Genomic DNA, 288,358 nt, shown 5'->3' on the forward strand with positions numbered 1-288,358 from the left:
AATGATAGAAGCCTGTAATTGCCTGGGAACACTGCAGCATACCACAGCAGTCACCTACCAGGCTGTGGGGCAGGGCATAGCTGATGTGTATGCTGCCTTCAAATTAATCCCCGGAAAGCAGTTTGTTTTGGTTGTGGGGAACCCGGGCACATTAAAAGAGACTGCAAAAAAGCACGGATACGGAAACCCAAGACCCAGGAGATGTGCCCTCGCTGTCAAAAAGGCCCTCATTTCGCTAACCAGTGCCGCTCTAAGTTTCACCAGAATGGCCAGCCTTTGCAGCAGGGAAACTTCCTTCCAAGTGTGGGGCTGTGGAGACAGAAATCCCACAGCCTACACAGCAACCAGGAGTAACCTACAGCTTAGCTTTCAACCTGCCCAGCCCCCACCTGCTGGACCGTCGCAAAACTACATGCAGCTACCCCAGGCAGTGCAGGACTGGACATATCAAGAAATGACACAGTAACGTCTAACAGCACAGTTTTTTCTCTCGCTACAGGCATCTATGGACCCTTGGAACCCAGTTACCATGCATTGCTCATAGGTAGATCATCTACCTCGATAACAGGATTACAGTAATTTCACGACTATAAGGCGCGCCCTTTTGACTAAAATTTTCCCTCGAACCCGGAAGTGCGCCTTATAGTCCGGAGCGCCTTATCTGATGTACAAAGCGGTGAAATTTGACAAACCGGAAGTGTGAGCTGAGAGCCGTGGGGGGAACCGGAAGTGCCACAGCAGCCAGCTGGGGGCGGGCCCGGAGGCCCGCGGCACTGCCCCTGCCGGGTAGAGGCGGGCCAGGGGGCCCGAGGCATCGCCCCTCTCCGGTCCAGGCAGTCCCGGAAGCCCACAGCTGCCGCGTGAATGTGGGCTAGGGGGGCCGCGGCACCCCCCTTCCCGGGTGGAAGCAGTCTCGGGAGCCCATGGCTGCCGCGTGAATGCGGGCTAGGGGGGCCGCGGCACCCCCCTTCCCGGGTGGAAGCAGTCCCGGGAGCCCATGGCTGCCGGGTCAATGTGGGCTAGGGGGGCCGCGGCACCCCTGCTCCTGGGGCCAGGCAGCCCCAGGAGCCCACGGCTACCGGATGAAGGCGGGCTAGGGGGCTGGCGGCACCCCCACTCCTGGGTCCAGGCAGCCCCGGGGAGCCATGGCTGCCGCATTAATGTGGGCTAGGGGGGCCGCGGCACCCCCACTCCTGGATCCAGGCAGTCCCAGGGGCCCATGGCCGCCGGGTCCAGGGTGGCTTGGTGGCTCGCGGCACCGCCCCTACTGGGTGGAGGCGGGCCCGGGGGCCAATGGCTGCCGGGTTGAGGCGGGGCCTCGGCCAGCAACCGCACGGGGTGAGCTGGGGGCGGGGCCTCGCTGCAAAAAAAAAGTGCGCCTTATAGTCCGGTGCGCCTTATATGATCTACAAAGTTGCGAATTTTGCCGAATCCGGGGGGTGCGCCTTATAGTCCAGTGCGCCTTATGGTCGTGAAATTACTGTATTTGTGTTGCCCAGAGTCAAAGACTCTGACTCGGTTGGGGAGATAAAGATCATGGCTTGGACCCCTGTCACGGTCCGCACAACCTGAGAGGGGGTCGTGGTGGTTCATTCGACCGCGGGGTGCAAAGGACAACAGCAAGAGACTAAGGTTTTGTTCAGCAGCAAGTAGCAAAGCCATTTATTGAGGGCAAACAATTAAGTTTTGGGGTAATGGTGAGAAGGAGAGAGATAAAAAGGTGACGAAGAGAGAGAGAGAGAGAGGGAAAGACAAACAGAGAGACAGAAAGACAGAGAGACAGGGAGACAGGGAGACAGGAAGACAGAGAGAATAGGGGGGAATAGCTACCAACAGATGGGACATCCTTGGATCATCCGGCGACGTCTTCCATCCGTGGGGAGAAAGAAGTCTCAAAGTCTCTTTGGAGAGTAATAATTTTATAGTCCATTTCAAGGCGAGGGGCCACTGGCCAAAAGGTGGGGGGATTTATGGACTATTGTGTTCAGAGGACCATGGCTTCAAGAATCAGGTGCAGAAAGTACGGTTGTTCTAGCCCTATACCTGCCTGAGTCCATTGTACCGTGACAGTACAGCACACACACCTCTACACAGTCCCTTGGCAAGCATCCACCTTGGCCAGACCAGAACTCCTGCTCAAAGTGAGAGGTGGGGTCAAGGGGTTTCAAGGGTCTCAGGGTCTCAGTTTTTGATGATGATTGTGAGGCAGAATCAGCCAATCTTCGGACCGACCCTTACACCACCCCGTGACTCACTATCATTGTCAGGAGCGCTTCTTTGTGGTGTTGTTCCGATGTCTTCAGGACTCGTTCAAGTTGGTAGCACATCCCAGAAAAACAGAGACAGGAAAATGGACAGGATAGAAGAGTAGGGAAAAAGATAAGGGAAAGAAAAAGAGGAAAAGAAAACAAACAAATAATCAATTTTCAATTATTCAAATGTTTTTCATTACATAGAAACAATTTCTGATTACAGAGAAAATGATCAATTTCAATAAAAAATACAATACAATAATAAATTTTCATCAATATTCAAAATATAATCCGACTAAACTAAGTAATTTGTAAATTAATATTTAAAAATTTATGATAATCAAAAATAGTCAATTTTAACTATCATTCAAATTACAGTATGACCAGAAGAAAGTAATTTTTAATCGAGAACATGTTTTGTCTTATTTCAAGATCACACAGTTCTCCTTGCATCAATAATCTTAGGGGTGTTAATGGTGACAGATTTGTGTAAATTTCGTGTGGATGTCAATTGTGACAACCATTTCATGATTCTCTAATTCATAATGTAGAGAATTGCTGATAAAACAAAATCAATCAAGACCAGAATCAGGAGGACGATGATGGGATGACTCAGTTTGTTTAGGACCCCTGTGGCAGTAGGCGACCACCCAGAAAGAATATCCCACCATCAGTGTTCAGCAACTCTTTTTACTCTTTCCAGAAAATGATGAATTTCCTTCACATCGTGATAAACAGTTATTAAAGTTTTTTGTCCATTTCTCTTAATCTTTTTCAAAATGCCGATCAAGTCTTGGTGAAGCAACAAGTGCTTTACCAGAGAGAGGTTCATTCCAATGGGAGTAGGCAATAGATGAGAGATCAGTGTGTAATTGGACTGTAGAAGGTGATGCGAGAGAACTGGGGCTACAAAAGAAAAGTCTACAGAAACATTATCACAAGCAGTTCTTAAGCATGCACAGCCATCGCCTATATATATCAGTACTGTCTCAGGAATCTCATTTGGATGAATTTCAAAGTTACAATAATTCTTCTGTGTCTAAGCAAATATCTTGAGCTCTGATCGCATTACTTTCACAGATAAACTCTCGTTGTTCCCGAGCAATGTTTGTTTCCAAATTAACAGTTTGCCACTTTCCACCAATTTGACGGGCCCATTCTCTATGCTCAAAGGATAGAGAACAGCTCCATCGTAATTCAGCCCTAATGCAATGACAGGGAATATTGAATGCACTGAAGCTTTGCATATTGTCCATACAAAGGCTGTGACTGTGTTTGTGCTGGGGTTGTAGGTAAAATTTAGCAGGTTCCACCAGGATTGGAATTCCCTTTCAAAGTTAGTGGCACTATCCCAGATTATTCTCCAAATTTAAGTAGGAAAAGAGTTTTCCTTGCCTTCTCTTATAATTGAGGTAGCAACTGATTGCATCCACAATTGAGCCTGGATACAGCTGAGAGCTAAAGAAATGTTATAGCCAATTTATCCATCAGTATTTCTGAATCAATGCTATTCAAAATTCCCAATCCTGTTCCCACAACACCAGTTATGTCTCTTATTATTCATTACTTAAAAGAATTATTGATAATTTGTCTTGTTTGAAAAGCTATGCCAAATTAAACAATTTTAATTACATATGGTCCAATTTCAAAAAATTTCCAGGTTCAGTATAACTGGTGGTTGGGTGTTAGGTGTTACAACATTAACATCAAGTTATCCCCAGTATTTTGTATTATTTTTACCACACATGACTTTATGGGAAAAATTGTACAACATTTAACTAACAACTCTGATTTTGGATTTCACAATATAAAACATGGTTGTGAGATCCTGTGTCATAACTGTGTACAAGTTCGATGAGGGATTCAGCAATTAATTCAACAATTAATCTTCATGTCCTGCAGCGTTCTTCTGTGAAAAGTAAACACAACAGAATCTGCCACAAGGAGGTAAGAGTTTTAAAATGATGGAATTATCCAGCATGTAACGTGGACTGGAATTCTGTTGACTGGAGGCCACTCTGTACCTCCATTAAACACAGCACAAGAGTCAGTGTAGATGCAAACAAGAGAGGCAATCTGTACCTCAAGTTGGAAAACACCCCAAACAGTAATCAGCAAACTCCAGACTACCATTAACTCCCCATCTCTCATCATTCTTTTCTTAAACCAAGAATTTGCTGTTTGTTTGGGGAAGAAAGGAGGGGCTACTGTGATTACCGAGGCAAGTTTGTTTTGGCTACTAGCCAAGCTCTCAGTTTCTTGAATTGTCAGATTTTTTTACAGCTTCTTTTGTCACTGAGAAGGTGTTACAGTAATGCTCTATCTGGTCATACCACTTCCTAACTGAGGAGCTCTGGGCCACCCGGTAAGTAGGGAGGGTCCCAGTGGTGGTTGTCTTCAATGCCTTCAGTTTCTGAGAAGGTTTTTGAGTTTTTTCTGGGGTAATTTGCAAATTAAGGCTTTCCAAATGGGAGATTATTTTTTGTTCAGTATCCCCCACTACTTCTATTTCGCCTCCTCTCACAGGAAAACTATTAATAAATTGATAGACAGCCACATTGTCAGGTTTGGGTTTTTGCACTGGCCATATAGGACAGTTGAATGGAAAATGAGTATTACAGTAATTTCACTATTATAAGCCGCACCATTTTGACTAAAATTTTTCTCCCAAACTGGAAGTGCGGCTTACATTCAGGAGTGGCTTATATATATGAACAAATTTTGGAAATTTCCCAACCAGGAAGTCTGAGCGAGCAGCAGCCCCGAACCAAGGCGGAGCCTGCCCGGTCCCGGGCTGCGGTGGGGCAGTGGCGGTGCAACGGCAGGGCTGCCCGGCCCTGGGGGGCGCGGCGGCGGCACCGGCCGGGCACGCCCCTCTCCCTCTTCCCGGCGGCACCGGCCAGGCAAGCCCCTCTCCCTCTTCCTGGCAGCAGTAGCCGGGCAAGCCCCTCTCCCACTTCCCGGTGGCACTGGCCGGGCACGCCCCTCTCCTGCTTCCCGGTGGCACTGGCCGGGCAAGCCCCTCTCCCTCCTCCCAGCAGTAGCAGTCAGGGACGCCCCTCTCCCTCCTCCAGGCGGCACCGGTCGGGCAAGCTCCTCTCCCTCCTCCCGGCGGCATCAGCCAGGGACGCCCTTCTCCCTCTTCCCGGTGGCACTGGCCAGGGACGCCCCTCTCCCTCTTCCCGGTGGCACTGGTCAGGCACGCCCCTCTCCCTTCTCCCGGCGGCACTGGCCAGGCATGCCGCTCCCCTGCCTCCCGGCGGCAGCGGTGATTGGGGCTGGGGCCGCTCCCTGGCAGCTGCCCCAAGCAGGGCCAAGCCAGTAAATCCCGTGATCCCGCGATTCTGTTACTATTTGGCAACTTTGTGAAAGTTGCACATGGATCCTCGCTGTGAACGAAAGTGTGGCTTACAATCCGGTGCGGCTTATTTATGGAGGAAAAACGAAACATTGCTGACACCCCGGAAGTGCAGCTTATAATCGGTGTGGCTTGTAATAATGAAATTACTGTAATTATTGTTTCTTGGTCTTGCAAATCCTGTATAACTGGTTTGATCCCTTCTTTGGCACCAGAGAGAAGAGGGCATTGTTTTACATTTACAGGTAATTGCACAGGTGATTTATAGCCAGCAGTGAATTTTATTTCAAGCATAATTTGCAAGTAGGCAACTTTGTGAAAGTTTTCTAGGAGTTGGTTGGGGGTACCAATTAAAGCGACAGGGTCTTTCCTTTCCAAGGGGTTGAGCCCCCATGCCCAATAAGCTGCGTGCTGAGTTAGGGACCATGAGCTGTGTTTGTCTCCCGTTGTTAAGAAAACTTCATGTCCCCAGTACCCACTAGTTACTTGTTCTGACAATTCAGTAGCAGTGAACAGGATTTCTTTAGTGGTTACTTGTGGGTCAAAATCTTCATCATTGATACAATTGAATTCTGGTTTAATTATGGGTTTTAAGCTAGGGCAGCAATGTTCCCCACGATTTCTCATTAGAGTTAGTTCTTTTTGAGGATTTATTTGATTAATTTCCTTCTCCTCTGTTTCTATTGGTGAGTCAGTGTGTTTTAATGTTTGGGGATGTTCTAGTCTTAGGGAGGCTTTAAAAAAATTAATTTCATCCCTTAAAACGTGATTGTTATTCCTTTCTTCATCTAATTGTTTTTGTAAAATTTCCACTAAATTTTGTAGAGAGTCAACAATTGCTTTTTCCTCACTTCTTCGCCTAGAGCGAGTTTCTATAGCTGCCGTAAGGCAGGTTCCCAAAACTGAGTAGAGAATGGTCTTATTTTGTCCCAGTTTGAATTTTGTTTGATGTTGCAAAGAGTTTATTCTATCGATCATATTTTCTAAATTGAACCGGTTGTTGTGTGCTCATTCTTCCCCCCCTTTAGAAGGTTTGGAATTGTATTTAGCTAGCAAAGCATAAAATGCAGCTTTATCTTCTGTACTATGATTTTCACTCATTTTATGAGTTAGAGAAGTAGAACTACTATAGGGAAACTAGTAACTTTCAATCACACACACAGCCTTCACTGTGTTAAGTCCCTTACTTCCCGGAGAAAAAGAAAAGAAGCAGAAATTACACACACATACAAGCTACGCAGGAAGCACTCTTTCTTCAAGCAAAGTCAATACAACACATATAACAACAGGAAAAACTTGCACAACTTAAACCCTCACCCTGAGTGGAATAGTTAGTGCAGCACTCTTCCTGACTTCAAGGAAGGTCAAAAGACAATACAAACACAGCTAAACACTCACCCTGAGTCAAATAGCCTGCACAGCACCCTTCCTGACTTCACAGAAGGTCAAAATCACAAAAACTGGCTCTACCAAACCCTCACCCTGAGTGGAATGGCTAGTGCATCACCTTCCTGTTTTCAAGGAAGGTCAATTTACAACACAAACACAAACATTCATACACAACCTGCATAGTACCCTCCTCACTAACATTTAGCAAGAGGGGTAATATTACATTCAAACAAGAATAGAGAGGGAGAATGACACAGTCATGTCGTTTGCACCAAGAGGTCTTTTGTGAATTTCTGCAGACAGAGCCCTCAAACGAGTGTAGGGATGCTTTGTTCACCTAGGTGTGTGCAGTCTGCGGGAAATTTGAAATGCCCCCCTTGCTTTCTAGACAAGTTCACCCCTTTCGAGGTGGCCAGCTAGGTGCGGCTGGAGCAAGACGCCCTTCCCCTGTTACAGACTGCACACAACCAGCAACCCTTCTGTCTGTCAGAAAACCTGTGCAAGATGTCTATCAGGATCTTTGTTCCTTGCAAGGCTGTAATGTGCCCAGTGGTACTTCGATCTGACAAGGAAGGTGCAGAGAGCACCGTGATCTGACGGCGCTTTGCAAGTTGTAAAGGAAAGAAGACTGTCCCTGGAATGTGGTGCAAATACAAGTTTCCATAAGTTTCAGGGACAAGCTCCGGGCAAGCTTGCTATCCTGGCAAGGTTCTCTGTGTGAGACTTAGCTGAAAAGTTTTCAGTTTATATTCAGACTACAAGAGAGGCAGAACATGGTGCAACATAGCGCTGAGAAGGAAATTGCATGCCCTAGACGTGTTTCAGCAGAAGCAGTGCGCTGGAGCACTTCACTGCCAGCACAGTGGTTCTGTGCAAGAAGTAGACTACTATTGGTTTTAGATCCTTTCTTTCTCTTTTTCCAATCTCGCTGAATTGTCAGCAATTCTTTATCAGAGATTGGATTGAGATTAGCAACATCTGCCCCAACATCCCCTTCCCCAATGCCCATCATAGGAATGGGACCAGCCGTGGCTGCTCCCCCTTCTAAAACGAAGGCAAAGCCATCGCTGCAGTCAGCAGAGGGTGGGAGTGACGAAGGAGCTGGAAACACCGATGGGAGGGGTCCGTTCAGGCAGACAAGCAGATCTCCTCTGGCTGGTGAGGTGGTTGAACTCGATGAAGAGACCATTGCTTCCAGGCGAACGAGCGAGGAAAATGGGGGGAGAAGAAATGGCGACCCCGCCACCGCCGGAGCAGAGAACAGGAGCTGAAACTCCGCACAGGCAGGTGGGTTGGGCTCCGAGATTGGAGAGGAGGGAGGAGCCGGCACCGCCCCATTTTCTGGGGTGGGTGGCACTGACAGCTCCCTCTCAGAGTCAGGCGTCTTCACAGACAGCCGGGTCGGCAGCACCCGTCCCCCATCAGGGGGTGATGTCGCCCCGGCAGGAGGGCCAAGCGACGTCATAGGCACCGCGGAGGGATGGGCAGGTGCCGCCTCCTCCTCTGCTGCGGGCGATCCTGCCCCGGCGGGTGGGGTGGCCCCTGCCGGTGCTGCCTGCTGGGCGGGGAGGCTGCCCCCATCCCGCGCTGGTTGCCGGGCGGGGGGGCCCAAATGCCAGCACAGCTGAGCCGTCCGGAGGCGGGGGGGGGTGCCCCCGCCGTGGCCGGGCCGCCCGCCCGCAGCAGCTGGCACGGCGCGGTCGCGGGCGCTGCTTTTAAAGCTTCTAGCATGGCACACATGGCTTCTACTGCGCTTGCCAGCCGCCCAACAAGCTCAGCAGCAACAGGCGCAGGCAGAGGGGATGGGCCGCCCCCAGCCAGCGCTGGTTGTGAGCTCGCACCCTCCGGGGACGCGGCCTCCGCGACCATAGTGTTAATTGCGGTGGCGATTGCTTCCACCGGCGGGAGAGACTCTCGTCCGCTGGGCGCGGGGAAAGTTCCCCGCAGCCCCGCAGAGCGCAGATTCGCCCCACCCCGCCGGGCGCAGGGGGTGCCCCGCGCGGCTCCACTTCAGCCGTGAAAGCACAGTTCAAAGGAGGGCCCCGCACCGCCAGCTGCTCCCCAAAGAAAGCGCTTCCCACACCGCCGCCGCCCTGCTGGGATCAGCCGCGGCGGCAGCGCCAGGAACCGAGCAGGCAGCGATTGATCCCATTCCCGCACGCCCGGACTCAGCACCAATCCCCACAGCGGAGAGCTGGGCGCGCGCGGGGAAAGTCCTCACGGTCTCCTGCGAAGGCACAGAGCACAGATGGCTCCGCTTGGGACCGAGCGCAAACGGCTGCAGGGGGTGGTAATCCTTCCCCGCGCCACAAATGGGGAGATTTTGAGAGCGAAAAGTTCCGGTGCAGTCCAAGTCTGTGAAAGCATCTCTCAGAGCTGAGAGTGCATTTTCTCTCTCCCGAGAATGTTGAGTTCCCATGTTTCAAAGGAGAACTCCTTCCCAGCAAAAGCTAGGAGGTCACCGCTCCAAAAATGAACCAACGGTCTTTTAAGCTAAAAGCCCATATGTTACCTCTCTCGGTGGGAGAGGAGATGACCGACGATTCCCGCGGATCTCCCGTCCTGCTGCAGTTAGGGGGGATCCATGATGTCCCAGATGGCTCCGACTCTGGCCCTTCCTCGGCTCCGGTCCTGGCCCCAGGTTTGCTCCTGGTTTTCTGGGTCTCAGTCTACGTGGTGCAGCTCTGGCTAGGTGCACTAGCACGGACCGTACCCCGGTTAAGACAGGCTTTGGTGGGTCCGTCCTGGTTTTGCAGACTGTTCAGCTCCGAGCTTATCCCGGTGCTGTTCCATCAGTCAGAGATCACTTTTGCAATCCCTGGTCTACTCGAGCAGCTATCTCGGTGGACACCTCCATATGTTACTGTATGTGGTTCCTAGAGCGGTGAAAAGAAACAGTAACATGGCTCTTTCTTGCTCATGTAAGAAAGTTGCCATGTTACTGTTTCTTTTCACCACTCTAGGAACCACATACAGTAACAATTGGCCAATGGGAGAATGAAAGCAACACATACAAAGAAGCAGAGCACCATGATTGTGTGCACAGTGTACAGGCTGCAAGAGGAGTGTGGCTGCCACCTGCTTGCTGGCCGAATTTGTGTTGGCAGTCTCAAGCGGGAAGTTCAACGAGAGCTACCTGTGCTGCTACCTATTCCTCTTTCAGCCTTCTGAGGAAACAATTGCACTTACAGTAATTTCACGAATACAAGCCACACCATTTTGACCAAAATTTTTCTCCCACACCAGAAATGCGGCTAATACTCAGGAGCGGCCAATATGTGAATAATTTTCTGACATTTTCAACCCCGGGAGTGCAAACCGAGTCAGTGCAAACTGCAAAGTCGAGCACCTGCCAGTAAAACCCGGCATTTACGCGGTTGTTACAAATTGGTTACTCTGTTGTGCGGTCGGTGGAGCTGCTCTATGCAGGCAACACAGGGGGTGGGGAAGGCGGGGCAGCTCCCTCCTGCTGGCCCCGTGGCCCGGGGGGAGGCAGGAGGCTCCATGCTGCTGGCCCCACGGCCCGGGGGGAGGCAGGGGGCTCTGTGCTGCTGACCCCACGGCTCGGGGGGCTCCCGTCCCCGCGTGCCGCCACCGCAGGAGCAGGGTGGCTCCATCCCTGCCTCCCACCGCCACTGCGGGTACCGGCGGGCTCTGTGCCCCCCCTGCCACCGAGCGGCAGCGCCGAACTGGGCCACCCAGCCCTGTTGGCAGCCCCGAGCCCGCACAGCCGAACCGAGACAGTAAACCCCGCCCTGCCGCGATTCTGTTACTATTTGGCAACTTTGTTGCATGCGGGTCCTCCCTGCGAACGACAGAGCGGCTTATACTCAGATGCGGCTTATTTATGGACAAAGAACGAAATATTTACCAACACCCGACGATGCGTCTTATACTCAGTGCGGCTTGTATTCATGAAATTACTGTACCTTTAGGCTCCAAGATGCGGAGAATATGATGGTAGATGGTTTATCACAAACTAGTCTGCCTGTCCTCCCGATTTTTGCAAGCATAGTACATGTCAGGCATTCCACATTGTCTTGATTTTTGATGAACTATTCCTTACTCCTCAATTCCCTGTCTCATTTCCCCCCTTTTTCTGGAAAATTTAAATTCTTTTACTTACTGCAAGGATTCTCTAGCTAGCCAATTGTTACAATAACCTTTCCATGCACCTTTGACAATGAGGTTAAAATTGTTATGTGTTTCAACATTCTCCAATTCCAAACATATATCATAATAGATATTACAAAGCTTATACCAACTAGTATCAATATTACAATATAGGGTGTACTCATTTTGTTTGGGGGAATTTTAGCTTTAGTTTATCATCGCCCAGTGTTACTTTCCAGGGAGCTTCGGGATCTTTCTTCACTCGAGTGTGATGTATCCAAGCACTCTGTTCCTTGATCTTAATTGTAGTGAAGGTGGTGAGAAGCACTTGGTATGGTCCTTCCCACTGTGGTTTCAAGGTTTTTTGTGCAAGAGACTTAACATACACATAATCTCCAGGATGTATGTCATGCACTGGTCCATCAAGCCCTACACTTTGAGTTCCAGCCACGTTTTTCTATTTCTCTAGGAGGCGTGGCATGACAACACCTGAACTCCAATCAAGTTGCAAAAAAGAAACCTCCACCAATAGATGGCAAAGAAGGAGTTGACTGACAAGACTTTAGGAGGGGCCAAGGGTATAAAAAGAAAAGCATCCATTTTATAGACGAGCAAGTGTCCTGGTTTGAAAAAGACAGGTGTGTGCTAGGGAAGAGTAGAGCCTTCCCTCGAAATGGAGAAAGTAAATCTCTCCCTCTGAATTAGTATCATTTTGAAATTAAGGGGCTCTCAGGTAAAGATATGGGGACAGGAATAACAGTTCTTTACTAGTATATCTAAAAGACAAACAAAACAACAACAACTATGAAATTAACAACAAACAGAACAGTAACCCAGTTCCAGTCCTTCTCCACTGCAGACACCCTTCCCTGTGCTGAAGTTACCCGTGGTGGACAGGGCCAGGTCCCGCGCAGCTGCAGGAGGCGCTGGGGGTGATGGCAGCGGTGTCCCAGATAGGAAAGAGAGACTTTGCTCACAGCGTCGGTCCCAGTGCTCCAACAGGATGCTTGGAGATAGCAAGCTGAAACAAGATGGCATCCAAGCAGGGCAGAAGTGCAGGGTCCAACAACAGAAGAGGCAGCTCCCAGCATTGGGATGACGGGGAGGTGGGGGGTAGCAGCAGCGGCCTCCCTCCTCCGACTCAAAGAGCAAATGAGTGAGCAAACTGCCTTCCAACCTCCTTTACCTGCTTCTAATCATCTAAATCCCCCCGTGACCATCTGCCTCTGGCAGGCTTCAGCCACAAGGTCTGCAAGAAATGCCTAAGTCTAGGCAGTCAGCTCTTTTGTGAGATCATCTTCGCTTACAGCCTTCTCAGCTGACAGAAAGAGATTGGAAAGCAGCACAGATGATTCAACAGGGCCTTTATTTCTTCTGTGAAGGTGGGTCGTGCAGCAGTACAAATACATGGGGTACTACAGGTATTTTATAGGGTTAGGGTGGCTTGGCAATATGACTAATAGGGTAGAGGATTAAAAAACCATCCAACTACATAAAAGTTCTATGTGTAAAATAACCAATTACAAAGATTCCATTCTAACCAATTATCTTCTAGAAAGATAAGCAAGGGTCTAACATTTTTCTAGCATTAGTCATTCTAAGTAGCTTTTCTTATCTCAAAGAGAATACCAAAGGATCCTCACTAGGGTCTCTTCAGGGGTATCCATGTCCTCCACACCCCCCCTTCCCTCTGCCCTCTGAGAGAAACTCCCAAAAAAGCAGGGAGGCTGTCTGTCCCTCCATCTCAAGGTCTCAAGAATCCAGCTATTAATGTCCCTGAGCATGTCAATGGGAAGAAATTCCACAGGCAGAGAGGAAAGGAAAAAATCAACCCCCAACAACATGGCAGTTTAGTCCTATGATCACAGCACTGTAATTTTTCCTTATTCAGTCCTGTGTTGTATTTTGTTAAGGTTTTTAATAAACCTTTGAAATTTTTAAAAGTGAGCATTGTTTCTCACAGTTACATAGAGGTATTTTAGTCTCCATTTTAACATTTTGCTAAAGCCTATGATATAATACATTTATCACACTATTTTCATATAAACTATACAGTGTATACATAAACTGACCAATTATACTATACAAAAGCAGTTAAAAGTAAGTATAAATTGTACCATATCAAAATACTTGTGATGCAAAAAGCTAATCTATGACTGCAAAAACCAATATTGTCATCTATAACATTTGCTATACTCAGAGGATTGCTGAACAACACCAACGGATTCTGGGCTGATACCCCCACTCCTCAAGGCTCAACCCTTTTCCTGCTGAGAAGATGCAAAGGCATCAGAAGTGAGTATTGCACTAAACTTAGGGGGAATTTTTCACAGGTACTTTGTACAGACTTGTTATGTCTATGTGCATGCAAGTGTTGTCAGGAAAATTAATCCACAAACACTAGAGGTTTATGTCCAAAAAGGAGACAGAGGAGTCCCTTTTGCTTTATTCGAATAAAGGGAGAGACCATGGGGCATTCCCCTGGGATCTCTCAGATTTTGGAGGACACAGCCTCCTTTTTATCCTATTTTCCTGGCCGCATTTCCCGCTCTCTTTCCCTATATGTGTTTAAACCTGAAACCTGTCTTGACCAGGTACACATGCATGGTGGAAATATCCCCCATGCGTCCCAGCTGGAAATAAAGCATACCACTTAAAAATTTTAAACTGTAAAGTCCTTATTCTGCCACACAATCTGCTACCCAAAAGAAAGACTATGCGGGGGGAGGAGGTTGCCCGGGGGACAAATAGGGGCAGTTAGGAAACAAAAGAAAATGGCCCCATGTTCCCACATACCACGGTGTTATAGATAATAAACGAATCAAGCCAAATTAAAAAAAATTTAATAAGCAATTTATTTTTTTTTTTGTGACCGAAATATGGTCCTCAATAGCCACAATCAAAAAGGACAGCACTGAGCCTGGGATTGGCACTGGGTGAATACACACATGCTGATCCGACCTCCATTGCATCGGATCCCCCTGTGTTCACAAATGCCATCATGGGCAGTCCGTTTTTATACAGTTTTTCTGGCCTGGGACAAAAGTCCCTTTGTTTCTGCCGTGAATTCCCATATTCATGTAGTTTCCTTTCTCCACAGTGGACTGGACAAAAACAGTTTCCGGGCAGCGATGAATTTTGATGTGTGCAGATTTTGGTTTACTGGAACTGGGTATTGAAATGTAGGTTTTCCTGAGGACCCTGGTTATCTTGATTGGTGGCAATTATCAAGTCCTCATGGCTGAGGAGTTTCCTGGACTGTCCCATAACGAGTCATCTCTGTTGGGGCTGGTTCTATTAACTTGCTAATTGTGGCTTTGTTAGCATCTGCACTGAAACACTAATCTTAAAGAAATCAGGATTTTAGTTAAAAGTTAGAGGAAACTGGGTTTGAGATAGTTACCTGAAACTTAAATAATTGCCTGTCAATTTATGTTTGCTCAGCTGTGCTTGCAATGGGAAAGGATGAAACTAGTAGTTAGGTCCAAAGAACACAAACAATTGCAACCAGAAACTCATTCTTTGCAAAACTGGAGTTGCCCCAAAAGCCATTTGTATTGTCATTAATAGAAAAGGTCAAGGGCGAGGAAGACTCCCCTTACTTCCTCCTTTTAAGACCCCTCCCCACAAAAACGACCCCCGACTTCATTCAAGAAACCAACCATGTATGCTTAATAGCTATTCAAGCTAATTACCATAGAAAGCAGAGGATGGGAGGGGCTGGTATTATGGATATGTTTTCATTTAAACCTTTTGTCAATAAATAGACTCTGTGACCACCTGTAATTTTGCAGTGCGTATTAGGGGACTACCCCACCCTGCTGCCCAGTGCTGAATAAACATACCCTTTCTCACTTTAAATTGTTAGAGAATCTTTTGTCTGTCACAGTTGAGTATCAGTATTAGACCAATAATCATATTTTGGCAAATCAGTTGGCGACTCTGGTGGGACACTTCTCTCTGACCGAGGGGCCAACCGGGTTCCGGACCCCTCTAGGGTGCCCACCTGGGATCTTCCTAGGAGGAGGGCTCCTTTTCCTCACTAGCACCCCGAGGAGCAGAACTAGAACTGCTGGAGACACGGACAAAAAGGTATTTTTAGAAATTAAAGATAGGTACCTTTAAGAGAACCAAACTCATAAGACACTGTGAGACATCGTGCGCACAGTGAAAAGGCCTAAAGTGGATTTGTTTGTACAGTAATTTCACGAATACAAGCCACACGGAGTATAAGCCGCACTTCCGGTGCGTCTACAATGTTGATGTCTTTGTCAATAAATAAACCGCACCCTGAATATTAACGGCACTTTCGTTCACGGCGAATGTGCACAAAGTCGTCATTTAGTAACACAATCGCGGATCGCCAGGGCTTACTGGCTTACTGCCGACCTTGGAAACATTGTTTCCAAGTGAAAAAAGACATAGACAATAGCTGCGGCACTGTTCCCTGCAAGTTTAATTTACAAACCGAAAAAGACACGAACAATAGTGTGGTCATTTTGCGAGCATTCCCAACGGATCCGCGTTGCCTTTAAACAGCCGCTGAGCCGCGCGGGCAGGCAGCCGAGCACCAAGCGGAGCCACATCTCCCCCCGCTCATCTGTGCAAGCCCAGGGCCCCGCCCGTCCTGTGAGCTCAGCGCCCTCCCCTCCTGTGAGCTCGCCTCCCGAGCTCAGCCCCCCGTCCCTCCTGTGAGCTTGCCTCCCGAGCTTAACCCCCCGCCCCCCCCCCCGCGCGAGCCCAACTAGCCGCGCAGTCGCATAAGGACGACCAGCTGCGCAGCCGCACAAGACTGAAAACACTTAAAAAATACAGAAAAATATCACACACTTTTATTAAACTTTTAAACAACTTCATTTTTCATTCATCAGCCACTTCATCAGCGGCTTCATCTTCCATGAAACCTTCGAAGTCTTCGTCCTCCGTATCGGAAACCAGCAGTTGGGCAATGGTGGGATCCAGCGAACGTGAGCCGGTATCGCCCATACCTTCACCGTCAGAGTTATCACTTTCGGTACTCTCCATGGCATTGCTGGTCAGTCCAGGAATGATGTTAGCTTTGGCGAACCCTCGGACGATAGTTGTGGTAGTTACTTTACCCCAGGCATCCAGTATCCACTGGCAGACTGTAGCGTAACTTGCTCTGCGCAACCTCCCGGTGTTGGTGTAGGAATGCTCGCCTTCCATCATTTACTCTTCCCACAGAAATCGCACTTTAGCCTTGAAGGAACGAATAATACCTATGTCCAGAGGCTGAAGTTCTTTGGTCAAACCACCCGGTATTACAGCAAGCTCCGACTTCTTCATTTTCACGATTTCTTTCACGGTTTCCGTCGTGTGGGCACGCATGGAATCCAAAATTAGCAGTCCTGGCAACTGATTAAAGAACCTATCCGGTGTGCCACCATAAAATTCCGTTAACCAAATCTACATTGCGTCTTCATCCATCCAGCCTTTTGAATTAATGTAAACCTTTATTCCATTTGGAAATCTGTCTTTAGGGAGGGTTTTTCTTTTAAAAATTACCATGGGACATAATTTCTGCCCAGCTGACGAAACGCCGAGGACGACCGTAAATGACGTCTTTTCGTTCCCTGTGGTTCTTATCGATACCGTCGGTGTTCTGGTGTGCTCCACGGTCCTCGTCAACAGCATATCGAATGTGAGGGGAACTTCGTCCATGTTAATTATACAATGTGACTGTATATTTTTTTCAGAGATCTTGTTTTTGCAGTAACTCCGGAAGCTGACTACCTTTTCCTTGTAGTCCGCTGGCAACTGCTGACACGCCGTGGTCCTTGTACGAATGGAGAGCTGCTGTCGCTTCATAAAACGGAAGCACCAAGACACTCCTGCTTTAAATTCTTCTATATGCAATTGATTTGCAATTGCTTTGGCTTGTATCCGAATGGCGACAGTAGATAAACTTCGACCAACTGCCCTTCGCTCAGAAATCCAGTGGTAAAGTCTGTCTTCCAGCTCTGACCATCTTGCTTTACGACCATGGAAACTTTTCTTTGTCTTTCTTGTAAGACGAAGTTCGTCCTCCTGCTATCTCCATCTGCGTATCATGCATTCATTAATGCTGAATGCTCTAGCTGCAGGTCTATTCCCATGTTCTTTTGCATAGTTAATCGCTTTCAATTTAAGCTCCACGTCGTACGCTACTCTCTTCTCCGCAGCCATGCTGAGGAAAGAACTCGCCGAGGGCAGAACACGCCAAGAGAAGAACGCGCCGAGAAGAGAACGCGCCGCGGGAACTCACCCTGCTAAAATACCCCCCCCGCCCCTCAGTAAAGCCGTCATCCACGGGCAGGCAATAAGCTGTTCTCTGATTGGTTCATCATCGGAACAATGGGAAACCATGGATTTCGAACTGTTTCGGCTCGGGACCAGACCGGCAAGGTACCAGGTAAGGGCAGATATCACATTTTTGTTCATAAATTAGCCGCCCCCGAGTATTAGCCGCACTTCCGGGTTTCCACCAAAATTTTGGTCAAATTGCTGCGGCTTGTATTCGTGAAATTACTGTAAGTTACCACGGAATTTGGAACTGGTTTGTGTTCCAGGTGAGGCTGGAACTTGTGCCCCGTAGTAGGGGTGTAGTGGCAGGCCGGTAGCAGCTGTCGAGAGTAGAGCTCGTGCGACACGGGGTCGGCGGAGCTCAGGCAACTCTAATAACAGTGTTGCCAGTATTGTTGTTGTTCAGGAGCAGTGGTGGCTCCAGTTTTATTTGTAGTTTAAAGGCAACGCGGTGGTGATTTCCAGCTTGTGGCACCAGCTGTGGGCATTGGGGTGTGATGACTGCATTTTTGGCTTGCAGAATGCAGCAATCGCAGTTTGTGCACACCGAATGTGTGTGTGTTTGAGCGTGGAACTTGTTTTTGTGAGCTTTGTGTACTTCAACTGTTAGTTGCTCACTGTACGTGTTCTTGTTTGTGTGTTTTTGAGAGTGTGTTGGCAAAAGTTTTGTATGTGTAAGTTGTGAAAGCATTTTGAAATTTACACCTGAGTAGTAGACACCTAAAAAGCAGAGGAATTTGGAGCACTTGCATTATGTGAATTGCATGAGCTAAGCTGTGTGTGTGTGTAATTCAACTGTGTGTGTGTAAGCAGCAGAATTGTGGACAGCATATTACTGAGTGAGAGCAGCAGTTGTGTGTGATTGAGCTGTTTGTTTTGTGTTTAAAAGAAGTAAGCAGTGCGAGACCGTCTAAAAATTATGCCCGGCATAGTCCAGCATAATCCCAGTAATGGACATCGGTGTGGTGATCCAAGTTTTTGCATAGACAGCATCTCTGTTTCTGCTCAACCTTGAAAAGTTTTAATTTTGGCTGTTTGTTTTAACTGTGAAAAAATATAGTTAATTATTTGTGAGGTTTTAGAATTGCTGGTGTAAAGAGTCCCGTCCCCCCCCCCCATCCCCACAGAGAAACTGTGTCTTGGCCGAAATTTGACAGATTTTTGGCGTAACTTTGTGAATATTTAACCCAAGGTATAACAAGAAGGGTTTAGTTTACTAGCAACCTGTAATGAGCAATTTAAAGGAATGAGAAAATAAATTTTTGCTTTGTTATTTTGTGTAAGTTTTGTAAGTGAAGTGTTTGAGAGTGTTTGGTTGTGATATGAGATCACTTAGAGGTGAATAAAAAGCGTTTCTCTTTAGTTGTGCAGTGTGTGTAGTGAACATTTTGAAACAAAATCTATTGCCAATTTGCATTGAAAAAAATAACCATTTGTCTTGGTCAGTGACTTGAGCTTTAAAAGAGTTATTTTAAGTGAGTTGGTTCACTGGTTTTTCATGTTAACTCTTTTTTTGTTGGATGTTTTAATTTCTTTCCCTTTCTCTTTGCTTGTAAAATTATGTCAAAGAATAAAAAGTTCAGAGAATGATCCCAAGCTAAAGGAACTTCCCTGTTCAAGAAAGAACTGTGACTTTAACCCGTGAGTTGTGTTTTGTTGTGCAGGTTGTTGAAAATTTTAAGTTAAATAAATATATAAGTAAAGGATACCTAAAAGTGGAATTTATAGTAAACACAAAAGCAACATATTTGATGTTAAATAAAGCCCTGATACCTATAATAAATAGTTGTTATAATAAAGGGGGCTACTGACCAGTTTGAAAAAACATATTTTTGTAAACCACTAGAGTATAAATTGGGGAAACAGTAGATAATTCATCGATTTTTGTATATGCCTAAAGTTCCAGCTGCACTTTTGAGCAGGGATCTGCTAGAGCAGCTGGAAGCAAAAATAATATTTAAAGATCGGGAAATTAGTTTGGAGGTAAAAGATCAACAATATGTAAATTTGTTAAGCCTAAGGTTAATAACCAAAGAGATTGGAGCTAAAAATAAAGAAAAATTATTAAGAAAATATGAATCAGGTGTTCCTTAGAATGCAAACCTCTAATATACCACAGAGAGCAAAGAATGCTCTACCAGCACAAATCTGGCTTAAAGAAGGAAACCAATCGGTAAGGGTTAAAAAATATCCCTTGAAAAGGGAAGACGTAAATGGAATTAGCCTAATAATTGAGAAATTTTTACAAATAGGACTATTAAAAGAGTGTGAATCTGATTTTAATACTCCTATTTTGCCCATGAAAACAGTCTGATAGATCATACAGGTTAGTACAAGATCTAGGAGCTGTTAATAAGATAACTGAAAATATATACCCAGTGGTTACTAACCCCTACACTTTGTTAACCCATTTAACACCTGAATTACAGTAATTTCACGACTATAAGGCGCACCCTTTTGACAAATATTTTCCCCCGAACCCGGAAGTGCACCTTATAGTCCGGTGCACCTTATCTGATGGACAAAGTTGCAAAATTTGCCAAACCAGAAGTGCAAGCTGCAATGGGGGGGCGGTGGTGCGGGAGCGCCGAGTCGCGGGGAGGGGCGGGAGCAGGCAACCACGGCCAGCAGGAGCTACGAGGGGAGGGAGGGAGCCAGCGCCAGCCCTGGCCCGGGTGGAACAAGAAGTCGGGCGGCGCCACGACGGGCGCGGGGGGAACGAGAAGCCAGGCGGTGCCGACCCCGGCCCGGGTGCGGGGGAAACGAGAACCCGGGCAGCCCTGGCCCGAGCGCGAGGGGAATGAGAAGTGCGAGCCCGCAACAGCCCCGAGCAGAGCCCGCCCGGCGGCGGCATCGGAGCAGGGGCGGTGAAGCCCCTGCGGCCGCCAAAAAGGCGGCGCCGACCGAGCCCCTGCGGCTGCTGAATCGCAGCGCTGGCCGGGCCCCTGCGGCCGCCAAAAAGCGGTGGCGGGGAAGCCCCTGCAACCGCTGAATCGTGGCGCCGGCCGAGCCCCCGTGGCAGTCGAATCGCGGAGGCGGCAGAGTCCCTGTGGCCGCCGAATCACGGCGGTGGCAGAGCCCCCGTGGCTGCCGAATCGCGGCGCCGACCGAGCCCTTGCGGCTGCCAAATCGCGACGCCAGCCGAGCCCCTTCGGCCGCCGAATCGCAGCGGCGGCCGAGGCCCTGCGGCTACCGAAAAGCAGCAGCGGGGAAGCCCCTGTGGCCGCCGAATCGCGGCGCCGGCGGAACCCCTTGCGGCCGCCAAAAAGAGGCGACAAGTGGCGCAGCAATGGGGAAGCGACGAGAAGCACCGCCGCCACCCGCAAGCTGGGACGCAGCGCGGCCGGGCGGTGGGAGCCGAGTGCCGTGAGCTGTGCCAGCCGACGCTGGGGGCGGGTGGGAGTACCGGGGCCCGCTGCACGGGGAGGGCGCCTGGGGCTGCATTTAAAGGCTACACCGATCTTTGAAAAATGTTTGCAAATTGAGCACCTGCCAGTAATTCGTTACTTTGTTGCGCGCCGCGCGGCTCCTTGCTGCAAAAAAAAAGTGCACCTTATAGTCCGGTGCGCCTTATCTGATCTATAAAGTTGTGAAATGTGCCGGCTCCCGGGGGGTGCGCCTTATAGTCCGGTGCGCCTTATGGTGAAACAAACAGTTATTTACCTGAGCTATGAAGTGAATGCTGGACAAAGGACCTTGAGGCAAGCCCGCAAAGAAGCAATATGCCAAACCCCAAAACCCCAGACAGTAAGAAAACCGGGAACGTTTCTAGTCATGATGGGGTGCTGCAGACTGTAGATTTATAACTACAAATTGTTCATTAAACCCCTGTATGCCTTAATCACGGAACGGAGCAGGGTTCTTCAGTGGACAACAGAAGCAACACAAACCTTCGACCAACTAAAGAAGGCTCTTATGTCAACTCCAACCCTGGGACTTCCAGACGCAAGTAAACCATTTTTCTGTTTCCTCACGAAAAACAAGAGATTTCTCTGGGAGTACTAGCACAAGACCTGAGGCCGTACCAGAGGGCAGCTGCCAACCTCTCCAAACAGCTGGATACAGCAACCAAGGGGTGGCGAGGGTGCCTCAGAGCTGTTGCAGCAGTAGCAGTGAACATCCAAGAGGCATGCAAATTCACCCTAGGCCAGAAGATGACCATGCTAGTATCCCACACAATGTCTGCAGTCCTGAAGGCAAAAGGGGGACATTGGCTTTCCCCACAAAGATTTCTAAAGTATCAGACCATACTGGTAGAACAAGATGATGTTGAAATTGTGGTAACTAACATTGTGAACCCAGCTTCTTTCCTCAGTGGGAGTGAGGGAGAACCAGTGATCCACGACTGCCTGGAGACCACTGAAACCACCTAATCCAGTCACCTGGATCTGAAGAACACCCCTCTCGAGGATGCTGAGACCTGGTTCACCGAAGGACATGCTGGGTATGTGGTTACCTGTGGAGAGTTAGGGATTTGCGTGCGGAAGAAATCGGGCTGTACGGGCTAGATAGGACCTTCCTCCCCCCTGCAGTCAGACCTTTGCTCCGTACCTGGCCGCACCTAGCCAGATGTGAGCAGAAGGAAATGACACTGACTGCCCAAGCTATAAAACCCCTTGTGACCCCTCAATAAATGCCATTTGCTGTCCACCACGTTGGTGTCAGGAGCATATGGACCAAGTGACCCTGGGGTGGGGGTCGCCGTGCCAGACTAAGGACCAGGTCGCCACACCTTGAGCAGGCAACATCTGGTGCCGAAACCCGGGAGACAATTACCGCCCTGGGTTCGAGGATTGCCTGGACGAAGAACCGGCGGCTGCACAGCTGGCCTAGTGCAGCGTGGAAGGACGCTTCCCGGACCAGCGAGGAGCATGGATGCTATCGCGAAGGTCGTAAGTCAGATCCACTCACAGTGGGGTGTCGAGTGTAAGCTTAAGGATTTTATTCTCGCAGTGCCGAGATTGATAAAGCTAGGGGCTATAGAAAGCCCAGTAGAAATTCTCCATCCGGAGATATGGGATAAATGCATGAGGGCTCTGGCCGAGGAAACCATGTCCTCAGGCTCAGGGAAAACCCTCAAATAGTGGGGCAGAGTTATCCAGACTCTGCAAAAGGCTCGGCAGGAGCAGGAGACCTGGAAAGCCGCACGAACTTGTTTATTAGCCACGCCGCAGTTGAGGGTCAGGGCAACGACGCAAACCGCGGAGTTTGACCCGGTTGGGCGCGCGGAGGTGCGATCGCTGGAACCCCCTCCGCTACCGGACTCACCATCGGAGGGGGGGGAGCGCGCGTGGACGTTTTGGCAGGGGCTAGCAGAGGAGGTGCGGAATGCTGCTATAATATCGGACCCCGAAGCGGTTGATAAAAAAGCACCCCCGCCATATGCGTTTGAAAATGGCGCCGGAGCGCGTGATGGTTGGCGGAACGATCACGCGGGGGGCAGAGATGTAGAAGGCTCACTGAACAGCACAAGCGTGGGCAAGCGGGGAAGAGGGGCGGCCCCCGAGAAGGAACTTAAGACCAATCAAAGCACTCATTTTAAATTAGGTCCTTATAGGGCAAGAACCTCCCCCTGCAGGAGGCGGGGGGAGCCCAGGGGGAGGGAACGACCCGACCCCCGGAAGAAGGGGCAGGGTCGGGGCCCAAGAAAAAGGCTGAGCAGCCCGGAAATGTCCAACCAGTCGACTTCTGGCTCGGACTCCAACTCGAACTGGGACGGGCGGCTGGAAAGGTGGTCGGAGGACAATTCCGACACCGACTCAGGCTTTTACAAAAAGGGAACAGCGGTATATAAGATCACTAGCTGCAACGCTCCTGCGTGGGTTAAGGGGATATCAAAGAAAGATCGAACCCCGCTTACAGACTGGTGGAAAATAAAAATGGTTTGCGCGGGGTGGACTCTGTCTGCCAAACTGGTGTTCCCGGTCCGTGTAGGGGGGGCAGGCAGAAATCAAAGAACCCACTCACCGGTAAACCCGAAAGACGTGCAGGCAATTGTTAAAGCGGTTGTGGACAGGGGGATTAATTCTGCCATGGTTTCCACACTCATTGATAGCGTTTTTGGAGGCGATGATATGCTTCCCTTTGATATCAAACAGACTTGCAGGCTGATTTTCGATGGGGCGAGGATGATCATTTTTAAACAAGAATGGGAGGACAATTGTGTAAAGCAGCTAGCCTTAGTAACAGGGGCAGACCATCCACTGCACGACTCCAGCATACAGAGGCTAATGGGCACAGACCCAACTATGATCACCCCACAAGCACAGGCAGAGGGCTTGCGGGCCCATGAGGTTATGACAACAACCCGTGCTGCCCGAGAAGCCATCCGTGCTGCTTCTAAAGTAATAGCCAGACCATCGCCATGGTCCACTATAAAGCAGAGTGAGAGTGAGAGCTTCACTCAGTTTGTGGACCGCCTTCAGGCAGCACTAGATTCCTCAGCATTACCCTCAGAGGCGAAGGGTCCTGTGCTAGCAGACTGCCTACGCCAGCAATAAAACTCAGCCACCAAGGACATTTTAAGATCACTGCCACCTGGGTCCAATGTTGCTGCCATGATCAGACATGTCACAAAGGAAGAACACCTAGCTCCCATCCAAGCAGCAGTTCGCACTGCAATAACCAGTGTTATGGCATGCTTCAAGTGTGGCCAGGCAGACCACGTGGCAGTAAACTGCCCCCAGTCAGGACACCCACCAGCAGCTGCTCCACCACGCCAGGGGAAACTTAGAGGACCATGCTGGGCATGTGGAAAGAAGGGGCATTTAGCTAAGGAATGCAGATCCAAGCCTCAGGGAAACGGGAAGGGGAGAGGGCAACCGGGCCGTACCCAGCCTCCTCCCTCCTGGAACACGAAGTGGCCCAGCTACAGCAACCCTCAATGGGGCACGGGGCTTCCACATCCATTACCCCTTCAAGAAATGACCGATTTCGTCGCCCAACCAATGGCTCAATCAAACCCATCTGCACCTCAGGAACACCAAGAACAACTCCCTGGGGGCGAGGCCTCTAGGTGGCTTTGGCCATGAAAGCATAGGAACGAGACCCATGGGTGACCTTTGCCGTGAAGGTGGGCAAGCACCCGCTGATTGTGTGGGCAGTGTGTCGTCTCCACAACAGCTCTGACGACTCAGCCATCTGCCTTCCCTTTTGGGTGGACACAGGATCAGACGTCACTGTCATCCCAGACATACACTGGCCTCTACCATGGAAACTAGAAGAAGCCCCCATGGTGGGCAGAGTTGGAGGGCTGTCCCGAGCCCGCAAAAGCACCCAGCCGATAGCAATAACACTCTGCCACCGAGAGAGGACCAGGAAGAACTATCACCCTCACTACATACATTATGTCGGATTGCCCACCCTTGCTGGGGAGGGATGCCCTAGCCCTACTGGACGTTAGGGTGACAAATTTATTCTAAGGGCCACGGTCGCATACCCACCATTGCCCATCAAGCTTATTTGGAAATCAGTCGATCTGGTGTGGATCGAGCAGTGACCGTTGTCCAAGCCTCGAATGGCTGCTCTCCTTGAGCTAGTTGGCCGTGAGCTGCACATGAACCATATAGAACCCTCCACAAGCCCATGGAACACCCCAATCTTCATAATACCTAAATGGTCTGGTGAAGGCTTTCGTCTCTTACACGACCTGCGGGAAGTGAACAAGAGAATCCAGCCTATGGGCCCCGTGCAAACTTTACTGCCCATGACCTCAATGATACCGAAAGGACAACCCTGTGCAGTGCTCGACATCAAAGACTGTTTCTTTTCTATTCCCCTGCACGAGGACAACAAGGAGCGGTTTGCCTTTTCCATCGACTTTCCAAACAACCAGCGGCCCAACCTACGCTTCCAGTGGAGAATGTTACCCCAAGGAATGATCAACTCCCCTACCATCTGCCAGATCACAGTAGACCGAACGTTAGCACCAGTCCGGCAGAGCAATCCAACTGTGACCATCATGCAGTACATGGATGACATCCTGATCGCCGCACCATCAACAAGACAAGTAGACCAACTGGTATCAACCATCTCCGAGACCTTAAAGATAAATGGCTTCAAGATAGCGAGTGCAAAAACAAAAAAGGGACTGTACGTGACCTTCCTAGGAGTGGGAATCACAAGCTCCTATCTAACCTCTCCCCAGATGAAAATCCGCCTAGACATCAAGACGCTCCATGATGTGCAGCAGCTCGTAGGGTCCTTACAGTGGCTCCGCAACATCGTCCTGATTCCTCCCGAGGTCATGGACCCTCTAAATGACCTCTTGAGAGGAAAGAACCCATGGGAGCAGAAAACCCTGACACCAGAAGCGATAAGCTCGCTCAACTTTATCGAACACCCTTGCTCCGTACCTGGCCGCACCTAGCCGGATGTGAGCAGAAGGAAATGACACTGACTGTCCAAGCTATAAAAACCCTTGTGACCCCTCAATAAACGCCATTTGCTGTCCACCACGTTGGTGTCAGGAGCATATAGACCGAGTGACCCTGGGGTGGTGGTCGCCGTGCCGGACTAAGGACCAGGTCGCCACTCCTTGAGAAGGCAACATTACCACATGCAGACCATTGCCAACAAACACCTCTGCTCAAAAAGCTGAAATAATTGCCTAACCCAGGCCTTAGAGCCGGCAAAAGAAAAGAAATCAACATTTATATTGACTCAAGGTATGCATTTAGAGTGGTCCATGCACACAAAACTTTTTGAGGGAAAATAAAAAAAGACTGTTGAACACATAAGGGAAAAATATTAAACATGCACAAGAAATACTACAACTATTAGATGCAGTTCAGTTACCTGAAAAGGTAGCTATTATGCACATCAAGGCATACCAAAAAGTGAGCTCAGAATTGGAAGAGGGAAATATGTGGGTGGACAGTGAGGCAAAAGATGCAACCAAAGGTGAGGTACCCAATGAAGTGGTTAAGTCAGCATTAATACCAGATGGAAAGATCTCTATTGAAGGTAAGAAACTTATTAAGAAAGAGGAAGCAATTTATAACCAAGGGGGGTGAGCTGTAACAAAAAAAGAAAATTGTAGTACCTTTCTACTTGTTGTGGTCATTAGTGCTAAAAGAATATGAGAAAACACATTAGGAGATAGATGTCCTATGCAATTATTTAAAAGATAGAATTCTAGATGGAAAATTATAAGGCACAGTAGCACAAGTAACTCGTCAGTGTGGTCTTTGCCTCCGAACTAATCCTAAAAACTTTCCAAAGCCTAAAGTTGGACAAATTGGGAAAGGTTGTGGACCTGGGCAGCAATGACAAATTGATTTTATGGAATTGCCCAGGAAAGGAGGTTATTGCTACCTATTAGTGTTAACAGATACCTTTTCAGGACGGCCAGAAGCCTTCCCTACCCAGACAGTTAAGGCACGAAAAGTGACCAAGGCATAGTTACAAGAAATAATACGACGCTTTGGAGTCCCAGTCACTATATCTTCTGACAGAGGACCACATTTTATCTCGAGAATTGTACAGCAAATTAGTTGCCATCTCGGAATAGTTTGGAAATTGCATACCGCATATCACCCTCAATCCAGTGGCCAAGTAAAAAATGAACCATTTGATCAAACAACAAATTGTTAGGCTGGGACAAGAGGCAAATTTGCCTTGGCCCCAGGCTCTTGCACTGGCATTAGTACAGATTAGAACAAAACCAAGAACAAAAGGGAAATAAAGCCCTTTTGAAATATTGTATGGCAGTCCAAGAAGGAATAACACCCATTCAAGTAGAGGAAAAAACTACACAAATACATGGTGGTCCTAAATAAACAACTTAAAGAAATTGAAAAATATGTGGCTGGGGCCCAAAGCAGATAATTAGATGAGATGGTACATGATGTTCAACCTGGGGATTAAGTATATGTTAAGTCTTTTGCAGAGAAAAGTTTGGAACCACAGTGGGAAGAACCATTTCAGGTATTCGTCTCCACCTTCATGGCAGTCAAGATCAAAGAACAGAAGGCTTGGATCCATCACTCCCGAGCGAAGAAAGCTCCTGAAGAAATTTGGAAAATTGCACCAGGTGAGGGAGACCTGAAGCTGAAATTCACCAGGAACAGCGAGTAATGGACTTATAGTTATCATGGACATAATGTGAATGATTGTGACCCTTGCAGTCATTGCTACAACTACAAACCCTACTCTTGTAGGGCTTTAAGCAGAATGATAAGGGTCAAAAATGCAAGTATGTGGGAAGGAAAAAATGTTTAAAGTATGTGAATTTGCACTGATAAAAAATGGGTTCCATGAAGCTATCACCATCCACCTATGGAACTCATCCAAGTTGGTCCTAGATGCTGTGACAAATGCTTGACCACGTCCTAAATTTAGACTTAAAATTGAAGAGTGCGTGCGCAGCAAAAGGGTTTGATCTTGATTTTAACATCACTGCATTGAGTTTCACAAATCAAAGCCAAGCAACCCCAGCAGTGTCAAAGAGGACTGTAACAATTTAAACTCCGATTATTTCAAAAGAAAAAGAACAAAAATTGAACCAAAAATGAGAATGCAAATAAGTACTTGTTGGGGGTTGAGGGAGTTTTTGCTCTTTCCCTAGGTGGAGAAATTTTTCCCATTATCATGCTAAGAAAGCTGGCCAGGCGGCTCCCTTAGCTCTTAATTGCTCAAGACAAAAGAGAGAAGTACAGTAATTTCACGACTATAAGGCACACCCTTTTGACTAAAATTTTCCCCCGAACCCAGAAGTGCACCTTATAGTCCGGTGCGCCCTATATGATGTACAAAGTTGCAACATTTGCCACCCTGGAAGTGTGAGCCGCAATGGGGGGCCGTGCTGCAGGAGCGCCGAGTCACGGCGGGGGGGGGGATTGGGTGACCACGGTCGGCAGGAACTGCGTGGGGTGGGAGGGAGCCAGCGCTGGCCCCGTCCCTGGCACGGGGGGAACGAGGAGCCGCTGCCCGCGGGGGGAGCGAAGAGCCGTTGGGCATGAGGGGAGCAAAGAGCTGCTGGCCGCGGGAAAGCGGCGGCGGCGGTGGCGCAGCCCCTGCAGCCGTGGGAAAGGGGCAAGAAACGGTGGCTCCGCCGACCGTGGGGAAGGGGCGAGAAGCGGCAGCGCCGCTGAGCCGAGTGAGGGACGGGCGGCAGACCCGCTCTGCAGAGCCGTGAGGGGGAGTAGCATGACGGCACAACGGAGACGCGAGGGGGAATGGCACGGCAGGAGTGCCGAGCCGAGCGAGGGAACAGCATGGCAGGAGTGCCGAGCTGAGCAAGGGAACGGCACGGCAGCTCCGCGGAGCTGCAAGGGGGAACAGCACCGCGGTAGCACAGTACTGCAAGGGGAAGGCGGCCCCACGGCTGCGCCGAGCCGCGCCTACCGGCACCGGGGGCGGGCGGGAGTGCCAGGGCCCACTGCACGGGGAGGGCGCCTGGGGCTGCCTTTGAAAACCTACGCCGATCTGTGAAAAATGTTTCCAAATTGTGTACCTGCCAGTAAACTCCACGATCACGGGTTTCCGTCACTAATTCGTTACTTTGTTGGCATGGCACGGATCTTCGCGGCAAAAAAAAGTGCGCCCTATAGTCCGGTGCGCCTTATATGATCTACAAAGTTGCGAATTTTGCCAACTCCCAGGGGGTGCACCTTATAGTCCGGTGCGCCTTATGGTCGTGAAATTACTGTAGGTGATCTCATGTCTCAATCGCTGGGGGCGGAGGGTTGAGCGGTCAGGGTGAATGGTCGTGGGTTGCTTTGTCTTTACGGGGAACACGGTCTCGCCGGGCCCGAACGTGGAGGAGAGAGGTTTTTTTTCTCTGCAGTGGGATCTACCCTACAGCCCGGCCCTGCTACAGCCTCCTACTTCTGAGAACAGCACTGAGAACCGGGACGCAAACAGTGAGCAGAGTTTCCTTCACCCTTCTACCAGCTGGGACAGCCCTGCCGCTGCCGCCTCGCTTGCCTGCTCCTGCGGCTGCTATGCCTGAGGAGGCCGCTCCGCCCCGTTCTCCACTGGGACCATGCGGAGAAGAGTGTCTGTTACTGGAAAAGGGACTGAGACTGAGTTTAGTTCTGTTTTGTCACTGATTTTTCATAGCTGATGTTGTTCTTGTTTGTCTTGTAGATATATCAGTAAAGATCTGTTATTCCTAAACCCATACCTTTGCCTGAGAGCCCCTTAATTTCCAAATTATAGTAAACTGAGAGAGAGGGGATTTTCACTCTCCATTCTGGGAAAAGCTCCTGCCTTTTTCCTGGCAATACTGTCCCCTAAACCAGGACAGTGCTTCTGCCATTTGGCCAGAATGTACCCCATTTCTCAAAACTTCTTTTATGGATTGGACTGCTTGGTTTCAAAGCTGTAGGCCCTCTAGTTCTAAGAAAAAGAGAGATTTCACTGAGATATTAAGAATGGAATTGAAAGTTTTAAATACAATAGATTTAAAAGTGTTAATGAACAAATTGCCTGTGATGGAAAGTAATTTGGTTAAATTATAGCAGCCTTTGCAATCTTTTTTTGTTAGCATTAAGAAAGGGCATTCCCAAATAAAATTTGCAAAATTCTTTGTGAAAGGACTGTATTGTACCCTTCTGAGCATAGAATGTAGGCATGAGAAATTGAGGAAAAATGGCAGACCATTAACCTAGAGCCCTGTTCTATGAGGAAACAATTGGGCTATATTTGTGAAGGAATTTAAAATGTGACAAAATATTTGCCTGAACACAAAACAAAGTATTTGCCACTTTGAAATGCATCTAACCAACCAGACAACTTCACTTGCGTACATAAGACAAGGTTGTGTCTGTCTCAGAACAGCATGTCCCACCATAATGATAGATGATCAAATCATCAAAGGAACCCTAATTGCTCGGCTACTAAAACATCAGAAATTAAGGAAAATTTTAATGCAGGAAAAAGACTTTGATCACAATACATCATGAGGCGGACACCATACAACAGGTTTTTATTCAAAAACACCAGTCTCATCATTGGTGGGATGTGCTATTTGGATGGTCACCAACCACAACCAGTTTACTTGTTTGGATTTGGAGGATACTATGACAAGTAGTAAACTTAGCATTGCTATTGAAAGCGTATAGCTTGGTCTTAAAAAATTGCCGCCATGCGCCTTGAATAGATGAGGAGAAATCCCCATATTGAGTAAAATAATTTACTCATTTCAAAGGAGAAGTGGGGAATGAAACCCTAATCTTAAAGAAATCAGGATTTTAGTTAAAAGTTAGAGGAAACTGGGTTTGAGATAGTTACCTGAAACTTAAATAATTGATTGCCTGTCAATTTATGTTTACTCAACTGTGCTTGCAATGGGAAAGGATGAAACTAGTAGTTAGGTCCAAAGAACACAAGCAATTGCAACCAGAAACTCATTCTTTGCAAAACTGGAGTTGCCCCAAAAGCCATTTGTATTGTCATTAATAGAAAAGGTCAAGGGCGAGGAAGACTCCCCTTACTTCCTCCTTTTAAGACCCCTCCCCACAAAAACGACCCCCGACTTCATTCAAGAAACCAACCACGTATGCTTAATAGCTATTCAAGCTAATTACCATAGGAAGCAGAGGATGGGAGGGGCTGGTATATTGAATATGTATTTGTTTGAACCTTTTGTCAATAAATAGACTCTGTGACCACCTGTAAGTTTGCAGTGCATATTAGGGGACTACCCCACCCAACTGCCCAGTGCTGAATAAACATACCCTTTCTAACTTTAAATTGTTAGCGAGTCTTTTGTTCGTCACAGTTGAGTATCAGTATTAGACCAATAATCATATTTTGGTAAACCATGCAGCGCTGGAATCCTGTGAAGCAATCTTTTCTCCTCTCTGTGGCTCAGTGTACCTGAAGTTACTTTATTAAATTCTTTATTTATACAAACATTCTTTATCTTTCACCAAACACTAATTACTTTATAACATATATCACAACACTAAGGGTCCAGCCAGAGAAAAAAGAGTTTAAGAGTGATGACTCAGGGGAAAGCGGTGTGGTTTCTACAGTTTCTTAGTTGGGGCTTGGGTAGACTTTGCCTGGTTGGGAGTAGAGATGGTCTTGTGGTGCTTTGCGTGGTGCTTCTTCGTCTTGGATCTCTCCTGCGCAGGGATTTTTTTTTTCCAACGCTGGGGTGGAACTCTGCCTGCTGCCACCTTGTGCTTGCAAGAGAGAAGCACCGAGAGATAAACGCAATCAATTTGGGTGCCTGAGGGAGTCCTCCCTTCCTCCTTTCTCCCCATGTTGGAAACAGTATAACTTTTAAATTTTTATTTTGTCTCTCTAGCTAGGCTTGGTTTGACTTTGCCTTGGGGAAAGTAATTTTCTTTAGGTTTTTTAGGAGATGTAGCATCACTCTAAGGAGATGGGCTTAACCTACCAACAGACTGGGAGTAGCCCAAAGATACCCAGAAAGGTAAAAGGCCATCAAGGGAACATCAATGGCCATATACAAACATGTACCCTCAGATGCCGCCGCAGGCAGAGACATCTGGTCTGGAAAGGACTGATAAGAAAATCGAGGAATGAAGATCTAATTAACATCGCAGGTGAGAAAGATTTGTATCCAGTGGGAAACTGAATACCGGGGGTTGCTCAACTCTGGACCAATGAACTTTGAAACAGTGCATCTCTATGGGTTTTGACTATGTAAAGTTTAAGGGAAAATCCTGCAGAAATATGTGTGTTTGGAATATTTTCCTTGGCACATCCTGACCAGAAAATAAAGTAATGCCTGATTCTCTATCACTTCAAATACAGTGCTAGAGAGTTTTTTTTCTCTCTGATTTTCGGTGACACCCGGAGGTGCTGTGTGGAGGGCTGCCTGGAGCCGGAGCAACACCCTGTTTGCGAGATGTTACATAGTGATTCGTGTCATTATGAAAATACACCATGGAATCAATATAAACAAGAATACTAAATGCAAAGTAAAACATGGACATTAGACACAGGAAAATCTAATTATTTCATTATATTTGTTTAAATCACTTTGCTGTAAATTGTTGGGGTTTTGTTTTTATGTATTTTTATTATTTTGCCACTATAATTATGAATTGTATCCACTTTTATGTATAAGGAAAACACCGGCTTGTGTGGACATGAGTAGACTTGTCACTGCTGTTGCCTGCTCGCTAGGAGTGTAACCTGACAACATGTTCAAGCCCTGTCCAGACCTAGTGGGGGCTTGTGGCCACTGCTGCTTGAGTGCTAGCTAAAATGTTAGGGCTTGCTCAGACTTGTACCCCAGCACAGTGGGCATGTCACAGCCCACCAAGAAATTGCCTATAAAAGGGGCAGTGACCAGGGGTAGGACAGACGTGTTGGCAGAGTGCAGTCTCCCCATGTCCCCAGCGATGCTTGCCTGTTCCTTATCAACGAACTAATAAATTGCCTTATTGATTAACGTGCCCGATTTTGCTAAGTAATTTATAACACCATTGGATCTCTTTCTGTGCAGTAGTGTGATATCGCAATAAAACCCTACCTCCCTTCCCAGCATATATTGGCTGCTGTTAGCGGTGCGGAAGACTGATCACCACTCACGTGGGTGGCTGTAAGAGTCACCTCTTTTCTCTCTGAGCAGCCATCACCACCAGGGAGGTCTTGATCTTGCATCAGAGCACCCCTGCAGCTGCAGGTGACTCACCGCAGCCTCTCCGCCCCAAAACTAGCCAACAGCGCCCCCTACCGGTTACGGTCATAACTACACCAAAGAGGAAATTGCTTTACTGGCAGTAAAATGTTGTTTTTTGGTTTTCTGGTTTTTTTGTTGTTGCTGTTGTTTGTTCGTCTTTATATACATATGTATATATATCTTCTAGTATAGAACTGTTCTTCCTTTTCCCATATCATTGCCTGAAAGCCCCGTAATTTCAAAGTTATAATAATCTGGAGGGAGAGGGTCGTTTCCATTCCAGGAGGGATCCCACCTTCCTTGGTAGACACCTGTCTTTTCAACTAGGACAACGAGGAATGCTGCTCTCCTAGATTCTTAAGTACTTCATATTTGTAAGTAAATTAGGCCTGTGAGTTACTGTTGTGGGATAGTAAAGTCTATATGAATCTTTGCTAAGCTGTTTAATTTAAGTGACAAGGTTTAGGAATGGTATTCCCCAGTTTGGTACTCCTGCTAAAACCATGTGCTGCTTCCATTCCCCCCTCAATCCAGTTGGAGGAACAAAAGACAAAGATCATGGGTTGAGATAAAAACAATTTACTGGAAACAGTAAAGAGAGAAGAAAACAAACAGTAAAAACAACAATAGTAATAACAAAAGTATACAAAAGAGAGGGTGATTTACATGCAAAATGCTCACAGTAGAGCCCATGTTTTCTTGACCAGAAGGAACCCCTTCTCCCCAGAAGAAAGAGCCTCTTTTCCCCTCATCCCCGGCAATGATGTGAGGGGTATAGAATAATGTCTGGGCCCTAGCCACACCCCCTCCTAGCTACTGCAAAAACCAAAAAACCAAATCCTCTCCTGGTTAAAACCAGGACACTTAAGTTATCAACTAAGTATTGTTAAGTTTAAGTTCTTTCAAGTTTAACTGTTAAGACTAAGTAATGCTGTTGGGCCTTTAGGCATAAATTGTTGGTCAAGTCCAGTCCAGGACTCAGTTTAGCACAGGGGTCTACTCTGAACCTTGTAACTCAACCTTTCCTATCCTTTTCTCTCCCCCCCTCACGTACATAGTTTTAGGTTTCTTCAATTTGGATTAATTGATTTTGGACTTCAGCTTGCTGTTTCTCTGTGTGCTTTAACCATCTAGTAAGAAGTAGAGTGAACCTCGCCAAGGAACTTTGTCCTGCTTTCACTTTTAAATTTAAGCTGTTTTTGAGAATGCCTTTGCTGGTGATTTCTAATGCAACCCTAAAACACTCATTCATGATATCCCCGAAGCCCTCTGACCCATTTCCACAAAGGTCTGAAAGAACAGACTACACAATTTGCATAGAAATTGAGAAACCTATCTTCAGGGCAGGGAAAACTATACATAAAAAGGTACCCCCACCAAGGCTGGGCGGTGCCCCCAGCACCCTAGACATCCCATCAGATGGATTGATGCTGAAACGAGAACTGATGGTGTCTTTTTCTCTCTTTCTCTCTCTTCCTCGTTAATTACAGTAATTTCACGATTATAAGCCGCACCATTTTGACTAAAATTTTGCTCCCAAACCAGAAGAGTGGCTTACACTCAGGAGTGGCCAATATATGAACAAATTTTGGAAATTTCCCAACCTGAAAGTCCGAGCCCGCAGCAGCCCCGAGCCGAGCCGTAGCCCGCCGGCCCTGGGCGGTGGGGCAGCAGCAGTGCAGCGGCAGCACGGCCCAGGCTCAGGGGGCACGGCAGCGCTGCCTGGCCTCGGGGGGCGCGGTGGCTCTCCGCAGCCCCGGGAATTGCAGCGGCGCCGCCCAGCCCCAGGAATTGTGGCGGCGCCGCCTGGCACCAGGAATGGCGGCGGCGTTCCGTGGCACCAGGAATCGCAGCGGCGCTCCATGGCCCCGAGAATCATGGTAGCGCTCCGCGGCCCTGGGAATCACAGCGGCGCTCTGCGGCCCCGGGAATCGCGGTGCTGCTGCCTGGCCCCGGGAATCGCGGCGGCGCTCCGCGGCCCCGGGAAGTACGACAGCAGCCAGGCACGCCGTGCCCCCGCTTCCCGGTGGCAGCGGCCGGGCATGCCGCTCTCCCTCTTCCCGGCAGCAGCGCCTGGGGACGCCACTCTCCCGCTTCCTGGCGGCAGCAAGCAGGGTCAGGGTCGCTCCCTGGCGGCCTCCCCGCGTGGGGTCGAGCCAGTAAACCCTGCGATCACGCGATTCTGTTACTATTTGGCAACTTTGTGAATGTTGCACGCGGATCCTCGCTGCGAACGAAGGTGCGGCTTATAATCCAGTGCGGCTTATATATGGACAACGACCTAAGTGTTGCCAACACCCAGAGCTGTGGTTTATAATCAGGTGCGGCTTGTAATCGTGAAATTACTGTAATCTCTTTTTTTTATCTCTTCCTTTTCTTTTTCCTCCTTCATCCAAACCCCACTGTTGTGTTCTTATATAGTAGGTCAGGGACTCACATACCAATTCCCATGCCAAGTGTGGAAGTTACTAATAAAACTTAGTGAGTTTTTGCAGACCCTCTGACTTTTGTCATTCCTTTTGACCACAGGCATTTACAAAATTTGGGTGGTCTCTTCCCTTAAGGGTGGGATGTCACACTTGTCACACTTGGTTAGTTATGAATTTCTGGCACATGTTTCGGACTGAGGAAGTAGGATGCTTTGTTCTGTCATTTCTGGGCTGCCTATGCTAACCCTCTTTTCCCCAATCCAAAGATCAAATACATTGGGATTGACCTAAATCTGCTATGAAAAAGGTTTTATCTATGATGTCAGTCTCTGCTTTTAAAGCAAATACTTTGATACTCCAGTAGTAGATGAGATCCAGGAATGAATGTGAGCCCTTCATCCTGTGAGAGGATGCATACAAAGATGCTCATGCAGAGTGCAAGGAAGACAGTGAGGTCTCACAGACATACATCCACCCACACCACTGCTCCCAGAGTAGGGTTAGGGCCACAAAGGTTTGCAGATAACCTCAGTTAATTGTCTCAAGTAAGAGAAGACCAAATAGTAAAACAAAAGGGAAGTGATATAAGTTACAGGTAAGTATAATTGAAAGTATTTTTCAAAAACCTTTTTAAAAACAGGGATTTCAACCGATCTGTTTAGCAGCCTTAAAGATTCTCTGACAGACTAGGGGCATCTCAAGTGCATTAAAACCTGCCCTGGAAGTGTCATACACTGTAACAGTGACAAAAAGGCATAATATAGTGATGACCAAAGACTCTTGTAGTCTCATAGGGATGCAACAATACTGTGACAGTGTGGGGTGCTGCAGCTTTGGGACATGTTGGTTTGCCTGAGTAGGGTGGCAATACATAGAAGTGCCATGGAACATGCAGGGTATCAGTAGCAGAGTGATGACATACCTCAGTGCAGGAACAGAGTGATGCAACATGATGTAACGACACAGCAAGCAGTGCCAAGGAGGGACTGTGTCAAGCCCCCACGTCCCACCCAGCCCTGAGGGATTACAGCTCTATGTGGCACTCTAGAGGGAAAGGAGCTGCGTTGCACATGTGAATGTAACGTGGTAACAGTGGGAATGGTGATGGTATTGTGGGCCTGGTGTCATACCAGTGACACTGAGGCACGTGCTCAGAGAAGGAGCTGAGAGCAGCAGAGACGGCAGGGCCGCATAGTGATGCTCCCTCGTGTGAATCGCTATTCCCCCGAAAAACGAAGCACAGGTGGTGAGCTCACCACGGCGCTATCACACGAGAGGGAGGCACAACCCTGCTACGATGCCCGCTCATATCAGACCCTTTACCTACCGCTGCCTGTCGCCCACCTTGACTGGCATGGCAGCTACCGCAGCGGCTCCCCGCCACCAGCTGCTCCTCACAATAGCCCCATACCCTTCCGGCCAACGGAAGTCGATAGCGGCAACCATGGCAACGCGCCGGAAGCGGCGTGCAACTAATCCGGGCGCAGAACACTGTCGGTGTTGGCTATTCCTTTCCTCTTCACCTCCCCCTGAAGTGTCCCAGCGCCTCCTGAGGGAGGAAATTGTACGTTCCTGGGGCAGTGAGGCGAGGGCCGCAGAGAACCGAGCGTCTGGACCCCGGAATTATTGCCAGAACTCCTGACTCTCGTGAATATGCAAATGTAGGGCGGGGCGGTCGCGGCCGGGCCTGGAAGCGGCGCGGCTTAGTCACTTCGGCGGCGACGATGATAAGGCTGAACCTGTGGTGGGCGGCGGCGTTGTCGTAATCTTTCGACGTTTGAGGAGTCTCCCCGCGTTCGGTCTTCTTTCTTTCCGCCTTGTCTCCACCATCATGATGGAGGAGATAGACCGGTTCCAGGTGCCAGCCGTTCGGGCCGAGATGCAGCTGCTGGTGAGGGGCGAGGGAGGCCGCGCTGTTTCCGGGAGCTGCCCCCTTGACATGGGGGTGTGTGCTCCTGCGCCCGTGCGCCGCGATTGTTGTGTAACGGCCGTCATCTCCCTGGGTGTTGGTAGCAAGGGCAGAAGCCGCCCATGAAGAGGGAAGGGAAGGGAAGGGAAGGGAAGGGGGCGGGCAAAGGGGGCTCTGCTCCTGCCTCGGTTGAAATGTCGCTTCTGCAAACGCAGTAACGTCTCGAAATGCCCCGGCCTGGCTAGTGCATGAGATGAGTGTTTACCGGCGCCTCGGCCAGTAGGCTCCAGTGCAGGGGAGGGGAGTGCTCCGGAGGAGTGGGGAGCGGCGGTAAGATTGAGGAGGCCGTCCAAGTAAGGACGGGCAGCCAGAGCCGCTGGAGGCGTAAAGGACTGGTGGGGTTTTAGTTGATTTTTACAGTATACATGAGATCTGGGGAAGAATTGAGCGATGCTTATGTGCAGTCCGGTCTGAGAGGTTCTCCCTAGGGGCGGAATATCCGCACGGGATGTGCGTTAAAGACACCTATCTGGCGTGAGTGGTATGAAGCTGTGGGACGCTCTCTGTGGCTGATTTTATAGCCATTGCTCTAGGGGAAAAATGCTATTGGATACTCGTTGTGTGAAAAATCCAGGTGTTCTGCAAAGAAACATCTGTGTCAAATTACAGTTTTGCTCACATAAAATAGCAATCTGTAAGGTGTTGGATTTTTCCCCCCACGCCAGGGCATATGTTTTTCATTTTGTTTTATTTTTCCACTTCATGGGCACAATTATACTGTTAATGAGCTCCGAAGAAGTTGACATAAAGGTTACACTACTACATGGGACCCCGGGGAATCTGCAGAGAAGGACGTATACAGGTTTGTGGGACTTTGTGGCTGCATAACTGGGCAGGTAGAGTGGTCCTGGGCTCTTGGTATCTTCTGAAATGATGCTTATGAAGGAAGGCCAACTGGCTGGTAGTTATGGGAGATGCTAGATCATCACCAAGACTACTTAGTGATTATTTCTTATGAGTGTGTATTTGCTTTGATGCTACAGGCTTGCTTGTGTGTGCTGTGCCCCAGCTGCATTCTGCAGAACACTTGAATGTGGTTATCTATGTTTCCCATCTGGGAAAGGTTCCTTTGTGTGTTCCTCCCCACTTAATTCAGTCTGCCTCACTCTTGACTTGAAGGTGCGTCGTTATGTGCAACCTGGGACCTGTTGAAATACAGTTCACCTTGGCATTAAAGTAAAAGCTGGATATGAGCTGATTCAAGATGTTGATTCTCTGTGGCACCTGGAGTAAGCAAATTCCTTCTTGGCATCTGATTGTGTGAGACAGTGATGTGAAATTTTTAGAGAAATTGAAATAATTTTAATAAAGTACTTGTGCAGATCCTTTTGACAGCAGGTGAGGATAGGTTATTGGCTGGTTCATGTTAACACTGAAGATACTACTGAGATTTCCAGTATATCAAACTGTACATAATTTAGAGTTGATGTATCAATCCTTGGTTTATTGTTGCAGCTAGTGTTTGCAAAAAGTTGAGAGCAAAATAATTGTCTTGTGAACAGAAAGACAGTTTACAAATTTAAATTACCCATCAATGGCAAGAAAAACACTTATCGTGGGAGTGTTGAAAAATTGTAAAAATATTTTTAGCTAAGTGGTGGTGGTTTATTTGCTTTTTCAACTTCTAACCTTTGTGGTAGGGAAGAAAACCATCCATAAAAGCTGACGTAGACTTGTTGCATGCCTTACTTGGGGGGTGTGAGTGTGGGTGTGTGTTTTGTCAAGCAGAGACAGCAGGCATGAAAAGGCTGACCCTCTTTATTCATGTTGAGAGAAGTAGGCATGGCAGTGAGATTAGGAAGTTTGGAAAAGTTGTTGGCAGACGAAAAAATACACATAAGTATTTTCTAGAAACCCCATGATAATAGTAGAGGAATGGAATTGGCTTGTGCATGCATGTTTGCATGGCCACACGGTGAACAGAACCCAAAGAGATGGTCTGGTCCAACCCTGCTGTTGTAGGGTAGGATGTTATATTATGCAGCTGTCATAGTAAGCTTTGGAAATAGGTTTCCTTCTTCTTCAACAGCCAAGAATTAAGAATTTTTTCAAAAAGAGATTTAACACTTGCATTAAAAGAATATTCTGAATCTTTGTTTCTGGGTTTCAGTTAATTTTTAACTAATGGAGTGCATAGCTTGTCTATGTTGAAGGCTGTTGCTATAACTGGATATGTGGGATTTTTCTGTGTGCCTAGAAATACTGGCATTGGGCTCAGAAGTGGGACAGAACAAATCTGGTACAACACTTCCAGGGGCTTTGTCTACTTTGTGTAGCTCCTGGTTTGTATTTTGCAAGTAGGGACTGGATGCTTGCAAGAATCACTGCAGTTCAGAAGGTGACTGAGGTTTATCATACTGATTTGCCACACAATTCTGCCCCATATTGCTGCTTTATTCTGTTACAGTAACTGTTTTGACCCTTCCCACTCTCCTCTATCACAAGAAAAAACTAGACTATCTACTGTATGCTTAACTTTTAAAAAACTAAACTATCATTTTAGTCAGTGGACAGTATGAGTGTTCAGCATGCTTATCAAATCCACATTCATTATTTTTGGAAAATATCTACTGTTTCATCCTAGGGAAGTTGTGCTATGTGTTAAGACCTTTATGTTTTGTCTGATGCATCCCTAAAATAGGGGAAAACCTGAAATGAGAAAGTAAGAGTAATGAAGAAGCAAAAAGAAAGGCTATACCTGTAGGGCTTAGAAAAAGTATGTTAATATAACATTACGTCTAGTGTAGATAGACAAGAAAATCCTTCTTTCTAGGTGGAAAAAAGTTTCTAAAATGAAAATGTCATCCCTATGTATATTAATTTTAATGTAGCCCAGAGGTTACACAGATATATGTTTTGTAAATGCCTACAGTACTAAGGATTCTGAAATTAAAATAATTCAGAAAGTGCTGCTTTTAGTTATGCAACTTGTTTTGATGTGCTGCTGTGTAATTTATAACAGTAGCCTAAAAATTACCTCCCTGCATGTTTCATTTTTTGTCATTGGGATTGTCTTGTTCCTTCTCTGTCCTGTATCAGGTCTTAGGTGCAGAGGTACAGGAGCATTTTTATTCTCCCCCCTGGGCCAGGGACAAACTCCAGAAGTGATTCCAGCATAGGCTCCAACTCCTGGCTATGCTTCCCTTCCCCCCTCCTTGAGCACCTGCTCACTGGCAGAGCATGGTATACTGAAAAGTCCTTGATTTAGAGTAAGTGCTGTTTAGCAACAACCAAAATATCAGTGTGTATGATGTCTTACCCTTAAGGGGAAGGGAGCATGCAAGATTTGTAGATGGTCATGGTTGAAAGGAATGACAAAAGTCAGAGAGCCCGCAAAACCTCAGAATTTTATTAGTCAACTACACTCTTAGCATGGGAATTGGTATGCTAGTCCCTGACCTACTATATGAGTGGGTTTTGGATAAAGGGATAGGGTGAAAGGTATGAGAGAGAGATGAATTAAAGAGGGGGAGAGAGAAAGAAAAAGACATCACCAGTCCTGGTCCCAGTGTCGATATAGCTGGGGTGTCCAGGGTCCTGGGTGTGCCATCTGGGCTTTGTAGGAGTACCTTTTTATATATAGGTTTTCCCCACCCTGGAGATAAGTTTCTTGCATTCTATGCAAGTTAGTTCTTATGTGCAGTCTGTTCTGGACCTTTATGGAAGTGGGTTGGAAGGCTTCAGGGGTCTTTGGTGGTCTTGATTTCCCCTCTCCCACAGTCCATGCCTGCTTCTTGACTTTATTCCTGCATTTGTGGTGTATTGTGTTGTGCTTATCTCCAAAAACCAGAACAAGGACATTTATCCCAGAAAAGTGCTGTCCTACCTTCACATGGCCCCCTTGTCCAGCCACATCCTGTTCTTTTTCACAGTGTATTATTACCAACAATCCTCAGCTGTTATTACCAGCAATCCTTGCTTGGCTCCACAACTATCTGGCTATCAGTGTTTGACACATACACATTAGCCCCTTATTTTCTGGGATTCTACACCACTCCATGGCTCAAACACCAATATAGACATGGTGATCCATTGAAAAATAAGAGAGAGGGAGAGACAGAAAGGGGCAAATGCATTCTATAAGCAGTCTCTAAATTTTGGGGACAATCTCATTTTAATCCCCCACATCTTAAGGTGTAATTTTATTACCAAAATGAAAAGCAGAGAGGTTAACATTAAAAGAACAATCATAGGGTATAACATCTTGTATAAGAATTCCCATTGCTGCTGGTGATCATCCAAATAAAATGTCCTACCAATGTGGTTCCCTGTTTTTCTTCACTTGTTGCAATACTTGTTGGATTTCTTCCACATCATTATGAATGATAATCAGTCTTTTGTCCGTATCAAGGTGAGATTAATTCCAATAGGCATAGGCTGTATGTTTAAAATCAGTGTATAATTAAATCATAACAATTGATAAGATATAACAGGAGCTGAGTACAGTAATTTCACGAATATAAGGCGCACCCTTTTGACTAAAATTTTGGTCCGAACCCGGAAGTGCGCCTTATACCCCGGAGCGCCTTATACAACTGCCACCAACCCCAGCCCGGGCGCGGGCGGAACAAGAAGCCGGGCGGCACCGCCCCGGGCACGGAGGCGGGGGGAACGAGAAACCAGGCGGTGCCGGCCCCGGCCTGGGTGCGGGGGGAACAAGAAGTGTGAGCCCGCAACAACCCCGAGCCGAGCAGAGCCCGCCCGGCGGTGGCATCAGGGCAGCGGCGGCACGATGCGAGCCCACCGGCATCGGGGAAGCGGCGGCACAGCCCGGGCGGCTGGGGGAAAGTGCCGTGGGGGTGATGGTGTGGCCCGGGCGACTGGGGGAAAACGCCGCGGCGGTGCGACCTGGACGGCTGCAGGAAAGCGCCGTGGCGGCGCAGCCCGGGCATCCACGGGAAAGCGACGGCGGCGACGCAGCCCGGGCAGCCGTATGAAAGCGCCGCGGCAGTGGCGGCGCAGCCCAGGTGGCTGGGGGAAAGCACGGTGGCGGTGGCGGTGCTGCCCGGGTGGCTGGGGGAAAGCACGGTGGTGGTGGTGGCGCTGCCCGGGTGGCTGGGGGAAAGCCGCCGGCATCGGGGCAGTGACGCCGCGGGGGAAAAGCCCAGGGGGGCCGGAGCGCCGGGGCAACACGTTGAGGGAGGGAGCGGGCTACCGCAGAAACCGTGAGCTGTGGCAGCCCTGAGCCCCGCCTCAACAGCCGACGCCAGGGTCAGGCGGGAGTGCCGGGCCCCGCGCATGGGGAGGGCGCTTGGGGCTGCGTTTAAAGGCTACACCAATCTGTGAAAAATGTTTGCAAATTGAACACCTGCCAGTAAACTCCACGATCGTGGGATTCCGTTACTAATTAGTTACTTTGTTGCACGCGGCATGAATCTTTGCGGGAAAAAACAAAAGTGCACCTTATAGTCTGGTGCACCTTATATGATCTACAAAGTTGCGAAATTTGCCGACTCCTGGAGGTATGCCTTATAGTCCAGTGCGCCTTATGGTCGTGAAATTACTGTATATGAACAAAGTTTGGAAATTTACCAACCTGGAAGTGCGAGCCAGCAGCCTGGGGCAGCCCGCGAGAACCGGCAGCCCACGGGAGCCTGGGGCAACCCAGGGCAGTCTGCAAGAGCCGGCAGTCCAGGGCAGCCCGGGACAGCCCGGGGCAGCCCGCGAGAACCGGCAGTCCGGGGCAGCCCGGGGCAGCCTGCAAGGGCCGGCAGTCTGGGGCAGCCCGGGGCAGCCCAGGGCAGTCTGCAAGAGCCGGCAGTCCAGGGCAGCCCGGGGCAACCCACGAGAGCTGGCAGTCCAGGGTAGCCCGGGGCAGCCCATGAGAACCGGCAGTCCAGGGCAGCCCGGGGCAGCCCGCGAGAGCCGGCAGTCTGGGGCAGCCCACGGCAACCAGTGCCGGACGGGAGTGCCGAGTCCTGTGGCACGGGGAGGGCACCTGGGGCTGCATTTCAAAGATACGCTGATCCGTGAAAAATGCTTGCAAATTGAGCTCCTGCCAGTAAACTCCACGATTGCACAATTCCGTTACTAATTCGTTACTTTGTTGCACGCGGATCCTCGCTGCAAAAATAAAAGTGCGCCTTATACTCCGGTGCGCCTTATATATGGACAAATTTTGGAAATTTGCTGACCCCTGGAAGTGTGCCTTATACTCTGGTGTGCCTTATACTCATGAAATTACTGTAATTGCTTGTATCTACAATAAAGTTGTCTACAAGTACAAAATCACAAGGGGTTATCATACAGGCACATCCATTCCATTGGGCCTGTACTCTGTTCCAGGGGATAGAGTACGACTTCATTGTGATTTAATCCTGACATAATGATTGCATGTATAGTATATACCAAAGCACTGTGTATTGTTAAAGCAAAAACTGTGGCTTTACTCTTGGTGGGGTCATAAGGGAAATTAACTAATTACCACCAAGAGTGGAATTCCCTTTCAAATTTTGTTGCTTTAACCCAGGTTACCTTTTGAATTTCAGTGGACAAATTGCTTTTATCTCCTTCCTTTATAATTGCTGTCACAGTAAATTGCACCCACAACTGAGAAGTATGTGGGATGCACAATGTACTATAGTTATCATACTGATTAGCATGAAAGAACTGAGGATCTCCACCCTCAGGGTTGAGGTTGTTGATGTGTGAACCAAATTTGGTTCGTGCTGGCAATGATTGTTCCTGCAAGAAGGATAAGCAGTCCTTTGATGGTTAGCTTCATCTTCAGTGGGGGTGTGCTGGCATCATTCCTGGAAAGAGAAAACAATACAAGTCTTGGCAGGGTTAGTCTGGACAGGTTACCCCTTTGTGGCTCAAGTTCTGACAGCTTGGACTAATGGCAAAATTATTTTTTCCCACTCAGACTATCTCTGTTCTGTCTCTTTAAATGCAATTGAGTTGAACAGTAAATATATTTTTGTTCCGACAGGGCAAATTTAGGTTTGACATTCCTCAGGTAGAATCTCAACTTAGCCTTCATGAAGTGCTTTCTGCACTGCTGTTGCTGCTTCTACCACCTTTTCAGGGTGATCTCCTGCAATTAGAGTATTACATAATTTCATGTCCAGAGAAAGTGAGACTGTCTGTAAAAGTTCAGCAAGTGCAGCATGTGCAATCATAGGCGAATGGTTATACCCCTGCAGGAGTCTCTTAAAAGGTGTATTGCACTCCTTTCCAGGAGTGTGGTCTTGTCACATGTTGAAGCCAATTCTGATTCCATCAAGGCTGCCCTTGTTTGGTGGCGATTGAAGGGGAGTCATGTTCAGATCCCCAAATCTAGAGTGGAACAGATGGGCATTGTAAGATGCCCAGTACACTGATGGGCATACAGCTGCCATAGAAGTTATAATGGTGTTATATAGTTATTAACATCATATACCTGATCTCAACAGATAGTGATAGAATACACACTTTTGGTCACATCCTGTATTGCAACTCAAGACACATGACTACTGCATTCTTTGTTTTCCATCTTGAACCAAACTACTTCTCTCTATCTCTGGATCTTCAGTGGTTGCACCTTGTAGGTCTGGTCGACTTACATCTGTAAGCAATCATAGGTTAACCGCTCTTCTTCTTGCATTGGGGTGTTCAGGAATCGGGCTGGATTTACCACTGGGGTTACTTTTCAACTCCACTTCTTGCTCCATTAAACCAGTTTGATATTTCAGCATACAGCTCAAGGAAAACCAGTGACTCCCCCTTTTGGTTACTGTGTTGGCAACTTTTCGTTCTTTGTCCGTATATAAGCCGCACCTGATTATAAACCGCACGTCTGGGTGTCGGCAACTTTTCGTTCTTTGTCCATATATAAGCTGCACCGGATTGTAAGCTGCACTTTCGTTCACAGCGAGGATCCGTGTGCAACTTTCGCAAAGTTGCCAATTAGTAACAGAATCACGGGATCGTGGGGTTTACTGGCTCGGCTTGGGGTCGGGCAGGCTCGACTCGACTCGGGGCTGCTGCAGGCTCGCACTTCCGGGTTAGCAAATTTCTGAACTTCATCCATATATTGGCCACACCTGATTATAAGCCGCACTTCCGGGTTCGGACGAAAATTTTAGTCAAAATGGTGCGGCTTATAATCGTGAAATTACTGCACTTTAAACCATTGATGATATTCCATAAGGGCTGTTACCATGGTATAAGGATTGGCTATAACAGGGTAGATATCCTGAACTATTTGAATAGGAGTGTTATATTCTGATTCACATTTTATCACTAATCCAAATTCCCTGAAATTCTATTAAACTCAATTCCCCTTCTAGCTTCTAATTTTAAAGGATATTGTTTCTGTGTTACTGGTTTTTATCCAGGTTTTAGGGTAACGCTTACAGGCTGAACTCATCAGGAACATCCTGGAGTTCCTCTGGCCCAAACCAAGAGTGTTACTGCATTTTCTATGGCTTTCAGTATTCTTTCAGAATTGTCTATTTCTGGTATTCCCTGCAACATAAAAATTCTTGCCTCTATAGCTTTTTAGTCTCATATACAAATAACTGTACTTCTCCATCTTTAAATATAATCTGATACCAGGTCTCTTCCCAAAAGAGGAATTAAGCACTCTGACATATATAAAAATTGATGTGCTATTCATTTTTACTGTATTTTAAAATAATGGCGTTTGAATTTTTGCTTTCCCTGTTGTACCAACATTTACAGTTTCTTAGCCTACTTTTCATTGATATGTATTTAATACTGACTAAGTAGCTCCAGTACCTATTAAAAGTGAGTTTTCTCTTTCCCTAGCTCTATGTTTCTCACAGTACAACTGATCAAGTCAGAGTCCAGTCTGTGAGGCCTTTCAAACCTGTTGTCGACTGTTGCATCTGTTTGCTGCTTGGGGTGATAGCAAGTAAAGAAGGCAGGAAGGGCCTTTGCCGGGGTTTCACAGAGATGTTTATTTCAGCCATGTGTGTGCATCTTCCATGGTTCAGAGAACAAAGGCAAGGTACTTTGTGATGGTCCAGGTTAAGTACATGGGATGAGCAGGGCGGGGAAAAAGCATCAGAGACCAATTACCAGGGGACATGGAGGTGTTACAAGGGTGGATTTAGGGCAAAGGACCAACAGGGAAACAGGTTGGGAGTGACCAGAGACTGAGGGACAGGGATAGGGGCACCAGGCTGACCCAGGGAACAGAACAGGACTTGCTTTGGCAGGATAGAACAGGATTGTTATCAAGAGAAGGCAGTGAGAGAGGCCTCTCATTTTACCTAATTGGGAATGCCTTTCAGATTTTCCACAGTCAGCCATTACAGTTCCCCCTTTTTGTTTTTAAAATACAAAGGCTATCTTTGTAATTCTCTAAAGGGCTCTTTGTAAACAGGATAACAAACATAGCACCATGAGCGAAACAATTATGATGATACAAAAATGACAAGCGCAGTTTGAATAAGGCAATTTACCCAATGTGATAAACCTAACCCTTCTAGCCAGCAATCTACCCAAAAATCTTCCATTAGTGCAGTAATTTTGCGACTATAAGGTGCACCCTTTTGACTAAAATTTCCCCCCAAACCCGGAAGTGCACCTTATAGTCCGGTGCGCCTTATATAATGGACAAAGTTGCGAAACTTGCCAAACTGGAAGCGTGAGCCACAATGGGGGGGTGGTGCCACGGGAGCGCCGAGCCGTGAGGGGGGGCATGAGTGGCCAGCCCCCGACCAGCGGCGGCCGCACAGGGAGAGACGGAGTGGGCAGTCCCCGGCCAGCGGCGGCCGCACAGGGAGAGAGGGAGCGGGCAGTCCCCAGCCAGCGGCGGCCGCACAGGGAGAGAGGGAGCGGGCAGCCCTGGTCAGCAGCGGCCGCGTGGGCTGGGCGGCACCGCCAGGCCCCCGGTCCCAGCCCCAGAAGCTGCACAGGGAGAGAGGGAGCGGGCAGCGCCGCCCCAACCCGCAGATGGTCCCGAACCGCCCTGAACCGCAGCAACCCCGAGGTGTGAGCCGTGGCCGCCCTGAACCGCGGCAACCGTGAGCCGCGGCCGCCCCGAGCCCCGCCTCGCCAGCCAGGGGCAAGCGGGAGTGCCAGGCCCCGTGCACGGGGAGGGCGCTTGGGGCTGCATTTAAAGACTACACCAATCTGTGAAAAATGTTTGCAAATTGAGCACCTGCCAGTAAACTCCACGATCATGGGAGTCCGTTACTAATTAGTTATTTTGTTGCGCGTGGCACGGATTTTCGCGGAAAAAAAAAAAGTGCACCTTATAGTCTGGTGCGCCTTATATAATGTACAAAGTTGTGAAATTTGCTGACTCCCGGGGGGTGTGCCTTATAGTCCGGTGCACCTTATGGCCATGAAATTACTGTACTCTCTCTTCACAAACTTGTCCATGAGCAAACAAAAGAGAATAAAGAGCAGCACAATTTTTCAAGACAACCTGCTACACACTATCTACATTTATACCTAAAGCACTCAAAATTAAAGAAGATTCATTCATTCTTTTTGTTACAAAGCAAGCTAACTTATTTAATTCAGCAAAGGCTTTTGTTGCTGCCAAACCAGGTAATAAAAGTGCAGCAAAAATCCATTCTGTGGGATTCCAAAGACCTATTTTATCCACACAGAATGTAGTTATTTCCCTTTTGTACCTATGTAAATGGGTGTGACTTAATATCATTCAATGTATGGAGCAATGATATTCAAGCATTGTTACTATTCTATGGAGTCTGCTGAGGGGCTGTCAGGGAGGCATTGCTGGTTGTGACCTGGAGCAGAGAGTAGTGCAAGGCCTGTACCCGGCAGGGTTGGTGCCGTGAGCCACCGGGCCTGCCTTCACCCGGCAGCCATGGGCCCCCAGGACTGCCTGGACCCAGGAGGGGCGGTGCCGTGGGCCCCCTGGCCCGCCTTCACCCGGCAGCCATGGGCCCCCAGGACTGCCTGGACCCAGGAGGGGCGGTGCCGTGGGCCCCCTGGCCCGCCTTCACCCGGCAGCCATGGGCCCCCGGGACTGCCTGGACCCGGGATGGGGGTGCCGCGGGCCCCTTGGCCCGCCTTCACCCGGCAGCCATGGACCCCTGGGACTGCCTGGACCCGGGAGAGGGGTGCCGCAGGCCCCCTGGCCCACCTTCACCCGGCAACCATGGGCCCCCGGGACCATCTGGACCCAGGAGGGGTGGTACCGTGGGCCCCCTGGCCCACCTTCACCTGGCAGCCATGGGCTCCCCTGGCCCGCCTCCACCTGACGGGGTGGTGCCGTGGGCCCCCTGGCCCGCCTCCACCCGACTGCTGTGGCACTGCCGACTCCCCCCACGGCTCACAGCTCACACTTCCAGTTTGGCAAATTTCGCAACTTTGTACATAAGATAAGGCACACCGGGCTATAAGGCGCACTTCCGGGTTCAAGGGAAAATTTTAGTCAAAAGGGTACGCCTTATAGTTGTGAAATTACTGTAATAGATATTATGCAATCAATTAAAAAATAGTGGGTACTGTCCTTTTAGGTTTGTGGGGCATAAAGACCCATTCCAAAATGTGTAGTGGTTCAGACCCCTGAGCATTCCGTTGACCAATAATACCTGTAGGACGTAAATCAACAATAAGAACTGTCTTGGTGTGAAAGGCAGGTGTCTACTAAGAAAGTCAGGAGCCTTTCTTTGAGATGGAAAATGTAAAGCCCTTCCCTCCAAATTATTATAATTTTTAAATTAAGGGGCTCTCAGGCAAAGATATGGGAATTAGGAATAACAGTTCTTTACTAGGAAAAATAAAATAGAAATACAGTATTAGAAACAACAAACCCAAAACACTGACAGAACCAGAATACAACTTGACATCCCATCAGTCAGGGTGTTGGTAGCAGTCTGATTAAATGGTGGCTGCAGTCCTCCTGGAGTAGCTTTGTGTAGAACCTCAGAGACAGGCAATGACAGGTCCTACAGCAGTGATGGGCCACGATTGAGGCCGTGTGTTAGCAGATATGATAGTAACATCTGCTCCAGTATCTATCATCCCACTAACCTTGATTTGGGATGAATTTGCTTGAGGCATGATAAGAGTACAAACCATGTTTGGTCATCCATCCAACACGACCTGAGTCTAATATGCTTGAGGTTCTTCTGTCGATCCAAAGCCTTGGTTTCCTCGCAGCTCTGAGTCTGTTTTAGATACACAAGACTTAAAAGGTACAAGTTGAGCAATGTGTGTTTTAGCTGGAATGGTTACAGGGGGAGTAGGTGTTGATACCACAGCACATATCTGTCCAGTATAGTCTGCATCTATAACTCTAGGGTGGACAAAATTGCCTTGTAATGTGGTACTTGATCATCCTAATATTAATGCACCTAATCCTTTCCCTATAGGCCCATAAGCATCAAGGGGAACTTTATGTACCTTCAGTGAATTTATAGTGACTGAGTCAGCAGTGGAAACATCCATGCCAGCTGCCCCTCTTGCCCTCCCTGTGAGTTGTGCTCTTGCTGCAGTTTCCCTGCTTACCAAGAAATTGTCCGTTAGCATGGAATTTAGACTTACATTGCTTGGCAGAATGACCAGACCTTCCACATCGGTTGCAGTTTTCCACCATAGACACAAGTCTCTGTTTCTGGTGTGTCCCCAATGAATTTTGCTTAGGGGGACAATTTTCTCTTATATGACCTGGGTGTCCAAAACCATGGCATTGGTGTGTTAATTTTAGTGCAGCTGCAAAAGAATCAGCTAATGAACCCATGTTAAAAGATTCAGTCCCCACTTTAGCACATGTATCAATCATATCATCTAAAGAAGGGGCTTTTTTAGGCATCATGTCAATAATTTTTTCTGCAATCATCATTGGAATTATCTATAGCTAGTTGAAGTATTAGTTGTACTTTTGCATCATTAGTTGCTATTTGTTTTTCCATTGCATCTTGCATTAGCTCTATGAATTGCATATAGGGTTCTTTAGGACCCTGTTTAATGGTAGCATAGCTCTGAGATGGTGTGGACATGTGAACGACTCATTACTGCTTGTATTCCTAATTCTCTTGCTTGTTCCAATATTAAAGGATGTAATCACACTTGTAGCAGTGGGTTTTCCATGGGAGGCAACCCCATGAGCTGCGCAAGTCCAACACCATATCGTGGATCATCTTGTGACAGATTAAAATTTGCTAAGGCTCTTTCCTCTGATGTCCTTCACCAGATAGATTTAAACATCATGTACTGAACCGTAGTACAAAGTAGTTTTGCTATTTGTTTTATATCAAAAGGTGTCATCTCCTCCATAGCTAAGAATCTTAGCATATTCTTTACAGTGAGGGATGCAAGACCATGTTTTGCAGCTAATTGGCACAGCTCAGGAAGTCACGGTCCTATTATTCCATATTACTGGAAGTGCTCCAATTGTATTATTCATTGGCTCTATGCCACCTGCAGGCATGGGCACAGAGATTTGCTCTGTGCATTCAAGGTCTCCATTAGCTACAGCCATTAGCTTCATGTGGTTCCAAAAGCTAACTGGATCATATGCAGAAATAGTGACTGATACCAGTTGCATAGTAAAGACATCTTCCTGAGAATTGGCAGGAGTGTGACAGATGGATCCTCTCTTATTTGGGTCTCTTAAATTGATTACAGGATGAGGTTCTCCATGTCTGTTTGGTTGTGACTGGGGAACAGGCATATCAAATAACTGTGGAGCTGTTGGCATAAGCTTATCCTTATCATTCCAGTTATCTGCAGCCAATGGGGGATAAACTGGGTTTGTGGAAAAAGGGGGTGCAGAAGGAAATACAGGTGGCGCTGCAGCCTATCCTGCACACTGTGCATGTGCAGCCGGCTCTGTGGTCAGCAGTTCCAGGTTCGCCTCTTTGCCCCCCTTTCTTTTATGCGAGCTTGGTGCCATGTCTCCCCCTCAATTCCTTTTCTGGCATTAGGTAGGTGGGGAGCTTCCATTGCCGCATCCCTTTCTGCCTTTTTCATTTTTAAAGTGTCCAAGACCAATCTCCATGTACTCATGATATTTTTTGCTGTTTCATCACCCCGGGAAGCGGACTCAATAATTAACTCGCCCGTCTGCTCCCAGTTATCTATATTAAACACATTTGTTAAATCAGGGCAGCACTCATTTTTTACACCATACTAACAGAGTTTCCTGGTTTGAAAGACAGCTATTTGCCAAGAAAGGCAGGAGCTCCTCCCTCAAATGGAGAGTGTGAATCCCCCTCCCTCCAATTCATTATAATTTTGAAATTAAGGGGCTCTCAAGCAAAGATATGGGGTTAGGAATAACAGTTATTTACTAATATATCTAACAAGACAAACAAAAACAACAACAGCTATGAAAATTGACAACAAAACAGAACAGTAACTCAGTTCCAGTCCTTTTCGGCTGCAGACACCCTCTCCCTGTGCTGAGTTACGGGTGGTGGGGGGGCAGGGCAGGTCCCACACAGCTGTGGAGGGTTGAGGGCCGATGGCGGCAGTGTCCCAGGTGGGAGAGGGATGGAGGAGAGACTCCCTTGCTCACAGTGTTGGACACAGTGCTCAGCAGGGTGCTCAGAGGTGTCAGACTGAAAATGGGAGGGCAGTAGCATGGCTGGAGCTGGGCAAGGGCAGCTGTGCTGGTGCTGGGATGGCGGAGGTGCTGGGCAGCGGCGGCAGTCCTCCTCCTCCAACTCCACGGGTGAAAAAGAGAGCAGCAGCTGCCCCCACCTCTCCTTTACCTGTCCCCCCCGGTCTTGTAGTGTTCTCTTTCTTCCCCCTGCCCCCTGTTACAAGCCTCCGTGCTAGGGTGTAGCCCACAAGTTTTTTTAGCATTACAATGGGAAAATTCCACAGAGAGAAAAGGGGGAGAAAAAAAACAAACCAAAAAAAAAAAAACCCAATCCCCAACACAGAGTTTTTAGCATATACTTGCAGTAATTTCACGATTACAAACCACACCTGATTATAAGCCGCATGTCCGGGTGTAGGCAACATTTAGGTCTTTGTCCAGATATAAGCCGCACCAGAATATAAGCTACATTTTCGTTCGCAGGGAGGATCTGCATGCAACAAAGTAACGAATTAGTAACAATCGCGGGATCGCTCACCCTGGCCTGGTGCTGCCCTGCGGTGCCGGCGGGAGGGAGGCACAGAGCCCGCTTGCACCCACGGCGGCAGCAGGAGGGAGGCACGGAGCCTCCCCCGGCAGCCGCGAGGCTGGCAGCATGGAGCCCCCCACCTCTCCCCCAGGCCGTGGGGCCGGCGGCACGGAACCCCCGCCTCCTCCCCCCGCCGCGGGGCCAGCAGCACAGAGCCCCCTGCCTCCCCGCTGGGCCACGGGGCCGGCAGCACGGAACCTCCACCTCCCCCCGGACCGCAGGGCCGGCAGGAGGGAGCCCCCCGCCTCCCCCCCTGCGCTTCCGGCACGGAACCCACCTTCACCTGCCGCGCAACAGAGTAACCAATTTGTAACAATTGCGCAATCCCGGGTTTTACTGGCAGGTACTCGGCTCGGCACCTCAGCTTGCACTTCTGAGTTTGGAAATTTCAAAACTTTTTTCATATATTAACCACTCCTGATTGTAAGCCGCATTTCCAGGTTGGGAGCAAAATTTTAGTCAAAATGGTGCGGCTTATAATTGTGAAATTATTGTATATTTTTTCCCTCTTTTTCCCAGCATGATGATCCGCATATTTACTATAGCTTTTTCTTCTGTGCAGATATGTGCTCCCATATTTTCTCAATGTCTCACCTCTTTAAAATTATAGTTTCGACTTTCTTCTCGCAACCATGCCTTTCCGCTCATGTGTCTTCCAAGTGTGTGCCTTTCCGCGTCGCATCTCTTATGGCGTATCTTTTGTGGTGCATGCTTTTCCACTTGTGCGTCGTTCACACATGCCCTTCAACACTGCGTTTATGTTCTACGTTGTATTTTTCATGACGTGTGCCTTTCTGTGTATGCCAGCCTTCACATGTGTGCCTTTCTACGTCACGTTTCTGTTCTGCGGTTCTAGACCTCTTCACTCACCAGATGTGTGCTGTCCCAGGATATTGTCTTCGTTGCTGTGTGTCCCGCAAGAAGCCAGCCTGGTTTGTCTCACATCGATCATTTCAGTGATCACCAGAGAACCTGAATAATGGGCTCAGAAAACCCTCAATTTCTTTTTGCAGATGACCTGAAAGCCTCTGCCATGATGATGCAGCACCATGGCCAGTCTGGAGGTAGGAAAATTGTCGGAGCTTGGGACAGAAAGGAGTGCAAGAACACCTCAGGCATAAAATTTCCCCAGTGTTAGCTGACATGCCAGGCAATGCTAACTCCTGAAGAACATAATTCCAGAGACAATCTACTCCTGCTTCAGGGGATCTTGAAGAAAATTTTTTAACTTGACAGCTGTATAAAATAAACTACTTCAGAGCAAAGACATCTATCCTGGGACATGTAGCTGATCCTGCAGAGGTGATTTGTATGGCAGAGAGATGTTGAACCTTAAAAAGACCATGACCAGCTGATAACACAAGAGGAACTCGTCATAACTGAGTTTGAACACTGAGACCAAATATTGCTGCATAGATATAATTAACCAAATCTTCCTCTCTGCAGAATATTACTGGGAAGATGATAGTTAGTCTGATGCACGTCACAAGTAATGGATGGCTAGTCGGTTGCTGTTCTAAATGTATGAGTATTGTGTATCTAAGCTTAAGGTGAGATCTAGGCACCTCCATTCTGTAGGTGAGTATTACTGTACATGCTACCAGTACCTGCTGAGGGTAGAACTGTGTTAAAACAGATATGAATACAACAAGTTATATGGGACATAGTTTTCATCACATGGAAATGGCATATTGTTACAAATGGAGACGAGCTTAGACAAGTCCTGCCTGTCACTCAGATTTCTGGCAGTAGCTCTCTTTGAGACAGACTGCACTCCAAATGGTTCTTGCTCACAAGTTCTTAAGAATGACCAATTAGGTCTATTACAAAATGAATTATTTATTTAATAGACACAAAATTACCAGACAGAAGACTTTAAACAGACTACTTACTACACAGGATTAAAAAAAAGAACTACTAGTAGATAAAAAATCAGTGCATGATAAAAGGTACCTATATTACAGCTAGAACTGAAATAGTATAGATTAGGAGTCAATGTACAGTAATTTCATGATTATAAACCGCACCATTTTGACTAAAATTTTGGTCCGAACCCAAAGTGCGACTTATAATCAAGTGCAGCTTATATACGGACAAAGAACAAAAAGTTGCTGTTTTAGTTTGGAGGACAGGTGTCTGCTGAGAAAGGCAGAAACTTCTCTTTGAAATGGTGGATGTAAACCCCCTCCCTCCAAATTATTAGAATTTTGAAATCAAGCGACTCTCAGGCAAAGATATGGGAATTAGGAATAACAGTTCTTTTCTAGGGAAATTAAAATAGAAATACAGTACTACAAAGAAACAAACCCCAAACCCTGACAAAGTCAGAGTACAACATGACACCCCGTCAGGCAGGGTGTTGGTAGCAGTCCCATTAAATGGTGGCTGCATCCTCCTGCAGTGACAGATGTGATTCAATTGAAGCAGTGCTCCTGCAGAAGGTGCAGTTTCCTTCCGGAGGTCCAGTGGTGATGTGGAGAAATCCGGTTTTCCTCTGGAGTCCAGTGGAGAAAGGGGCTCCCTTAAGTGTCCCAAAACCTCTGTTTTATCTTGGTAAGAAATGTTGGGGTCTTGCCCCTGGCTGGAACAACTTCCAATGGGATGAAGTAATTTTATCAGTCACACAGTGGGACTCAATGGGCCATTTGCAGAAAATGGCTCGCTGGAGGAAGGATTGGTTGTGAAAAGATAAAGAACAATGCCCCGCCTGGTTTCAATGGATGGCTCATTAGCAGAATATCTGCCGTTGAGATAAGGATCAGTGCCCCCACCCTCAACAGGTGGTGATAGAATAGATACCTTTTATCACATCTTGATTGTAATCCCAGACACACCAATAAGAAGAGATGAGTGGGAGAAGATATAAGTGTAAAGATAAGAGTTTGCTAAAAAAAGTAACAGGCCACATGGACCAGAACTCAAAGACTGGATGGCAGAGAACCCCCCTTCTGCAGACCACATGGTGGAGAGAGAGGACAAAGGAAAAACAACCCAGCAACCAAACGTCTGTGATTGCAGAACTCCCTCCTCCCCTAAACAACAACTAACAAGGAACAGGGACAAAACAAAAACCTGGAAGAACTATTATTTTGTCCAAAAACAAGAGTCAATGCTGCTGGGCTGCTTGCTCCATGCCACCCAACAGGGGCTTTCCCAGCGGAAGTAGTTTCATCAGCAGTTGGGTGTTGCAAAATACTGGGGCAAAGACTGAAAAACTTGTGGAGTGAGAGAGTCCAATGTCCCGGAATAATCATCTTGAGTGGCAACAGTGAAAAAGGTCTGATGAAAACATTCTCCCCAGCTCCAGAAGTGGGGGCTGCCCCAGCAACAGTGGCCAAAAAAATGTTTCAAAATTCTCCAATGCCTGGAGAGAAACAAAAGAGGTCTGCCTCACAGCTACCTGGCTCAGAGATCCTGCCCCAGACAAATCTCATCAGTAGCCTGGAGAGAAACAAAAATAGAACTCTACCTCCACTCCAAAACCTATACAGAACCAAAAGTGTACTCTGTGTGAGTCTTCCCTGTCTCTTAAAGAGACCCTCCAGAACCCCTGTCTCTGCAAACCCAGGGTAAACCACTCCGGTTCTGCTTCTGGCCCCTGGGTCTTAAAGGGACAGTAACAATCTTGGGCAGGTTGGCATAGAGGTGCTATGGAATACAACACACATTTTTTGGGTCACGCAGGACAATAAGTCAAGTACAATTTAAGCTTCAAGCTATCATCGCTCTTAAGATCTAAGTGGAGTGGAATCCAATTGGAGGCCTGTAGTCAGTGGCATCCAACAGGGATCAATGCTGGGCCAGGTCTAATTCAACTTGTTTACCAGTGACCTGGATGAAAGGATAGAATGTACCCTCACCAAGTTTGTTGAGGATATGAAACTGTGGGGAGTGGCTGATGCACCTGAAGGCTGTGCTGCCATTCAGTGGGACCTTGATAGGCTGGAGAGTTGGGCAGAGAGAAACCTAATGAGGTTCGACAAGAGTAAGTGTAGGGTCCTGCACCTGGGGAGGAATAACCTCAAGTACCAGTGCAGGTCGGGGGCTAACCTATTAGAGAACAACTCTGCAAAGAAGGACCTGGTAGTCTTGGTGCATGACAAGTTCACTATGAGATGGCAGAGTGCCCTTGTGGCCAGGAGGGCCAATGGTATCCTGGGGTAAATTGGGAAGAGTGTGACCAGCAAGTCAAGGGAGGTGATTGTTCCCCTCTACTCAGCTCCAGTGAGGCTTCATCTGGAGTACTGTGTTCAGTTCTGGGCTCCTCAGCACAAGAAAGACAAGGAGCTACTGGAGAGGTTCTAGCGGAGTGTTGTGGCTGGTGGTGTCTCTGTTGAACCTGAACTGACCACCTCTGTATGTTTTAGAGTCTCTGTGTCCCAACCTGAGCACCAGAGAAAGAGTCGGGAGACATCTTCTGTTGTTTCCAGAGGTGGTTTATTTTATCTAATCTAAAAGTTCTTTCCCTGACTAGCTGCAGTCCTTCTAGCTAGTCAGCCCCAGGCACACTGCCCGCCCCTGGGGATGGCATTATGTTGGGGGTTGGGGGAGTTTTTACTCTTTCCGTCAGTGGAGAAAATTTTTCCCATTAGCATGTCAAAGGAACCTGGCCCGGGCAATTCCCTGTTTTCTAATTACTCAAGACAAAAGAGAGGAATGGGAATGAATAGCCATAAATGACTTTGTCCTTGCGAGGAGCCACTCGCGCTCGTCGGCCCAAACGCGGAGGAGAGAAATTCTTTTTTCTCCGTGGTGCGACCCTGCACTCCGACACTGCTACAGCTTCCTGCTTCTGAGAACAGCACTGAGAACCGGGACGCAAACGGTGAGCGGAGGTTTCTTTTCCTTCACCCTTCTCCCACCTGGGACCCCCCTGCCACTGCCGCCTGCCTGCTCCTGCAGTTCCCATGACTGAGAGAAGAGAAAAAAAGCCACTCCGCCCCCACTCCACTGGGACCGTGTGGAGGAGGAAGGCGCCTGACTGGACAAAAGGACTGAGACTGAGTTTCGTTCTGTTTTGTCACTGATCTGTTCATAGCTGATGTTGTTCTTGTTTGTCTTGTAGATATATCAGTAAAGAACTGTTATTCCTAAACCCATACCTTTTGCCTGAGAAACCCTTAATTTCCAAATTATAGTAAACTGGGAGCTGAGCTGAGCTAAGGACTGTGAGAAAATACTTCAAGGGCAAAACAGGCTCAACTTAAGGTTGCAAAGAGAATTTATTACTAACAGAGTCAGAGGAGGATAATGAGAAGTAAAATAGGCCCTTAAAACACCTTTTCTTCCCCCAGCCCCCTCCCTCCTTCCCACTGACAGTGCAGGGAGACAGGGTATGGGGGTTTGGTCAGTTCATCACCCGAGGTTTTCTTTTGCTACTCACGGAGAGGAGTCCTTCTCCTGCTACACTGAGGGGTCCCTCGCATGGGAGACAGTGCTCCACAAACTTCTCCAGTCTGGTTCAAATCTCTCAAGCAACAGTCTTCCCAAAACTGTTGCAACGTGAGTCTCTCCCACGGGCACACAGTCCTCCCAAAACTGCTGCAGTGTGGATCACTCTTCCACAGGGTGCAGTCCTCCAAAGACAGGCTCCTTCAGCCTGGAAGCAAGGGCCCTCTCTCTCCAATGGGTCTTCCACTGGATCACAACCTCCTCCAGACATCTACCCACTCCAGCATGACCACCTCCCCCACAGGCTGCAGGTGAATCTCTGCATCCCCTGTGGATCTCCATGGGCTGCAGGGGGACAGCCTTCTTCACCATGGTCATCGCCATGACTGGCAGAGGAATCTTGATTCTGACACCTGGAGCACTTCCTCCCCCTCCTTCTTCACTGACTGTGGTGTTGCCATGTTGTTTTCCCTCAATTTTCTTACCTCCTCCTATTCTCTGACTAGAAGAAAAAATTGCACGTGACCCACTTTGTTTGGATTTTCTTAAATATGTTATCACAGAGGCATTACCAACCTTTCTAATTGGCCCAGCTTTGGCCAGTAGAATGTCCATCTTCAGAGCAATCAGAGATTGATTCTGCCAGACATGGTGGAAGCTTCTAGCAGTTTCTTACAGAAGCCACCTCTGTGGCCCCCCCGCTATGAAAAATCAGACCGTGCAAAACCAACACAACAGGCAAGCTCTAATTCTAAATAACAAAATGTTCAGTGCATGCATAGAGTATGATTCTTACCCAATAGGCATCCCTATGGGAGAGAAGGCAGGTTCAACCCATCAACTGGTCCCAGAAATTACGATGGAGTTTTCCCCAACTTTCCCCCCATTCTTGACTTATTTTTATACTATTTCTTTGTGTTTAGGTGAATCTTGAGTGGCTCTAGTCATGCATACCTTTGTTACTGATTTGGGTAAAATCCTGTAGCTTCACTTTTAAAGATACAGTCAAAAAGAATGTAGAGCGCATGCCCAGTGAGGGGTGGTCATACCTTGGAGGCTGGTAACTTTGGGATGGAGGTATGCATTATTATTATTAGGCGTTAATGAAGGAAGTTCATCTAAGGAGAGGGATTTCCCCACAGTTGTTGGCTCAGCAGTAGGACGTCTTCCCCTATTGCCCCTGACTGACAGGTGTTATGTGGTTTATCAGCTGTAAAGTACCATCGAGTTCCCTTCCCTTCAAGGATTTCCACAGAGTCTGGCCATGGTTCCTCTACTCTGCTCCACCCTCCATTCATTCCATCACCCTTAGCAGATGTGTGTGTATGGGGAATCAACATGGAATAGGTTTCAAGTCATGTCAACCACATTCCATCCAGGGAGCAACAACTGATTTACTGTATAATTTCTGTACTGTTATAATTCGTGTTGATGCCAATACAACTCTTCAGTTTCTTCCAATTGTAATCCCAGTTACCTGTCCACAGGGTCCTCAGTCATTTTCCCACAGGCTCTAAGGACTTAGCTGTCTTCAGTACTACCAGGAAGCATCCAACTTTTGGAGTCATGCTTTTGAAAAGCAGCTGTATCCTTCCTTTTCCCAGACTGTTAGAGAAAGTGTTCTTATCTGGGAAGCCTGGACACAGGTGGTGGCCTGCCACTTACCATCTTACACACCCTGTATATATATATATCCATATCCATGTTTAATTTAGTTTCTAGCTTCTAGTGGGAAGAAGTGAATACGTTTGAAAACCAATTTTATTTACTATAGTGCTAAATAGAGACAGTTCTAAGAAGTTTGACTTTTGCCATTAAAGGAGTTTGAATATCATAGAATCATAAAATAGAATCATAGAATATGCTGACTTGGAATGGACTCATCAGGATCATCTAGTCCAACTCCTGGCCCTGCACAGAACAGCCCAAGAATGACACTATGTGCCTGAGAGCTTTGTCCAAATGCTTCTTGAACTCTGTCAGGCTTGGTGCTGTGACCACTTCCTTGGGGAGCCTGTTCCAGTGCTCAACCACCCTTTAGGTGAAAAAAGTTTTCCTGATATCGAACATAAACCTCCATTGAAACAATTTCAGGCCATTCTCTCGAGTCCTGTCACTGGTCACTAGAGAGAAGAGATCAGTGCTTGCCCCTCAACTTCACCTCATGAGGATGTTGAAGACCACCATGAGGTCTCCTCTCAGTCTCCTCTTCTCTACGCTGAACAAACCAAGTGGCCTCAGCCGCTCCTCATAAGGTTTCCCCTCCATACCCTTCACCATCCTTGTGGCCCTCCTTTAGGTGCTCTCCAATAGAGTAGTCTTTTATATTTTTGTGCCCAAAACTGCACACAGTGCTCAGGATGAGGACACATCAGTGCAGAGTAGAGCTGGACAATCACCTCCGTTGACTGGCTGATGATGATGTGCTTGATGTACCCCAGGACACAGGTGACCCTCCTGGCTTCCAGGGCACTGCTGACTCATATTCAACTTGCCATCAACCAGGACCCCCAGCTCCCTTTTCCCAGTGCTGTTTTCCAACCTCTTGTTGCTCAGTCTGTACATGCATCCAGGGTTGCCCCATCCCAGGTGCAGAATCTGGCACTTGCACTTGTTAGACTTCATATGGTTGGTGATTTGTTAAGGTGTCTCTGTAGGGCCTCTCTGTCCTTAAGGGAGTCAACAGCAAGCTTAGTGTTCCTTTGAGTCCTGCATCCAAGTCATTAATGAAGATATTGAAGACAACTGGGCCTAGGATGGAGCCCTGTGGAACCCTACTAATGACCAAACTCTAGTCTGATGTAACCCTGTTGACTTTCTGTGCCCGGCTCCTGAACCAGTTGTTCACCTATCATATAACATGGTTATTCAGCTATGTGCTGGACATTTTGTCCAGAATGATACTGTGCAACACAATATCAAAAGCTTTACTGAAATTAAAAATGATTACATCTATTGGCTTCCCTTGATCAACTAGGTGTGTTACCCTGTCATAGCAGGAAATCAGGTTCGACAAGCTGGACTTTCTCCTTATGAAGCCATGCTGACTGTGACCAAAGACTGCATTCTCCATGTGTCAACACCTCCCAGAATAATCTTTTCCATTATTTTACTGGTCACTGAACTGAGACTGACAGACCTGTAGTTTCCAGGGTCCTCCTTCTTGCCCTTCTTGAAAATCAGGATGATGTTAACCAGCTTCCAGTCAACTGGCACCTCTCCGGATTCCCAAGACTACTCAAAAATCATCTTTTTATCAGTGCTGGAGCTACCTGAATTGGCACTCTGTATATCTGAATCCTCTGCTATGCTGTACCATAGAATAAAAAACTACCTGAATTAACTTGTCTGCAAGTAGGCATAATGGGGTGGACTCCGTGTTTGAGGAACTTTGGTTTTCAGGGGGATTTCAGTGACAGTAAAAAATGCTGTGCTGACATACTGAAATTAAATCTTTCCAGTTAGCCAAAACCAAATACATCTGGGTTGGGAACTACAGGCTTCTTTACTCCTCTCCAAGAGGGACTGGAGATTTCAGGTGTTTTCAGGAGTACTGTAAGCATACTAAACATGCTTCCAAAATTTTGTCTAGGTTTCCCTAGGTGTCAGCCATTCAAAACATTGGCATGTTCTCTGTTCCCTCTGAATGTGGGTGGGAATGGACTCACCTAACAGTCAGAGAACAGACTGCAGAACTTATAGCTAAATTATTCTGTTTTTCATTTTCTTTCTCAACAGGATCCAACAGCTGCATCTATTTTGGACAGAGATTGCAGTATGAGAGAAGGAGAGACTGTAGCCATGAACTGTAAGCCATCCCCTCTTCAAGTGAAGTTAGGTGAGTCTGCTGATGGAGAGTAAAAAGGCTGAATCCAAGGTCTGAAATATGGTGAGGTGCTTGTGGGACCATATGCAGATCTTCATGTATATGGCTGAGCATGCCAGCTCAGCTCAGACAACTCCAGAGCACTTTATCAGTGTGATTCTTCTGTAAACATGCAAGGATATTTTATCATGGGCTGTGGTAGAGGAAGAAAACTATACCTTGAAAGGAAGACATAACTCTTTAAACCTACAGATTTTTATCAAGGCTTTGGACAGGAAAAGAATGAAGATAATATAGAGGGAGTGCATAGAAGAGAAGACAGGATAACTGCAAACAAAAGGGAAAGGATCAGAGACTTGGGCTACCAGGAAGAGCAGTGTTACTGTAAGCTGTAGGGTTTGTAGGTTTATAAAGGTTCACATAGAAATACTCGTACTATTTCTGAGCAATATTTTTGAGGTTCTGGAAGCAAAATTATATTAGCACAATACTCAGCTTCATCACAAGGCTAATGCTTACAAGAGGACAGCAATCCACACGACTGTCCTGTCTCCAAAATCTGAACCACTATTGTGCCACACAGATTCAAAGAGCTGACAAGGAACAGATCAAAGGAAGTGTACATTTTGCTCAGAGCATGGATAAAAAATGGGAATCTACAGTAATTTCACAACTATAAGGCGCACCCTTTTGACTAAAATTTCAGCCCGAACCCGGAAGTGCGCCTTATATTCCAGTGCGCTTAATATGATCTACAAAGTTGCGACACTTGCCAACCCAGAAGTAGGAGCCGCAGGGGGGAGACGGTGCCGTGGGAGCGCCGAGTCGCGAGGGGAACAGGCGGGTGTGGCCGGCAGGAGCTGCGCGGGGAGGGAGAGAGCCGACCCTGGCCACTGCGCGATGTGGAGAATGAGGCAGAGAGCAGCCGCCGCCGCCGACATGGCGCGGATGGTGCGGAGGAGGAGGTGGACCAACCAGCGCCGGGCGGGAGTACCTGGGCCCGTGGCAGCTGCGGCCACCGGGCAGGGGAAGCCGGGACCCACGGCCGCGCGGTGGTAGCCAGGAGCTGCGAACCATGCCAGCCGGTGCCGGGGGCGGGTGGGAGTGCGGGGGCCCGCGGCACGGGGAGCGCACCTGGGGCTGCATTTAAAGCCTACGCCAGTCTGTGATAAATGTTTGCAAACTGCCAGTAATTCGTTACTTTGTTGCACGCAACTCAGTTCCTCGCTGCAAAAAAAAAGTGCGAACCGTGAGCCCAGCCACGAGGGGGGGCAGGAGTGACCAGCCCCTGGCCAGTGGTGACCGCGCGGGCTGAGAGGCACTGCCCAGCCCCCCGTCCCATCCCCCGACGGCCGCGCGGGCTGAGAGGGACCACCCAACCCTCGACCAGCAACAGCCGCACAGGGAGAGAGGGGGCAGGCAGTTCCCGGCCAGCAGGAGCCGCACAGGGAGAGAGGGAGCAGGCAGCGCCGTGTTGCCCCAAACCGCGGACGGTCCTGAGCCGCCCTGAACCGCAGCAACCCCGAGGTGTGAGCTGTGGCCACCCTGAACCGCGGCAGCTGCAAGCCCTGCCTCGCCAGCCGGGAGCGGGCAGGAGTGCCGGTCCCCGCGCACGGGGAGGACGCTTGGGGCTGCGTTTAAAGGCTACACCAATCTGTTAAAATGTTTCCAATTTGAGCACATGCCAGTAAACTCCACGATTCTGGGATTCCGTTACTAATTAGTTACTTTGTTGCACATGGCGCAGATCTTCGCGGCAAAAAAAAGTGCGCCTTATAGTCCAGTGCACCTTATATGATCTACAAAGTTGCAAAATTTACCGACTCCCGGGGGTTGCGCCTTATAGTCCGGTGCACCCTATGGTCGTGAAATTACTGTAAGTCTTGAAAATTTCACATAGGAACAGGAAGCAGTTCCCTAGTTATTCCTTCACATCAGAACAAATGACACTGACAGGATGGTGGTGGAGCTGGTTGAGGTTGACCTGTTGGAGTGGGTCCAGAGGAGATCCACAGAAATGGTCACAAGGATGGAACACCTCTCCCATGAGGAAAGGTTGAGAGAGTTGGGGTTGTTTAGCCTAGAGAACAAAAGACTCTGGGGAGACCTTATTGCACCCTCTCAATACCAAAAGGGGGCTTATAAGAAAGATTGGAACAGACTTTTTAATAGGGCCTTTAGCAACAGAACCCAGGATAATGGTTTTAAAGAGGGTAGATTCAGGCTAGATATAAGGATGAATTTTTTTATGATGAGGATGGTGAACCACTAGAACTGTTTTCCAAGAGAGGTTGTAAATGCCCCATCCCTGGAAACATTCAAGGTCAGACAGGATGGGCCACTGAGCAACCTAGTCTAGTTGAAGATGCCCCTGATCATTGCAGGAGGTTTGGATTAGATGACCTTTAAATGTCCCTTCCAACTCAAACCATTCTATGATTGTATGCCATGCTAGGTAAGGCTCTGAAAGAAGTCAGTGCCCAGATGTTCAGTGGAATAGCTCTGTCCACTACCAAATGAGTGACAGGGAAGGTCAGCAAACAGCTAAGGTTTGAAGATATAGGGAAGTTTGGGCATTGGTGTATAATTATGACAACATGTTCTCTGATAGATAGGTTTTACCTAAGGACCTGGAGTACTGCTGCAAACACTGGTATTTGCCTCATTTCTAAGAGAAACCTTAAAGAAACACCTGGAAAAAGCTGGGAAGTGCTTGTGAAGTCTTAAGGTTCTGCCTGAGTATAAACTGGATACACAAATCTGGTCATGGCAGTGCAGAAAGGAATGTCACAGAGTAGACCTGTGGACAGCAAAGGGAAATAAAGTGGTTGAAGAAGTAAGATCTTGCTGGAAGAGTGACTAGGGAGGAGAAGTCAGTTGAATATATAAATGTAGCAAGATTATGCAGCAAAGTGGAGGACCTTGAGCTACTGATACTGGATATGAGTGAGTGCATTGGGACAGTAGATCTTTCCTGTAATCTCAGTGATGAGCACTCTGAAACCAGTGGCTACTTTTCAGGAAAAGGCAGGGAGCAGCAGTGTGTATTAATGATAGCATAACTCACAGTCTAGTAAAAAATTATCACTTCCAACATGCCATATGCCACCATGATCCTTTTCCACTGCCAAAAGATTTCTGTAATGTTATTAAAGAGATAATTGATACTGCAGCAGTTGTTTTGTATAACTTAACATCAGGAATCAGGTTGGAGAGCAATTAATTCTATGATTGGTAAGTCTGACATGTTCTTTCATTTCTAGGCACTAAAAATAAAAATATTCTCCAGAAATTCACTAACATGTCAGGAAATGGTGCTATTTTAGACTTGGCTTTGATAAGTCACGAAGATGCTATAGAAGACCTGATCATAGGAAATAGGTTTGGATTCAAGGACAAGTTCAATCCATGCAAATTAAATGAAAATGTAATTTGATCTAGATCTATAACAAATATAAGTTTTATAAACTAAGAGTTCAAGCAGAGTCAAGAGATTAAAACGCCCAGGAACTCAAACACATCAGGTGGTGTTGAAGGAGAAACTATCAGAAAAAGGACATTGCTAATGGAGTTGTCCAACAGCCACTTCATTTATATGTTCATTAATGACTTTGACACAAAAAACAAGTTGGCAAAGAAAATTTAATCATAACAGCAATGATGAAGTTGCAATAAGAAGTCCAAGGGCAATCAAAAGAGAGTTCAGGACCTTTGGACAACTGGTTAATGGATCAGGAGCACAAGTATTTTTTTCCTCTGTTTTTCTAGTTGCAAGGAATGATGTTGGAAGAAACAGGAAGATCCAGCTGATCAATACCTGGCTATGTGACTGCTGTCACCAGCAGAATTGGTGGTTTTTTTACTCACAGGTTGTTCTACATAATACCAGGCCTACTGGAGACAGAAATATTCTATAAGCAACTGGGAGGAGTCTCACAATCAGTAGCCCTCATTCTCAGTGGGGATTTCAACCTACCAGAAGTCTGATGGAAATACAATACAGGAGAGAGGAAACAGTCTCTTAGAATGTGTGGAAGATAAGTTTTTGACAACTGGTAACTAGGGAAGGTGCCCCACTGGACCTGCTGTTTGTGAACAGAGAAGGACATGTGGGTAATGTGATGGCTGGAGGCCATCTTAAGCACAGTGATTGTGAAATGATCGAGTTTTCAATTCTCAGAGAAGTAAAAAGGGGGGTCAGCAAAACTGCTACCTTGGACTTCTGGAGGGCAGACTCTGGCCTGTTTAGGGGACTAGTTGGCAGAATCCTTTGTGAGGCAGTCCTAAAGAGCAAAGGAGTCCAGGAACACTGGACATTCTTCAAGCAGGAAATCTTAAAAAGCTCAAGACCAGGCTATCCTCATTCCAAAAGATAAGCCTGCAGGGAAGATCAACCTGGCTGAACAAAGAGCTTTGGCTGGAACACAGGAAGGACAGAAGAGAGTTTATGACCTCTGGAAGAAGGGGCAGGCAACTCAGAATGACTACAAAGATGTCATTAGATTATGCAGGGAGAAAGCCCAACAATAACTTAATTGCACCACTACAATGAAAGACAATTAAAAATTGTTTCTATAAATATATTCACAAGAAAAAGAAGGCTTAAGGAGAGTATCCATCTTTTATTGGATGCAGGGGGAAACGTAGTGACAAAGGATGAGGAGAAGGTTGAGATATTTAATGCCTTCTTTGCCCCAGTCTTTAATAGTAAGACTAGTTGTGAGTATCCAGCCTGCTGAGCTGGAAGAGAGAGACAGGGAGCAGAATGAAGTCTCTGTAAATTAAGGGAAAAGGCAGGCCAGAGTCCCCAGGCAGGTGCAAGAGAGCTCTTTATTGCAAAAACCAGGCCTTTCTAAGCAATTAGGCCCTTATCAGTTACATTCCATTTAAGCACAACAAATGTAATTCAACCAACCACCATAAACCATGATGTGAACACATAATGGTTATATAACTTGTTTTTCTACCTCCAATTCATCTGAGTCACATTCCCATAGTCCTTTTCTACTTAGTTGAAGTAGCAGGCCTGAGCCATGGCTTTACAAATATAACAAGACCCTTTTTTTGTAAGGTTTTACCTATACACATCTCCCTCTGTTTTTTGTGCTAAGGGTTCATGTACCCTAATGCCAAAACAGTCTGCACCTGTAAGGCCATTATCTTATTAATACCATTACTGATCATCTGATGGACACAGGATAAGATACATGGAATACAGATCGCAATCAATAAAAACCCATCAAAAGCAACCATGACACTGACAAAGAGACCCACAGCATCGGAAAACAAAAATATAGTGTCCAATGTCTCCAGGAAGTGGAAGTAAATGGCTACTGTTCCAAAGTTCATATGGCTGGAGCTCAGGGGCCGTGCTGTTTAGGCAGGAGGGAGTCTAGTAGCTGGAAATGCTGACTTTGACATTACTGAATGTCTTCCTGAAAGTATGGAATAGAGAATAACTGAAAAAGGTCAGCAGGAACACAATAACATGATGGTGGATGGAGTGGGACACAAGGCCTCTGTTGCCAGGCTGACTCTGTAAGCCTCCAGACACAGACATGTCCTGGCAGTCCTACCCCTGCTTCTGCCTTGGCTACGAGGGTTGGATGGTAATTAGGTAATTTTTCCTCTCACTGGGCCTCGTCTTCTCGGTGGCAATCGATGTTTGTCCAGACGAGCAGGTAACCACTTTAGACCTGTTGGCAATAAAACACATGCATACTTTCTCCCTAGGTTATTAAATCAGCTAGGCCTTGCCATTGCACATCCAATTGTGGATCCTTAGGTAAAACTTTCAGAAATTGATTCCACACGCAAATTTTCAGATCAATATCACTTTGCCAGGGAACAAAATTGATGATCTGCTTTCAAAATTTCTAGTGTAAATATTACATTATCTAAACGTTCTTGCGGAGCTGTATTCCCCCTTCTTTGTTTTTTTGATAACATGCGCATTTCTCACTATGAACATGAAGGCAACATGAAAGTAAAGCAATACATGTAACAAAGCAATAAATTCACATCAAGCACCAAGCAAAAATAAGCAAGGTAATACATGTAATCATTAGCACACAAGAGAAAGGATAGTGATTAGGAACGATACATCATCAATTGCCTAAATACTGTACCATCACCCAGAGTCTGCAATAGCTGGCAAGACATTTCACAATGAGGACCTGAAGAACCATTCCTGGGAATGGTTTCCAAATTTACCTCAAAAGAGGATCCAACTGTTATAACCCCAAATCAGCAAGTCAAAGTGACCTGAGTACAGTTTTAGTGCAGAAAACACCCGAGTCTGTTGGCATACTTGTGACCAGCTAGGGCCAGGGTTTGGCCAGAGCCAAGGCCTTAATTGGAAGGGTCTTCCTAACATATTCTACAAACAAACCTCTATTAATAGCAGTTGGGAAATTCTATTAAAATCATGCATGTCTTGCAGATAGCTACACAATGGTACGGGAAAGTTTGTAAAGCAGCTGGCTTTGTAATTTATCTTTAGCTAAGTAGTCAATGGTACCATGAACAAACTGAAAACAACCAAAGGAATGCATATGTGAAACCTCAAATGATATATTATGGATAATGCCCATTATGAAAAGTCAGTGAATTCATGCTATGACATTAATGACATATTCAGAATCATTAATACAGCAACAGTAACTGTCCTAAGAAGTTGAGATTATATTTTTCCACACATCTGTGCATATATGACAATAAAGCAAAATAAGAGTAAGAAAGAAAGCACTAAACAGCTTACAATTAATAAGAGCCATAATTTGGAATTGTTACTCATTCCTCTGTGCTACCTATAGGAGATAAAACAGCAAAGATTGGTGTGAATAATTATCCGAATTGACCAATGCAGAACATTTATGCCCATAGAATCTTCGATGAAATTAAGGATCGAAAAAACCACATCTTCACATATTTTTACATTACTTATTATCTTATATTCTTAAACAGTTGTTTACCAATTCGTCATCATAATTGTTTCAGTCAGTTCCATCTTATCTTTATAACAAAAGACCTTTATCTTGTAATTTAAATGAGGATATTTCAACAGAACTTGAACTTACAGTAAATTCACGAATACAAGCCGCACTGAGTATAAGCCGCATCCCTGGGTGTTGGCAAATATTTCGTTTTTTGTCCATAAATAAGCCGCACCTGAATATAAGCCGCTCTGTCATTCGCAACGAGGACCCGCGTGCAACAAAGTTGCCAAATAGTAACAGAACCGCAGCAGGGTGGGGTTTACTGGCTCAGCTAAGGCTGTGCAGGCTCGGCCCACTAGGGGCTGCTGACGGGGCCAGGAAGCCCAGCCCGGCGCTGCCGCTCGGCGGGGCCACTGGGGGCCAGCCGCCGCTGCCACTGGGCTCGGTCACCACGACCTGGCGCTGCCCTGTGGTGGCAGGCAGGGACGGAGCCCCCCCCCGCTCCCGCGGTGGCGGGCGGGGATGGAGACCCCCGCCACCTCCCAGAGCCGCGGCAGTGGCGGCCCGGGTCCCCTGCCACCTCCCTGAGCCGCGGCAGGGGCGGCCCGAGTCCCCCGCCGCCTCCCAGAGCCGCGGCAGTGGCGGCCTGGGTCCCCCACCGCCTCCCAGAGCCGCGGCAGGGGCGACCCGGGTCCCCTGCCGCCTCCCCGAGCCGCAGCAGTGGCGGCCCGGGTCCCCCCTCTCCTCCCCGAACCGTGGCAATGGCGGCGCGGGGCCCCCCCGTCTCTCCCCCGGGCTGTGGTAGAGGAGGGAAGGAGGGAGCTCTCCCGCCTCTCTCTCCCCGCCCCCTGTGCTACCTGCAGGCAGCCAGGCTCCACCCGCGGTGCAACAGAGTAGCAATTTGTAACAATCGCAAAATGCCGACTTTGCAGCAGCTCGGCTCGGCACTCTGGCTGGCACTTCTGAGGTTGTAAATGTCAGAAAATTATTCACATATTAGCCGCTCCTGAGTATTGGCCGCATTTCCGGTTTAGGAGCAAAATCTTAGTCAAATTGGTGTGACTTGTATTCGTGAAATTACTGTATACTCACTCAAACCTTACATCACTTAAACACAAGAGAAAGTAAACCTAACAACTTAACATTACTGAAACTGAACAGAAATTGATCATAATAGAACTTAAACGTAGCAGAACTTAAAAAACCAGAACTTAAACTGAACAACACTTAAACTTTACAGAAATTAAGCTTAACAGATCTTAACAGAACTTAAATTTAACAGAACCTAAACTTAACAGAGCTTAAATGTAACAGAACTTCAAATTAACAGAACGTTACTTAAATGTGTGTTTAACTTAGTAGAACAAGATAACAAACCCAAGAAAATTAAGGAGCAGCTGAGCTTGTACCTGCTGGAAATAACTCCAGAGACCTATACACCTCAGAAAACTTAATCAATAGAGGGTTTAACTAAGGAAGCAAATTCAACAAAGAATTTTTTATGTAAGAGGAGTTTTGGGTTATCTTTAACTCAAGATAAATGTAGTGTCTTAGTAGTGACAGAACAATAAGATAAGAAACTAGAGATCAGCAGAAGTAAATTATTAATGCACTGGGAGCTGCCAACGTGGAAGAGTCATCCAGAGGGCAGGTGATGAAGACCATAATAAAGATCCTCTGATGAAGAGCCTCCTTAAAATAATACCAGGAAAAAGACACTAGATGTCAGCCTTGCTCCATGAAAGAACAGCAAGACAATACTAGAGATGGTACCTCTGATGTAATAGACTGGGCAGACTCTGGGAGTGACTGTGAGGAAATCCTAAGTGTTACAATGTATTTAAACCCCAGGAAACTGTGTCTCATTGGACAGACTCATGGCAAAAATTCCCAGCACGTTTCCAGTGCTGTAATAAAGGAATGTTTGATCTAACAGAATTTTACTGTTGTATTTGAGTTCTTTAATTCACCAGGGATAGGACGAGAGGAAATGGCCTCAAATGGTGTAAGGGGAGATTTAGACTGTATATTAGGAAGAATTTCCTCACTGAAAGGGTTATCAAGCATTGGAAGAGGCTGTCCACAGAAATGGTTGAGTCATCATCTCTAAACTTATTTAAAAGATGTGTAGACATGGCACTTAGAGGAAACAAAAGCAGTTGTGATATTATTGCAGATTAGTTGGAGGAGAAATAGATGGGCAAGAAGGGAAGAGATAAATGAAACGTAGATGACACAGGCTCAGATAAACAGTAAAGCCATTAAGAGAAACTGGAGCAGAGCAATTCACTGGAGTTCAGCAGCCTTTTCATTACAATTGTTACTATTATTATCATTAGTGTTGTATTTTACTTTATTTCAATTATATAATTGTACTTATCTCAACCCAGGAGTTTTAATTTTTTTTTCTGATTCTCCTCCACATCCCACTGGGGAGGGAGGGGAAGGGGGAAGTGAGTGAGGGGCTGTGTGGTACTTAGTTGCTGTCTGGAGTTAAACCATGACACAGTGTTACACCCAGCTATGCACAGCAGAGCCCTAGTGTGCCAAGTACAGTAAGTGATGCAGCTGGTTCTTAATGTGTGTTAATTTCTCTTTAATTAAAAACTAAGCTATGTTAAACCACAACATTCTGTTAGGTAGATGTACAGCATTAAACAGTGAGGAAGTTGGATAGAAGTAGCAGCAGCAACAAACTAAGTACAGTAATTTCACGATTACAAGTTGCACCGTTTTGACTAAAATTTTACTCCCACCCCGGAAATGCGGCTTACACTCAGAGGCGGCTAATATGTGAATAATTTTCTGACATTTCCAACCCCGGAAGTGAAAACCGAGGTGCCGAATCGAGCAACTGCCAGTAAAACCCGTCTTTTCACGATTGTTACAAATTGGTTACTCTGTTTCGTGGTGGGTGGAGCTGGGTCAGTGCCAGTAGTGTGTGGGGGGGAAGGCGGGGGACTCCCTCATTCAGGCAGCGCAGCCCGGGGGAGAGACAGGGGGCCCTGTGCTGCCATCCCCGCGGCCCGGGGGGAAGGCAGGGGACTCCCTCCTGCTGGCCCCGCGGCCCAAGGGGAGGCAGGGGGCTCCGTGCTGCCATCCCCGCGGCCCGGGGGGAAGGCGGGAGGCTCCCGTCCTCGCCTGCCACGGGAGTGGGGGTGCTCCTTCCCCTCCTGCAGCCGCGGGTGCCAGCAGGCTCCGTCCCCGCCTGCCGCCGCGGGTGCCGGTGGGCTCCGTGCCCGCCTGCCGCTGCGGGGCAGCCGGCCTCGAGCGGCCCCGCCGAGCGACCCCACCGAGCTGGGCCACCTGGTCCCGTCAGCAACCCCGAGCGGGCCGAGCCTTCACGGCCTGAGCCGAGCCAGTAAACACTCCGATCCCGCGATTCTGTTACTAATTGGCAACTTTGTTGCACGCGGGTCCTCGCTGCGAAAGACAGAGCGGCTTATAATTGGATGTGGCTTGTGTATGAACAAAGAAAAAATGTTACTGACACCCCGAGATGCGGCTTATAGTCAGTGTGGCTTGTAATCGTGAAATTACTGTATATTTTTTTTCCAGTTAGCACAGACTTCATCATGTCCATTGGTTTCTATTTACTTACTGCACAAAGGATATAACAATGATTCATAACTACCAAGACAAAATTAGGATTTTAAGGCAATTCTACCATAAATCCAAACCCATCATGTAATGTTTGCTGTAACTTCAATTTTTTCTACCATCTGCTCTAAATGCAAGATAACCCCTGCTTTTTCCAAACAAAATACCCTCTTCTTTGCTCTCTGCTATGAAACTGGTACCATCAAGACAGCAGGTGTTGATATCTCTTAAAGGAATTATGCAGTTCCCCCATCTAACTCAATAGCCTAAAATTCAAGAGTTTAAAAGTGCTTTCTGCCATGAGTAAATGTCCAGCTGGCTAAAAGAAGAGAGTTTAATCACACCATGTGTTTCAGAACTGCAGGCTGCTGGCACCCTCTTCACTGCTATGGAACTCCCAAGTAACACCAGCCACACCATGCCAGAATACAGCCTCTCTCAGCTCCCCCATCACTACCCAGACTGAAAGTAAGAGCAGATTTTCAAAAAACAAAAATTTTAGATGATTTATTTTAAATACTGGTTGTAGAACTAGAAATTTGGGAGAAAAATAGGTATTAAAATCAGATAATGGTATAAGTTGATCTGAAAAGCAGTGTTTGACATATTAAATAACACTGTGCTAAAATGTCTTGAACCAGACTACCATATTTAATTTTTAAAGTGATGCTTTCAGGCATGGGTAGTTTAACTCCAGAACAGAGGCCGCTTTTTAAAATCAAGATTTTCAGGTTTTGCTTTCAATTAAAAACCCTCAAACAATCAACAGGTATCTTGGGCTTAAAGTCTCTAGTAAACCTTATAACTATTATTTTTTAACTTAATGTAAAGAATATGTAATTGGTACAGTAATTTCACAACTATAAGGCGCACCGGACTATAAGGCGCACCCCCCCGGATTCGGCAAAATTTGCAACTTTGTAGATCAGATAAGGCGCACCGGTCTATAAGGCGCACTTTTTTTTTGCAGTGAGGCCCCGCCCCCAGCTCACCCCGTGGGGTTGCTGGCCGAGGCCCCGCCTCCACCCGGCAGCCATTGGCCCCCGGGGCCGCCTCCACCCGGTAGGGGCGGTGCCGCGAGCCACCGAGCCACCCTGGACCCGGCAGCCATGGGCCCCCGGGACTGCTTCCACCTGAGAAGGGGGGTGCCGCGGCCCCCCAGCCCACATTCACGCGGCAGCCATGGCTCCCCAGGACTGCCTGGACCCAGGAACGGGGCTGCTGCCGGCCCCCTAGCCTGCCTTCATCCGGCAGCCATGGGCTCCCGCGGCTGCCTGGAGCCAGGAGCGGGGTTGCCGTGGCCCTCCTAGCCCACATTCACGCGGCAGCCATGGCTCCCCAGGACTGCCTGGACCCAGGAACGGGGCTGCTGCCGGCCCCCTAGCCTGCCTTCATCCGGCAGCCATGGGCTCCCGCGGCTGCCTGGAGCCAGGAGCGGGGTTGCCGTGGCCCTCCTAGCCCACATTCACGCGGCAGCCATGGCTCCCCAGGACTGCCTGGACCCAGGAACGGGGCTGCTGCCGGCCCCCTAGCCTGCCTTCATCCGGCAGCCATGGGCTCCCGCGGCTGCCTGGAGCCAGGAGCGGGGTTGCCGTGGCCGTCCTAGCCCACATTCACGCGGCAGCCATGGCTCCCCAGGACTGCCTGGACCCAGGAACGGGGCTGCTGCTGGCCCCCTAGCCTGCCTTCATCCGGCAGCCATGGGCTCCCGCGGCTGCCTGGAGCCAGGAGCGGGGTTGCCGTGGCCCTCCTAGCCCACATTCACGCGGCAGCCATGGCTCCCCAGGACTGCCTGGACCCAGGAACGGGGCTGCTGCCGGCCCCCTAGCCTGCCTTCATCCGGCAGCCATGGGCTCCCGCGGCTGCCTGGAGCCAGGAGCAGGGTTGTCGTGGCCCTCCTAGCCCACATTCACGCGGCAGCCATGGCTCCCCAGGACTGCCTGGACCCTGGAACGGGGCTGCTGCCGGCTCCCTAGCCTGCCTTCATCCGGCAGCCATGGGCTCCCGGGACTACTTCCACCTGGGAAGGGGGGTGCCGCGGCCCCCCTTGCCCACATTCACCCGGCAGCCGTGGGCTCCTGGGACTGCTTCCACCCGGGAATGGGGGTGCCGCGGCCCCCCTTGCGCACATTCACCCGGCAGCCGTGGGCTCCCGGGACTGCCTGGACCCGGGAAGGCGGGTGCCGCGGCCCCCCTTGCCCTCATTCACCCGGCAGCCATGGGCTCCTGGGACTGCCTGGACCCGGGAAGGCGGGTGCCGCGGCCCCCCTTGCCCACATTCACCCGGCAGCCGTGGGCTCCCGGGACTGCCTGGACCCGGGAAGGCGGGTGCCGCGGCCTCCCTAGCCCACATTCACCCGGCAGCCATGAGGCCCCAGGACTGCCTGGACCGGAGAGGGGCGGTGCCTTGGTCCCCCTGGCCCGCCTCCACCCGGCAGGGGCAGTGCCGCGGGCCTCCGGGCCCGCCCCCAGCCGGCTGCAGTGGCACTTCCGGCTCCCCCCACGGCTCTCAGCTCACACTTCCGGTTTGGCAAATTTCGCCGCTTTGTACATCAGATAAGGCGCACCGGACTATAAGGCGCACTTCCGGGTTCGAGGGAAAATTTTAGTCAAAAGGGTGCGCCTTATAGTCGTGAAATTACTGTAATTTCAAAGCTATTCACAAAATTCATGCCTAATTTTCAAGGCAATTTTGACTATAAAAAGTTTGAGAGGTTCAAGTCACAAGACAGCTGTGCCTTTTTTAGCTCTAGACTTTCAGACAGAACAAGGGAGACTGAAGTTTGATTCCTTTTTCTGCCTGAGTTCTTTAACTACTAGGCTGAAATGCAGCTTTATGCAGCCTCTGATCTGTGGAGTAGGGCGCGAGGCAATTGCAAAATATGAAAACAAAACTTTGACATAGATATTTCTGTGCAGGCAAATGTTATGTTTTCAGTGTTTCCCAGATCACATAACTGACTCCTGTCTATGTGTGCTAGAACAACGATACACTTGAAGTCCTTGGATTTGGCTTGAGTCCTTTGAGTTTGACTATACTTCATTGGAAGGGGATGATCAGTAACACAAGGAAGTGATCTTGGCTCCTTTGTTGCCCATGTTCTTCTTTCTAACTGCAATTCATAAGTACTTGTGAGTTTCTGCCTCCCTAGAAAGTAGTGTCATGGCCACATTAGAAAAGGCTATGGCTGCTTTGGGTCTCATTGACTAGATGAAGTATCTCCAAGGGGTCTCCAGGACATTAATCTGAACTAGAACCAGGGTGTAATCTCTGCTTCAGGGCAAGGTAAGATGGAGAAAGGGAAAAGGGCAGGAATAAAGAAGAAAAAGTGCTAACTGTCTGCATTTGCCTGGTAATGGCCATCAGATGAGAGATGACCAGGATAATCTGGAGAGTTGTAAGATGAGTGGAAAGGTTTCATATGAAACCTCCTCTGTGCTAGTGAGGAATGATATGAATATGGCTCAATTGACAGTAAATTGTCTGTAGCATTTAGTGAGTGCCTAATTTCCAACCTGTTTTCTCACCTTAATTATGTTAAGGAAAACATTTTTAACCATGAGGATAATCAAACACTGGAAAACTTCCCAGGGAGGTTGTGTCATCTGTCTCCATCTGTTACTGTATGTGCTTCCGGAGCGGTGATAAACACAGTAACATGGCAACTTTCTTGCAGGAGCAGGAAAGAGCAATTTTATTCAAGGAAATCATGGGTTTAAATAATATACCTCGTGCAAAACAAATTAGAGACAATTCATTGGGCAGAGGAGCAACACCCTTTTAGAAACATGCTCCATGAATAACATCACATACTCTAGCAGGTTTTTAATCATTGTTTTGAGTTCTTGTCCTTGGGCAGCCTGAGAACAGGTTCATGCAACCTGAGAACAAGGCTGCTTTCTTGGTTCCCAGCCATATCGTAGCAACATCCATCCTTGGAGATTTTTAAAATATGACTGAATAAAGCTCTAAGTAGTCCAGTCTGATCCCACAACTGATCCTGTTGTCCCAAACATGGGTTCATTACCTGGTGTGCAATGCCAGTTCACACACTGAGGATAAAGTATTTCCATTTTTATTCTAGTTTGTGTAAAGTAGGAAGTTGGGTGGTAACCCACAAAAGGCTGACTCCCAGATCATCAAAGCTTACACTATTTCTACATTTAAACAAACAAAGGCATCAACATTCATTACTTACAAATTACATCGCTTTTTCATTAATTAGTACTCAAACCCTAACTTGCCTGTTATATCTCTCACTTCTCATGGTAAATAGTCTGCATGTGCAGTTCTTCCCTCCATTTGAGTCAGGGGTCTGTTTTCAGTAGGTGGTCAATTGGTTGGTGGTCGTGATCTCTAATAGAATTGCCTTTCCCCCAGTTCCTGCTCAGTCCACCTGACTTCACTCTTGGTGGCTCTCATCCAGACAAGCCATTTATCTTGGGATTGTCTTCATGGTTCTCAGTGATGAGTGATCTTTTAATAGCAGAAAGCAGCTGATTTATTACAGAAAATGACATGCAGCAGATAGGTATCCGTGTGTGACAACCAGCCTCTGGGTCACGATCTTTTTCTGAAAATTCCCCTTAAAAATCCAAATTACAGCAGTGGTGGGTTTTCCATCCCACCTCCTCATGTTTTCCCCACAGTCACAGGAAGAACCACAGCTCACCTTGTGGGGTGTACCCTCTATCCATAGCTGGCGGATGTCAGTGTCTGGTAACAGAACCTCTGGTCTGTTATGACGAGATTTGGAGAAGGTTCTCTTTAATCTCCTCCCTGAGTTTCTGGTGATTGCCCTCCATCCTATCTTCCATTTTCTGCATGTGGTCTGATAGACATGTTTCCACAGGTGAGATTCTTGCATGTATTGGACCATGCATGGCATCTGCATATGTTTGTAGCTTCTTCACCATAGCAAGCACAGTCTCATCCCCCTCATCCTGCTTTGTCATTGCTAAAGCAGAAGCGTATTCTTGTAGCCCACGTCGGATGGGTTTTAGCCACATCACTGGTGTACGTCTTACCAAATCTGGACTCCTAATTGTTAGGTCATCTGAGAAGACAATCTCTACCACTGCCAGTTCTCTCAAGCATTGAATCCCTTATTCTATGGTCTTCCACAGGGTTTTCTGCATATGGAGATTGTCTGCACACAGATATCTTTTCCCCATACTTCTCAAGAGCCATATCCAGAGACTCAGAGGTTCAGGCCCCCTTACCATTCCTTGATCAATAGCCAGATCATGTGACAGGGATCCCAAATGCCTTGCTTCAGTACCGTCCAGAGTTGTATTATCACCTGCAACATCCCAAATACAGATTAGCCAACTAATTATAGATTCATCAGATCATTGGGTATAATCCTTTCTTAGGTTATAAGGTCCTTCATGGACAGGGACTCAGTAGTGATTTCTGGTTCTGAGTCAGTTGCTGGCTTTGAGGGTCTTTCCCCCACATCACCATTATCATGCACTGGACGATTGGTTTTGGTTGTGGTTTTCTTCTCTGGATAGGAGCAATTGTCATTGGCTTAGGCTCCCTGTCTGGTTTGGCTGCAGCCTGAGTGACTGGGGAATCTGCTGATTTATCTGCTGATTTATCTTCCTGGCCCTCTGCCTTTATCTGCTGCCCTATGATATCTAGCAGTGTGCGATAAGCATATGCCAGAGCCCAGCATATAGTAATGAGTTTTTTCTCATTAGAGTTGTCATTGCACTTCTCTTTCAGATATTTCCCCTCCTCAGCTGGGTTCTGAATTTGTTCAGGGGGGAAATTCCAAGCTATCACGTCAGAGAATTCCTTCAGGGTTTGGCCCATATCCTCCCATTCCCCATTTTCCATGCCTGCGTCAGATGTCTCATCAGCCCCGCTGGACATCTCATCCCTGATTCTAGAGAAGCTGCAAACAGTATAGAGCAAACCTACGACATATAACACCAGGAAGGTAGTCTCTGTAACGTCCAGGGGAAACTGAACATTCTCAAAAGGTGATGTACCAGATTTAAAGGGGAAGAAGGAGATGAAAGGCTGGGAAACCTCATCCCCTGCTCCTCCTCTAACAATCTGGATGCAATTACTAATAAACCCCCAAAACAGGTTACTGAGACTAGGATGGAGAAACAACGGACCATATATATTTTGAACAATTCCCAGTACCTCTGCTAACCTTCTATAAATCATTGTCACCAAGCACATCAAAATAGCAAGCCTAATCTGTGCCACTGTTCTGTAAAAGGTAGGTGCCAGGGACAAAATTGGCACTATCTGTGGATAGACAAACAGGCCTAGAGACCAGAAAGGCATTAGCACCTCAAATAGGCCTAGGGACCAGAGACATTAGTACTTCAAACCAGAGAGACATTATTACCTCAAACAACATGGTTACTACTGACTGCTTTACCCCAATACAAAGTGATTAAAACCAAAATCTAATTAGTACAGGTTTTTTTCACTTTCTCCATCCCAATATTGGGCACCAAGATATTTGTCCCAGTTTGAGACAAATTTGGGAGAGAACGTCCTGAAAGGATGCCTCCTCTAATAGAAGGCAGGTTTCAGCGATCCCTCTCCCCACAGGTTTGGAAAGAATTCCCTTGGAGAAAGTGAAAAAACCTGTTTATTTAAGAAGCAGAGTACTCATAGGCATGAAAAAAATGAATAAAATAACACTAAATAATAAAACCTCTCACTGTGAAGAAGAGATGGTAGATCCAGAGTCCTTTCTGTAGGTGTGACTTGGTTTCCTCGGAGTCCGGAGCTGGCCTCCAGACCTCCACTGCATGAGGAGGGGGGGTGGGGTGGGCGATGTTCTGGTGTTTTGTACTGGAGAAAAAACCGAACAGTTCCAGAAGAACAATCAACAGTCCCAGGTAAAACTTCTTGCCTTAGCTAATGAACAAGAAGCTAGTTTTAAAAAAAAAACAAGGAAAAACTCCATTTCTCTCTCTCCGGAGAAAGAAAAACTGGGAAAAAAAACCCCGAGAGCCTTATCTGTGATTTTGAACACAGGGACTGAAAGAATTCCACCGACTCCCTCCCTCTCTCTCAGATCTTGCTTAAAGCTACAGGACTCATGTCTGGACACAGAGCAGACAATAGGGGATGCAGCATCATAAAGTCACCTTAGGACATACATATAAATACAGTGCACGAGAATAAGGTACCTATATAACAGCTAGCAAAAGAACAGTATAGATTAGGAGTCAATGTAGCTTACCACTGAATTGATGATGGAGTACACATAGAGTCCTTTAACTCACTTCCCAGGAAAGTAACCACAAGTTTGCATCCAAACTTCAGGGAAGAAGTACTACATGAGTTCAGGGTGTGTGCAGGAGACTTCTGACTTCGTGAAAGTTTGTGTAGCTTTTATAGTTTGTAAAGTGAAGTGTCTGTCAGAAATTCCAGCAATTTATTTTCTTACATCTTCCTCTCAAGGCCAGATGTTTATTGCTAGCTGGGAATTCCACCTCTGGGGCCAGAGATAACTCCCTAGCCAGAGATAACTCCCTACCAGACATCTGTTTGGCCTGGGCTATCTCAGCAATTCATGTGAGAGGGAAGATGCCCAGAGCTATCACACCAGCTGGTTGACAGAATAGATGTGATCTTCTGTGGCAGAGAGGAATGTCCTGCTACAGGTTCTCACCAGAGCAGAGGGGCAGAATCATTTCCCTTGCCCTGCTGACCCCACTGCTTTTGATGCAGCCCAGGACACAGTTGGCTTACTGGGCTGCAAGTAGACATTGCTAGCTCATGTTCAGCCTTTCATCCACCAGCACCCCCAATTCCTTCTCAGCAGGCTTGCTCTTAATACCTTAATTCCCCAGCCTGTGTTGATAGTGGGGGTTACACTGGCCCACGTGCAGCACATTGCACTTACCTTGTTGAATCTCACGTGATTCCCACAGGCCCACTTCTCAAGCTTGTCCAAGTCCCTCCAGATGGCATCCTGCCCTTCAGGTGTGTCAACGGCACCACTCACAATGTTTCCCCTTTTCCAACCACCTGGGTCTGACTGCCATGACTTTTCAAATATAGAGAGTGGCTTGGCAACTACTTCATCCAATTCCCTCAGGACTTGGGATGCATCTTGTCAGGTCCCATACACTTATGTACATTCAGACTCCTCAGGTGGTCACAAACCTGATCTTCTCTTACAGTGGGAAGGACTTTGCTCCTCCTGGTACCCATCTTGCAGTCCATCCACTCAAGAAGTGTGGGAAAAGAGGTTGCCAGTGAAGACTGAGGCAAAAAAGCTGTTGAGTTACTCATCTATCTCCTTGTCTGTAGTTACCAATTTTCGAACATTATTTAATTGGGGGTACGCCTTCTTTGACCTTTTTTTTCTTGATGACATACCTGTAGAAGCCCATCTTGTTATTCTCTGCATTCTTTGCCAAGTTCCACTCTAGCTTTGCCTTGACCTTCCTCACCCTATCCCTACACAATTGAACTGCATTCCTGTACTCTTCCCAGGGTACCTGTCCTTGCTTCCACTGACAGTGTGTTTCCTTCTTCACCTTAGGGTTTACCAGAAAATCTTCTTATAAGGAATTTAGGAGAGAAGGCAGTAGATAAATGTTCAAATCTGTTAAAAGTGGAGGTTGCCTTGAGAAAAAATGAATGTTGATCTAGAGGAAATCAATGTGTTGCCCATAGCCCAAAATAAAGTAATTTTCTTTCATGCTTTTGGAGTTTGGAAGAAAGAAATACTTATGAAAACCTGATTGTTACATTCAACAAGGTGTCATGGTTCAACCTCAGCCAGCAAATAAAAACCATGCAGCTACTTGTTCACTCCCTCCACCCCAGTGGGATGGGGACGAGAGTCTAAAATAATTATAAACTTGTGGGATAGTGTTCTTAGATGCATGGGGCATGAGATATGTTTCTGTTGGGAGATTGATGAGATGGGGTTCATTGCATGGATGCAAAAAACCAATTTATTGATTCTACAAATCAGATTTTATACTTTTCCAGTTATAGTTAAAAATAGCAACAGTCACACGATTGGTGTTTCTAAGCAACATTACTTAATCAGAGCCCTGCACAGAACTTTTGTACAGACCTGCACAGACCTGCACAGGCAGATACGGTCTTGCACGATTTATCTTAAACAAAGCATACCAAGCACACCTTTTGCTTCCTCATTCAGGGTTCTGCCTTGACTTGCCATGGCTTGCGGCCCACTAGACTTAGCACATCCTCTTCAGTCATGAGTTGAGCAGTGCTCTGAGTCTTGTTTTCCATCTGTATTCCCATATGTTTCCACCCATACAGTGGTTGCTTCCATTATTGTAGTAATATGGCATTTACCTTGGTGGGTTTGTGGAAGTGTGATATATTCAATTTGCCAAGCCTCCCCATATTTATATTTCAACCATTGTCCTCCAGCCTAGAGAGACTTTTACCACTTGACTGGCTTAATTGCAGCACGTTTCACATTCATAGATAACCTGTGCGATAGTGTCCATGGTTAAGTCCACCCCTTAATTATGAGCCCATCTATATGTTGCATCTATTCATTGATGGCCTGAGATGTCATGGGCCCACCAAGGCACAAATAATTCACCTTTTTGTTGCCAATCTAAATCCACTTGAGCCATTTCAGTTTTATCAGCCTGATCCACCTGGTGTTTGTTCTGATGTTCTTCAATGGTCCGACTCTTGGGTACATGAGCATCTTCATGATGCACCTTCACAATCAGGTTCTCCACCTGGGCAGCAATATCTTGCCATGATGCAGCAGCCCAGATGGGTTTACTACTGTGCTGCCAGTTATTCTGCTTCCATTGCAGCAACCACCCCCACAGGGCATGTACCACCATCCAGGACTCAGTATAGAGGTAAAGTATCAGTCATTTCTCTCATTCATCAATGTCTAAGGCCAACTAGATGGCTTTCAACTCTGAAAACTGACTCGATTGACATCCTTCTGCATTTTCTGTGACTTGTCATAGGGGACTTTATATAGCTCCCTTTCATCTCTGATGCTTTCACAGAATCACTGAATATTCTGAGTTGAAAGGGACCCATAAGGATCATCGAGTCCAACTCTTAAGTGAATGGTTTTCCTACAATTTGGCAGGACCCATCAGTAAAGAAGGCATTTTACTTCCCACTTTTTGGTAATTTCTTATACAGTGGATCTTTTTCAACATGTGTCAGTTCCTTGTCTGGTGGCATTTTGAAATCTTTGAAATCACTTCCAAGATTCTGTAATGACTCCGTTTTCCTATTAGAGTTTCAATCACTGTGATACACTTCCTCCATGTAACTTCAGTTGCATGATGCGTAGACACTCTCCCTTTGAACGTCCAGCCCAACACGGGTAACTGGGGTGCCAGGAAGAGCTCTGCTTCAGTACCAGTCATTTCCAAAGAAGCTCAAATCCCTTAATAAGCCACCAGTATCTGTCTTTCTCTTGGAATACAGCAGGCTTCAGATTCTCTGTATCCCTGACTACAAAAGCCTGGGCATCGACCTTGAGTGTCCCCTGGTGCTTTCTGCCAGAGACTACAGGTAGGACCATTCTCACCCAGCAGCCCTGTAGAGCACATTTTTTTACATCTTGTTTTGTCCAAACTGACCCAAGAACTACTGCATGAACTATCTCCCACTGAATTTCTTCAAAGGCTTATTGTTGCTCAGGGCCCCATTTGGAATAATTCTTCTTCAGTCACTTGATAAAGAGGGTTGACAATCAGACTGTAATTTGAAATGTGATTTCTCAAAAATCCCACAACACCTAAAAAATCTTGTCTTTCTTTCTTGTTAGTTGGGGGAGACATTGCTTACCATTTAATTCACAAAAACTTAATCTCCTCTGTAGGTGTCTTGACCTTACTTTGTTTTATGGCAAAACCAGCATTCAGAAGGGTTTGGATTATTTTCTTTCCTTTCTCAGAAAAGTCTTCTGTATTGCTCCACACAATGATGTCATCAATGTATTTCAGGTGTTCTGAAGTGTCACCCTGTTCCAGTGCAGTCTGGATCAGTCCAAGGCAGATGTTGGGGCTATGTTTCTACCCCTGGGGCAGTTAGTTCCATGTGTACTGGATGCCCCTCCAAATGAAAGCAAACCATGACCTGCACTCTGCTGCCAAAGAGATTGAGAAAAGCCCATTAGTGGTATCCATTGTGGCAGCACTTGGCTATCTTTGACTCCAGTTCATACTGAAGCACTAGAATGTCCAGTACAGCAGCACTCAGTGGTGGCACAACTTAATTCAGGCCACAATAATCTATTCTTAGTCTCCACTCTCCATTAGAGTTTTATACTGCCCATATGGGACTATTAAAGGGTAAGCAGGTCCTGTTGAAAGCTCCTTGGCTCTACAGTTGACAAATCAGCTTATGGATGGGAATCAAGGAGTCTTGGTTGGTGTTATATTGCCACCGGTGAACTGCTATGGTAGCCATCATCACCCATTATTCTTTCACCTTCAGCAACCCCACAACAGAAGGGTCCTCTGAGAGACCAGGCAAGGTAGACAGCTGCTTAATCTCCACCATTTCCAGGGTAGCTATACCAAAAGCTTACCAGTACCCTTTTGGGTTCTTGAAATACCCTCTCCTGAGATTTCTTTTCATAGGGTCAAGAGTAAAATTAGCCCCTCTACTTTGCCTGTGGAACTGGCCACTGGAGATTGTAGCAGCAACTTTCCTGGAAGAACCTCAATTTGTGATTGTTTTTCCCTTCAATTAACATACCCTTGCCTCTGGGGTTGAGGTAGGTTTTCCATCCCACTTCTTCATGTCCTCTACACTCTATGCAAATTTCTGTCACATGGGTCATGGTCATTGGACTACAGTAATTTCACGACTATAAGGCGCACCCTTTTGGCTAAAATTTTGGCCTGAAGCTGGAAGTGCGCCTTATAGTCCGGTGCGCCTTATATATGGGCAAAAGTTTGGAAATTTACCAACCTGGAAGTGTGAACCGCGAGCCGCGGGGGGAGCCATCAGGGCCACGGTTCCCAGGTGGACGCGGGGCCGTGGGGCCGCAGCTGCCAGGCGGAAGCGGGGCCCTGGGCCCGCGGCACCCCCTCTGCCGGGTACAGGCGAGCCCGGGGCCCCGTGGAGGCGGCGCTGAGTGCCCCGGCAGGAATACCCCGGCCCCGGGGAGGCAGCACAGAGCGGCCGTGGGCATAGCCCGGCCCTGGGGAGGCGGCGCCAAGCAACGGTGGGCATAGCCAGGCCCCGGGGAGGCGGCGCCAAGCGGCGGCGGGCATGCCCCGGCCCCGCCGGGTACAGGCAGCCCCGGGGGCACATGGCTGCTGGGTTGATGCGGGGCCTCAGACAGCAACCGCGCGGGCGGAACTGGGGGCAGATCCTCGTTGCAAAAAAAAGTGCACCTTATAGTCCAGTGCGCCTTATATAATGTACAAAATTGCGAAATTTGCCGACTCCTGGAGGTGCGCCTTATAGTCCGGTGTGCCTTATGGTTGTGAAATTACTGTACCTCTTGGTCTGTGGGTAGCTTCACTTTTTTGAAGTCAAATAATCTCTTGCATGGCTAATTCTGTCAGGTGCCTTTCCCTACTGCAACCCACTTGCCTGGGTGACATATAACATCTCCCTTGGAGGGATACATTTACTTCACATTTGATAGATGTCACTTCCAGAGGCTAAGGACTCATGTCCCTCTTTTAATTGTCTTGTCAATACCTGTTTCCTTAGAAATTGATCTCAGTTGCTTGGTTTCCCTACCCTCTCATTCCAAACTGTTAACCCCATTATCCCAGCATCAAAGCTTCCAGTTCAAAATGTACTCACCTGGATAATGTCTCAAATATTTTAGTATATCCTGCAGCTCACTCAAGGAAAAGGATTGAGTGGTTACCTCTTGCTCTTGTTCTGCCTCTTCCTTCTGTTCCTGTGATGACACTGCTTCGTCCTCCTTTACTATACAAGCTGTCTTTTGTGTCCATTTCTTCTTGTGTATAGGGTTGTCTGATAACATCACAAGTTGGTTCTCTGGTTCAGTTGCAGTAACTGTCATGAGGGTTAGAGTAAACACAGTGCCCATTACTGGTATTGGAATAGCCACAGTGCCTGTCATTTTGTCATCAGATCCAGACACCTCTTCCCCGTGCAGATACTGAGCAGTGTTGAACAGGGCTTGGTAGGCCTGGACCAGACACCAGCATGTTGCAGTGATTTGTGTCTTTCTGGATTTGCCAGGGTGACAGTATACTTTTTCCAAATATTTTACTAGTTTTTCTGGATTCTGCACTTGTTCAGGGATGAAATTCAAAATGTTGGAGGTCTCTGCTGTCCTATTTTTCATACCCTGCCACTATATATATATATATATATATATATATATATATATATATATATACATGCCTTGGCGATGATAAAAAAACACTGATACAGTGTTATAGCCGTGTTGACCTTGGCAGATATTGTTTTTCTTCTCATCTCCATCTCCTTGCTTCTCCCTTTTATTTAATCTTGTTACAGATAAACAATCATCTCATTGGTCCCCAATGCTAATTTTGTAACACACAAAATATTTCTCAAGCATTCCATTTTCAATCACAATAAGCTACACAGTCACACTCACGTGGCAGTGTTCTGTCAAGAAATGAGATTCCATAGCATCCTTCAGCAAGCACACAATTTAGCAGGGTCCTTAGGTTTAACCTTTTCTTGTTCTAATCTTGGTCAGGATGCCAAGTGTTTGGCACTGCTCCCACAATGCTCTTAAACAGCTGTTTAACCTCAAATAAGACCTGAACCATATTTAGCAACAGCCTGACTCCTAGCAAAAGGAGTAGGTTAATTTCAAGGGTGTTCAAAGGATATTAAAAAATCTTTTAAATTCTCAAATGGTCCTGTAATCAGACTGGAGGATAAAGAACAGGAAGGAAGGAAGGAAGGAAGTGTCCTCCATAGGTTGGGTCTCCAAGAAGAAAAGGCAAAAAATTTAATTATTAATAATTCCTAATAGATGGCTCCCAAAATACAGATATGGAGAGTACACAAACCAGATTAGTATCATAAGCAGCAATTCTATCATATCATAAGCCAATACTACAAAGTACACCATACGGATAATCAGCTCAGGCCCCATGGAGGGTAAACATCACCATGGGAAACATATATTGCAAGTATGGTATTGCATAACACAACCCTGAGAACAAGCACAGCAACTCCGAGAGCAAAGATCATCAGGACAGATCTGTTGTTATCTCAACCCTCTGTGCCTCACATTGGGTACCAAAAAGGACTGTTGTTTAACCCCAGCTGGCAAGTAAGTAGCATGCAGCCACTCACTTTCTCCCACTTCCCAGTGGGATGGGGAGAAGAATCAGCAAAAAGTAAAACTTGTGGGTTAAGATAAGAGCAGTTCTAAAATTCAAACAAAGTATAATACTATAATAATACGAATTATATTAATAGTAATAATAATTGCTATTTCGGTCCGAGGCTCACCCCACACCCTAGTAACTCTGTAGCAGGGCAAACCTTGGACCCACAGCATGAACAAGATAAAAGATAGAAAGAGACTCTTTTCTCCCAGGTGGTTCTGTGGTTTATTTCTTCATGGCTTCCAGGGGGCAAAGAGGAAGTTTCCCAAAGACAGAGGTCTTTTCTAGGGTAAGGAAGGGGAGGGGGAATTGGCATCCTGTCAATAGGGTAAAGCACAGGGGTAGGGTCAGTCCACAGGTGTTACAGGGGCCAAGAGTCAAGGGATGTACCATCTCAATACATCTTAGGTAGTGGGTTACATCTCACCATTTTTTTGTTTAAAAGATGAAGGTAAGATATTAGGTTCATCTTGATTCAAATTATGATCTTTCCCACAACTTGCAGTTAGTGGGAGAGTTAGATTGTTTTAGGGTTTTCATCTCTATGTGATTAATTACTGAGGTAAAAGGAATGAGACCATTAATGACCTTGAAAACTAAGTGACGAAGGATTCTGAACACCATTATTACAAGGAAAAGAACTACAAAGAATAACAAAATAGTTTTAACTATAGAAGTCCACCACCCTGTGAGTCCCTAGCCTTTGAACAGTTCGTTGAACCAATCTTCAGATTCTTGCTTCACTTGTCCGATTAAGCTGTTCATGTTTCAGAGGGCAGTGTGGATGTTGGGAGTTTTCGAGGTCAGGTTCATGCAGCAAAGTCCTTCAAATTCCTGGCACTCATGTCCATGTAGCAGCAGGAGAAAATCTATGGCAGCACGATTTTGGAGTGTGGCCTGCCTGGTAATTTCCTCGTCTTCTAGGAGGGAGCTGATGGCAGTGGATATTAAATTTTCTTGTTTGACTACCCAACACTCTAGGTGGCCCAAATAATCCATAGCTTTGACTGCTAAAACCCATGGAAGAAACAGGGATACAGCAATTTGTTTTGACATGGTCCAATGAAAAATTTCAGAATCACAGTCTCTGTCCAAATTGTCTGCATGTCCTTTTTGGATTTTATCAACCGATTTGTTTTTCTGAGTCTAATCACTAATTAAGGTTTCGTTGGGTGCCAACAGGGACAGCCGTCCGAAGGTGCATGGCCCACCTAATAGCCGAGAGGGAATTCCGGCCCATGCCGGATCTCCACAAATCCAGAACAACCCTTTAGGGAGGCTCTTGGGACTTGTGAGAGATGGGGTGTCTGCTGCAATATGACTCAGAATATTGCACCACCTTTTGGCCATGAATTCCTGTCTGTATTGCTTTATGTTGTGGAATTCTTTGGTGTCAGAAGGTTTTGGAAAAATTATAAAATGAATGCAGTATTGCGCTGGATAGGAACTCAACAATTCTAATTCCTGGGATTCCTGAGCTGCTTTGGGCAAACTTGGCAGCAGTTCCTCTACAGGATTCTTACTCATGACAGCTTGCTGCCTATGAGATTTGTATAAGGAAATAGTGTGTGACTCGAGAAGTTCATTTGGCATCTGTATTTCAAAACTGGTTGAATATTCTCCAGCCTTCAATGGAACTCCTACCTGAAAGGTGGACATAGGATTTTCTGCTGCTGCAGTAGACAAGCATATGTTTTCCTGTTCGAGTATCTTTGACAGGGTCACCCAGATGTTTTGACCCGGCTGAGGGATGATCCATGCAGTTGCCAGACTGTTCATTGTCAACAAGAAGACAACTTGGATGGGGTTCATCACGGGGTTGAGTGGGAGGAAGGTATTCTCTAAAAGAAAACAAACATTTTTAAAACATGTTTAAAGTTTCTGAATCTGCCGGAAGGTAGTCCTCTATGAAGGTTCTCTTTCCTCTTTCTCGCGACGTCTACTTTTTGAAGCAACTGCCACTTGTTTCTTGTCCCCTTTAGCTGGAGCTGGATGTTTGGGGACAAAAGGCTTCACCCACTTCTAGGGAATCCACCGAGGGCCTGAGGGAGTGGATACGCACACATAACCACGTCCCCAGGTAACAAGCTCATAGGGACCTTTGGTTTCCCATGTTTCTGGATCCCTAATCAAAACTGGAGGATGCTGAGACAACTTGAACTGTTTACCACTGTTAAAATGACGAACCACAGGAGGATTCATGTTTTCAAATGAACAGTTCACAAAATTGATAGTGAACAGGGCTTTGCAGAGCTTCTGTTGGGGAGACATCCACACTGTTGAACTGCTCTGTCTAGCCAGGACCTGCTTGAGCGTCTGGTGGGCATGCTCAATCACAGCGTGGCCTGTGGGGGAGTGGGGGATGCCAGTTTTATGTTCCACTCCCCACTGCTGGACAAATTCCAGGAACTCCTTGGACACATACGCTGAGACATTATCTGTTTTGATTTCCTTAGGGATTCCCAATACTGAAAAGGCTTGCACTAGGTGTTATTTGGCATGCACAGCTCTTTCTCCTGTGTGGGCAGAGGCATAAACTGCACCTGAATATGTATCAATGCTTACATGAATGTATTTGTGGCGACTGAAACTGGGAGTGTGTGTGATGTCTGTCTGCCATACTTCACAGCTACCAAGGCCTCGGGGGTTAACCCCCGTAGCTAGCGATGGCATGACCTGGAGTTGGTAGCTGGGACAGGTGGCCACAATGGCCCAAACCTGACTCCATGTTAGCTGGAACTCATGGATCAGACCTGGCACATTCTGATGGTATTGCTGGTGGCTCAGTTTTGCCTGTTGGAAGATGTCAGGGAAGCGTGCTTATTCATCTGGGGTTGCAAGGGAGTCTGTCTGACGATTTCCTTCTGTGATCTCACCTGGCAAATCGGTGTGTGACCTCACATGCATCACATAGAATGGATGTTCTCTATGGGAAATTAGATAGATTAGTTTTGACAGCAACCTGAAAAGTTGCTCATTCTGGGTGTCTTTGAGCACTGCATGCTCCACCCTAGACACTACCCCCGCTACATAGGCTGAGTAGGTTACCAAGTTAATAGGTTCCAAGAACTTCTCAAAGGCTCTCACCACTGCAACCAGTTCAGCTACCTGAGGCAATCCCTCCACAAACTCAACATCAACTTCCCAAGGCTGAGTATGAGGATTTCTGCAAGTCATCATCGACTTGTGGGAAGTCCCAGATGCATCTGTGAACGCTGTGAGAGCTTTGAGTGGTCTCCGACTCCTCACGAGGAATGAGGTGGAATTCCTCATTGAACAGCTTGTGAGACGGGGCATGGACTAATATTTGTCCACTGTAGCTGTCCAGAGACAAATGGAGACTGGCATTGCTCTGGAGCAAGTGCTCAAACATCTCCTTTGTCAACCTCTCAGGAGAGTTCCTTCCCTCCTCAGAGGGTTTGACTGGAAGGTGGATACATGTAAAGTCACAATCAACCAGCTCATACAGTCTCATCCTCGCCTTCCAAATCAGCTGAGCTATGAGTTCTTGTGGCTTTGTGATGGTCTTGGATCTTTGGTGGGAGAGAAAAACCCACTCTATGATTAAGAGTGAATCTCTCTGCCCCTCGATCCACTGGAATATCAAACCGTGTAAGTGTGGCAGTTTTCCCAGGACTATGAATTTGAAAGGCAGTTCGGGCTTGTAGCGATAAACCTGCCTCTCTGCTAGAGCTTTCTGTACCTTTTTGATTGCAGCTTTTGCCTCTGGGGTCAGTTCCCTGGGAGAAATCAGCTCTCTCTCCCCCTTCAATAAATTGAAAAGGGGCTCTAGGTCCTCATTAGTGAGGCCTGTCCAGGGCCTAACCCAATTCAAAGACCCAAACAATGAATGGAGATCTGCTAAGGTTTTTGGATTACAATTAATTTCCAGTTGCTGAGGGACAATGGTATTTGCAGTGATTTCCAAGCCCAGGTCCTTCCAAGGTGACATCCTTTGGACTTTATCATCCTGCAATTGCAATCCAACAGAGGTTAAAACCTTAACCACTAGGTCAAGTGTGTGTTGGAGCATAGAGTCATTGGGGCCACACACAAGAATATCATCCATATCATGCAAGATGATAGCTTCCCTTCTCTGAACACGCACCGGGGACAGCAATGAGGTCACGTACCACTGGCATATGAAAGGACTACACTTCATCCCTTGCGGGAGTACTTTCCAGTGGTAGCGCTCCATTGGGGATTCTCTGTTGATAGTAGGAACAGAGAAGGCAAACCGTGCAGCATCTTCTGGGTGTAAAGGAATTTGAAAGAAACAGTCCTTGATGTCCAGGACAGTCAATTTCCAATTTTGAGGAAGCATCGTTGGAGAGGCCATCCCAGATTGAAGTGATCCCATGTCGGTTATAATCTTGTTTATTTCCTGGAGATCATGTAACAACCATCATTTATCTTTCCCTGGTTTCTTTATTACAAATACCGGGGAATTCCAAGGGCTTGTAGTTTCTTCTATGTGACCTTTAGCCAATTGCTCTGCTACAAGCTCCTCCAGTGCCTTGAGTTTCTCCTTACTCAGTGGCCTCTGAGCTACCCATCTCGGATTATCATCCAACCATGTCAATTTTTGGGCAGGATGCTCCTCAGTGGCCACCTTCAAAAATCCTGGAGAGTCTTAGGAATAACCATTTGCATTCCCCACTGAGACATGGTATCTCTTCCCCACAGTGGGGCACTTATAGTCTGTAACAAACGGACGGACACTAGCCAATTTTCCATCCGACCCCTCAATTTGCACGATGCTTTTTGATATTTTTGCCAATTTGATTCCTCCTATACCTTGGATTTTGCCTACCACAGGTTGCAATTCCTAATGTGACAGCCATGTCCTCTCGGGTATGATCGTCACATCTGCCCCTGTGTCCAGCACCCCCTTCACATGGAGATGGTCTGAACCACGGGTCATGTTGCATGCCATAGAGGGTTTGTCCTCACCCACAACTTTTGCCCAATAGACTTCAGGTGATTTTCCATCTGCTGTGATTTCCTTTGGAACGGGAATGGCCTGGGTGAGGGTTTGCCCTTCGACCAGTTAAAATGGTCGTTGAGGGCAGCGTGCCAGGAGAATGAGGCAGGAGATGTTTCCCTTCAAGGTCATGGGAACCACCTCCATCTCCAGGAGTGTGTGTGCTGTGTCCCCAATTACAAAATACTCACTGTCCAATTCCATATGCAACAACGTTACATCCAGTGAAGTGTTAGGCAGGTCCATTTTAATATTTGTCCACTCTGCTGACCTGAAATGAAAACCTTTTGTAGTTATAAGCCTTAAACGACCAAGATGCTTCCAACCCTTGTTAATTGAACATTTGACATTTATGTTATCTTGAATCCCCACACCATTCGTCCCATCTTCCCCATTTGTTTTGAAGAGAGAGGCTTTCGCCAGTGTGGAACCCACTGTATTTATATCTTTGCTCGTTATTGTATTTATGGCGGGTACGCGCTGTAAACCTAGTTTTTTTGTTTGTTGGTCTTCTGTTTCTGGTTGTGTAGGCAGTCTCTGGCGTAATGTCCTGGTTTCTTGCACTGGAAGCAGGTGATATGCTGCAGCTGCTGTGGTGGCACCGGTTGCTTCCTTGCTCCTGATGTTACAACTGCTGTAGACTTTGGTTGTGCTGGTCCTGGTTTCCTCTCTGGTGCACTGAACAGTTCTGCTTTTCTGGTGCAGGCTTCTATCATTTGTGCTAGACTAGGTGGTGGCTCGAGGAGAAGGCTAAGAATGACCCTGCGGTAGGTTTCATTAGTATTCCTCTGAGCTATCTCCTTGATCAATTCAGCTTGGACCACTGGGTCTGGCACCTGTATTTCCACCTGCACGTGAAGACGATCCAGAAACTGCAAGAAATTTTCTGAAGGGAACGGTATATTATTAACATAACTACCTCTAACTTCAACAGTAGGTAATTGGTTGAAGGCTTTTTCTGCTACCAGGCAGATCTTATCCAAAACAAACTTGGTTAATACTTGTGTTTGTTTTTCTGGGCAATGCCATTCGCCTTCTCCACATAAATGTTCATGTGCAATATCATTATCATCCTCATCTTTTACACTATTTGGGATTTGTTGAAGCTCCTGCAGAAGCACTCTTAAAGATCTTTTCCACATGCCTTCCCGTAGATCATGCTCTGAAGGAGTTAACAGACATCTGAACAAGTCCTTAATATCATTGGGTACCATCTCATTTGAATTAAATGTTACTCTCATAATGCCCTTAAAAATCTCACTGCTTCTGCCAAAGTTTCTTTGGACTTTACAAATTTCCTTTTTATCGTGATAGGACAAAGGCTGATAACTTCTCTTGCCATTTCTCTTACCAAGATAAACCACTGGAGCTGCTAATGGTATATCATTTTCTTCCAGGTGTTGACTTCCAGGGCTGGGCACTACCCCGCCACCGGGCCCTGGAGGTTGTGCACCTTCCGCCACCGCAGGGACACTGTCTGTCCCGCAGGGGCTGTGAGGTGGGCCCTTGCTATCCCAATCTCCACCGGCACTGAGCCCTTCAGGGGCTGCACCATTCCCCTCACTACCGTAGTAGCTTGGAGGGCAGGCATGTGAAATCTGATCCGGAGCAGGGGAGGGGTAGCTATGGGAACCAGCGTTACAACACATAGGGACAGGGTTGCAGGGTGGTGTCATGCAGGGTAGGGTCTGGGAGGAGGGAGGGGACAGGGCAGCCGAGGGCAGGAATGGATTATGGGATGGGGGAGGTAACATGTGGCTGCCACCATACTGACCCCCCACCACGCTGTCTGCAGTCCCCCGGGGACAAGCCATATGGCCAGAGCCACCTTGGACCTTGCCCCCGGCCCCTTCAGGCTGAGCCACGTGGCCAGTGCCTTGAGGGGAATGAAAGTCTGAACTCTGCTCTGAAGGGAAAACAATAGGTAGAGAAGGATACAAGGAAGAACGGTTGACAATTTTTGAAAAATCATCAGATGCAGGGTACTGGGGAGGACTTGGGAGCCCAGAGCAGCTACAGTTATGCCGGGTGCCCTGTGGATCCCGGGGTGACCCACAGGTCCTCTCCTGCTCTAGGTTAGAGGATTTTGGAGAAAGGGAAGGGGAATCCGGGGTGCTTTGCTGCTATTGTCTGTTCTTTTCTGTTTGAAGTAAAAGTTTCCGAATTTGTAAAAATATTGGGAGCAATACAGAGACTTTTTCATCTCCATTTTCCACTTTTAATGTTAATAAATCTCCAATTTCATTCCAAAATAGAACCAAATTCCTATCTTCCAAATTAAGATCTGATTTTTCCACAGACAACCAGCTAGCAAAATGTACTAATCTTTTCTTAGAGATTATACCATCTCCAGATTTTAAGATTTTCCTAATTTGGGAAATCATGCTCTTTTGAAGAGAAGACTGCTGTATACCCATGTTTTAAAGCAGCTTACTCTAATATCTACCCTTAATCCACAGTTAAAACACAGAGAAATGCGGTTTCTGGTGTTTTCCTGCTCATTGCAGGGAGGAGTGCCGCTGATCACTGCCTTTCCTCCCCCCCCGCCGGGAGGCCGCGCTTGCCGCAGGGGCACTGTCACCACTTCTGAGACTGATCCTGGAGTGCAAAGCCAGGAACTGCGGCCACTTTTTTCCTGAGCTTTGCACGGCGGACTGGCTCCACGCCGCCCGCACACCCTGCTCCTGTGCGTCTACCGAGCCCTGCATGCGGTCCAGCCCCAGGCCATCCGCACACACCCTGAGTTCGCTCCCCCAGACTCCCCGCTCCCATGTGAACACTCGTGACACACCCCCCACAGAGGGAGTTGCAGGTGTTTCGCTACTTGGAGTTCCAAGCACCTGCCCCACCTAAACCAGGGGCTTTACTCACCATCCTTCATCAGGTGCCTGGGGCTGTGGAAACTGTGGAGTTAGGTCCCCGTTCAGAAATCACTCTCCCTTGGGCTGGGCGAGTTATCGATTTCGTCCCTGCAAGCTGAAACTACTGTAAAAGCAGTTTTTTGCCTTCAGGGTAATTGACCTGTCTGTGGACTTATTGAATCTCTATAATAGGACTCCCAGTCACTCGTGTGGGCTCTGAAGTGAAAAGCCCCACACTGGGCACCAATTGCTACTTCGGTCCGAGGCTCACCCCACACCCTAGTAACTCTGTAGCAGGGCAAGCCTGGGACCCACAGCATGAGCAAGATAAAAGATAGAAAGAGGGTCTTTTCTCCCAGGGGGTTCTGTGGTTTATTTCTTCATGGCTTCCAGGGGGCAAAGAGGAAGTTTCCCAAAGACAGAGGTCTTTTCTAGGGTCAGGAAGGGGAGGGGGAATTGGCATCCTGCCAATAGGGTAAAGCAGAGGGGTAGGGTCAGTCCACAGGTATTACAGGGGTCAAGAATCGAGGGACGTACCATCTCAATACATCTTAGGTAGTGGGTTACAACAAATAATGATTGCAATGTAAAGGAGAGGGAGAGAGAGAGAAAATCCAAGTCTAGTATTGCACCATACGTCTTGCCACCCCTTAATCGATGCCCAGCGTGTCCCCCCCCCCCCCCCCCCCCCCCCGACCAGCAATTGATTCCTCCCAACCACCTCCTCCAGTTTATATACTCGGCATGATGTTCTATGGTATGGAATATCCCTTTGGTCAGTTGAGGCCCCCTGTCCTGACTATGCTCCCTCCCAAGTTTTTGTGCACCTCCTCCTTAACAGGACATGAGACACCGAGAAGCCCTTGAACAGGGTAAACAATGTTCAGCAACAGCCAAAACATCAGTATTTTATCAGCATTATTCTGATTACAGTAATTTCACAATTATAAGCCGCACCATTTTGACTAAAATTTTGCTTCAAACCTGGAAGTGCGGTTTACACTCAGGAGCAGCCAATATATGAACAAATTTTGGAAATTTCCCAACCCAGAAGTCCGAGCACGCAGTAGCCCCCATCCGAACCAGAGCCCACCCGGCCCTGCGCGGCGGGGCAGTGACGGCGCAGAGGCAGTGCTGCCCAGCCTTGGGGGAGCGTGGCGGCGCTCCCTGGCCCCGGGAAGTGCAGCTGCAGCGGCAGCAGCCAGGCACGCCGTAACCCCGCTTCCCGGCCGCAGCAACCAGGGACACCGGTCTCCCTCTTTCCGGTGTCAGTGACCGGGCATGCCGCTCTCCCTCTTCCCAGAGGCACCGGCTGGGGATGCCGCTCTCCCTCTTCCCAGAGGCACCGACTGGGGACACCACACTTCGCTTCCTGGCGGCAGCGGTCAGGGATGCTGTTCTCCCTCTTCCCGGCGGCAGCGACCAGGGATGCTGCTCTCCCTCTTCCCGGCGGCAGCGACCGGGGACGCCACTCTCCCTATTCCCAGCAGCAGTGGCCAGGGACACCGTTCTCCCTCTTCCTGGTGGCAGCGGAAAGCAGGGCCAGGGTCGCTCCCTGGCGGCCGCCCAGAGCAGGGCCGAACCAGTAAACCCCGTGATCACAAGACAGAACAGCAGGAGCCTTTGCAAAAAGATGAGTAATGTGTGGAGTGAGACACGGGGTCTTGAAGAGTGGAAAGACTTTATAACTTTTAAAGTAAGTTATAAAACTAGGTATTCATTTATTTAGCATTGAGGTGTATGGCGGATAGCTCTTTTAAAGGTATGCGCACTTTTAGCACTTAGTGGTTTTCTTTTTATGTGTTACAAACTAGGATTACACAATATGCTTAATACATATTTATTTTTAAACTTTGCCTATTTTTACTTTGTATTAAAATTAGTTTTACGCCTTTTTGCATTTGCACATTGCTTTTTGGGGATCATTTGGTGATTTTTGGGAGGAAGTGAAACAAGTCTATCGGAGTTGAACTTTTCACTTTTTCCCCTTGCACATGCTCTTTAGTCTTTTGGTCATTTTCTAGACTTTGATGTCAGTTTTTGCTGGTTCAGGGGTTTGAAGAATCTCCCCTTATTTTTAATGGCCTTGTTCTTCCATCCTGTTTGCACATTCTGGCTCTTTATCTTATCTTGTACTCTTGCTCTCCTTCTGTTCTTGTAAGCACAGTAAATGTTAAGCATTCCATATGGTTTTGTGAGTTCCCTTTTAGTCAAAGCATTTCTTGATACCTTATTCTTAATTCTTGATTCTTAATTCTTGATTCTTATTTCCTAATTTCCTTGTCTCAGTCTTCCCTTTTCTAGAAAATTACTAATTTTTTTAATTCAGTAATATTGATACTTTTTTTTATTTTGTTTTTACAGTTTGCTTTTTTGGATATAGATTTTTTAATTGTATTTCTATATATTGTTGATAGGGTAGTTAGTATTGCTATTCATTTTAATAATTTTTAATTCTAAATGCAGTAATTTCACAACCATAAGGCACACCGGACTATAAGGCGCACTATTTTTTTGCAGCGAGGAGCAGCGCGGCGCGCAACAAAGTAACGAATTACTGGTAGGTGCTCAATTTGCAAACATTTTTCAAAGATCGGTGTAGTCTTTAAACACAGCCCCAGGCATCCTCCCCGTGCAGTGGGCCCTGGCACTCCCGCCTGCCCCCAGCGCCGGTTGGCAAGGCTCACGGCTCCTGGCTCCCATCGCATGGTCGCGCTGCGTCCCGGCTTCCCCTCGGTCGGTGGCGGCAATGCTTCTCAGTGCTTTCTCGTGGCGCTTTCTCGCCGCTTTTTCACAGCGCTTTTTCGCCGCCTTTGCACCGCTTTCCCGCAGTACTTTTTCGCTGCTTTTTCACCGCTTTTCGGTGCTTTCCTGGGCCGCTTTTTCGCGCCACTTTTTCGCTATTTTTCAGTGCTTTCCCACAGCGCTTTTTCACTGCTTTTTCACCACTTTCCCACAGCGCTTTTTCACCGCTTTTCGCCACTTTCCGACGGTGCTTTTTTGCCGCTTCTCGGCGCTTTCTCGCGGTGCTTCTTGGTGCTTCCCCGCGGCCACGCCGCTTCCCCCCGCTTCTCCCCGGCCGGCGGTCGCCCCGGTTCCTGGTTTCCCCCACCCAACGGCGCTTCCTGACTCCCCCCGCACGGCCGCAGCTCCCCCGAGTCCCGGTTCAGTTCGCATTTCGCACTTCCGGGTTCACAAATTTCCAAACTTTGTACATCAGATAAGGTGCACCGGACTATAAGGCGCACTTCCGGGTTCGGGGGAAAATTTTAGTCAAAAGGGTGCACCTTATAGTCATGAAATTACTGTAAGTATTGCAATAGATAGCATGTGATTTATACTTATTAATGTCAATATGACAATGATAGGGTGGCAAAGTGTATTTAAATTGTATTTGTAGTTGGTGACTATTTAAAGAGTGTATTTTACTAGTGATGATTTGTGTTTTGTTTTATTTTTTTAACATTGCTTTTTTGTATTGATACATAGTAATTATAGTTTTTTGTCTACTTTTTGAACTTTTTTAAGAATTTTTTTTTAAGTTTTGGTGTTTTATTAACTGTTTTACTAATGTAAGATTTATTTTAATAGGTGTAGGTGATAATTTATTATATATTGTGTAGTTAGACTTTATTAATTGGTAGGATGTGACTGGTGTTAAATACAAAAAGTCACATTCAACAATTTTAATAAAATTGCAAATATAAAAATTAGAGTGATTTTTAGTAGGTAAGGTTGCAGTGTTATTTATTTTTACAGAAGCACAAGTAGTTTTTAAACACACAGTTTATGCTAATATATATAAGTAGTTTTTTGATTAGTATTTGGATGAATTTTAAACTGGCAAATGCTTTGCTTAGTGTTAAGACATATATTTTGTGTGTCAATTGTATTACTTTTATAAATAAACTTTTGTTGATTTTGGGCAACACAAGATTTTAAATTTATAGTTTACCATTTTTTATTTATTATTCGGGTCCATGCTCTGTATTTTGAGGGGTAGAGTACTGGTTTTTTATTATTTAATTTTAATGCAATAATAGGGTGGATAGTGTAAATTGTGGCATTGCGTATAGCAAGTATGAAAATAGTAGTCATTTTGCTGGTAGGGTTATAGGTAAAATTTACTAGAGTTTATTAAGATTGGAGGGGTTTTTTTTAATTGGTTGGTAGACATATTTTCAAATTTTAATTGGAAAAGCACTTTTGTTTTTTTCTTATTATTAAAGTAACTATTGATTGCATTTACAGTTGTGTTTGTGTGTAGCTGAAGGTTAATGACACATTGTTTTGGGCTATGTTAAGTGTATTTATTATTAGTTTGTGGTTTTGGTTCTTAGCTTTTTTCCACTTTTCTTATACTTTGGAAATCTGTCATTGGCTAGTTTTCAGTGCTAATAAAGAGGATTGTAGGGGCTGTTTTAGCTTTGTCAAGTCATTTGTTGTAGTGGCTAGCTTATTTATTAATATTTTTGAATTTATTTTGTTTAACACTTTTAATTTTGTTTTTATCATTTTAGATTTTTTTACATTTTACTTTCAGAGTGTTTGTTTTTATAATTATGTTGTTTAGTCTTTAAATAATGTCTTTAGGAAAGAGGAGCAGGTTGGTTGAATTTTTGAGATGTTGATTTGCATTTGCAATTTAACACGTTTGAGGGACATTTGAATTAATAAATAGTTGTTGTTGGTCCATATTTTTTATTACATATGGATTAATTTCATTAATTTTGGGTTTCAATTTGGTTTGGGTTTAGGTTGTTTGAGTGCTTACAGCTAATTTAGAAGTTGTAATAGACTTTGTTGTTGTTGTTGTTGTTGTTGTTGTTGTTGTTGTTGTTGTGGTAGGTATGGTATTTATTTTAAATTTAAATGAGAGTCTAATAGCATTTTGGCCTTAAAGGTACATTGCTTTAACAGTTTATGTTAGTGTGAAATTATACTAGCAGTCCAATTTATTTGGATGATTGCATGCTTTTTGTCTTTTTATAGGAGTATTTGGAATATAAATTTGGGTTATTTTTATGGGTAATTTTAGTAATTATTTGGTATTTTATTTTGATTATTTTTAATAGTTTTTTGGAGTGATTAATCATTATTTTGTTTTTGTTTATTGCTATTTATGTTTTTATATACTTGATTTTTATGCTTGACTATAGTTGACAGGTTTAGATTTTTTACATTAGAATGATTTTTTATGTAGTTAGTGTATTGAATAAAGGCTTTGGACTAAGGCTCTTTAAGATTGCTTTGGTTAGAAGTACAGTAATTTCACGATTACAAGCTGCACCGTTTTGACCAAAATTTTACTCCCACACCGGAAATGTGGCTTACACTCAGGAGCGGCTAATATGTGAATAATTTTCTGACATTTCCAACCCCAGAAGTGCAAACCGAGTCAGTGCAAACTGCCAAGTCGGGCACCTGCCAGTAAAACCTGGCATTTACGTGATTGTTACAAATTGGTTACTGTGTTGCACAGCGGGTGGAGCTGGGTTCCATGCAGGCAGCATGGGGGGGGAGAGGCAGGGGAGCTCCCTCCTGCTGGTCCTGTGGCCCGGGACAGGCGGGGGAGCTCCCTCCTGCTGGCCCCACGGCGTGGGAGAGGCGGGGGAGCTCCCTCCTTCAGGCAGCGCAGCCCGGGGGAGGCAGGGAGTTCCCTCCTGTTGGCCCCGTGGCCCGGGGGAAAGGCAGGAGGCTCCGAGCTGCCATCCCCGTGGCCCGGGAAGAAGGCAGGGGGCTCTCTCCTGCTGACCCGCGGCTCAGGGGGAGGTGGGGTCTCCCGTCCCTGCGTGCCGCTGCCGCCGGAGCGGGGAGGCTCCATCCCCACCTCCCACCACCTCTGCGGGTGCCGGCAGGCTCCGTGGTCCCCTGCCACCACGGCGCAGCACTGGGCCGGGACGAGCGAGCCCAGCGGCGGCGGTGGCTGGCCCCGAGCAGGGCCCTGCCGAGCAGCAGCGCTGAGCTGGGTCACCTGGCCCCGTGAGCAGCCCCGAGTCCTCACGGCCCGAGCCGAGTCAGTAAACCCCGCCATGCCACGATTCTGTTACTATTTGGCAACTTTGTTGCACACGAGTCCTCGCTGCGAACGACAGAACGGCTTATAATTGGGTGCGGTTTGTGTATGGACAAAGAACTGAATGTTTGCCAACACCCGGCGATGCGGCTTATAGTCAGTGTGGCTTGTAATCGTGAAATTACTGTACTTTTTAATTTTGGGATTATAATTATGGCTACTAACAGAACTGTAGTTAAATTATTGAATGCTTTCAACTATAATATACTTACTTTGTTTTGATAAGCTTTAGTTTTTGCTTGTTATTACTGGGGGGGGTTTAAGGGTTTTTTGGAGGTTTTTTTACTTGGTTGTGGTGAATTTAAGTGCTTTGTTTTTTTGTTTTGATTGTTGTGAAAGTGGTCAGAAGCATTTGGAATGGACTTTTTTACTGTGGTTTTACAGTTTGTTTTTGTAAGAGACAATATATACAAACTTTTTAGGTTGTATTTTATGTACTGGTCTATTTAGTCATTTGTTTTGAGTTTCAGTCACATGTTTTTAAATTTTTTTGAACTGCTTATTTAAGGTTATTATATAGGCAGTTAGCCTTTTTTCTTCTTCTTGGGTAGACAATATTTTTGCACTTTATATGGTCTCTTATAAAGTATTTTAAAGGGACTTTTTTTTTGCTTTAGGTTTGGTTTGGATTTGTAAGCAATGATAGTGGGAGAGATTGAGGTCAGGGTAAATTCGTTTTTTGCCTTAGTTTTGCAATTTGTTGCTTAATTAAATGATTCATCTTTTTTATTTGGCTACTTGACTGGGGACGGTATGTGGTATGGAGCTTTTAGTCTATGCTTAGGTGACGACTGATTCGTTATACTATTTTTGAAATAAAATGTGGCCTTTTATTTGAAGATATTGTGGTTGGAACTCTCAAGCATGGTATTATTAACTTTCTTTTATGCCTCTAAATCGATTGCGGAGAAGGGAATTTGAATTAATATAATTCTTTTTTTTGGTCTTATTGTCTTGCAGAGGTGTTTGTAATATGTGTGTTTGTTTAGTTTGGTGCATGACTGGAGGGGATGAATGGGTTGGAGATGATGTTACTTTTCAATTTGCACCTTTATTTTTATTCTTTTTTTGTTTTATATGCGAAGGTTAGAGCAAGTTTGTTAGATTTTGGTTTTGGGCCTAAGTATGGTAAACTTTATTCGATTTTGTATATTTTTGACTTATACTGCATGTGTAAGAACACTGCTTGAGCTTTTTTTTATTAGGTTTTTTTTTCTTTTAGGGCAAATACTAGAGGGTCGGATGGAGCCTTGATTTTACAGTTTCTTTGCCATTTGGGGTGATTTTGAAGGGAGAAAAACATATTGGCATATGATACCTTTGTCTACTTTTTTTTTTTAAGAAATAGCATGAGTTGTCATAGCGTGTTATAATCTTAAGTTTTACTAGGTGGTCACTTTGCTTTATCATTTAATTTACATAATGGCTACCATTTTTTACAACATTTAATAAGGTCTTTTTTGTTTTCTGGATCCCCGTACCTAGCAACGTCTTTCTAACATGCAATAACACAGTTTAATGGACTGGCTTTAGGAATTTTTTTACTTTGTCCAGTTCCTATTATCTTCTTTTTTTTGTCCTGTCTTGTTTCCACCCAAATCTCTCTTTGCAAAATTTCACAGTTTTTTCCCAATCTTTTTCCCACACGCACGCTCAAGTTGCAGGTACTAAATGTGATTTTTTGCTCACAAACTTTAGAATCTTAGGTTCAAAATCAGCTCAATTAGAATGCCTCGATTTACACTGAGGCCATAGACCCTGTTGTTTCTTAAAGGAACAATGCTAATGTTTTTCACAAGTCCTACACTGTAACAGTAACCATGCAGAGTGCTATTCTCTTGATGCACCGAAAGCCCTGAAACGCCCAGAAAAGTAAGCTGTTCCACTTCTTCTCTTTTGAATGTTAAGATCCTCTTGCACAGGCTGCTTTCAATCTAAAGCTACTAATCTTCTTGCACAAGTTCTGTGTATTCCTTCAAGATAAACTTTTCTATCCAATAATTCACTGGATTTACAAACTTCCAAGGATCGAGCCCAAACCACTGAGGGAGAGGAGTTCCTTTTCTTTGTCTATCCATGGTTAAAAGAGATGATAAGCACTCCATGTTCAAACACAACACTCCTCTGTTCACACTTGCACTTGCCCCGAACTGACTTCGATCGCTTTGCTTTTCTCTGGCTGCCTCAGTTGCCCGAGGTCAGAAATGCGGATAGAGCTTCTCACTCGCTTAGTACCAGAGGTACGTCTTACTCACTCATTCACTTATTGACACACCCAACACGTCCAGACTCAGCAGCACACAAAATAGCAGCAAAACCAAGGGTTCATTTGACCCACCCCCAGAGTCGCTAGCGGGCTGCTCTATCAGTCAGTGAAATCGTTCAGTCAGCTGCACTATCGGCTGGGCATCCTTTCCTCCCTCCGACCCTCTTGGTCAGCTGTTTGCAAGCCCACTGGGACTGTGCTGTGCGTCAGACGTCTCTGTACAACTTACTAGCAGCCCTTTTCCTGATATTTAATACATACGGTTTTGTCTGCAGTGCCAGCAGGTCATTGTCTGTCCCTGCGGTGAGAGAACTGAGGTACGGGGTTCCTCCAAGGAAAATCCTGGGGCACACCAGGGAATCTGCTCCCCGACCACTCCTGCAGCCAGACAGAGACCTCCTGGTTGGATAACCAAAATTAAGCATGGAAAGACTCTATAAAGTAAGTTATAAAAGTAGGTATGTATTTATTCAGCGTTGAGGTGCATGGGGGCTAGCTCCTTCAAAGCCATGCACACTTTCAGCAACTCGTGTTTCTCTTTTTATTTTCTACAAACTAAGATTACACAATACACCTAATACATATTCATTTCCTTACCCCACCTATTGTTGCTTCATATTAAAATTAGCTCCACGCCTCTCTGCACCTCTGCATTGCTCTTTGGGGGTCTCAGTGGTTTTTGGGATGAAGTAAAACAAGTCTTCATGGGAGTTGAACTTTGCACCTTGTCTCCTTGCGCATGCTCTTTAGTCTTTTGGTCACTTTCCAGACCCTGATACCAGTTTTTGCTAGCTCAGGGATCTGAAGAATTCCCCCTTATCTCTAATGGCCTTGTTCTTGCATTCTGGCTCCTTATCTTATCTTGTAGCCTTGCTCTTCTCCTGTTCTTGCAAGCATTCCATATGATTTTGTCAGCCTCCGTTTGGTCAAAGCATTTCTTGATACTTTATTCTTAATTCTTGATTCTTAATTTCCCTGTCTCAGTCTGACTTCAAAGCCTAGGTTGAACTTTCATCCCTTTCACCCAGGCTCCCTTTTACGGTCTATCTTGGGTTACAATACATGATGTGATCAAAAGTATTTATTCTATCACCATCTGATGAGATCAGGTGGGGCAGTGATCTTTATATCCATGGGAGATATTCTGCTAATGGGCCAATCATTGAAACCATGTGGGGCATTATTCTTTATCTTTTCACAACCCATCCTTCCTCCAGGGAGTGAGCTATCTTCTGCTAATGGCCCATTGAGTCCCAATGTATGACTGATAAGATGACTTCATCCCATTGGGAGATGTTTCAGCCAGGGGGAAGAGCCAAGACTTTCTTACCAAGATAAAAACTGAGATTTTGGGACACTAAGGTAGCCCTTTTTTCCATCTGGACTCCAGAGGAAAACCAGACTTCTCCACATTATCACTGGACCTTCGGAGGGAAACTGCACCCTTCTACAGGACCACTGCTTCAACTGAATCACATCTGTCACTACAAGAGGACTGCAGTCATCATTTAATCCGACTGCTACCAACACCCTGACTGTCAGGGTGTCAGGTTGTATTCTGTGTCAGTGTTTGGGGTTTGTGCATTGTAGTACTGTATTTCTATTTTAATTTTCTTAGTAAAGAACTGTTATTCCTAATTCCCATATCTTTGCCTAAGAACCCCTTAATTTCAAAATTCTAATAATTTGGAGGGAGAAGGTTTACATTCTCCATTCTAAAGAGAGGTTCCTGCCTTTCTTAGCAGACACCTGTTCTCCAAACTAGGCAACAGTCATTCCAAAAGGCAATGTTAAACCTTTCTCATGCCAGCAGTGCTTTAACACCCATCCTTTCTCCATCGAGACTGACTGTTGTCCAGCAGTAAGAGACATTGAGATGGTAGTGTTATAACCACAGTCCTGAATGGGCACACCAGCACATGACACCTTGTGTTAGCAAACTGCTTCTGAGCACTGCTGCCCCATGCATTGTCCTGACAGGTAAGAAAGATGTAAAATATATCAGCATTAAAATATTAAATCCTGTTTCACTGATATCAGAGTTGCATATTAAGAACTGTCATCATCTTTATCTGTACATTACTGTTACCTTAAGTATGTCAAACTCTTCCATGAGTGTCTTAACTCTCCCTGCGACTGGAACTTCCACTCCTTTGACAGATGCTTCAGTTCAGCAGTGCACACATCTGATTTCCAGTGCAGTGATCTGTGGTTTGGGATGACATCTCTCATACCCCAGACCTGCTTCCCCTCTTTCAGCACTCAATTTAGATGCATTCAGAAACCTGGAACTCAAAAAGCCCCTTTTATCTTTTCTTTCAAGCCACTTTCTCAGGAGTTTCATCAGGGATATAAACTTTTTCTGTCCAGTCCTGTTTCCCTGTGCCATTCAAAGCATGGCTGTGTTATGCCACCAGACCCCTTGAGAGTGGAAGGAAAAGGCAGCTACCAAACTCTCAGTCCTGCATCTCATCCCTGGAAGGAAGAAGATACTAAGGAACATGAAATAACTGGCAATAGCAACCTACCATCCCCTCTGCCATTCCTCTACTGCCTTACAGTGGTAGATAGAACCCCTACCTGAGAAAGGAGTCAGGGGATCCTTTGAGGATGTGTATTGGGTTTGTGTGGCCAGGTTTTGGTAGTGGGGAGGGCTACAGGAGTGGCTTTTGTGAGAAGCTTCCCTCATGTCCAACAAAGCCAGTGCCAGCTGGCTTCAAGACAGATCTGCCACTGGCCAAGGCTGAGCCAAACAGAGATGATGGTGGTACCTCTGTCATTACATATTTAAGAAAGATTAAAAGTTATTGCGCAGATGTAATTGTGCTCAGAAAAGACATGAGTGAAAATACGTGAGAGGACCAGCTATGCAGACATCAAGGAGAAGGAAGGAAAGGAGTTGCTTCAGGTGCCAGAGCTGAAATTCCCCTGTAGCCCATAGTGAAGACCATGGTGAAGCAGCTGTGCCAATGCAGCCCAGAGAGGTCCACAGGGATGCAGAAATCCACCTGCAGCTCATGGAGAAGCCCTAAGCTGGAGTGGCTGGATGCTCAAAAGAAGGTTGTGACCCCATAGGAAGCCTGCGCTGGAACAGGTTCCTGGCAGGGACCCATAGAGAGGAGCTCATGCTAAAGCAGGTTTCCTGGTAGGACTTTTGACACTGTGGGGGACCAATGCTGGAGCAGCCTGTTCCTGAAGACTGCAGCCTATGGAAAAAGAGACCCACAATGGAGATGTTCATGGAGAACTGTCTCCTGTGGGAGGGACCCAAAGTTGGAGTGGAGGAAGGACTCCTCATTGAGAAGGGGCAGAAACAACCTGTTATGAACTGACCGTAAACCCCTTTCCCTGTCTCCCTGTGCTGCTGGGGGTGTTACGAAAAAATTGTTAAAATAAAAAAACTCCTTAACACCAATGTAGCATTAAGAAGCAGGCATTCTTTATTTGGCTATATGCATGGGGTGAGGGAACTCCTCCAAAAGCCATGCATGCCAAGTTCAGTTCCAGATCCTGGATGGGATCGCTCTTGAAATCCAGTCTGCCAGAACATACTTGTTCCATATTTACCGGGCAGTCATGACGCTAAGGTCTCTGGGCTTCTTCTGAAGCCTGGAGAAAACATGGCTGGGGTTTAAAGTAGTGATTACCTTAAGTTCAACATTGTCCTGCTCCAATTGAGTAACCTGGTCCAATGTTTTCTTTTTTGTTCCAAAAACATCTATTACCATGTGGGTTGCATATTGGCTTTTGTGCTTCTCTGCAGCTACCATTGCTCTCAGGTATTCAGGTCATTCTTCAATTGTATTGTCCAATTGTTTGGACAGGATGTTTTCATGAACCCAAACACTGGCCAGCACCCTCAGTGCCAGGTGCCTCCTTTCATGCACAGATAAATGGTTTGGTTAAGTGTGAGAGTCCCAATTCAGGGGTTGCTATTAATTTTCTTTTAGGGTTTCAAAGGTCCTCCAACTCTCAGGTGTCCATACCAAGTACAGCAATTTCATGATTACAAGTCGCACCTGATTATAAGCCGCACTTCCTGGGTGTTGGTAACATTTTGTTCTTCTTCCATATATAAGCTGCACAGGATTATAAGCTGCACTTTCGTTCGCAGCGAGGATCCGCATGCAACTTTCACAAAGTTGCCAATTAGTAACAGAATCGCGGGATCACGGGGTTTACTGGCTTGGCTCGGGGCCGGGCAGGCTCGGCCCGCTTGGGGTTGCCAACAGGGCCGGGTGGCCCAGCTCGGCACTGCCGCTTGGCGGGCCTCGGGGCCGCTGCTGGGTTCACTCGCCCCCACCCGCCGCCTGCACCACTGCTGCCACGTTCGCTCTCCCTGGCCCGGCACTGCTGGCGCCACCACTGCTGGGCTCCCCCGGCCTGGCGCTGCCCCGCCGCCAGGGCCGGGTGGGCTCCAGCTCGGGGCTGTTGTGGGCTCGCACTTTCGGGTCTGGAAATTTCTGAACTTTTGTTCATATATAAGCCGCTCCAGATTACAATCCACACTTCCGGGTTCGGACCAAAATTTTAGTCAAAATGGTGTGGTTTATAATTGTGAAATTACCGTAATTTCCATGCAAGGGTTTTGCTAGTACTCCATAACTGGCAATCCATAACCAACACCACCCGGTCATACCTAAGGTAGCTTCTAGCCTTTGGCTCTGGAATCTGGAAATTGCTTCTTTTCAGCTGTTTCACAAGAGTCTTTTTTCCTGTGAGACCTCAAAACTAGAATATATTATTGCTTCTTTGCCCATTTGTGTAATTTCTTTGACACTTTGTATCTAGATTATCCTAAGAAATGTAAGACTTATTGGAGCATTGAGGCATTTACTTTCAGTTCTGATTGCTGACAGAATGCTTTCCAGGTTTTTTCTGTTTTTTTTTTTTTTGGGGGGGGGAGTTTTTTGCAAAATTCATGTTAGCTGTGCATTTCACCCTGTATTTGGATTTCCCCACTGAAAAGCAATCAATCGTTCCAATTGTCTGAGTCCAGAGGTATTACAGAAAAAGGCATCCTTAAGATCAAACACCATGAACCATTTGTATTCCCTTTTATGTGCTGTCAAGAGTGTGCACAGATTAGCTACTACTGGATGAATATCCGGTATTTTTATTAATGTCCCTTAAATCTTGTACTAATCTATAACTGGTAATATTGGTCTGTGTCCTGGTTTGAGACAAATTTAGAAGGCAACATCCTGAAGGGATCTCTTCTAAAAGGCAGATTCCAGCAGCCCCTATTCCAACTGGTTCAGGAATTATTTTCTTGGATAAAGTGGAAAAAAAAACCCCTGTTTATTTTACAAGAGAAAAAGAAATGCATAATGTTAAATAATAAACCTCTCGCTGTTCTGAAGAGATAATAGATTCAGAGATTCAGAGTCCAAAGTCCTTTCTGTAGGTATGGTTCAGTATCTCTGAGCTAGGAGCTGCCCACTGGCAGTGATCACTTGGGTGCAGCATGGGCCTTCCAGGCCAGGAGCTGGCAAGGGCCTCTCCCCATTGGACTGCTCTGTGGGACGGGACCCCTGATGGTGTTCTGGGCAAGGGCAAAGCTGAACAGTTCCAGAGGAAGAAGCTGCAGTCCCGGGAAAAACTTTCTGTCTTAGCTAACAAAGAGAAAAGTTAGCAAAAAAAAAAAAAAAAAAGCACAGAAAACCTCTCCTGTTGGCCATGCAGCAGACAACACACCGAGAGAGGAATCCGGGGATCTGGGGGAGGAAGTGAAGCTTCTGCATACACAAACTGTGCCCTACCTCTTCTCCATGGCTTTGCTCTTGGATCTGGTCTTAAAGGCACAGAGCTAATATTTGGCAATAAAGAACAGCAGACGATTGGGGATACAAGGATACAGCATCATAAAGTCACCCTAGGACTGTGTGTTATACTCTGATTCACATTCTTTCAATAACTCATATGCTAAAAATTTTTTAATAAGTTTTTATTAGTTTTTCCAACTTTTTTCTTGCCTCACTTAATAGGATATTGGTTTTGCTTTACTGGTCTGGCTTCAGGTTTGAGAGTAATCCTCACTGGTCTGGTCACCTTTGATCATCCATGCATCTCAGTTGCCCATACCAACAGGGTTACAGCATTCTCTGCCTCCTCTGGGATTTCTTCCAACTCTTCTGATTCCTGTAACCTAAAGTCTTTGCCTCGATGGCTTTTGATTCTTGTGTCTGAATTTGTATTTCCCCATCCAAGAAAGTTATTTGAACAAATTTTCCCAATTAATCTTTCCCCAACAAAGGAATTGGGTATTCAGGCATGTACAAATGTGTTTTGTCCACCATTTTCTTAATTTAAATAATAGTGGTTGTAAAAAAAGGCCTGTTCTCTTTCCTCTTTGTCGCACTGTAGTTGATTTGGTTCGCCAATTTGAGATTTCCCCATCAACGCACAAATTTATGTGGTGGGTTGAGTGCTGGCCAAATTGCCAGTGCACCCACTAGAATTATTTACTTATTTCCTGCTGTGAGACAGGATTAGGAGGAAGGCAAAGCAGGCTCAAACTGTAAAGGGTATAAAGAAAAACTTTACTAACAGAACTAGAAGAATAATAAGAATCAGGAAAAAAAACCTTCAGAACACTTCTCCCCCCACACCCTCTTTTCTTTCCCACTCACAACATACAGAAACAATTCAGTCAGTTTATCACCTCTAGAATAGTCTTTCTTCAGTTCACTTAGGGAGAGGAGTCTCGTCATTCTATGGAGACTTCTCCACAAGAAAGCAGTTCTTTCGTGGCTTTAATGTCACAGCAAATCAGCCACCCGGGAGAATGGAAATCTGATCACTGTAAAAGTCCCTCCCCTCGACTTACAGCTTTCCCCACAACTGTTTTTGAGGGCTCACTCTTTAGCTAATGAGGTACACTTTTAAGGATGAGCTGTTCAAAAGCAAAGGTCCTCTTTATCTATCTCTGAGATCATCTTCATCTTTGGGAAAAGCGATTGTCTTATTTTTCCCTGAGGGCAAAGGGTCTTCATCACTCTTGTCTCTCTCTCTGTTCAAACTTCTTATGGGATCACAGCTACTTCAACATCTGCTTGTTCAGCATGAATGCCTTTGCTTATGTCTGCAATTTGATCACTCCACCTCCCCTGTGATTTATAGAGACATTTAATATATCATAGTCCATCACCATGGCTTACAAGAGAATTTCACCCTAAGGCATCTCCTCATTTCTCCTCCCATCTTGGACCTGACTTCTTTACTGACCTTGGTGTCTTCATGTTGTTTCTCTACATGTCTTCACTCTGTCCTTTTCTCTCACTCGAGAGAGAATGGAAGGTCTGTAAGTCTCATCTGTGCAGTGAAAGAGTTAATATCTCACCCAAGATCTGCAGATAGCCATGTGATGCCTTCCGGGTGGTGGCCAGAGCTGTTTACGGTGGAGAATTCTTCAGCAGCCATGCTGGGAGGGAAGCTAGACTCTTAGCAGCCAGGCTAGAACAGAGGCAGCATGCGGTGGGTCGATGGCTCCCCATTCCCCTGCCTGGCGGTTTCTGGTGAAACTCAGCAGCAGCAGCCTTTCAGCCGAGCTTCGGGCTGGTCTGGCCGCCCTGGGGGGAAGGGATCCCACCAGGCCAGTCCTGCATCAGAGCAGGGCCTGGCCCTGCTGGGATGGGGCCTGGCGGGCTCCCCAGGAAGGGGTGTGCCTGGCCCGGCTGCGTAGGGAGGGCCGGGACCAGCCTCTTACCTGTACTCAGGCCAGAAGAAAAAGAGAAATTACCGGGATTTGTTTGTTTCAAAATGTGAATTCACAGGGGCGTGTTTAACTTTCTGATTGGCTTATCAGCATGCCTATTCTCAGAGCCAGCCAGCAATTGGTTTTGCCAGGTACAGAGGAAACTCTTAGCAGCTTCTGTTATAACATCACTTCTATGGCTGGGCTCATTCCCTCCTCACCAAAACTCAATTAATGCAAAACCAGCCCATGCACTCACAACGCTTACAGGTTCTGAGTTAAGTTTTCCTCTGCACATATTCAGTACTGAATAAGTTATTCCTGTATTAATGTAAAAATTTACCTTTTCCTTCCCAGCAATGTAAGCAGGGCTCAGCTGAGGATGATTCCCCTGATTCCTTCAGAGGGATTTTTAATTTTTACTTAAGATCTTGAGCTTGCTGGCTTGAAGAGCCTGGTTTATGTTCTTTATTCAATTCCTCCTGGCTTGGGGACACTCCCTTTTCCAGTGTCCTCTTTCTTTACAAATTGCCAAACACATTACAGCTACCAACTGTCACAACACAAACTGCCAAATAAACTTTAGCCACTAAATATCACATTACAAATTACCAGATATACTTCAGCCACTAATTAATACAAATTACTAAAGTATACTTTAGTCACCAATTATTATAACAATTAACCAATTGTTTCTAAGTGAGGGGGGTCCTGAATCCTAATTATGGTTTCAAATACTTTAGCAACTCTGTCTGGATTTTCCCTATAAACTCCTGACACCTTTCTCCATGATATTAAATCCACTATTAAAAACAGTATTACTGGACCATGATTCCCAACTGCCTGCTGGAGGGAAGCCATAAGAACTTCCCTGGCATCACCCCAACATGTTGTCTCCCCCTTCTGGTACATCCCATCATCAGACTAAAATCCTCCGATCCCCTAAAACGTTCTTTCTGTTCCAGTCCACTTTCCCACAAGTTACTCATGAGTCTAACTCTATTCCCTGGCCATTCATCATTCTTTCCCCCTCCTTCCCCAATTACTTGCCGCAGAATAACCAACTCTAAATCCTCCTCTTCTTGCCTGCACTTTGGGCACCTCTGTCCTATGCTGCACACAGAACATCTCTTTCAACCCTTTGCCTTTCTTTTCCCCTTCAAGTGTATAAGGAACTTAATCCCACTTATTTTCCCTTCTACAAAACAGCATTAATTGCAGTATGGTGTTATACTGTAAGGCTCCATCCTTAGGCCACTTCTCTTGATCTTCCAGTGTGTAAAATGGCCACCATTGACTACAAACTTCTATAAGTTTTTCATGCATGAGGGGATCACCCCAACTTGTTTCCAATGTTCCAAGATACATTCCAGCGGTGACACCTGTGATACCCCTTTCGAGGTTTTGTTTCCCATTATAACCAATTGCTATTTAGGAACTCCTTTGAAAGGACTCTATCCCTTCCCTTTTTGAAGGCACTCTAAAATTTCCCTTTGCCCATCTTAGGTACCTTTACACCCAGCCCTGCAAAGCTTTTTCTGTGCCTTACAGTCAGGTTAACAGTTAACACCTTTAAAGTAAAGAATGCCTTTATCTTACCAGGGGTCTTGCTCCTATTTCCTTCAGACCAGGGATCGAAGGTTCTCCCTGAGAATCCCTCAGTGGAGGTCCTGCGATCCCTTGGATTTATTGAAATTCAGGAGTCTGTTCCACCTGGGTTGCCAAAACCGTTACCAAAAGTTTGGTAAAATAAAGAACTTCTTAACACCAATGCAGCATTAAGAAGCAGGCATTCTTTATTTGGTCAGATGCACGGGGGGATAGCTCCTCCCAAAAGCCATGCATGCTGAGTACAGGAAAGTTTCTGTTTATATACTGTATTCTACATAAATATTAATTGATTGTCCTGGACTAAACATACACACGATAATAATTTCCCTGAAATCATTAACATTTTCCCCTCCCCTTTACGCATGCATTCTTCTGTCCTAGGAGTCCCTCTGGTGGTTGTAGACCCCAATGTTCCAGGTGACCTGGCTGAGGTGGCAGGACACTGAGGCTGGTGAATTTCCAGTTCTCCTTCCTACACAATGGGCATTGTGCTGTTTCCATAGGCCAGTGGTTTTGGTAGAACAAGCACTGTAGTAGCTCACCAGGTGTAGAAAATTTATCATCTGGTAGCAGAGGGGAAGGTGGTAGAGCCTGGGAAGAATGGAGAGGTGGGGCAAAGGTGTTTTTAAGATTTGCTTTACTTCTCATTATAATTATCCTGCTCCGATTTTGATTGGTAAGAAATTCAATTAATATCCCCAAATCATGTCTGTTTTGCCCATAACCGTAATTAGTGAGTGATCCCTCCCTGTCTTTAACTCATGAGCCTTCTGTTATTTTTTCTCTCTTGTCCCATTGAGAAGGTTAGCGATAGAGAGGCTTTGGTGGGTACCTGACATCCAGCCAGCATCAACCCACCACAAGATGGGAAATGATTTAATAATTTATGTTAGTTTGGGACTAATCCCTGAGCCCAGTTCTTATTTCTTTGCCAAAGCAGGGTGCAAGCTGGAGGAGGAAGATGGCAGCATCCTGTCCTCTGTACAGGTGTACCTTATGAGAAACAGATCACAGCACTCAGTTGACCCTGTCATTCAGAGCACATGGCATAGGACATAAAGCCAGAGATGAAGCCATGAGCTTTCTCTGACCCCTCTTCAAAAAGAAAGAAGAAAAGAGTTCTTTCTCCTCCCCTGAGGTGGGCCAGCCACCTGAATCCATGTGAGAGAAGTGTGGATATCAAAATGAGAGGCTAGGCCTTTTTAAATTGTACTTGTGAGGTCACCAGCTGCACTGGATAAACCCTGCCTGCCTTCCTCCACACCATCTGGAGAGATTTCAGAAAAGAGAAGTAGGAGTCTTTGAGGTGCACCAGGTATAAGGTGTATTCCCTGGTGATCTGGCAGCAGCCAGATGGAAACTTTCTAAAGCAGTTTTGAGTACTAGAAAGCAGGCATTCTTTATTACAGCATGCTGGTCACTTGGAGGATTCATCCTCTAATCGAGTGCCCCAAGCATTAGCTAAACAGAGTTTTTATCACACACACTGATTACTTATGCATTAGCTGTCCCCACTTACTTGATGTATATGTATTATTTTATTTTACATAGTCACACTACTTATTGGAAGTCCTTATATGGTTTTTTGGGATCTGTTTTCAATGTCCTGTGTCCTTTTGAGGTGGCTGTTCCTTGACTCTCACTTTTGAGTAAGAGCAATATAGTTGTTTTGCACAACTTCTACATTGTCAGTTTTGTAGAGATGAGCTGGCATTTTGCTTGTGTTTTGCATGACTTCTGTTTGCCTAAGTTACATCCTTTATCGATTTCTAAAAGGCTGTGCCATTCTGATCTACTGTCCTTATCAGAGTAAAATGCTGTTCTGTTTTACTGTTATTATCAGCCCCACACACCACCCAAATAGCTTTTACAGGTACTTCTGCAGCAGGAGAGAAAAGTGTTTGGGCATGTGACATACAAAGGCTCACACAGAGATCCCCAAACCTGCTCCAAGAGATGTATTAAATTAAGGGTCAATATTCCTCTAAAAAAGAATTCCTGCCAATCCAATTAATGAAAGCTTAATCAGCAGATTGGTTAATAATAAGCTTATTAAATGGAACCGCACTCATTACCTCATGGTGCTTGCCGCCATGTTGTGGGGGAGGGCTCGGAGACAGAGCAGGACACACTCCTTAGCTTATTTAAGGACAACAGTGTCAGTTTATTCATGGAGGCTACCTTTTATAGGGGCTTCAAAATTCGCGCGCCTGACCATATCATTGATCGAGGTCTTGGTGCTGCCCAGCTCCTTTGACCAATCATATGTCTGCAGCTTAGGTGGAATCTGATTGGGTGAATATCCACTCAGGGTCCGACCCATGGTACTGAGCTGGGTTTCCAAGGCAACTGCAGCACAAGCCAAGCTTGTTCTGCAACAATTAAATAGCTAATGGAATTCTAAGACTATTGGTCAAATCTCCCTAAGGAAGCGATCAAGTCAGCAATTCTGTTAAAGGGAGCAGGTTTGTGATGCAAGATGACTCTCTGGCTGAGCTACTCCTTATTCAAGCACCCAGGACTGGGGCTGATAAACTGAATAGCAGGAAGAGGCACCTCAGACTGTACATATTCTGTTCTCCAATAGAGGTTTGCAGTAAACAGGAAATTCATCTAGTGAAACAATACCTGAAAGTCCTCTTCTAGTGAGCAGACTATTTGGAGGGTGTCATGATATGTTAGTAACACTTTCTTTCCCTTTCCTGGGAAAGAAAAAAATAGGTATCATATTGCAGAGCAGTGATTTCTCAAAGCATGATGGAGAAAGGAGTATTCATCCATTCAGCATGTTAACCAGCCTGGTTGCCTTTTTTCATCTACTTTCGGTTTATTAGATGGAAAATACAGAATTTTGTTTGAAACGTCTAGGGTTGTAGACAACCTATGCAGCAGATATTAAAGCAGAATGGATCAAGTAGATAATATATTCACAGAATGACAGAATGACAGAATGCATAAGGTTGGAAAAGACCCCAGTGGGTTGTTGTCACAGTTTCAGCTAGGGTAGAGTTAATTTCTTCTCAGGAGCTGTTGCAGTATGGTGTTTTGGATTTGGAATGAGAATGGTGTTGATAACACAGTGATGTTTTGGTTTTTTGCTAAAGACATTTTTTTACCTTGTCTCATGCTCTCCCAGTGAGAAGGTACACAACCCCCCCCAGAAAAACTGGTAGGGAGCATAGTCCGGACAGATGATCCAAACTGACAAAAAGGATATTCCACACCATACAACTTCATGCCCAGTATATAAACTGGGGGGAGTTACCCAGAAAATGGGGCTGATCATGGTTCAGGAAGGGACGTCTGGTATCAGTCAGCAGGCGGTGAGCAATTGTATTGTGCATTACTTGGGGTTTTTTTCCTTTTTATTATCATCATTATTACTATTTACCATGATTATTGTATTTTACGTTATTTTCAATTATCAAACTATTCTTATCTCAACATACCAGTTTTACTTCAATTCTCCTCCCCATTCCACCAGGATGTGGTGGAAGATGGGGAGGTTGAGCGAGCAGCTGTGTGAGTCCATCTCCAGCTGGGCTTAAAACCATGACAGACATCTAGTCTGACCTCCCTGATCAAGCATGGTAGTCCTAGAGCACATGGCACAGTATTGCATCCAGGTGATCCTTGACCATCTCCAGTAAGGGAGACTCTGCAACCTCTCTGAGCAATCTGTTCCTGTGCTTGATCATCATCCACACAGTAAAGAAGTTCTTCCCCATGTTCAGTTGGAACTTCCTGTGCATCAAGTTCTACTTCTTGTCCTATTGCTTGGCACCACCAAGCAAAGCCTGGCTCCATTTTCCGACACCTCCCTGCAGATACTGACAGAAATTGATGAGATCCATGACGTCCCCTCTCAGTCATCTCTTCTCAAGGCTGAACAGGCTCAGCTCCCTAAACTTTTCCTCATGAGATGCTACAGTCCCTTAATCATCTTTGTCACCCTCTGCTGGACCTGGTCTAGGAGCTCCATGTCTCTCTTGTACTGAGGAGACCACATCTGGACACAGTGCTCTAGATGTGCCTCACCAGTGCTGAGTAGAGGGGCAGGATCACTCCCCTTGACCTGCTAGAAATGATTTTTCTAAAGCATCCGACTGGCCTACTTGGTCACAAGGGCACTGCTGGCTCATGGACAGTTTGTTGTCCACCAGGAACCTCAGGTCCTTCTCCACAAAGCTGCTTTCCAGCAGGTCACCCCCAACCTGTAATGGTTTCCGGAATTATTTTTCCCCACGTGCAGGAACCTGCATTTGCCTTTGTTGAATTTCAGAAGATTCCTCTTTGCCCATGTCTCCCACCTGTTGAAGTCCCTTGAATGGTAGCACAGCACTCTAGGGTATTGCACACTCGTCCCAGCTTTGTGTTGTCAGCAAACTTACTGAAGAGGCTGTTACAATCTGCATAATTATTGAGGAGCAAAGACAGTTCTCTGTGAATTGCAGAAAAAAAATCAGGTTTGAATATTCCCCAAAACGAGATTTAAACTCAAATGAGGTTATATGTTGGTAACAAAAAATTGAGTTTTTTTGCTTTATTAATGGTAAAAGAGGCAAAGTGAAACAAAGGGGAAAAGTAAAGAAAAGTTGGAAGGAGCTAAGATTATTTTATTTAATAGTAAATGAGAGAGAAAGGAAGAAAAAATTGAAAAAGAGATGGGGGGGGGGCAGAAAGAGTGATAGAGACAGATTAAGTAGAAAATATCACCACTCCGTGGATCCCAATGGTGTCTTGTTGATCCTCTCCATCTGGTCTTCTTGGTGGTAAGGGTCCCCCCAAAAAATATAGATTTCAATGGATTAATATACATTTTGGCCAGGTGGAAACGCCCAGGTACCTCCCATGAGGAGGGGAGCAAGTTTGACACTCTCTTGCAACAGACTGGATTAGTTGTATCATATGCAGTCATCTGGTGCAAGGCCTCAGGAATGAGTCTGGGGAACACTTGGGGGGGTGGTTTGATGGATTATGGCACACCCTCAGCTGCCTCTCATGTGAATGTCCCATGGATGTGGCCTTTGGGGGGGGGGGGTGGGATGTGGGTTACAGCTGAGTTTGTGCAAAGGAGGAAAGAAGGATGGCTGTTCACTGTTTCTGACAAGAAGTTATGCCACACACCCAAAACTCTCCTCCTCCCCCTTTTGTTGATGGAGAATCTGTGCAAACCTGGCCTCAGCAGATAAGCCTGTGTCTGTGGCCTCCCATGGATGCATTCTTCCCCACCAGCCTTATCTGCTTCTTCCCAGACCTGAGATGATTGAACAACAGTGTAAACTTTATCTTATCTCAAGTTCCCTTAGGCGGCTTAACTCATTCCAAGTTTCCAGACAGGAGGCATATTCAGAGTGGGGTGGGTGTCAGTGGTGCAGCTTCTTTATACAGTTTTGCTATAATGGGCAAAAATCCTTCATAACAATGTGCCTTGGTTTGAAAGATGGGTATCTGCTAAGGAAGGCAGGACCCTCCCTTGGAATGGAAAATGTAAACCTCATCCCTCTGAATTACTATAATTTTGGAATTAAGGGGCTTTCAGGCAGAGGTAGGAAGATAGAAAAAATAGTTCTTTACTAGTATCTATAACTAGGCAAACAAACAACAATAACTGTGTCAGTTACAACAAACAGAACGACAAACTCAGTAACGGCCTTCTTGGCCACAGGCACTTTCCCTTTTAGTGTAGTGATGGTCACAGCCGGCAGGGGCACTGGTGACTCCCTTTGGGCAGGGCAGGTGAGATGATTCCCCCACGGCTGCAGGGGGCACTGTAGTGCGAGTTCAGGGAGCATGCAGTAATGGCGGACTTGACCAAAGACAAGAAGGGATGGAAGAAAGGCTTGCTTCACAAACACCCCAGGGGCAGTCGATCCCAGTGCCCTAGCAGGACTCTCGGAAGCAGTAAGCTGGAACGACAGGAATGAGCAAAAATCTCCGAGTGGTGGACGAGGTGTATCAGAAGCTCTGTGGCTGTAGGTGGAACCACGGGATGTCTCGGCAAACAGGCAGGGGGTGCGGGGCTACAGTGTAGTGAAAGTTCAGAGCAGTGCCAAAGAAGTAGCCTGGGCGGGGCAGTGGCAGCCCAGCTACGAGCAGGGCAGGAAGAGATGGACTCAGGATCCTGGGCACCCAAACAGATGGTGAAAAGTCCCTCTTTTAGTGAGGTAGGTGTTAATAAGGCCCCAGTTCAGTGGCTGCTCTCATGAGCAGAGGCTCATCCCACAATAGAAGAAGCAGAACTGGGCTGAGCTACAGCGGCAGCAGTGAATTCCCTCCCCCAAGTGGCAGCTCTAAATGCCCTCCTTCAAAGCTGAGAGAGAGAGAGAGGGAGACAGAGAGAGAGGGACCGAGAGAGAGAGCTAGCAGCTGCCACAGTCCCGTCTTTTACCAGCCCAGTTCTCCTGGTATCTCTGCCCCTCTGTGAGAAACCCTCAGATAACAGAAGTGCAGCCAGATGCCCTCCTCCCCTGAGCTTGGCCACTTCTTTTGTTTTTATTAAGAATCCAGTCATTACTGTTTCCTAGCAACTTATGGAACAAAATTCCCTAAGTAAAAAGAAACAAAAGAAAACAACCAAACACCCAACACAATGTTTAAGCTGATGTCTTTTCCTGGTCCTAAAATCACAGTCAGACACAGGTGATACTTTTATAAGGATCCTTTCTGGTGTACAACATGCTGAAATACACAACAAAAATGTTATCCCTTTCCCTTAATCTTCCTCAGATTCTCCACTACTATCCCACTCTTCTAGTGATTTTTTCTGATAATCTTGATAAGTGAATTTATCCCTTTTTATCTTTTCCTCAAATTTTGCTAGTGCATCTACTGCATTGGTCTTCACCTCTTTTTCTCTCAATTTCATTATTTTGGACGTTCTATTACCCCCTAGCCCGGAAGCAAGTTCTGGATCCATAGGCATGGCTGCTGTTTGCATACCTTGCACTACTGAGTGTATCAATCTGATAAAACATGGTATCAGACAAGGTAGAAAGATAATTCCAGTTACTGAGCAGAGTACAAAAAAATGCTACCTTTTTCCACCATGCCCCCTCGAATAACTGGTCCAACCAAGATGCCTGGAGAATGGAATTCCATTTCTGTACGGGCATGTGTGCTGCCTTTTTTATTTCTGCACCAAGTCTCCTGATAGTTTCTCCATAATTGTCAATTTCTATGCAGCATTTTGATTCACTGAACTTTCCACAGACTCCCCCTTCTTCGGCTAACAAATAATCCAATGCTATTCTGTTCTGATACATAAAAACCTGCATCTGGGAATGCTGTTTGGCCAATAAATCGAGGGCATCCGAAGTGTGGTTTGACACAATCTCTACTACTGCCTGCAGCCTTATCAGTCTGTTTAACAGGTAAACCGGAGTTCTGTATCCCCAACTTCCATCCTGTGCCCATGTTGCAGGGCCATAATATTCTATTATCCTTTCAGCAGGCTGTTTTTCCTCTGAATCATCCCCAGGGTGCATGATCCTTTCCATTTTCATGGTAACTCACTCTATGCTTTTTTCCCACACACCCAGTATATTCCATCAGGGGCTTTCCATGTAATTTTTGTGTTCCCTGGTTCAGCCCAATAAGTACTTAGTTCTCCCAGTGATTGGTAAGGATTAGCTCCAGAGCCTTTGTTCCAGCAAAGTCCAATCTTGTCACTCCGCTCACAGTTGTTCTTTTTTCAAGACTCCAGTACACAGCAGGGGGTTCTGGTTGCCAGATCTTGCTTTTATTATTTGATTTGACTGCTAGGGTGGATATACATGGGGTGTACCCCACCACCTCTGTATACTCCTTTCCCTCTCGACTGATAGAAATTGTTCCAATTACTCTCTTATCCAAAATCCAATCCTCAGGTCTTTGGAGTGTTTTGGAGATATGTATATTATTTCCCTCTCAGAACCTGCTCACCTTTCCAGGGCTCCTTTTCTGCTGATTTAAGTCCTCCACAGTTCCAGCAATTGGACAATCCTAATTCAGTTGCAATTTTTTTGTATTAGGTCTATAAACAAATTCTTGTCTGAGTCTGGCAATCCCCAATCGTTACATTGTTTTTCTAGTTGATCATATTGCTCACTCAAAGTCCTTAATCTTTCTGTTTCTAGTCTCTTTTTCCTCATTTCTGACTCTTGGTTCTTTATTTCTAAGGCTACCTGTTTCATTTTGCTTTCAGGATCCATGCCCTCCCTGTCCCTTGAAAAACAGAAAAGTGTTATCGAATTGTGCACAGATCCATCCGGTCGTCATTTTCCTTAAGGAAGTCAATGATGACTGGTTCACTGTTAATGACTATCCTGTTTTCATACCTCAAATTCTTGCCCACTGTTGTGGGCTGGGGGAGGTTTAGAAATTTTTCCCATTATTATGTTAAGCTGGCCGGGGCGGCTCCCCTTTTAGCCGTTAATCACTCAAGACAAAGGGATGGCTGGGCTGGTCCTGATTTCTTGATTGGGGAAGGTGGAGTGCTGCTTTTGTCCTTCTTCGGGTGGGGGGACACTCGCAGCTCGATGGCCGAACTCGGGGAGAGAGGTTGTTTTTCTCCGTGGTGGGATCAGGCCCCTGGACTCCGACTGCTAAAGCTTCCTGCTTCTGAGAACAACGCTGAGAACCGGGACGCCCATGGTGAGCAAGTTCTTTCCTTCACCCTTCTCCCACCTGGGACGGCGCTACTGCCTCGCTCCCCTGCTTCTGCAGCAGCTGCGACTGAGAGGCTGCCTGTCCTGCTCCATTGGGACTGTGCGGACGAGGAGGGGCATCTGTGTCTGGAAAAAGGGACTGAGACTGAGTTTCGTTCTGTTCTGTTACTGTTTTTTTTTTTTTATATAGCTGATGCTGTTTTTGTTTGTCTTGTAAATGTATCAGTAAAGAACTGTTATTCCAAACCCATACCTTTTGCCTGAGAGTTCCTGAATTTCCAAATTATTGTAAACTGGGAGGGAGGGGATTTTCACTATCTATTGTTTTTTTGAAAAAAACTCTCGCCTTTTCCTTTTTCTGGCAATGCTGTCCCTTTAAACCAGGACACCCACCCAGTACGTCTTGATTTACCAAAATATGAGTATTGGTCTAATACCGATACTCAGCTGTAACAGACAAAAGACTCTCTAACAATTTAAAGTTAGAAAGGGTATGTTTATTCAGCACTGGGCAGCAGCGTGGGGTAGCCACCTAATATACATTGCAAAATTACAGGTGGTCACAGAGTTTATTTATTGACAAAAGCTTTAAATAAGTGCATATTCATAATAACAGCCCTTCCCATTCCTCTGCTTCCTATGGTAATTGGCTTGAATAGCTATTTAGCATGCGTGGTTGGCTTTTTGAATTAAGTCTGGGGTTGTTTTTGTGGGGAGGGGTCTTAAAAGGAGGAAGTAAGGGGAGTCTTCCTTGTCCTGACCTTTTCTATTAATGACAATACAAATGGCTTTTGGGGCAACTTCAGTTTTGCAAAGAATGAGTTTCTGGTTGCAATTGTTTGTGTTCTTTGGACCTAACTACTAGTTTTATCCTTTCCCATTGCAAGCACAGCTAAGCAAACATAAATTGACAGGCAATCAATTATTTAAGTTTCAGGTAACTATCTCAAGCGCAGGTTTTTTTTAACTTTTAACTAAAATCTTAATGAAATTATGATTAGTGTTTCAGTCTTGCCCCCCATGACACACATTTTTAACTGAGTATGGTCATATCACAATTTATTTACTTGGAAGTAACCCACAAACACTGACTTCTTTTTTCCCTCTACCCATACCATACGATTACATTGATCACATGTGGGAATGGGTGCTTGGTTTGCATTTCTTTTCTGGACATTGTGAGCCACTGTCTCTGACTGCCCATTCCCATACCTTACCTTGAGGTTGTAACATATTATTTTCCTGTTTAATTCACACCTTGCATATCGAGTGCTGTTAAAGTATAATACGGGTCTCTTCCCCTATTGATGCAATTGACTGGAGCAGGGTATGCTGGAGGTTTAATCCGTGGGCATTCCCCGCACTCATCACTGGGGCTTTGTTCCACAGAACTTGTGGAACTCCTTGGGTATGCATTAATAGGTTGGCACACGACTAGGCTCAGGCTCACTAGGATTCCCCATAAGCGTACTTCTCTGCCTTTGCCTACGCCCACTGGGTTGCGTCCAGCGGCAAGGTAAGCCATCTTCTTGGCAGCAGAAGTATTTTTCCGGGGACCAATGCCCAAATCGAGCTGCATAACGCCTGTTAAAGACACCCCACCTAGATAATTTGACCGTGTCTGCCCCGCAGGGTACTTTATTTGACCTTCGACACTCAACTGCTAGAATTTGAGCCCCGCACTCTAGTTTTCCACTAACCCTGTGCCAGTACAAGAGTAACCATGCTGGAGAGGCTAATTCAATGAGATTCAAGTTAGTGGCAAGTATGAGGACTTGGTCAGTCGGAGACAGCTCTTCTTTGAGACACTTAGTGCACAGGCCCCTAGGTCTAGCTCCCCAAATACAATGTGTGACCCAAACCCCATGACAAATTTCGCATCTGAAATGGATAAAAGGAAAACATGCACACCCGGGTATTATACACCTTATTCGATCCCTGTTGTTCATTTACTTGATTGGCGCAACTTTATCTTGAGATTCCCTGGAGAGGAAGCAAATTTCCACTCGGGTGTCTCTTCCCTTTTCTTGATCCTTTTCACCCGAGAAGCATGTGTCCAGCCCTTTTCTGCCATTCGGACTGCTGTGTCTGTGGTCAAAAGGACAAGAAAAGGACCTTCCCGGTGAGGAAAGAGGGGGACCTCTTTCCAAGTTTTTATAAGAACCCAATCTCCCGGTTGGATTTTGTGAATGGCAAACCCCAAAGGAGCATTTTGCGTTATAATTCCCTGTTTTCACAGTTTTTGCAAATTTTTATTTATTGCTATTAGGTAGGGTTGTATTTGTCCGTCCTCTATCCTAGGATGTCCCACCGGCATCCCATGATCATAAGGCATTCCATATAACATTTCAAAAGGAGACAACCTTGTTTCACAGTGAGGCATGGCTCTGATATTTAATAATACTAAGGGGAGGCATTTCAGCCAGGACATTTTTGTCTCTATCATTAATTTTGATAATTGAGCTTTTAGTGTCTGATTCATTCTCTCGACTTGTCCTGAACTCTGGGGATGCCACGGGGTATGATATTCCCACCGAATTCCTAAAGCCTCAGCCAGTTGCTTAATACAGTAATTTCACGAATACAAGCCGCACCAATTTGACTAAGATTTTGCTCCTAAACCGGAAATACGGCTAATACTCAGGAGCAGCTAATATGTGAATAATTTTCTGACATTTACAACCTCAGAAGTGCCAGCCAGAGTGCCGAGCCGAGCTGCTGCAAAGTCGGCATTTTGCGATTGTTACAAATTGCTACTCTGTTGCACCGCGGGTGGAGCCTGGCTGCCTGCAGGCAGCACGAGGGGCGGGGAGAGAGGCGGGAGAGCTCCCTCCTTCCCTCCTCTACCACAGCCCAGGGGAGAGACGGGGGGGCCCTGCGCCGCCATTGCCGCGGCTTGGGGAGGAGAGGGGGGACCCGGGCCACCATTGCCGTGGCTCGGGGAGGAGAGGGGGGACCCGGGCCGCCACTGCCGCGGCTCTGGGAGGCGGCGGGGGACCCGGGCCGCCCCTGCCGCGGCTCTGGGAGGCGGCGGGGGACCCGGGCCGCCACTGCCGCGGCTCTGGGAGGTTGCAGGGGGCTCCGTCCCCGCCCGCCGCTGCCACGGGAGCGGGGGGGGCTCCGTCCCTGCCTGCCACCACAGGGCAGCGCCGGGCCGTGGTGACCGAGCCCAGTGGCAGCGGCGGCTGGCCCCCAGTGGCCCCGTCGAGCGGCAGCGCCGGGCTGGGCTACCTGGCCCCGTCGGCAGCCCCTAGCGGGCCGAGCCTGCACAGCCTTAGCTGAGCCAGTAAACCCCGCCCTGCCGCCGTTCTGTTACTATTTGGCAACTTTGTTGCACGCGGGTCCTCGCTGCGAACGATAGAGCGGCTTATATTCAGGTGCGGCTTATTTATGGACAAAAAACAAAATATTTGCCAACACCCAGGGATGCGGCTTATACTCAGTGCAGCTTGTATTCGTGAATTTACTGTAATTTTTGAGGTGAAATGCGTTCCTTGATCTGAGTCTATATAATTAATTATTCCATATCGAGGAATAATTTCCTCCAGAAGAAATTTTTATACGGTCTAGGCTGTAGCCTTAGAGCTCCGGAAAGCCTCTACCCAATGAGTCAATTTTTCTGCTAGTACCAGCAAAAATTTATATCTTCCCACCATTGGTAATTCAGTAAAATCCACTTGGATCCTTTCGAATGGACGGTATGCCATAGGGTGACTTCTCCAGATTACCTGTCATGTTCTGACCTTATTAGCCTTTTTGCATACTAGGCATCCTTGTACCTCTTGTCTAGCCACTTCATAAATTCTTTTACACCCGAAAAAACCTCAGAAACTGCTCCGCCAGGGCCTGCGATCCCCAGTGAGTCTGCAGATGTAGTCTCCTTAAAATCTTTCTAGTGTAGTCCTTAGATATTAACTCCCTCCTATCTGGTAATCTCCACTTACCTTCTTCCAATGTTCCCCCTATCTTTTTGTACTCCACAATCTCTTTCTTGGAATGGCAAGGGGGATATCCCCAGTCCCGCCCTCCTTGAATTCTGGGGTACTTATCTGTAATAGTGCCGCGCTTTTGGCTTCTTTATCTGCTAAATTGTTTCCTCAAGTCCGAAACTGTATTCCGGCTTGATATAAATTGCCTCTGGCTCCCTGATAGCTTCTAAGATTTGTTTTATTATTTCCCCATGAACTAGTCCTCGTCCTTGAGTATTAACTAACTCTCTCTCTTCCCAGATTTTAAAGATCGTTCCTCTTTTTCCTTTCAATCTCTTTTAACGCTCGCAACACTGCATATAACTCACATGCTTGAGCAGACCAACTCTCACTTAGGGGTCCTGATTCCACTACTTCATCTTGCCATCCACAATCGCATATCCCAACTTCCTTTTCCCTTCTACCACTCTCGCTGACCCATCCACAAACCATTTTTCTCCTCCTTTCTTCTTTGTAACTTCTCACTATACCCTTCAATTCACTGTCTGCAGTAACCCAAAAACCTCAGTAGCTGCCTCATTTCCCATTTCTGTTCGGGGGGGGGGACAGAGCAACGATCCCTGCTACCCTTTCAGGGTCTAATTTCTTTTTCCCTTTTATTAGTCAATGTCCCAAATATTTAACCTCAGGTTCAGTAAACTGTAATTTTGATTTGGAAACCTTTAATTTTTTGTCCCCTAAGAAATTTAGCAATTCTATGGAACTGGTTCTTACGTCCTCTTCTCTTGGACCTGCTACCAGTAGATCATCCACATATCGTAATAACTTGACTCCTGAGGGTGGAGTAAACTCTCTTAGTATTTTCTGCAAAGTTTGCCTAAACAAAACCAGTGACTCAGTATATCCCTGAGGGAGGACTGTCAACACTTCCGGATTTATTTCAGCATAAGCCTTCTCAGACATTTTACACAAAGATATCACAGTTTTGGACTCTATGTTATTTATAACTATATTAATTTGCAATTCCCATAGTAGCTATCAAATATCTTCCCAGTAAATTACAATCACAATGAGAAATCAGAAACTCATGCTTTTCAAACCCATCTCACACATTCAGCAAAACTCTCATGCCCTTCCATGTATTACTTTTATTTTCTAGCAAAACTCACATTTATTTTTTTTTTAAACAGAATCCTAATATTTTCATGTACAATCTGCATTTCCCAGATATTCCTTTATCCTTGTTCTCCCTCTCTTTATCACACACTGTTTACCAGAGGGGACGCTCACCAGCCAGAGGAGACATGCTTGCCTGTGTTAACGGACTCGCCCCGTCGATGTTTCTAGCTCCTTTGTCACTCCCAGCCTCTGCTGACAGCAGCGATGGTTTTGCCTTCATTTCAGAAGGGGGAGCAGCCGGGGCTGGTCCCATTCCTGTGATGGGCAACAGGGGAGGGGTTACTGGGGCTGATGTTCCTAATCTCAGTCCAATCTCTCAGCGCGATTGGAAAAAGAGAAAGAAAAGATCCAAATAATCCTGTTGTGAATCACCCTTGCCTCATTACAGGCTTCAACTGAGACACGTCTAGGTCCTTGCTGCTGACCTGCAAGCTGTCTGTCCTGGCCTGTCACGCCAGGGGCAGAGTGTGATCACTTCAGTCTTCACATGCTGGCCAATTCACCAAACACCAACCAAATGACAATGATGACCTTCTACAAGAAGGGATTGGACATACATCTGTTCATGTTTGAACTGTTAATACGTGTTCTGGTGAATGGTGGCAGTTTTCACTATTGTATTACAATTATCACTTAGTGGTGAATTTCTCACTGTTGTAATTCACTTGATGATGGGTTTTCATGCAGAGGAAGACACCAGGTCCTTGTCACTCAAGATGTCCTCAGGCTTCCTGAGTTGTGTTCGTTCTTCTTTGCAAAGGGCCCTGCAGAGAATTGCGAACACTTCTCTTTATTTTTAAAACTCAAAGTGTGAGATGTTGACCTGGGAACCAAGAAAGCAGCCCAGCTTCTCAGGCTGCTCAAGCCTGGCTCTCAGGCTCGTCAAGGACACAAACCCAAAACAAAGATATAATACCTGTGGTGTACGTGACTAGCCTCACAGACTGTATTTCTAGGGGTGTCTTCTCATCTGTCCAATGAAATGTCTGTAAATTGTTTTCCATGATGTACACTGTTTAAATCCATGATTTCTTTCAATAAATGCTCTTTCTTGCTCTTTCTTGTTTGTGTAAGAGTGCCTTGTTACTGTGATTATCACTGCTCCAGGAACCGCACACGGTAACATCCACGAGCAGCAGAAAACCTTGAGTGATGAACTGACCAAAATCCCCATCCCCCTGTCTCCTTGCACTGCCGGTGGGAAGAAGGAAGGGGCTGGGGGAAGAAAAGGTGTTTTTAAAGGATTTTTTTACTTCTCATTATCGTCCTCTGATTTTGTTAGCAATAAATTCACTTTGTAGCTTTATGTTGGGCCTGTTTTGCTCTTGGAGTGTTGTCTCCCAGTCCTTATCTCAACTCCATGAAGCTTTCATTAAATTTCTCTCTCCTCTGCTCAGCTGTGGCAAGGGGGAGGGGGGTGTGAGTGACTTTAGTGAGTGCCTGGTGTTTGGCCAGTGTCAAACCAGAAGACCAAGGAATAATTGTTTGAATATATTCAAATCTAATTTTTAACATAGACACAATCACATTAAGTCCATTCTGCTTCCCATGTTCCATTATAATATTTTCTTATTATAAAGCAGCTAGACACATCTAGCCAGTTAAACAGTTAACTATTTTAAATTGCACTGAGTAATACAGTATTTCTTGAAATAATTCATTACATTTGGAGCTGTTCCCGGTTGGAAGGAGGAATTCAGCCCCTCTTGACTTACACGAAGTTTCTCTATTATTTACCCATCCTCTTATTAGCGTAGAAACACATAATCACAGGATGATTATATGCAGGTGCTTTTATTGAAGAGTGCTGGGAATCATGGGTACAAACCCAAATCTGACTCCCACATGGATTCGAGAGACGTTTTTATACCCTTTTTGTTATGTAACTATATAATAATTATTAAACCCATATTTTCCTATTGTATACATTGATCTTATCCAAGCATGAATTCTTGTAATTTTCATCAGGTCCCCAAAACACCCTTTCTCATGATTCTTGTTACGATTACATCATTTCTCATGATTCTTATTGCTATTAAACAATAATATATTCAATTTACCAAACAAATAATACATTTAGCAATCATATTTTTTATCATATGATGATTACTCAGGTGCAGTTTCACATGATCTAATAAAGACAAAGCTCAACATTCATTCCCAGGGCCTAGTTCCCTTTCCCAGGCCTACCAGACCCAACCTTTCTTTCCACCCCTTGAATCTATTGTATACAATTCCTATGATTTTAGAAACATTTTTAACCCTACGCTATCACTCTGACATCCTGAATCAGGCAGGTGAAAGTACACCAGGGCAGAAATGATTTGCTGAGTGCTTAGCATGCTGGGGCACCATCTTGTTGAGGACCTTTATGTGCAGCTATATCATGAGACCATTGCCAGACAGGATCCGATTATGGTCCTGATCATGTCTGCAGCATGTATTTAATTTGTTCCTATATACTTCAGTGTTATTCCTGTCTTATTAGAAGCTCTGTGAGCTTCCTTTGCTGTTTTCTTGTCATCAGTAGCCCTCACCTTGAATCAGCACTTGGAGCAGATGTTAAATGGCCCAGATGGGGTCAGCAGGCAGAACAGGCTAGTGTGAGGCTAGCAGCTTGCTTGTTGAGTGGATTTATCTTCTTTCTTTAAATTATTTTAATATCATAAGGGGATAAAGTGCCTTAAAGAGGAAGTGTCAAGGTAGATAAGAAAGGAGGGGTGAGATGTGATCTGTTGATTTGCATGTCCAGACAAAGATATGTCCCTCATGCTGTACAGAGTAGTATAGTGGTATTGAAAGGATCCTGGACCCCTTCCCCACATACACACACACATGAACACGCACATGCCACTCCACATGTTCTAATTCTGACACAATATCCAGGATTTTCTAAAATGAAACTAGTCAGCCAAATTTCCCATTGGATCAGTCTGACAGCATATATGTCTGTTCTCTGAGCTCTCCACTGAAACCAAAGCTAATCCTGCTTGGTTCCACTGAAGCATGGAGAACCAGATAGATTACCCAAGGCAGCAACCCTGCTAATGACCAGATAGAATCTTCAGACTCTAAATTAGGCATACTTCTTCATGTCAAAGGCACATGCAGGCTACTTCATCCCTTCTCAGTCTCCTCTGTTCTACTTTGTTTCTTCAAGGAAATGTCTGTTGAGAAAAGTAATGAAAAACCAGCAGGAAGAGGTCTATCCCCAAACTGTACCAGCCCTGCTGCCATTGCTAATGATTGCCTGTTGGCTCTGCAAACCATCACACCTGTATGTACTCAGTGTGCTCAGTCACCCATAGCCACTTCATGGGAAGGAGGACAGTAAACCACATGGCTGTATTTTGCTAGGTACAATGATAAAAAAGTAAAACAGATGAGTGAAATGAAAACTAAACTTATTTCAAATGCTTTAAAATACCGTGTAAATAGCATAATTTGAGCAGTGATATTTGTTATTTCTTCATTTGTTCTTGTATGTTCTTCTTCCCCTGTATTTGCTGTGAGTGACTGTTAACAACCCTTCCTCATTCTTCTGGTGCCCAGTGGTTGCCCTGAGTCAGCTAGTTTAATAGGGTCAACATAGATTTCTCCATCAAGCTGTGTAGCCTTCCTGGAAGTTCATTGCACATACTGGAATGCTGCAGGCAGCACAGGCAATCCTGGACCTTGAGAGTCTTTTCGTAGCCAGAGGCAGAAACTGCCAAGTGCTGAGGGCAAACTGCCTGTCCTCTCTGATGGAGATAAGCAGTGGCCAATAAGCAGTCGCCTCAAGGCTGGGGAAGACATGTGGGAACGCAGTCCGGTGAGGAATACTTGATTACCATACTGGAGTGTCCGGCATTACTGAGAAGGAAAGAGCATCTTAGCTTTTCATGCCCTGAGGATTCCCTAGGTGCATAATTCCCAGGTTTCATAGTTGGGTCAATGGAGGGTTGTGATCTTGGGATTCATGCTCATTTGGGTGTATCATCAGCCAATATGGGGCAAACTTCAAAGAAAAATGCCATTTACTTATTGAGGCTAGGCTGTAGTTCCTTGTCCCACCTTCTCTTTACTGTGTTGGTTTATGTGTTTGATTGCAGCTTCTATGAGAACTATTTTAGTTTGTGAAATCACAAATTTTCGTTAAAATCTCAGACCCCATAAGTCACATCTTCAGAAGTGCCTAAATCAGTTACATTTCTAGAAGGAACTTAGGTACTTAGAGTTTGGGGCCCTGGCCTTCAAGGAAATGTCTGGGGGCCAAAACCAAAAGAGCTGGAAGCCTGGGAAAGACCTCACTACCTGGAAATAGAGTTCAGAAACTCCACCTGCTATGCCAGGAGGAAGCACTGAGAACAAAATGGGCACTAAAAATTAAATTCTCCCATTCTGATGGAGCTGATGGTTGATGTGATGGATTTTATAGCCCAGAATTACTTCAGGACATTGTCATCCAAACAGATTTTTTGGGTGATGGTGGAAGCAGTAATGGTTCATAATATTTGTAAGGCTCAGGAAGACAGGTTCCTTGCCTCAAAGCCTGAAATTACCCATGTGCATCTCTACCACCTTCTATGAGCTTGTCCCAACACCCCAGGGCTGTGGTGGGGTTGAACCTGGCTGGATGCTAGGTGCCCACTAAGGTTGCTCTATCACTCCTCTCCTCAAGTGGACAGGGAAGACAAAAAAAAGCAAAAGGCTCACGAGCTGAGATAAAGACAGGGTGAGATTGGACATGAGGGAAGCTTCTAGCAGCTTCTCAGAGAAACCACCCTTCTAGCCCCAGTTACCAAAATCTGACCATGCAAATCCAATACAGATAGACTTCCATTCCTCCCGGTAGCCCTCACTTTTTGACCACCAGCAACTCAGGATTCAGGAAGCTGAACTGTTGATTCATGCTTAAGATATTTATCTGGGGACACTGGCCTGGATGCTCCTACCACACTTATATTGCTTTAGGAATGTTCACTCCAAGCCACCAAGTAAGTGAAAGAACAGGTTTAATAAGAAATCTCATATTGCTCAGATCCACACATTGCAATAGCCCTCAGTAAGAGCATAGAAATAGTCACACGGAGATCTATTGCAGCAAAAAGACATTTTTAAAAAGTTCAGATTCATTGACTGAATGAGTAATCTGAGTTAGAGAAGAGCATTAGTGCTTTTACCAAGCATTCAATAGAAAGCAAAGTTTGATGGTCCATTTAAAAGGCTTCATCAGGCCTTAAATGTCTTGGCAGAAAATGAAACCTGTAACCTTTTTTCTGAGTCAAGTGCCTTTTGTGAATTATACAGTCTCTCGAAGCATTGGTAGCTTGTCTTAGTGCTGTATATTTGTGGTCAGTGTGAGAAATTACTGATTTTGTATCTCATGCCAGAGACTTATTAGTCCGATCCTTTTCCTGCCAAATTCAATGAGCATTTATTCAACTCAGCTATTGGCAGCAGGAGAACTGGGCAAAATTTGCAGGAGTATGTAGTCTTCTTTCCAGGTTCCTCAGTCATGCTCATCACCACAATCTCTAGGCATCTCTGATGTTTATGTGAGCCTCAAGAAGGTGGCCTTGGACATGTGTCCCCCTGCTTTCACCTGTGTGGAAAGAACAGAGTTGGTCCATCTTGCACTTATACATCCTGGTTGGCATGCCACTTTCCCAAGACAAGTGAGAAAAGGTGCATTTCTCTCCGAAGGTAATAAAATCCACAAGAGAAAAAAATCCTATATCAGCACATTTCACACACCACAGGGAAGCAGAAGCGAAACAAATTAACTATTCGGGTTCCCCAGTGTCATGGTTTCGAGACAAATTTCAGGAGAAAACGCCCTGGAATTAATGTTTCCTCTAAGGAGAAAGGGCTTCAATAACTCCCTTTTCTTCTGCCAATGACAGAAATGGATACCAGGGGGTGAAAGTGAAAAAAACCTCGGTTTATTAACAAAAGAAAAAGGGTACTCGCAAGCCACAAAAAAAGAAATAAAAATATTTGAATAAATACTAGTTATTGAAATTGTGGAATCTTACACACACTCCCCCTCCATCAGAGACGCCTTTACAGTCTTCTCTTGGCTGCAAGCCCTTTCCCCTTTGGTGTAGTTATAGTCGCAGACGGCAGGGGCACTGGTGGCTCCCCAGCCGGGCAGGGCAGGTGGGATGATTCTCCCGCGGCTGCAGGGGGCACTGAGGCAGGACTTTTGTCCGTCTCCCTCTCACGTGGACAATGGCAGATGCAGCTGGCGGGATGGGATGGATAAGGGGGCTACCTTTATGAACCCTCAGGGGCAGCTGATCCCAGTACCCCCTCTGGATAGCAAAAGGAGCTGAAGCAGGAACCTCAGGAGAAGCAAGATGGAACAGCAGGACCTCCTGGCAGGCAGAGGGTGAAAAGCTACAGTGTAGCACAAACCCAGAGCAATGGCAGAGGTACAGCCAGGTTTGGGCAGTAGCAGTCGGACTCCCAAATACAGTAGGGAAAAGGCTTTTCTCACCGACGTTGGCTGGTTCTTCAGGTCTGGGCTGTGTGGAGGGTAGGGGACCAGCTCCCCAGCAGGAAAACGAGGGTGTTCCCGTGTCTGGGTGGAGCATGCACTGGTTCTGGGCTTCCTGACAGCAGAGCAGCAAAAGAAGCCGAGCCGGCAAGGTCAGTCAGAGCACTGAAGCAAAAAAATCAAAAAGAAGCAGTCAAAACTCACAGAAACAGCAGGATACTTGGTCAGAGATACCGGCTATATGTGTCCAGTCAAACTGCCCATGCTGAAAGAGGAAGGGCAGCCTTTCGCCTTGCTCCCAACTCCCTCCAGAAACCCCAGCTCGGCTCCCAAAGACAGTCCCAGAACCAGGTAGGATGAGGGGTGAGGTGGGGATAGCAGCCACTCCAGGCACTGTCAAGATCTGCTCAACCCGAGCGGGAGTCGTGATGATTCATTTGACCTCAGGGTGCAAAAGACAAACTGCAGGGGACTAAAACTTTATTCAACAACAAACAGCAATGCACTTTATTGAGTACCAACAACTCAGTTTTGCGATAGATGGAAGAGATATAAAGGAAACAAAATAAAAAGGGGGGGGAGGATGGGGAATAGCTACCAACAGATGGGATGACACCCTCGTGGTCTTCAGCCAATAGACATGTCTTCTGCCAGGAGATCTCAAAAGTCTCTTCAGAAAGTCATATTTTTATAGTTTTTTTCCAAAGCGAGTGGCTTCTGGCCAAAAGGTGGGGAGATTTATGGACTATTGTGTGCAGAGGTCCATTGCTCTGAGAGCAGGTGTAGAAACACGGCGTCCCAACCAGTACACTGCTTGAGAGCAGTGTACCGTGGCGAGACAGCAGGCACACCTCCAAACAGTCACTGGGCAAGCATCCACCTCAGCCAAACCTGAACTCCTGTCCAGAGTGAGTGGGGGGTCCCCAGGGTCTTAGTGTCAGTTCTTACAACGGTCGTGAGGCAGATCAGGGAAACTTCGGCCCGACCCTTACACCACCCCGTGACTCACGATCATCATCAAGAGTGCTCCTTTGTAGTGTTGTTGCAAAGTCTTCAGGACTTGTCTGAGTTGGTAGCATATCCCAGAAAACAGAGACAGAAAGTTAGACAGAAATAGAAAAGTAGGGAAAAGATAAGGGAAAGAAAAAGGGAAAAAGAAAACAAAATAATTAATCAATTTTCAATTAAAATATAAATTCAATTTCTGATTTCAAAGAAATAATAAATTTAAATTAAAAATGCAACACAACTAAAATAATCTATTTTAATCAATACCACATTTTATCTTATTTCAAATCATATAGTTCATCTTCTGTCAATAACCTTAGGGGTGTCAATAGTGACCGATTTGTGTACATCCACTATAGATGTCAATTGTGTTAACCATTTCATCATTTTCCAATTCATGATGTAAAAGATTGCTGACAAAACAAAGCTAATGAAAACCAAAATCAAGAGAACAATGACAGGATGACACAATTTGTTCAGGACACCTGTAACAATAGGTGACCACCAAAAGAGACTATCCCACCACCTGTGTTCAGCATCTTTCTTTACTCTTTCCAGAACACCATGTATTTCTTTCACATTGTGATGAACAGTTATTAAGGTTTTTTGTCTGTTTTTCTTAATCCTTTCCAAAATTTAAATTACAGTAGTTTCACGATTATAAACTGCACCATTTTGACAAAAATTTTGCTCCCACCCCAGAAATGCGGCTTGCACTCAGGAGCGACTAATATGTGAAAAATTTTCTGAAATTTCCAACACCAGAAGTGCAGCCGAGGTGCCGAGCACCTGCCAGTAAAACACGGGATTGCGTGATTGTTACAAATTGGTTACTCTGTTGCGCAGCAGGTGGAGGCAGGCTTCGTGCCGGCAGCGTGGGGGGAGGGGAGGTGGAAGGCTCCCTCCTGCCATCCCCGCAGCTCGGGGGGGAGGCGGGGGGATCCTTCCCCTCCTGCCACTGCCGCCATGGGTGTCGGCGGGCTCCATCCCTGCCTGCCGCCACCACCGTGGGTGCCGGTGGGCGCTGTCCCCGCCTGCCACCATGGGGCAGCGCCGGGCCGGGGCAAGAGAGCCTGGCGGCAGCGGCAACCAGTCCCGAGTGGCCCCGCCGAGCGGCAGCGCCGAGCTGGGCCACCTGGCCCAGTCGGCAGCCCTGAGCGGGCCGAGCCCACACGGTCCAAGCTGAGACAGTAAACCCTGTGATCCCGCGATTCTGTTACTAATTGGCAACTTTGTTGCACGCGGGTCCTCGCTGCGAACGACACAGCAGCTTATAATCAGGTGCGGCTTATGTATGGACAAAGAATGAAATGTTGCCGACACCCGGAGATGAGGTTTATATTCAGTGCGGCTTGTAATCGTGAAATTACTGTAAGTCGTGGTGAAGCAACAGTTGCTTTACCAGAGTGAGGTTCATCCCAATGGGAGTAGGCAACAGATGGTGGATAAGCATGTACAGTAATTTCACGATTATAAGCCGCACCATTTTGACTAAAATTTTGGTCTGAACCCATAGTGCAGTTTATAATCAGGTGCGGCTTATATATGGACAAAGAATGAAAAGTTGCTGTTTTAGTTTGGAGGACAGGTGTCTACTGAGAAAGGCAGGAACTTCTCTTTGAAATGGAGAATGTAAACCCCCTCCCTCCAAATTATTATAATTTTGAAATCAAGGGGCTTTCAGGCAAAGATATGGGAATTAGGAATAACAGTTCTTTTCTAGGGAAATTAAAATAGAAATACAGTACTACAAAGAAACAAACTCCAAACCCTGACAAAGTCAGAGTACAACCTGACACCCCGTCAGTTAGGGTGTTGGTAGCAGTCCCATTAAATGGTGGTTGCAGTCCTCTTGCAGTAACAGATGTGATTCAGTTGAAGCAGTGCTCCTGTAGAATGTACAGTTTCCCTCCAGAGGTCCAGTGGTGATGTGGAGAAATCCGGTTTTCCTCTGGAGTCCAGTAGAGAAAGGGCTACCTTAGTGTCCCAAAACCTCTATTTTTATCTTGGTAAGAAATGTTGGGCCCTTCCCCCTGGCTGGAGCAACTTCCAATGGGATGAAGTAATTTTATCAGTCACACAGTGGGACTAAATGGACCATTAGCAGAAAATGACTCGCTGGAGGAAGGATGGGTTGTGAAAAGATAAAGAACAATGCCCCACCTGGTTTCAATGGATGGCCCATTAGCAGAATATCTCCCACGGAGATCAGGATCACTGCCCCCACCCTCAAGAGATGGTGATAGAATAGATACCTTTTATCACACTCTGTATTGTAATGTGCGGTTTATAATCAGGTGCAGCTTATATATGGACAAAGAACAAAAAGTTGCTGACACCCGGAAGTGTGGCTTATAATCGTGAAATTACTGTAATTGGACTGTAGAAGGTGATGAGAGGTAATTTGGGCTACAAAAGAAAAATCACATCGTGCAAGTTTAGTAAAGTTACAGACACAAAGATTCAAATGATTTTTAGTACTCACTACTAAATCTCCTATGAAAACACTATCACAAGCAGTTCTAAACCATGCAAAACCATTGCCTTGGTACACCAGTACTGTTTCAGGAATTTCATTTGGATGAATTTCAAAGTTACAGACATTTTCTTCTGTATCTAAACAAATATCTTGAGCTCTGATTGCATTACTTTCACAGATAAACCCTTGTTGTTCCCAGACAATGCAAGTTTCCAAATTAACAGTTTGCCACTTCCCACCAATTTGACGGACCCATTCTCTATGTTCGAAAGGTTAGAGAATAGTTCTGTTGTGATTCAGCCCTAATGCAATGATACGGAATATTGAATGCACTGAAGCATTGCGTATCATCATTACAAAGACTGTGGTTGTGTTTGTGCTGGGGTCGTAGGTGAAATTTACTAAGTTCCACCAGGATTGGAATTCTCTTTCAAAATCAGTGGCACTATCCCAAATTATTCTCTGAATTTCAGTAGGAAAAGTGCCTTCCTTGCCTCCTCTTATAATTGAGGCAGCAACTGACTGCATCCACAATTGAGCCTGGATACAGCTGAGAGCCAGAGAAATGTTATTTTGTGTAGCACCGAGTGCATCAATTATCAGTTTGTGGTCATTTACATTTACCTTTTCCCAATTTGGTAAAATGTTTGATAACAACCACTGTTGGGTTTGTTGCTATCTGTGGACGGTGGCGACCTCTTTTATGATCTGAGGTCACTCACTGCAAAGTAGTGGTGGTCTGAGAATTCTTGTTTCACAGAGTAGGCATGAAGGAAGAGTCAGAAGCTGTTTTTTCTTAGGTTTCCAAGGTTGTTTATTCTTTCTTATCTAAGGAATTTTCTCTCTGACTTACAGCTGTTCCCCCTGCATCTTGTTCAAGGCTTTCTCCCTGCCCTCCAGGGCAGGACTTATCTTTTATACTCTAAATTATGCATACATTGTTTACAATTGATCTCCAATGCATGACACCTACATTGCATTGTCCAGTTTTCCCTTAAACCAATCCTGAATTGACATCCTAACCCAAAAGATGGATGACATGAAGAAGAAAGACATACCACGCCCTAAATCCTCCATCTTGTGTTCATACTCCTAATATAAACAATTTTAAAACTTCACTTTTTTACCTTTTAATACTCTAATTTATACTCTACTTATTTTTGTGACTTTGTAATTCTTCATATAAAGATGGTAATTTCTCCCAGGGACTTGGATTGAACTCACAGGGGTTTTGGGCACCTTGCCAAGGCTTCTGAGCCCCCTGCCCAGATTCCAGGAAAGCCAGGGGAATATCCTGGGTTCCCACAGCTATCAGGCGAGGGAAAGCAAGACAGCACACAAGGACAACTTCTTAGAGAAGAGGCCATTTATTGACCAAAATGCGGACATATTTATAATGAGGATCGCAAAGCTCAGGCAGAACAGAAAATTATTGAACAGAATAGAAAAACAATCTCTGTCACATACTCACAGTACAGTTACTTGTAAAATAACAGATGTTTAATCTATGTTTTTCTTTTTCTGCCTGGGAACGTCCGCAGCCCCAGAGCTGTGTATTCAAAACAACCTGGGAAGGTTTTAGCTATCTATGAGAAACAAGAACTGTGTACTTTTCACAGCCTGAGAAAATCCTGACTAAAAATTTCCTAGGCCACAAACAGTGTCCACAGGGTTCCCAAAGTTGTTAAGGATGAATGGAGTGGTTGCTGTAATTTGGTTAAATCTCCAGCTGTGGTTGCCAATTTGTTCATTAGTACTTCAGAGTCAATACTATTGAAAATTCCCAATTCTGTTCCCACAACACCGGTTATGTCTCTTGTCATTCGTTTGTTAGAAGGATTTCACCTTCGCAACCAGGTTGTCCACCCCTCAAAAGAGGTTTGCAGAAAAGGCAAACGAGCTGGCTGAACTTCTGAGACATTGTTTTGCATTGACAATTTGATTTGTTTAAGACACCATGCTGGATTAAACAATATTTGTTGTTAGCCAGCTTTCCTAATTATATATGGTCGAATTTCGAAAATTTTCAGGCTCAGCATAACTGGTGGTTTGGTGGTAGGTGTTAGAACATTAACATCAAGTTCTCCCCAGTATTTTGTATTATTTTTACCACACATGATTTTATGGGAAAACTGTACAGCAATTAAGTTCAGCTGTCAATTCTGATTTTGAATTTCACAAAATAGAACACAACCATGGGGTCTTGCACCATAACTGTATACAGGTTCAGTGAGGGATCCAGCAATTAATCTACATGTTATTGTGACATCATCACCTCTTGTTCCCATGAAGGAAGGAAAAACATTGTGTCTGTCTTCCCCCACTAGGGTGATGCTTACACCATGGTATGTGATTACTGTAGTCAGTATGGGTTTTTGCAACAGGGTTTATTTTGAATCTATACGTTAGACCTTTCAGACCTGACTTATCTGCTGGATCATTATGCCAATTACAGTAATTTCACAACCACAAGGTGCACCCTTTTGACTAAATTTTTCCCCTGAACCCGTAAGTGCCCCTTATAGTCCGGTGTGCCTTATATGATGGACGAAGTTTGGAAATTTGCCAAACCAGAAGCGTGAGCTGCAATGGGGGAGTGGTGCCGCGGGAGCGCCGAGTCGCGAGGAGGGGGTGGGAGCGGGCGGCCACGGCCGGCAGGAGCCGCGCGGGGAGGGAGGGAGCTGCCGCCGGCCACGGCCCGGGCGCGGGCGGAACAAGAAGCTGGGCGGTGCCACCCCGGGCGCAGGGGCGGGGGGAACGAGAAGCCGGGTGGTGCCGGCCCCAGCCCGGGCGCAGGGGAAACGAGAAGCCGGGCGGTGCCGACCCCAGCCCGGGCGCAGGGGAAACGAGAAGCCGGGCGGTGCCGACCCCGGCCCGGGCGTGGGGGGAACGAGAAGTGCGAGCCTGCAACAGCCCCGAGCAGAGCCCGCCTGGCGGCGGCATTGGACCAGCGGCGGCACGGCCCGGGTGACCACGGGAAAGCGGCGGCGTGGCCCCTGTGGCTGCAGGAAAGCAGCGGCCCGGCCACGGCGGCCACGGCAAAGCGGAGGCAGCGCAGCCGCTGCGGCTGCGGCAAAGCGGCGACAAGCGGCGCAGCCGCAGGGAAACGGGGAGAAGCGGCGCGGCCGCCACGGCTTCTGCGGGGAAGCGGGGAGAAGTGGCGAGAAGCACCACCGCCGCCGCCGGCCGGGGGGAAGTCGGGACGCAGCGCGGCCACGGGGTGAGAGCCGTGAGCCGTGAGCCGTGCCAGCTGGTGCCAGGGGCTGGCGGGAGTGCCGGGGCCCGCTGCACGGGGAGGGCGCCTGGGGCTGCGTTTAAAGGCTACACCGATCTTTGAAAAATGTTTGCAAATTGAGCACCTGCCAGTAATTCGTTACTTTGTTGCGCGCCGCGTGGCTCCTCGCTGCAAAAAAAAAGTGCACCTTATAGTCCGGTGTGCCTTATATGATCTACAAAGTTGCGAAATTTGCCAACCCCTGGGGGGCGCACCTTATAGTCTGGTGTGCCTTATGGTCATGAAATTACTGTACATGTTACGTAGGTTGATTTGGTTAAAGTAAAGTTATAACAACAGTCAGCGCATGCATGTCTACAAAGTTTTGTGATTTCAATGTTGTTGGTACTGGGGTCCAAGGTATAGTTACGAACATTTGTCTGGTGACAACACAGTATGAATGGCGTTTGTTTGCTACAGGACCACACTATAGTGGGGTTGAGTTTTGCTGTGATGTTGGGGTGCAAATTGCTTGTCACATCTGGTTCTAGCAAATTTCTGGTAATTGCAATGGTGGAAGCTTTCTCGTAAAGAGATTTTTCTACTTTCCTGCATCCTACCTTAATTTCTTCACCAATTGTTCTAGTTAACACTTTAGCCCAGTCATTCTTGTCCCAACCCCAGTCACTTGCATGGTATACCTCAGAGTCATGGAGTACCACAGTCGCTAGGTTTGGATGATGATCTCTGGGGTAGGGTCCTAGAGCACTGGTATACCTGATGGTTACTTCAGACCACAGCCACTCAGACGAGTTTTGACCATGGTGTTGTGGCAGGATGCAGAGAAATGTAAGTAGTGTTATCATGGTTTATCTGGTCTTCATATCCCTAAGCGTTCTTTCTGTGAAAAGTAAACACAACAGAGTCTGCCACCAAGAGGCAGGAGATTAAAATGATGGAACTATTCAGTGTGTGCTTATCCGAAGTTCCTTCCCCAAAGCATTGGTGGCTACCCATGCATATTTATTCAGAGGAGTTTTTAGCATTAGTGGTACTTCCCCTACAGTAGGGACATTCACTAGAACAGGTTGCCCAGGATAGTGAGCTGAATTCTTAGGATCACTCAGTTCCTGCAGCACAGGAATTATGCTTGGGGCTTTTGGACAAAATTTTGGACACCCATTTACCCCTCACCTATCATTTATATCTTTTATAGCTTTCCATAACTGCAGATCCCAGCCAGTCTCTTGTGGTCTGAAGAGTCGTTTTAGGAGACCATTGGTCCTTTCTACAATACCATTAGCTTGGGGATAGTAAGGGGTGTGAAAAGTCCATTTTACCCCTTCATCCTTTGCCCACTCCTGTACCACTTTAGTTGTGAAGTGGGACTCATTATCAGATTGAATTTCTTGTGGTTTTGGGAAAGTTCCAAACCACTCCTGCAATGCTTTAACAGTATTATATCCTGTAGTTCTTTTAAAAGCTTCAGCTTGGACTAACCCAGATATAATTTCCACTCCTACCAGCAGAAAATGTTTACCACCTGACTTCCTAAAGGGACTGATATAATCTACCTGCCATGAATCCCATAAGTCTTTACCCTTTCTTAAGTGCAGAGGGTCATCTTCCAAAGGATGTCTTTCTAGTCCTCTGCAACATTGCTTGCAGACTGATATGCATGTTTTACCCATTTCCCTGGTTACAGGCCAACCACGGGCAAGGGCTTCTTTGTACAAGTCTTTTGCACCTGTGTACTGTCTTTTTACATGCAGGCGTTCTAATAGGTAATACCAGTCCTCTGTAATTTGTTCCTTTTTCAGGGGGTTTAGTCTAGATAACTCATCAACTGAATTGTTCCACTCTTCAGTTGGATTACCATCTGTCTGGTGAGAAGCTACCCACCCTACAGAAAAATTCCCTTGACTTGCGACATTTAGAATTTCTTGCCACTTTTCCTTTTGCCATACTGGAATTCTGTTAACTTCCCAATCATTTTGCTACCAAAAAGGAAGCCACTCTGTATATCCCTTAAACACAGCATAGGAGTCAGTGCAAATGCAAACAAGAGAGGTATTCTGCATCTCACGTTGGAAAACACTCCAAACAGCTATCAGCTCCCCAACCTGAGAACTGCCTTCTCCCTTAGTAATAATTCATTCACCAGAGGAAGTGTGGAGGGCTACTGCCCTGTATTTCCACAACTTACCCTCTCTTTTGGCAGAAGCATCAGTGAACCAAGAATTAGTCGATTGTTCGGGGGAGAAAGGAGGGGCAACTTTATTTACCGAGGCAAGTTTGTCTTGGTTGCTAGCCAAGCTCTCAGTTTCTTGTATTGCCAGATTTTTTACAGGTCCTTCTGTTACTCAGAAAATGTTACAGCAATGTTCGATCTGGGCATACCACTTCCTAACTGTGGCTCTCTGGGCCACCCCGTCAGGAGGGAGGGGTCCCAGTAGTGACTGTCTTAATAACTTTGAAAGGGCCTCACAATACAAGAGGTTGTTGTCATGCAATTTTTTTGACTTCTATGAGAGCTAAACTAACCACAAACAACCCCTTTTCACAGGTAGCATATATTTTTACAGCATCATTAAAGCCACAGGAATAAAAACCACAGGCCTTGTAGGACCTTCTGTGCCCCATTGCCATATGTGTACTGACAACCCTGAGATGGTAAATCCCCATTCTACCTGGAAAGGGTCTGTGGGCCCAGGGCCTGATGAGCTGTAGCTTCAAAAATCAGCAATTGTAGTGCTTCCTCCTGTGAAGGAGTCCAATCCCATTTAACCCCCTTTCTCAGCAAATCATAAAGAGGTCTAGCAATTACTGAAAAATCTGGAATGTGTTTTCTCCAGAACACTAATAATCCTAGAGCTTCTTGGAGATCTTTCCTGGATTCAGGCACTTTAATCGGATCCAAAGAGGTTAGTGTATCAGGTGGAATACGTCATACCTCCTTTCCACCAAATTCCCAAAAAACTTCACTTCCTGAGAAGGTTTTTGAATTTTCTCTGAGGGAATTTGTAAATCAAGGCTTTCTAAATGGGAGATTATTTTCTGTTGGGTGTGTTCCACTACTTCTATTTCATCTCCTCCCACAAGAATATCATCAATATATTGATAAACAGGTACAGTGTCAGATGTGGGTATCATTTCTAGTTCTTGAGCTAAAGCATGATGGGCCAAAATGGGGGAGTGTTTGTAACCTTGGGGAAGCCTAGTGAAGGTGTATTGTTGACCTTCCCACGTGAAGGGAAAATGGTTCATATCTTCTGGCTGTATATGTATCATGAAAAACATATCTTTGACATCAATAGTTACCATAATTGAGTGAACCTTTTCTTGAATTGATGTTATTAATTCAGCTAAATTTGGGGATGCTGCTGTAAGAGGGTCTGTGTTGGCATTAAGCCTGTGAAAATCTACAGTCAGCCTCCACTTCCCATTGGGTTTCTGGACTGGCCACACAGGAGAGTTGAAACGAGAATGAGTATTAATTATTACTCCTTGGTCTCACAAGTCCTGTATAACTGGTTTGATCCCTTCTTTGGCACCAGAGGGAAGAGGATATTGTTTTACATTAGTGATTTTGCTGAATGACAGGGAAGGTGCGACTTGAAGTAATCTAATATTAAGGCGTGGCGTGCCAAAAGACCAAAGGCAGCCCTCCTCGTCTTCCCACTGTCTCCTGGCAAGGACACCCATTCCTAATAAATCATTTGGAATATCTCCAATTACCATTTTGATAAGTAATTGATTCTCCTCTTCAGGCAGTGTGATTTTTACCAGAACAATATCCATAGCTTCTGTGATGCCTAAGGCATTAAGAACAAAACACTGTTTCCTTATTGGGACAATTCCACATTTCTGGGCAGCTAAATTTGTTAATGCAGAAATCTGGGCTCCAGTGTCAACCACAAAAGTAATAAGTCCCTGTTTAAGACCAACTATTGCTGTTATCAATAAATCTCCATTTTTGGGATTTCGGGTGAGCATTCTCAAAAACAACCAATCACCCCTGCCTCTCTGCTCACCTAAGAGAGAGATTTTAGTTTCCCTTGTTCTGAAGTTGTTTTGGCTCCAATCCCACAAGTTGAGAAGAAGAATGCTTTGGCTCAACACCCAGACCCTGTGAAATTGGAGGTGTGGTAGGCTGGACAGTGGAATTTGATACAGTGGACTTAGGGCAATGCCAATTCAAAACTATTTTTGTCAGTTTTTCAAGTGGTAAGCCATCCATAACATCTTTGGGGACCCCTTTCTTAATCGCCAAGCCCCACCAATATTGTCTCTGATTTGATTCCCCTTTTCTGATTTATCGTTAGAAGGAGCAACATGTCTGAGTCCCTTTGTTTTTTCTACCTTTTCCTCAGGGGACTTTACAGGTCTATATTTTATACTGTAATTCAGTAGTTATTCTGCAACTTCACTCCATGTCCAAACTTTATGGTTACTGGCAGGAGAAGGCGATTGTGGACCTAACGGCTGCTGAGGAAGGGTTTCATAGGGGAAGACGTGAGTGGACCCAGAGGCAGTAGAACCAGGTCAATTGGTCGGGTTCCCAAGAAATCTATCTAGTCTTTCTACAGGGGATATAGCTGTAATGTTTTTTTGAAGGAGAATTGCTGTGGATTTAAGTGATTCTGAGAGACTACGAATTAAAGGAGTCATAATTTCAGGAATAACTGGTAATTGCATAGGTGATTCAGAGTCAGCAGTTAATTTTCTTTCATGTATCATTTGTAAGCAGGTAGCTTTGTGAATGTTTTCTAGGAGTTGATCGGAGGTACCAGTTAAAGCTACAGGGTCTCCCCTTTCCAAGGGGTTAAGTCCCCCTGCCCAATAAGCTGCGCGCTGAATTAGGGACCATGGGTAACATTTGTTTCCTGTTGTTAAGAAAACCCCATGTCCCCAATACCCACTAGCTTCTTGTTCTGATAATAGAATCTGATCTCCCTTGGTGAGAGACATTCGAAAGATGTATTCTGTCTCAGACTCGTGAGGGAGTCGCCCGTACTCCTTTTTTAACTTAACTAATTCAGTAACAGTGTACGGGGTTTCCCTAGTGGATATATATGGGTCAAAATCCTCATTATTGATATAATCATACTGTGTTTTAATTACAGGTCTCAATCTAGGGCAACAATGTTCTCCACAATTTTTCATCAAAGTTACAGTAATTTCACGAATACAAGCTGCAGCAATTTGACAAAAATTTTGGTGGAAACCCGGAAGTGCGGCTAATAGTCAGGGGCGGCTAATATGTGAATAATTTTCTGACATTTACAACCCCAGACGTACCAGCCAGAGTGCCGAGCCAAGCACCTGCCAGTAAAAGCCGGCATTCCGCGATTGTTACAGTGTTACTGTGTTGCCCTGGCTCCCTGCAGGCAACACGGGGGGCAGGGAGAGAGGCGGGAGAACTCTCTTCCCTCCTCTGCCGCAGCCGGGGGAGAGACGGGGGGGGGGCCGTGCCGCCATTGCCGCGGCCCGGGGAGGAGAGGGGGGGGCCGCGCCGTCATTGCCGCGGCCCGGGGAGGACGGGGGGGGGGTGGCGCGCCGCCATTGCCGCGACCCGGGGAGGACGGGGGGGAGGGGGGGCGCCGCCATTGCCGCGGCTCCAGGAACCGACGGGAGCCCCGCGCAGCCATTGCTGTGGCCCGGGGAGGGGGGAGGGGGAAGTGCGCACTACCATTGCCACGGCTCGGGGAGCCGACAGGAGCCCCGCGCAGCCATTGCCGCGGCTCGGGGAGGAGGCGGGGTACTTTGTCCGCGCCCGCCGCTGGCGCCACGGGCGCGGGAAAGCTCCGTCCCTGCCCGCCGCCGGCACCACGGGCGCGGGAAAGCTCCGTCCCCGCCCACCGCCGCTGCCGTAGGAGCGGGGGAAGCTCCGTCCCTGCCTGCCACCGCGGGGCAGCGCCGACCCGGGGTGACCGAGCCCAGTGGCAGTGGCGGGTGGCCCCGAGCGGCAGCACCGGGCTGGGCCACCTGGCCCCGTCAGCAGCCCCTAGCGGGCCGAGCCTGCACAGCCTTAACTCAGCCAGTAAACCCTGCCCTCCCACGGTTCTGTTAATAATTGCACGCGGGTCCTCGCTGTGAACGACAGAGCGGCTTATATTCGGGTGCAGCTTATTTATGGACAAAAACCGAAATATTTACCAACACCCAGAGATGCGACTTATACTCAGTGCGGCTTGTATTCGTGAATTTACTGTAGTTCTTTTTGAGGATAAATTTGATTAATGCGAACAATTTCCTTCTCCTCTGTTTCTTGTGTGTTTTGAAGTGTTGGTATGCTCCTTTTTTAGGACAGCCCTTAAAGAATGATTTTCATCCCTTAAAGAATGAACTTCATCCCTTAAAAAATGAATCCCATCCCTCAAAAAATTACAGTAGTTTCACGAATACAAGCCGCACGGATTATAAGCCGCACCCCCGGTGCCTCGACAATGTTGCTGTCTTTGTCAATAGATAAGCCGCACCCCGAATATTAGCTGCACTTTCGTTCGTCGCGAGAATCCGTGCGCAGCTTTCACAAATTGGCCAATTAGTAACAGGATCGCGGCATAGCGGGGTTTACTGGCTCGGGGCGGGGCCAGGCAGGCTCGGCCCGCTCATGGTTGCCGACGGGGCCGGGTGGCCCAGCTCAGCGCCACGGCTCGGCGGGGCTGGCCGGGTGGTGCTGCCGCCGCCACCGGGCTCGCTGGCCCCCCTCTCCCGTCAGCACCGCCCCGCTGCCGCGTTCGCTCGCCCGGCCGGCGGGCTGCCGCCGCCGCCGGGCTCGCCGCCCGCCCCGCGCCGCATTCGCTCGCCCCGCGCCGCATTCGCTCGCCCGGCCGACAGGGCTGCCACCGCCGCCAGGCTCGCCAGCCGCCCCCTCCCGTCTGCACCGCCGCCGCGTTTCCTCGCCCTGGCCGACACTGCAGGCCCCCGCACCGCTGGGCTCCCCCACGCTGCTGGCCCCGATTCTGCTGGGCTTCCCCCGCTGCCAGGCAGCCCCACCCGTCGGCCTTCCTGCTTCTGCCATGCTCCCCTGCACTGCTAGCCCCAGTTCTCCCGGGCTCCCCCGCCCTGCTGGCCCGGGCTCTGCCGCCCCCCTGCCCCGCCCTGCTGGCTCAGGCTCTGCCGCCCGCCCCCCACACTGCTGGCCCCGCCTCTGCCAGGCTTTCCCGCCTCTGCCGGGGCCGGCCGGGCTCCAGCTTGGCTTGGGGCTGCCGCGGGCTCTCACTTCCGTGTTGGCAGTTTTTAGAATTTTGTTAATGTATTAGCCGCCCCGGAATATTGGCCGCACTTCCGGGTTTCCACCAAAATTTTGGTCAAATTGGTGCGACTTGTATTCGTGAAATTACTGTATTGTCATTCCTTTCTTCATCTAATTGTTTTTGCAAAATTCCCACTAAATTTTTTAAAGAGTCAATAATTGTGCTTTTCTCACTTCCTCGCGTAAAGCGAGTTTCTATAGCTGCCGTAAGACAGGCTCCCAAAACTGAGCAGAGTATAGTCTTATTTTTGCCCAGTTTGAATTTTGTTTCATGTTGCAAAGAACATATTCTATCAATCACATTTTCTAGATTAAATCAGTTACTGTGTGCCCAGTCTTCCCCCCCTTGGGATTGTCTGGTGTTATATCTAGCTAACAGAGCGTAAAATGCAGCTTTATCTTTTGCACTATGATTTTCAGTCATTTTACGAAGGGGAAGTAAAACCACTCCAGGGAGGTCAATTACTTAAGTTACACACACAGCTTTTGCTGTGTTCAGCCCGTCACTTCCCTGGGTGAGTGAAGAGACCAAACCTGCTTGGGAGGTTCTACCTTTGTTACAAAAAATCGGATTGTCTCTTCACTACACCAAGCAGTCAAAATTCACACAAACAACAAAAAACAACAACAGAGTCCCACCTTTTGCACCAAGAGATCTTTTGTTAATTTCTGAAGACAGAACTCTCAAACGAGTGTGGGGGTGCTTTTCACCTAGGCGTGTGCAGCTTGCGGGAAATCTGAAATACCCCTCTTGCTTTCTAGACAAGCTCATCCCTTTTGAGGTGGCCAGATAGGTGCGACTGGAGCAAGACATCCTTCCCCTGTTACAGACTACACATAACCCTGCAACCCTTCTGTCTATCAGAAATCCTGTCCATGGCACCAATTTAATGTCACGATCTGCTCAACCCGAGTGAGAGTCGTGATGGTTCGTTTGACCCCAGGGTGCAAAAGACAAACTGCAGGGGACTAAAACTTTATTCAACAACAAACAGCAATGCACTTTATTGAGTGCCAACAACTCAGTTTTGCGATAAAGGGAAGAGAGATAAAGGAAACAAAATAAAAAGTGGGGGGAGGATGGGGAATAGCTACCAACAGATGGGATGACACCCTCGTGGTCTTCAGCCAATAGACATGTCTTCTGCTGGGAGATCTCAAATGTCTCTTTAGACAGTCATCTTTTTATAATCATTTTCCAAAGCGAGTGGCTTCTGGCCAAAAGGTGGGGAGATTTATGGACTATTGTGTGCAGAGGCCCGTTGCTCTGAGAGCAGGTGTAGAAACACGGCATCCCAACCAGTACACTGCTCGAGACCAGCGTACCGTGGCAAGACGGCAGGCACACCTCCAAACAGTCATTGGGCAAGCATCCACCTCAGCCAAGCCTGAACCTCCTGCCCGGAGTGAGTGAGGGGTCCCTGGGGTCTTAATGTCAGTTCTTACAATGGTCGTGAGGCAGATCAGGGAAACTTCAGACCAACCCTCACAATCACAAACAAACAAAACAGATCAAAACCCCCTGAAATTATATGGGATGATAAACCCCCCCCAAGACACCCAGCCAGCAGTTTGGTAAACCCCTATTATTCAAGCATGGCACAAAAATAGTTCCCAACATATTCTCACACTCTGGGGAATGTTTTTAACTAGGCCCTTTCCTGCTGTGAAAAACGACACTCACTTTTTAAAATTTCAAAGGTTTATTAAACCTTAACAAAATGCAACAGAAGACTAAATAAGAAGAAAAAGCAGCACTGGGAGTCTCCATGGCTTACAGCCCCATGCTCATTTACGAAAAGGATGCTATGCCTTTTATACACTTAGCCCCTCCCAAAGTCTCATCAGTCAACTCTTTCTCTGCTGTCCATTGGTGGATATTACTTTCTTATATCTTGATTGGAGGTCAGGTGTTGTTATGCTGCGCCTCCTAGTAAGAAGCCAACCCTCCCCAAATGCCCCGATTACCAAGGCTGTTACAAGGGGGAGGGGAAAGAGGACTATGGGAGGACATATTATAATAACATAACTATACATCTAAAAAAAACCTTCTTTTAACATACCCATAATATTAATCTCTTAATTGTGAGGACTAACCATCACGTCACCCATCTATAACACTGCCTTACTGGCCCCATGCTTGACTTTTCCTGACAAGCCTTGTCTAACACTGCAGAACGAGATTGGAACCGTTAGCTCAACTTTTTTGGCTAATTGTTAGCTCAACCCAAATAATTTCCCACAAGAAACAAGGAAGAACTTCCAATCGGAAAACTGAATATCAGTTTATATGATAACCCATTGTCCACGGGCTCCTATACCTACTGGAGGCAGGAATGTGTACAGTAGTTTCACGAATACAAGCCGCACGGATTATAAGCCGCACCCCCGGTGCCTCGACAATGTTGCTGTCTTTGTCAATAGATAAGCCGCACCCCGAATATTAGCCGCACTTTCGTTCGTCGCGAGAATCCGTGCGCAGCTTTCACAAATTGGCCAATTAGTAAGAGGATCGCGGCATAGCGGGCTTTACTGGCTCGGGGCGGGGCCAGGCAGGCTCGGCCCGCTCATGGTTGCCGACGGGGCCGGGTGGCCCAGCTCAGCGCCACGGCTCGGCGGGGCTGGCCGGGTGGTGCTGCCGCCGCCGCCGGGCTCGCTGGCCCCCCTCTCCCGTCAGCACCGCCCCGCTGCCGCGTTCGCTCGCCCGGCTGGCAGGGCTGCCGCCGCCGGGCTCGCCGTCCGCCCCGCTGCCGCTTTCGCTCGCCCCGCTGCCGCGCCTCGCGAGCGCCGCGCCCGCCCCGCGGCGCTTTCGCGGCTCGCGGTTCGCGGCTCGCGGCTCGCGGTTCGCGGCTCGCGGTTCGCGGCTCGCGGCTCGCGGCGGCGCGTTCGCGGCTCGCGGTTCGCGGCTCGCGGCGGCGCTTTCGCGGCTCGCGGTTCGCGGCTCGCGGTTCGCGGCTCGCGGCTCGCGGCTCGCGGCTCGCGGTTCGCGGCTCGCGGTTCGCGGCTCGCGGCTCGCGGCGGCGCTTTCGCGGCTCGCGGTTCGCGGCTCGCAGTTCGCGGCTCGCGGCTCGCGGTTCGCGGCTCGCGGCTCGCGGCTCGCGGTTCGCGGCGGCGCTTTCGCGGCTCGCGGTTCGCGGCGGCGCTTTCGCGGCTCGCGGCGGCGCTTTCGCGGCTCGCGGCTCGCGGCTCGCGGCTCGCGGCTCGCGGCTCGCGGCTCGCGGCTCGCGGCTCGCGGCTCGCGGCTCGCGGCTCGCGGCTCGCGGCTCGCGGCTCGCGGCTCGCGGCTCGCGGCTCGCGGCTCGCGGCTCGCGGCGGCGCTTTCGCGAGCGCCGCTTTCGCTCGCCCCGCCGGCAGGGCTGCCGCCGCCGCCACCACGCTCGCCGGCCGCCCCCTCCCGTCTGCACCGCTGCCGCGTTTCCTCGCCCTGGCCGGCACTGCAGGCCCCCGCACCGCCGGGCTCCCCCACGCTGCTGGCCCCGATTATGCTGGGCTTCCCCCGCTGCCAGGCAGCCCCACCCGCCGGCCTTCCTGCTTCTGCCATGCTCCCCTGCACTGCTAGCCCCAGTTCTCCCGGGCTCCCCCGCCCTGCTGGCTCAGGCTCTGCCGCCCGCCCCCGACACTGCTGGCCCCGCCTCTGCCAGGCTTTCCCACCTCTGCCGGGGCCGGCCGGGCTCCAGCTTGGCTTGGGGCTGCCGCGGGCTCTCACTTCCGTGTTGGCAGCTTTTAGAATTTTGTTAATAGATTAGCCGCCCCGGAATATTAGCCGCACTTCCGGGTTTCCACCAAAATCTTGGTCAAATTGGTGCGGCTTGTATTCGTGAAATTACTGTATATGTCTTCGTTTGGAGGACAGGTGTTTGCTAAGAAAGGCAGGAGCCTCTCTTTGAAATGGAGAATGTAAACCTTCTCCCTCCAAAGTATTAGAATTTTGAAATTAAGGGGTTCTTAGGCAAAGATATGGGAATTAGGAATAACAGTTCTTTACTAAGAAAATTAAAATAGAAATACAGTACTACAAAGCACAAACCCCAAACACTGACAGAGTACAACCTGACACCCTGTCAGTCAGGGTGTGTGTAGCAGTCTGATTAAATGGTGGTTGCAGTCCTCTTGCAGTGACAGATGTGGTTCAGTTAAAGCAGTGGTTTCGTAGAGGGGTGCAGTTTCCCTCCGAAGGTCCAGTGATGATGTGGAGAAGTCCAGTTTTCCTCTGGAGTCCAGATGGAAAAAAAGGCTACTTTAGTGTCCCAAAAATCTCAGTTTTTATCTTGGTAAAAAAGTCTTGGCTCTTCCCCCTTGGCTGGAGCATCTCTTAATGAGATGAAGTCATTTTTTCAGTTATAAAGTGGGACTCAATGGGCCATTAGCAGAAGATAGCTCACTCCCTGGAGGAAGGATGGGTTGTGAAAAGATAAAGAACAATGCCCCACCTGGTTTCAATGGATGACCCATTAGCAGAATATCTCTCATTGAGATAAGGATCACTGCCCCACCTGGTCTCATCAGATAGTGATAGAATAGATAGTTTTGATCACATCCTGTATTGTAACCCAAGACACTTAATACTGCACAAACACTGCATACCTGCAGAAGGCTTAACTCTTGGACCAGAATTCTAGTTGTGAATCTTTGGAGAGAAGTTATCAAGAAAAATAGTCTCTCCTAAATGAGAAAATAATTTAAATACCTCTTGCACTGAATAGACAAAGAAAGCTGGATGTACTGTTCGGGTTTTAAGGTACATTTCAGCAGCAAATAGAACAAGCCCCAAAAATTTAAGAAAACAATATACTGTTTAAAAATGCAACTGCAAAATGTTTCCCTCCCCAGAATGAATGAGAGATAAAAGAGAAAGACACACAGGAAACATCACAGGTTTCCAGGAATAGAAGCTGGGTCAACATTTTCTGTTGTGAGGTCTGTTAGTCTGTTTAGTTGCCATAAAGGGAAACTAATAACTCAGGCCTAGTGTCAAGCTAGGCTAGGCTAATACTAAATGGTGGTGATGCTTTGATGGACACACTTTTCTATCCCCACTGGGTCCCCCAGTGGCAGCCTCAGAAGGAGGAGAAAAAGTAAAAGGATAAATCCCCTTTAGCAGATTTTAAAGCAGTTTTAGAATCCATGCATCAACCAGGTGCAGATAGAGACAAGGTCTCTACCCCAGCTGGTTCTTTTCCAGAAGTTTTATGACCATCTTAGTGTGTGTTGTCAACAAGCTACTGTGAGTCGGGGTGTAGCAGGTTGACGTTGTCTGGTTGCCAGGTGTTCACCAAGTCATTCTATCACTCCCTTTCCCAATGGGACAGGGGAGACAATAAGATGGAAAACAACCAACAGATGAGATAAGGTAGTTTTATTACAGTGAAAGAAAGAAATAAGCAAGAATCTGTGCATGCATAAGCTAAAGAAAAAATGTCAATCTCTACTTCCCATCAGTAGCGATGTTCGAACACTTCCTGGGAAGCAGGGCTTCGGCACACATAGTGGTTCCTCCAGGAGGCAAACACTGAAGAATCACAAATGCCCCCCCCCTTCCTTCTCTTTCCCTCAGCTTTATACATCTGAGCTGACATCATATGGTATGGAATATCCCTTTGACTAACTTGGGTCAGTTGACCTGGTTGTGTCCCTTCCCAGGATCTTGCCCACTCCCACCCACTTTAGTGGGGGAAGGAATGTCAGAGAGACAGCACTGCTCAGCAGTAGCCAAATCACTGGTCTGTTATCAACACCTGTCAAACTACTAAAGCAAATTACAGCATTGTGAGGGCTGTGAAATTTACCTCAGTAAGACCCAATACAGAGGGTATATTAGCTTTAGCCTTTGGTGACCTTGGAGACAATGAGACACAGCTCATCCAGCTGTCCTTTCCTGAGAGATGGAGAGGTCATGTTGCTATTAATTCTGCTATGCCTTTTACTGCTATCAAATCTGGGTTTCTGCAACCGTATGGTGGCCAACTAGGCTAATTTTGCTTTCCCCCTTTGTATTCCATATGCAGAGAAGCAGAGGGAGCTGGCTCAGAAGGGCTCCCTGAAGAATGGCAACATGGGAAGCCCAGTTAATCAGCAGCCCAAGAAGAACAATGTGATGGCACGAACAAGGTAAAAGACCGGAAAAGCACTCCTCTGTGCTCTAAGCTGCAATCCCTAATGACCTTAGGATGGGCAAGGATGATATTCATTGCTATTTGCCTACTGCCAAACATACTGTGAGAGCTGTGATGACCCTTTCCAGAGCTGACATGCCCAAATGCTGTGTTCCATCCCATCCCCTGGGGAGATGCAGGGACAGCTGGGCTCAGGACTGGTGACAATGAAGCTTGAAGGAGGCAGAGGAAGCCCAGCCTGGTTGAAATTAGGGGTTTGATATGACTGTTTTACATGTTCTGGGTAGTCTCACATAACACCTAATCCTGACAGTGGGAGAGTGTATGATGCTGCTTCGTGTAACACAAACTGATTCAGAGCTTAGTTCTGCTTTGGCTGCTTTTATCACAGTAGTTCCCCTGTTCTTTTTTGATGATGACCCCTTCTCCATACTTATTGACTTTAAAAAGGCTTGTGAACAGTCCATGTGTGCTTTGCTATATACCTCCTTCTCACTTGAAACAGCATGGTCATACTTTGCTGGAGCTGCTTTGGCACATCTCTGTATGACAGTATCAGATAGTGTCACAAATTGAAGCATTTACCTGCATTCAGGAAGAAGGAACCCCCCTGAGTCCACAGGATCATGCACTTTGCAGTTTTTAGAGGAGGACCTCACTTAGAATGACAGCAGATTATAAAGTTGCTTGAATTACTATATATTACATAGAACAGGAACTGCAGATCAGATGCTTTCTGTTAATTAATTCCCAAACCCCACAATAGTAGTCAATAATCATGCCAGGACTTTGTCAAGTTTTTTTTGTAAGCCCCTGTGATGTTGTTGGAACACACTGCATTGCTCACTGTTCTGTTTGGTTGTTGAGACCATAAAAAGAAGCCAGACCCTTAGTGGCAGCAAGAAATTGGGCAGATGTTCCCACTAACTTTTCCATCCTTCTTGTCTTCCAAATATAAGCTGAAAAAAAGTGGTTTCTTTTGGCAATAGACTGAATGCTAGTTTCCCAAGAGGAATGGTAGAAGATTTGCTGCTTGAGAATTTTAGAAACACTGAAATTAGTGAAGGAAGATGGTAAGGGAGAGAAGATGGGATAAATACAGGTTCCTATTTGTAAAATTAGTGGCTTCTGCTTGGAGAGGCTGTCCTTTCTGAGCTGCCAATGAAAAGAAGAGTGATTTGGGTGGGGAAGGCATGAGCAATGATACCTATAAACAAAAACTTTTAACAGCCAGTTCAATCCATTTGTGTACACTTGAGCACTGTTCAGAGGACATGTGGATGCCTCCACTGCCAAGCAGAGCCTGCTGGCAGTAGACTTACTTTTCTTAGTTATTTTTCACACAACTTTTACAAGCATCGCTTGGGATCTGCAAAACAGAGGTTTGCAGTCATTGCTTAGCAGCAGATGTAGTCAAGCTCCATTGTTCCCATATAGCTAGGAGGTGTCTGGCACAGGGTCTCACTGGCCCATGTCTCATCTCCCAGCTCCCATGGCTTTCTGAGAGCCAAGCAGCACCACAAGCATAGCCCTAGTAATACTTTAGAATGGTTTTGTCTGTTTTGCCACAAACAGGGAACCCCAGGAAGGCAGAACTACCACAAACTTGTTCAAACAACTTTTCACTAGATTATGACTGCAGTACAATGGGAGATATTCCAGTGGGATACTCTGCAAAACGTTCAGGTTATGGTAGTTCTTAAAAGTCTAAACTGTTGGCTTCCTCTGGTCTCTGCAGAAGGAGAATATGCTCAAGTCATTTCCACATGTTTAACAGTTCTGCTCTTCTCCCCATCAAATATGTTTTCCTTCATTCAAGTAAACCCCATTACCTCTCCTAGTTTCTACTTCTCCTTTCCCAAGGCTTTTGTTCTGTATTTTCTGTATGAATTTCTTACATCCAGCTTCTAGTACCAAGTAGCCTTCACTATTCGGTCTTCTGGGTCAGAGCACAGCCAGCCTTAGAGGTAAAAGGTTCTGAATCCATAACACAATCAGTCTCCCTAAGAGCAAATAATATGTGAACAAGGTTAGGGAGTTGCTGGCATACTCACTATGAGCACAGGTGTTGCCAAAAATTCAGTAAAATAAAAAAACTCCTTAATATGAATGTAGCATTAAGAAGCAGACATTCTTTATTTCGCTGGGTGCACAGGGAGATAGCTCCTCCCAAAAGCCATGCATGGTGAGTACAGGAAAGTTTCTGTTTATATACCGTATTTTGCATACATATTCATTGATTGTCCTGGACTAAACATACACATGATAATCATTTCCCTGAAATCATTAACATATTTCCTCTCCCCTTTACGCATGCGTTCTGTCCTGGGGGTTTCTCTGATGGTTCCTGGTGGTTGTAGACCCCAATGTTCCAGGTGACCTGGCTGAGGTGGCAGGACCCTGAGGCTGGTGAACTTTCAGTTCTCCTTCTTACACAATGGGCATTGTGCAGTTACAATAGGCCAGTAGTTTTAGAGAACAAGCATTGTATTAGCTCACTCAGTGTAGGCCATTTATCATCTGGTAACACAGACAGAGTCCACACCACCATCTGCATCACTTCTGCACAGATATTGTAGTCTGCTCTGAGGATAACCTTAACTCAGATTTTGTCATAATGTATTTCATGTTCAGTGATTAAAACCACCAAGACAAGAATCTCATACTATGATGTGTAGATGGAAGCAGCTCTGACTGCAATCTGGCTTTGTTTCGAGGACAGTGGAAAGCAAGCATAAAAACAATCAGGATACAAAGGAAGGATTTAGATTCAGGGCAAAGACATTACAATGTTTCTCTGTTGCAGAAAAATTGAAGATCTATGTTATTATGAAAAAAGACATTTCTCAAGAAAAAGATGTAGTGATTTAAAAAATTTGATTAAATAGCACCACAAAGGACTCTTCTAGATCCCCTGATGTTTTGTTCACTCATGTTCAGTTTTGTGGATGAAAGAACTGTTGTGAAGTGGGTACCATTGAATTAATGTATTTTCCTTATTGTAAAAGCTCTGAAGCCTCTATTTCAACACACAAAACCTATCAAGTAATTAAAGGTGCAGAGTCATCATCAGCCTTTGTTATACTTCTGGTGAAGTAAAAGTCTATAAAATATTAGAATTTTAAAAGAGCTAGTCTGACTGGACTTTTGCACTGCACCCACCAACTCATATTCCTCATATTACTAAATTTAGGAGTGAGACCTCAAAAGTGTTGTATTGTAGAGGGCTGTGTAGGAACTCATACAGAAAGACCAAATCTCTGATTTTCAATAGAAGAATAGTAGGCACAAAGCCTCTGCCTTTCCCTAGCTTCCTTCTCACATTTATTTATTGCTAGTGTAATGTATTCATTGTTAGAGGAAAAAAAAATTGCTAAAGGAAAAAATGAGCAATATCTGATACAAGCAGTGCTAGTGATCAGGTTCACCAGAATGAAGCATGGAGTGTCCCAACTGTTTTTTCTTCGAGGGAATAGTGTGTTCTCAATTCATGTCCAGTGTTCATCCCTGTGAAACTGCTCTGAACTACCCAGATGCACAACTAGCTTCCTTTGAACTGCACCCATTTAAATGCCTTCACTGATAAGGGAGGACTTGCAAGGAAGTTGTCTTGCTTTAAACACATCTGCCAAGGAAAGTGGGAACCTTTCTGGAATGGAAACATAGCCCCCTGCCTCCAAATTATTATAACTTTGAAATGATGGGACTTCCAGGCAAAAATATGGGAAAAGGAATAACAATTCTTTACCAGCATATATATATGTATCTAAGAAGAGAAAAAAAACAAAAAAACTTCAATAACAAAAGTTTTCCCACCCGTTAAGCACCACTTTCCCCTTTGGTGTAGTTATAACCACAAATGGCAGGGGGCGCTGGTGGCCCTGGTGAGGCGACAGCTGCAGTGACTCTTGCAACCAGCTGAGGGTGTTAGGATGCTCTGGTGAGGCAGGGAAGGTCTGATGATGCCCCTGCAGCTTCAGGGGCCACTGCAATGCGAGCTAGGCAACCTCCTCAGGTGGTGATGGAGGTTCAGGTGAAGGGGAAGAGAGGAAATTGCTCCTTTGGTAAACTCACAGGCAGCAATTGGTTTAGGTACCACCCGTGGCAGAAGGCAAGAGTGGTGAAGGCAGGCAGATCTGATCGGGCAGCAATTGCTCTTGGTACTACCACTGCCAGCAGCTGGTAACAATGGTGAAGGCAGGCAGATCCAATCCTAGTGCCAAGTTACAATGCAGTAGTACCCCCAGCCACATACACACACTCCACCACCCATGCAGCTGATCTCCTTGATCCCCAAACCGGAAAGGAAGAGACAACCTAGCCCCGCCCCCATCCTCGAGCAGAATCCTGGTTGAGCTTATAGCTCTCACAATATCCCCCAAAATGGGAAGGGGGGAGACAACGAGAGGGGACTATTACAATTTCTGGTACAAATGATTCTGGGATACACATTATGAGTCCTCCCCAAAAAATAAGTGAAAGAGAGAAAGCCAAATCTCATATGGCTTTACTCTAGAATATGTGTGGTACTGACATTTACTATGTGGATAACGGATAATATTTAATTATTTTAGGCTCGTCATTCCCAATAAAGGCTATTCGTCATTAGATCAGAGTCCAGATGAAAAGCCACTGGTAACCCTGGATACGGACAGGTATGCAAAGGGTTAATAAGATTTCATAAATATCTATATTACAGTGCAAGGAAGTTTTCATGCTATAGTGCAACACTGAAGATAATTCCTGCAGAATGCAGGACACTCGCACTCTTCCTTGCTCTGCCCTTCAACATATGCTATAACAAGTCCCTGTCTGGAAACAGATTTATGTGGAGGGTTTAATGCTGGCCAAATCGCAAGTGCACCCACTAGAATTATTTATTCATTTCCTGCTGTGAGACAGGATTAGGAGAAGAGCAAACAAGGCTCAAACTTTAAGGGTATTAAGAAAAACTTTATTAAAAGAAATGAAAAAAAAAAAAGAAGAATCAAAATAAAACCTTCAAAACACTTCTCCTGCCCCCCCCCCCCCCACACCCTCTTTTATTTCCCACTGACAACGTGCAGAAACAATTCAGTCAGTTTATGACCTCTAGAATAGTCTTTCTTCAGTTCACTTAGGGAGAGGAGTCTGTCTTGTCATTCTGTGGAGACTTCTCCACAAGAAAGCAGTTCTCTCGTAGCTTTAATGTCACAGCAAATCAGCTGCCCGGGAGAATGGAAATCTGATCACTGTGTAAAAGTCCCTCCCCTCGACTTACAGCTTTCCCCACAACTGTTTTCGAGGGCTCACTCTTTAGCTAATGAAGTACACTTTTAAGGATGAGCTGTTCAAAAGCAAAGGTCCTTTTTACGTCTGAGATCATCTCTGGGAGCAGAGATTGTCTTCTTCTTTGCCTGATGGCAAAGGGTCTTCATCACTCTTGTCTCTCTCTCTGTTCAAACTTCTTATGGGATCACAGCTACTTCAACATCTGCTTGTTCAGCATGGATGTCTTTGCTCATGTCTACAATTTGAACGCTCCCTCCCCCCATGCTTTTTCCATGAGTTACAGGGGAAAAAAGAGTCTGATGTATCAATCATATCTTCACCATAGCCTTACAAGAGAATTTCAGTCCAAGCTAGGACATCTCGTCATCCTCCTCCCATCTGGGATTTTACTCTTCCTTCTTTACTGACCTCGATGTCTCCATGTTGTTCCACTGTGTGTCTTCACTCTGTTTTTTTCTTTCACTAGAGAGAGGATGGAATGTCTGTAGGTCTCATCTGTGCACTGAAAGAATTAATATATTGCCCGGGCAGAGGCTGGAGCAGTCACAGTGAATTATTTCAGACTATGCTGGGGGGCTGGGCCAGGATAGCAGGGGCCCAGTGAGAATGGCAGTGGCTGCTCTGGCTGCAGGGCTGTTTTCTGTCTTTTGCTGCATTTAATCCCAGATGTGGGGCTGATGGTCTTCCCTCCCCTTGCCTGGCAGCCACTGGGGCATGGCTTGGCCCCCGCTGGGGCGTGCCGACCGTGGCAGAGAGGGCCTGGCCTGGCCTGTAGCTGTTCCGGGGTCCTGGCAGACTCCAGCTCGGCCCAGGCCAGCAGTAGGGCAGGGCTGAATGTCGGCAAGATGTTTGCAACCGTGGCCCGGCCCAGCCTCGACCGGGGCCCTGCGGCCTGCCCTCCCCCTGCCCGGCCACCACACTAGGAGAGGGGGGAAACTTCTCTCTCCAACGACCAGAAAGCAAGATAGTTTTTTTACCGGCACTTGTTTGTTTTTAACACATGTGTTCACAGTGGTGTGTTCAATGTTCTCAGTGGTTTAACAGGTTCTCAGTTCTCAAAACTAATCCCTGATTCGTTTTTGTCAGACATGGAGGAAGCTCTCAGAAACTCCTCAGAAAAATCACTTCTGTGGGTTGGCTTCAATGCCAAAACTGCAAATTCCACCCCTCACTTCTGTGAATATACAGTTTCAAAATTATTATCAAAATTACATTCAACACACAACTTCACCTTAGAACAATATAAGTACTAAATTAAAGAGTAGGAAAATATTTCTTACACTAACCTCCACCCCTAGATATTTCACCATAATTACAATATATATTTTCTACTATTATTCTTCTAAGCATTATGACTTAATACATGCTTTGCCCTTTATTTTTCCTAATTACGTTAATTTCACGACTATAAGGCGCACTGGATTACAAGGTGCACCTCCGGGAACCGGCAAATTTCACAACTTTGTACATTGTATAAGGCGCACCAGACTATAAGGTCACTATTTTTTTGCAGTGAGGATCCGCGCTGCTTGCAACAAAGTAACGCATTAGTAACAGAATCACGCAATCGCGGGGTTTACTGGCTCGACTCAGGGCCAGGTGGGCTCAGCACCGCTCGGGGCTGCTGCCGGTGCCAGGCTCCTCTGTCGCTCGGCAGTGCCGGGAGCCCGTGCCACCCTGCAGTGCCAGGACCCAGCGCCACACCACGATGCCGGGAACCCGTGCCGCCCCAGCACTCCGAGCTGCACTGTCATGCCGTCAGCCTGAGCTGTGCTGTGATCCCGTAAGCATGAGCAGCGCTGCGATGCCGTAAGTGTGGGCCACGCCGCAATCCCGCCAGCTTGTGCCTCCCCAGCGCTCCGGGAGCCCCATGCCGCAGCATCCATGGCACCGCAGGATCCCCGTTCCACAGGAACCATGGCCCCCCCGAGCCAACCCAGAAGTGGTAGTCGCGGCCACCCCGAGCTGCGGCAGCCCCGGCGCCGCAGCTGCCCAGAGCCCAGGTTCCCGTGGCGCCAGGGCTGCCGCGGCACAAGGCTCCCGCAGCACCGGGGCTGCCGCGGCACGGGGCGGTCGCAGCTCCCTCTTCTGGATTGACAAATTTCACAACTTTGCACATTATATAAGATGCACCGGACTATAAGGTGCACTTCCAGGTTTGGACCAAAATTTTAGTCAAAAAGGTGCGCCTTATAGCCGTGAAATTACTGTAATCTCTATCTCTCAGCTTTCATAAATTTCCCGCATCCTCTACCAGAAGATGTGAGGGTTTCAGTTCGAAATAGGGTGGAAGCACCAATTTCGTGTAGTGGTTTTAGTTCACCAATTTGAGATTACCTGGCAAACGCATCAATATATCTGGGGGATTTAATGATAGCCAAATCGCAAGTGCACCCACTAGAATTATTTATTCATTTCCTGCTGTGAGACAGGATTAGGAGAAGAGCAAACAAGGCTCAAACTTTAAGGGTATTAAGAAAAACTTTATTAAAAGAAATGAAAAAAAAAAAAGAAGAATCAAAATAAAACCTTCAAAACACTTCTCCTGCCCCCCCCCCCCCCACACCCTCTTTTATTTCCCACTGACAATGTGCAGAAACAATTCAGTCAGTTTATGACCTCTAGAATAGTCTTTCTTCAGTTCACTTAGGGAGAGGAGTCTGTCTTGTCATTCTGTGGAGACTTCTCCACAAGAAAGCAGTTCTCTCGTAGCTTTAATGTCACAGCAAATCAGCTGCCCGGGAGAATGGAAATCTGATCACTGTGTAAAAGTCCCTCCCCTCGACTTACAGCTTTCCCCACAACTGTTTTCGAGGGCTCACTCTTTAGCTAATGAAGTACACTTTTAAGGATGAGCTGTTCAAAAGCAAAGGTCCTTTTTACGTCTGAGATCATCTCTGGGAGCAGAGATTGTCTTCTTCTTTGCCTGATGGCAAAGGGTCTTCATCACTCGTCTCTCTCTCTGTTCAAACTTCTTATGGGATCACAGCTACTTCAACATCTACTTGTTCAGCATGGATGTCTTTGCTCATGTCTACAATTTGAACGCTCCCTCCCCCCATGCTTTTTCCATGAGTTACAGGGGAAAAAAGAGTCTGATGTATCAATCATATCTTCACCATAGCCTTACAAGAGAATTTCAGTCCAAGCTAGGACATCTCGTCATCCTCCTCCCATCTGGGATTTTACTCTTCCTTCTTTACTGACCTCGATGTCTCCATGTTGTTCCACTGTGTGTCTTCACTCTGTTTTTTTCTTTCACTAGAGAGAGGATGGAATGTCTGTAGGTCTCATCTGTGCACTGAAAGAATTAATATATTGCCCGGGCAGAGGCTGGAGCAGTCACAGTGAATTATTTCAGACTATGCTGGGGGGCTGGGCCAGGATAGCAGGGGCCCAGTGAGAATGGCAGTGGCTGCTCTGGCTGCAGGGCTGTTTTCTGTCTTTTGCTGCATTTAATCCCAGATGTGGGGCTGATGGTCTTCCCTCCCCTTGCCTGGCAGCCACTGGGGCATGGCTTGGCCCCCGCTGGGGCATGCCGGCTGTGGCAGAGAGGGCCTGGCCTGGCCTGTAGCTGTTCCGGGGTCCTGGCAGACTCCAGCTCGGCCCAGGCCAGCAGTAGGGCAGGACTCAATGTCGGCAAGATGTTTGCAGCCGTGGCCCGACCAAGCCTCGGCCGGGGCCCTGCGGCCTGCCCTCCCCCTGCCCGGCCACCACACTAGGAGAGGGGGGAAACTTCTCTCTCCAACGACCAGAAAGCAAGATAGTTTTTTACCGGCACTTGTTTGTTTTTAACACATGTGTTCACAATGGTGTGTTCAACGTTCTCAGTGGTTTAACAGGTTCTCAGTTCTCAAAACTAATCCCTGATTCGTTTTTGTCAGACATGGAGGAAGCTCTCAGAAGCTCCTCAGAAAAATCACTTCTGTGGGTTGACTTCAATGCAAGAACTAGCACACGTGGTTCCAGATCAAAGTTTCTGTCTAGAATCCCTTGATGTAATTTTTCCGTGGATTAAGTACAGCTTTATGACTCAAGAAAGGTTGTGCTATGCAGGCAATACCGATTTCTCTAACTCTTGTTTCCTTCTTTGCTACATCTTGTCATTCCGTGCAGTGATGATGACTTTGACATGTCCAGATATTCCTCCTCAGGATACTCATTGGCTGAGGTGAGTTATATTCTTTCTTGCCATCCTTGCCATGAATGCTCATAGTTAAACCAACAGAAACAATTTAGAATTGCCTATGCTGCCAGTAATGGCTCCCCAAGGAATTTGCCAGTTGTGTAGACTATGAGTCTGGAAGGGGCCATGGCAGAAACTGTCCTATTTTTGTCTCTGCTGGTGATCCAGTTGGCTCCATCCCTACACTTCCATGGCACAGACACAGATCTGCCCTTTGACTGTTATCACAGATACCTTTGGATTCACTCAAACTTTTCCCAGTTCTGCTCAGTTGTGCAGTGTTGGCCCACGTGGTGCAAATGCATCAACTTATCTGTCACAGCAGGTCAGAAACTGTATGCATGCTAAGAACACAAATAAAGGACCTGAGAGTGTGCTGTGATTTCCAGTACTTGTGGGAGTCAGGATCACATGGTGCATGTTTATTTGGAGCACCAGAAATTCTAGGGAGGACTTGCAGATATGAATTTCTGCCTTTCAAAGAGAAAAGGCAGGAAAGCTCTGGTTTGTTAATCCCTTTGCATTGTTTCTGAATATATTCCCAAGGTCTCTTGTGAATTAGTTGTTCAGAGTCTGGGTACTGCTTCTGCAGGATCTGATATTTTATCCAAGGTTCTTAACAGCCCCTATTGCACACAAGCCACTGGGAACTCTTCCCCTTTGTATCCCTTCCTTGGAAAAATATGTCTGAAATGCAGAGAAATGTCCAAGAGCAGGGACCAGATCAGCTCATCTGGGTCATCTCTGGGCCCTCATGACGTGTTGCTTAGTCAGATGTGGCTAGACAGCACTTGAATTTGAGATTGCAAAAAGCCAAGCTTTACCACTTTTCAACTGCTACAGTGTCCCAGACTGAAAGAAGGGACTGTCCAGCTGCCAGTCAGTTATTACCATTATTACATTACTTTAAATGAGCACTAATCTTTATGGAAAGATGATTCCAGAATAAAATACTGTATCAGTTTGCTACTCTGAAATATCTCACTCTAGATATTCCTATTCTGGAAGAAGTTTAAAAAACAGAAGGCAGCTGTCTTGGTTTGAAAGACAGATGTCTGCTAAGGAAGGCAGGACCCTCCCTTGGAATGTAAAATTTAACACTCTAGCCTCCAAATTATTATAATTTTGGACTTAAGGGGTTCTCAGGTAAAGATATAAGAATAGGGAAAACAGTTCTTTACTAGTATATATTACAAGGGAAACAACTATGGCAGTTACAACAATCCGAACCACTAAACCAGCAACAACTTTCTGGGTCGCATGCTCCTTCCTCTTTGGTGTAGTGATGGTCACAGCCAGCAGGGGCGCTGGTGGCTCCCGGTGGGCAGGGCAGGTGCCATGATTCCCCCACGGCTGCAGGGGTGTCACGGTCCGCACAACTTGAGCGGGGGTAGCGATGGTTCGTTTGACCCCAGGGTGCAAAAGACAAACAGCAGGAGACTAAAGTTTTATTCAGTTACAAGTAGCAATGCAGTTTATTGAGTGCCAACAGCTTAGTTTATGATAGGAGAGAGAGAGATAATAGGGAAACAAAGTAAAAAAGGGAGAGAGAGAGAGAGAGAGAGAATAGGGGGAATAGCTACCAACAGATGGGATGTCATCTCCTCGGGTCATCCATCAATGTCTTCCATCTGTGGGCAGAAAGAGATCTCAAAAGAGTCTCTTCAGAAAGTAATTATTTTATAGTCCGTCTCCTAGGCAAGTGGCTTCTGACCAGAAGGTGGGGAGATTTATGGACTATTATGTGTGGGGCCTGTCACTCTGGGAATAAGGTGCAGAAAGTACAGCTCTTCCAGCCCTATACCTGCTCAAATGCAGTGTACCGTGACAGTACAGCACACACACCTGTACACAGTCCCTTGGCAAGCATCCACCTTGGCCAGACCGGCAACTCCTGTCCAAAGCGAGAGGTGGGGTCCTGGGGTCTCAGGGTCTCCAGTCATTTCGATGATGATTGTGAGGCAGATCAGACAATCTTCAGACCGACCCTTACAAGGGGACACTGTGGCGCAAGTTCAGGGAGCACACAGTAATGGCGAACTTGACCAAAGCTGAGAAGCTATGGAAGAAAGGTTTGCTTCCCAAACACCTCAGGGGCAATCGATCCCAGTGCCCCAGCAGGAATCTCAGAAGTAGCAAGCTGGTGTCAGGAAAATTAATCCACAGACACTAGAGGTTTATGTCCAAAAAGGAGACAGAGGAGCTCCTTTTGCTTTATTCGAATAAAGGGAGAGGCCATGGGGCATTCCCCTGGGATCTCTCAGATTTTTGGAAGACACAGCCTCCTTTTTATCCTATTTCCCCGGCCGCATTTCCCTCTCTCTTTCCCCATTGGCTGAGGTACTTGAGAGGCACAGACTTCCCGGAACACTTGATACATAAGATGTCCCTCTAATGTATAACCGTCCCTTTTAATTTTTAATTCTTACAGAATTCATAGTTCCCCCCCCCCCATTGTTTCTTTCATCTTCCAATACTCAGTTTCATTTCTACAGTTTGTTTGTAAAGGCAAATGTCTTTTTCCATTCATCAATCAGTGCAATCAATCCCATTGTTTCTTCTATCTCTCAGTGCTAGCCTTATCTACCAGCAGACCCACAGTTTGTTTGTAAAGACAAATTCAGCATTCCTCTCAATCCCTCCTCTTCTATTATTTTTAATAATTGTCTTCACAAACTTTATCTATCATTAACTTAATCTCTTGTTCCTGGGTCCTTTTTGGTTTTGCAATTATTTGCAGTGACATCAGTTTCTTTCTTCCTATAGCCATCTCCGGATCAGTAGGCATGGCTATTACCTGCATCCCTTTGATTACATGTTGAATAAGTTGTACTAAGCAAGGAATCATGCATGGTAAAAAGATTAGAGTTGCTACAGCACATAAGAGGAAGAAAAGCAGTTGTTTAACCCACAGTCCACCAGGTAGCCATGAAAACATGTCCCATTCCCATCCTTTCCATGTTTGGACTGGTACATGAGCTAACTTTCTTATTCCTTTTGCTATTTCTTTCACCACCTTTCCATTGCCATCTATTTGCAAACAGCAGTTTGAGACATTAAATTTGCCACACACTCCCCCTTCTGCTAATAAATAGTCTAAGACCATCCGGTGTTGGAATATTGCATTTCTCATCTGAGTAGACTGGTCAGCAAGAAGGTCAAGAGCTGTAGCTGTCTGGTTGCTTACTATTTCAAAGACAGTTTGTAACCTAATTATCGGATTTAAATTATAAATGGGTTCTCTGGCACCTGATATTAATTCATTGGGATTCCAAGTGGCTGGTCCATAGTGTTGTATGATTCGTTCAGGTGGCCATTCATCATCACCCCACTTTTGGGCACTCCCTCCAGCCAGGGATACATCAATTGACTGCTTTTCTCTAATTAGATCATCATATACCTTGATTCCTAAGTGGTTTCCCTGACCTTGTGGTAGCAGAAAGAACAATGGTCTGATATACCCCACATAACATATCCCTGACCAGTTTGGGGGTAACCTGTGATAGGCATGTTGGCCACAAATCCAGTAATGCCCCTTTAAAGCCCAGGTCCCATTTGCAAAGGGATCTTTCCAATTTTCATGATCAATTGGGGAGTCAAAATACAGCTTGCTTCCTGGGCCTGGTGGTCCCACAACAATAGTTGCCCCGCCATGAGAATCATAGTATTTACATGTCCATGCTCCCACATGAGGTTTCCAGCTGCAGTTACACCCCAGATCTGCTTTGTTAGATTTGGACCAGAACCTACTAAAAAGGATTCGAGTTCCATTCCGGTGTTGTTACTTCCACTGATAGTCATGGATAATATGTGTCCTACTTGTGGAATTATCTCAGGGGCAGCTTAAAAATAAGTGGTCAAAAAACTTATCATTCCCCACTGCTTTACAGCCTTCAAAATCCTTCTGGTAATTATGGTAGGAACACTTTACCCAGCTACCATTAGTGAGCTTAACATGCGTTTGATTCCATCTGCCTCGATATCTGAAACAATCATAAGGAGGGCAGTTGGGGGTCCAACAATCTAAACCCAAAGATAAAGTCCAGTCACAAACACTTTTTCCCATGTATGTGCTTCCTGTTCTATTTAGAAAATAAGTACCTCTTTCAGAAGAATGAAGCCGCCATGGACTTCCTTCTTCATCCCAAAATCCTGTTCCATTATGGACCTCACTCAGGATGCTAACCCACCATTTAGGCTCGACTGGGCTGGCCAGTTTTCAGATCCCCCTGGCCCTCCACAGACCCAGCAATTGCTAAGGTTAAAGGTTTTTGCTACTTCTTCTCCTAAGGTTAAAAAGCTATTTTCCAATTCTTGGCCCCAACCTAACTGACAATATAAAGGTAAGATTATGAAGAGAAACATTCTAATGGTGTAATCTAATCTCCTAACTTAATTTTTCACTTTCACGTTGTCTTTCGCACCACCTGTGGCCAGTGAAGGCACAGAAACAGCTGAACATAAAGAAAACAATGACAGCAAGGGTTGGCCCCCAATGGCTGGAGATTCGAGAGGAGGGATGTCCACACAAACTATTTCAGCAGGCAGTCTGTGGGCAGGCACACAAGGCTTCCCCCGATGTCGACTCACTGGTTACTGCTCTGGTCCACTCCTTCAGAGTGTCAGTTGTGGCTTCCCGTCCTTCTCCTCCAGCTGAGATGTCCAAATCTCTGGGGCTACAGAGACCCTGACCCGAGTGTGATGGGTCCACCCATGTTCTGCTGTCTTGATGGCTGTTTCTGTGGTCAGCAACACCTGGAAAGGTCCACACCACTTCACCACCAGTGGTGCTTCTTTCCACTCCTTAACTAGGACCCAGTCTCCTGGCTGGATATTGTGAACAGCAAAGTCCAAAGGCAGGGTCTGTGCCAGCTGAGCTTCCTGTCGAAGAGATTTCACAAGAGACAGTATCCGAGCCACATATTGTTTCAAATATACATCACTTATCTCTCCCCCCCCCACTAGGCTGAGAATTACAAGGGTAAGGAATTCCAAACATCAATTAAAACGGAGATAACTGAATATCTCCTCTGGGTCTCACCCTTATTCTTGCCAAAGCCAGGGGCAGAAGCCGCACCCATGGCATCTTAGTTTCTATCACCAGCCTCAGAAGGTGTTTCTTTATTTCTCCATTCATCCTTTCAACCCGACCTGAACTCTGGGGGTGCCAGGGGGTATGGAGGTTCCACTGTATTCCTAAAGCAGTCATAACTCCTTGAAGAATTTTTCTTGTAAAATGAGTTCCCCTGTCTGAGTCTATTGCTTCCACAATCCCATATCTTGGAATTATTTGTTCCAAAAATACTTAAACAACTGATCCTGTAGTTGCTGAAACAGTTGGAAATGCTTCTGGCCACCCTGTTAACTGACATACTATTACTAGAAGATATTTAAATCTTGCCACTCGGGGCATTTCAGTAAAATCCACCTGGCATCTCTGGAAGGGACATACAGCCCAAGGTCTCCCTCCTCTGGCAAGTTTCTTTGTAACCCTGTTATTGGTTTTAGCACAAATCAAACAACCCTCAATAGCCCGTTTTGCCAGACTAAAAAGACCCACAGTAGCATACATTTTGAGGAAGGCTTCCACTAGCCTTCGGGAGCCCCAGTGGCTCCATTCATGAAGTTGTTTTCACAATTGTAAGGCCAGAGCTTTTGGTACCCACAGTTTACCATCCTTTGTAAACCAATTATTTTCTCTTTCCTCTGCTCCACTCTTTTAAATTATCTCAAGTTCCTCTGGTGAGAAAGACAGCTTCTCTGGCAGCGCTGCAGTTACTGGGAGCAATGGAAGGATCTTAGAGATTTCTGGTAATAATGCGGCTTTCCGAGCTTCTTCATCAGCCAGTCGGTTTCCTGTTGCCTCCTCCGAGCACCCTGCCTGGTGCCCCTTAATGTGGATTATTGCCATCCTTTTTGGTAAATTCACCACTTCCAACAGGCGAGAGATTAAGTTCTCATGAGCTAACGTCTTTCCCCTGCAGGCTAATAAACCTCTTTCTTCCCATAGTTTCCCAAATGCATGTATCACCCCATATGCATATTTAGAATCAGTAAAAACATTCACTATCTTGTCCCGATATAATTCACAGGCTCTCACAAGCGCATACAGCTCTGCCCTCTGAGCTGACCAGGTGGGTGGTAATCTCCCCCCTTCCTTTAATTGCCTCCCATTCACGAGAGAGTATCCTGTAAATCTTTTCCCTGCTATCACTCTTGAAGACCCATCAATGAACACATTCTCTCCCTCAGGCCAGGTAGTATCTCGTAAATCTTTTCTAGCCCGGGTTTGGAGATCTATAACCTGAATACAGTCATGATTTTCATCTTGGCCCCCCTTTTCTTCAGGGCCATTCAAACAGGAGGCCGGATTAAAATTTTCCCCACTTTTAAATTCTAAATCCTCCTGCTCCATTAAACAAGATTCATACTGTAATAATCGAGTGCTTGTCATCCACTTAGAGGCTCTCTCAGTTAACAAAGCTTTAATCTGATGTGAAACTTTAACAATCAGATACCCTCCCCTTGTCAGCTTTCCGGCCTCAGTCACCATCAGAGCTGTGGCTGCACAGTTTTGCAGGCAATGGGGCCAACCTCTGACCACCGGGTCTAACAGCTTAGAAAAATAGGCAACAGGCCTTCGTGTTCCCCCATGCTCTTGAACTAAAATTCCTTTAGCATGACCCAGTTTAACATCTACATATAGTTGAAACTCCTTCTCTGCGTCTGGAAGAGCCAAGACTGGTGCATTTACCAATTTGTCTTTTAGTTTTCTAAAGCTTTGCTCCCCTTCTGGTGTCCATACCAAGACATTAGGACTGCTTTAGGTTAAAAAGTTATATAAATGTTTGGCCACAACAGAGAAATCCTCGATCCATGCTCTGCAGTATCCCACCAACCCTAAAAACTGCCGTAACTCCTTTTTAGTCTGGGGTAATGGTACTTCTAAAATCCCTTGTATTCTTTCTGGATCAATACACCGTAACCCTTCAGTCAGAATGTGTCCCAAATATTTGACCTTCCTTTCTACTAACTGCGCTTTGTTTTCGGACACTTTAAGTCCCTTTTTTCAAGAAAATTAAGCAGCTTTACAGTAGTTTCTTCAACCACCTTTTCCTGTTCCCCTGATAAGAGCAAATCATCCACATACTGCAACAACTTAACTCCTGAGGGTGGAGTAAACTCTCTTAGTATTTTCTGCAAACCTTGCCCAAACAAAACCTGTGACTCAGTATATCCCTGAGGGAGTACTGTCTATGTCAATTGTTGTTTTGTAATTTTCCCTCCTTCCTCCTGTTTCCACTCAAAGGCAAAATACTGTTTACTATCTTCAGTAATTGGACACCCCCAGAAAGCATCCTTCAAATCCAGTACAGAATAATACTGATGTGAAGAAGGGATCTGATTCAGGATTGTATATGGATCCGGAACTGTGGGATGCCTTGGTTTGACAATTTCATTTATTATTCTTAAATCCTGCACCATTCTGTAGGTTCCATCTGGTTTCTTAACTGGCAGGATAGGAGTGTTATAGGGAGACATACACGGCTCCAAAAGACCTGCTTTTAGCAGGGACTCAATAACAGGCTGTAACCCCTTCTTTCCTTCCCATGAAAGAGGGTGTTGCTTTTTAGACACCACTTGTCCTGGTTGCTTCAAGGTAATTTGAAGAGGCTCTATGTCTAGTTTTCTATATTTCCCTGGAGCTGTCCACACTTCCGGATTTATTTCAGCATAAGCCTTCTCAGACATTTTACACAAAGATACCACAGTTTTGGACTCCATGTCGCTTTTTATAATACGAATTTGCATTCCCGTTCTAGCCATCAAATCCCTCCCCAATAAATTACAGTCACAGTTAGGAACAAACAGAAATTCATGCACTTCAAACCTATCTCCCACATCAATTAACAGCGGTTGAATAAAGTACACCCGCTCATCCTTTACACTCACTCCTTGAATAACCAAGGATCTTTTTGATAATTTCCCCCCTTTAGGTATAAAATTTAAGGTGGATCAAGAAGCTCCTGTGTCTACCAGAAAACACACCTCCTCTCGATCTGGACCCACCTTAAAAGTTATCAAGGGCTCCTGAGTGGTGGGTCCGTGATATAATAGGAGCCCCTGACACCCCTAACAATCCATTTCCATTATCCTATGGACTTCCTCCTCCTGAGGGTCCAGCTGTTTCTGCGGGCACTCATTTTTCCAATGCCCTTCTGCCTTGCAGATAGCACACTGGTTCCTCCCCAACCGCTGTTTGGGTCGTCTCTCCCCTGCTGAGGAAGGAATGCCTCTGCCACGCCCTTGTGGCCGACCCCGTCCCCTCTGTCCTACGGGACCCCTTGGACTCCTCCGGGGGTGCAAAAACTCTGCCATCATCTTCGCCTTAGTCTTTGCCTTTTCCTCATCCCTTCTTACATATATCTGCTGTGTTTTTCTAACCAATTCCTCCAAAGGTTTATTCTGCCATTCTTCATCTTTCTATACTCCTTTCCTTATATCAGGCCAGGCCTTAGTAACAAATTGTACCTTCAACAATGTGTCAAAGGCTGGCCCCTCGGGATCCATCCCCCCATGCTTCCTCAAGGCATCCCTAATCCTCTCCAACCAATGAGAGGGGCTTTCCTGTTTCTCCTGTTCTAACGACATAGCCTTAGCTATGTTGTTAGTTTTGGGAGCAGCTGACTTGATTGCCCTGATCACATAAGCACGGTAATCAGGAGGCGAGCCAGACTGGCCTGGTTATTTGGGTCCCACTGGGGGTCTGCCTGGGGGATGGCATCATCCACCGTGGGTGCATTGGGTCCAGCCCCCCTTGCTGCTTGCGGTTGTTCATCCTCCCACAGCTTCTGAGCTTTCTGTAAAATCATTCTTTTCTCTGATGAGCTGAACAAAATTCCCAAAAGAAAATCCCAGTCCTTCCATGTATAATCTGCATTTCCCAAATATTCCTCTTTCTTTTCCCCCACCCCTATGGGATCATCCAAATATGGGGGTAATTCCATTTTCAATCCTCTTATATCCTGGGTAGTAAGGGGTACAATTACAAACCCAAATCCTCCCCCTTGACCCCCCAAAGGAACTTAACGAAGTAGCATCTGGTGTATCCCTGTTTCTTGGGGGGTTTCTGATGTCCTAAATTGAGTACCTCTTCTAGTTCTAGGAGGTGATACAACATGCTGCTCCCCTCCCCCTATACCATCATTAATTTCAGGTGGTGCCGTAGGAATAACATTTTCCTGCCCCCTTTGCCCTGGAAGTGCAGGATACAGGGGATCTGTAGCTGGCCCTGGGTCAGCTGGCAACAATGGAGGACAAGACGGGGGAAGGTGCTGAAAAACATCCCAATCCTCACCATTTTCCTCTTCCTCCCCTTTTTCCTCTTCTCCCTTTCTTAACACATAGATTTCTCCTGTTGCTTGTCTAACCCATATTAATCCACATTCCCTTTCAGTCCATCTTTTCCAATTCTCCTCTAAATACCTCAACAGAATTCGACACAAATGAATTTTATCTGTTCCATAACATGGCCATATAAGCCCCTTTGCCAACTTATACTCTGGCCACACAAAATAACAATATTTTACCATCATTTCCATAGTTACCTCTGGGTGAATATACAGTCTATGCCAAGACCTCAGCATTCTCCCCAAGGGACTCTCCGGGGGTATTATGGAATCGTCATCCCTTTTGCCGGGGCCCCTTCCCGGCTTTACCCTTGCAACCCTCCCTGGGTGCCCTGTTTTACCTGTGCTACCCTCCCTGGGTGCCCTCTCAGGTTTGCTCCCCGAAGATTCCATTTTACTCACCAGTGAGATTTTCAGTGGTCCTTCCCTGTGGACTCTTCACGGACCCCTCTGGTCCGCCACTCGTCTGTCTCCTGGACAGTCTCGGGAACCCAATCGATCCCCCGGTGCCAGCCGGCACCAAGGAGAGCTGATCACCGAAAGTGGGTGAGGCGCGCCTTCAGCTCTGCTTGCTGCCTGCGGCCCCGGACGGTGGAAATATCCCAGACGAGCGCCCCCAGAATTGTCAGGAAAATTAATTCACAGACACTAGAGGTTTATGTCCAAAAAGGAGACAGAAGAGTCCCTTTTGCTTTATTCGAATAAAGGGAGAGGCCATGGGGCATTCCCCTGGGATCTCTCAGATTTTTGGAAGACGCAACCTCCTTTTTATCCTATTTCCCCGGCCGCATTTCCCTCTCTCTTTCCCCATTGGCTGAGGTACTTGAGAGGCACAGACTTCCCGGAACACTTGATACATAAGATGTCCCTCTAATGTATAACCGTCCCTTTTAATTTTTAATTCTTACAGAATTCATAGTTCCCCCCCCCATTGTTTCTTTCATCTTCCAATACTCAGTTTCATTTCTACAGTTTGTTTGTAAAGGCAAATGTCTTTTTCCATTCATCAATCAGTGCAATCAATCCCATTGTTTCTTCTATCTCTCAGTGCTAGCCTTATCTACCAGCAGACCCACAGTTTGTTTGTAAAGACAAATCCAGCATTCCTCTCACTGGAACGGCAGGAATGAGCGAAAATCCCAAGGTGGTGGACAAGATGTATCTGAAGTTCCGCGGCTGTAGGTGGAACCACGGGACGTCTCGGCAGGCAGGGGATGCGGGGCTACAGTGTAGAGAAAGCTCGGAGCAGTGCCGAAGAAGCGGCAGCCCGGCTCTGAGCAGGGCAGGGAAAGGCGAGCACGGGATCCCGGGGTTTTCCCCCTGAGGCACCCAAGCAGATGGTAAAAAGTCCCAGTGCAACAGCTGCTCGTACGAACAGAGCTCCACTCACGGTAGAAGAAAGGCAGCAGGAGACTGAACCCCACAGTGGTGACGAATTCTCCCCACATCGACTGCAGCTTCTCCCCCCCAAGAGAGATACTGAGAGCACAAAACAGTAAGGGGCTGCACCCAACCCTGTTTTTGAAGTCCAAATCTTGCGGTATCTCTGCCGTGAGAAACCCCATGTAAAGAGAGAGTAGCCTGCTGCACCCCTCCCCTGAGCTATGACACCTTCTTTTGTGTCTCTTAAGTAGCCAGTCCTTATTGTCTCCTAGCAACATGTCTGAGGGAAAATTCCTTAAGAGGGCAAAGAAACCCAAACAAACAAAAGGAGAACTCCTAAAACCCCAACAGCAGCCCTCATCTGTGGTCAAAAACTGTGACTCTTTCATTGATGGGACAGCTACTAATGATAGGGAAATATATTCCAGAATAAGGGACTTCTTTCCTCTTCCAGCCACCAGAAGGAAGAAATCTCAAGTGTTTGTCTCTTTGTCTTTGTCTCTTTGTCTTTGTTTGTCTCTTTGTTTGTCTGTAGCAGATCAACCAAGACTTGAACATCCAGCTCCTAAAGGATGGGTACCGGTTAGATGAGATCCCAGATGACGAGGACCTCGACCTAATCCCCCCTAAATCCATCAACCCTACCTGCATGTGTTGCCAAGCCACCTCTTCTACTGCCTGTCATATCCAGTAGTGAGTCTGGCAGGCTGTGATCAGTGCTTTCCACTATAAGTGTAAAACTTAACAGTCATCACTTCCTCCTATGGTAGGACATGCACCTCTTTGTGTTTATGGAGCCAGAAGAAACAAAAAAATTTATGATTAGTTACTAAGTTATTTTAAACTGGTAAAACAAAAGACAAGTTGATCAAAATGCCAGGCACTGCCTGGCAGAACTGACTGGTCTGGAGAGCAAATGCAGAGGGGTCCAGAGATACCATCATGGTTTGTTTATGCACTGGAGATGTTTTGTAAGGTATTTATTCCAGAATGGGAAGGGTCAGATGGAGCTGCAGTTACTGCTGCCCACTGAAACCAATCCATCTACAAGATCAGGGGTGATTCTGAGGTGTCAGAGTGTTTTACCTGTGGGAGAAGGTCAGTTCTTAATTGCTTCACTAAACCTGAGACATTTGCATAACTAATACTGTAACTGGGACACAGAAATAGGAACTGAACAGGGCACCCTTTCTTATGGCAAGGCTAGTTGTCGCCTTCTCAAGGCGTGGTGACCTGGTTCAGGCCTGGCACGGTGACCCTAACCTCGGGCCACTCGGTCCATAAGCTCCTGACACCAACGTGGTGGACAACAAATGGCGTTTATTGAGGGGTCACAAGGGTTTTTATAGCTTGGGCAGTTAGTGTCACTTCCTTCTGCTCATGTCCGGCTAGGTGCGGCCAGGTACGGAGCAAAGGTCTGACTGCAGGGCGGGGGTGTCCTGACTGACCGTACAGCCCGATTTCTTCCGCACGCATATCCCTAACTCTCCACATTTTCCCCCTCCCTCATGGTTAGTAAAAATCGTATAAAATTATAAAATGTAGACGTTACAAAATTTCATGGGTTAGTAAAATTAGTATATAAAATTGTAAGTGTGTTACTAACAGGAACGCCTCAAAGTAATTGTCGGCGTTTGACAAACATAATGTTAAACGCTTCTAAACGCTTCTTAACGAATAACACCAATTTGTTTAATATGCAAGGCCCGAAGGTTAGTGTTAGTAAGATTATGGTGAGTGGGCCTATTAGGGTAGAAATTAGGGTGGAGAGCCATGGGGACCGGTTGAACCCTGACTCGAACCAGCCTCGTTGAGCTTCTCTGTCCATTTTTCTTAGGTTTAGTCAGTTTCTCAGTTCGGCCATGGAGTCTCTAACAACTCCAGTGTGGTCCGCATAAAAGCAACATTTCTCTTTCAAGGTGGCACATAGGCCTCCTTGCTGCATAAACAAAAGGTCCAGTCCTCGCCTGTTTTGGAGGACGATCCCTGAGAGTGAGGAAAGGGATTTTTCTAGGGAAGAAATGGATTTCTCGATCCTCTGCAAGTCCTCGTCGACAGTCATCTGTAGTTGGGCCAGTCCTTGATGTTGTGTTGCAAAGGCCGAGATGCCTGTGGCAGCGCCGGTAGCTCCTAAACCGAGGAGCATTGCAATGGTGATGCCCATTATCACTTCTCGCTTGTGGAGCCGGTCGGGTTCCTCGAACAAGCGGTACACTTCTTCTTCCTGGTGATACAGGACCCTGGGGACAATTAAAACTTGGACACAGAAGTCGGTAGAATGATTGAATTTGTCAAGGAGTACACATGGGCTTACCCCGGATCGTTGGCAGACCCACATTCCCGATGCGGCTGGGATCACCCACTGGAACTTCCCCCCTTTAAGTTTGACGAACTCCCGGCAGACGTCGCCCATCTGCTTTGCCAAGGTTGCATTGCCAAAGCATTTGCCTTGGTCCATAACCTGACTTAGGGTAATGGCTCTCCGGGGGGTGTCCCATCTGCATTGGTGTGGATTGTCTGATTTTGAAAAGATGAGTGGGAGATCGAGGGCAACGCCTTCGTAAAAAGGGGGTTGTGCATCATAGCATAACCAGCATGATTCTGTGAGGTTCGGGTTGGATTGGTTCAGCGATAAAAAGGTAGCATTTAACACACTGAAAAATGTATTGGAGAGGGTTGGTTTGGCTAAGAGATCGGATGGGGAGGAGGTAGATTTTTGCATCAGTGCTTTGTGGCTGGAGCCGCCGTTAGCTGCGATCTCCTTCCTGGGTTTACTTATTGCCAGAACCGGATTGGGTCCGACTGATTGGGATATTGGAGGTGGAAATCTGATAATCTGTATGTTCGCCCAGATGCGGCGAGAGAGATAAACAAACGCTGTCCACGTTTTGCCCGTGGCCCAGTCATCATGGGTCTGCTGCAGGATTGTCATTATGTATCCTGTGCAGGTGTGCTGTTTCCTGCCTTGGGGCACGATCACGTACCCATCCATATCAAATTTTGGTTCGAGACAGCCGTGGGGAGCATACAGTAATTTCACGAATACAAGCCGCACCAATTTGACCAAAATTTTGGAGGAAACCCGGAAGTGCGGCCAATATTCCGGGGCGGCTAATACATTAACAAAATTCTAAAAGCTGCCAACACGGAAGTGAGAGCCCGCGGCAGCCCCAAGCCAAGCTGGAGCCCGGCCGGCCCCGGCAGAGGTGGGAAAGCCTGGCAGAGGCGGGGCCAGCAGTGTAGGGGGCGGGCGGCAGAGCCTGAGCCAGCAGGGCGGGGAAGGGGGGCGGCAGAGCCCAGGCCAGCAGGGCGGGGGAGCCCGGGAGAACTGGGGCTAGCAGTGCAGGGGAGCATGGCAGAAGCAGGAAGGCCGGCGGGTGGGGCTGCCTGGCAGCGGGGGAAGCCCAGCAGAATCGGGGCCAGCAGCGTGGGGGAGCCCGGCGGTGCGGGGGCCTGCAGTGCCGGCCAGGGCGAGGAAACGCGGCGGCGGTGCAGACGGGAGGGGGCGGCCGGCGAGCCCGGCGGCGGCGGCGGCGGCAGCCCTGCCGGCAGGGCTAGCGAACGCGGCGCGGGGCGAGCGAACGCGGCGCGGGGCGGGCGGCGAGCCCGGCGGCGGCGGTAGCCCTGCCGGCAGGGCTAGCGAACGCGGCGCGGGGCGGGTGGCGAGCCCGGCGGCGGCGGCGGCAGCCCGCCGACCGGGTGAGCGAACGCGGCGCGGGGCGGGCGGTGAGCCTGGCGGCGGCGGCAGCCCTGCCGGCAGGGCTAGCGAACGCGGCGCGGGGCGGCCGGCGAGCCCGGCGGCGGCGGCGGCAGCCCGCCGGCCGGGCGAGCAAACGCGGTGCGGGGCGGGCGGCGAGCCCGGTGGCGGCGGCGGCAGCCCGCCGACCGGGCAAGCGAACGCGGCAGCGGGGCGGTGCTGACGGGAGAGGGGGGCCAGCGAGCCCGGTGGCGGCGGCAGCACCACCCGGCCAGCCCCGCCGAGCTGTGGCGCTGAGCTGGGCCACCCAGCCCCGTCGGCAACCATGAGCGGGCCGAGCCTTCCTGGCCCCGCCCCGAGCCAGTAAAGCCCGCTATGCCGCGATCCTGTTACTAATTGGCCAATTTGTGAAAGCTGCGCACGGATTCTCGCGACGAACGAAAGTGCGGCTAATATTCGGGGTGCGGCTTATCTATTGACAAAGACAGCAACATTGTCGAGGCACCGGAAGTGCGGCTTATAATCCGTGCGGCTTGTATTCGTGAAACTACTGTACTTAATTTGCAGGAACTTGTCAGTCTGTTGTGGTTTCCATCTATTGCCTGTCACAATAGTTTCACACCCCCAATGTCCACAATACCCATACCCTGGGTAGTTACAGTAACTTTTTCCTGGGTTGGAAGCAGGGCACCAATAGGTCTGAAATAATGTCATCTCCTCAAATTTGGGATGCCCTGTATGCGAGGGAAAAATGTCTTTTAACCTGAACTCGAAAGATGGGGTGTCGGCTGTAACAATTTCTGTCATGACCCCCTCATCTGAGAGATGGTGTAGAACCCACCTGAACGGCTGGTGAGGGTAATGTTTTGTGTCTGCCTGTCCTCCACCTACTAACCCTAGAAACAAGATCACACAGAGATGCCGTTGCTGCTTTGATTTTGATGGTGCAAGCTTCTCAAGTGATGCCGGGTTGCTCGGTGGTCTCTCTCTCTCTCCTGGTAGCGGGGCGTACGGGTTGTGGGGGTGTCCAATGATCCAGTCCTGCAAACAAAGTCTCACAATTCTCATGAGTTCCACTCTGAAGGTCTGGCTTGATAGATTTGAGTGGACACCATTTAATGTCCCCATCTTTTTTAATGACTGCATACCCCCGACCCGTGAGCACTAGTCTCCAACCTTGTTCCCATTCCCCTAGTTCATTTTTGATCACAACCCGTGGGCCTTTCTCTAGTGCTCGACTGGTCCAGTGTCTTTGGGCAGGACTGTTTGTTTCATCCCCCCTAGGGAAATGATTTAACGCTAGCAGCGCGGTTGCTAGTATGCGCGCCTGGTCACTCGGGGGAATGGTATTGGTGAAGCCTTCTGTCTTTGCTAGTACTTCTAGTTTAGTTTTCAGAGTCTGATTTGCTCTTTCAACGATGGCTTGTCCGGTGCTGTTGTATGGGATGCCGTGTACCAAGGTGATGTTCCATTTCGAGACGAATGCTCGGACCGTCTTTGAGATGAAGTTTGTGCCATTGTCTGTTTTGATTTGTTTTGGAACTCCAAGCCATGACACGGCTGTCAGCCAATGTTGGATGGTCACTTTGGAATCGGTCTTGGGATGCTGTGTGGCCACAATCAGATCGCTGTATGTATCCACGGTAACTGCGAGCCACGCTCGGGGTTTTAACAGCTGGCATTGTGTAAAGTCTGTCTGTCATATTTCTGAGGCTTTGAGGCCTCTGGGGTTGACACCACTTGACCACAGCGGTGATTTCTGACAGTGAGGGGCATGTGGCGACGACGTGCTTCGCGTCCGCGGTAGAAATTCCGCACTTTTTTGCAAGTGCTTTTGCTCCGATGTGAAGAGATTCATGCAACTGACGAGCTTCTTTCAGCGTCCATACACCTTTTGTGGCGGCGTCAGCCTTATCATTGCCAATCTGGTAGAATCCTTTGATCGGGTCATGGCTGTTGACGTGGATGACTGATATGGTGCCTCTCCGTAAATAGAGCGCTTCTTCCAGCATCGTTGCCACTGTGGACACTGACACACCTGGTCCGGACATGGCTAGGCAGAGCTTGGCAACAAATATGGAATCAGTCACGATGTTAAGGTGTTCTTCTGGGAACAGTCCGCACGCTAGCACTACAGCTGCTGCTTCAAGCTGTTGGACTGAAAGTGTGGGGTCGGTTGTCTTGACACATTGCCACTGTTCTGACTGCCATACTGCTGCTGCGGTGGAGGTCAGCGATGATGCGTCCGTGAAGATGGTTGGTCCTGCCTGCGGTCGGTCGATTATCTTTGGTGGGAGGTCGATGTCGACGACCTTGAGCAGCCGAGTCCAAGGGGGTTTTGCTGCGTAGCGAATCTCTCCTCCTAAGCCTGCAAGAGCCATGGCTAGGTATTCGGATATTGTTGTTGACTGCGCGGAGAGGTTGTTTGCGGAAGGGCAGATATATCTTGGTAGGTTCGATGTCCAGATGTCTTAGGGCGTGTTTCCTGCCTTTCATGATGAGACTGCTGAGGCACTCGACTCCCGGGGAAAAGGCACGTGATAGTTTCCCCAAGACCACCCATTGTATCGGTTGGGCTTTGTCGGGGGGTCCTTGGGCTAATGCTCCCAACTCCCCCCTTTTTTGTAAAGTGAACATACAGATCGATCGGTGCACTTGAATCCCATCTGGTGAGCGTGCTCACTGACATCTGGTGTTCGATAAAGTTGAGCGAGCTTATAGCTTCTGGTGTCAGGGTTTTCTGCTCCCATGGATTCTTTCCTTTCAAGAAGTCATTTAGAGGGTCCATGACCTCGGGAGGAATCAGGACGATGTTACGGAGCCACTGTAAGGACCCTACGAGCTGCTGTACGTCGTGGAGCGTCTTGATGTCTCGGCAGATTTTCATCTGGGGAGGAGTTATGTAGGTGCTTGTGATTCCCACTCCTAGGAAGGTCATGCACGGTCCCTTTTTTATTTTTGCACTCGCTATCTCGAAGCCATTTATCTTTAAGGTCTCGGAGATGGTTGATACCAGTTGGTCTACTTGTCTTGTTGATGGTGCGGCGATCAGGATGTCATCCATGTACTGCATGATGGTCACAGTCGGATTGCTCTGCCGGACTGGTGCTAGCGCTCGGTCTACTGTGATCTGGCAGATGGTAGGGGAGTTGATCATTCCTTGGGGTAACATTCTCCACTGGAAGCGTAGGTTGAGCCGCTGGCTCTTCGGAAAGACGATGGAAAAGGCGAACCGCTCCTTGTCGTCCTCGTGCAGGGGAATAGAAAAGAAACAGTCTTTGATGTCGAGCACTGCACAGGGTTGTCCTTTTGGTATCATCGAGTTCATGGGCAGCAAAGTTTGCACGGGGCCCATAGGCTGGATTCTCTTGTTCACTTCTCGCAGGTCATGTAAGAGACGAAAGCCTTCACCAGACCGTTTAGGTATTATGAAGATTGGGGTGTTCCATGGGCTTGTGGAGGGTTCTATATGATTCTTGTGCAACTCACGGCCAACTAGCTCAAGGAGAGCAGTCATTCAAGGCTTGGACAAGGGCCACTGCTCGATCCACACCGGATTGGCTGATTTCCAAGTTAGCTTGATGGGCAATGGTGGGTATGCGACAGTGACCCTTAGAATAAATTTGTCACCCTAACGTCCAGCAGGGCTAGGGCATCTCTCCCTAACAAGGGTGGGCAATCCGACATGACGTATGTCGTGAGGGTGATAGTTCTTCCTGGTCCTCTCTCAGTGCAGAGTGTTATTGCTATCGGCTGGGTGCTTTTGCGGGTTTGGGACAGTCCTCCAACTCCACCAACCATGGGGGCTTCTTCTAGCTTCCATGGTAGAGGCCAGTGTATGTCTGGGATGACAGTGACATCTGATCCTGTGTCCACCCAAAAGGGAAGGCAGATGGCTGAGTCGTCGGAGCTGTTGTGGAGACGACACACTGCCCACACGATCAGTGGGTGCTTGCCCACCTTCACGGCGAAGGCCACCCATGGGTCTCGTTCCCATGCTTTCATGGCCAAAGCCACCCAGGGGCCTCGCCCCCAGGGAGCTGTTCTTGGTATTCCTGAGGTGCAGATGGGTTTGATTGAGCCATTGGTTGGGCGACAAAGTTGGACATTTCTTGAGGGGGTGATGGGCGTGGAAGCCCCGTGCCCCATTGAGGGTTGCTGTAGCTGGGCCGCTTCGTGTTCCAGGAGGGAGGAGGCTGGGTACAGCCTTGCTGCCCCCTCCCCTTCCCGTTTCCCTGAGGCTTGGATCTGCATTCCTTAGCTAAATGCCCCTTCTTTCCACATGCCCAGCATGGTCCCCTGAGTTTTCCCTGGCGTGGTGGAGCAGCTGCTGGTGGGTGCCCTGACTGGGGGCAGTTGACTGCCATGTGGCCTGCCTGGCCACACTTGAAGCATGCCATCACACTGGTTATTGCAGTGCGAACTGCTGCTTGGATGGGAGCTAGGTGTTCTTCCTTTGCGACATGTCTGATCATGGCTGCGATGTTGGACCCAGGTGGCAGTGATCTTAAAATGTCCTTGGTGGCTGAGTTGCATTGCTGGCGTAGGCAGTCTGCTAGCACAGGACCCTTCGCCTCTGAGGGTAATGCTGAGGAATCTAGTGCTGCCTGAAGGCGGTCCACAAACTGAGTGAAGCTCTCACTCTCACTTTGCTTTATAGTGGACCATGGCGATGGTCTAGCTATTAATTTAGAAGCAGCACGGATGGCTTCTCGGGCAGCACGGGTTGTTGTCATAACCTCATGGGCCCGCAAGCCCTCTGCCTGCGCCTGAGGAGTGATCATAATGGGGTCTGTGCCCATTAGCCTCTGTATGCTGGAGCCGTGCAGTGGATGGTCTGCCCCTGTTACTAAGGCTAGCTGCTTTACACAATTGTCCTCCCATTCTTGTTTAAAAACGATCATCCCCGCCCCATCGAAAATCAGCCTGCACGTCTGTTTAATATCAAAGGGAAGCATGTCATCACCTCCAAAAACGCTATTAATGAGTGTGGAAACCATGGCAGAATTAATCCCTCTGTCCGCAACCACTTTAACAATTGCCTGCACGTCTTTCGGGTTTACCGGCGAGTAGGTTCTTTGATTTCCGCCTGCCCCCCCCACACGGACCGGGAACACCAGGGTGGCTGACGGAGCCCATTCGGTGCAAGCTATTTTTATTTTCCGCCAGTCTGTAAGCGGGGTTCGATCTTTCTCTGATATCCCCTTAACCCACGCAGGAGCGTTGCAGCTAGTGATCTTATATGCCGCTGCTCCCTTTTTGTTAAAGCCCGAGTCGGTGTCGGAATCGTCCTCCGACCACCTTTAGAGCCCGTCCCAGCTCGAGTCAGAGTCCGAGCCGGAAGTCAACTGGCCGGACGTTTCCGGACTGCTCAGCCGTTTTCTCGGGCTCCGACCCCGCCCCTTCTTGTGGGGGTCAGGCCGTTCCCTCCCCCTGGGCTCCCCCCGCCTCCTGCTGTGAGAGGTTCTTGCCCTATAAGGACCTAATTTAAAATGAGCACTTTGATTGGTCTTAAGCTCCTTCTCGGGGGCCGCCCCTCCTCCCCGCTTGCTCGCGCTTGTGCCATTCACTGTACTCCCGGCATTTCCACCCTCCGCGTCACAGCCGTGCGGTCTGGCGCCATTTTCAAACTCATATGGCAGCGGTTTTTCCTTTAATTCTGCGGCCGTTTCGGGCTCTGATACTATGACCGCATTCCGCGCCTCCTCCGCAAGCCCCTGCCAAAACGCCCGCACGTGTTCCCCTCCTTCCGACGGTGGTGAGTTCTGCCCCGGGGGTAGCGGAGGGGGTTCCGGAGTCCGCACCTCTGCGCGCTTGACCGGGTCAAACCCCTCCGCGGTTTGCATCGCGGCCCTGACCCCCAGCTGTGGTGTGGCTAATAAACAAGTCCGTGCGGCTTTCCAGGTCTCCTGCTCCTGTCGAGCTTTTTGCAGAGCCTGGATAACTCTGCCCCACGATTTCAGGGCTTTCCCTGAGCCTGAGGACATGGTTTCCTCAGCCAGGGCCCTGGTGCATTTATCCCATATCTCCGGATGGAGAATTTCTACCGGGCTTTCTATAGCCCCTAGCTTAATCAATCTCGGCACTGCGAGAATAAAATCTTTAAGCTGACACTAAATACCGTACTGCGTACGAATTTGACTTACGACCTTCGCGATAGCGTCCATGCTCTTTGCTGGTCCGGGGACGTCTCCCCCGCCACACTAGGACCAGTTGTGCGGCTGCCGGCTCCTCGTCCAGGCGAACCCCGAATCCCGGGCGTAATTTCTCCCGGGTTTCGGCACCAGATGACGCCTTCTCAAGGCGTGGCGACCTGGTTCAGGCCCGGCATGGTGACCCTAACCCCGGGCCACTCGGTCCATAAGCTCCTGACACCAACGTGGTGGACAGCAAATGGCGTTTATTGAGGGGTCACAAGGGTTTTTATAGCTTGGGCAGTTAGTGTCACTTCCTTCTGCTTACGTCCGGCTAGGTGCGGCCAGGTACGGGGCAAAAGTCTGACTGTGGGGGGGGGTGTCCTGACTGACCGTACAGCCCGATATCTTCCGCACGCATATCCCTAACTCTCCACACTAGTCAGGACTAGCATGACACAATTCATTTACTTGCAAAAGGGACAAATAGGTGACATTTCACTGGGAGTCAGTAGTAGTTAGAGCTGTTGTGTCACATATCCAATGCACTGTGTCCTTAGCGCCACATTAAATTATCACTAAACACATTGGATTCAATATGCAGTCTATCCATGCTCTTCAGGGATTCAGTATTTGACCAAGAATACCATACTCCTGAGTTCAGTCCAGCCATGTATATTGACTTTGGCCAATACTTCATTCCTGTGAGACTCATGTGCTTTCAGAAATCTTAAAGTGTGTTCAGCTAAGAAAAAATGAGTCCTGCACAAGACAGAACTGGAACTGTTCAGTCTGAAGGTCAGTGCCAGAAAAACTAGTTGAAGAAAGCACATTTTCACAGAGCTTGGCTGTTGATATTGTCTTTACACTGCATCTCTTGGTGCCCATGGGAGAGATTTATTAATGCTGAAGGTGTCTGTAGTGGTCAGACTGCTGTTGGCATATACTACGTTTGCTCTAACCTCAGACAAGTCACATCCCCTCTTGATATCCATTCCTTTCTGCAGCATAGGGAAGAAAGCTGCCTTCCCAAGATTCTGCCACCACCCTGCATCCATCTGCATGGATGTTGCCAAGTGTATGGTGGACACCATTGATATGATAGCTCTGCAAGCAAGATGCAAAAATCATTCTATAGAAGTTTTGCATGTATTTTCAAAGTACTACAAAGAAAAGCATCACAACTCTGCTTTGCCTCTGTTTACCATTTTCTGATGTTGCTTACATGTGTCAGAAGTCTGCAGAGTGGAGGCTAGTAAAGAGATTAAACAACTTTGGGAGCAGATTTTTGTCAAAGATGTGTTTCCCACACATTTGGCAGCTGGCTCTTGCACAACTGACTTCTCAGTCTGCACGATGCCAGAAAGAATGTGTAAAAAGATTTGGTGGCACAACAGCACCATCCACTGCTAATGAAGTTAAGGAACTTAGGAGTGCAACAAGAACTTAAAATACAGATGTCAGCCCCTGTGAGAAACCTGAACCTGGTCAGTCTGTCATTAATCTTGTATAGGCAATCCCAAATCACAACCTCTTCCTCTATGCTGAATTGCTGACCCTTCTGCTACAGGGCTTGTGCACCTCTGTAACAGATGTGGTTCAAGGTTTGGAACAACCCCTTACATAGGAAAGCCTTGAAAGGAAGTGACAAGGATGCCATGTTCTAAAGGTGAAAAGCACCTTAAAATGAGCACTTTTCCATGCCTTCCCCTTAGACTCAACCTAGCCAAGTATGCCCTGTGACACTGCTCATTTATGCAGATAATTCTTTTGAAACGTGAGAAGTAGAAACAGGGTAAAGTGAAGAGTCAGCTCTGAAGGGTGGTAGAGGTCAAAGCCAGGGTATGTTTACATTGGCACATGCAGCCTGTGCTTGCTGAGCCAAGCAGCAGTCAGGTGACAAAGCCTACTTCATTCTAGGTAATAGTGGCCATACCCTGTGTGTGAGCTTCAAGGGAGAATGGTAAAGAAAGAGCCCAGGCAAAAGTGCCAGTTTATACCCTCAGATCATTACATGGATGCTAAGAGCATGAAACTGCCATGGGAATATCCCAAAGGAGCCATTCAATGGTCTCTTCCCTCCCATCAGCATTCACTATCCCAGCTGCACTCTTTCTGAGTGTTGTAGAGCAACATGGCCACCAGCAGACAAGTTGCATCTTTCCCTGTTGCCTGTAGAGAGCAGCTATTCCCATTGCTTTCCAGACCCAGTTGCCAGCAGAAACTGGTGGTGACTTAGCATTTCTTTTTCTGTAAAAATCTGCTCCTGTAAAAGATGGATTTGCTCCTGGAAGGAACACATCTCACCAGTTGTGCCTAGAGTGTGGAGTCATTCCAAGTAACAAATGGTGATAAAGGCTGTAGGATTGCATCAGGGAGTGGAAGGTGCAAAAGAAGTCTCATTAAAATGAGACTGTCTCAAATGTGTCACTGGAAACCAGCAGAGTAGGCACCAGGAAAAGAAAAGGCCATGCTGAGATAAGTGCTATTATCTGCCGAGGTGTTTGTCCTCCCAGAGCAGCATTCCATAGTTGCCCATCCAGCTGCCCTGGATAAGCTCACTAGGAAGAACTGCTCTCTACCTGGGCTGCATTCTCCCTTCTGCACTGGTCCCAAAAGAGCTGCAACTCCACTTTCTCCATCTGTTACCCACCTTCCTCATGCTCACGTGATCTAGGAGATGTGAAGCTTTTTGGGACATGTAATATAGACTCACTGAGAGAGCTGGAAATCTTCGACAAGCTCTCTTCACAACAGCCCTTCTGATTTTTATCACCTTCATCTCCATACCCAGCTCACTGATTTCTGGGCTCAGTTTTTTGCATGGAAAAGCTGAGATAGCAGCTATGTTTGGCTTGTAGCAGCCTCTGTCCTGAGACAAATATAGGGCAACCATCAAACCAGCAGGACATCATCCAACATCTGTGATGATGGTTGAGACAAAGAACAGACTGAGGTTTATCTTCACCCACCTGAAGGCAGTGGGGCTGAGGGTTAGCTAGGCTAATGTAAAACCTTGGTGTGAGCCAGCTGCTTTCATCCTCCCAGGCTCAGCACTGTGGGAGATCTGAGACCCAAGCACCAGGTCCCAGGCCTATAAGCCCATGTGAAATGGACTGGAAACCCACAGCAGAGGCACAGTTGGAAAGCCAGCCAGCTGTGTCCCCACCATGCTGGGACAGAGTGCTCTGGTAGGGCTGTAGTTGTACAGAGAGAAAGATGAAGGATGAAGTTTGCAGGGAAGAAAATTCAGAAAAACTTGCTTCTCTCCCTTTTTGCACATTTTTAACAATTTTTACTCCTTCCGCAAGGGTTCTTGAACCTTCAGTTTAATAAAGAAAGAAATGAGTTAACATTAAATAGCTTTCTGAAGTGTTCTGAAAGCAGACACCACTTTCATGCAGTTGGTCTGTGCCTAAGATGTGACTTCCAGACCTCATTGTACATCCTGTAGTTGAGTCACCATGTGTTGTGGGAACTGGGATGGTAGAATCAGTGCTGACCATCATGTCAAACAGCCCCAGCTTTCCAAACTGAAGAAGAATCAGACCATGGGGGGGGGGAGGAAGCAGCAGCAACAATAGAAGGATAGCTAGTTGTCACAGGTAAACTTTGATATCCATGTCCAGTGGCTAGTTCTAAAGTTGCAAGCTTTGTTATATTGCACGTCCTCTTTCCACTCCTCTTTTCTCAAAGCAGCTATCATCTTCCCCCTCCCTCATGCACTAGAAATGAGCATCAGAGGCAGTTGCACCAAAAGTGACTCTCAACCCAGTTCTGCACTCCCCTCACCCACTCAATCCCAAGGCAACCCAGACAGTTGTTAACCATCACAAGTCTAATTTTTTAGTAAATCTGTTTGGGTTTCTTTCCATGCGTACCATAGCTTCCTCCCCATATACTCTAGTAGGGCAGTACAGGAGGCCTCAATCATGTCCCAAGTAGTTTATTAGCCCCCTGGCAGCACCTTACAGACATGAACCTTACTGTGAATGTACAGTAAATTCACGAATACAAGCCGCACTGAGTATAAGCCGCATCTATGGGTGTTGGCAAATATTTCGTTCTTTGTCCATAAATAAGTTGCACCTGAATATAAGCTGCTCTGTCGTTCGCAGCGAGGACCTGCGTGCAACAAAGTTGCCATATACTAACAGAACCGCGGCATGGCAGGGGGTTTACTGGCTCAACTAAGGCTGTGCAGGCTCAGCCTGCTAGGGGCTGCTGACGGGGCCAGGTGGCCCAGCTCGGTGGTGCCGCTCGGGGCTGACCGCCGCCTCTGGGTTTGGTCACCCCAACCCCGCTCCCGCTGCAGCGCCGGCCGGGCACGGAGAGCACGCCCCGCTCACGCCGTGGCGCCGACCGAGCACGGAGCACCCCCTGCTCCCGCCACGGCGGCGGAGGGCGAGGGCAGAGCCCCCCCCTCCTCCCTGAGCCGTGGCAATGGCGGCGCGGGCCCCCCGCCTCCTCCCCCAGCCGCAGCAATGGCGGCGCGGGCCCCCCCCTCCTCCCTGAGCCGTGGCAATGGCGGTGCGGGCCCCCCGCCTCCTCCCCCAGCCGCGGCAATGGCGGCGCGGGCTCCCCCGCCTCCTCCCCCAGCCGCGGCAATGGCGGCGCGGGCTCCCCCCCTCATCCCCGAGCCGCGGCAATGGCGGCACGGGGTCCCCCCCTCATCCCCGAGCCGCGGCAATGGCGGCGCGGGGCCCCCGCCGCCTCCCCAAGCCGCAGCAATTGCGGCGTGGGGTCCCCCCGTCTCTCCCCTGGGCTGCAGCCGAGGAACTAAGGAGAGAGCTCTCCTGCCTCTCTCCCCGCCCCCCGTGCTGCCTGCAGGCAACCAGAGCAACAGAGTAACACTTTGTAACAATCGCGAAATGCTGGCTTTTACTGGCAGGTGCTTGGCTCGGCACCCTGGCTGGCACGTCTGGGGTTGTAAATGTCAGAAAATTATTCACATATTAGCCGCCCCCGAGTATTAGCCGCACTTCCGGGTTTCCACCAAAATTTTTGTCAAATTGCTGCAGCTTGTATTCGTGAAATTACTGTACTCTGTCGATGCTGGTGAGATCTGGTGCTGCCAATCTTGCATAGGTAGCAGCTGATTGGGATCCATTGGGAGAAACCAGAAGGAATTAGATACTGTCCCTTTTCTTTTCTTTTTGAGAGAGAGTGGGATTTTTTGGTATTCTGATTACTGTCCACCTTCCAGTGGACAGTAATGGGCTGCATTAATAACAGGTTAATTGACTGTCCAGACAGGTATGGAGCTTCACACCAACCTTAATGGCAAAACATCATGTTTCTATCCAGAACCTAAATACAGGCTGGGTTTCTCCCATGCTGGCAAAGTTCTTTCAGTAGGCTCCAGATAGCCATTTCTGGCAGACAGGGAAATAGCACTCTTCAGAGTTCAGAGAAAATCTGCACTTACAGTAAATTCACGAATACAAACCGCATCATTTTGACTAAAATTTTGCTCCCACACTGGAAATGCGGCTAATACTCAGGAGCGGCTAATATGTGAATAATTTTCTGACATTTCCACCCCCAGAAGTGGAAACCGAGGTGCCAAGTCGAGCAACTTGCCAGTAAAAGCCGGCATTTCGCGATTGTTACAAATTGTTACTCTGTTGCGCCACGGGTGGAGCCTGGTTCCCTGCAGGCAGCACAGGGGGCGAGGAGAGAGGCAGGAGAGCTCTCTCCTTCCCTCCTCTGCCGCAGCCCGGGGGAGAGACGGGGGGGCTCCGTGCTGCCATCCCCGCCGCCCGTGGGGTAAGCGGGGGGCTTCTGTCCCCGCCCGCTGTGGCAGGAGCGGGGAAGCTCCGTCCCCGCCCGCCGTCGCCGCAGCAGGAGCGGGGAAACTCCGTCCCTGCCCGCCGCCGCCACCGTGGGTGTGGGGGAGCTCTGTACCTGCCTGCCACTGCGGGGCAGCGCCGGGTCGGGGTGACCGAGCCCAGTGGCAGCGGCGGCCGGCCCCCAGCAGCCCTGCTGAGCGGGAGCGCCGAGCTGGGCAACCTGGCCCCGTCAGCAGCCCCGAGTGGGCCGAGCCTGCACAGCCTTAGCTGAGCCAGTAAACCCCGCCCTGCTGCGGTTCTGTTAGTATTTGGCAACTTTGTTGCACACGGGTTCTCGCTGCGAATGACAGAGCGGCTTATACTCAGGTGCAGCTTATTTATGGACAAAGAACGAAATGTTTGCCAACACCCAGAGATGCGGTTTATAGTCCGTGCGGCTTGTATTCGTGAAATTACTGTACGTTTCATGCCCTTAGCTTGGCTAAAAATCAACCCAAATACTTCCCAGGTCTCCTTTCCCTGTGTGGTGTCTAGTGCCTCAGGGGAGGCAATGGTGGAAGGCATTTGGGGGTCACCAAAAGCAAGATCCTTTTTGGATGTATTTAATGGAAATATCTTTCAGGAGGAGAGGAGATATCACAACCTTTGTGTAAATCTAAGAGCAGGAGACTAATTTCCAGCTATCCTTGCATGTAGTGAAACATAGGTGAAACATCCAAATGCGAAGTACATTTAAATATAGGGTTTGACCTGAATAACCTTTTAATTAGGAAGATAACTTTGTTGTAGCTTGACCTTAGTTCATGTAAGGAACTTGTTAATCATTTGACATGCAGAGTGTATTAATGCTGCACTTAACTCGGCCATTGGTTTTATTATTTAGGTTTGGGAGATTTTTCACTCTTGAAACATCAATCTTCATCTTGTATAGGGCAGGGGGGATGTTTCTTTTTTCCTGTTCAGAACATGTAGCACACTGTTGTACTTCTGTTCCCATCCATGTAGAGTATTGCCTTAAACAGATCAATTGTGTTGTGGTTTGTTTTGGGTTTTCTTTATTCTACCATCCATTTTATGCATTATTTTAAACAGTGAGGGGTTTAAAAAACATGAAACATATATAATTTTTTAAACATTTCCATTGCAGTATTTATCATTGCTACTGGTTGTGTATAGTGTAACAGAATTAATATTAAAAAGCATACATATGAAAACCAACCTGCCAGACTGTCATTGGAGCGAACTGTGGTGACAGGGTATGAACCACACCATCTCGTCTGAGACCCCAGCAATCACAGATACTGAAATCAGGGGGTACTAGCCTTCATGCCATGGCAAATACTAGTTGCTTTGGTCCAGTAGAAGCAGCTGGTGTGGAGCTCTGCTGTATGGCACAGTTAAACCTGCTGGGGCCAGTCATTCCCCAGCCAGCATTTGGGAAGGCTTCTCCTCATGGCAAGCACCCCCTGCATCTAGGCTATGCCTCTCCTCCAAACAGTCACAGAAGCAGGAGGTGCTGCATCTATATAACATCAGTAGGTTAAATAACTTTTCTCCAACCTTGCAGCCTTTTCTGCTCCTTAAATCTATTGGCATGCGAGCTGAGCACAGGTTTTAGAGTCCAACATCAGCAGCTGGAAACACTAGGGACTGCTAGGAAGAGGAGATAGCCACTGGGAGCCATTGGCTCATAGAGTCATAGAATCATCAAGGTTGGAAGAGACGTTTAAGATCGTTCAGTCCAACTGTCAAACTAACACTATCACTGTAACCCCTAAACCACATGACCCAACGCCAGATCCAGATGCCTCTTAAATACCTCCATGGATGGTGACTCCACAAGCTCATTGGGCAGGTTATTCAAATGCCCAATCACCCCAACACTGAAAAAAAATGTTCTAATATCTAATCAGAATCTCTCTTGTCTCGGTTTAAGGCCATTTCCTCTTGTCCCCATTGCAGGCACAGCAAAAGAGACCAGCCTCCCCCTCACTATAGCCTCCTTTCAGGTAGTTATGGAGAGCAATGAGGTCCCTCCTGAGCCTCCTGTCTTGGGATGCAACACAGGATGTGACCAGAAATGTGTATTCTATCACCATCTGTTGAAGCCGGGTGGGGCAGTGATCCTTATCTCTGTGGGATATATCATGAGATATATCATCTGCTAATGGGCCATGTGTTAAAACCAGGCAGGGAAGTCATCTTTATCTTTTCCACAACCCATCCTTCCTCCAGGAAGATATCATCGGCTAATGGTCCATTGAGTCCCACTGTATGACTGATAAAATTACATCATCCCATTGTGAGCTGCTTCAACGGGGGGAAGGGGGGGGGGCAATCCTTTCCTACCTACATGAAAACTGAGATTTTGAACACCAAAGCAACCTTATTTCCACCAGATTCCAGAGGAAAAACTGACCTTTCCACCCATCTACAGGACCACTGCTTCAACTGAGCCACATCTGTCACTCCAGGAGGACTGCAGCCACCATTTAATGGGACTGGTACCAACACCCTGACTGGTGGGGTGTCAGGTTATATTCTGACTCTGTCAGTGTTTTGGGCTTGTTCCCTGTAATACTGTTTTTCTATTTTAGTTTTCCTAGTAGAGAACTGTTATTTTTAATTCCCATATCTTTGCCTGACAGCCCCATAATTTAAAAATTATAATAATTTGGAGGGAAGGGGTTTATATTCTCAGTTACAAACAGAGGTTCCTGCCTTTCTTAGCAGACACCTGCCCTATAAACCAGGACAGATATTGGCGCCCAACATGGGGAATGAGGGCATTGAGGGAAAAAAAGAATAACAGTCCTTGAGTAACCTACAGTAATTTCACAAATACAAGCCGCACCAATTTGACTAAGATTTTGCTCCTAAACCGGGAATGCGGCTAATACTCAGGAGCGGCTAATATGTGAATAATTTTCTGACATTTACAACCTCAGAAGTGCCAGCCAGAGTGCCGAGCCGAGCTGCTGCAAAGTCGGCATTTCGCGATTGTTACAAATTGCTACTCTGTTGCACCGCGGGTGGAGCCTGGCTGCCTGCAGGCAGCACGGGGGGCGGGGAGAGAGGCGGGAGAGCTCTTTCCTTCCCTCCTCTACCACAGCCCAGGGGAGAGAGGGGGAGTGCCCTGCGCCGCCATTGCCGCGGCCCTGGGAGGAGAGGGGGGACCCGGGCCGCCACTGCCACGGCTCTGGGAGGAGCGGGGGGACCCAGACCACCCCTGCCGCGGCTTGGGGAGGTGGCAGGGGACCCGGGCCGCCCCTGCCGCGGCTCTGGGAGGCGGCAGGGGGCTCCGTCCCTGCCTGCCGCTGCCGCCGCAGGAGCGGGGGGGGCCCCGTCCCTGCCTGCCACCACAGGGCAGCGCCAGGCCATGGTGACCAAGCCCAGTGGCAGCGGCGGTTGGCCCCCAGTGGCCCCGTCGAGTGGCAGCGCCGGGCTGGGCTACCTGGCCCCGTCAGCAACCCCTAGCGGGCCGAGCCTGCACAGCCTTAGCTGAGCCAGTAAACCCCGCCCTGCCACCGTTCTGTTACTATTTGGCAACTTTGTTGCACGCGGGTCCTCGCTGCGAACGACAGAGCGGCTTATATTCAGGTGCGGCTTATTTATGGACAAAGAACGAAATATTTGCCAACACCCAGAGATGCGGCTTATACTCAGTGCGGCTTGTATTCGTGAATTTACTGTAATTTTTTTTGCGTGCTGATATAGAAACCTCATTAGGTGGCAATATGTTGTCTAGTTTACCCTGGTTTGGCTGGCACGTGGTTGTGGCTGTATTTCTCCCATTTGCAGGCCCTTATCTAAACATGGGCCCTATAGCTAAGGCTACTGTTGCTGTTATCCAGTTTGATTTATAGGTTAATAAGGTGAGGAATTAATAGATTTTTAACTTCCTTTGGAAGGCGGGTACATGGATTCAGAGCTATCATACACTAACAGTATGTTTTTTGAGTTACTTTAAAAATGGTATGTACTGTGAGGGAATGGCACCAGGGGAAATTTTCTCCCAACCTTTCACCCGGATTTTTGGGTCCACCCCACCAATTTTTGAAGGGTTCAAATCTCCTCTAAATGCTAATGATATCATACAGTGGCTGGTGTTGCTGATATGCCTGTTCTATTTAGTATTCAGAGACAAGGGGATATTGGCTTGGATAACCACTCTGATACCTATTCCAGGAAATAGGGATGTTGTTGCAGAGACTGATCCTGCCCCAGAGACTTGGGATGCTGCCCCAGAGCCTGACCCTGCCCCACAGCCCACCTCAGAACGGAACCACCCAGAGTGGGTGGGGGTTCTAGTGAAGGAGATACGTGAGATGGGCCAGATGCTGAAGGAGTACATTTTCTCAGCTAGAGAGAAACCCTTCCCCTGCCTTCAAGAGGGAGAGTCTGATGGTGCTGCAGTGGAACCCATGGATGTTACATCTGTTCGGGTTCCAACTGAACCACAGGGGCAGTCACAGCCAGCAGCTGTTGCCCCTGTGGAAACTAGAAAGTCTAAGATGAGAACAAAGCACCTAGACAATAAGGATAAGAAAGGAGGGCCCTCACAACCAGCAGGGGAGCCAGAGGTTGAGATTGTCACGGAGTGCCTGTCGTACGAAAGTGTCTGTAATCTGTGAAAAGACATTGTACCACAGGGTCGTGAGGCTTTTACAACTTGGTTACTTCAGGTCTGGGACCTTATGGGAACAGGCATACACCTGGATGGTACTGAGGAAAGGAATTTGGGACCTTTGACCCAGGACTCTGGTGTGGATCAGGTATTCCTAAGGGAGCCAGGCCCCCTTTCCCTCTGGGAGCAGCTTTTAATGAGTGTAAGACAGAGGTTTTTCCACAGAGACGGAATGCAAAAGCACCACCATAGAATGCGCTGGAAGACCCTTGAGGAAGGGATCCAACAGCTGAAAGAATTGGCAGTATTGGAGGTACTCTTTAGGAGAGGCAGACAGCATGATAATGACCCCAACAAGGTCAGGTGCACAGGGCAGATGTTGCGGAATCTGGCAAACCTAGGGCCATCTCAATATACCACTTTTTTTGCAATGATTAATGCAAAACAACCAAGATACAGTGGGTTCTGTTGCGAACAAGTTCAGAAAGTTTGAGAGTATGATCAGTGGCACAATGCAGGCGCATGTCTCTACCGTGGTCAAGAGCCTCCAAGAGCATATGAGGGAGATGAGGGAGGAGATGAGGATTATCAGTGCATCACCAGTGCCAATCACAGGCCCCAAATTTAGAGCCCAATGCCCCTCAGCTAGGGAGAGAGTGTACACCCCACGAGCTGACCTATGGTTCTTTTTGCGTGACCATGGGGAAGACATGGGAAAATGGGATGGGAAACCCACTTCTGTCCTGGCAGCACAAGTGCATCAACTCAGGGAGGGAAGCACTAACCAAGGGAGTTCTACTGAAGTGAAGGTAGCCTCAACCTTCCATAATCAAGGTGCATGGTATTACAGAAGGGAGGATAATCTGTCAGACCCACTTGAAGGAACCTCTACTATGTATGTCCAGGAAGGAAAGAATAACCAGGGCTAGAGGGGCCCTGCCTCTAGCCAGGGAGAGGCATGGGAAAACTGGGTCTGTTGGATGGTGTGGATCCGACGGCCTGGCACATCAGAGCCACAGAAACATGAGCCATTAGTTGATACTGGTTCCAGTGCACCCTAATATCATCAGAACATGTGGGGGAAGAACCAGTTTCCATTTCTAGGGTGATGGGGGATCACAGGAATTGACTTTGCTGGAGGCTGAGGTGAACTTGACCAGGAAGGAGTGCCAGAAATATCCAATTGTGACTGGTCCAGAGGCTCCATGTATTCTAGGCATGGACTTCCTCCGGAACAGCTATTACAAAGACCCAAAGGGATTCAGGTGGGCTTTTGGAATAGCTGCTGTAGCAGTAGAGAGCATTAAGCAGTTGAACACCTTGCCTGGACTGTCAGAAAACCCATCTGCAGTAGGACTCCTGAAGGTGACAAAGCAACAGGTACCAATTGCTACCTTGACAGTGCACCACCGGCAGTATCAGACAAATCGAGATGCCATGATCCCCATCCGGGTGCAGTGCTGTGCTATCTGCATGCAGCTGGGTTGCTGCAGGATGTCCAAGGAAATATGGGAGAGAGGGGCTGGGAAAAAAACTATTGCCTGTTCTGCACTTCCCAAAATTAACTTATCTTGAAACTGTTTCCTATCATTGTTAAGCTAATTGCCTGCAGGAGGGGAGAAAGTCCAGAGACAGTTCAAAGCCAGGAGGGTGCAGCTGTAGCCATGGAATGATTCAGCAATTGTTGCACCCTGACCCAGGGGGTGCTATTATTGGGAATGCAGCCACAGGACTGACAGCCGCCAAATCTCCCTGATCTCACCCTGACATCACCAGTGGCATAAGCACCACCCTGGGCTGGCAGAACATCGGTACCAGGACCCCATTCCCCTTCCTGAGTGAGATGGGAGCCTCTAGCTGCACGCAGTGCTGCTGATTGCCTTGGTTTGAAAGACAGGTGACTGCTAAGGAAGGCAGGAGCCTCTCTTGAAATGGACAATGTAAATCCCTTCCCTACAAATTATTATAATTTTGAATTTAGAGAGCTCTCAGACAATGATATGGGAATAGGAATAACAGTGCTTTACTAGGTAAATTCAAATAAAAATACAGTAATACAAAAAAACAGTGACAGTCAGAATACAACCTGACACCCTGTCAGTCAGGGTGTTGGTAGCAGTCCCATTAAATGGTGGCTGCAGTCCTCCTAGAGTGACAGATGTGGTTCTGTTGAAGCAGTGGTCCTGTGGAAAGGTGCAGTTTTCCTGCGAAGGTCCAGTGATGATGTAGAAGTGTTTCCTGGAAAGGCTGACCTGGAACAGAGGCTAGACAGAGCAAGAGGAATAGAATAGGTATTTATTGAAAGGATACACTTTGGGAAGTCCAAGAGCCTGGGCTGGGCTACACTTAAATCCAAGATGGATCCCGGTCACGAGTTTTTACACTTTTATAAATTTTGGTTCATCTACATATTGCAGTCAATTATCCAACCACAGCTCCAGACTATGAAGTCTCAGCCCCTGGTTTGCACCCTTTCCCTCACCATTGTTTATTCTTTTTGTGTAACGGTTGTCCTTGATTCACTAGCTGGGGACGGATTGTTTTGTCTAACTACCCTGTGAAGAGACCTTACTAACACCTAATATGAAGTTTCAGAGTTATACACTAAGCAGCAGAGATTCTGAAAAATATAATAGCTAAAACCCAAGGCATCAGAAGGGTCTGGTTTTCCTCTTCAATCCAGTTGAAAAAGGCTGCCCTGATGTTACAAATCACAGATTTTATCTGGGTAGAAAATGCTTGGCTCCTCTCCCTGGGTGGAGCATTTCACAATGGGATGATGTAATTTTATCAGTCATGCAGGGGGACTCAATGCCCCATTAACAGAACATACCTCCCTGGAGGAAGGATGGGTTGTGGGATAGATAAAGAACACTGCCCCACCTGGTTTTAACAGATGGTCCATTAACAGAAAATATCCACCAGTGATAAAGATCACTGCCCCACCTGGTTTCAGCAGATGCTAATAGAATACATACTTTTGGTTACATCCTGCATTGCAACCCAAGACACTGATCCAGTGGGGCACCCCAGGACCCTCCAGGACTCTGAGTACCCACATTCTAGTGGACTGCTGCACCATGTTCCACTTTGGCCAAAAACACTTACACTGACTCCTACTGCCTGCCATGCTCTGCCAAAAAGACCATTAAAGAGCAGGCTCCCATGCAGCTCTGGAAAGAAAACAAGTTTGTGATGCAGATAAATGCTACAGGAGGAGGAAACCTTGAATTTTCTACCCTAACCTGTTTATGGATGCTCAGTGCTGTGTGTAGCAATGTATCTGAACAGTCTAGGCCATAATCTGTATCAAGTGCACCAGCCAAAGTATATTTAGCTGTTTTTCTACATTTTTTAGTTTACACCAATGGTTATAACGGGTGCACTGGATGAGCCATTTTTGAGTGTTTTTCTGCAGTTTATCAAACTTTCTGTAACTCTTCAAGGCTACTAAAACATAAATTGTGCTAAATTGGGAGAGAAGAAGCTGAAAAACAGAATACCAAGATTAGAAGGCCCAAGATAAAGGTGGGCAGTGGTGCTCTGGAGTGCAACCAGTCATCTTACCTGCAAAGCTCGTGCAAGGTGCGTGGACAAGATAGAGGCACCAATCAAAAATGCGTGATCGTGTTAACAGTAGTTTTAGAATGTGTAAGTAGGGCTAAAAGTAAACAATAAATCGGCTTCTGCATAATCATATTGATTTGCTGTCCAGAAGTCCTTTGTTCCCGCAGCTGGGCGAGTAGCATGGGGAGAAAGGGAAAAGAGGGGTCATGGTCCTCGCTTAGCAAAGCATTTGACACCCCATGGTTTGTGCTTGCTGTCTTGTCCCCTGGAGCTGCACCCTGCCAGTGGCTTGGGGCTTGCAGGGCGGGCAGGCAGTCACTAGTATAAATTCTCATGTGTCAACCCCGTCCATCTGTAGGTTTCAGAGTGAGCAGGGGACAAGATCTTGTTGCGGAAGGGGAAACTGAAGCAGTGGCAAGGCTCAACTTGGGGCTGATGTGTGACATGATGATGGGGGAGCAGATTGTCTGGCTCAGAGCTCCAACACACAGTACACAGACTTGGTTCAGCTCTGACTTGGTGAGGGAAGGGAGGGGTACTCCATGCCAGGGAGATCCTGCAGGGGCTGGGAGGAGATGTAAGCACATCAACACCTCTCCCAGACCAGGTCCTGAAGGAATCCCTTCACCATGGCCTCACTGTGGAGGGGTGTTTGTGGCATATCACATGTATGCTGTGGATAAGCAGTAGTCCCCACATGGGCTAGCAAGCATGCAGGCTCTGATGCAAAGCACCCTGCAAACCAGCTCATGTATTGCAGCCTTGTTAGCCTGTACATTATTACGAGGGAACCAGCAGGAAGCATGGAGAGGTATATCACTGCTGTTCAGGGACAGAAATGGCTCATGCAACCAGGGAACCCCTCTCCCTTTCAAGACTCCAGCCCTCTTAGGTTTTGTCAGCTGTAGGAGATTAGCTCCACTCCATCTTGTAACTCCTTTCTTAGCCTCTGCTAGCCCCATACCTGGTAGCCCCAGTGCATCCAGCCCATCTCCCTCTCTGCAAAGAGCCCACGTGACTAGACACCCTGAGTGTAGGTAGAAAAGAAGCCATCCTCTGTCTCCCAGTTTTGGGTGAGTGGGAAGCTTTGAGGTGGTGAGGTGTAGGAGAATAGTTTGTAAGGATAGTGCAGAAGGCAATTTTCCTCAATGAATTACAGCTCTACTGATTACTGAGGAGTGGAGACAGCCTTTCCTGCCCAATGAGGATGGGTGTTATAAAAGAGTGGGTTAGTTGGTTGAGAGTAAGTTGCAGTTGAAGCTTGAGACCTAGAGTCTGCTGTAGTTTAGGATGGAGTCTGCTGGCTGTGTTTTAAGGAGGTAAGGGACATGCAGTTGTGCAAGGGACAAATAAGGTAAGATGTTGTGTGGGGAACAGACAGGGTTAGGTGGCTGGGTAAGGGAAAGCTTGGGGTTAGCCAGTCATGCAGAAGGAAGAAAGAAACTTGCAGAGAGGAGTCAGTCCTTTGTGGAGTTGCCCGAGAGATGGCATAGAAAGTTTTTAATAAAGGACTGGTGATGGTGCCAGTTGTGTCCGTCTTGACATAATTACTACAGTGGGGCGTGGAATCACAGTGCTGCTACAACCCTCATGACTACCCACTGTAGAGAAGAGGGCCTTGGTGCTTATGGCAGGTCTCTGGCATTAGACCCTGCTCAGTAACCCACTTCACCATGTGCCCCAACTCTCATGATGACAAGCACTGCTGCATGCTATGGGCATCTCTCCCCACTTGCTTTTGTTTCTAGGGACTAAAAATGCCCTCGGTATAAAATCTGGTGAGTGAAAGTCAGCCTGAACAGATTATTAATGTGAAGATGCAGGAGTAATACAGGAATGTTATTAACCCTGCTGGCTGGCCAGGCCTAAGGGTATCACTCAGGTCCCAACTATCCCTCTCCCAGCATCACACAGACCGCATAACCATGAGGGTGGGGGGCTGAGGGTAGTGGAAGCGGTTCTGTTTGTACCCCCTTTAGCATTCTGTGTTCCCCCACAGTGCTGAAGAGACCCTCCCTCAGCCTCTGCACTTGCGATTTTGCCCATTCTTATCCCCACATTGAAACTGTCCTGTTCCCAGGGATGTCTACAAGTCCCCAGGTCTCACTCACCCAGTGGCCCCTAAATGACCCCTGGTGGTAGGTGCTGCCTGCAGGACACTCCTGGTACACCATAGCCTCCAGTGACCGAAGTCATGTGGGCAGGGATAAGAGACCAAAAGACTAAAAGTGGTGGATATCACCTCTATCACAGATTGCAACAAGGACTCTGGAAGCACCATGTCTGACATGTCCTCTGGCCCCATTAATATTGTATATTGGGGAGAGGAGAAACAGCTCTGGCCATCCCCCCACATCCTTGACATCACAGGTATATTTGTTTTGTGTGGCCTGGTTTTCAGTAGTGAGGGCTGGCTTCTGTGAGAAGCTGCTAGAAGCTTCCACAGTGTCTGGCAGAGCCAGTCGCTGATGGGCCTATAGATGCACATGCTGCTGGCCAAGGCTGAACAAATTACAAATGGTGGTAATGTCTGTGATAATGATGCCTTGGAATGGCTACCTAGAACAGAGGCTGGACAAGATTAAAAGAATGAAGCGGGTATTTATTAAAGGCCTTCAATAGGTACACCTTGGGCAGTCAGAAGCCTCTCAGAGGCTACACACAAGATGGATGATGGTCATGAGTTATTAAAACTATAAGTTTGGTCCATTTACACATCAGGGGTTAATCCTCCAATTACAGCTTCAGGTAATGAAGTCATATATCCCCAGTTTGCTTCCCCCCAACTCACGTTTGTTTATACTTTTCAGGGCCTGATGCAGTAGAGTGTCCTTGGGTTACAAGCCTAGACGGATTATTTTGTCTGACTACAACAGGAGAACAGTAGCTGACAAGCTATGGAGTTTTAGAGTTATGCACTAAAGCAGTAGAGGATTTGAAAAATATAAAAGCTTATAGCAGTACAAGCTGGCTTGTACTGGGCATCTGAATTGGCCAAATATGGGAAAAGCAGTCTGGTGGGACGGACAGTCCTCCAGGGACCAGGGATAGGACAGAATCAGAAACAGACAAGGATTTGGACCTATGGTTCCTGCCTGGGCTGCAGAGGCTATTGGTCAAAGGAGGCTAGACAGCCAGACTTTAGACCAATCACAGGAGCTTAGAGAGAAACATTTAGGAGGTTATAAAAAGAGTTGGTGAGAACAATAAAGGGCTTTTGGTCGAAAGAATAATGCGTGCCTGTATCTTTCTCGAGGGGCTCAGGCACACAAAGCAAGTGGTGCCCCGTGTGAGGAACTAAAGCAACAATTGGTGACATGCGACGTGATTTCGACAAAAGCCAGTCCTGCAAAAAGCAGAGGTGACTAGCCTTTGAGCCAGGGAAAGCTGCCCAAAAGAAGAGGCTGGGAGTATTTGCCTTTGAGCTAGGGAATCTGCCCTAAGAAGCAGGGAAATCAGCTGGACCTCGAGCCAGGGAAAAGCCCGAAGAGGCAAAGGAATCTGGCAAAACCCAGGGAAGTCCAGAGGCTTGAAGAAAATTTTGGCCGGAGCCAGGAAAATACCAGAAAATTTTGGCCGGAGCCAGGGAAAACAGCTGAAATATGGGAGGAGCATATTCCAGACAAAAACATCCAATAATCCAGGTATGGAAGATATTTCTAGAAGAATGGGAAATTAATTATTTGGAGCAACAGCTTTTTCATTTACAGTAATTTCACGAATACAAGCCGCACCAATTTGACTAAGATTTTGCTCCTAAACCGGGAATGCGGCTAATACTCAGGAGCAGCTAATATGTGAATAATTTTCTGACATTTACAACCTCAGAAGTGCCAGCCAGAGTGCCGAGCCTAGCTGCTGCAAAGTCGGCATTTTGCGATTGTTACAAATTGCTACACTGTTGCACAGCGGGTGGAGCCTGGCTGCCTGCAGGCAGCACGGGGGGCGGGGAGAGAGGCGGGAGAGCTCCCTCCTTCCCTCCTCTACCACAGCCCGGGGGAGAGACGGGGGGGCCCCGCGCCGCCATTGCCGCGGCCCGGGGAGGAGAGGGGGGACACGGGCCGCCCCTGCCGCGGCTCGGGGAGGCGGCGGGGGACCCGGGCCGCCCCTGCCGCGGCTCTGGGAGGCGGCGGGGGACCTGGGCCGCCACTGCCACGGCTCTGGGAGGTGGCAGGGGACCCGGGCCGCCATTGCCGAGGCCCGGGGAGGAGGGGGGGGGACCCGGGCCGCCCCTACCGCGGCTCGGGGAGGCGGCGGGGGACCCGGGCCGCCACTGCCGCGGCTTGGGGAGGCGGCGGGGGGCTCCGTCCCCGCCTGCCGCTGCCGCCACAGGAGCGGGGGGGGCCCCGTCCCTGCCTGCCACCACAGGGCAGCGCCGAGCCGTGGTGACCGAGCCCAGTGGCAGCGGCGGCTGGCCCCCAGTGGCCCCGCCGAGCGGCAGCGCCGGGCTGGGCTACCCGGCCCCGTCGGCAGCCCCTAGCGGGCCGAGCCTGCACAGCCTTAGCTGAGCCAGTAAACCCCGCCCTGCCGCCGTTCTGTTACTATTTGGCAACTTTGTTGCACACGGGTTCTCGCTGCGAACGACAGAGCAGCTTATACTCAGGTGCGGCTTATTTATGGACAAAGAACGAAATGTTTGCCAACATCCAGAGATGTGGCTTATAGTCCGTGCGGCTTGTATTCGTGAATTTACTGTAATATTATGGATAAATAGCGAAGGGCTAGAACTAACTAATGAAACTGCATTTAATATAAATAATTGGATTAATATTGGAGAACAAATGTTAAATGCTGCTTTAAAAGATGATAAAAACGCAATTAATGCTTTAAAACCTTGGAGAATTATCTTCAAGTTCCTAAAAGAGATAAAAGACGGTTTGTCTAGCAGCAGCATGGAAAAAAATGTACCTACTTTACGCGGAGAGACTTTACTGATCGGCAAAACCTTAGTAGCCGGCTCAGAGACCCCTAATCCATCCAAAACCGCTATGGGGAAGGGGGGGAGGGCGAGGGAAACTCTAAAGATGGCGCCGACCTCATGGCAGCCGGTAGGGAAAAGGAAACAAAAACTGCCTTGGGAGGCGTGGCTCCGTCCCCGGGCCAGCTCTGGTGGGATTTGCCTCTTGCTCCGACCCAACCCTGCTGGGTGGTTCTCTCGGTTACAGCCCAGCGTCAGAGGTGAGGGGTCCCGAACCCAGCACAGCCTCTGGAAGGTGTGTCGTCGGCCGAGAAAGAAGGCGTGGCTCCGCCCCGAGTCGCCATGGAAACCACTGCCCACAACTGCCTGGAGAAAGAAATCCCTGATGACGTTACTCTAGGAATACCCAGGAGCACCTTGAGAAGCCCACCGGAACCAGGAAGTGAAAATACCGGAGCTCCGAAAACCTCTCAAGCTCAGAAAACTAGCTACGATTCTACTACAATTGGTTCTTTGTATCAAAAGCCGAAAGTGGATCAATTCCAAGAGATCGCAGCACAAGAAAACACTCAGGACATCCAGGAAAATAATACAAAACACCTTAATGTTACTAAAGAGCTGGAAACAGCTCCAGTTCCATCTGATCCTGCTGTGATCTCCGATGCCAAAGCAGCCACCACACTCTCAAATTCATTTACATCTCCAACTGAAAACTGTAAGTTGTTAAAGGAAGTGGGAGGATATTTCCAAGTCCCTGGTTTAATTAACACTCAGCTTCCATGGGGACAGGGAAATTTCTCCCCGGGAAATAAACATATACACACTAACCTTTCTTTAAGCTATAGAGGGGAGAAACACATAGATATAAAAGGGGAATGTTTGCAACCAAGTATTATTTCCAAACAGCCCCAATCACATGAAAAGCCATCATCTCAAGTAGGGGGTGAGACTCAAATACCTACACAAATTAGAATGTGGGAAAAACCCCTAAGAAATACCCACAAGGCAAAAAGCAGCAGGAAAAGAATTATCAAAATAAAGCTTCATAGAAACAATAACAAGCAAGTCAACCTGAAAAGATACCACCAGACACATATGTTATGAACAAGTTCATAAGTTTTAGTTTCTCATGTATAATTATTACTGTTAAGCTTTGCTCTATTCTGGTTGCTAATTGATGTTAGTTGTTAATGTTAAATTATTGGCCCCATTCTGCCCCAGTCCCCATTCTGTCTCACCTGTGTACCTCTTTTTCCTTCCGTCGGGTGTGCTGCTGCTGCTTCCCTGAAAATGGCGCCTGGAGGAGGGTGACATCATGGACTCGCATGCAAATGAAAGGAGTTCAAGGGACACCGGGACATTTCTCGGACCTAAAACCCCTTAGGACAACGAGCCCAAATGACATCCAGAGTTGAGACCAGTGGCCCCAGGCTGGGAAAATGATGTAGACAACTCCAAGCTGCTTTGATTCCACCACCATGATGTAGACAGTGCCCCACCAACGTGACACCCCTAGACCACGAGCAAAAGTTGTCTTCCCAGGGATTCCCGTCGAGGAAAGAAGACCCAACTCTGCCTGCGAGGACACAGCTGCACTCCTCCTCCTCTGGGTCGTCATCGGGAGCAGCGGCAGCGTGCGCATCCCCTCTGGTTCCCCACCCAAGCTGATTTCACTAATAAAGGCCTTTCAAGGGAGCAAGTCTCCTGGCCCTTTTACTTCAACATAGAAATGCTAGAACACAGTGACAGAGAATAAACTACCTTCTCAACATATGTAGCAGGATGTTACTTGCCTCATGTCTTAAGACAGTGAAAATAAAAATTGGAAAACTTAAAAACACCAATCCAAGCAATGTAAACAGCAACATTTACCCTCAGGAAGGTTCAACAGCTGCTTTACCCATCTCTAATCTAAATTTGTCAAAGCCTGTATATTTGGCAAACTTTAGTAAGTTAATATTTGCCTTGTTCACCTGTTCTTTTACAGTTGCTGAAAACGTGTCTTATCGATGCAGCAAATACATGTTATTATTTTTTCAGTGTATGTTGAAGTTTGCACTACAATGTTTGTTAATATTGTTTGTATACATTGCACTAGCATTATATATTATTAACCATCCAGAAAAACTTTAGGATGTTACTTCCTTTAACATTATAAGTTTAATGAATCAAAATTATGTGAATTAGTTTGGTAGGGGGTATTTCATTGTCAAATAAAAATTGCATGGTTTTCTAAAATACTTACCTCTTATCACTTTTCAAAATTTAGTAAAGGTTTGGTTTTAAAATATAATAGAAAAAATATTTTGCCTAGTCTAATATTTCAGCCATGACCAGGTTGGAATGTTGGCTAAGCAAAATAAATGTTTACCATCAAAACCTTCTCAGTCTATTTCAATTGTGGCCAGATTGGAATTTGACTGACAAAGGGAGAAAATTATAAAATCCAGATATTTCTGAGTTAAAATTAAAAACAAGTAATTTTGACTAGTTGATTTAGCCTTGCAAAAGCTAAAACCTTTTCCTTTGGGATAAACATGAAGAATCTTATCCAGAGAAGATTCTCCTAAGTTATCATTTAAAGGAAAATTCTTGAACAATATTAAACACTAAAATTGAATTGCAAAATATCAACAATTATAATTTTCACCAAATTAAGGTAATTCAAAAATGTATGTTTTTCTCTGTTCTAATTTCAAAAAAACAAAGAAAGGGGGAGAAAGGAGAATTGGAAACATTTGCGTTCTTCATTGAAATAGTCTTAAGTTAAATGGTCTATTGGTTAAATAAAACAAAGGAGAGTAAGGAATAAAAGAAAGATGTATGTTCTTATTAGAAATGGTTTTAAGTTAAATGGTATTTTGCTTTTAAAATGTTAATATGGTTCATGTTTAATGTTGAATTGTAACGTTATAATTACTAAGTACAGTAATTTCACGACTATAAGGCGCACCCTTTTGACTAAAACTTTCCCTCGAACCTGGAAGTGCGCCTTATAGTGCGGTGTGCCTTATCTGATGTACAAAGTTGCGAAATTTGCCAAACTGGAAGTGTGAGCTGTGAGCCGTGGGGGGAGCTGGAAGTGCCACGGCAGCCGGCTGGAGGCGGGCCCAGAGGCCCGCGGCACCGCCCCTGCCGGGTGGAGGCAGGCCAGGGGGCCCATGGCTGTCGGGTGAAGGCGGGCCAGGGAGCCCGCGGCACCCCCCTTCCTGGGTCCAGGCAGTCCTGGGGGCCCATGGCTGCCGGGTGAAGGCGGGCCAGGGGGCCCGCGGCACCCCCCCTCCCGGGTCCAGGCAGTCCCGGGGGCCCATGGCTGCCGGGTGAAGGCGGGCCAGGGGGCCCGCGGCACCCCCCCTCCCGGGTCCAGGCAGTCCCGGGGGCCCATGGCTGCCGGGTGAATGCCGCTCAGGGGGCCCGCGGCACCCGCCTTCCTGGGTCCAGGCAGTCCCAGGGGCCCATGGCTGCCGGATGAAGGTGGGCCCGGGGGCCCGCGGCACTGCCCCTGCCGGGTCGAGGTGGGGCCTTGGCCAGCAACCGCGTGGGGTGAGCTGGGGGCGGAGCCTCGCTGAAAAAAAAAAAGTGCGCCCTATAGTCCGGTGCGCCTTATCTGATCTACAAAGTTGCGAATTTTGCCAACTCCCGGGGGGTGCGCCTTATAGTCCGGTGCGCCTTATGGTTGTGAAATTACTGTAATTGAACCTGTAATATGAGTAACAGAGATAGTACATATCTCAGAAATTGCTGATAACTGACACTTTAGATTTCAGTGACTTAGTACGTCAGTGATCAAAAGGAGGATATATCTTCCGCACTTGCTTGTGAAGATAACAACAAGAGACACTGGCAAAATATTTTCCTGTTTATAAATTGTTTTGCTAAGTTGAAATTTTGCACAGTTCTAAAGCTAAATGTTTTAAGTTATAATTTTGTTGTGAAAAAGACCAAATCACTTCTGAACATAAATACTGCAACCTCAGGTATGTGGAATCCATCACCAACTAAGAAAAACAAATTTAGGTGAAATTGAATTTATGCTGTCAATGTCATCTTACATGCAAAAGGATCCTTGTAGGTAAGATAACAGAGAACAAGCTGCATATTTGCATTTTCTATTTTTTTTTTTCAAATTAATAAAAAAGAAACCAGGAATTATGTCAGTACAAGCTGACTTGTACTGGGCATCTGAATTGGCCAAATATGGGAAAAACAGTCTGGTGGGACAGATAGCCCTCCAGGGACCAGGGATAGGACAGAATCAGAAATAGACAAGGGTTTGGACCTATGGTTCCTGTCTGGGCTGCAGAGGCTATTGGTCAAAGAAGGCTGGACAGCCAGACTTTAGACCAATCACAATAGCTTAGAGAGAAACATTTAGGAGGTTATAAAAAGAGTTGGTGAGAACAATAAAGGGCTTTTGGTCGAAAGAATCACGTGTGCCTGTATCTCTCTCAAGGGGCTCAGGCACACACAGCAACAAAAGTTAAAATCCTAAGGCATCAATAACATATTTAAGAAGAAATCAAAACAAAGGTTGTTATGTGGTTTTAATTGCACTCAGAGAAGAGCAGGGTGAGGATGTGTAAGAGAAACAACTATGCGTACACCAAGGTCTGTGATGAAGGAGGGGGAGGAGGTGCTCCAGGTTTCAGAGCTGAGATTCCTCTGCAGGCTGTGGTGAGGACCATGGTGAAGCAGGCTGTGCTCCTGCAGCTCATGGAGGACCATGGAGATGCAGAGATCCACCTGGAGCCTGTGGAGGAGCACCACGCTGAAGCGAGTGGATGCCTGGAGGAGGCTGTGATCCTGTGGGACACCTGTGGAGCGAGGGACCCTGCTCCCAGGCTGAAGCCACCTGTCCTTGGAGGACTGCACCGCATGGAAGTGACCCATGCTGCAGCAGTTTGAGGGGTACTGTTTCCCATAGGATGGACTCACATTGCAGCAGTTTTGGGAGGACTGCTGCTTGTGAGATGGAGCCATGTCAGAGACGTTTGCGGAAAACTGTCTCCCATGGAAAGGACTCCATGGTGCAGCAGGGGAAGGACTTCTCTCCCTGAGCAGTGAGAGAAGCTATGGGTGATGAACTGACCATAACCCCCATTTCCCTGTCTCCTTGCACCACTGAGGTAGGTGGTAGGTCTGGGAAAGAGTTAGGGGTGGGGGAAAGGTATTTTTAAGGTTTTATTTTACTTCTCGTTATCCTGCTCTAATTTTGTTAGCAATAAATTCACTTTAGATCTCTAATTTGAGCCTCTTTTGCCCTTGATAGTATTTAGTGAGCGATTGTCTTGATTTAAAAGATAAGTGTCTGCCAAGGGAGGCAGGAACCTCCCTTGGAATGGAAAATATTACCCCATTCCCTCCAAATTATTATAAATATGAAATTATGGGGTTTTCAGGCAAAGATGTGGGAAAAGGAATAACAGTTATTCACTAATATATATATGTTTAACGAGGCAAACAAAAAAACAACAATGGCAGTAACAACAAACAAAACCAGAAACCCAATACCAGCCTTCTCTCAGCTGTCAAGCACTTTCCCCTTTGGTGTAGTTATGGCCACAGCTACCAGGGAGACTGTTGGCTCCCAGCCAGGCAGAACAGGTATGATGATTCCCCCTTGGCTGCAGGGGACGCTGTGGCACGAGCTCAGCCAAGCTCTCTACATGGTAATGGTAGCTCAGATGGCGGAAGAGATAGAAAAAGGGCTTTTTTTGCCTACTCATGAGAAGCAGCTGGTCTCAGTGCAACTGTGAAAGCTGAATGGACTGTAGCAGGAACCTCGGAGCAGCAGGCTCGAACAGAAGAGGCAAGCACACACGGAGTGGCAAAGTGTAGCAAAAACTCTGAAGCCGTGGCAGAAGCCGCGGGGTTCTGGGCAGACATGGAGTGTCGAGTTAAAATGTAGCAAAAAGCCCTGAAGCAGTGGCAGAAAACAACGGAGCTGAATGGGGGATTGCTCCTTTGGACAGTTCACTGGTGATGGCTGGTCCTGGGGTCAGGCCACCGTGCAGAGGGAGTGGCCCGGCACAAAGTGCTCCTGGCTCCCAGCATAGCAAGCACTAGCTCTGGGCTCCCAAGCGGCAGAGGGCCAGAGAAGCAAGCTGGCAAGCCCTAGTCACAGTGACGAAGGAAAAAGAAAAGAAAGAAACAGGCAAAAACCACAGGGCAACAGGATATCCAGTAAGATGTCCAAGATGTGTGGCTTCTGAGTCAATCGCCCCCACTGGAAGGAAGCAGCAGCCCCTGGCCCCCAACCCTTGCAGGATCCTGGGCTGCCCCTCACCCATCGTGATACTCCCAGAGCCAGGGGAGGCAGTGACCATTCTGGACACAAAGCAAAAAGAAAACAAAAAATGAATATGGGATATAAACCATCCCAAAGACAGCTATCTCTGCCCGTCCTTAACTCATGAACCCTTCATTGAATTTTCTCTCCTCTGTCCAGCTGCAGCAGGGGAGTGTGGCAGGACAGCCCCCCTCTACCACAGAAAGCTTATCAGCTCTGTCCACCAGCTGGTACATAGCTCTGGACATTCTCCCCCCTCACATGAATTGGTGAGATAATCCAGGCTGGACAGATGTCCAGCAGTGAGTTATGTCTGCTACCTGGGAGGTGACATCCCCAGCTGAAAATGACCATCCCTCACCTTGAGAGCAAGATGTAGAGATAAGACACTGCACTTTTCAGTTGACACTGAAAAGACACTACAACTGTAAAAGCTGCACAAATTTTCACAGAGGTAGAAGTCTCCTACACACTTCCTGGAAAGGTGCAGGGCTTCTCCCTGAAGCTTGGACACATCTTCGTGGTTATTTTTCCAGAAATTGAAAGTAAAGGATTTTATATATGCTCCATCAGAAATTGGATGGTAAGATACATTGAATCCTAATCTATACTATTTCTTCACTAGCTGTAATATAGGTACCTTATTACCATGCACTGAGTTGTTTATCTACCAGTAGTGTTTCTTTTGTTTATCCTGTGTAGTAAGTAATCTGTTAAAGTCTTAGGTCTGATAAATTGTGTCTATTAAATAAATAATTCATTTTGTAATAGACCTAATCGACCATTATTAACAACTTGCAAGGGTGAGTAGTTTTGGGGTGCTGACTGCCTCAATAAAGCTACTGTCTACTGACGGAGGCCTGGGCAGAGGCAGGGACTTGTCCAAGCTCTCCCGACTCCATTTGTAACAGGGAGTGAATGAGCGGCTTTTTATGGGTGCATGGTATTCTGTTACCATTAACCCATGGCAACAGGGCACCCCCACCTGTCAATGTACAACAGTTTTTGTCAATGAGGACAAATACATCCCATGGAGAGTGGGTTCCTATAACAGCACAACCTGGCAAAAGCACTCTTTGTATCTCTCCCTCTTGCCTGAGACAGGTCCAGTTTGTTCTGCCCCCTCAAACCAGAGCCATCAGCACCTCAGGCTCTGCAGTGAAAGGGTGGCACTCCTGCAAATGTTTGCCATCGCTCCTTGCACAAGATGAGGATGCAGGCCGTCCTGTGCAGCATACCTGTGCCATGCCACCTACAACCCACCTGCCTCAATGAATCTGGCAACTACCCTCACCCTGCCCTTGAGCTTCCACTGTAGCTGTGCCAGCAGCTGTCCAGGTAAGAGGCTGGTTGCTTCTCCTCATCTTTACACTTGCCATCTCTCTGCTTGCAGAGGGAGATGGCCACTGACATGTTGCTCAAGCTGCTTTCGCTACTGTAGCCTGTGTACACCATGATGGGGAGAGGACCCTTCCAAGGGCTACTACAGCCCCTGCCCTGGGTGTCAGTTTTGCCTTTGAGGGATGGACTACATTGATGGGGCCCCTGCCATCAGAAGGCATCTCCACATGCTGATAGAGATGGCTGTAAGGCTGGGATGGCTTGCCTTGCTTAGGGTAGCTTGCCATGGGATGGGTTGTGATGGACATGACCTGTACTTATCCTCAGGGCCACCACTCACTCTCCACTGTGTCTTGCAGGAGTATCCTGTGCTGCAGTTACAGCCTCAGAGCAATGGTCTTTCTATCTGTATATCACCCCAAGCCATCCTCCCTGTACACAAGCCCTAGATGCAAACAGGTTAAGTGGGGGGAGATTTCCAGCTAGGGTGCCTTGGGGGGGAAAAGCCTATTATTTTTTCCTAACAGCAGCCAGCCCCTAGATCTCTTTTCATTAGGTTTAAATGCAAAATCAGAGTGTGATTCTGGGGTGATGGTATAGACTGCAGACCCCAGGGTGTAATAGGTCCTATCATGGTGTCCATGCAGGCAGTGATTCAGCCACTGTACCTGCATCTCACAGACTAAGTGGACATGACTGGGGAGGGCAGAATGCCATTATGATGCTGGACTCTGGCATGTGTTGCTGCCACCTGCAGGGAAGCACATGTTTGTATGCTTGGTCTTACCCTGCAGTCCTTGGGACTGTATGGAACCTGAAATTTTGCTGGGACCCATAAGCCTAGTTGCATGTAGCTTAAAATCTTTCAGATTCTGGGGCCACATCAGTGTTTCCTGTGCTGCTCTTGTATTTTCTGTCATCATTACTTGCTCTTATCCAAGATCCTGTTCCCTGGTTATACTGTTCTTCCAGCAGTAATCAGCCCTGTCCTTCATCTGCTACAGGTCCAGAAGCACCTTTTAATCCCCATGTGTTTACCTTTAGGATGTCTCCATTGCTGAAATAGCTCTTTTTCTGTAAAAGCCCTGGGGAAGCAATGAAGGGAGAGGGGAGGCTATTAAATGAGCTTAGTCATCATTCTACATCAATCATCACAGTACGAAATTAGGCTTCAAGCTACCAGAAAACATGCAATTGATTTTAAATTCCTGAGCCCAGAAGCTAAAACTTTCTGGAAATGGACAAAACCAGGCTCATCAGTGATAAGCAAAGGGATGGCAAGTCAAAATTCGAGGGACTGAGTGCTAGTGAGACCCTTCAATCTGTTCCATGAGGTGTTAGCTACAATGAACTGCACTTCAAATGCTTCTATACCAAGGCCACAGTCAGAGGCACACCAGTCAACACAGCAACACCCCTTATATACCCTGGGTATTGCATCAGTCAAATACATATTCATAAACGGTCATACATATTCAAGCATTTTAACATAGTTCCTGCTCTGTCCCGTCTTTTTGGAGCATGTGCAGTTGTCCTAGTCGTGCCCATTTGTTACTTTTCGACACATTTGATTCTTTCACTGGTTAAATTTTAACATTACAACAACTCTTCAACAACATTGGTATCACAGCACAACATTCACATTAAAAGAACTCTAAATTTTAGCAAAACTTCTCTTACAAAAGTCAACATTATAAAACACATAGTATTCACTCTAACAATTGCAAAAGCCAACATTGTAATATATTTATCACAATCCCTCCTCTTCCTTCTCATAAATAATTTGGCTTGAGCAATAATTCTTATTTTTAAATTTGGTGATATACTCATGTTTTTCATAAATCAATTTAGCTTCCTTGAAGGGGTCCTTTGTTTTGTCTTGTTTCTTTAACACCATTATCTTTTGTGACATTCCGGATATAGCCAATTTGAGGTCCATAGGCATTGCCACTACTGGCACACCCTGGATTACACTGGTGATTAGCCAAATAAAACAGGGAATCAGACAAAGAAGAAATAATAAACCAACTGCTGCACATAAGAGGAAGAAGCGTAGCTTTTTCCACCATTCCATTCCCAATAAATTGTCCCACCAACTGGCTTTTAATATCGATTCCCATTTGGGGACTGGGACATGGGCTATTTTTCTGATATCCTTGGCTATATCCAGGACAGCATCCCTGATCCCCGTTATCATTTATTTTCAATCAACAATCAGATGGATTAAATTTTCCACAGACACCTCCTTCTTCTGCTAATAAGTAGTCTAAAGCCAACCTATTCTGATATACTGCAGCTCTTGTTTCCTTTGTTGGTTTGATATTGATTCCAGTGCTAGGACAGTTTTGTTAGTGTCGTGGGGTGACTTTGCCATGTTGAATTGTATCCCCATTTGTCTGTTTAGCCCAGAAATAAGTTTTGTACCTTTAAGGCTGACTTTGAGAGTAAAAGGGGGGGAAGGAGAAGCGGTGGAAAGTCTGAGGCGGTTGTTTTCAAAACACAGAGATAGGAGTTCCATCGCTTTGTCTCCTGGATGGTCACCCTGGTGGACAACTCTCCTTTGTTTTAGTTAGTTTTTGACTGACTGAAGCAGAGAAGTTCCCCAGAAAGTTTTTGTTTTTTCCTTTTTTCCTTGGAATTATTTGAACCTGCTCTCGACTGGGGACCTGGGGGAAGCACCAGGAGCTTGCACCTGTGGCCCACTGGGGCCTGGCCTGGGCAGCAGCATTTTCCATCACCGGAGGAACTGATAAAAGACTGAGCCAAGCTACCACCCACAGGAGAGACTTTCTGAATTTTTAATCTCTTCAGAGCAGCAAAAGGTTTCATTGTTTGGTATTGGTTTTTTTGTGCTGGGCAGTTGTTACTGTTTCCTTTCAGCGCTTGGAACCACCATACAGTAACATATGGAGCTTCCACCGAGACAGTAACAGGAAGTGCTTTGCCTGTTGAATAAACAGGTTTTTTCCACTTCCCTCTGAGGAAATTTCTTCCCAAACCGGATGGGGGAGGGGCAACTTGGGTTTCTACAACTGCTTGTAGTCTTATAATACGATTCAGCATATAAATTGGTGTTTGGTATCCCCAACTCCCATCTTGTGTCCATGTGGCTGGCCCATACATTTCTAATGTTTGTTCAGGAGCCCATTCCTCATTCCCACATTTTTGAGATCCTCCGACAAATTCCATGTTTTTTTCTTCTCAAGACTTTGTAAATTGGTAGCCCTAAGTTATCCCCATCCTGCCCTGGTAAAAGAAAAAATCCTGGCTGTATAATTCCCAGAGTACAGCTTCCTTTCCACCGGGGGAGGGGGGGGAGGTGTTTTAGGTAAACTCTTCCCACATATCCAGAATAGGCCATCTGGTGCTCTCCAATAATCATTACTCTGTTGATTTATATTTCCCCAATATTTGGATATCTCTGGGATTTCAGAATAGGGATTCTTGCCTGTATTGTTACACAGAAAAAGTCCAATTTCATTATTATATTCATAATTTTTTGTTAGTTTTTCTCTGGGGTCAGTACCTCATTGGTTATTTGGGGACCCACCATGTAAAAGTCCCATTGCTAACTTGTCCTTGGTTACAATGTAAATATGTGCCCAAAAGTATGTATTCTATCACCATCTGCTGAAACCAGGTGGGGCAGTGATTCTTATCTCTGTGGGAGATATCCTCTGATAATGGGCCATCTGTTATAAACCAGGTGGGGCAATGTTCTTTATTTTTTCCATGACCCATCCTTCCTCCAGGGAGGTATCTTCTGTTAATGGGCCATTTAGTCCCACTGCATGACTGATAAAATTACATCATCCCATTGTGAGATGCTCCACCCAGGGGGAGGAGCCAAACATTTCCTACCTAGATAAAAACTGAGATTTGTAACACCAAGGCAGCCCTTACTCACTGGTTTCCAGAGAACAAGAGGTACCAGACCTTTCTACAGAATCACTACTTCAGCAAGACCACTTCATCTGGACTGCTACCACCACCCTAACTAGCAGGGTGTCAGGTTGTATTCTGACTCTGTCAGTATTTTTTCTTTTATACTATTGCATGTACTTTATTTTTCTCTTTTTTCCTATTAAATTTTATTTCTGTCTTGGAGTCTCTTACTGGTTTTGCTTTCAAACCATTACATAATTTTATATCTCTTACAGGGGGTGCTTCCTACTCTATTCAAAAAAATTTTCCCAGTGCACCAGAGGCACTCTTCCCCTATCACTGTTGAACTCAAGATCCACCCTTCTGGTCAGTTTTCCCCTCTTATATTTGTCTGATTTCATTTAAGGAGTTAAGCAGGGCCTAGGCTACTGCCTTTCCATGGCCATTTTTCTGTCATTATGGGCCCCCCACCATCCCAACAGTTGGTTACATTTAGTTCTGTACTTATTCTTTGCCCCAAATCCACAAACAGGTTTTTCCCTAATCTAGGGATTTCTATTTCCTTTTCCAATTGTCATTTGAGTTTTGTATACAAATCTTCACGTGAGGCTGACCCTGGCTTGGATTGCTGTATTTACTTTGTCATCTTGCTTAATACCTGTTCTTTTACCAAATTTTGGACTGCACCCCTGAGAGCAATTGTAAAGCAAACCCATCTTTCCCTTTTGGGCATTTACTTCCCAGCCTTTGACCACCTTGTCCTAAGTTTTCTGCAGCCCAGAATGTCTGCTCGTTCTGTGTAGAGGTTTCTAATATGGATGAGTCATAACAGTATCTGTTGATGTGGGTGTGAGCAGTGAAAACAGAACCTTGGGTTTTTCCTAAATAAAGTGATTGGTAGCACTTATGACATGGATTTGCTTGAAGTCCAAAAGGGAAAAGACAAAAAAGAAGTAATAGATAAAAAAGGAATAACAGAGGTCCAGTATGGCTTCTACCCCCACCTCCCATGCCTATGGGATTGCTACCTATAGCAGGTGTGTATGATCTTCTTGGCAGTGAGTACAGCGGCCAACCCGGTCTTGCCCTCTCCTTGTCACTCTCTTTTTTTTGCTAATTTCCAGGTAAATCACTTTTTACACTTCTGCATTATGGATTTTCCACTGTTCCTCAGGTACTTCCCATTCAACAGACACTAGTAGTTCCCATCCACAAAGTAAGATAAATATATTAGTACAAATTACAGTAATTTCACGATTATAAGCCACACCATTTTGACTAAAATTTTGGCCCGAACCCAAAGTGCGGCTTATAATCAGGTGCGGCTTATATATGGACAAAGAACAAAAAGTTGCTGTTTTAGTTTGGAGGACAGGTGTCTGCTGAGAAAGGCAGGAACTTCTCTTTGAAATGGAGAATGTAAAACCCCTCTCTCCAAATTATTATAATTTGGAAATCAAGGGGCTTTCAGGTAAAAATATGGAAATTAGGAATAACAGTTCTTTACTAGGGAAATCAAAATAGAAATACAGTACTACAAAGAAACAAACTCCAAACCCTGACAAAGTCAGAGTACAACCTGACACCCCGTCAGTTAGGGTGTTGGTAGCAGTCCCATTAAATGGTGGCTGCATCCTCCTGCAGTGACAGATGTGGCTCAGTTGAAGCAGTGCTCCTGTACAAGGTGCAGTTTCCCTCTGGAGGTCCAGTGGTGATGTGGAGAAATCCGGTTTTCCACTGGAGTCCAGTGGAGAAAGGGGCTACCTTAGTGTCCCAAAGCCTCTGTTTTTATCTTGGTAAGAAATGTTGGGCTCTTCCCCCTGGCTGGAGCAACTTTCAATGGGATGCAGTAATTTTATCAGTCACACAGTGGGACTCAATGGGCCATTAGCAGAAAATGACTCCCTGGAGGAAGGATGGGGTGTGAAAAGATAAAGAACAATGCCCTGCCTGGTTTCAATGGATGGCCCATTAGCAGATTATCTGCCATTGAGATAAGGATCACTGTCCCCACCCTCAACAGATGGTGATAGAACAGATACCTTTTATCACACTCTGTATTGTAACATGCGGCTTATAATCAGGTGCGGCTTATATATGGACAAAAAACCAAAAAGTTGCTGAAACCCAGAAGTGAGGCTTATACTCAGTGCGGCTTATAATCGTGAAATTACTGTACATGCTAATGCCAGTACATTAGGACCCCTCTGACCAATACAGTCCTGATCCTCCTGCTTGGAGCGGAAGTGTCCCTCCCCAGAGGGATATTGGAGGTTTCTCAAAACTTGTCCAGACAGTACTTGAAACCACTGGTATGAACTTGGCCTTGTTTCCCAATTATATGTGATCCTTGGGACATTCCTTGGATCATTCGAGTAATCTCAAATCATTACTTCCCAGTCCTCGTTTAAGAGTCAGTTTTGTATCACCCAGTCTAGATGTTATGGTCCATTCCTTAGGTTCTTCCACAGGTCCTTTGATTCTGTTGACATGGATCCACCCTCTTGGTTCGGATTGCAGCTTCACTTGTCAGCAGTACCTGAAAAGGACCTTCCCATTGTTGAGTTAAAGATTCTTCTTTCCATGTTTTAACCAATACCCATTCTTCCAGGTGAACGTTGTGGATCTTGAAATCTAAGGATGTGGTTTGAGGGATTAGCCCTTGTAACTGTAAATTTTCTAGAGTTTGTGCAATTGTGGTGGCATATTTTCTAACACTCATTTCCTCTTCTTCATAAATAAGTAGCAGTTTCATGTTGGATGGTCAAAAAGGACAGTCCAAACATCATTTCATAGGGTGACATTCCTACATCTCATCTGGGTTGTGTCCGGACCCTCAGTAGTACCAGAAGCAAACACTTTACCCATGACATCTCAGTTTCAATCATCAATTTAATTTAAGTACTTTTAAAAGTTTGGTTCATCTTCTCTACCTGGCCTGAACTCTGTGGGTGCCACAGGGTATATAATTCCCATTCTATTCCCAGGGCTTAAGTTATTTGTTGTAAGACTCTGGACATAAAATATGTTCCTCTATCTATCTTGTTTACCATTCCATACCTGGGAATAATTTCTTCCAAAAGGGTTTTACATACCACATTAGATGTAGTTCTAACAGCTGGAACAGCCTCCACCCAATGAGTTAAATGGTCTGTTATTACTAACAAAAACTTCTATCTCTGCACTTGGGGAAGTTCAGTAAAGTCCACTTGGATGCTTTGAAATGGTCGCATAGCTAATTCATGACCACCTGTTGTTGTTTTTCTCATAACATTTTATTTACCTTTTGGCAAGTTATACATCTCTCAGTTACTTGCTTTCCTAATCCAAAGATCCCAATGCACCTGCAATTCCTTAAAAAGTGATCACACAAAGCCTGAGAACTCCAATGAGTCTTCTGATGTATGTCTTCTAATATTTTCCTAGTATGAAGTAATTGCCTCCTGTCAGGGAGTTTCCATTTTCCAGATTGACCTTGCTCTCCCCCAAACTCACTTAACTCTTTTCTGTTTCATTAAATTTTGGAATTTTCAATTCTTCCTTGCTTGTAGTCAAAATGTTCGGGGTTAGGTTTCTTTACTTGTGTTCCTTTTTACTCAGGGAATTTTTTCCCATAAGTTGCTAGGGAACACTAACAACGGAGTACTTAAGAAAAACAAAAGAAGTGGCCACGCTTAGGAGAGGAGGGCATCTGGTTGCACTTCTCTTATCTGGGAGTTTGTCTCCGAGGAGCAGAGATACAGTGAGAACCGGGCTGGTAAAAGATGGGGCTGGGGCAGCTGCTGGTTCTCTCTCTCTCGGCTTCGGAGGATGGTCGGAGCTACTGCTTGAGGAAGGGAATTTGCTGCTGCCGCCAGAGCCCAGACCAGAGCTGCATCTTCTGATGTGGGGTGAGCCTCTGCTTGTGAGAGCAGCCACTGAACTGGGACCTTATTAACACCTACTGCACTAAAAAAAGGGACCTATCACCATCTGCTCAGGTGCCTGGGATCCAGAGCTCGCCTCTCCCTTCCCTGCTCAGAGCCAGACCACCTCTGTTCTACCCTTGCTGCTTCTTCGGCACTGCTCCGAGTTTTTTGCTGCACTGTAGCCCCGCACTCCCTGCCTGCCAAGACGTTCTGCCGTTCCAACTTGCTGCTTCTGAGAGTCCTGCTGGGGCACTGGGATCAACTGGCCCAGAGGGTTTTGTGAAGCAAAGCCTCACATCCATCCCTTCCCGTCTCGGTCACTGAGCTCGCGCCACAGTGCCCCCTGCAGCCAAGGGGGAATCATCACACCTACTCTGCCCACTGGGAGCCACCAGCACCCCTGCTGGCTGTGACCATCACGACACCAAAGGGGAAAGTGCCTGCAGCTAAGAGGACCGTTCCTGGGTTTCTGGTTCTGTTTGTTCTTAATGCTATAGTTTTTGTTGTATGTTTGCCTGGTTATACATACTAGTAAAGAACTGTCATTACTGTTCTCATATCTTTGCCTGAGAGCTGCTTAATTTCAAAATTATAATAATTTGGAGGGAAAGGTGTTAATTTTCAATTCCAAGGGAGGTTCTTGCCTTCCTTAGCAGACATCTGTCTTTCAAACCAAGACACAGAATTAACATAAACTTCTTGTTCCCATTTTCAGCTGCATCTCTAGCCTCTTGGTCTGGAAAATTATACCCCCTTACTGTGGCTATCTGCCTCTGGCAGACTTCAGCCACAAGGTCTGCAAGCTCTGCTCTGCCTATCTAGGCAGTCAGCTCTTTTTGTGAGACCATTTTCACTTAGATCCTTCTCAGCTGACAGAAAGAGATTGGGAGACCAGCACAGACAATTCCACAGGGCCTTTATTTCTTCTGTGAAGGGGGGTTGTGCAGCAGTCCAAATACATGGGGAACTACAGGTATTTTTATAGGGTTTGGGTGGCTTGACAATAGGACCAATAGGGTACAGGATTTAAAATCTATTCAACTACATAAAAGTTCCATGTGTAAAATAACCAATTACAAAGAATCAATTCTAACCATTTATCTTCTAGAAAGATAAGCAAGGGTCTAACATTTTTCTAGCATTAGTCATTCTAAGTACAGTAATTTCACGATTACAAGCCGCACTGTTTTGACTAAAATTTTGCTCCCACCCCAGAAATGCGGCTTACACTCAGGGGCAGCTAATATGTGAATAATTTTCTGACATTTCCAACCCCAGAAGTGCAAACCGAGGTGCCGAATCGAGCAACTGCCAGTAAAACCCGGCTTTTCGCGATTGTTACAAATTGGTTACTCTGTTTCGCAGCGGGTGGAGCCGGCTCCATGCCGGCAGCGCAGGGTGGGGGGGAGAGGCAGGGGAAGGTGGGGAACTCCCTCCTTCAGGCAGTGCAGCCCGCGGGGAAGGCGGGGGGCTCCCGTCCTCGCCTGCCGCCGCCACCGCAAGAGCAGGCAGGCTCTCGTCCCTGCCTGCCGCGGGAGTGGGGGGTGCTCCTTCCCCTCCTGCCGTCGCAGGTGCCAGCAGGCTCCATCCCTGCCTGCCGCCGCTGCCGCAGGTGCCGGCGGGCTCCATGCCTGCCTGCCGCCGTGGGGCAGTGCCCGTCCGGGGCGAGCAAGCCCAGCGGAGGCTGCGGCTGGCCCCATCGGCAGCCCCGTGCCCGCACGGCCCGAGTCGAGCCAGTAAACCAACCCCCCCCCCCCCCCCGATCCTGCGATTCTGTTACTATTTGGCAACTTTGTTGCACGTGGGTCCTCGCTGCGAACGACAGAGCGGCTTATAATTGGGTGTGGCTTGTGTATGGACAAAGAACGAAATGTTTGCCAACACCCAGAGATACGGCTTATAGTCAGTGCGGCTTGTAATCGTGAAATTACTGTAAGTAGTTTTTCTTATCTCAAAGAGAATACCAAGGGGGCCTCACTAGGGTATCCGCAGATGGAGCTGTCTCCTCCACATCTTACTACTGGTGACATTCCATTCTGGTGTCCCTTAACATGTACTACAGCTATTTCTTTGGGTTATTTTAATGTTGGATCCCAGAAACCTGGGGGTTTTGAGCTTTCTGTGTTTTCAGGCACTGGAGATCACTGCTTTTGACCTGAGGCCTTGAAGACGGCTTCTTAATATGAGTGATGAAGTTAAAATCACGAGTGTGTAGTGAATTAGAAGTGTGTGCTTTCACATGGTGATGGGTTTTAAATTTGAGGTTTTTATAGTATAGTAATAGGTATGGGACAACATTGAGGATTTTGGGCATTGTCACTTTCTTTGTTCATCTTCTTCTTCTTCCTTCTCCATGGATTTCAGGTAGTAGTTTCTGATTGGTCAGTTGTTGTAACCCAATACCCTACTGCTTTAAGAATGGTATGTCCCTTTAACCCTGTAACCCCTGCAAGACCGATGGACTGACCCCTGCGATGGGATTGGCCTGAAGCCAAGGCTGACCCCTCCCCTTTCCTGACCCATAGAAAAACCTGTGCCCGGGTTTGGACTTCCTCTTTTTATCCTCCTCTCCCGCTCTGCTCACATGGAAGCCTAAGAATAAAACAGGATATCAACCCTGGGATAAAGAGCCTCTAATATCTCGACCGTTCTACATGAAACAGCATCCCAGGCCAGCTCTGCAGGGTATTTGGGAGCAGGCGAGGCACAGGGTGCTGTTTCAGTCAGTGTCACTCTAAGGGTCATGGGAATCTGGTTATTGGGTCAAAAGTAGAAATAATATAGGTGTTAATTCTCTATTGGACTGTTTAGCCTTAAAAGACCTTGTAGCAGCTGCATCTTTTGCCACTTTTTCCTCGCTTCCAGCAGGAAGCTAGAAGTGCTGTTGGAACGCTCTGTACTTTCTGATAAGATTTAATAAACAACCAAGCCCGAACATAAGAAAAACAGTTTCTATTGTTTTTTTGTTAATCCTGGCTCTGACTGAAGGCAGACGAGACTGAGACAATCTACTAATTAAGTGGTGCAAAGCTCCTGTACTGCTGTTACATTTTAATGCTTTTAAAACTTCTAGAATGAGTCCCTCATGAATCATCCCGCTTCATTTTGAATTCGTAACCCCTTTTCTTCCTAAATTTTACTGAAAGTGTACACTACCCCAAAGACATATTTAGAATCAGTGTATATGGTTCCTTTCTTATGTCTCAAATATTCCCATGCTCTCTTTAGAGCATATAATTCACAAGACTGAGCAGACCAATTTGAAAGTAATTTCCCTTTTTCAATGGTTTGCATATTTTTCCCATTGACTAAAGCATATCCTGATATTCTTTTTACCTGTAAGCATTTAGATGAACCATCAACATATATTCCTTCCCCTTCCAGTGTCACATTACATATTGCAGCTGGTCTAAAAGCTGCAGTCTGAAACTCAACCAGCCTGTAAGTAGACAGGTACCTGGGTGAGTGATGATAGGATGGATTTGAACAAATACAGAGAATCCCAGACAATCTATTGAACCCTATGTGCAAATGTATCTGTGGGCAAGGAAATGAGTGACTGGGACCATAACCAATCACATGTGTATGCCTGGGAAATTCAGATCCTCTGTTTAAGGAGAATTCACAACAATAAAGAGGTTTTTGTCACATGGATCACAAAAAGTCGTGTCATCTGTCTCTGACCGAGCTCCAGTCAAAGTTATAGTTCTGGGAGGGCCTGTTCTGCTAGATCTTTTTAAGATTTAGTTTGGTACTGTATAACTTCTAAACAATTATGTGTTAAGTCACTCTTTGGTTCTTCATATAAAAATTGTGCTGGGTTTAAGCTTTTGTCTACTTCCAATGTCAAATCATCACTGTTTATCAAAACTGCTGTTAACCATTTTCCAGCTTTTTGTTTTAACATATTTCGAACTGCATGAGGTGTGTACACAATTAGCTTGTTTCCAAAAGTAAGTTTACAGCTCTCCTCTACTAGGATGTCAGTAGAAGCTATGGCTTGAATACATACTGGCCAGCCATGGCTCCCTGTATCTAGCAATTTAGATAAATAGGCTACTGGTCTCTTCACTCCGCACTGTTCCTGGACTTAAACTACATGAGCTACTTAATTTTCCATATTCACAGAGAAAAGGGCTTTTCTAATGAGAGTAAACTCAAAGCTAGTACTGAGGCTAGTTTAAACTTTACAGTAATTTCATGACCATAAGGCGCACTGGACTATAAGGCGCACCCCCCGGGAGCCGGCAAATTTCGCAACTTTGTAGATAATATAAGGCGCACCGGACTATAGGGCGCATCTTTTATTTTGCAGCGAGGATCCATGCTGCGCGCAACAAAGTAACGAAGCAGAAATGCCTCCCTGCCCGCGCTGCTCCCGCCCCCCCCCCCGCCAGCGCAGTTCCCGCCCCCCACCTCTCTGCCAGTGCTGCTCCAGCCCCTATCCTCTCTGCCAGCGCTGCTTCAGCCCTCATCCTCTCTGCCAGCACTGCTCTTGCCCCTCGCCTCTCTGCCAGCGCTGCTCCAGCCCCTGTCTCTCTGCTAGCGCTGCTCCAGTGCTCCGCCTCTCTGCCAGCACTGCTCCAGCCCCCCGCCTCTCTGCCAGCCCTGCTCCCACCCCCATCCTCCCTGACAGCGCTGCTCCAGCCCCTCGTCTCTCTGACAGCACTGCTCCAGCCCCCATCCTCTCTGACAGCCCTGCTCCCACCCCCCGCCTCCATGCTAACGCTGCTCCAGCCCCCCGCCTCTCTGCCAGTGCTGCTCCAGCCCCCATCCCCTCTGCCAGCGCTGCTCTCGCCCCCATCCTCTCTGCCAGCGCTGCTCCAGCCCCCCGCCTCTCTGCCAGTGCTGCTCCAGCCCCCATCCCCTCTGCCAGCGCTGCTCTCGCCCCCATCCTCTCTGCCAGCGCTGCTCCAGCCCCCCGCCTCTCTGCCAGTGCTGCTTCCGCCCCCTGCCTCTCTGCTAGCGCTGCTCCAGCTACCAGCGCTGTTCCCCCTCGTGGCTCTGTGGTGCCGCCGTCCTCTCCCCCTCGTGGCTCTGTGGTGCCGCCGTCCTCTTCCCCCTCGTGGCTCCGCCCTGCCGCCTGTCCCTCGCTCGGCTCAGCGCTCCTGCAGTGCCGTTCCCCATCGCGGTTCTGATGTGCTGCCATGCTGTTCCCCCTCGTGGCTCCGCCCTGCCACCTGTCCCTCATTCGGCTCGGCACTACTGCCGTATCGCCTGTCCCTCGCTCAGCTCGGCGTTCCCACCATGCCGCCTGTCCCTCGCGGCTCGGCACTGCCACCATGCCATTCCCCCTCGCAGCTCTGTGGTACCGCCTTGCTGTTCCCCTCGCGGCTCCGCGGTGCTGTGGTGCCGCCTCCCCCTCACGGCACGGGGCTCCCGCGGCGCCGGGGTTGCGGCGGCTCGGGGGCGCCGCAGCTCGCAGCGGTTCACGGCAGCTCGGAGCGCCCGGGGCTCCTGGCGGCTCGTGGCGGCTTGGAGCGCCCACGGCTCACAACTTTTGCGGCAGCCCGCTCCCTCCCTCCCTGCGCTGCCCTGGCGCTCTGGGTGCCCCGTGCTGCACCGAGAGCCCCGTGCCCCCCTGGGCTTTTCCCCCACGCCGGCGCAGCCCCGATGCTGGCAGGCTCGTGCCGCACCACCGCTGCCCCGATGCCACCGGCTTTCCCCCCGCGCTGGCGCTGCCCCGATGCCGCCGGGCTTGCCCCGGCCCAGCGCTGGCCTGATGCCGCCGTCGGGTGGGCTCTGCTCGGCTCGGGACTGTTGCGGGCTCACACTTCCGGGTTGGCAAATTTCGCAACTTTGTACATTATATAAGGCGCACCGGACTATAAGGCGCACTTCCAGGTTCGGGGAAAAATTTAGTCAAAATGGTGTGCCTTATATTCGTGAAATTACTGTAATTCGTCTAATTTACTGTCATCTTCTCTAGTCCAGTTTACCTTGTCTTCCTCTGTCAATTTTTCATATAAGAACTTCACTGCCTTAGTATATCCTTCAATCAACAGCCTACAATACCCCAATAACCCAAGCAGTTTTCTAACTTCCTTCTTTGAAGAAGGAGGGGGAAGAGATAAAATCCCAGCAATCCTTTCAGGATTTAGTTTTTGGCTATCTTTGCTGATTAAGTGACTAAGATACTTCACCTCTAACTCCACAAATTGTACTTTTCCTTTTGATACCCTTAGTCCTTTTTGCCCAAGAAAATTCAAAAGTTTTATAGTGGCCTCCCTAACATCATCCTCAGTTTCTCCTGACAATAAAACATCATCAACATATTGGGTAATCTGTACTCCAGGAGAAGCAGGAAAGGTCTGTAATATTTCTTCTAAAGCTTGCCCAAATAAATTTGGAGACTGAGTAAACCACAGTTTTGTCCACCTTAATTGCTGTTTTTGCCCAGCACATGGATCCTCCTATTGGGGAGCAGTTGGAGTGCGGAGTAGAAAGCATCGCAGAGGTGATAACCGAAATGGGCATCCTAACATTGGTGGGTAAAAAACCTTGGGAGCAGCAAAAGGAATGTAAGAAATGTAAGGGAGGAAGCAGAAAGAATGCTATGTTTAGTGTAAAGGAATTAATACAAGATTGTGGCTAAGCGATGTTACCAAGAAACATAAATATTGTGATTGTTGCCAATTTTAGCTACACCTGTAAAAGAATATAAACGAATATAAGCAATCAATGCTTGTTTCATGCTCGCACGAGAAGGAGTCCCATCTCTCAATCGCTGACAATTGGTGCCTTGTGTGAGGACAGCAATGATCCACCTTGCTGAGCGGCAGTCGGTGAACCCCACAGAACTGAAGTGCCGATGAAAGGAAGGAAGCAGGAGCAGGCCCCCAGGAATTCCCTCCAGGAAAAAGGAGGTGAGCTGTGGGGAACACGGTCAGGGAATGTCTGGTCAAGAAAGAGACGTCTTTGAACTTATGACTAAGATTTTAGAAAAGCATGGGAAATCTTTGCCTTCACATTACTTAAAAATCATGCTAAAATGGACACCATCTAAGCTGCCAGAGGTTACCCCATGCACAGTCTTTACTAAGGGTTTGTGGGATGAAGTGGAAGTTAAGCTGTGGCATAGTATGACAAAAGGAGAAAAAGTGCAGATATGTTTCCCTCTTGGAGGGTAATCTTTAAGGTTCTGACCACCCAAGAAAACTCCCATGCTAAAGAGAAAGGGGATATCCTTTGCCATCCCTCTGCAGCAGAGCCTCAGACTCCTTTACAATCTGAAGAGACTGTGACCCTCTCTTCACAGCTGACGGCTCCCCCTCTTGCAACTAAGAGGGAGAGAGACCCCTCACAATCTGTAGAGGCATTTGCTGCTGGCTACTGCCAAGATGGCAGTGAGGATGATGGAGAGGACCCCTTTGACCCCAGACCTGTCAACTCTGAAAAAGAACCAGATCTTTACCCCTCTGATCCCCATGGTAATTTTGTTCGCCTTAAACAACAAGCGCTAAAGGAAGGGAAATTGGACATTGCTGAGAGAATTGTAGCACCTGTCATATACCAGGGAAAGGGTCAGCGACAAGCCAAATGGGAACCGTTGTCATTCCTGGTGGTCAAACAGCTCAGATGGACAGTGACAGAGCATGGTATAGGCTACCTGTAATTCATGAGCCTCTTAACTGCTGTATTTGATTCTCATATTATGACTCCGCAGTGCCGGACTGGACTTGGCAACCTCAACCACAGTAACGTTGCTTGATTCTTCTGTTCATTTACTCCCTACAGGAATTTTTGAACCACCAGGGCCCCATAAAAATGCCCTACTGTTAGGGAGATCTTCAATCACCATTTCAGGACTTTTTGATCTCCCAGGACTTATTAACTCAGATACTGTTGGGGAAATTAAAATCATGACTTGGACTCCTTTTCCACCTTGTACTGTCCCTCAGGAGACCTGTATTGTGCAGTTGATTCCCTTTATGCATGATTTGTCATCCACTGTAGAAAAACACAAAGTGTGGGAGGATTTGATTCTACAGGAGCCCCACAAATATTATGGGTACAGGCAAATTCTGATAAACATCCCTCTCGTAAATATACCCTGTCCTCAGGGGGACAGCAGATAATGCTCACTGGTATTTTAGATACTGGAGCCAATGTGACTGTACTGTCTCAGGCCAAATGGCCTCCTAATTGGCCCCTTACAGAGGTACCCCAAGCCCTTACTGGGATTGGGAGGAGTAGTCGCAGTTATCAAAGATGCCATCTAATTCAGCTGGGAGGACCAGAAGGTTACATAGCCTCTATTAAGCCATTTGTTTTACCTGTACCCATGGTGTTATGGGGACGAGATGTACTTTCTCAGTGGAGTTTCAGAATTCAGTCTGATTTTTGATACGGGGCATTGTGGTGCGCGACACCCTGAAATTGACTCGGAAGATTGATACACTTGTCTGGGTGTCACAATAGACCCTGCTACTACCTAAATTACGCACACTCACTGAACTTGTCCAAGAACAACTTCAAAAGGGGCATAAGTCCCCTCCACCAGTCCCTGGAATTCACCTGTGTTTGTTATTAAAAAACAAGCCAGCAAGTGCTGCTTGCTCCATGACTTCCAGAAAATTAATGCTGTCATGAACGACATGGGTGTTGCATTTTGGCTATGAGAGCGGCTAAAAAAATGTAGCAACAAGTTCCCTCATGGAATGGAGAAGCAAAAAGCAAAAATCCCTTTATTTAAAGAAACACCACACTTATATACAATAGTTCGTGGAGCAAGCTCAGACACAACCTGATTGGTGTGAGGAAAGTAACACCTCTTTGAAAACACGCTTTTATGAAAATATCACGTCTCTCACGTCTCCAGCAGGTGTTTAATCATTGTTATAATTTCTTGTCCTTGAGTAGCCTGAGAACAGGCTGCTTTCTTGGCTCCCAGCATGTCCTAGTTTAGGGCAAATTTAGGGAAAACCTCCTGGAGGAGCCCCCAGAAAAAACAAACCCCCCAAGACTCCTCCCCCACCACCGGGTTTGGGAAGAATTTCCTCAGAGGAAAAGTGGAAAAAACCTGTTTATTAATCAAACAAAACACTCCCCAACACAAGAGAAGAAAATTAACAACCCCGGATGACAAAAAAAAAAACCAACTCTTTCACCAGTGTGAGAGGCTGACAAACTCAGAAAATCTCTCCTGCGGGTGGTGTCAGTCTCCGGCGCTGGGAATGACTGCAGATCTCAAATTGCGAGTCCCAGTATTCCTCGGTGTTCCAGGTCCAGTCCAAACAGGTTCAGAAGGTATACAGAAAGGGAAAAAAAGGAAAGAACAAACAACAGTCCAGGGAAAGAGATTGGACTGCCTAAACTAATGTAACTAATTAGCAAAAGCCAGCAAAACTAAAGATAGCAAGTGAAGCAAAGCAAGCAAAGCTAAGCAAAGCTAAGCAAAGCAAAGCGAGCAAGCAAGCCAGTAAGTAGCCAGAGCCAGGAGAGCTAGCCTCCCAAGCACAGACGATGGAGGAGGGGAGCCAACTGATAAGTACAGTTATTTCACGACCATAAGGCGCACCGGACTATAAGGCGCACCCCCCAGGAGCCGGCAAATTTTGCAACTTTGCAGATCAGATAAGGCGCACTTTTTTTTTTTTTTTTGCAGTGAGGTTCTGCCCCCAGCTCTCCCCGTGCGGTTGCTGGTCGAGGCCCCGCCCCAACCCGGCAGCCATTGGCCCCTGGACCCGTGCGGCATCCCCAGGGCCGGAGAAAGCCCATCGCCGCTCCGTGCGGTGTCCCCGGGGCCCCGCTGCTCCAGGAGTTCCCTGGTGCTCCAGGTGCCCCGATGCCGGCGGGCTCGCCCCACGCCGCCACTGCCCTGATTCCAGCGGTTTTCCCACCCCGCACGGTGGCCGCCCTGATGCCGGTAGGCCCCCCCCGCAGAGCCCCTCTGCCCTCACATCCTGATGCTGCTGCGGGGCCACTCCCCACTCACAGCCAGGCACAGCCCCGCGGGACACCTCTCCCCTCACAGCCCAGCACAGCCCCACAGGGCCACTCCCTCCTCACAGTCAGGCACAGCCCCACGGGGCCACTCCCTCCTCACAGCCAGGCACAGCCCCGTGGGGGCACTCCCCCTCACAGCCAGGCACAGCCCCGTGGGGCCACTCCCCTCACAGCCCAGCCCTGCTGCAGGGCCACTCCCCCTCGCAGCTCGCACTTCCGGGTTGGCAAATTTTGCCACTTTGTCCATCAGATAAGGCGCACCAGACTATAAGGCGCACTTCCGGTTTCGGGGGAAAATTTTAGTCAAAAGGGTGCGCTTTATAGTCGTGAAATTACTGTAGACAAAACAAACCTTCGCTTAAACAGAACACACGATTGGGGATACAAGCCACCATAACGTCACCCCAGGACACAGCAGTATCCTAATGACATGTCCCCGTTTTGGAATATATGAAAAAAAAAAAAAAAATGAGGTGCATCTCTACTCTGTTGTGGGGCCCCATGCAAAGGAGGACAATACATGCAGGAGACCTGACGATACTAGCCTGGGAAATTTCCAAATTCGTCGACCTTTCTTGCAAGAAATCCACCACCAAAGCACTGTTGTATTGTACTAAGTTATGGTTCATATTGCACTGAAAATGGTTCGTTCTGTACTCCCCTGGGGCTTGTGAAGATGGTTCAGCCCTCCCTTAGCCCCTCCCTGCCAGCGCAATCTCATAGGCTGCAACTCGGCTTCCCCCTCCCCTCAATCTAGATTTGAAATTCCCTCTCCATTAGTTTGTTTCCCTCTTTCTCCCTGGACATGGTTCGGGAATAAAGTGCTGGACGTTTCTCCAGGACAGAGAGCCTCTTTTGTCTTTTACTATGTCCATGCTGAATTTCCTCCATCTCTGACCCGGAGCTGGCTGGAGGGGCCGGAGAGAAGAGGGATTTACACCAGTTGGCGCTTCAACATGGAGCCTCCCACAAGGTTGAGACACCACGCAACAGCTGGATTATAAGCCTTTTGGACCGTACAGCTGCTCTGGTGGCAGGGAGCTGCTTTTTGCATAGCACCTGCTGAGAGGGACGAACCAGCAGCCTACCTAGCCCAAGGCAGGATGGTTCTGGACAAAGACTTCCTTCGCAGTACTTCCACATGGCCGAGGTCCCCAGGAAAGGGGTGAGTAACCCTTGCGGCAGGTGGGGACCATAAAATAGCCCCCAGATACAGGAAATTGCGTGTGAGCTGCTGTTGCGGGGCAGTATGAAAGTGGTCGTGGCGGCACGTGGTCCTGGCGGCGCTCGGAAAAGTGGTGGAGGGCGACGCGGGCCGAGTGGTGCAGGCGGCCCTGATCGGCAACGTACCTCACACAGTTGCAAACGGCAGGTCGCAGGGTGTACCTATCTAGCAGCGGCGACCTGTGCAGCGGCAGCGCAAAACTGGCGGCAGCAGCGCCAAAGCCTTGATTTCGTGCGCCTACACTATAAAGTGGCGGCCGATTAGAGCTGCAGCAAGGCGGTCTCAGTGGCACAGCATGGGAGAGTGGCGGCAGTTTAAAAAGTGGCGTGGCCAGCGTGCGGTCCATTCTTCCAACCCGGGGTTGGGGGGAAGAAAACAGTTGCCTGTTTGCGTTTCTACTGCAAAGAAAGGTAGATAGTTTGCGCAGTTTGCTTTTAACATGAGGATGGGCTGTCAGCTTTCTATGCAGCAAAGGAGCTTATATTCACAAATTCACAAAATATTAGGTGGTGGAAATGTAAAAACTTCTACGAAATGGTTAAAGCAATTAGTGTGCTGGCTATCTATTCAGTTCCCTCAGTTTAACCTGCACAATGTAAATTCTAGCTCTTCTTGGTACAAAATTGGAGATCTTTTAACATCTAAAATGGAAAATGGAGAGGAAATAGTATCTCAGTTTCTCCCGATATTCCTGCTAATTCGCAAAGAATTGATTAACAGGGAACTGAACAGACAGCCGCAGGAAACCCCTCTGATTTCCCCTACCCTTTCTACCCCACTTCCCTTCTTCTTCCCACAATCCGTTTAACCCGCTTGTCCCCGCCCCCAACCCTTTTCCCTCTCACAACCCTTTCCTCCCCTTAGATGCCCCTTCCCCTCCCTCTTCCATGTTCCCCCCCTTCATGATGTCATCCTGTAACCCCACCTCCATGTGTTGCCATCCTGCTTCCCAGGGTGGTCTCTCCCAACCGGGCAGCTCTGCCCCCACTTTGGTTACTGTTTCCCACTTCCTGCCTCTGGGCTGCAACGGGAGTGGAGGCAGAGGGAGCAGTGCCCCACCCCCCGGCCCTCACGGGGGTAAGGGTGGCCTGCCTTTAAATCCGCACGGGGATGGGAGTGGGGGCGGGGAGGTGTCTCGTCTCTGGGTTACTGTGAGGGTGGGGGAGGAGTTGGCTTCCCTCCCGGCTGCGACGAGGGTGGGGGCAGAGGAAAGGGTTTCCCGCCTACCGGTCCCTATGGGGGGGTGGTACCCTGCTTTTCACTTCCTGCAGGGATGGGGGGGGGAGGTGGCTTCTCCCCGCAGGATGAGGGAGGGGGTGTTTCCCCTCCCGGCTCCCATGCAGGGGAGGGGGAATCCTTTCCTGGCTCCTGCGGGGAGGCCAGTACCCTGCCTTTCGTTCCCCATGGGGCTGGGGATGGGGGAGGGCGTGGCCTGCCTTTCAGTCCCCAGGGGGCTGGGGAAGAGGTGTCCTCCCTCCCAATTCCCGTGGGCGGGAGGTGAATCCCTTCAAGGTCCCCACACGGCAGGGAGTGGCTGCCCACCTCCCAGTTCCCATGGGTGTGGTGGTGGTGGGGGTGTCCCCCCTGCCGGTCCCTGCAGGGGAAAGGGTGGCCCACCTCCTGGCCCCCACGGGGGTGAGGCGGGAGGGACGACCCTGGGGATCAGGAACCTAGGGTTCAGAACCAGGAACAAAAAGCCATACCCTAAGTTGCTCCTGCCATATATTCTGGTAGGAGAAATGAAAATTGAAGTTATTAGCCTTTCTCATAACAAAATAAAAAGGAAATTTTTAAGACCCAGTTGGAATTTGGCCGAGACAGCGAGATCATTAACGGGATGATGCGGGCTACCTTGAACTCACATGAGTTAGTACCGGCTGACCTCTGAGATCTTTTCCAGTGTCTCTTAACCCCCTCAGAATTTGATCTGTGGGAAAGCACATGGAAAAGATCTCTGAAGGGACTCCTATTAGAGCTTCAGCAAAGCTCCGAGGGAGAGAAAGATGCTGATGGGAATGATATCACTTTTGAACATTTATTTGGGGAAGGGGACTGGGCTAGCCCCAAGAACCAAACTCGGGTGCTAACGAAATTTTTTTAAAATAAGATCTGGAGGGCTGCAGAAAAGACTTTTAACCAGCTACCAATAGTCAAAACCAAGGGTAGTTGTATTAATATTAAACAGTATGTCTCAGAGAATTTCTTGCAGTTTGTTGACTGCCTTCGATCGCAAATTGAAAGGCAAGTCGATGATCTAGTGGCACAGGCAGTGTTAATTAAGGAACTCAGAGGAATGCCAACAAAGCCTGCCACAGGGTAATCCTAGGGTTGCCCATTGGCCTTACACCTACACTAGCACAGATGATAGAGGCCTGTGTCAAGAAAGCAGAGCAGAGCTGTTCTGTGCACCGAAGGGGACGCTGGGACTGGAAATCTCAAAGACTGCAGCAGCTGTAAAATCAGGAGTGAGGGGGCAACCGATGTCACTAGAGTAGCTTCAACATGTCATCTGCTTCCAGTGCAAGAAGCCAGTGCACTTTGCCATAAGCTGTCCTCAGAGCCTGCAACAGTAGAAGAAAAACCAGAAAGAAGGAGCAACGAACAAACAAAAAACAGACCAGAGCGCGCACCTGCTTCTAACAAATGCCCGCCATGATATAAATACAGCAGGGTCTGCAGTAGTGAAAGCTTCTCTCTTAACAAAAAAGGGAGAGGAAGGGAAGCAGGGTGCAGGATGGCTGGAAAACAAAAATGACAAAAGTTTGCTTAACAAAGTTTGGCAGTCTCACGGGTGTTTCAGGCTTGTGACTAACAAATACTTTTTTTTCAGGTCTATACATTACACAGTCATTGGAGTGGACCAGCCGGATGACTCATGAGACTTGATGATAAATCACACAGGACTGCACAGTGAGTATTTTGTTATTGGGGACACTGCACACACACCCCTGGAGATTGAGGTGGCTCCCATGACCATCAAGGGAGGCATAATTCACCTCATTCTCCAGGTGTGCTGCCGTAAGCAACCCTTCTATTTGACCGAGGGGCAAATCCTCTCCCAAGCCATTCCCATTCCAACGGAGGTCCCAGTAGATGAAAAAGCACCTGAAGTCTACTGGACAGAAGTGGTTGGTGAGGAAAAACCTTCTTTGGCATGCAACCTAACCTGTGGATCAGACCATCGCCATGTGGAAGGTTTGCTTGACATGGGGGCAGATGTGACGATTGTACCTGAGAGGATGTAGCTGTCATATTGGGACTTGCAACCCGTGGCTGGCAAAATCCAAGGTGTAGGAGGGATCAAACTGACAAAGACCTCAAAAAGAATTGTGCAAGTCAAAGGGCCGGATGGAAAATTGGCCAGTGTACGTCCATTTGTCACCAACTACAAGTGCCCCCAATGGGGGAGAGACACCATGTCCCAGTGAGGGTTCAAATTAGTTATCCCTAAGACTCCCCAGGATTTTTAGAGGCGGCCTCTGTAGACTGCCTTACCCACAAGTTAACGTGGCTAGATGACACCCCAATTTGGGTAGGACAGTGGCCATTAAGTAAGGATAAGCTTAATATGCTCGATGACCTCATGGAGGAGCAATTGGCAAAGGGCCACAAAGAAGAGACAACAAGCCCTTGGAACTCTGGTCTTTGTAATAAAGAAGCTGGGGAAGGACAAGTGGCAGCTTCTACATGACCTCTGGGAAATAAACAAAGTAATTGAGGACATGGGGTCACTTCAACCTGGGATGCCTTCCCCAACGATGCTTCCCTGAAACTGGCAATTGGCTGTCCTGGATATCAAGGACTGCCTCTTCCAAAGTCTCTTACACCCAGAAGATGCTCCACAGTTTGCCTTCTCGGTTCCTCCTATCAATCGAGAAGCCCCAATGAAGCACTACCACTGGAAAGTATTACCACAGGGCATGAAGTGCAGTCCCTCCATCTTCCAGTGGTATGTGGCCTCATTGCTGTACCCGGTGCGCGCTCAAAAAAGGGAGGCCATAATCCTTCACTACATGGATGATGTACTTGTGTGCACACCCCAATGACTCTATACTCCACCACACACTTGACCTAGTGGTTGAAGTTTTAAGCTCTGATGGATTCCAACTGCAGGAGAACAAAATTCAAAGGATACCACCTTGGAAAAACCTGGGCTTTGAGATCAATGCACAGACCGTTGTTCTTCAGAAATTGGAAATTGATAGTGATCCCAAAACCCTAGCAGATCTCCATTCCTCGTGTGGGTCTTTGAACTGGGTCAGGCTCTGGCTAGGCCTCACCAATGAGGACCTAGACCCCCTCTTCAATTTATTGAAGGGGGAGAGAGACCTAGTTTCTCCCATGGAACTGACCCCAGAGGCAAAGGCCATAATCGAAATAGCACAGAAGGCTTTGGCTGAGAGGCAGGCTCATCGTTACCAGCCCAAGCTGCATTTCAAATTTATTGTCCTGGGAAAGCTGCCACACCTGCATGGTTTGATATTCCAATGGATCAAAGGGCAGAAAGATCCACTCTTAATCATAGAGTGGGTCTTCCTCTCCCCCCAATGATCCAAGACAATCACCAAGCCACAAGAGCTGATGGCTGAGCTGATCCCAAAAGCTGGAATAAGACTGCGTGAGCTGGCTGGTTGTGACTTTGTGTGTATTCAGCTCCCGGTCAAACTTTTGAGGAGGGAAAGAACTCTCCTGAGAGGTTGATCAAAGAGATGTTTGAGCACTTTCTCCAGAGCAATGCCAACCTCCAGTTATCTCTGGACAGCTACAGTGGAAAAATATCAGTCTATGCCCCATCACAGAAATTGTTCAATGAGGAATTGCACCTCATTCCTCATGAGAAAAGGAGCCATAGGCCACTCAAAGCTCTCACTGCATTCACTGATGCGTCTTGTACATCCAACAAGTCAGTGATGACTTGGAGAAATCCCCAGACCAGCACTGGGAAGCTGATGTTGAGTTTTTGGAAGGGTCGCCCCAGGTAGCCAAACTGGTCGCAGTTGTGAGAACCTTTGAGAAGTTCTTGGAGCCAATTCATTTGGTAACCAACTCAGCCTATGTGGTGGAAGTAGTGTCCAGGGCGGAGCAGGCAGTTCTCAAAGATATTGAAAACGAGCGTCTCTTCAGGTTGGTCTCAAAACTAATTTATTTAGTTTCAAATAGAGAGCATCCCTTCTATGCTGTGGGAACCCAGGGTATTCCCCTGGCTTCCCTGGAGCCTGTACAGGGGGCTCAGAAGCCTTGGCAAGGTGCCAGAAATCTCTGTGAGTTCGATCTAAGTCCCTGGGAGAAATTACCATCTTTATATACAGAATTACAGAGTCACAGAAATAAGTAGAGTGTAAATTGATGTGTTAAAAGGTAGAAAAATAAGGTTTTAAAGATTGTTTACATTAAGGGGTTTTTGGACACAAGATGGAGGATTTGTGGCGTAGTAAGAAATTCTTCTTCTTCTTCATGGCATCCATTTTCTGGGTCGGGATGCCAACTCGGGATTGGTGAAGGGAAAACTGCTCGGTGTAAAGTGGGTATAAAGTATTGGTGATTAATTGTAAATAAAGTAGACGTAAATTAGAGTATAAAAGATAAGTCCTGCCCCAGAGGGCAGGAGAACAGCCTTGGATGAGTTGCAGAGTGGACCGCTGTAAGGTAGACAGAAAATTCCTTAGATAAGGAAGAATAAACGACCTTGGAAACCTCAGAACAACAGCTCTCGAGTCTTCTTTTGTGCCCTGCTGCGCCCTGCCTGCAAAATAAGAACTCTCAGACCACCCTTTACTGTGCAGGTGAGTGATCGCAGACCATAAAGAGGTCGCCGCCTGCCACACTATGCGATGCATGTAAGGTCACATACTTATTTGCCAGGCAAAATTGCAGAAGAGAATCATCAGGCAGACTCCCTTGCTGCCCCAGTTGAAAAAGCACGCCTCCCTGACATCTTCCAACAGACAAAGCTGAGCCACCAGCAATACCATCAGAATGTGCCAGGTCTGATCTGTCAGTTCCAACTAACACGGAGTCAGGCTCGAGCCATTGTGGCTACCTGTCCCAGTTGCCAGCTCCGAGCCATGCCATCGCTAGGTACTGCGGTTAACCCCTGAGGCCTTGGGAGCTGCGAAGTGTGGCAGACATACGTAACACATATTTCTAGTCTTGGTCACCTCAAATATGTACATGGAAGCATTGACACATATTCTGGTGCAGTTTATGCCTCTGCCCATGCAGGAGAAAGGGCTGTGCATGCGAAAGAACACCTAGTGCAAGCCTTTTCAGTGCTGGGGATCCCTAAGGCAATCAAAACAGATAATGGCCCAGTGTGTACATCCAAGGAGTTCCTGGAATTTGTCCAGCAGTGGGGAGTGGAACATAAAACTGGCTTCCTCCACTCCCCCACAGGCCAAGCTCTGATTGAGTGTGCCCATCAGACGCTCAAGCAGGTGCTGGCTAGACAGAGCAGTTCAACAGTGTGGATGTGTCCACAAAAAAAGCTCTGCACAGTCATGTTTACAATTAACTTTCTAAACTGTTCGTTTGAAAATATGAGTCCTCCGGTGGTACGTCACTTTAACAGCGGTAATCGGTGTAAGTTGTCCCAGCATCCACCTGTCTTAATTAGGGACCCAGAAATATGGGAGACCAAAGGCCCTTGTGAACTTCTTACCTGGAGGCGTGGCTATGTGTGCGTATCCGCCCCCTCAGGCGCTCGATGGATTCCCCAAAAGTGGGTAAAACCTTTTGTCCCCAAAAATCCAGCTCCAGCAGAAGAGGATGAGAAGCAAGTAGCTGTTGCTTCAAAAAGAAGATTCCACCAGAAAGAGGAGGGAAAACCTACCTAAGATCTGGTTACCTTCCGGCAGACTCACTGAACTTTTAATATGCTTTAAATATGTTTGTTTTTCTTTTTAGAAAAAAAAACAACCTACCTCTCACTCAACCTTGCTATGAGCCCCTTTAAAGTTTTCATCCTGTTTGCGCTGAGCAGCCTTACAGCTGTGTGGATCGTCCCTCAGCTGCATCAAAACATCTGGGTGACCCTGGCACAGATGCTCCGACAGGAAAACATATCCCTGTCCACTGCAGCAGCAAGAGATCCTATGTCCACCTGCCTTGGAGGAATCCAATTGCAGGCTGGAGAATATCCAGCCAGCTTTTACAGACATATGTCTAACCAAGTTCCCAAGTCACATGACATCCAACCACGCCAGAATTGTCGTCTGCGGTCTGTAATGATTAAGAACCCCATAGAGGAGTGGCTGCCAAGTTTGTCCAAAGCAGCTCACAAACCCCAAGAATTAGAGCTATTGGGTTCCTCCCCAGCACCATACTGCATTCCCTTTACCTTCAACCCATTATCCAGCAACAAAGCTTTTCACAACATTCTGCAATATCCGGAGGAGTTCACTGCCAAAATGTGGTGTAATATTCTGAGCCATTTTGCAGCAGACAACCCATACCATTCAAGTCCCAAAAGCCTCCCTAAGGGGCTGCTCTTAATTTGTAGAGTTCGTGCATGGGCGGAGATCCCTTCTCAGCTATTAGGAGGGCCATGTACCTTCGGGCAGGTGTCCCTTTTGGCCCCCAGCCAAACCTTATTTGGCAAATGAACTCACAAAAACAAATCGGCTAATAAAGTCCAAAAAAGAAGTGCTGACAATTTGGACCCAAACTGTGATTCTTAAATTTTCCATTGGGCCAAGTTAAAAAGAGTTGCTGTGTCCCTGTTCCTTCCCTGGGTGGCAGCAGCCAAAGCTCGGGGTGAATTGGGCCACCTAGAGTGCTGGGTGGTCAAACAGGCAAATTTGACATCTGCTGCCATCAGTTCCCTCCTAGAAGACAAGGAAATTACCAGGCAGGCCACAAGCCAAAATCGTGAAGCCATAGACTTCCTCCTGCTACTGCATGGACATGAGTGCCAGGAATTTGAAGGACTTTGTTGCATGAACCTAACTGTGGGAGTATTGTGGGGGCGATGGCGACGGGCAGGACGGTCGGGACAAATGGAGAGGTCTTTCAGTTTGCAGTTTATTGCATAGGGCGTGGGTAAAGAGGGCCCTGCTTGGAGCTGCCAGCCACAGCTCAGAGCAGGGCAGAAGGAGAGTGTAGGGTGGTAGGAGTTCTAAGTAAGAGGACGAGGTAAGAGAAGTAAGAGCTAAGAGTTAAGAGATTAAGAGAGGGAACAAAGGGCTAAGAGAGAATAAAGAGAGCGAGTTTCCCGTTACAATAAAATAAATCGTCTTCTATGTTGAATATTCTAATTTCCACTAACCAATCTAATACAAGATACAAATTCTCTAACATTTGCATGCAACCTATAGAAATCACTATATTACCATGTTTTATTGCTTCCTTATCTCGGACTCTTCCCGTTATGCTTGGAGAGGGTCTCTGCTGGCTCTTTGGTATTTGTGGCATCTGGCATTATCTAAACTAAGGAAGGAGGCCTTCAAGCATCCACATTGTTGCTCTCAGGCACACAGTCGAAAACTGCTATCATTTCTATCTTGCGTATGGTTTCCATATTCTCAAAAGCTTTTGCTGAACAATCACATTTATAAGGTTTTCCTGATTCATCCTCCCCAACACCTAACCTTGAAAACTCCCAACATCCATGCAGACCTCCGAGACATGAAAAGCTGAGGATTGCTTCATTGAATTGTTCAAAGGCTGGGGACTCACGGGGTGGTGGACTTCAGTAGTTAAAACAATTTTGTCGTTTCTTGATATTCTTTTCCTCATAGTGTTGGCATTCGGAATTCTACGTTGCTTAATTTTCAGAGCAATTAACAGTCTAATTTCTACTACTTCAGAAGTCAACCACACGGAGTTGGCAAACCAAAAGCAGTCTAATTTGCCAGCAAATCATTAATGGTGGGCAAATTCATATTCTGAATCAGAATAAGCCTGACGCCTTTCTTTCACCTTTATTGAACAAAGAAAAGGGGGCGATGATGTATTGTACTAAGTTATGGTTCATATTGCACTGAAAATGGTTCGTTCTGTACTCCCCTGGGGCTTGTGAAGATGGTTCAGCCCTCCCTTAGCCCCTCCCTGCCAGCACAATCTCATTGGCTGCAACTCGGTTTCCCCCTCCCTTCACCCTAGGTTTGAAATTCCCCTCCATTCCTTTGTTTCCCTTTCTCCCTGGATATGGTTCGGGAATAAAGTACTGGATGTTTCTCCAGGACAGAGAGCCTCTTTTTTCTGTTACTATGTTCATGCTGAATTTCCTCCATCTCTGACCTGGAGCTAGCTGGAGGGGCCGGAGAGAGAAGGGATTTACAGCACTCTATGTCTAATACAGTAATAAAATCTGCCTCTGTTCCCCAGAACTAAAATCCATCACCATTCTTAATACATTTTAAAAATCTGGCAAAAACTTCTCATAGAGTTCAAAACAATTAACGAAAATCCATCACCATCCTTATACATTGTAAAACAGTTAACCATCACCATTTGTAAAAATCTTGGCAAAAAACTTTTCCAAAAGGTAACACAATTCCCCAGAACAAAAATTACCATTACTAATACATTTTTTAAACAATCTGGCTTAACAACAAAATTCATTAGCATTACTAATACTTTTTTAAAACCCTGGCTTAAAACCCAACAAATGGTACTATTTATGACGCAATTCACCAGAACTAAAATCTAAAATTTTTCCCATTAATTTCAAAGCAGTTCTGATTTCAAAACTGTATATCTTGTAGAAATGTCATCTGGTGATCAGCACAGGAAGGCTGTCAGGCGATCAGCAAACTTGAAGGACACTCTGCCTTAAGCATCACAGGTCAGCAGCAACAACCTCAGCTCGAAGCAAGAATGTTTCATCTGAAGTCTGTAGCAAAGCAAGTGATTCACCAGAAAAAGATAAAGATTTTTCAAATCTTTTTTCTCTTTTCCAGTCATGCTCTTCAGCTTTAGAAACAGCATCCAACACAGAAACAGTTTGGGTTCCTTTCATTGGAATGCTATCATCACCATTTTCCAACAATACTTTCCCAGAAATCAGGTCAAGCTTACAATCATCTGATTGAGCACCTTGCTTCCCTACCCCCAGTGCATAAATGCCATGATCCACAGGACCCCCGAATATCTCTGTGTGCTCCACCAAACCCCAGCCACCCTGCCGCAATGCCTGAGGCTGGGCTGCTCCCCAAAACTCAATATGGCCTTCAGGCCCCGCCGCGAGTGGACTGAAGGCACGCCCCTAGAGAGGAGACAACCCACCAGCATCCCCAGTGCAAGATGGAGGCAACGAAGGCAGCGCCGGACTCACGGAAGACGACACAACACCCTGGGGCTTTGATGGAAGCAATCCATCTGCTTGTGGACAGACAGGGACATCTTCTCTGGCCGGTGGGGCTGGAAGCAGTGGCAGGAGCGGCGGGGTCAGCACTGACTCCGATGAACTGGAAAAGAGGGTCACTTCCAGGTGGATGAGCCCTGACGCTGAGGGAAAAACAGAAGGAAGCCTCACCTCTGCCGAGGCAGAGGAAGGTGATCAAAACCCCGCCCTGGTGGGCGGGTTCAGGTCAGACATCAGCATTGAGGGACAGGCAGGCGCTGCCTCTACCTCAGCTGTGGGCAGCGCCCACTGCTCCATCTCAGTGGGCGGGTCAAGTTCTGAAATCAGAGATGAGGGAGGAGCAGGCACCACCCCTTTATCTGAGGTGGGTGGCACCTACAGCAGAGCAGAGGGGAGGCTGGCACCACCCCCTACCTCAGCAAAGGGCAGTGCTTGCAACCCCCATCCAGCGGCAGTGGCCAGCGCTGTCAACGCGTCATGGACTGTGGCCACAGCCTGCATCGCCGCGTTCGCTGTGGCGAATGTCCCAACTGCCATCTGACTGGCAGCGGCGGCGGGGATGCAGGGACAGGCCCACACCGACCCCAGCGGGAGTTGCTCTGATCTCCTCACCGCACGCCCAGGGGAGATGGCAGCGTTCACTTGGGGGAACCGGGCATGCACAGGCAGTGGCGGAGGCACAGCAGATGGCCGGCCTCGTGCAGGATGCACGGATGAAGATGCCTGTGGGGAAAGGGGGGGGGAAAGGGGGATCCCGCCCCGGGCCACAGATGGGGGAGTCACAGAGCGAAGGATGCCAGTGCAGTCCAATTCTGTGAAAGCAGTTCTCCATGCCGAGAACGCAGTCTCCTGGGTTTTTTTCGATTGATGAGCCCCCATTTTAAAGAGAGTGTCCTAGTTTAGGGCAAATTTGGGGAAAACCTCCGGAAGGAACCCCCAGAAAACAAAACCCCCACGACTCCTCCCCCCACCACCGGGTTCGGGAAGAATTTCCTCAGAGGAAAAGTGGAAAAAACCTGTTTATTTAACAAACAAAACACTCTCCAACACAAGAAAAGAAAATGAACAGCCCCAGATGACAAAAAAAACCTCTTTCACCGGTGTGAGAGGATGACAAACTCAGAAAGTCTCTCCTGCGAGTGGTTGGCCAGTTATCGGTCTCTGGCACTGGGGATGACTGCTGCAGATAACAAATTGCAGACTCACCGTGTTCCTTGGTGTTTCCCAGGTCCCGGTCCGGAACAGGTTCAGATGGTATTCAGGAAAGGGAAAGAAAGAAAGAACAAAAAAAACAGTCCAGGGAAAGAAATTTGATTGCCTAACTAAACTAACTAATAAGCAAAAGCAAAAGCAAGCAAAGCCAAAGCCAGCAAGCCAAGCAAGCAAAAGCAAAAACCAGCCAGAGCCAGCAAACCTAGCCTCCCCTAAGCACGGACGATGGGGGAGGGGAGACAGCTGATAAGCAGACAAAACAAAGCTTCACTTAAACAGAACACACGATTGGGGATACAAGCACCATAACGTTACCCCAGGACAGAGAGCTTCTTCTCCTAGCGAAAGCCAGGGGTTCCCCGCTCCAAATGAGCTAACAGGCTTCTAAGCTAAAAGCTCATATTACCTCTCTCCATGACGGAGGAGACAGCAGACGATTTACGTGGTTTTTTTCGCTATCACACGAGGGAACGCAAATGACAGCAACACAGACTTCTTCAGCAAGAAGAAGCATTTAGTGAAAAGATTGATTCATTTTTATAGGATGGATCGCAAAGCTCAGGCAGAATAGTAGGTTATTGGACAGCATAAGAAAACAACCTCTGTCACATACACACTGTACTCTTACATGGAAAACAACAGGTGTTTAATCTGTGTTTTTTAATAACAGGTGTTTAATCTGTGTTTTTTTCCTATTCTATCACCGATAGAACTATCTCCCTGGGAAAATGTCCACAGCCCGAAGCTGTGTACCTTCACAGTCTGGGAAAGTTTCTAGCTATCTAACAAAAACTGAAGCTGTGTACCTTCACAGCCTGGGAAAATCCTGGCTGGAAATTTTCCTAGGCCACTAGCAGTGTCCACAGGTTTCCCATCCCACTGCAGTCAGGAAGGGGTCCATGATCTTCCCAGATGGCTCCAACTCTGGCTGTTGTCATGGCTCTGGTGGTGGCCCCAGTTTCTCAGTCCTGGTCTCTGTGTAATTCAGTCTGCTCTCAGCACGGCTCTGGCTAGAAAAAACCTAGCTCAGACTGTAGCCCTGGTTGTCAACAGCTTCGGTGGGTCTGTCCCGGTTTCAGCAGACTTCAGCTCCGAGTTTAATCCGGTGCTATCCTGTCGGCAGCAATAGCTAACTGCCATCTCAGTTCACTCGGGTAGTGATCTTGATGGAATCAGATCTCGCTAAAGTGCAGATCTCAGTGGCACCTCCAATTGTTGCATTTTGGCTATGAGAGAAGCTAAAAGAGAGTGGCAACAAGTTCCTTCATGCAATGGAGAAGCAAAAAGCAAAAATCCCTTTATTTAAAGAAACACAACACATATACAACGGTTCACGGAGCGAACCAAGACACAACCTGACTGGTGCGAGGAACGTAACACCTCTTAAAAACATGCTTTTATGAAAAAAACACGTCTCTAGAAGGTGTTTAATCATTGTTATAATTTCTTGTCCTTGAGCAGCCTGAGAACAAGGCTACTTTCTTGGCTCCCACACGTATCCTAACAACATATGGGAGCCCTGCAGCCTGGTGTCCCATCTCTTAGCATGATCCCTCGACATTGGCATTTGACAGTCATTGATCTTGACGCCCAGAAAGGCTGACCTGGAACAGAGACTAGACAGAGCAAAAGGAATACAATATATATTTATTGAAAGGATACACTTCCGGCAGTGAAAGACCCTGGACGGGGCTACACCCAAATCTATCAGTGTTTCAGAGAGAGAGACAGGGACTACTGATTCATGATCAGAATCCAAATTTTACTATGAGCTACATATGCTTATATACCAATTTCAGGAAGGCTAGTAATTTTTTACTACATTCATTTAGTTAAACATCACACAGACAAACTACATTTTGACTTAATTAGATCTTCTTTACTGTCGCCAGTCTTGATACAATCTTTTTGTACTCTTCAAAGCTCTGTTAGCTCTTGCCAAGGCATCTTGGTTGTTGTAACCCTGTACCCTGATGCTTTAAGAATGGTATGTCCCTTTAACCCTGTAACCCCTGCAAGACCTATGGACTGACCCCCTGAATTCCTATTGGAAAGAAGCCAAGAAGATATCCCCTCCCCTTTTCCTGACCCTAGAAAAACCCTCAGACCTTGAAGATCTTTCTCTTTTTCTCCTGCTCTGCCCTCATGGAAGCCTAAGAATTAAACTGCCGTGATTAAGAGCCTCTAATATCTCATCTGTTCTACATGATAGCACCCCAGGCCAGCTCTGCAGAGTATTTGAGGAGCGGGGCAAGGCCAGGGTGTTGTATCAGGTGACGCCCACGTGGGTTTTTTTTATTAAAATCCACGTGAGAGGCTGTGACCCTTAAAGGGTTAAGAAAGCCGACGGGTAAACCAGCTACCCTATGGGCAAAACCTGCTTTTGTAGCAGTTTTAGCTTACGGGTACGGGATCGAGAACCTACCAGGCCCGAGGTGGGCGATCTCAGAGCAGAGTACACTGTACAGCACAGCGTTCCAGCTCCTTGGCACTCGCTAGAGACTCGTAAGTAAAAGTTCCCTCCATGGGGGAGGATTCGGGGGTGTTTGTGTAACAGTGAAGTGCCGGGGGAGGCTCAACACAGCGTCCGCCCTGGGGGGGTTGGAGCTGTGTACGGCCGGAGACGCGTGGCGGGGGGTGGTGTAAGCCTTAAAACTGTTCTGTCGTGTGGGAAGTCAGCACGCTAGCAAAACCGGTTTCAACACAGGCGGCACACGCTGCAACCAGCGCAGTCTCCGTGGGGGGAGGGATCAGCAGCTGCAGCTGTACCCTCTCCTTCAGCGCGCGGGACATACAAACTATAACCGCAATTTTACTGTGTTTCAACTGTGCACTGTAGAGCGATATTAGAGTAAATTGATGTGGAAAAAAAAAATGGGCACGCAGCAATCTAGTTTAAAACACAGCGTGGCTTCACAAATTAGAGAACTTTTAAAAATTGCACATGTTAATATTTCTAACAGAAAACTAGAAGAGTTTGCTAAGTGGCTGTCTGTGGAAAAATCGGATCTTAATTTGGAAGATATGAATTCAGTTCTATTTTGGAATGAAATTGGAGATTTATTAACTTTAAAAGTCAAAAATGGAGATGAAAAAGCCTCTATATTCCTCCCAATATTTTTGCAAATTAGAAAACTTTTACTTCAAACAGAAAACAAGAGCCAACCACAGCAAACTACCTTAGAGTTCAGCAGTTCTTCTATCTATCCCTCTTCATCTACTATCCTTCCTTCAGAGCAAAGTTCTGATCCCCCTGTCCCTCTGACTCAGGCTATCAGCCACGTGTCTCGTACTGCTGAGGCCAAATGCAAAACTCAACATGACTCCGGCCATGTGGACTTCACTTCTTCCTGTAATTACCCTTTCCCTCTGGGACCACCCTTGAATCCACTTCTACCCCCATCCTGGCCCCTGGGTTTTCATGGTTATCCCCCCTCCCCCCAGTTCAGGTCTCACAACCCCTTCCCCCAAGCTATCAGGGAAGCACAGAGGGGGGTGCGGGTGGAGGCCTTGCAAGATCTGTCTGTGAGATAGAGCCCTCCGCACCCCTCACCCCTCAGGACACTGTCTCTGCAGAGGGACAGAATCAACAGATAACACAGCCCAGAGAAGAGGGAGGGGCAGTGCCCATCCCTAAAACTTTTACTTTGGAAACTCAGATTCCGTCTGTGGCTCCTGTCATTTATATGGGTAGGAGAAATGGCAGAAGAACATATCAGCCACTAACATACCAAGATAAAAAGGAAATTTTTAAGGTTCAAAGAGAATTTGGCAGAAACAGTGAAATATTTAAGGGATTTTTAAAAGCAACATTTAGTTCAAATGAGATGGTACCCAATGATATTAAGGATTAATTCAGATGTTTGTTAAGTCCATCAGAATTTCAATTATGGGAAAGCATTTGGAAAAGATCATTAAGAGTGCTTTTGCAGGAACTTCAACAAAGCCCAGATAGTGCAAAAGATGAGGATAATAACGATATTACACAGGAACACCTCACAGGTGAAGGGGAATATTAATGCCCTGAGAAACAGGCATGGTTATTAACTAAGTTTGTTTTGGATAAGATCTGCCTAGTAGCAGAAAAAACCTTCAATCAATTACCTACTGTTGAAGTTAAAGGAAGTTATGTTAATATTAAACAGTTTCTTTCAGAAAATTTCTTGCAGTTTCAGGATCGCGTCCACACACAGGTGGAGAGACAAATATCGGACCCAAGGGTGCAAGCTGAGTTAATAAAGGAGATGGCTCAGAGGAATGCTAATGAAGCCTGCCGCAGGGTCATTCTTAGTCTTCCCCTCGAGCCACCACTTAGCTTAGCACAGATGATAGAAGCCTGCACCAGAAAATCAGAACTTTCAGTGCACCAGAGAGAGGAATCCAGGACCAGCACAAGCAGAGTCTGCAGCAGCTGTAACACCAAGACCAAGGAAGCAACCGGTACCACCACAACAGCTGCAGCATATCACCTGCTTCCAGTGCAAGAAGACAGGGCACTATGCAAGGGACTGTCCACACAACCAGAAACTGAAGAAGACCAACAAACAAAAAAACTAGGTGCACAGCACGTACCTGCCATAAATATCATAATGCACAAAGATATAAATACGGTGGGTTCCACACGGGAAAAAACCTCTCTCTTGAAAACTAAGGGGGAGGATGGGACAAATGGTGTGGGGATTCAAGATAGCATAAATGTTAAATATCCAATTAGCAAGGGTTGGACGCCTTTTGGTCGTCTCAACCTTAAGACTACTAAAGGTGTTTATTTTATGTCAACAGAGTGGACAGAGATTACCGTGGATCTGTCTAGCACTTCACTGGACCTGACGTTGTTGCATTTCGAACTGCACTGTGAGTATTTAGTTATGGGGGACACAGCACTCACACCCTTGGAGATGGAGTTACTTTCCATATCAAAGAAGGAAAATGTTTCAGGTTTCGTTCTATTAGCACGCTGCTCTCAACCACCATATTACCTGAACGAGGGGCAAATCCTTGCCGAGGCCATTCCTGTTCCAAAGGAAATCACAACAGAAGGAAAATCACCTGAAGTCTATTGGGCAGAGGTGGTGGGTGAGGAAAAACCCTCTCTGGCATGCAATCTGACCCATGGTTCAGACCATCTCCATGTGGAGGGGGTGCTGGACACAGGGGCAGATGTGACGATCATACCCGAAAGGATGTGACCGTCACAATGGGAATTACAACCCGTGACAGGCAAAATCCAAGGTATAGGAGGAATCAAATTGGCAAAAATATCAAAAAGCACTGTGCAAATTGAGGGACCGGATGGAAAAATAGCTAGTGTCTGTCCGTTTCTTACAGACTATAAGTTCCCCCTGTGGGGAAGAGATACCATGTCTCAGTGGGGAATGAAAATAGTAATCCCCAAAACCCCCCAGGATTTTTGAAGGTGACCACTGAGGAGCGCCCTGCCCACAAATTGACATGGTTAGATGATTCTCCAGCTCAGTGGTCGATGATTAAAGAAAAACTTAAGGCACTGGAGGAGCTTGTAGCAGAGCAATTCATTGAAGAAACTACAAGCCCTTGGAATTCCCCGGTATTTGTAATTAAGAAACCAGGGAAGGACAGATGGAGGTTGTTACATGATCTCTGAGAAATAAACAAAATTATAGCAGACATGGGATCACATCAACCAGGGATGCCCTCTCCAACGATGCTCCCTCAAAATTGGAAATTGGCAGTTTTAGATATTAAGGACTGTTTCTTTCAAATCCCTTTACACCCAGAAGATGCTCCACGGTTTGCCTTCTCTGTTCCTACTATCAACAGAGAAGCCCCAATGAAGCGCTACCACTGGAAGGTGCTCCCTCAAGGGATGAAGTGTAGTCCTTTCATATGCCAGTGGTACGTGGCCTCATTGCTGTCTCCAGTGCGTGCTCAGAGAAAGGAAGCTATCATCCTACATTATGTAGATGACTTGCTTGTGTGTGCCCCCGATGACTCTATACTCCAACACACGCTTGACCTAGTGGTTAAGGATTTAACCTCTGCTGGATTTCAATTGCAGGAGGATAAAGTCCAAAGGATGCGTCCTTGGAAGTACCTGGGCTTGGAAAATACTACAAGGACCATTGTTCCTCAGAAAATGGACATTAATTGTAATCCAAAGACCTTAGCAGATCTCCATTCCTTGTGTGGGTCTTTGAATTGGGTTAGGCCCTGACTAGGCCTCACTAATGAGGACCTAGAGCCCCTTTTCAATTTATTGAAGGGGGAGAGAGAGCTGGTTTCTCCCAGGGAACTGAACCCAGAGGCAAAAGCTGCAATCGAAAAGGTACAGAAAGCTCTAGCAGAGAGGCAGGCTCATCGCTACAAGCCTGAACTGCCTTTCAAATTCATAATTCTGGGAAAACTACCACACTTACATGGTTTGATATTCCAGTGGATCGAGGGGCAGAGAGATTTGCTCTTAATCATAGAGTGGGTTTTTCTCTCCCACCAAAGATCCAAAACCATCACAAAACCACAAGAACTCATAGCTCAACTGATTCGTAAGGCAAGGATGAGACTGTATGAGCTGGCAGGTTTTGACTTTACATGTATCCACCTTCCAGTCAAACTCTCTGAGGAGGGAAGGAACTCTCCTGAGAGGTTGACAAGGGAGATGTTCGAACATTTGCTCCAGAGCAATGCCAGTCTCCATTTGTCTCTGGACAGCTACAGTGGACAAATATCAGTTCATGCCCCATCTCACAAGCTGTTCAATGAGGAATTCCACCTCATTCCTTGTGAGGAGTCGGAGACCACTCAAAGCTCTCACAGTGTTCACAGACGCTTCTGGGGCTTCCCACAAGTCGGTGATGACTTGGAGAAATCCTCAGACTCCGCATTGGGAAGCTGATGTTGAGTTTGTGAAGGGATCGCCTCAGGTAGCTGAACTGACTGCAGTGCTAAGAGCCTTTGAGAAATTCTCAGAGCCAATCAACTTGGTAACAGACTCAGGTTATGTAGCAGGAGTAGTGTCCAGGATGGAGCAGGCAGTGCTTAAAGAGGTCAACAATGAGCAACTTTTCAGGTTGCTGTCAAAACTAATCTATCTAATTTCTCATAGAGAACATCTGTTCTATGTGATGCATGTGTGGTCACACACCGATTTGCCAGGTGAGATGGCAGAAGGGAATTGTCAGGCAGACTCCCTTGCCACCCCAGCAGAACAAGCACGCCTCCCAGACATCTTCCAACAGGCAAAGCTGAGCCACCAGCAATACCATCTGTTGTAGGCTGGGGGAGTTTTTAGAAATTTTTCCCATTATTATGTTAAGCTAGCCGGGGCGGCTCCCCTTTTAGCCGTTAAGAGCTCAAGACAAAGGAATGGCTGGGCCGGCCCGATGGCTCCATTACGGAAGGTGGGGTGTTGCTTTGTTTCTCGGTGAGTGGGGGGACACTCGCAGCTCGCCGGCCCGAACTCGAGGAGGGAGGTTGTTTTTTCTCCATGGTGGGATCAGGCTCCTGGACTCGGACTGCTAAAGTTTCCTGCTTCTGAGAACAACGCTGAGAACCGGGATGCCCATGGTGAGCCGAGTGCTTTCCTCACCCTTCTCCCAGCTGGCACGGCCGGTGCCGCCTCGCTCCCCTGCTTTCTGCAGCAGCCGCGACTGAGAGGCTGCCTGCCCTGCTCCATCGGGACTGTGCGGACGAGGAGGGGCATCTGTGACTGGAAAAAGGGGCTGAGACTGAGATTCGTTCTGTTCTGTCACTGTTTTTTTTTTCTCATAACTGATGCTGTTTTTGTTTGTCTTGTAACTATATCAGTAAAGAACTGTTATTCCAAACCCATACCTTTTGCCTGAGAGTTCCTGAATTTTCAAATTATAGTAAACTGGGAGGGAGGGGATTTTCACTATCCATTGTTTTTTGAAAAAAAACCTATCACCTTTTCCTTTTCCTGGCAATACTGTCCCTTTAAACCAGGACAGATCTTGGCGCCTGAATGTGGGCCTCGAGGTTAAGGAATAACAGTTCTTCAGTTGCCTGAGGTTGGCTTTTTGTGTGCCAGCAACATGTGGTCCAGTTTAATCTGGTTTGGGCTGCACGTGTTCATACATGTATCACTCCCATTTGCAAACCCTTACATAAACATGGGCCCTATAACTAAGGCTACTGTGACTGTTATTGAACTTGCTTTATGAGTTGATAAGGTGAGGAATTCATGGATTTTTAACTTCCTTTGGAAGGTGGGTACACGGATTCAGGGATACCACACACTAACTGCATGTTTTTGGGGTTACTTTAATAATGGCACCTACTGTGAGGGAATAACACCAGGGGAAATTTTCTCCCAACCCCTCACCCAGATTTTTGGGTCTACCCCACCAGATTTTGAAGGGTTCAGATTTCCTCTGAATGCTAATGATATCATACAGTGGCTGGTGTTACTGATAGGCTCGTACTATTTAACATTAAGAGATAAGGGGGGATTGAGCTGGATAACAACTCTGATACCTACTCCAGGAAATAGGGATGGTGCTGCAGACATTGACCCTGCCCCAGAGACTAGGGATGCTGCCCCAGAGCCTGACCCTGCCCCAGAGACTAGGGATGCTGCCCCAGAGCCTGACCCTGCCCCACAGCCCACCTCAGAAAGGAACCACCCGGAGTGGGTGGGGGTTCTAGTGAAGCAGATGAGTAAGATGAACCAGATGATGGAGGAGTACCTCTCCCCAGCTGGTGAGAAGCCCTGCCATATAGGGGGAGAATCCAGTGATGCTGTAGTGGAACCCACAGGTGTTAGATCTGCCCAGGGTCCAGTTGAATTGCAAGGGCATTCACAGCCAGCAGCAGTCGCCCCTGTAGAAACTAGGAAGTCTAAAATGAAAACAAGGTACCTAGACAAAGAGGACCAGAGAGGAGGGCCCTCACAATCAGCAGGGGAGCCAGGGGTTGAAATCATCACCGAGTCCCTGTCTTATGAAAATCTCTGCAATCTGTGGAAAGATATTGCATGACGGGGCCGGGAGGCTTTGACAACTTGGTTACTTCGGGTCTGGGACCTCATGGGTACAGGTGTGCACTTGGATGGTACAGAGGCAAGAAAATTGGGATCCTTGTCCCAGGACTCAGGTGTGGACCAGATATTCATAAGGGATCCAGGCCCCCTTCCCCTCTGGGAGCGGCTTTTAATGAGTGTAAGAGAGAGGTTTGTCAACAAAGAAAGAATGCAGGAGTACCATAACAGAATGCATTGGAAAACCGTTGAGGAAGAGATTCAACAGCTGAGAGAGGTGGCAGTACTGGAGGTAATCTTTGGGAGGGATGGACAGCATGACAATGACCCTGACAAGGTCAGGTGCGCAGGGCACATGCTGTGGAATCTGGCAAACCGAGGGCCATCTCAATACACCACCTTCATTGCAATGATTAATGCTGATGAGCACCGAGAAACAGTGAGCTCTGTTGCTAACAAGCTTAGGGATTTTCACAGTATGATGAATGGCGCAGTGCAGACCCAGATTTCTTCCATGGTCCAGGAGGTGAGGGGGATAAGGGAGGAGATGAAGGAGGTGAGGGGGATGAGAGGTGACATAAGTGAGATGAGGGAGGAGATAAGGAAGATCAAGGCAGCACCAGTGCGAGCCTCATACCCCAAGGTTACAGCCCAACGCCCCCCAGCTAGTGAAAGAGGGTACACCCCACGAGCTGACCTATGGTTTTTTCTGCGTGACCATGGAGAAGACATGGGAAAATGGGATGGGAAACCCACTTCTGTCTTGGCAGCACGAGTGCGTCAACTCAGGGAGGGAAATGCTAACCAAGGGAGCTACACTAAGGTGAAGGTATCCTCAACCTCCCATGACCAAGGTGCTGGGCATTACAGAAGGGAGGATGATCTGTCAGACCCACTTGAAGGAACCTCCACTATGTATGTTCAGGAAAGGAATAATAGCCAGGGCTAGAGGGGCCCTGCGTCTAGCCAGGGAGAGGCACAGGATAACAGAGTCTATTGGATGGTGTGGATCCAATGGCCTGGCACATCAGAACCACAAGAATACAGGATATTAGTTGATACTGGTTCACAATGCACCCTAATACAATCAGAACATGTGGGGGAAGAGCGTGTTTCCATTGTTGAGGTGATGGGGAGATCACAGGAATTATCTTTGCTGGAAGCTGAGGTGAGCCTGACAGGAGAGGGGAGGCAGAAACATCCAATTGTAACTGGCCCAGAGGCTCCGCGCATTCTAGACATAGACTTTCTCAGGAGTGGCTACTACAAAGACCCAAAGGGATTCAGGTGGGCTTTTGGAATAGTTACTGCAGCGGTAGAGGGCATTAAGCAGTTGAACACCTTACCTGGACTGTCAGAAAACCCGTCTGCAGTGGGACTCCTGAAGGTGGAAGAGCAACGAGTGCCAACTGCCACCTCACCAGTGCACCGCCGGCAGTACCGGACGAATCGAGATGACGTGATCCCCATCCACAAGATGATCCGTGAGCTGGAGAGCCAAGGGGTGGTCAGCAAAACCCACTCAACCTTCAACAGCCCCATCTGGCCCGTGCGCAAGTCTGATGGAGAATGGAGATTGACTGTGGACTATAGCGCGTTGAACAAAGTGACTCCACCGCTGAGCGCTGCCGTACCGGACATGCTGGAGCTCCAGTACGAGTTGGAGTCCAAGGCTGCAAGGTGGTATGCCACCATTGACATTGCCAACGCATTTTTCTCCATTCCTCTGGCAACAGAGTGCAGGCCTCAGTTTACTTTCACCTGGAGGGGCGTGCAGTACACCTGGAATCGTCTGCCCCAGGGGTGGAAACACAACCCCACCATCTGCCATGGACTGATCCAGGCTGCTCTGGAAAAGGGTGAGGCTCCAGAACACCTTCAATACATCGATGACATCATTGTGTGGGAGAACACGGCAGTGGAGATATTTGAGAAAGGAGAAAAGATCATACAGATTCTGCTGAGAACCGGCTTTGCCATTAAAAAGAGCGAAGTCAAAGGTCCTGCCCAAGAGATCCAGTTCCTGGGAATAAAGTGGCATGATGGACTGCGCCAGATCCCCACTGAGGTCATCAATAAGATCACCGCAATGTCTCCACCAAACAGCAAGAAGGAAACACAAGCTTTCCTAGGTGCCATAGGCTTTTGGAGAATGCACATTCCCGAGTACAGTCAGATTGTGAGCCCTCTCTACCTGGTCACCCGTAAGAAGAACGATTTCCACTGGGGTGCTGAGCAGCAGCAAGTCTTTGCCCAGATCAAGCAGGAGATCACACATGTGGTGGCCCTTGGCCCAGTCAGGACGGGACCAGAGGCAAAGAATGTGCTTTACACTGCAGCTGGGAACCATGGCCTGTCCTGGAGACTTTGGCCGAAGGTGCCTGGGGAGACTTGAGGCTGACCTCTGGGATTCTGGAGCCGAAGCTACAGAGGGTCTGAAGCCAATTTCACTCCCACAGAGAGGGAGATCTTGGTTGCCTATGAAGGAGTCCAAACTGCCTCAGAAGTGATCGGCAGAGAAGCACAACTCCTCCTGGCACCCTGACTGCGAGTGCTGAGGTGGATGTTCAAAGGAAAGGTTCCCTCTACCCACTCCGCCACCGATGCCACATGGAGCAAGTGGATTGCCCTCATCACGCAACGTGCCCGCATCGGAAGCCTGAATCGGCCTGGGATTTTGGAGATAATTGCGAACTGGCCAGAAGGTGAAAATTTTGGTCTTGCTGATGACGAGGAGCAAGAACAAGTGAGCCGCGCTGAGGAAGCCCCACCGTATAACCAACTGCCAGCAGATGAAACATGCTACGCTCTTTTCACCGACGACTCCTGCCGCATCGTGGGGATGAACCAGAAGTGGAAAGTAGCCGTATGGAGCCCCACATGACAGGTTGCACAAGCTACCGAAGGAGAAGGTGGATCAAGTACACTTGCTGAACTCAAAGCTCTTCAGCTGGCCCTGGACATTGCTGAAAGAGAGAAGTGGCCAAAGCTCTGCCTTTATACTTACTCGTGGATGGTAGCCAATGCTCTGTGGGGTTGACTGGAAAGGTGGAAAAAGGCAAACTGGCAACGTAGGGGAAAACCAATCTGGGCTGCTGATGAGTGGAAAGACATTGCCACCCGGGTAGAGAAGCTACCTGTGAAAGTTCATCACGTGGATGCCCATGTCCCCAAGAGTCGGGCTAATGAGGAGCACTGACACAACGAGCAGGTTGATCAGACCTCAAAGATAGAGGTGTCAAAAATTGACTTGGATTGGCAACACAAGGGAGAATTGTTCCTGGCTCGATGGGCCCATGATGCCTCAGGTCATCAGGGCAGAGATGCCACGTATAAGTGGGCACGAGACCGAGGGGTGGATCTAACCATGAACAGTATCTCTCAAGTTATCCATGACTGTGATACGTGCACTGCCATCAAGCAAGCCAAGCGGGTCACGCCTCTCCGATATGGTGGGCATTGGTCCAAATATAAGTACGGGGAGGCCTGGCAGATTGACTACATCACACTGCCTCAGACCCGCCAAGGCAAGCGCTACATGCTAACCATGGTGGAAACCACCACTGGATGGTTGGAGACCTACCCTGTGCCCCACGCCACTGCCCGAAACACCATCCTAGGCCTTGAGAAAGAGGTCCTTTGGATGTATGGTATCCCAAGAGAATTGAGTCAGACAATGGGACTCATTTCAAGAACAACCTCATAAACAGCTGGGCTAGGGAACACGGCATTGAGTGGGTGTACCACATCCCCTACCATGCACCAGTAGCTGGGAAGGTCGAGCGGTGCAATGGCCTGCTTAAAACCACCTTGAAGGCACTTGGTGGGGGGACTTTCAAGAACTGGGAAAGTAATCTACCAAAGGCCACATGGTTAGTGAATACCCGAGGTTCCACTAACCGAGCAGGCCCTGCCCAATCTGAGCGCTTGGGAACACCAGATGGGGATAAGGTTCCAGTGGTACAGATGAGAGGTATGCTAGGGAAAACCGTTTGGGTGAACTCTGCCTCCAGCAAAGACAATCCTGTCCGTGGGGTGGTTTTTGCTCAAGGACCAGGTTGTACCTGGTGGGTGATGCAAAAGAATGGAGAAATCCGATGCATACCCCAAGGAGACCTTGTCCTAGGGTGAGCTATCTATGGTACTGTGTCTGTAACTGCATGTATGTATATAATTTAAAGGTTCTAATTTGATGTAGTATGTTAGCATGGAAAAAATTTGGGGTGGATAATGTTGTAGGCTGGGGGAGTTTTTAGAAATTTTTCCCATTATTATGTTAAGCTAGCCGGGGCGGCTCCCCTTTTAGCCGTTAAGAGCTCAAGACAAAGGAATGGCTGGGCTGGCCCGATGGCTCCATTACGGAAGGTGGGGTGTTGCTTTGTTTCTCGGCGGGTGGGGGGACACTCGCAGCTCGCCGGCCCGAACTCGAGGAGGGAAGTTGTTTTTTCTCCGTGGTGGGATCAGGCTCCTGGACTCGGACTACTAGAGTTTCCTGCTTCTGAGAACAACGCTGAGAACCGGGATGCCCATGGTGAGCCGAGTGCTTTCCTCACCCTTCTCCCAGCTGGCACGGCCGGTGCCGCCTCGCTCCCCTGCTTTCTGCAGCAGCCACGACTGAGAGACTGCCTGCCCTGCTCCATCGGGACTGTGCGGACGAGGAGGGGCATCTGTGACTGGAAAAAGGGGCTGAGACTGAGATTCGTTCTGTTCTGTCACTGTTTTTTTTTTTTTCTCATAGCTGATGCTGTTTTTGTTTGTCTTATAAATATATCAGTAAAGAACTGTTATTCCAAACCCATACCTTTTGCCTGAGAGTTCCTGAATTTTCAAATTATAGTAAACTGGGAGGGAGGGGATTTTCACTATCCATTGTTTTTTGAAAAAAAACCTATCACCTTTTCCTTTTCCTGGCAATACTGTCCCTTTAAACAAGGACACCATCAGAATGTGCCAGGTCTGATCCATCAGTTCAAGCTAAAACAAAGTCAGGCTCGAACCATTGTGACCACCTGTCCCAGCTGCCAGCTCCAGGCCATCCCATCGCTAGGTATAGGGGTTAACCCGCGAGGCCTTGGCAGCTGTGAGGTATGGTAGACAGATATCACACACATTCCCAGTTTCGGTTGCCTCAAATATGTTCATGTAAGCATTGACACATATTCAGGTGTGGTTTATGCCTCTTCCCATGCAGGAGAAAGGGCTCTGCATGCTAAACAACACCTAGTGCAAACCTTTTCAGTATTGGGGATCCCGAAGGAAATCAAAACGTATAATGGTCCAGCGTATGTGTCCAAGGAGTTCCTGGAATTTGTCCAGCAGTGGGGAGTGGAACATAAGACTGACATCCCCCACTCCCCCACAGGCCAAGCTGTGATTGTGCGTGCCCACCAGACGCTCAAGCAGGTTCTGGCTAGACAGAGCAGTTCAACTGTGTGGATGTCTCCACAGCAGAAGCTGTGTAAAGCCCTGTTCACTATCAATTTCTTGAACTGTTCATTTGAAAACATGGATTTACCTGTGGTTCATTATTTTAACAGTGGTAAACAGTTCAAGTTGTCTCAGCATCCTCCAGTTTTGATTAGGGATCCAGAAACATGGGAAACCAAAGGTCCCTATGAGCTTGTTAACTGGGGACGTGGTTATGTGTGTGTATCCACTCCCTCAGGCCCTCGATGGATGCCTGTTGTGGGTTGGCGAGGTTGAGAAATTTTTCCCATTATTATGTTAAGCTAGCCGGGATGGCTCTCCTATTAGCCGTTAAGAGCTGGAGACAAAGGACTAGCTGAAGCAACCTGATGGCTCCATTAGGGAAAGGTGGAGTCCTGCTTTTGTTTTCAGTAAGTAAGAGGACACTGGGGATAGGAGAACTCTTACAGCTCGCCGGCCGAACTCGAGGAGAGAGGTTCCTTTTCTCCTGTTGGGATCAGACTTCTTGGATTTGGACTGCTAAAGCTTCCTGTTTCCTCTGAACAACTGGGAACTGAGACGCCCACGGTGAGCAGAGTTCCTTCCTCACCCTTTCTTCCACCTGGGGCGGTGCCGCCACCTGGCCCCCTCCCCTGCCCCTGCAGCAGCCGCGACTGAGAGACCGCCTGCCCTGCTCCATCGGAGAGCCATCAGTGACTGAAAAAGGGACTGGGACTGAATTCCGTTCTGTTCTGTCACTGTTTTTTTTCCTTTCATATAGCTGATGCTGTTTTGGTTTGTCTTATAAATATATCAGTAAAGAACTGTTATTCCCAACCTATACCTTTTTTGTGCCTGCAAGTTCCTGAATTTCCTTTTCCTGGTAATACTGTCCCTTTAAACCGGGACAATTCCCCAGAAATGGATGAAACCTTTTGTCCCTAAACAGCCAGCTCCAACTGAAGGGGAAGAGAAGCAAGTCCCAGTTGCTTCAAAAAGAAGACACCGATGGAGAGGAAAGAGAACCTACACAGAAGACGACCTTCCGGCAGACTGGGAGACTCTTAACATGTTTTAAAATGTTTATTTTCTTTTTAGAGAATACCTTCCTTCAACTCAACCCATGATGAACCCCATCTGAGTTATCATCCTGTTAACATTGAACAGTCAGGCAGCTGCATGGATCGTCCCTCAGCTGCGTCAAAACGTCTGGGTGACCCTGGCAAAGACACTCCAACAGGAAAACATATGCCTGTCCTCGGCAGCAGCAGAAAATCCTATGTCCACCTGCCTGGTAGGAGTTCCCTTGGAGGCTAGAGAATATTCAACCAGTTTTGAAATACAGATGCAAAATGAACTTCCCGAGGCACACACACTTTCAGTATACAAAACTCGTAGGCAGTAAACAGAAAATAATCCTATGGAGGAACTGCTGCCCAATTTGCCAAAAGCAGCTCAGGAACCTCAGGAATTAGAGCTGTTAGGTTCCTATCCGGCACAATAATGCATTCATCTTGTAATTTATCCAAAACCTTCTGACACTAAAGAATTCCACTATGTAATACAATATAGAGAGGAATTCACGGCCAAAAAGTGGTGCAAGGTTTTGAGTCACCTTGCAACAGACTCCCCATCTCTAACAAGTCCCAAGAGCCTCCCTCAGGGGCTGTTCTTGATTTGTGGAGATCGGGCATGGGCAGGAATTCCCTCTCGGCTTTTAGGAAGACCATGTACCTTTGGGCGGTTGTCCCTGTTGGCACCCAACGAAACCTTAATTAAAGATTGGACTCATAAAAACAAATCAGTGAATAAAATCCAAAAGAGAAGTGCAGACAATTTGGATAAAGATTGTGACTCTGAAATTTTCCATTGGACCAAGTCAAAAAGAATTGCTGTATCCGTGTTTCTTCCATGGGTAGCAGCAGCCAAGGCTCTGGGTGAATTGGGCCACCTAGAGTGTTGGGTAGTCAAACAGGCAAATTTGACATCCACTGCCATCAGCTCCCTCCTAGAAGACGAACAAATTACCAGGCAGGCCACACTCCAAAATCGTGCTGCCATAGATTTTCTCCTGCTGCTACATGGACATGAGTGCCATGAATTTGCTGCATGAACCTGACCTTGAAAGCTCCTAACATCCATGCTACCCTCTGAGACATGAAAAGCTTGATCGGACAAGTGAAGCAAGAATCTGAAGATTGGTTCAACGAACTGTTCAAGGGCTGGGGATTCACGGGGTGGTGGACTTCTATAGTTAAAACTATTTTGTTATTCTTTGTTATTCTTTTCCTTGTAATACTGACATTCGGAATCCTTCGACACTTAGTTCTCAAGGCCATTAGTGGTCTCATGCCTTCTGTCGCCATGGTAAATCACATAGAGATGAAAACCCTGAAACAATCTAAAGCTCCTACTAACTCCAAGTGGTGGGAAAGATCATAATTTGTATCCAGAATAACCTAATATCCTTCTTTCTTTTAAACAAAAAAAGGGTGAGATGTTGTAACCCTATACCCTGATGCTTTAAGAATGGTATGTCCCTTTAACCTTGTAACCCCTGCAAGATCTATGGACTAACCCCCTGAATTCCTATTGGAAAGAAGCCAAGAAGATATCCCCTCTCCTTTTCCTGACCCTAGAAAAACCCTCAGACCTTAAAGATCTTTCTCTTTTTCTCCTGCTCTGCCCTCATGGAAGCCTAAGAATTAAACTGCTGAGATTAAGAGCCTCTAATATCTCATCTGTTCTACATGATAGCACCCCAGGCCAGCTCTGCAGAGTATTTGAGGAGCGGGGCAAGGCCAGGGTGTTGTATCACTTGGTTATCAAACGGCATGCGCTAATTAAATCTACAGTACTATCAGTCTCATTTACAGTTACCACATCTCCCCCATATCCTTCAACAAAAAATATACCCTTAAGTGACTTTTCTATTAAATTTTTCACACACTGTAAAATACAAGGAATAACTACTACAATGCATAATATAATGTCTAATACATATAAGCCTACGTTAACCAAGTTCCTAACCCAGTCAGTGAGACCCCAGTCTCCCGGAGTCTATTTAGCCAGTCATGCCCATTATCTACTTGCAGCTTGTTTACACCTTCTTTCAGGGCTTGAATGTTGGCATAGATGCACTGGGATCTGTCCCGGTTTAAAGGGACAGTATTACCAGGAAAAGGAAATTCAGGAACTCTCAGGCAAAAAAGGTATAGGTTGGGAATAACAGTTCTTTACTGATATATTTATAAGACAAACCAAAACAGCATCAGCTATATGAAAGAAAAAAAAAAAAACAGTGACAGAACAGAACGGAACTCAGTCCCAGTCCCTTTTTTTCAGTCACCAATGGCTCTCCTCCTCCGCACAGTCCGATGGAGCAGGGCAGGCGGCCTCTCAGTAGCGGCTGCTGCAGGAGCAGGGAGGCGAGGTGGCGGCACCGCCCCAGGTGGAAGAAAGGGTGAGGAAAGAACTCTGCTCACCGTGGGCGTCCCAGTTCCCAGTTGTTCAGAGGAAGCAGGAAAGCTTTAGCAGTCCGAATCCAAGAAGCCTGATCCCAACCACGGAGAAAGGAACCTCTCTCCTCAAGTTCGGCTGGCGAGTTGCGAGAGTTCTCCTACTCCGAGTGTCCTCCTACTTGCCGAAAAACAAAAGTAGGACTCCACCTTTCCCTAATGGAGCCATCGGGCTGGTTCAGCCATTCCTTTGTCTTCTGTTCTTAACGGCTAATAGGAGAGCCATCCCGGCTAGCTTAACATAATAATGGGAAAAATTTCTCAACCTCGCCAGCCCACAACAGAGTGGTAAGAAAGGCGAAGGAAACAGATTCCATCGAATTCGTCACACCCATGTCCCTGTGCTAAAAGCAAAAATCTACTGCTGCTCTATTTTGAAAAGCAGCATGTCTAACAGAATCAACATTAGTTAAAAGTCCTGCTAATGCTAAGGATGTAGTATTACAGTAATTTCACGATTATAAGCCGCACCTGATTATAAGCCGCATTTCCAGGTGTCGGCAATGTTTAGGTCTTTGTCCATGTATAAGCCGCACCAGATTATGAACCGCGTTTTTGTTCGCAGGGAGGACCCGCGTGCAACAAAGTAACAAATTAGTAAGGGAATTGCAGGATCACCTTCACCCGCGGTGGCAGTGGGAGGGAAGCACAGAGTCCACCTTCACCCATGGCGGCAGTGGGAGGGAGGCACAGAGCCCGCCTTCACCCGCAGCGGGAGGGATAGGGAGGCATGGAGCCCGTTTGCACCCACGGCGGCAGCGGAAGGGCGAGGAACGGAGTCCCCGCCTCCCTCCCGGGTCGCGGGGCCGGCAGGAGGGAGCTTCCGCCTACCCCCCCCCCGCTGCCAGCACAGAGCCTGCCTCCACCTGCCGCCCAACAGAGTAAGCAATTTGTAACAATCGCGAAATTCCGTGTTTCACTGGCAGGTGCTCGGCTCAGCACCTCGGCTTGCACTTCTGGGTTTGGAAATTTCCGAACTTTTTTCATATATTAGCCACTCCTGAGTGTAAGCCACATTTCTGTGTTGGGAGCATAATTTTAGTCAAAATGGTGCAGCTTGTAATCATGGAATTACTGTAGTTTCTTTAGCTAGCCAACCGCCTAATCCATTAAGTAAACTTAAAGATTTTGCTACTGTTACACCAGGGGTAAAAAATTATGCTGCCCATTGCTGTCCCTTAGACCAAAAACCAAGCTGGTCACCACAATCTTTGTTAAAAGCATGTAAGGTTCTCTTGATTCTAGAGGGATGTTTATGTTGAAAAATCATGGACATATTTGGGGTTAAAAGGGATAATCGTCCAAGGTGTCCTAATTTAGGGCAAATTTAGTGAGAAAACCTCTGAATGGGGTCCCTTTAAGAAACAGATTCAAGCACTTCCTCCCCCAGTTGGTTCAGGGAAATATTTCCTTGGAAAGAAGTTGAAAAAAGCCTGTTTATTTAACAGGCAAAGCACTTCCCCGCACAAAAATGAACAATACTAAACAGCAAAACCTCTCGCCACTCCGAAGAGGTGACAAATTCAGAAGAGTCCCTTTCATGGGTTGCAGCTTGGTTCACTAAGTCTGTTCTCAGTCTCTCTGGCCCTGGGAAATGCGACCGCCCTGGCCAGGCTTGGTGGGCCACAGGTGTGAACTCCCGGTGCTCTTCTGGGTTTTCAGACCAGAGTAGGTTCAAACAATTCCAAGAAAAAGGAAAAAGAACCACAATTCAGGAAACTTCTCTGCCTCAGCTAGCAAGAAACTAACCAAGAGCAAAAGAGAACTCTCTCCTGCTGTCCACTGCAGACAACACAGTCTGTGTGACGGATGCAGGGGAGCAACTGTACAGTCTTTGATAAAAAACTCTGCACCTCTTGTCTCCCCCTTCACTCCTGGAACCAGTCTTAAAGATGCAGAACTCAATATCCAAAACCAACAGAACAGACTATTGGGGATACAAGCATCATAAAGTCACCCCAAGACACAAGGCTTCATGGTCCTCCTTTAATAGGCCATGGCATGGTAGGCCAAGCCCTATCCCCACAAATTAAAAACATTCCAGGAGGTGAAAGTAAAGGAGCATTGGTGGAGTGAGAAATTATCCTAGATGTATAATTACACCAAGCATTTGTATTTTTACACACAGGGTGGTGAGGGGAAACATCCCAAGCCTTAGACTGGTTTTTCCCAGAATAATTAAACCTTACACAAAGATCCATTTTCACTGAGCCCAAAAGTTCTAACTCCTGAGGCTCAAGGGATGCCAGGGAAAGATAAGGGGTCCACTGGTCCCAGGTGTCAGCATGATTGCTGTTCTGCAACATTGTATTTGCCTGAGGCAGGCAAAGCCAATTGTCTAGGGGCAGAGAAACAAGGCTGGTTTAAAAGGGATTATCAGGGGATGCAGTGGCCAAACACAATGTATCTTGTCCTGTAACTTTTGCTAAGGATACCCAGACATTTGTTTTTGGTTGGTAAACAGGCCAGGTCTGAGCACTAGAAATGATTCCCAGTAAATTCCATAATATTTGGAAGTCATTGTTTTTTCTTATTCTCAGTGGTAGTAAGCCTCTGCTCTGCAGTAATTTCCAGTTGTTCAGGTAAACCAAACATACACACACACTAGCTGCTGAATTTGTACATTGTCTCTGCTGCATCTTGCTGGATCACAGTGATAGTAAACACTTTGCCTTTTATGAGATGCACAGTACCACAGTATCCCACATTCAACACATTTGCATTTAACCCAGGTTTGGTGATGCCCAGTATGACAGACTAAACAAGGAAAGGGGAGGAGTAGTCTGTCACCAAGTTCCTCCTCAAAGGCAGTAACTACTTGCCTAGGATCCCAGTGTTCCCAGTCCAAAGCAAGAATAGTCTCTTGAAATGGGAATAGTGCACTGTACAAACCTCCCCGTGATGTATGGAGTACCAGTCCTCCCAGATGGGACAACCTAACCCTGTAAACCCTGATACCATTAGGTAATCCAAACCATTTTCCCAAGGGCATAAGTCAGTTAAAGGTTAAACAGGTGTTGATGTGGTGACGAGGTCCTGTTCATGAGGGTCCTCCTCCGATCTTGGTTTTACAGGTGGATTGTTGGTGGCTTCTCAGGAGCTCGAGATGACCACCTGGGTATGTTTAAAAGTCTCTGTTACCCAGCTCGAGCACTGAAGAAGGAGTCAAGAGTCATCTTTTGTAGTTTCTAGAGGTTGTTTATTTTATCTTATTTAACAAATTCTTTCTCTGACTAGCTGAGGTCTGTTCAGCAGGTCAGTCCAAGGCACACTGCCCACCTTTAGGGTGGTATTATCTTTTTATACTACAAACTACATGAACATTATTTACAGTTATCTTCTAATACTTATTGCCTATATTCTACAGTCTAGTTCTACTCTAAACCAATCTAAATGTGCCAACATCACCCAGAAGATGGATGCTAGGAAGAAGGAGAAAGAAGGACAGAACACGTCTAAATTCCTCCATCTTGACTCCAGACCCCTATTCTAAAAAATCTTAAAAATATACTTTTTCACCTTGTGAGAAACTAACTTATACTCTATGCATTTTTGTGGCTTGTACCTCTTCATGCAAAGGTGGTAACTTTTCCCAGGGGCTAAAATCAAAGGCAAAGGGGTCTTGGGCTGTGTGCCAAGGCTTCTGAGACCCCTGCCAGGGTGACAAGCCATCCAGGGCAGCCAGAGGGATGTCCTGGGTTCCCACAGCACAGGGGTCTTGGGCTCTGTGCCAAGGCTTCTGAACCCCCTGCCAGGGTCTCAAGACATCCAAGGCAGCCAGAGGGATGTCCTGGGTTCCCACAGGTAGAAACTCCAACTGAATGGTTAGAGAGACTTTGTAGGAATATGAAACAATATTTCGGAATAGACCCTGAGACGGTAGCAGGACAAACCCTATAGAGTTAATTTTGTTACTCATGCCTGGCCAGATATCATAAAAAAGCTGGAAAAAATGGAATTCTGGTATGATAGATCACTAAATGATTTATTAGAAGAGACTCAAAAAGTTTATGTCCGGAGAGATGAAGAAAAAACCAAAGTAGAAGTAAAAATTATGGCAACCACTATGCGAGAAAGTAACTTCCAGAGGAATCTGAAGTTCCCAGATACCACTCCTAAACATTCAGGTTTTAGAGACAGGGAAAAGGGAAGAAACAGAATCCCAGTACGAACAAAATCCCAGGAGCACTCTAAAAATGCCTGGTTTTACTGTGGAGAAGAGGGACATTATAAGAGGGAATGCCCTCACCTAAAAAAAGAACCTGAAAATCTTCCGATAGGCCCAGAAGGAGAATAGGGAAGTCATATGCTCTATTTTCTAGGGGACAAATACCATATAGAGCCTGTGATACCCTTAAAAGTGGATCCCCAGGAGGAAGAATTAGAATTTGTGGTTGACACAGGGGCAGAAAGAACCTGCCTATTAAATACTCCAAAAGGTTGTAGTGTAAGTGTAGACACAGATAACCGGGGCAAAAGGAGAAAGTTTTACAGTTACTGTCATTAAAGATGTAGTAATTGAGGGAGAAAGCAGAATTTGGATGGGGGATATCTTATTGGTTACTGGGGCAGGTAGCAACTTAGAAGCGAGGGACTTACAGGCAAAACTGGGAATAGGGGTTATAACAGAAGAAGGGAAAATGACAGCTGAAGTATTAAAACTCGACCAAGAGGATGAGGATAAAATAAGTTTGGGCTGGGGAAGGAAATAGAGGACTGGACATTGACCCCATAAGGGTCACGACTGAGAGGGAAGAATGTCCCATATGTGTATGTCAGTACCCCATATCCTCAAAAGGATGACAAAGCTTGAAGCAAATAATAGAAAGACTAATAAAGGATGGGACATTAGAACCCTGTATGTCTCCTCATAATACCCCTATTCTGCCAGTAAAAAAGCCTGATGGAAATTATAGATTAGTACAAGACTTACAGAAAGTTAAAAAAAAACTCAGACCCATTACCCAGTAGTACCCAACCCTTACACTCTTCTAAGTAAGGTCCCACCCCAGAATCAGTAGTTTAGTGCAGTGAATCTTAAAGATGCTTTTTAGGCTTGCCCATTAGCAGAGGAAAGCTGAAATATCTTTGCCTCTGACAAAGAAGATCCAAATACTGTGAGAAAGCAGCAACTAAGATGGACAAAATTACCACAGGGTTTTACTGAATCTCCAAACCTATTTGGACAAGCTTTAGAAACAATATTGCAAACTTTTGACACTCCTCCTGGTATACAAATCATCCAATATGTGGATGGTCTTTTATTATCAGGGGAAGTTGAAGTTAGGGAGGCTACTGTAACGGTGTGGTGTTTTGTACCACTTAATTAGTGGCTTGTCTGAAGTCTCTTCTCTCTTCACTCAGAGCCAAGATTAAAGAAGACACGAAGGAAATGAATTTTCTCGTGTTCAGATTTGATTGTTTATTAAATCTTATCTAAAGTACAGAAAGTTCATCAACCCTTCTAGCCACCAGCTGAAAGAGAGCAAAATGGAGCAAGATCCACCTAGCTACAAGGTCTCTTACATCTAAGCAGTCCAATAGAGAAATAACACTTATATTACGGTAATTTCATGACTATAAGGCGCACTGGATTATAAGGCGCACCTCCGGAAGTCGGCAAATTTCTGAACTTTGTCCATATATAAGGTGCACTGGACTATAAGGCGCACTTTTTTTTTGCAGTGAGGATCCACGCGCAACAAAGTAATGAAATAGTAACAATCACCCCAACCGTGCTGTCTTGGGTTACAATACAGGATGTGATCAAAGTATCTATTCTATCACTATCTGTTGTGACCAGGTGGGGCAGTGAGCGTTATCTCCATGGGATATACTCTGCTAATGGGTCATCCATTGAAACCAGTAGGGCATTGTTCCTTATCTTTGCACCTCCCATCCTTCCTTCTGCTAATGGCCCATTGAGTCCCACTGTGTGACTGATAAAATTACTTTATCCCATTGAGAGTTGCTCCAGCCAGGGGGGAGAGTCCAGCCTTTCCTACCTAGATAAAAACTGAAATTCTGGGACACAAAGTCGCCCTCTTTTCTCTGGACTCCAGAGGAAAACCAGACTTTTTTCCCATATCATCGCTGGACCTTTGGAGGGAGGCTGCACCCTTCTACAAGACCACTGCTTCAACTGAACCACATCTTTCACTGCAGGAGGACTGTAGCCACCATTTAATGGGACTGCTACCAACGCCCTGACTGACGGGTGTCACCCTGATGGGGTGCCAGGTTGAGCTCTGACTTTGTGTCTTAGTTTGGAGGACAGGTTTCTGCTAAGAAAGGCAGGATTGTCCTTTGAAATGGAGAATGTAAATCCTCTCTGAAACAGCACCCTGGGAGCCTGGCCCTGTACCTCAAATATCCTGCAAAGCTGACCTGGGGTGCTGTTTCATGTAGAACAGACGAGATATTAGAGGTTCTTATCCCAGGGTTGATATTCTGTTTTATTCTTAGGCTTCCATGTGGTCAGAGCGGGAGAGCAGGATAAAAAGAGGAAGTCCAAACCCGGGCACAGGTTTTTAAGGGTCAGGAAAGGGGAGGGGTCAGCCTTGGCTTCAGGCCAATCCCATTGCAGGGGTCAGTCCATTGGTCTTGCGGGGGTTACAGGGTTAAAGGGACATACCATTCTTAAAACAGTAGGGTAGCAGGTTACAACATCTCACCCTTTTTTTGTTTAAAAGAAGAGAGAAGGGTATTAGGTTGTTAAAAGGAAAACAAACATTTTAAAACATGTTAAAAGTCTCTGAGTCTGCTGGAAGGTTGTCTTCTGTGTCAGTTCTCTCTCCTCTCCGGCGGCGTCTTCTTTTCGAAGCAACTGCGATTTGCTTCTCTTCCTCTTCAGCTGGAGTTGGCTGTTTGGGGACAAAAGGCTTCACCCATTTCTGGGGAATCCACCGAGGGCCTGAGGGAGTGGATACGCACGCATAACCACGTCCCCAGGTAACAAGTTCATAGGGACCTTTGGTTTCCCAGGTTTCTGGATCCCTAATCAAAACTGGTGGATGCTCAGACAGTTTGAACTGTTTGCCACTGTTAAAATGACGAACCACAGGAGGATTCATGTATTCAAATGAACAGTTCAAGAAATTGATAGTGAACAGGGCTTTACACAGCTTCTGCTGTGGAGACATCCACACAGTTGAATTGCTCTGTCTAGCCAGAACATGCTTGAGCGTCTGATGTGCACGCTCAATCACAGCTTGGCCTGTGGGGGAGTGGGGGATGCCGGTCTTATGTTCCACTCCCCACTGCTGGACAAATTCCAGGAACTCCCTGGACACATACGCTGGGCCATTATCTGTTTTGATTTCCTTAGGGATCCCCAATACTGAAAAAGCTTGCACTAGGTGTTGTTTGGCATGCACAGCTCTTTCTCCTGCATGGGCAGAGGCATAAACCGCACCTGAATATGTGTCAATGCTTACATGAACGTATTTGAAGCGACCAAAACTGGGAATGTGTGTGATGTCTGTCTGCCACACCTCACAGTTGCCAAGGCCTCGGGGGTTAACCCCTGCACCTAGCGATGGCATGGCCTGGAGCTGGCAGCTGGGACAGGTGGCCACAATGGCTCGAGCCTGACTCCGTGTTAGCTTGAACTGACGGATCAGACCTGGCACATTCTGATGGTACGGCTGGTGGCTCAGCTTTGCCTGTTGGAAGATGTCTGGGAGGCGTGCTTGTTCTGCTGGGGTGGCAAGGGAGTCTGCCTGACGATTCCCTTCTGCCATCTCACCTGGCAAATCGGTGTGTGACCTCACATGCATCACATAGAACGGATGTTCTCTATGAGAAATCAGACAGATTAGTTTTGACAGCAACATGAAAAGCTGCTCATTGTCAACCTCTTTGAGCACTGCCTGCTCCACCCTGGACACTACTCCCTCTACATAAGCTGAGTCTGTTACCAAGTTGATTGGCTCTGAGAACTTCTCAAAAGCTCTTACCACTGCAGCCAGTTCAGCTACCTGAGGCGAACCCTCCACAAACTCAACATCAGCTTCCCAATGCTGAGTCTGAGGATTTCTCCAAGTCATCACCGACTTGTGGGAAGCCCCAGAAGCGTCTGTGAACACTGTGAGAGCTTTGAGTGGTCTCCGACTCCTCACGAGGAATGAGGTGGAATTCCTCATTGAACAGCTTGTGAGACGGGGCATGGACTGATATTTGTCCACTGTAGTTGTCCAGAGACAACTGGAGACTGGCATTGCTCTGGAGCAAGTGCTCGAACATCTCCTTTGTCAGCCTCTCAGGAGAGTTCCTTCCCTCCTCAGAGAGTTTTACTGGAAGGTGAATACATGTAAAGTCACAACCTGCCAGCTCATACAGTCTCATCCTTGCCTTACGAATCAGCTGAGCTATGAGTTCTTGTGGCTTTGTGATGGTTTTGGGTCTTTGGTGGGAGAGGAAGACCCACTCTATGATTAAGAGCGAATCTCTCTGCCCCTCGATCCACTGGAATATCAAACCGTGTAAGTGTGGTAGTTTTCCCAGAATTATGAATTTGAAAGGCAATTCAGGCTTGTAGCGATGAGCCTGTCTCTCTGCTAGAGCTTTCTGTACCTTTTCGATTGCAGCTTTTGCCTCTGGGGTCAGTTCCCTGGGAGAAATCAGCTCTCTCTCCCCCTTCAATAAATTGAAAAGGGGCTCTAGGTCCTCATTTGTGAGGCCTAGCCAGGGCCTAACCCAATTCAAAGACCCACACAAGGAATGGAGATCTGCTAAGGTTTTTGGGTTACAATTAATGTCCAATTTCTGAGGAACAATGGTCCTTGCAGTGATTTCCAGGCTCAGGTACTTCCAAGGTGGCATCCTTTGGACTTTATCCTCCTGCAATTGAAATCCAGCAGAGGTTAAAACCTTAACCACTAGGTCAAGCGTGTGTTGGAGTATAGAGTCATCGGGGGCACACACAAGCAAGTCATCTACATAATGTAGGATGATAGCTTTTTTTCTCTGAGCACGCACTGGAGACAGCAATGAGGCCACGTACCACTGGCATATGAAAGGACTACACTTCATCCCTTGAGGGAGCACTTTCCAGTGGTAGCGCTTCATTGGGGCTTCTCTGTTGATGGTAGGAACAGAGAAGGCAAACCGTGGAGCATCTTCTGGGTGTAAAGGGATTTGAAAGAAACAGTCCTTAATATCTAAAACTGCCAATTTCCAGTTTTGAGGGAGCATCGTTGGAGAGGGCATCCCTGGTTGAAGTGATCCCATGTCTGCTATAATTTTGTTTATTTCCCGGAGATCATGTAACAATCTCCATCTGTCCTTCCCTGGTTTCTTAATTACAAATACCGGGGAATTCCATGGACTTGTAGTTTCTTCTATGTGTCCTTTTGCCAATTGTTCTGCTACAAGCTCCTCCAGCGCCTTTAGTTTTTCTTTACTCATTGACCACTGAGCTGTCCAGATTGGAGAATCATCTAACCATGTCAATTTGTGGGCAGGGCGCTCCTCAGTGACCGCCTTTAAAAAATCCTGAGGACTTTTGGGGATTACCATTTTCATTCCCCACTGAGACATGGTATCTCTTCCCCACAGGGGGCACTTATAGTCTGTAACAAATGGACGGACACTAGCTATTTTTCCATCCAGCCCCTCAATTTGCACGATGCTTTTTGATATTTTAGCCAATTTGATTCCTCCTATACCTTGGATTTTGCCTGCCACGGGTTGCAATTCCCATTGTGACGGCCACATCCTTTCGGGTATGATCGTCACATCTGCCCCTGTGTCCAGCACCCCCTCCACATGGAGATGGTCTGAACCATGGGTCAGATTGCATGCCACAGAGGGTTTTTCCTCACCCACCACCTCTGCCCAATAGACTTCAGGTGATTTTCCTTCTACTGTGATTTCCTTTGGAACAGGGATGGCCTCGGCAAGGATTTACCCCTCGTTCAGGTAATAAGGTGGTTGTGAGCAGCGTGCTAAGAGAACGAAACCTGAGACATTTTCCTTCTTGGATAATGGAAGTAATTCCATCTCCAAGGGTGTGTGTGCTGTGTCCCCCATAACTAAATACTCACAGCGCAGTTCCAAATGCAACAGCGTCAGGTCCAGTGAAGTGCTAGACAGATCCACTGTAATTGCTGTCCACTCTGTTGACATAAAACAAACACCTTTAGTGGTCTTAAGATTGAGACGACCAAAAGGCGTCCAACCCTTGCTAATTGAATATTTAACATTAATGCTATCATTAACCCCCACACCATTTGTCCCGTCCTCCCCCTTAGTTTTAAAGAGAGAGGTTTTTTTCCCGTGTGGAACCCGCAGTATTTATATCTTTGCGCGTTATGGTATTTATGGCGGGTACGCGCTGTACACCTAGTTTTTTTGTTTGTTGGTCTTCTTCAGTTTCTGGTTGTGTGGGCAATCCCTTGCATAGTGTCCTGTTTTCTTGCACTGGAAGCAGGTGATATGCTGCAGCTGCTGTGGAGGTACCGGTTGCTTCCTTGCTCCTGATGTTACAACTGCTGTAGACTTTGGTTGTGCTGGTCCTGGTTTCCTCTCTGGTGCACTGAACAGTTCTGCTTTTCTGGTGCAGGCTTCTATCATCTGTGCTAAGCTAGGTGGTGGGTCGAGGGGAAGACTAAGTATGACCCTGCGACATGATTCATTAGCGTTTTTCTGAGCCATCTCCTTTAGTAGCTCTGCCTGCACCTTTGGGTCCGAGACTTGTCTCTCCACCTGTGCACGGAGGCGATCCAGAAACTGCAATAAACTTTCTGAAGGAAACTGTTTAATATTAACATAACTACCTGTAACTTCAGCAGTAGGTAATTGATGGAAAGCTTTTTCTGCTGCTAGAGAGATCTTATCCAAAACAAATTTAGTTAATAAACGTGCCTGTTTATCAGGGTTTTCAAATTGTCCCTCTCCTGTTAGGTGTTCCTGTGTAATATCATTATTATCCTCATCTTTTGCACTTTCTGGGCTTTGTTGAAGTTCTTGCAAAAGCACTCTTAAAGATCTTTTCCAAATACTTTCCCATAAATCAAATTCAGAAGGGGATAACAAACATCTGAATAAATCCTTAATATCATTGGGTACCATCTCATTAGAACTAAATGTTGCTCTTAAAAATCCTTTAAACATTTCACTGTGTCTACCAAATTCTCTTTGAACCTTACAAATTTCCTTTTTATCTTGGTATGTCAGTGGTTGATATGTTCTCCTGCCATTTCTCTTACCCATATAAATGACAGGAGCCACAGATGGAATCTGGGTTTCCAGATCTAGGGTTTTAGGGATAGGCACTATTCCTCCCTCTGCTCTGGGCTGTGTTATCTGTTGCTTATGTGCCTCCACAGAGACAGTGTCCTGAGCGATGGGCGGAGCCGAGGCCGAGGCCCTTATCTCAGAAGGAGGTTGTGTAGAACCTGTGGAACCAGTACTCCCACCCCCACCCCCATCTGTGCTAGCCTGATAGCTTGGGGGAAGGGATGGCAAAACCTGAATAGAGTGAGAATTGCCCTGAATACCCAGGGGCCAGGATGGGTTTGGGGAGGGGTTTAAGGGTGTTAGCAGGGGAGAAGGAGTATTATGGGAAGAAGAAGAGTTGAGAGCCATGTGGCTGGAGCCATTTTGGGGTCTGCTTTCAGCAGGAGACACGTGGCTGATAGCCTGAGTTAGAGAGACAGAGGAGTCAGATTTCTTAGGTGAAGAGGGAATAACACATGTAGATGGACAGATACAAGAACTGGTTGCCTCTGAAGCAGTTTGCTGTGGCTGGCTGTTATTTTCTGTTTGAAGTAAAAGTTTTCTAATTTGCAAAAATATTGGGATGAACATTAAGGCTTTTTTATCTCCATTTTCGACTTTTAAAGTTAATAAATCTCCAATTTCATTCCAAAATAAAACCGAATTCATATCTTCCAAATTAAGATCAGATCTTTCTACAGACAGCCACTTAGCAAAGCGTTCTAGTTTTCTGTTAGTAATATGCACATTTGCAATCTTTAAAAGTTCTCTAATTTGTGAAGCCACGCTCTTTTTCAAATTAGAATGCTGGGAGTCCATATTTCCACAGCAAGTTACTCTAATATCTCACTACAATGCACAGTTAAAACACAGTAAGAGAAGGCTGCTAGCTGCTGGTAAAACTGGCACCTCCCCCCACAGAGAATCACAGACTGCAGCAAAAACGGCGCCTCTCTTTGAAATCAGCTGTCTGGCGTGATACTGTACACACGGCAGAAACTGTTTCAAGGCGGCCTTGCTACCCCCACCAGTGTCTCCGGCTGCATACAGCTCCAAAACCCCCAGGGCAGATGCTGTGCAGCCCAGCTCCCGGCACCTTGATGTTACAGAAAAAGCACCTCAAAATCCCCCTCCCCACGGAGGAAATTTTATACTTACCACTCTGTGCGAAGTACCGAGGAGCTGAAGAACTGTACTTTGTAGCGGTTCCTGAAACCGACCACCCTATTGCTGGATGGTTTACCGGTTTCGTCCCCTTAAGCTAGACCTGCTAGAAAGCAAGTTTCGCCCGCAGGGTAGTTGGGCTTCCCGTCGGCTTTTTAACCCTCTAAGGGCACAGCCTCTCATGTGGATTTTAATTAAAAAAAGACCACGTTCCGGGCGCTAACTGAAACAGCACCCTAGGGCCTGGCCTGCTCCCCAAATACCTGCAGAGTTGGCCTTGGATGCTGTTTCATGTAGAACAGAAAGATATTAGAGGCTCTTATCCCAGGGTTGATATTCTGTTTTATTCTTAGGCTTCCATGTGGTCAGAGCGGGAGAGCAGGATAAAAAAAGGAAGTCCAAACCCGGGCACAGGTTTTTAAGGGTCAGGAAAGGGGAGGGGTCAACCTTGGCTTCAGGCCAATCCCATCGCAGGGGTCAGTCCATTGGTCTTGTAGGGGTTACAGGGTTAAAGGGACATACCATTCTTAAAACAGTAGGGTAGTGGGTTACAACACCTCTCCCTCCAAATTATTATAATTTTGAAATTAAGGGGCTTTCAGGCAAAGATATGGGAACCAGGAATAACCGTTCTTTACTAGGGAAATTAAAATAGAAATACAGTACTACAAAGAAACAAACTCCAAACCCTGACAAAGTCAGAGTACAACCTGACATCTCGTCAGACAGGGTGTTGGTAGCAGTTTGATTAAATAGTGGCTGCAGTCTTCTTGCAGTGACAGATGTGGTTTAGTTGAAGCAGTGGTCTTGTAGAAGGTGCAGTTTCCTTCCAGAGGTCCAGTAGTGATGTGGAGAAATCTCATATTTTTCTAGAGTCCAGTAGAGAAAGCGCTACTCGGTGTCCTAGAATTTCAGTTTTTATCTAGGTAAGAAATGCATGACTCTCCCCCCTGACTGGAGCAACTCTCAGTGGGATAAAGTAATTTTATCAGTCACAGTGGGACTCAATGGGCCATTAGCAGAAGATAACTCCCTGGAGGAAGGATAGGGGATGCAAAGATAAAGAACAATGCCCTACTGATTTCAATGGATGACCCATTATCAGAGTATCTCCCACAGAGATAAAGATCACTGCCCCACCTGGTCACAACAGATAGTGATAGAATAGATACTTTGATCGCATCCTGTATTGTAACCCAAGACACTTTGTCAGTGTTTGGGGTTTGTTTCAGCTGCCGTTCTGCTCGCAGCTCGCACTTCCAGGTTGGCAAACTTCAGAACTTTGTCCACATATAAGGCGCTCCCGAGTATAAGGCGCACTTCCATGTTCGGACCAAAATTTTAGTCAAAAGGGTGCACCTTACAGTAGTGAAATTACTGTATTTATACTTTTAACCCAATAATCAACTTCCCGTGACCCTCAGTGCAACACTAACTGTCCAACCAGAAACTACTACCTGAAATCATGAACAAGGAGGAAGGACACCGAAAGAGACACCACCCAAAATCCTCCATCTTTTCCCATACAGAATTCACAAAATTCACAGAATGACTAGGCTGGAAGACACCTTCAAGATCATTGAGTCCAACCCATTTCCTAACACCTCAACTAGACCATGGCACCAAGTGCCATATCTAGTCTATTTTTAAACACATCCAGGGATGGTGACTCCACCACCTCTGCAGGCAGATCATTCCTGTACTTTTTCACTATTTCTGTGAAAAACATTTTCCTAATTTCCAACCTAATTTTCCCTTGATGCACTCTGAGACTGTGTCCTCTTGTTCTATTAGTTGCTGCCTGGTGAAAGAGACCAACCCCCACTTGACTACAACCACCTTTCAAGAAGGTGTAGAGAGTGATAAGGTCACCCCTGAGTCTCCTTTTTTCCAGGCTAAACAACCCCAGCTCCCTCCATCATTCCTCATAAGGCTTGTGTTCCAAGCTCCTCACCAACCTTGTTGCCCTCCTCTGAATGCACTCAAGCATCTCAACGTCGTTCCTAAACTGAGGAGGAGCCCAGAACTGGACACAGTACTCAAGGTGCGGTCTCACCAGTGCTGAGTAGACGGGAAGAATGACCTCCCTGCTACTTCTGGTCACACTATTCCTGATAGAGGCCAAGATGCCGTTGGCCTTCTTGGCCACCAGGGCACACTGTTGGCTCAGGTGGCTGTCGACCAGTACCCTAGACCCCTTTCAGCCTGGGTACTCTCCAGCCACACTGTTCCCAACCTATAACGCTGAAGGGGGTTATTGTGGCCAATATGAAGGACTCAACACCTGGACTTGTTAAACTTCATCTTATTGGACTCTGCCCATTCATCCAACCATTCTAGGTCTCTCTGCAGAGCCCTTCTCCCTTCCAACAGGTAGATACACACTCCCAGCATAGTGTTGCCTGCAAAATTACTAATGAAAGACTCAATATCTTCTTCCATGTCATCAATGAAAATATTGAACAGAACAGGCCCCAGCACAGACCCCTGGGGGACACCACTGGTGACTGGTTGCCATTTGGATGCAGCACCGTTCACCACCACTCTCTGGGCCCAACCATCCAGTCAGTTCTTAACCCAGCAAAGAGTGCTCCTGTCCAAGCCATGGAGTATGCTGTGGGAGACAGTATTAAAGGCCTTGTTGAAGTCCAGATACACAACATCCACAGCTTTTTCTGCATCCACCAGGTGGGTAACTTGGTCATAAAAGGAGACCAGGTTGATCAAACACGACCTACCCCTCCTAAACCCATGCTGGTTGGGTCTGATACCCTGGACATCCTGTAAGTACTGTGTGATGGCACTCAATATAAACTGTTCCATAACCTTGCCAGGTACTGAGGTCAGGTTAACTGGCCTATAGTTACCAGGACCCTCCTTCCCACCCTTTTTGTGAATGGATGTCACATTGACCAGCTTCCAGTCATCTGGTACCTCACCAGTGAGCCAGGACTACTGGTAAATGATGGAGAGTGGCTTCGCAGGCTCATCTGCCAGCTCTCTCATCACCCTGGGATGGATCCCATCTGGTCTCATAGATTAATGAACATCTAGGCTTCTCAGCAGTTCTCTGACTGCCTCCTCCTGGATAACAGGGGGACCATTCTGTTCCTTGACACCATCTACCAACCCAGGAGGACAGTTGTCCTGAGGGCAAGCAGTCTTCCCACTAAAGACTGAGGCAACGAAGGCGTTAAGCACTTCTACCTTCTCCTCATATGCCGGTACTAATTTCCCTCCTTCATCCAATAAAGAACAAAGGCTGGACTAACCTTTCCTTTTACCATTAATATATTTGTAAGAACATTTTTTATTATCTTTTACAGAAGTCACCATTTTTAGTTCAAACAGAGCTTTGGTCTCCCTAATTTTTTTCCTACATGCTTTAGCAGCCCCCTTCAATATTTCTTGAGAGACCTCACCTTCCTTCCAAAGATGATACATCCTCTTTTTATTCCTAAGTTCCTCTAAAACCTCCTTGCCCATCCAGGTTGGATGTTTTACTTGTCAACTTGCCTTTCGGCACACAGGGACAGTTTGTTCCTGTGCCCTCAAGATCTCTGTTTTGAAGCATGCCCACCTTTCCTGGACTTCTTTGTTTTTAAAGACTACTTCCCAAGGAAATCTCTGAATAAGTCTCCTAAATAGGCCAAAGTCTGCCCTCCAGAAGTCCAATGTAAAAGTCTTATTGTTATTCCTTCTGATTTCACCAAATATTGAGAACTCAATAATTTCACGATCACTATGCCCCACATGACCTCCAACCACCACATTTCCCACTGACCCATCTCTTTTTACAAACAACAGGTCTAACATAGTCCTTCCCTGGTGGGCTCACCCACCAACTGTGTCAAAAAGTTGTCCTCCATACACTCTAAAAATTTCCTGGACTACCTTTTTTTGGCTGTATTAAGTTCCCAGTAGATGTCTGGTAGGTTGAAGTCGCCTATAAGAACAAGGGTTGATGATCCTGAAATATTATCTAGTTGCTTATAGAATACGTTTTCCACCTCTTCTCCCTGGTTGGGTGGACGATAACAGACTCACAGTAGGATGTCAGCCTTATTAACCTTGCCCTTAATTCTTACCCATAGGCATTCTACTTCATCGTCATTCATTTCAATACCTATGGCATCAAAAGCCTCCCTAATATAAAGGGCCACCCCTCCACCTGTTCTCCCTTTCCTGTCTCTTCTGAAGAGCTTGTAGCCATCCAGTGCAGTGCTCCAGCTGTGTGAGTCATCCCACCATGTTTCTGAGATGGCAACTTCATCATGACTCTGCTGTTGCACCATGGCTTCCAGCTCTTCTTGTTTATTACCAATGCTATGTGCATTGGTATACATGCACCTCTGCTGAGTTACTGATTTCATCCCTAACTCGGGCTTACCACCTTTGGGCCTTCTTCTAGACAACCCAGCTGCACACTCTTCCCCCCTCAAACCTAGTTTAAAGCTCTCTCAACAAGGTCTGCCAGTTCTTGAGCTAAAAACCTTTTGCCCCTAACTGAGAGTTGGATCCCATCTGGTTCCAGCAGGGCAGGTGCCATAAAAGTTGCCCCATGATCAAAAAATCTGAAATTTTGCCGATGACACCAACCCTTGAGCCACTTGTTAATGATGTGAGTTATCTTATTACTTTCTCTGTTTATCTCAGCCACCAAGGGGACTGAAGAAAAGACTATCTGTGCCCCTGTCCTGTCAACCACTTGACCCAGTGCCCTAAAGTCCTATTTAATTGCCCTGACACTCCTCTTTTCAATCTCATCACTGCCAGCCTGGACTATCAGCAGTGGGTAATAGTCAGAGGGCTGGATCAGTCTGAGGAGTCTCTCAGTGATATCCTGTAACCAGGCCCCAGGGAGGCAGCAGACCTCTCTGTGGGACGAGTCCAGTCGACACATGGGGCCCTCTGTTCCCCTCAGAAAGGAGTCACCTACTATATACCCAAGGCAAGATTAAGACACAAACAAGGTGAGACGTTGGTAATCAAAAAAATAATTCACTTTTTTTTCACTATCAAAGAAGAGAGCAAGAAAGAAAATAAAAAGTAGGAAAAAGCAAAAAATTACAGAAAGCAAGAAAGGTAATTGCCATGAGGAATCTGCAGCATCCCGTGATGATTCCTCTTCTTTCATCTGTTACTCGAACTTGCCATGCATTTGCTTATATAGTGGCTAAGAGACATGCTTTACGGCAGTGACTTGGTAGTTTTGCTGCAACTTAGGGACCGTGGCAACGGCATATTTGGCATGTAGGCATCAGTAGCCATGTGATGTTTGGGTCATATACCCAGTTTTCTGTGCATGCAGGTTGTTCACTTTAATGGCAGAGGTGTATTCATCGCCGCTATCCTGGACAATCATGACCCATTACAGCATCTGGTCTTCAACCACAGTTTTTTCTTCTAGTCAGAGAAGAACATATGAGGGAAACAATATGGAGACACAAAGGTCAGTGGAGAAAGTAGGGGGAGGAGGTGTTCCAGGTGTTGGAGCTGAGATTCCTCTGCAGGCTGTGGTGATGACTATGATGAAGCAACTGTCTCCCTGCAGTCCACAGGGATCCGTGGAGGATGCGGAGATCCACCTACAGCCAGTGGGGGAGGTGCTCACACAGGAGTGGGTGAATGCCTGGAGGAGGCTGTGATCCATTGGGAGACCTGGTGGAGAGAATGGCCCCCTGCTTCCAAGGGGAAAACCAAAACACTCCCCCCTCCACCTTCTTTCTCTCTCTGAGGCTGCCATTAACCCCTGGGCAGGATCAGAGTTTGCTTTGGCTGCCCTCTGAAGCCACCTGAGCCAACAGCACCCCCTGAAACCACAGGAGTCACTGCAGCCTCTCTGCCTTGACATGAGTCATCAGTGTTCCCTGCCAGTTGTGGTCATAACTCCACCAAAAGAAAAAAATTACTTGATAGGTTAGGAAAACGCTGTTATTGGGTTTTCTGGGGTGTTGGTGTTGTTTGTCTGTCTTTATATACATTCTAGTAAAGAACTGTTATTCTCTGCCCCATATCTTTGCCTGAAAGTCCCGTAATTTCAAAGTTATAACAATTTGGAGGGAGGAGGCAATCTTTTCTATTCCAGGAAGGTTCCCACATTCCTTGGCAGACACCCATCTTTTAAACCAGGACAACTTGCAAGGCTACAGCGCGATACTTCCAAACTTTACCTTCCCTTTTTGATGATGCATCAGTAAACCACACATTTTGTAGCTGTTCTGAGTATGGGGGAGCAACCTGAATTACAGAGGGTGTCAAATTAGTTGCACTACTTGGGATTAAATCTTCTTGCAAAGGGAGATTTTTAGGAGTCCCTTCTGTTACTTGAAAGATGGTGCAATGTTGTTTAATTTGTCCATATCACTTTTGAACAAAAGTCTGCTGGGTCACCTTGTCAGGGGATGTGGTTCCTAACAAAACTGGCTCTATAACTTTAAAAGGCCCTCTCAGAATGTTGACAGATAGTTCTCTCTGCTTCCCAAACGACAAGGCTTACTACAAACGGGTCCTTTTCCCAGGTGGAATAGTGTTTCTCTGTATCCTTAAAACTATGAAAATAAAATCCAATGGGTCTTATAGGAGCATCAGGTCCTTGTTGCCACAGATGCATTGACAACCCTGAAATAGCAAATTCCCATTCAGTTTGTACAGGGTCTTAGGGTTTATAGGGCCTAGTGCTTCAAAAATCAGAAGCCATAGGACCGCATTGTGAAGGGGGGTACAATCCCATTCTTCTTTTTCTCTTAACAAATCATACAAGGGTCTTACAATTATTGAGAAATCTGGGATCTATTTTCTCCAGAAGACTAAGAAACCCAAGGCATATTGCAGGTGTTTTTGTTTTCAGGTGTCTTAATCTAAGAAGATGAGCGTGTCCATGAGAGTGCAGACCATTCATCGTCTGCACCATATTCTCAAGAACTTCACTTCCTGTGAAGGGAGTTGTATCTTTTGAGAAAGGGATTTGCGACTCTAGGGGTTCCAAGAGTTCATTGATATATATCCCTTTGAATGGTTTGTGCTGGGCCAACTTCATTTCCTAATACTAAGATGTCATCAGTGTACTGGTATACTTTTACTCCTGGTGAGGAAGGAATGGGTGAAAGTTCCTATGCTAAGGCATGATGCGCTAAAGTTGGGGAATTCTTAAACCCCTGTGGGGGCAGCTAAAAGTATACAGGTGGCCTTCCTACGTAAAGGTAAACTCTCTTGATCTTGGTCTTGTGGGGGGACCCATATAAAGCATGTTTAACTTCAACTATGGTCATAATCTGGTGAGTTTGTTCTTGTATAGTAGATATTAACTCATCTATATTTGGTACTGTGGCAGTGAGGGGCCCCATATTAGCATTAAGACATCGGTAGTCCACGCTTAGTCTCCAGTTACCATTTGGTTAATGAACCAGCCACATGAGGGCATTATAGGGGGAGTGTGCTTTGACCACTCTCCCTCTTCCTTTCAAATACTCAATGACTGGAGTAATTCCTTCCGTAGTTCCAAAGGTCAAAGGATAAGGTTTAACATTAGTTACAAAAAAGGAAGGAAGAAGAGGGATAGCATTTAGCAGGCACTGGGGTAGAGTTTCCATTCTGAATGCCCACACTTTCCCTTCCTCATTGGTCCAGGATTTTCCTTTTAGGAGGTCTAGTCCTGGTAGATACACTGGAAATTATCCTAAAATCATTAGGGTTTCAATTGCTTTTTCTTCACCCAGTAACCAACATTTCACTATAGCTGTCATTTGAGGCTCTAGGTACCCAAAAGCATCTGCTACAAATATACACTTATACTAGGGAGCAATGCTGGATTAGGAAGCATCTTTGACTCTTGGGGTGGACATTTGCACTCCAGTATCTATTAAAAAGGTTATGGGGACCAATAGGACAAGTTATTAGTATATCTCCTTTCAAATTTTTAGTAAACCTTCTGATAAAAAACCACCCTTTGTCCCTCGACTCACCTACTAGGGACAAAGGAAGGGGTTTCCCAATGTCTTTTCTTTTTGTGGTTCTTCTAATGGAAGAGCTGCAGCAGGGACAGCGACTTCTACTGATCCCTCTTTTGTCGACCACCCTTTCAATAATAATTCAAATTTATCAGTAGTCTCACCATCCAGAAGTGTTTTTGGATCCCCTTTTGCAAACCCCAAATCCAAAGACACTTTCTTCTGTGTTCCTCACTTGTATAGACTCATCCTCCCTGACTGGGGGAAAATACTACCTTTTTGGTTATTGTCGGAGGCATTGGTGTTTTTCATTCCGCCCATTGGAGTGCTTTGGAATCAGTCTTACTGGGAAGTACTGGACCATATTTTCTACCATAATTAATGAATTCTTGTGCTACTTCTCCCGGAGTCCAGATTTATGCTCTCTGCAAATATGATCAGGGGTTATATCCCCTTCCAGGGCAACAACAGTTCTTTCCCCGTTTGTGAGGTTTACTATCTGACCTTGAAACTGAATATCCATGGGTTTTAGGGGTTCTGGAAGTCCTCTGATAAGGGGAGGGGAGGTGTCATTGTTTCAGGATCTACTGGCATCATCATGGGAGACTCATGTCAAAGTTTTAATTCTCAGTCATGCATGATTTGCAAACAGGCAGCTTTTTGCACAGTCTCTACTATTTGGTCAGTAGTTCCCACTTTCACCAGGGGTTTTCTCATTTATGATTTAGTCCACCAGCCCAGTAAGTTGCTGTCTGTGAAAGAGACCAGGGAGCACGGTTGTCACCTGTAGTCAGGAAAATGCCGGGTTCCCAATACCCTTCAACCTTTTTTTTGAACAATATAATTTGATCTCCACTGAGGGAGACTCTCCAGACATTTCAGTCTTAGACTCCTGTCCTGGTTTGGAGGGCAGGTGTCTGCTAAGAAAGGCAGGACCCTCTCTTGGAAATGGAGAACGTAAATCCCCTCCCTCCAAATTATTATAATTTTGAAATTAAGGGGCTCTCAAGCAAAGATATGGGAATACAAATAACTGTTCTTTACTAGGAAAATTAAAATAGAAATACAGTATTATAAAAAACAAACCCAAAACGCTGACAGAGTCAGAATACAACCTGACACCTTGTCAGTCAGGGTGTTGGTAACAGTCTGATTAAATGGTGGCTCCAGTCCTCCTGGAGTGACAGATGTGGTTCAGTGGAAAGCAGTGGTCCTATTAGAAGGGTGCAACTTTCTTCCAAAGGTCCAGTGATGATGTGGAAAGATCTGGTTTTCCTCTAGAATCCAGTGGAAAAAGGCTGCCCTGATTTCCAAATCTCAGATTTTATCTAAGTAGGAAATGCTTGACTCCTCCCCCTGGGTGGAGCAGTTCACAATGGAATGATGTAATTTTATCAGTAATGCAGTGGGACTCAATGGCCCATTAACAGAAGATATCTTCCTGGAGGAAGGATGGGTTGTGGAAAAGATAAAGAACACTGCCCCACCTGGTTTTTAACAGATGTCCCATTAACAGAATATATCTCCCCCGGAGATAAGGATCACTGCCCCACGTGGTCTCAAAAGATGGTGATAGAATACATATTTTTGGTTACATCCTGTATTGCAACCTTAGACAACTCCTTAGAGGTTAAACCATATTCTTTTTTCAATTTGGCTAATTCAGTAGCCATGTATGGGACTACTTTAGTTCTTATTTCAGGTGATTCATCCTCTGAGCCCTCATACACATATTCAGTTTTAATTAGGGGCTGTAGAGAGACCAGCAATTTATCACGTCGGTCACACAAATGGTCTAACTCACAGAGGGGGTAAGTTGTGTTTTTTTGAATGACCGTGCTTCAGACTAATTGTCCTCTACCCTCATTAACATTGCAATTCCTTTTAGAGTACAGTAATTTCACGACCATAAGGTGCACCAGACTATAAGGCGCACCCCCCCGGAGTCGGCAAAATTCTCAACTTTGTAGATAAGGCGCACTGGACTATAACTCGCACTTATTTTTGCAGCGAGGCTACGCCCCAGCTCACCCCGCGTGGTTGCTGGCCAAGGCCCCGCCTCAACCCGGCAGCCATTGGCCCCCAGGCCCGCCTCCACCCAGCAGGGACGGTGCTGCGAGCCACCGGGCCCCCCTGGACCTGGCTGCCATGGGCCCCCGGGACTGCCTGGACCCGGGAAGGGGGGTACCGCGGGCCCCCTGGGCGGCATTCACCCGGCAGCCATGGGCCCCTGGGACATGCCCAAATGAATACCTTTTAGCTTTACACATATGCATATATACATGCAACTATATATGCAAATACAATTATTTCAGTAGCCACTGACCATGCCCCAGGATTGATTGAGTTCATTTGGTCTATGACCTATATAACAGAAGTCTATTCATTGACCATGGTAGTTAAAACATGCAGTGGGAGTGTCATTCAGGAACCACTGCTACATATGCATTTCAACATTACAGGCTGCTCTCACCCAAATTCAAATCCCCCTGAGATACACAATGTGTTTCCCCATCCCTCTCCATTACCCACCAAGTGTAACCAGGTCCTTGAGCAAAAACAATCCCACAGATGGGTTTGTCTTTGTTTGAGGTAAGATTAATCCAAACCATCTTTCCCAACATAACTTTCATATGCACCACAAGGACTTCATCTCCTGTATGCGGGGATTCAGATTGGGCAGGTCCAGCTCAGTTGTTGGAACCTCTGGTGTTAACAAACCAGGTGGTCTTTGCTAAATGCAGTACCTACTTGTCCTGGTTTAAAGGGACAGTATTGCCAGGAAAAGGAAAAGGTGATAGGTTTTTTTTCAACAAAATCGATAGTGAAAATCCCCTCCCACCCAGTTTACTATAATTTGAAAATTCAGGAACTCTCAGGCAAAAGGTATGGGTTTGGAATAACAGTTCTTTACTGATATATTTACAAGACAAACAAAAACAGCATCAGCTATGAGAAAAAAAAAACAGTGGCAGAACAGAACGAAACTCAGTCTCAACCCCTTTTTCCAGTCACAGATGCCCCTCCTCGTCCGCACAGTCCCGATGGAGCAGGGCAGGCAGCCTCTCAGTCACAGTTGCTGCAGAAGCAGGGGGAGCGAGGTGGCACCGGTCGTCCCAGGTGGGAGAAGGGTGAGGAAAACACTCTGTTCACCATGGGCGTCCCGGTTCTCAGCGCTGTTCTCAGAAGCAGGAAGCTTTAGCAGTCCGAGTCCAGGAGCCTGATCCCACCACGGAGAAAGCAACCTCCCTCCTCGAGTTCGGGCCGGCGAGTTGCGAGTGTCCCCCCACCCGCCGAAGGACAAAAGCAACACCCCACCTTCCGCAATCAAGAAATCAGGACCAGCCCAGCCATCCCTTTGTCTTGAGCACTTAACGGCTAAAAGGGGAGCCACCCCGGCCAGCTTAAGATAATAATGGGAAAAATTTCTAAACCTCCCCCAGCCCACAACACTACTGCTTGAAGGTCCCACCACACATTGCCTTCGGTGTGATTTTCTAGGGCTAAAATGGTGTTCTGGGCAGTGGCAGGAGGCACAGGATATGTCTCCAGCCGTCCAGTGGTTGTTTCTACCACTATAAGCACAGAATACTTGCCTTGGCGGGTTTGCAGCAGTATGATGTAATCAATAAGTCAGGCCTCCTCATGTTGGAACCCTGGTCACTGAGAATTTTAGACTGTCTGTGCTGACAGGCACTGACTCCCAGGAGAACACTGCATTTGACCTGAGGCCGTGGAGAAGGCTTCCAAAACTGAATGACAGAACTGGGATCATGGCTGTGTAGTTTGAATAGAAGTGCGTAATATCATAGGGTGGAAAATGTAGAGTTTAGGGTTTTAGAATATAGTAATATATATAAAGCAAAATAGAGGTTTCAGGGTGGAAGTTTGTCCTTCACCACCTTCTTCATGGATCTAGGTGACATTGCATGATTGGGTAGAAAAGTCTGCATTTCGGGCCACGGGTGGTTGGTTATTGGGTTAAAAGCAAAAATAATTTAGGTGACATTTCATAATTGGGCAGTTTACCCTTAAAAGGCCCTATAGAGAGAGATAGGGCTCCATTTTTAGTTTGCTAGCTTGAAGTGCTGCAGAACACATGGTTTGTGAGACTGTAATATAGATAAGAACTAATAAACAACTGAGTCTGAACAAGAAATACCATCTCGCTTTGTTGTAATTCACTGTCCTAGATGTACTTAAAATGGTAGATTTCTTGACCCCTGTAAATATCCTGTAGTTTGATCCCCTTCCCCTCTCTCCATGCTTAGCTGGCAGGGATCCAATTTCCCCTTGTCCCCTCCTTGATCCTAGAAAAGACCTCTGTTCTCTGACCTCGCTCTCTTTTGCCCTCCTGGAAACCATGAAGAAATAAACCTCGGAATTCCCCCAGGGGAGAAAAGAGTCTCATTTGTTATCTTTTACTCTGTCCATGCTGGGTCAGAGACTTCTTCCTGGGAACTGAGCTAGTCTGGGACCTAGGGGGTGGTCTCTGAAGACACAGCAGTTGGCGTTCCCAAACGTGGGGCTTTCCTGCGAATTTTGAGAGCCTCACGTGTGACTGGGAGTCTCATTACAGGGATTCAATAAGCCTAAGGGTCTGTTCAACTGCCCTGAGGATAAGAAGCTACTTTTTTGTGGCTTTTGCCACAGGGAAGAATCGGGAGCCTGTCTTTAGCCCACAGACAGGTCAGTTCTGGACAGGGACTCACCTACAGTTTCCATAGATGCCTGAGCCTGCAGGATAAAGGGTGAGTGTAGATTTGTATTTGGCAGGGACCCCGGGCAGGGTGGGTTCCTGGAGCTCCATGCAGGGGAACACGTGCAACTGCTCCTGTGGGGAGGGGGTTGCATGTGTGTGCTTGCGTGGCATGTGGGCATAGACAGGCGCTCGTGCGGGAGGAGCAGTGCACGGGCAGAGCAGCGTGTAGGCATGCTTCGACGGTCTTTTGCAGGTTTACCTGCCAGGATCGCTCCCAAAAGCGGCACCAGAGCGGCGCCGGCTTTTTTGCTGGTGGGAGCAGTGATACTAACATCAGAGCCACGGCGCGCGTTTCGCCAGCAAGTGGGGAGAACTCGGAAGCGCCAGAGAAGTGACTGAGCTTTTCCCGCTGCTGGCACTGGTCAGGAAATTATCAACTGACATGGTTTCCTGTGTTTTAACTGTGGTTGTGGTAGATACAGGAGCAGATTGCTTGGAAACATCATGGGCGCACAGCAGTCTGCTCTACAAAAGAGTTTATGTTCTCAGCTCAGGGAAATATTAAGTTCTGGCGATGTTATAATCTCTAAGAAACATATACATTTTACATGCTGGCTGTCCCTGCAAGTTTCGGATTTTGATATGCAGGATATAAATTCGGTTTTGTTTTGGGATGAAATAGTAGAATTACTAACTTTAAAAGTGGAGAATGGGGATGAAACAGCTTCTTTGTTCATCCTGATATTTTTACAAATTAGGAAACAATTATTACAGGAACAGAACAACGGGAAACAGCAGCAAGATTCCCCGAATTTCCCTTCCCTTCTTCCCTCACCTTCTACCCTGAAATTGGAGGGGACCCGTGGGTCAAACCAGGAGATGCAGAGCACCCGGCATAGCCGGAGCTGTTCTGGGCCCCCTAGTCCCCCCCAATATCCAGTGTTATAGATAATAACCGAATTAAGCAAAATTAAATATTAAAACAGCAATTTTTATTTCTGCGACCAAAAATACGGTCTTGGGAAACCACAAACAAAACAGGACAGCACCGACCCCGGGATCGGTGCCAGGTGATCACACACACTGATCTGACCTCTATTGCATCAGATCCCCCTGTGTTCACAACTGCCATCCCGGGGAGCCCAGTTTTTATACAGTTTTTCTGGCCTGAGGCGAGAGTTTCCTTTGTTTCTGTTGCGGATTCTCATATTCAGATTAAACCTTTTCCTGGTGCTGCCCTGGACAAAGGTCCTTCCTGCGTGTCGATGAATCCTGATGAGGGCTGTGTCTGCTCCGTATTGATGTGTAATTTTCCTTGGGAGTGCTGTTTCTCGCTTACGGGAACCGAAGTTTTGGAATGTAATTTTTCCCAGTGGAGGTGATTGGATTTACGGGAACTGGCATTGGTATGGGGGAACTCCCTGGAACCTCCTGGCTGTCTGATATGTAGTACTTGACATGTTCTTTACCGATGATCTTTTCCTGTCCAGTTGTTGAGTGATTTCAGGATTGTTGAGATAGGTTTGTTGATATGTTAATTAAGGCCTTTGTCTATTGCTCCGGGTGCTGGTGGCAGTGGCTGAAAGGTTCTCTTACTTTTTTCTTTATTTTATATAACCTTCTTATATATAAACACGAATTATAACAACATATATCACACCCCGGCTTTGACAATTGTGTGCAGATTGTCAGAGAATCATCCTTGTACACATCTCTCCCAATTGTATTCCATCAGGAAGACCATTCAGAAAGCCCTAAAAGTGAATTTCCTTTACCCCAGAGCATCGGTCATGTGGCTAAGGCTGAGGAGGCTGCGGTCCCAATCCAAGAGGGCGCTGGATTGTCCTCTAGGAGTTGTGGACCATGTGGTGGGGGTCCAATATGGCGCTGGTCGCATGTTAGCTCCTTCATCCCACAACCCCTTCTACCCTCTAATCCCTACCCCCAATCCTTTCCCTGCCCATAACCCTTTCCTGCCTGTGGCCACCCCACCTCCTTCTTCCTCCAAATGCCTGCCCTGCATGACATCACCCTGCAACCCAGCCTCCATGTGTTGCAATCTTGTTTCCCACAGTCACCCCTCTCACCCAAGTTGCCCTCTCCTACTCTGGATTCACATGCCTGCCCTCACGGTTGCTGCTGGAACAGGGGCTGCTGTTCCATGCTGCCGCAACCCCAGGGATGAACCTGCAGCCCTTGTAGGTTCCAGTGCCAGTGGGGATTGGGGTGGGGAGGGCCCAGTTCACAGCCACTGTGGGGAACACGGTGTCCCCGTGGTGGAGGGGGGGGGGGTGAACAACTCCCCGGGCCTGGCAAGGGAGGGGATGCCCGTTCCATCCCAGAACCCCAGGTAGGAGGGGGAGCCCTGCCTCCCCCAGAACCCCAGGGGGTGGGTTGTTTCCTATCCCCAAGGGGTGTGCAGTTAGAGCAAAATTCACTGGAAATCACAAACAGGAACAGGAGCAAATGCCATCAGCAGTTCCTGTGGTGTATCTCGGTAGGAGAAATGGGGAGAAGTTATCAACCTACATCATATCAAGATAAAAAGGAAATTTGTAAAGTCCAAAGAGAATTTGGCAGAAGTAGTGAGATTTTTAAAGGCATGATGAGGGCTACTTTTAATTCGCATGAAATGGCACCCAGTGATATAAAGGATCTGTTTAGATGTCTGTTAACTCCCTCAGAGTATGATCTATGGGAAAGCATGTAGAAAAGATCTTTGAGGGTACTTCTGCAAGAGTTTCAACAAAGCTCTGATAGTGCAAAAGATGAGGATGATAATGATATTACACAAGAACACTTATGTAGTGAAGGGGACTGGCATTGTCCAGAAAAATAAACATGAGTACTATCCAAGTTTGTTTTGGATAAGATCTGCAATGTTGCAGAAAAGGCCTTCAATCAGTTACCAACTGTTGAAGTAAAAGGTAGTAATGTTAATATTAAACAGTTTGCCTCCAAGAATTTCTTGCAATTTGTAGATCGTCTTCATGTGCAAGTGGAAAGACAGGCGCCAGACCCAGTGGTACAAACTGAATTGATTAAGGAGATGGCTCAGAGGAATGCTAATGAAGCCTGCCGCAGTTATACTTAGCCTTCCCCTCGAGCCAGCACCTAGCCTAGCACAGATGATAGAAGCCTGCGCCAGAAAAGCAGAACTGTTTGGTTCACCAGAGAGGAATCCAGGACTGGCACAACCAAAGTCTACAGTAGCTGTGACACCAGGACCAAGGAAGCAACCAGTGCCACCACAGCAGCTGCAGCATATCACCTGCTTCCAGTGCAAGAAGCCAGGATATTTTGCCAGAGACTGTCCACACAATCAGAAACAGAAGAAGACCAAAAACCAAAAAAACCTCAGTTTACAGCGTGTACCCACCATTAACACAATCACGTGCAAAGATATAAATACAGCGGGCTCCACACTGGCAAAAGCCTCTCTCTTAAAAACAGAGGGAGAGGATGGGACAAAGGGTGTGGAGATCCAGGACAACATAAATTTCAAATGCTCAATTAAAAAGGTTTGGTAGCCTTGTGGCTGTTTTAGGCTGGTGACTACCAAAGGTATCCATTTCAGGTTAGCAGATTGGACAGTGATTACAGTGGACCTGCCTAACACTTCACTGGACATGACGTTATTGCATATGGAACTGAACAGTGAGTATTTTGTTACTGGGGACACAGCACACACACCCCTGGAGATTGAGGTGGCTCCCCTGACCATCAAGGGAAGCATCACCTGCCTCATTCTCCTGGCATGCTGTCCTCAACCACCATTTTACCTGGTCTTGGGGAAAATCCTTGCCCATGCCATTCCCATTCTGACGTGTTGTAACCCAATACCCTACTGTTTTAAGAATGGTATGTCCCTTTAACCTTGTAACCCCCGCAAGACCAATGGACTGACCCCTGCGATGGGATTGGCCTGAAGCCAAGGCTGACCCCTCCCCTTTCCTGACCCTTAAAAACCTGTGCCCCGGTTTGGAACTTCCTCCTTTATCCTCCTCTCGCGCTCTGCCCACATGGAAGCCTAAGAATAAAACAGGATACCAACCCTGGGATAAAGAGCCTCCAATATCTTTCTGTTCTACATGAAACAGCATCCCAGGCCATCTCTGCAGGGTATTTGGGAAGCAGGCAGGCCCATGGGGTGCTGTTTCACCTGAAGGCTCCTTGCTCAATGTAAGTGTTACTTTGAGATTGATACATGTCATTTTTAATTATGTTTCTCTCACTAATCCCAAGGTGAGGCTAAGTTTTACTAATGAAACAAATGTTTTTGGAGAGAATAACTTAAAAATCAGTAGTTCACATGACTGAGTGCACAACTCATAGTTTTTCATTCTTATATTCAGTGCCCTGAATTATTTCTGAAGGGGGAGAGAGAGCTGATTTCTCCCAGGGAACTGACCCCAGAGACAAAAACTGCAATCGAAAAGGTACAGAAAGCTCTAGCAGAGAGGCAGGCTCATCGCTACAAGCCTGAACTGCCTTTCAAATTCATAATTCTGGGAAAACTACCACACTTACACGGTTTGATATTCCAGTGGATCGAGGGGCAGAGAGATTCGCTCTTAATCATAGAGTGGGTCTTCCTCTCCCACCAAAGACCCAAAACCATCACAAAGCCACAAGAACTCATAGCTCAGCTGATTCGTAAGGCAAGGATGAGACTGTATGAGCTGACAGGTTGTGACTTTACATGTATTCACCTTCCAGTAAAACTCTCTGAGGAGGGAAGGAACTCTCCTGAGAGGCTGACAAAGGAGATGTTCGAGCACTTGCTTCAGAGCAATGCCAGTCTCCAGTTGTCTCTGGACAGCTACAGTGGACAAATATCAGTCCATGCCCCGTCTCACAAGCTGTTCAATGAGGAGTTCCACCTCATTCCTCATGAGAAGAGGAGTCGGAGACCACTCAAAGCTCTCACAGTGTTCACAGATGCATCTGGGGCTTCCCACAAGTTGGTGATGACTTGGAGAAATCCTCAGACTCCGCATTGGGAAGCTGATGTTGAGTTTGTGAAGGGATCGCCTCAGGTAGCTGAACTGGCTGCAGTGGTAAGAGCTTTTGAGAAGTTCTCAGAGCCAATCAACTTGGTAACAGACTCAGCTTATGTAGCGGGAGTAGTGTCCAGGGTGGAGCAGGCAGTGCTCAAAGAGGTCGACAATGAGCAACTTTTTAGGTTACTGTCAAAACTAATCTATCTAATTTCTCATAGAGAACATCCGTTCTATGTGATGCATGTGAGGTCACACACCGATTTGCCAGGTGAGATCGCAGAAGGGAATCGTCAGGCAGACTCCCTTGCCACCCCAGCAGAACAAGCACGCCTCCCAGACATCTTCCAACAGGCAAAGCTGAGCCACCAGCAATACCATCAGAATGTGCCAGGTCTGATCCGTCAGTTCAAGCTAACACGGAGTCAGGCTCGAGCCATTGTGGCCACCTGTCCCAGCTGCCAACTCCAGACCATGCCATCGCTAGGTGCAGGGGTTAACCCCCGAGGCCTTGGTAGCTGTGAGGTGTGGCAGACAGACATCACACACATTCCCAGTTTTGGTCACCTCAAATATGTTCATGTAAGCATTGACACATATTCAGGTGCGGTTTATGCCTCTGCCCATGCAGGAGAAAGAGCTGTGCATGCCAAACAACACCTAGTGCAAGCTTTTTCAGTATTGGGGATCCCTAAGGAAATCAAAACAGATAATGGCCCAGCGTATGTGTCCAAGGCGTTCCTGGAATTTGTCCAGCAGTGGGGAGTGGAACAAAAGACAGGCATCCCCCACTCCCCCACAGGCCAAGCTGTGATTGAGCGTGCACATCAGACGCTCAAGCATGTTCTGGCTAGACAGAGCAATTCAACTGTGTGGATGTCTCCACAGCAGAAGCTGTGCAAAGCCCTGTTCACTATCAATTTCTTGAACTGTTCATTTGAATACATGAATCCTCCTG

The 288,358-nt window shown here is 47.1% G+C and overlaps 1 protein-coding gene across 3 annotated transcripts; it reads left to right on the top strand.

The window, feature by feature from the left end:
* The first annotated feature begins 36,941 nt into the window (after positions 1-36,941).
* Positions 36,942-173,968, top strand: LOC117005091 (protein FAM219A-like). Of its 3 annotated transcripts, XM_033076361.1 has the most exons (7): positions 37,273-37,342; positions 53,499-53,549; positions 61,615-61,714; positions 152,264-152,366; positions 156,946-157,026; positions 161,759-161,813; positions 173,157-173,968. In XM_033076361.1, exons 2-7 carry the CDS (start codon positions 53,535-53,537, stop codon positions 173,313-173,315), a joined length of 513 nt encoding a protein of 170 aa, XP_032932252.1. In that variant the 5' UTR covers positions 37,273-37,342; positions 53,499-53,534; the 3' UTR covers positions 173,316-173,968. The 3 variants fall into 3 exon arrangements, with proteins under 3 accessions (XP_032932250.1, XP_032932251.1, XP_032932252.1); XM_033076359.1 differs by lacking the exon at positions 53,499-53,549 and having other exon boundaries at positions 36,942-37,342; XM_033076360.2 differs by lacking the exon at positions 53,499-53,549 and having other exon boundaries at positions 36,942-37,342; positions 173,160-173,968.
* The last annotated feature ends 114,390 nt before the right edge of the window (positions 173,969-288,358 follow it).

This window comes from Catharus ustulatus, chromosome W, assembly GCF_009819885.2.
Source record: "Catharus ustulatus isolate bCatUst1 chromosome W, bCatUst1.pri.v2, whole genome shotgun sequence".
In the NCBI taxonomy this organism is placed as follows: domain Eukaryota; kingdom Metazoa; phylum Chordata; class Aves; order Passeriformes; family Turdidae; genus Catharus; species Catharus ustulatus.

Bases quoted from the DNA above. Each gene is read 5' to 3' on its own strand.
- LOC117005091 (XM_033076359.1), top strand. From the start codon at position 37,283: ATGATGGAGGAGATAGACCGGTTCCAGGTGCCAGCCGTTCGGGCCGAG. The intron at 61,715-152,263 runs GTGAGTCTGCTG...TTCCATATGCAG, and splicing joins CCCTCTTCAAGTGAAGTTAG to AGAAGCAGAGGGAGCTGGCT. The intron at 161,814-173,156 runs GTGAGTTATATT...GTTTGTCTGTAG, and splicing joins CAGGATACTCATTGGCTGAG to CAGATCAACCAAGACTTGAA.